Source organism: Conger conger, chromosome 4, assembly GCF_963514075.1.
Source record: "Conger conger chromosome 4, fConCon1.1, whole genome shotgun sequence".
Lineage (NCBI taxonomy): Eukaryota > Metazoa > Chordata > Actinopteri > Anguilliformes > Congridae > Conger > Conger conger.
The window spans coordinates 21,299,957-21,567,106 of NC_083763.1; the positions used below are offsets into that span (position 1 = coordinate 21,299,957).

Below are 267,150 nucleotides of genomic sequence, written 5' to 3' on the forward strand. Positions count from 1 at the left end.
ACATAATGTTTCGCAGGGGCCGAGGTGAGAGAAGACGAGGTGGTGGCTGCAGTGTCACTGGCTCCAGCTAATGCTGAGCTTCAGGTCTTGGGGCATGTGGCAGAAACACAGCGTCTGCCTGCGATGGGGCTCTCTGACAACGGAAACTGATTCTTACTAGGTCACCTAATCTCTCAAGCATCATTTTCAGTTCTCCTTCCTGTTTAATACCTCCCTATTTTATTACAGATTTATTGTTCCTGTGAAATGTGCCCCCATACAGTTGAATACAATGGACAGTTCCACACCCAAACATATAATACCCTAGCCTGAAACAAAAGGCACTGCTTACAAGTGGTTTTTCAACAAGCGGAATGTTACTGGTGAACGGCTAATCTCCCCACCTTTAGATTCGATTCCTACTAGAAATTTGCCACCAACTCCTTTAACTGGTGAAACAAAATATCTTTGTTCTTCATAGGAAGGGAAGACTTGCATATATTTGTGTGGCATATGCCTTGTCCAGTTCACAGAATTTAACATTTGACATCTGTGGAGGCTTCCACTGGTGAACACGGCTGTAAAATGAGATTACTCGGTGGGCAGTTACAGAACTAGAGACCCCACGAAAACGTCCAATGGAAGGCTTCACTTCTGGCCCCATGTTTCTTAGCCTACTTCCCCTTCCATATCCACTTGACATAATGTGATTCAGGAGATCAGGGACTTGTATTTGTGAATGGAGGAGATTAGTAGCCACTCTTGGTGACAGTTCAGAAACAGAGCCTGCCCATGCCTTATTTGGTCCATGGTCACATGACTCAGACAAACGTGTCCTGCTTCCAATCAGGAACCCTGCTCATCATCCAGATTATGGTAATCCTTCCAGAATTAGAGTTTGGCACAAGAATTGGGCACAGACAAAAAAAACCCTCTGAATGAAGTCCCTGTGGAAATGGTGAGGTTTCTAGTATTCCTGTTGGGAAATGGAAAATTAATTACGGTTACCTGCCAAAATGTGCTTTGTGCAAAGACAGCAGGTTGCAAAACCAGTTTTCTGGTGGATATGAAGAAACTAACCATTCCAACATCAGCTTAGTGAGTTGGACATTTCTTTTGTAATCAGAAGCTACAATTTGATACGGCCAAATTGCATTATTAACGATAGTGTCAGGAGCTGTACCTAAACTTGATAATTTTACAATATGTCCAGTTTTTAGGCATATAAATGAAACTCATGATTACGAATAATGCTGCTGTAGGTCATGTGGGTTGAAAGTTTATTAAGAAATATCAACTTGTAACAAATGTGACACAGCAATTCACCTCAATTTGCTCTAAACAAAAAAAACAAAAACAATACAGAGCCAGAAGGGAAAAAAAAAAAACATCGTAACATCCAAAAAGAGCATTTCAAATGAATAATTAGTAAAATTGCAGTAACAAATATTTATTAGCACAAACTCTGAAGCATGGATGTGCAAGTGTGCATGTGTGAGACTACATTACTGGCACCTTTTCATGTAATGGTTCAAATAAAGTAATGTGCGTCTTGACACTTCAGATCATCTATTGGTAATTGCTCAGCAGTGTATAAAAATATAAAAAAGGCCATCAAAAAAGATACCACTGTACTGGTAAAGCAATTCAGTTTCAGTTTAAATGACACAAAACAGCCATATGCTTCATCTTTGAATAAGGCTTTTAACTGCAGATTTTCATGTGTTAAACCTTGACAAAATATTAATAAAAAAAAGACAAAGGTACCCAGTCACCAACCCCACACGTACTGAGTATAATGTTAAAACCTAGCAAGCGATAGTGCTAGCAAGTAGAGTGGGGAACATTGTGACTGAGTACATCCATTTGGTTACACTCTGAAAACTTGTAAGAGAAAACAAACCTCAACTCCAAAGACTGCACTAGGTGTGTTCTAATGTTGGCATTCTTAGTATGACCAAACAAAATAGAAAAAACAATATTTACAGCACGTAATATTTTATGCAATATGCAAAGGCTTTATGTTGCTTTCAGCAACCCCGCTTAAGGTTCCCACCCACCAAATATTCCCCCTCTCCCTCCCCACCCCCTAGCTCACATGTAAGGACTTCACTAAACACAATGACATCACTAAGCCTGTTAGTTTGAGAAAGGTGCTCCGCTTGTTCAGAAAGCAGCGAAGGCTTCCACGCAGGGACTCCACTCGTTGGTGTCCGGGTCGTAGGTCTCCATGGTGTTGAGGAAGTTGTTTCCGTCGAAGCCTCCCACCGCGCAGATTATGTTTCCCAGCACGGCCACGCCCGCGTTGCTGCGGGCCGCCGTCATGCTGCCCAGCATCCTCCACTCGTTCTTGGCCGGGTCGTACACCTCCACGCAGCGAAGAGCGTGGGAACCGTCAAACCCGCCCACCACGAACAGCTTCCCTGCAAGGTGACCATACCCAACCAGTTACGCTCATCACCCAAACACAAGTACTCAGCTTTACATCGAGTAGTTGAAAGCTACTCTAAAGGTTGTCCAGCGAACTTAATTACTGCCTCCTGTGCAGTGGTGCTGGCCGTTAGTTGCACCGTGTGGACATGCGGTCCTGTTGCGGTCAGACCGTGCGTGAGGGGCACGCTCACCTTCGTACACGGCCACCGCTGCCCCTCGCCTGGCCACGTTCATCGGTGCGACGAGGGTCCAGGTGTTGTTGTCGGGGTTGTAGCGCTCCACAGTGTTCAGGCAGTTCCAGGACTCGGCCCCTCCGATCACGTACATGAAGCCGTCCAGCTCACACACCGCCGCCTGGTGCCTCCCTGCAAGGACGTTCCTGTCACACATTTCGCTTCTCCACCCTTCCTACATCACGTTCCCTTTTGTCTGTGTGCGAGCAAAGCACAATGACCTTGGAGGCTCCATCTTGGCCAAAAACAAACCTAGCTCCGCCACAAATGACAGGAAGCTATTCCAGGAATTTCCATCTGCCTGCAGCGGTTGTTGCCCTCCAACAGATTTACGGTCTGTAATGACCAGTTCCATATGCAACTTAACTTGCATGCAGAACCTCCAATTTACACTCAAAACATTCTCAACTGGTCAGTCTTTCTTTGCATTGGCACCATCCCTTTCTGCATCTGTACTATAAATGACATGGTCATTTGGAACTAGTCTTCTAGTTGTAACCGATGAAACAACAAGCGATTAAACATTGAAATGATCCCATTGAGTCCTTAAAGGATCTGGTTGGACGCGTCCTGTCAGACCAGTGGGTTGTATGTGGGTGGGTAATACGAGGGGGAGCGGGACGTACGGATGTTGAGGGGGGCGCAGTTGGTCCAGGTTTTGGCGACGGGGTCGAAGGCGTCGCAGTTCTTCAGGCCCTTCTGTCCGCACGGGTCGGCCCCTCCCACCACAAACAGCTTGTTGTTGAGAGCGCAGACGCCTGGAAAGCCACACAGGGGTTAACTGGGCACCCGGGCGGCCCGCAAGTTTCCCCGTCCCGTTGCTATGACCCCGGGCCTCTGCTTTACCTGCGTTGCAGCGGTTGGTCCGAAGCTCCGGCACCTGGGTCCACTCGTCCGCCCGCGGGTCGTAGGTTTCCCCGCAGCTCAGCTCGTCCGACTGGCCGTTGGAGCCTCCCATGACGTACAGCTGACCCTGCGCGCAGGGATGAAGTCCTTACTCAGGGTAATGAAGGGTCATTACTCAGGACATTTCAAGGCTTTTAACTAGGTGACACAAGGGCCTTGTTCTGTGGAAGGCTTTATATACACTCACTGAGCACTATATTAGGAACACCTGTACACCTGCTTATTCATGCGATTATCTAATCAGCCAATCGTGTAGCAGCATAGGCTACAGCAGCAATAGACCACATCGGGCTCCACTTCTGTCAGTCAAGAACAGAAAGCTGAGGCTGCAGTGAGCACAGGCTCACGAAAACTGGAAAGTTGTAGCCTGGTCTGATGAATCTCAATTTCTGATGAGGCATACAGATGGTAGGGTCTGAATTTGGTACCAACAGCATGAATCCATGGACCCAACCTGCCTGTGTCAACAATCCAGGCCGGTTGGGGTGGTGTAATGGTGTGTAATGGAATGTTTTTTGGCACACTTTTGGCCTGTTAATACCAATCAATCATCGCTTGATGCCACAGCCTATTTGAGTATTGTTGCTGACCATGTGCATCCCTTCATGGCCACAATGTACCCTTCTTCTAATGGCTACTTTCAGCATGATAATGTACCATGCAAAAGTTCTCAAACTGGTTTCATGAACATGACAATGAATGCAGTGCAGCAGACGAATCTGCAGAAATTGCGTAATGCGTGTCAACATGGAACAGAATCTCAAAGGAATGTTTTCAACATCTTGAGGAATCCATGCCACAAAGAATTGAGGCTGTTTTCAGAGCAAAGGGAAGCCCAACCCAGTATTAGTATAGAGTTCCTAATAAAGTACTCAGTGCATGTATATATAGGTGAAACGTCAACGCTAATAAAGATTCTAGGTCAGTCCTTTTGACTGCATCTTGTGCTACTTGTGTGTGTGCGACCAAGAAGGGCCCACTTTGGAGTGCGTGGACATACCATCAGCACAGCCATCTGAAAGCGAGCCCGCGGAGTCCGCATCGGGGCGATGAAAGTCCAGCAGTCCCGCTTCGGGTCGTAGCATTCCACAGTCCGTAGGCACTCCTCCCTGTTGTAGCCTCCTGTATGAGGGAAAGCACATCAACATCACCGACATTACATACTCTTCTTCCGAGCAACTCCCACCACCAAACTCTGCTAATCGTTAGCATCGCGGCTCTTGGCTAACGGGGGATTGTTGGCGGTGGCTTTAGGGCTTACCTGCGGCGATCAGCCTGCCGTCCAGCTGGGCGGTGCCCAGGCCGGAGCGGGCGTAGTGCATGGGGGAGAGGATCTTCTCCTCCAGCTCTTCAGGCGCCACTTCAAAGCTCATGCTCTTCGGCATGCAGGGGGTGGAGGTGGGGGAGCTCTGGGGGCTGTTGCGGCCGTGCAGGAAGATGACGCACAGGACGCCATTCAGCACTGCCAGGCACAGGTAGGTGTTGTCTGCAGCAGGCAAGACAGGGGTTACTGAGGTCTAGCATATCGGCAGGACTGGCCAATAACAGGCTATGCCCTCTGATGGATCAGTGTTCTACTAATTTCGGACTAGATAAATGGCGAGACTAGATGGGTTCAAAAGGCCTGCTCTCACCATTATTTACTTTCATGGAGTTTAGTGCTCATGTAAAATTTCATTGGAAAGCAAACTGCCACATCCCGGCAGTTCCGGCTGACTTACTGGTGGTCTTCTCGGATGCAATGTACTTCCATTCAAGCTTGCTGTGCTGCATGCCAGAGCTGGGCGAGAGGCTTCCAGAGGAGCTGCTGCTCATCTGCCTGTGGATGTTCTCGCGCATGGGCCTCTTCTGCAAAACCAAAGGGCAACTGCAGAGTCCCAGGCAGAGCCAGCCCTGTATTCCAGGGCACTACACACAATCTCACACTACAAACCAGTGCAGGGCTCAAACCCCATTAACCAGCTCTTCTTTGCCTCTAACCACAACTCCCTATGAGCCTAACTAACTGAATTCTCTTTAATACTACCATTTTGCAGTTTCAGACAACTGGCCCTTTTGAGCATTCTAAACGGAGATAAATAAGCCTAGCTTCACTTAGGCAGTACCCAAATTGGTCTGCCTTCAGTTTCAGAACTGAGCTGCTTTAGAAGCCTCTGAAAGCTTGACCCAGCAGCCCGTGCCGGTTCAGTACCTGCACAAACTGGATGTGGTCATCCTCAGTGCCAAACACCTCAGTCTGTCCCTCAAGCAGACTCCCATCGAGCAGCTTGTGGTCCGCTGAGTAGTACAGCGTTTGCACCTGCAAGACAGTGACACAAGACCCATGTGGCTGTCTCCATGACAACAAAGAACCCAGCAACACTGAGCTTGGTCCTCGGGGGAGGGGAGAGGAGTAGTCGCCGTCATCCTGGAGGAAGAGGTCTTTATGTATATAAAAAAGCAGCGTTTGCGCAGGCTCGCAAGCCTGGAGCAGGGTGAGGCAGACTGCTGGCCAGGCCTTCAGAGAAAATCCCTTGTGGCCGGTGCTCTGCTGAAGGGCAACAGCAAGACTTTAGCGCAGGCGTTAAAAGCACTTGTTTGCTAAAAAAAAAAGAAAAAAAAGGAGGGGTTTGGTCACAACACCATCACAAAGCAGCAAATGATGAACAGTCATCGTGCTGGGATTTAAAAAAGAAAAAAGAAAAAAAAATACTGGTCCTCCTTCCATCTTTGCTCTTCTGTTCTCCAACTTCTTGAGCAGTGTCCTGGCTGTAAAGTTGGTCATTATCGATGTGTAATTTTTTTTTTTTACAAAAACACACACACACACACACACACACACACACACACACACATACACACAGCTCCTGAACCTAAACTGGTTATCCTCAGTATTGACTATTCCAGGTAACTTCACAGAAACTTGACAAGAGGTGCGTCCCTAATCCTTCCTCTGGGTCTGGAGACCGGATGGTTACAATCTAAATGAATTTTGTGTAAAAATTTTCAGATACCAAGTTGCTTGAAATTAGAAGTAATAGGGTGTGAAATAAAGGGTTATAAGTAGTCTAGCCGCTGTCTAGTTGACAGGCACATACACTCATTAACACCTTATTCATGCGATTATCTAATCGGCCAATTGTGGCAGCAGTGCACTGCATTACAATCATGCAGATACGGGTCAGGAGCTTCAGTTAATGTTCACATGAACCATCAGAATGGGGGGGGCGGGATGTGATTTAAGTGGCTTTGACTGTGGAATGATTGTTGGTGTCAATGACTGGTTTGGGTATCTCAGAAACTGCTGATATCCTCGGATTTTCATGCACAACATCTAGATTTTTGCAGAGAATGGTGCAAAAAAATGTTCTGCTGGCAGAAATGCCTCATTAATGAGAAGTCCAAGGAGAATGGCCAGACTGGTCAAAGCTGACAGGAAGGCGACAGTAATGCAAATAACCACACATTACAACAGTGGTATGCCGAAGAGCGCATCTGAACACACAACGCATCAAACCTGTAAGTGGATAGGCTACAGCAGCAGACGACTTATTTTTTAAACTTAAGTCTAATAAATAGCTAATAAAGTGCTCACTGAGTGTATATCAGAGCACAGAGAATGAGAGTGGAGCAGCTGCAATCGCACTAGATCTGCCTTTTCTGCTTTAAATGATCCAATAAATTAGCAGATGCTGCCTTGAACAGGAAAAAACTGTCAAAACAGTTATGCAAGAGAGGTGGCCAGAACATTTTGTGCGGTCATTTGAATTCAGAAGAGCAGCGTGCTTCTCATACACAGATCAAGTTAAAAAAAGATCAGTGCTTTGGGGAAACGATGAATCAATCATTTTTGTTTTGGGTGAGGGAGACATGGCTTGTTATGGTGATGTCCTACACAGTCACCATTGTTTATCCCACTTATTTAACAATAGATTATGGTGAATAAACTTAATGTGCTGTGGGAAGATGTAAGACGTAAACAGGATTAGTTGGCTGTGCATTGTTCTGTAACAGATGGGAGTATAGAGATGCCTTGGTTGCGGGCTGAGGCTGCTTCTTTATGACTCATTACCCTGGAGGACTCGGTCTTGCTTTCTTCAGTCTTGCAAATCCTGCTGCTGTTTGCTTAATAAACCTAAGGAAAGATAAATCAATGGGGAGGGACAGCCATTAGTATTTACCCATGATGCCCAGCAATGCAACCTGCAAAGGAAGAACCATGAAGAAATGCAAAGGCGACCTTTAAACTGATACCTAAACCTGACACCTCCCTGCGCTGATTTCATTCAGCGGAAAAACAAAAGGAAACAAAAGCTCTGGCAAGGCAGTGGTGGCGAGAACAACGGCAGAGACTGAAAACGGTTCTTTCTGCTCACCTGTACAAACCTCTCAGCTCTGCAGTGTGCAAAGAGTCTGGCGCCTACTGCACCTATTTACATTCTTTACGCCAAGGCTTTGAAAAAAAGGAAAGAACACAAACAAACCCAAACCAAAAAAACAGTGCCAAGATGGGAACGGACCCTTTCACTCTGAATGATGGAGGGAGAGGAAGACAGGGAGAAAGAGATAGAGATAGAGAGATAGATAGATAGATATAGAGGGCACACACTGGCCTCCATACTGACCTCCTCCATCAGTCTCTCCAGATGCTCCCCGTTGTCCCACAGGCTGCGCTGCACCCAGCTCATCACTTTGGAGTAGAGCTTGCCATTGCTTGGCAGGCTCAGGTTGTCTTCTAGCATGACTTCTAACTGGAAACCAGAAGGCAAACAAAGATTTACATGCCCCCGTTCGTTAAAAAAAGAAGAGTCAGATGGGAGTGTGCGAGGAGGCATTCTGGAACTGGCTAACTTTGTAAATGGATGAGTACGGACTGAAATCATACCTTCAGTCGTGGGAGTTTGAGAAAGTCCTCCTGGTCGGAGATCTCCAGCAGGTGTTCCTGGATGTACGAGTCGATCTTCCCCAGGAGCCGCCCGTCCCCCATGCAGCTGGCGAAGCTGCGGAAGGAGATGGCGCTCTGGCAGTCCATCTTCGACAGAAGGTAGTCGCCACAGATCTGAAATAGTCCCACAAGTTGTTAGCCTTTACGCCGTTGTCCACGACTCCATAACCCGAATGGAAGATCCGATGTAAAAATTTGGAACATCTAGACATCTCATCGTCCACAACTCACACCAGCATAGCTAGAGTATTTGGAACGGGTTCAAACAATCTAGTCCTCATATCTTAGAACGGGTTCAATCTAGATGGGGAACACGTGCTTCTATGCACGTGCAACAGGGTTAGCTCGGCTAGTTCGCCCATAGGTACTGTGTGAAGTACGACGATGGCCCGGAGCAAGTTACTACAACAACGCTCCCCGATAATGTAACTCAAATTCAAAAGAATGTCGTTGCCCTAGGCTATGGGCAAGTTTGACTTTAGCGGACTGGTAACCCGTTACACACGCAACTTGTGCCGATGCGATTTCACAATGAGAGAACAGGCGATTAACACGAGAAGAGGGAGCATACCTGTTTAACCCTTTCCATCTTGAGCCTTTTGGCAGCAGAATAGACCTCTCTCACTAGTTCTTTATCCGCCTTCAGCCTGCAAGACAAAGGAAGGGTCCCGGTCAGCACGTTCAGCTTCGGCCTGGCCTACTGGATGGGAGGGAGGAGCCACACTCACTGAGCCGTGTAGGCGTAGTTGAGCAGGATCTCCACGGCCTCCGGGTCCAAGTCCTCGAACTTGACGTGGGAGACTCCGTGGGGGTCCGTGTCGCTGTTGAAGATCTCAAAAAGGTAGGGGCTGCAGCAGGCCAGGACGGCTCGGTGGGCCATGAGCTCATGCCCGCAGACCTGCAGAGACCCCAGAGAGAGTCAGTGAGCGTCAACAACCCTGCCCACTCCAGACAAGTAAACCCCCCTGAGACGTTTTATCTTGAGGATTCCTGATATTAGCACAATGGAACGAGAAGATAACTGTCTCCTTGTGCAACAGGCGACTCGGGTTCCAATACAATCAGTGGCTTCAATTGTTTAGTCAAAGGCCCAATGTGACAACACAAGTGCATGCATCCCCAGAGACCAGCAGCGAGGTTGGTTATGCAAGTACCGGTTATCCTAAGGAGGCAGGACCTGCCTTTACCACACATAGAGAGACAAATAGGCAAGAACTCGGCAACCACAGAAACGCCTATTAATTATTTACTTCACTGAATCTAGAGGCAGTAAAAAGAGAAATATTCAACCCATTCTTGCATTCCTAAAAATACAGCTCTGTGTCTTTGGTCACTGCAAGACTTAGCGGGGCAATTTGCATGCAGTGTTAATCTAGATGACCTAAGCAATAATTATTACAAAGGTAGCTGGGAATGAATCTTACATATGCTGAATTCCATTGAAGACATTCACTCAGACACACGATTTTCAGTGTTTGGGCACAGTGGTTTCAATAAAGCTTGTTCACACGGCCTTGACTAGGATTTCTAAATTATAAAGACTTACCTGAAGTCTCACATCACAGAACTGGCCACTCTTGCGCAATGCATTCATCTTGGCCACAGTGGAATCAAGGAAGCTTTCATCTTCGAACATCAAATATCCGTTGGGAATCATTTTGTCGTATTTGTACTTGTTGAGCCTTGGTGATAGAGAAGGACCAACATGTACATTTAGCTTGCATTTACATTGTTATTATTTCCCAAAATAGGCATAATTCAGGCTCTGTCCACGTACAAGGCAGTTTAATTTGTCACATTGTAACAGTCAATTGAGCACACCCGGTATATGACCCATATGTTATTAACAGGATTACCTAATAAGTGTCACTTGAGGGAGCGATATTGGTGAGAGTGGAGGCGAACGGGAAGGCACGTGGCAGAGTAGATCTGGAGTCCAAGTTTTCCTTTGCACAGGGGAAGGCAGAAGCAATGCCAGTAGACAAGCAGTGTGATACCAGGCAGCAGCTGCACCAGCTCAAACTATCAGGCTTAAAGCCACTGTAATCAAGTCCTCAGGATCACGTGGGCTATAGAGCGGAGTTTTTTCTGTGACGATCGCACATTATAACCTGCAAAACACCAACAGCGCAAGTCAGTAAGACAAGATTCGCTCTTTCCAAAATGAAGTCTTCAAACAGGTTCGGTCTGCATGCGACCCTGTGGGAGTTATGTACGGGCACATTCTTCAGTAGCACACTCATAAAAATGACATTTCCCCTTCCCTTCACCAGTCTGGACGCTGCTCTTTCTACCCTGCACTTTATGTAGCTAAAAAGGACCGGACCCAGCCCGCCCTCCTCACCTCCCCATCCACCTCGTGCTGTGAGCACCCAGACAACGGGAGCTCACAGGATCAACCGCACCCCTCACTCCCAACCACCCTCACTGCAACAGACTTCTGGCCCTACCAGAGACTTCCGTGACCCCGTTCTGGTGCAAACTGACACCCAAATCTCTACCCCTTTTATACTGACGGATACAGAGGACTCTCAGTCCGCTCCTGCACTGGGCAAGCGGGTGACTGTCTGGGCAGTGGGCTGCAGGCACGCGCAGTAAATTAGGCAGGAATTTAGATGGCTCTCTCTTCCACCAGGCGAGAAGCCTGCGACAGCTGCTCCAAATCCCACGGCCGTGCGGGCTGACTACAGCATTTCCAAAACCAATGTGGACAATCTGGAAATGGCCATACTATAGGGCAAGTGGAAAGCCTTTGAATACGAAGCAGAGATTTGGAAGCATTTCCCACTTATCCGCTTAGCGGCCCTGCCGATTTCACAAGGACAACTTTGAGCCTAAACAGAGGCTTGTTACGATTCTTCCCTCCCAGAAAAACCTCAATGGTATCATACGATGAAAGAAAACCATAATAACTACACTAGTATCAGTACCCCAAACACAGTTTGTCTGCTAAAGTAAGCCCTTGATGGTTCATCTGAAATCAATTGAGATTTGAGACAGTCCTGGCTAAATATGAATTGCTGTAATGCAAATTAGGTTCCATGTATAGTTGACACTCTTCCAAAGAAAGGTGTTGTAAAGTTATATGGTGTCCCTTTAAACTTTTTTCAACTAACTGACTGCAGGCACACAGGCCCTGTCATTGGAAAATACCTGTGACAAATTGCTGCTGGGGAAAAAGAAAAGTTCTGTCAACTTAACACAAGACAGATTAACTGGAAACACTGTGGGGAAGTGATACTACAGACTGGTGTCATCACTAATCATGCCACTGATAAACCAATCCTCTTGTGTTACAAGAGAACGTACTTCTAGCATACAACAAATTGGTCTTTGTGTGCTGAAATTATGGTGCTCCGAGTTAGAATGAAAATCACTTTTTTTTTTTTTTTTTTTTTACTGAAGGCCACACATGAAAGGCACTTTTGTGTTATTTGTTGGCTTCCTGCCACCAGCAGAGCTAAAAACAGCACTGCCCATTCACATATACGAGCAATGCTTCTCTAGAAAGGGCCTGTAGTATTAATAGCTTTATGGAAAAGTATTCAAGAAACAATCGGATACAACCGTATGAATATGGGCCAATCCAAAAGAATGATGAAGCAAATTACCATGTTTGCTACAATATTTGAATTTGCGCAAATTACATTTCTGCAAGTCACCTGAATGGTTAAATGAGAGCATGTGAGACTGGTCTCTTTGATTCCTGAGGGGCTTGGCTCTGTAAATCAGTCACGCTGCCAAGTCTGAACTAGCAGACCAGACTAATTGAGACAAATACCAGCAAGACTGACTACGCTGGAAATTTCTTCTATGACTGTTGAACTTTTTTTTGTTATTGTCAATTCCTGTATATCTTCTCAAATCTATATCAGCCTCTAAATAGGCTGCAGACAACCCAAAGCAAAATTAGGCATGAAGGCAATATGTTACATTGCATTAAAGAAAGTCGCAATAGTGTCAAAAATGCCCTGAAACGGCAGAGAAAGAAATGACACCCCAGTCAGATTTGTGTAGAGCTCTGGAGCTGGGTGTGTTTCACTCAGAGTACAGGATATGTGATGGTCGGGGTGAGCTAGCTGCACGTGTGTGCATTCACACTGCCTCTGCTTATGCAATGTCTGGCAAGCACCGCCTCACTCCCGTGTGAATCACAACCTCTGTATCCCTCAAAGATCCAGATGTCTGGATTCTTTCGAAAGACCTTTGCATGCGGAACAAAGATTTGCATGACTCCTCGTGTACCGGAAAAGCCAAAAATATGTGAAAATTTTCTGTACATTGTCTTCTTTTAGAAACATGCCTTGGCAACAGAGAAATAAAGAGTCGATTCCTCCCTGCCTCAAGTAGATTTCAAATTAAAGGACACGCTCAGTAACACTGAAAAGCATCAACATTGTAATAAGAGTTTTCAATTTGGCTATCAGAGAAACCATGATTCCTACCCATCAAGACCAGTAAAAGCTATACAAGGAACCTAATAAATTCATTTAATTCATGTGAAAAAAATTGAAAATGTAAATGAATGTAAAAATGTAAAAAAATAAAAAAAATTCAGGTGAATCATATACCTGATACTTTACTGCACATAAACTGGTAAGCAAGGTCAGTCCAGGAAAAGCACACTTCTGTAGTTTTTATTACTTTACTGGCCAAAAGGTCGTTTAGAAGGGGGCTCAAGGTAAACCCATATGATTAAAGCCATAGAAACCAATGACCCTATGGGGAATAAAATGACAGTGTCCATTACATCTGTGCTTGGTACTTGGGACCTTAAACCATTTTTCTTCTTCATTAACAAACCATCAATTATTAATTACGATTTAAGGTCAGAACACACCCCGTGGTAACGCATGACATTTCATTCTCGGTCTGAATGAACTAGAACTAGGGGCCTGAATGGACATAAACAAGAAATAAACTTGGTCCTAATAATAATAACAATATGCAGTTACCAAGTGAGGGACATAAATCAGCTTCAGTTCGCTTGCCAGGTTTGTCCATTAGCAACAGAGGCAGCCGCCTTCTGAGGAAATTCAATAATCACTCCTCTACTACAGGTATGGTACAGCCAAAGAAAACAAGTGCATCTTTGTTTTCATTAGAGCCTACCTGCCTCCTCCAGTACTGGAAAAATACAGAACTTCCACATCAATTATAAGCTAACAATATGCTCAGGGGAAGTTCTGTTCCAACTTGGTGGGACAGGGCAAGAAAATTATTGCTACGCAGAACTGCTTCACTAAACGATCTGACCCCCCAACCCCACGCCAGGCAATCGCAATTTCCACTTAAATACTAATCGGCACTAACTATGAGCAACATTCACAGGTAGGTTGGCATAATGATTTGTGTTTTAAAAAACCTACGGCTGAAATTGCAATTCCATGTTCTGACCGCTATTCAGTTATGTTTGCAATGATAGTTCTAAAATGAAGACTGCAAAGAGAAGATAAATGAGCAAAAGTATGCTACTGTTATTTTACAACTGGCATGCCCTTGACTGTCCCTGAAATATTGCGCTTGAATGGATTGGGGGAAAAAAAGCGAAATGTTCAATCATAGCAGCACCGAGTCCTCTTCTGTGGAAATAAGAAGTAACACTTAAAAAGTATGATATGAAACTTCTCTGAAATTACTCAGAATGGCCCATGGTCTGACAAATTCCGTACATAGGAGGACATGTTCTGCAGGAACAATCCGCAAATACCAAACATGTGGTGGTTAGAGGTCACAGGTGAGCAACTGCACAAGACTAAAACCCGTTGCCATGACCGCAGGCAAAAAAGGTAAAAAGCTTACTGCACTTATCATAAGACATTTATTTTAACATTTCATTGTCGAAAACACGGCTGGAGTGGTCGTGAAGGTTGCAATATCTGTTCGAGCAACCCCCATACGCATCCACCTGATTTATCGCCACGTGCGTATCCATTGCAAATCTAATGTCAGTGCGGATCTTTTGAGAGTATAACGGATTAAACCATCCTAAAAATTCAGAAGCCTCGTTTTGCAAAGCACGCCAATTTCTACGGCTGTCTCTCCCCTAGACATCTAACGTTAACACCTGGTACCGCTGCAGGTGCTCGCTGGCAACCAGAGTAACTGATGCACCACACTACTTCCCAAACCCAAGATGAGGGTCAATATGCCATCAATGCGTCAGAATTGTCACGTACAGTGGCATTTCTATCCTCACGTTAACATGCTACAGTCATTTCTTGACGATAGCATCAGTGCTGGATATTTAGTAGGTAGCTACATGTTATTTTAATTCATGTTAACAAAAAGATAACGTTAACGGAAAACCATTCTAGCTTAATTTTTGAGTGAATAGAAAAAAAAGACGTAGCGACCTGTCCAGCCAACAGCAAATACATACCAAGGTACTTGTTGAAATGGTATTAACGTAGTTACTAGCTAAGGTTATTCAATAAAACACAAGGCTAGCTAGCTAAATTCTGGAAATAAGTGAGAGGCTGTGCAGTGGTGGTGACACAATAAAAACACAAAGGTTAACTACACACCCCAGTAGCCGCAATAGTACAAATGAATTTAGGTATCGACCGTTAGCTAAGTTAGCTAGCAAATATTTTATAGCCCCCTCCCTGTAACCAGATTCTCAGGCCAAGCCCACACGACTTGGCAAGAATGATGCCCGGCCGCATCCGATCTTTGCCAACATTACAACCCACAGCGGCTCCCCACAACCGATAACTTACAGGAATCTAGGTCAGTCGTGCTAGATTTGTGCAAAGACCTCACTGTCTTCAGGAAACATTACAGAGAAAATATACATTTTAATGTTAACGCTACGTTATCTCAATGTCAAACAAACATTTCATTAAAAAATATCAAATAGTTTAATTAGCAAGCTAACGTTAAACCTATTATACACAGCACTGAGGGCCGACGTGTAACGTTACTTATATTTAGATAGGCTAGCTAGCTAACTTAATGCGAGCTAACGATGTTCCAAGGTTTGCGGACTACGCCTATAGCTGGAGCAGGCTAAACATCTAGATATCGGACCTACCACAGTGCTATGACCGAAGGGAGTTTACTGTCTGCTAACGTTATCTACCACTTTGCCACCTGCTATGAAGATGCTTGCTAGCTTCACAGGGCAGGCGGGAAAAGTTGCTGGTACTAGCTAGCTATGAAGCTAGCGTAGGCACAAAGGAAGGCTAACTTAACATTACACACGATTGAACGGACTAAGCTAGCCAGACAAATAGAAATAAAAAACGCTAGCGTTAACGAGAGTCGCTAATTAAAACTGTAACTTAACTGAAATGTTCCTGAAACCTTGGATTTAACGAATCAATAGTAATTATTAACATCTATTTTATTTTAATTATGTAATGATACCTCTAGATCAACGTGGAATTCATTTTGAGCATCGCGACCTTTTAATGGGTCTAAGTGCTAGATAGATATGATATACGATGACTAGTTATAAGGCGTTAGCTATATAACGACACAAGCAAGTAATATTAATGTTAATCTAACGTTAACGTTAGTTTGCCACATTAACTCGCTACATAAGCTTCAGATAACGTTCATTTAAAAACCCATCTTCAAATAACGGTTAGGCGAGTGCGAATCCCAGTATCACGATACTCCCCAGAATACGCGCTGTAGGGGTTATGAAATATGAATACTATTACTATAGCTAATTTAGCTCACTGGCTACAATGGAAATGTGTCCGCATGTCTGTGTTTGCAGAAAGCACACATTTACGGTTTCACGCTAAGAGTCATTCTGTTGTAAAGAAATAAGGAAAAAGGCAATTCTTTACCTGATTTATTTGACAGCAGACGGTAGTAGACATATTTATAGCGAACTCGGAGTTGTCTGGTGTTGATACAGCGAGGTCAATGATGCTGGCGCGATGTGGCTTCTTGACAGCTTTCCTGACGATTCTCTTGTGCCTTCCAACCACGGTGATCCGCGACTCTGACTGCGCTGCCTGAGCTCAAGCTGACTATGATCACAGCTACGTGAAGCGCGCGCTTCACCGTTGGTGACGTCACCGACTGCCTGCTGGGGCGGAGCAAATGTCAAACAGGCAAGTTTACACTTTTTACATAATTTATTGATAATTATATAAAGTTCCAATTTATGCAGCAGTGTCATTTGAAATAATACAATTCGCTAGATCTAATCGTGAAGTATATATTTTTTTCCCCGCATGCTCCAATTCAAAATTATGTTGAAGAGGGAATTAATCACTGAGAAGCCAAAGATCATTGAGGCTCTCCTTTTTGCAAGACCCAAGCTCAGAAGCAGCCAGACAGACCTGACATCTCTTACTGACCTCAGCTCTATGGGGGGATCTCGGTAAAAAAAAAGTTAAACCTGTGAGGTTTACAGCTCAGTAGTGTAAATGGTAATTAAATTAAAGGATCAAAATTACCACTATGGGCACCACCTGAGGGACACATTGTTCACAGTTGTATTTGTAATTGTCATTTCAGTGGTAGCATAATGACGCAGCCAAGGCCCCCCAGCGTAGACTTCCTATTGTATTATTTTGCAAGACCATGTTAACAGCCAAAAGAGCTGTCAACACACACGGATCAGTTACCACACTCATTGAATTACCGACAGTTGAGGAGAGGAGTTATTTTAAGCCTTGCATTTCCATGTATATTTTGTCAAGCTGTTAAAATGGGCCAACAGATTACTAACAAATGTGTTCAGGTGGCCTGCTTCCTAGGTCTCACAATTGCGTACTTGTTGCCAGGCAGAGCCACATTCAATTTAACTAACAATCCACTTTTGCCTCAGATTTCAGGAATTGTTTGTCTGTATGTACACTGGATGGACACTATAATTTAATGAGAAAAGTTTAGTGATCTAGTGATACTTGATTTGAATGTTGCTTCTTTCAACATTCTGTTTATCAATCAAAGTAAAATCAGACCAGTGTCTCACAGTTCTAGCTCAATGCATTGTTCCGCTGACTGAGCAGAAATAGCTTAAATTGGTGTTTGGAGTGATACAGTCCGAAACCCTTTTCCTACCTACTAGCTATGGGGTTCACTCAGGCTACACAGATGGGTTTTGACAGCAGCTGTATAAATATTTCACATATAAAGCCCTGTTTTCCGAGAAGTGCTGAGACAGCTCTGGGTATCATGTTGAATTTGCCAGGAAGGAAATTGCAGTATGATGATTTTTAACCATTCAATTGATGAAAACCAGAGGCAACTGAGAACAGCTGAACATGGGTAGTGAAATTTCCACCAGTAAAAGAAAACCAAACCAATCAATTAAGAAAGCCTTTTGCTGGTCTTTGTTAATATATTTGAAATGTTATATAACAGGATTTTATTGTCTAAAATGTATTTTTTCCCTACCTTGTTTAGCTTGCTATATACTGGATAGGAGAATTTTTGGATAAAAGTGCTCCAGTATTATTGGCACCCTTGATAAATATGAGTCATGTAAACTAATAAAAAAAGAAAATAAATAATATGGTTATTGACATAAGCTTTTGATTTCCAACACACATAAAGTAGTGTGCTTTATTCATAATTCAATTTTATCAGTCTTACATTTTTATAATAATTTTGTTTTTCCCAAAAAACTGTTTCTACAATTTTTGGCACCCCTGGTTTCATACTTTGTGCAAACACCCCTGGCAAAGATGACAGCCATGTGTCGTTTCCTATAATTTGTGATAAGTTAGAGAACAAATTTGGAGGAAACTTTGACCATTCCTCTATGCAGCATTTTTCGCTTGGGATACCCCCCTCTTCAATTCAGACCACACATTTTTCACGGGATTTAAGTCTGGAGACTGAGATGGCCATTGGAGAATATGGTTGTTGTTTTTACTTAACCATTTCTTTGTGGATTTTGATGTGTGCTTGGAGACATTGTCCTATTGCACCTACAATCCAGACTCAGCTTCCTAGCAGAGGCAACCAGATTTGCCATTGATCTTAAATAGCGCTGCTGGACCATTCTGATACCACTGAAAAACACTCAACCAGTTATTTCAAAACATAATTCTGACCCCGAGGCATGTAACAGCTCCTACTATTGTCTGGTATATGCATTAACAAGGGAAATGCTATATTGGATTTCCAAACCTTGGTACAGCACACATTGTCCACAGTCGTATTATAACTCATAAAAATGTATCAATGGACATTGTATGCCTAGCCTGACAAAAAGGGATCCTAGAATAGTAGTTGGGGGATTTTCATGTTGGTGCCATGAAGCAGTTGTCTGAGCAGTGGACTTCAGACCAGAGGGAAGGCCATGTATTTAACACTGTTATACTTAGCCTGATTTGCACCATCAGAATATATACAAGGTGCTGTAAACATGGAATTTGCAGGGCTTTGCTGATAAAGACTTGATAAGCTGAATGTTACTTTATAGAATTTGCTAACAGATAAATCTGAGCAATAAGATTAACAGCAGGCTGGGATTTTTACTCTGTTAGGAAGCAGAAAATGGAATGTGTTTTGCTTTATGAAATCCATAAGAATCAGTTTGTGATGCACGTGTAAGCAGGAGTAGATGTGCATTTCATTCAAGCTATCTGGCAGTTGCAGTGAGCCATTATGGTTCTGTTACACTGTTTTATCCCACCTGCAGGGCTTTTCTGTGTTATTTTTCTTCCTGGCAACCATTGTATGACTGACAGTTTCAATTCAAATATACTTTCCTAGGAGTCCGAAAAAATGAACTGAGCATGTTTTACTTTGTCTGATCTTGTCTGATCTTATTGCTCTGATCAAGCACATCTGCCCTGCTGAGGGCTGTGCAGTTTGCGGTCTGAAAAAAAAAAAAAGGTTCATATGCCAAATACTAATTCGTTGGAAATACATGCCTTCTCCACACTGTACAGCTAGCTTCCTAATGTCACTTACCTGCCAAGAGCTGTTTGAATTATTTTGAGTGAGATATATTCAGAAAGAATGAAAAGTTTCTTAATTACATATTTCTGATTACCATCAGAAATACCATCATTTTCATTGTCTATAGATGTTTTAAATCTTCTTCCCTAAGATTGCAGTCCATTGCAATTGTGATGTTTTTCATTTTCATTTTTGCTGGCTACCATCCCTCTACTTCTTTTTAGTTCTTCCCTGTTAGTAGAACATCATACTGTCTTGGTAGACAACATTTTTCTTTTAAAAAAGTATTGGTATAAAGAAATGTAAGGGTAAATCATGGTTCTGTCTAGCTGCAAATGTCACTGGCCTTCTCTTAATAGAGAAATTAATGTGCCAAAAGGATTGGCCCTGCCAAAAGTCTGCTTGAAAATTAGAACTTAAATTGGATGTCTGATGTCTTGCCTCACTCACTAATTTTGTAGAAAAAAACACACACACACACACACTCACACATTAGGCATGTTAAATGTGTATGTATGCTGTGTTCTGGAGTCAATCAACAAGAACAAATGAGAGCATGCAATTAATTGTGGGTCAAATAAAGGACAGCTGTTAATGGGATGGAGCAACACCCTCCTATTAGGTTAAGATTTTACAACCGCTTTTATTTCATTTTTATTTTATGGGTCTAATTGAGCCAAACTGTTTACACAAACACTTAATTATAGAAACATTTTGACCCTTTGGTTGTCGCCTTCTTATTGTTTCCAAAATTACTATTCGATCCATAAATATTAAAAATATGTCATCTCATTTTAGAGCCTAAGGTACAGTAAGTGTAAGTTTGCCACCTGTATGGGAAAGTGGCACCAGAATTATCCACAAATAAAATAAATAAAAATGGTTGTATATTTCTTACAACCATTTGCAGTTGCATCCAGATACACCAACAAGAGTAAGACTTGGACAATAAATAACACTTGGAATCTCTCAAACTGCAGAGTGGTTTTTCATAGTCATATGACTTAACTGTAGAGTTTTAGTAATTTAATTTAGTTTATTTAGTTATTTGAAGTGCTTTTACAGATGGTTATCAGAAATGTATGTCGCTTCAAAAGTCTTCATTGCATACAAAATCATACAAAAAATTTGAAATATCAAAAAACCCTGAAAATGAACTGCCCCTTTAATTTAACCCAGTGTATTTTGTCCTCTCTTATGAATGATATATTTTATTAAGGTGCAAATAAAGTGAATTATGTCCACGTGAGTGCAGATAGCCAAGTTAAATAAAGCAACTGTCAATTACAGCCAATAGCTGTCACACTGAGCTCATCACATGCTGCTGTCTCCCTTGCACAGTCTACCATGAGGACTCAATTATGCAGAGTGATGCTGCTCAGCTGACCTCAAGCTCATGAGAGGATTGTTTTTTTTTTTCCATTTCACCCTTCCCAGCAGCAGAATACATATGCATTTAATTCATATTGCTTCCTCCATCTCCCAATCTCCCTCACTCAATCCCTACTTATATGTGGATCAAATATTAGGCCACAGAGACCAGAAATGAACCTCATATGATCATGTGCTCTGAAGTTTGTTGAGGCTGACGCAGTCCGAAGCCACAACTGTGTGTGTGAGAGTGCTTATCGCATTACTCTGGCAGGCAGGGGTTGGGGAGAGCACATACCATGAATTAACTCCAACCAGAGTTCGAGAGGCGAGGAAATATGCAGAGATGTGATAATCCTACCTAATAGTGGCTTAGTTCCAGACCTTAGTAATCTCTGGTGACCTGGTGGGCAGAAGGGCCGGATATTCGTTAAGTCATTTTCAAATGTAGGTCTGCTCATTAGGGCGTGCAGGTTTGCAACCAGCAGAGATGTCATCATTAATTGAACTAATAGCGTTCATGTACTTATTTAATTCCCAGTTTCTGTGTTTCACCTCTTATAAATTCTGCTAGGAACATGATTCATCCTGCTTCACCTACTCTGGAGAGGGTTCAATAGACAGCTTACATAAACAGGTCAGGTCAGGGAAAGCTGTATGCATACACATAGCCTTCTCAGTGCATCTCAGGGCTGTCATTCTCCCAGGGGTGTTTGCACAAAGTATGAAACCAGGGGTGCCAACAAACCAGTTTTTTGGGGAAGTATACAGGTGCATCTAAAAAAAATAGAATATTGTGGAAAAGTTCATTGTTTTCCATAATTTAATTCAAAAAGTGAAACTTTCATATTCTAGATTCATTACACATAATGTAAAATATTTCAAGCCTTTTTTGTTTTAATCTTGATGATTATGGCTTACAGCTTATGAAAATCAAAAATCCAGTATCTCAAAATATTAGAATATTACATAAGATGAATCAAAAGAAGGATTTATAATACAGAAATGTCGACCTTCTGAAAAGTATGTTCATTTATGCACTCAATACTTGGTCAGGCAATCATGGGGAAGACTGCTGACTTGACAGTTGTCCAGAAGACACTCATTGACACCCTTCACAAGGAGGGTGTGCCATAGAAGGTCAATGCAGAAAGGGATGGCTGTTCGCAGAGTGCTGCATCAAAGCATGTTCATGGAAAGTTGACTAGGAAAAGGGAAACGTGTGGTAGGAAAAGGTGCACAAGCAATAGGGGTGACTGCAGCCTTGAGAGGATTGTCAAGCAAAGCCAATTCAAGAACTTGGGGGAGCTTCACAAGGAGTGGACTGAGGCTGGAGTCAGTGCATCAAGAACCAGAGACAATGTCAGAAGCGTCTTACCTGGGCTAAGGAGAAAAATAACTGGACCGTTGGTCAGTCCAAGTCCTCTTTTCAGATGAAAGTCAGTTTCGCATTTCATTTGGAAATCAAGGTCCCAGAGTCTGGAGGAAGAGTGGAGAGGTACAGAAGTTGCTTGAAGTCCAATGTGAAGTTTCCACAGTCAGTGATGATTTGGGGTGCCATGTCATCTGTTGGTGTTGGTCCTTTTTTTGATTTGTCTTTATTCTAATATTTTGAGATACTGGATTTCCGTAATCATCGAGATTAAAACAAAAAAAGGCTTGAAATATTTCACTTTATGTGTAATGAATCTATAATATATGAATGTTTCACTTGTTTAATTACATTTTTTAATTAAAAACGATATTCAAATTTTTCGAGATGCACCTGTATAATATTATTTTTTAAATGTAAGACTTTTTTATTCCATTGAACCATTAATAAAGCACCCTGCTTTACACATGTTGGAGAATAAATCTTATTTCAATAACTATATTATTTTTGTGCATAATTATCAAGGGTGCTTATAATTCTGTATATTCCATGTATATTCCATGTGTATAGTGAGACTTTATGGATTGTGAATGTTTTTTGTGAATGTTTCTTCCATACTGCTAATTTACATGGAGTCTCTTCTGACTCTTATTTGCTGTTGCCACATTGCAATGAGTTCCCATGTATAAAGCTGCAGAGAGCTCTCTTTGTGAATACGAATACTATGCACATAAACACAGACAGCAGCACAGTATAATATTGACAGGGAAGGTAGCATGTTTCTGATCAATAATCTCAATGCCAAAGTGTGTTCTCCAGTCTTTCAGTGATGTTGCTGAATTCAACATTTGAGGATGAATGCTTTTGAGGACTAGGAGAGAATCCCTGGAGAGTTCATTACCTATCTGGAGATATAGGCTCTCCAATTTTTCTGCTGAAATCGATTGGAGAAAAACAACTTTTGTGCCACTTTCATTATGCTACAGTTTGTCAAATATACATACTGAGTACTGCTTTGAGTGACAACCTAAAACAACTTCTGACAACTTCTGCAGACTGCTTTTTTAAACATAACAATGAGGCATTTCTTTCTCCACTTAGCTTTAATAAAGTCTAATTCATTTCTTGATAATGTTGGCGAGATCGCCAAGGACAACAGCCAATGTTTTTACTCACACTATTATTCACTAAAGGTTCACTCATTGAGCACTTTATTAGGAATGTTTTTACTTTATTACACCAACTTATTCATGTGATTATCTAATCAGCCAATTGTGTGGCAGCAGTGCAATGCATACAATCATGTAGATATTGGTTGGGAGCTTCAGGTAATATTCACATCAACCATCAGAATGGGGGAAAAATGTGATTTAAGTGACTTTGACCGTGGAATGATTGTTGGTGGCAGTATCTGGTTTAAGTATGTCAGAAACTGCTGATCTCCTGGGATTTTCACGAATGGTGCAAAAAAGATTTTAAAAATACAGTGTGCAGCAGTTCTGCAGACAGAAACGCCTTGTTAATGAGAGACGTCAGAGGAGAATGGCCAGACTGGTCGAAGCTGACAGGAAGGTGACAGTAACACAAATAACTACAAATTACAACAGTGGTATACAGAAGAGCAATTCTGAACACACTACACATCATAACTCTAAGCGGATAGGCTACAGCAGAAGATGTCTAATAAATAAGTGTAATAAATACCTAATTAAGTGCTCAGTGAGTGTATTTCTTCCATCTATGAAGATCTGCTGTGAGTAGTGAAAAAATAAAAAAGTAAACAAAATAAAAATAAGCCACATCAGAAGATCTCAAAATAGCAACCTGCGGTAAGACATATTTGTGTGCTTTGGTGTGGTCTGAGTGCAACATCTCCAACTCCCTCGTGCCCTCAGGCTGTCCATAAGAGCTGTGCCATTTCAGTTGTGCATTATTTCAGCACTTGAGAATATATACTGAGAATATTCCCTTTCCCTTTATTTTATTTTTAGCGCATTAAGAGCACTTTCATGTCCTGGCAACTGCAGTATAAAAGACGTACAAAGATAAATGATGACACAGCAGAGAAAGACTTCCAGACTATTTCTGCCTGGCTAGATTTTCATTTTTAAGTTTAGTTATATTCTCTGTCTGTCATACAGGAAAGACATGTTTTTTGATTTCTTTGTTGTAAATATTTCATAGGGCCCTAATGTCTTAGCCGTGGAGAAGCACGTCTTAGCTGTTGCCCATATCCTTTATTTTGTATTTGGCTAAAGGACATTTACTGTATTTGCTGTTGACCCCAGGCTTTGGTTTTTCGACCTATTTTTTGGATCCGCCATTATGTTTGGTAATTATAATAATTATCAAATAATATATTATTATAATATATATTGAAAATAACATCTTCAAGCTTTGGTCACCCCAAGAACTGCTTCACTCTCCTTTGCAATGAAGTCTAATGGGTCATGCAATTAGCAGCTCATTACAATACAGAGCTTGTTATTATGGTTGGAACAAAAAACGGCATTCACAGTGGGTCCCCAGGACCAGAGCTGAGAAACACTGAATTAAATGAATCATGGACTGGTTTAATAATATGTTACTGAGGACTATAACACACGTGACTGCCAGATGTGACTCCTTATGGGGTTATGTAGTAGCCATAATGTGGCATAACAGACCTCAATACCTCAGCACCAGTCAGTCCCAAGGTAGGCAAACAGTTTTTTTCAAATCTAGTTTTGATTATTCTTTACTTATATTTTGAATATTGGTTACAGAATCTTGCTGAATCATGATAGACAGCTCCTAAGACAAAAAGAGAAGGGAAATCAGTGCTTCAGGTTAGTTATTCTTATAGGCCCTAATAAAAAGTTAGCAGTGCATAAGAATATAGTTAGTGGCTTATTTGCATCTGCCAGCGGAATTCATAATGATGAATAAATATGCTGTGTAATTATGCAGTGCTAGTACTGCATGTACCAGGAAGTGCATCCCTCCCTGATTCCATAATTGGCTTTTAGTGTCACGTTTCATTCATTTAGTGCAGCCCTGTATACAAGGCATTTGAGGGAAAAAAATGGGAACTGGTCTTCAAGGAAATATAACACATGCAATATTCCAATTAGAAAATACCAACTTTATCTACTAATACAAAGCTAAATGTATCCTTGGAGGAACCATTGAAAAAAACGTTATATTCTCATAATTCCCCTGCTTTGCCAATGATAGCAATTTATGAAATTAATGACTTGATCTCAGATACGTATTCAGGCAGATTGTAATGCGTGCAATGAAAAATACATTAAAACCTGCAAAATGATTGTAGAGGTGACAATAGCTGCACTAAGGGGTAATATCCTTTGTTTTGTTTTCCGTAAATTCCATAAAATTGATCATCACCCTTAAATTGGGTTATTAAAAACTAGTTTTCATAGAGGAGCAAGGGCATACTTGTACATAACAAACAGCGGAAATGGAGTCAATAAAAGGTTTAATTTTTAACCAGCTTTGCCCTGTGAAGAATTCCACGTCATTAAAGCCAAGCAGCTCCTTATCTGTTGACCCTGACAGAGTCACCGCTTCATCAATTCTTCTCTTTTTCACTAGATAGGTGGTGCCATAAGCAATATGCAAATCAAACAAATAAGGAGGGTACAGTTTGTACTTAATATGTGTCACCCTGATCTGCGTAACCCTGTATCACCAAAATATTTAATTCTCAGGAACATGAGGTAACCACCCTCAATGGTTGATTTGTTGTAGTGCAAAAAAAGCAAAGTATGTCCATTTAATTCATTATCAGTTCTGTTTACAAAGGTGGCCCGGATGGTGCAGTGGGCAGTGCTGCCGCCTCACAGCAAGGAGGTCCTGGGTTCGAATCCCCGTTGGCCGGGGCCTCTCTGTGTGGAGTTTGCATGTTCTCCCCGTGTTTGCGTGGGTTTCCTCCAAGTACTCCGGGTTCCTCCTGCAGTCCAAAGACATACTGATTAGAGAGTCTAAATTGCCTGTGGGTATGAATGTGTGAGTGAATGGTGTGTGTGCCCTGCGATGGACTGGCGACGTGTGCAGCGTGTGTTGCTGCCTTTCGCCCAATGCATGCTGGGATAGGCTCCAGCCCCCCTGCAACCCTGTTCAGGATAAGTAGGTTAAGATAATGAATGAATGAATCAGTTCTGTTTACACTTATTTTCACATTTTCCATGTGCTTTTTTTATGTTTCAAAATATGTATTTTTGAGGGTTCAAGTTTTTAACCTGATCCTAGATTGCTGTTCAGCTCAGTTTCACAGTAGTACATTTATCACAATAAGTTGTATAATGAAAAATGGGTTTGTGTAACCATACAATAAGGTCGTTCTCAAAACTGGTGCCTAATTATGGAACTGACTGTCACACCGTTTGAATTACAGTATAACTTGGACCAGTTAATATATTTTGGACAAACTGTCTTAATATTTTATTAACATTAGTTAGTATTATTCATTTATTATGGCCGATATGTTTATATGTACAGACTGAAAGAAACCTGCTGTCTTAATGGGAAAATATTTGCTTTTCTCCATCCACTATATAAAATGTAAGCTACCTCACCATGTATTAATCAAAATAAACTGTACCCTTAGACCATTTTAATCAGGGGATGAAGATGACGTCCAAAAGTTAGGAACCACTGGAAGTGTCCGCATTCATGCAAAACAGGAACAAAATACAATAGAAACATAGCTATTAAGTATACTTCTGTATTCCTGTTTCTATCGTACTGGAGTATCTACTTAAAATGCTATGAAATGGTTGATACAGTAAATGTTTTACATTATATGTACAGCATTTCCTTTGGTTTAGAGGGGAGGGGCACAGAACATATCCAAGCATAAAAAATGCATAATGTCAGTAAAAGGGCATCATAATATGTGTCACTATTGCTACTTTACAAAAATAGGAAACTATATACTTTGCCCTAAAAAGAACACATCGCAGTTTGCCATTTACTTTATTGCTAATAAAACCTCTTCCTCTCATAAATCACTTGCAGTGTTTAGACATTTGTTGTTAATATAAAAATATGCTGAAAATATTATTGATTTAGATTAACATAATGCTCAGGATAATAGTAACGATGATATAATGACACATTTGTAATAATTACTGTTGGTCTTATTCCAGCATTTCTTTAACAATTGGACATAATTTACAGTTCCAAATTTTAATGAAATACTACATCATTTTCTTGTAAATGCTCAATGTCTATTGCTTAATTTAAAAAGTCAACAAGTACTTGCTTGTAATAGTGGAAGTCTGCTTAGCAGACTTTGAGCATTGGCTACCTCTGTGTACAAGATATTGCTGGCTTGCAAGTAAAAAAACAAGAGTTTAACCTTTAAACAACTAGACCATTGAACTCCAGTACTGCTCAGATTCTGCCAAATTGTGCCCTTAGTTGTTTACATAAGAATACAATATTATTAAAAGCTTTAAGTGAAGCTTAATACTATACAGTGAAGCATTTTCATACTATACAGACTATACAGTATTTTGTATAGTATATTTAACCAGCAAATAGTTGACAATATTATATTCCAGTATTGATTTTTACATGAGTAATTTTTTTTCTTCAGCATCATTATGCTCTTAGGAAATAATTGACATCACCAGGGTTATTTTGCATGGCAGAGTAAATCTATCCTGTGAACAAATAAAACCGTAACTAGCTCCTACTGCTGAACAGCTAACTTATTATTTAATAATACTCCATGGTAGGTTAAAACACCTATACTCTGATACTCTGATTTCACCTTTTTCTATATATAATATAGGCATGGTGGTATTCTAAGGTTATCTGGCTATTTTCAGATACTGAAAATTGAGTTGTCATTGTGTGTATGCTTTGTTCTTACCAAACACACAAAATACCATTTATTTAGGCCCTCTATGGATTTTATGCTGGCTAGTACACGAGTGGGACTATTTTCTTATTGAAATAGTGTAAATTGCTGAAATTTCCAGATAGATCATTTTCATTGCATAGAGGATTGAGAAAGAAAGACCTGGCAATATATGTTGTTTATTTCATACACAGTACATAGCATATTATATTCCAGGGAACATCGCAGCTTCCTGACTTACACAAAGCTCACTGTAATTCAAAAATGCATTTCCCACATAATATGGAGAAACTGTACAAAGTATATATTGCCTGCATGTTGTTTTTCCTTGTGATTTTGTCTATTTTCATACTGCAAAAACAACAAAAATAGGTTGTAAATATTTACAAAATAGGTTAATGCTGGCCAATGTTTTGTTTTAAATAGACAGATATTTCAAAATCTGTTTCACCCAAATTCACTTGTGTTCTGATGAAAATAGGCTTACTATTTGTGCCATAATAGGCCCACAGTAATAACACAGTAAACGTATAGCAAATCCTCGATAGTTTACCTGATTAGTGAGACACCTAATAATGTCAAGTTAATTGATCACATGAGGAAATCACATAAATTGTATTTTGACCTGAGTCACTCCATCTCTAGAAGGAAACTTGTGAGATTAGTTCCTTGCGATATGATTGGTTTTACAGTGCCTGACCATTAGTTCATTAGAAAAGGCATCTCCTTGAAATGGCTTATCTCACATCAGTGTGAACCTGGCCAGATCTCTCCATGTCACAACCTCAAGGCTACTGGCTCTCCTCTCCATGTACATTCTCTTCTTCAAGTCACACTGCTTGTCTGTATGACCCAGTGTCTCCCGTGTGGTAAACAGAACTTCCCATGATGGTCAATACAACAGAACTGTTGGCTATGTTCTGACACAGACTCATCTCTTCAGACTGCATCTTGATTCTCATTTCAGGTTATGCTATATTTATGAATTTTAAGCTATAGTATTTTTACAAGCTTTACGAGCTTCGATGCAGTCTGTATGTATTTGTGTAGTGTAGATTTGTAATACGATTAGTGATGTTACATACACACAGTGATCACTTTATTAGATATTTATTAGACTTATTTATTATTTTTTAGACTTCATGACCAATAAATGACTACATAATATAATACTTAAATGTATCATATAAACTTTACTTAAATAAATATTTAAATACATAAATATATAAAACGCCACTTAGTAGAGCAAAGCATGAATCCAAACCCCAGCCTCTGTCTGTACTTTACATTGATTAATCTTAGCAGCAACAACCCATAGCATTTATGCACATTAGCTTCCAGTGTGATTGGCTGCACCAGCGGTTGACGTATGCATTCCAGACTCCACTGCAGTTCCATTTGCAGTCTCTGTAAACAGGCCTTTGGAGATGCTCTCAAATTCCATTGTGACAAATTAGTCTCATAGTCTTCATAGAGGGGCGACATTAGCTCAGGAGGTAAGAGCAGTCGGGGGTTGCTGGTTCGATCTCACCCTGCGTGTGTCAAAGTGTCCCTGAGCACCTAACCCCCAATTGCTCCTGACCAGCTGCTTGGTGCCTTGCATGGCAGCTGATCGCTGTTGGTGTGTGAATGTGTGTGTGTGAATGGGTGAATGAGAAGCATCAATTGTACAGTGCTTTGAATAAAGGTGCTATATAAATGCCAGCAATTTACCATCATCACAGCAGAAAGAAATAACTTTTGAAAGATCTTTTGTCCATGTGTTCCCTGTGTCTCATCCACTGGTGTCCAGTGGTGGTCTGGCCAGGCGTGGTGCTGGCCCATGCATGGATTACTCCCAATGCGTGCCTCAAATCCACAGCTATTATGTTTGTGCTTTATCAGGATGCGATTCCTGTCTCTGCTCACAATGGAGATGTCTCTGCATGCTTCTCTGTAAAAGTTTTTGTTCAGGGCCTGTCACGCCCCTGTCATAATAGACACATGGTACAAAATAATGGCTTGTGGGCTTTGCTGGAATAGGCAATCATTTGTTTTAATTTTCTGATGTCTCTAGCAACTTTTTGTTTGACAATTGATAACTTAATATACACTCAGTGACCACTTTATTAGGTAGACCTGTACACCAGCTTGTTAATGCAAATATTTAATCATGTAGCAGCAACTAAATTCATACAAGCTTGCGGACATGGTCAAAAGGTTTGGCTGTTTTTCAGGCCAAATGTCGCAATGGGGAAGAAATGGACAAGGGTCAGACTGGTCAAAGCTGACAGGAAGGTGATAGTACTGCAAATAACCACACATTACAACAGTTGTATGCAGAAGAGCATCTCTGAACACACAACGCTTCAAACCTGTAAGTGGATAGGCTATAACAGCAGAAGACCAATACGCACTGAGTGCACTATTGCCGTGCAGTGTAGGATAACCAGTGCAAGAGAAATGTCTGGCCAATTAATTACATTGTTTGCATGACAGGTAGTTTAATCCGTGTGACGCAGCACCTTTCGGCAGGGGCAAGACATTCTTGATTTGTCTTCTCCATCAATGAATCTCTGAGGCATATTTTGTCTTTTTACCCACTGCAGCTGGTGTCACCACTGAGGAACCGCCAGGATCACATACATGCATTTCCAAAAAAAAAAAAATCGGTAGTAATCGTCTTGGATCCCTGAGATATGAATCCGTTATTGGCCAATAGCTAATTTTTTTGCCTTAAAGGTACAATAGGTAATTTCAGACTCCTAACGGTCAAGAGGGGAATTGCAACAACAGACAACCTCAAACCGCAACACTGTTTATGCTTCCCACAGCCTATGAATATAACGCGTAATATAAATCGTTATTATACAGTTCAGTGTTCTCGTGCACTGTTTTGGAAACCTGACAACATTCGCAACAAACATTCAAACATTCTCTCCTCAGCACACCGCCTCCTCCACCTCAGTCCTCCTTCACTGCTGATGACTTTGCTGATTTTTTCGATGAGAAGGTCATAGACATCCGCAGATCCTTTACAACCACCGCCCCCCTCTCTGTGCCCTTCCCCCCCTCTAGGCTCATCCCTTCCTTTTCCACTTTCTCTCCCCTTACAGACTCTGTTTCTCAACTCCTGCTCTCCCACCGCCCTACAACCTGTGCCCTTGACCCTATCCCCTCTTCTCTTCTCCAGGCTATCACACCTGACATTCTCCCATTTGTCACCTCCCTGTCTTCTGGCTGTTTTCCATCATCCTCCAAGAGGGCCCACATCACCCCGGCGACATGATGACATGGCTCAGGCAGTAAGAGCAGTCGTCTGGCAGTCGGAGGGTTGCCGGTTTGATCCCCCGCCTGGGCTGTGTCGAAGTGTCCTTGAGCAAGACACCTAACCCCCAAATGCTGCTGATGAGCTGGTCGGCGCCTTGCATGGTAGCCAACCGCTGTCGGTGTGTGTGTATGAATGGGTGAATGAGAAGCATCAATTGTACAGCGCTTTGGATAAAGGCGCTATATAAATGCCAACCATTTACCATTTACTATTTTCCCCGCTGCTAAAAAAGCCTACTCTGGATCTCTCCATCATCCAGCACTACCGCCCGGTATCTCTTCTTCCTTTTCTATCTAAAACCATAGAACGAGCCGCTTCTAGTCAAATTTCTTCTTTCTTTTCTAACAACAACCTGCTAGACCCCCATCAGTCTGGCTTCAGATCTGGCCACTCGACAGAGACCGCGCTCCTCTCCGTCAGTGAATCACTCCATGCCGCACGAGCAGCCTCCCTCTCCTCATTCTTCTAGATCTCTCTGCTGCCTTCGACACTGTGGATCACTCCATCCTCCTGTCCTCCCTGTCTGCAACGGGGATCTGTGGCACAGCCCTGGACTGGATTGAGTCCTACCTCTCTGGTCGCTCCTTCCAGGTTGCCTGAGCTGGTATGGTATCGACACCTCGGCCCCTTGCCACAGGAGTTCCCCAGGGCTCAGTCCTAGGCCCGCTTCTTTTTTCTCTTTACACTCGTTCCCTTGGCCCTGTTATCGCTGCACATTGTCTATCCTACCACTGCTATGCGGAAGATAACCAACTCTTCATCTCATTCCCACCATCTGATACACAGGTTTCAGCCCGTATCTCTGCTTGCCTGAGTGACATCCAGAGCTGGATGGACAACCACCATCTAAAGCTGAACCCAGGTAAGACTGAAATCATATTCATCCCTGCCATTACCTCTCCCCATCTGGATCTCTCAATTTCCCTAGGGGATACACTTACGCCATTACCCTGTGCAAGGAACCTCGGCATGGTGATGGACAGCAGACTGTCCCTCTCTGAGAACATTGCGGTGGTGACCCAGTCATGCAGGTTCTTCCGCAGAATCCGCCCCTTTCTCACCCCCTACTCGACCCAGCTCCTGGTCCAAGCAATGGTTTTGTCCCGCCTGGACTACTGCAATTCCCTCTTGGCTGGCCTCCCAGTGTCCGCCATCAGACCCCTCCATCTTATCCAGAATGCAGCAGCTCGTCTGGTCTTCAACCTTCCCAAATACTCACATGTCACCCCCCTGCTTATTTCTCTCCATCTTCCCCAGCTTACCTCCAAAAAAATCATCAGACCCTACACCCCTGCCAGATCTCCACAGGCCGCTTGGCACCTCCCCCTCTCCGAACTTCCACCTCACGCTCACAACTACTGTTTGTTCTGGCTCCATGGTGGTGGAACGAACTCCCCGTTGAGGTCAGAACTGTAGAATCTCTTCCCATCTTCAAGCGCAAACTGAAGACGCACCTCTTCAAGCAGCACCTCTCCCTGTCCCTCCCTACCTACCTGCAAACCTTAATTGTTGTCTTTCTGTGATTTACTTTCTGTGTATCAGGATGTTTTAGTTTGGCTAGGTAAGCAGTGTTTGGCTAGTTAAGGGGTTTGTTCATACATTTGCGTGTTGCGGTTTGAAGAACCTTTTTTGTTGTGCAGGTAGCAGTTGAAATTGTACTTCCCTCTAGGGTCTTTCAGTGCACTTATCCCTGGTTATGGGTATGCACTTTGTTGTAAGTCGCTCTGGATAAGAGCATCTGCCAAATGCCATTAATGTAATGTTATGTAAAAAAATTCAACAGAGCCTGCCGTCTTTTCGTAATATTCTAGTAAGAAAATGTTCGCGGAAAGGTGACTTTATGAAATCTTGACTTTGGTGTGCTACACAACACTATTTATAGTTTTCACTTTAGCTAACCAACAATATTGAGACTCACGTGGATATTTGTAAATTCTTCAAGCTAACTCTAGCTAATTTGCTTGTTGCTACCGATAACAAACTGGTATTGTTTTATAACTAGATATGTAGTATTTGCTTGGATAATAAGCAATAGGACACACAGTTTCAGTGATTGCTTGTCTGGAGTGCAATTTAGGCAGCGACACGAACAATCAGAATCCCCCAGAATGCCATTGGCTGTGGCAGTTGGAACCGTTTTTCAACCAATGAGCTTTAATTGCTGTACAGCTGCACAATGTTTGATACATTTGACGGCCCGACAAATGTACACTTTGAAACCCGCATTTAAGGACTATAAACACAGGCAGAGGGTGAGTCAACTTGTCAGTGAGCCTTTTTCAATGATAGGAAGGGATTTACAATGATCTTGTAGCAATGTTTTAACACACAAATTGTACCTATTGTACCTTTCGCATTACAGCAAGGCAATGTCCATTTTGTGAGTGGGTAGTTTATATCTGAGTTTACATCTGAGTTTCAAAGCCAATTGCCCAGCAATTAATCCTTTATTTGATTAAAAAAATCATTTTATTGCTCACCTGGTACCCAATAACTTTAGATCTGTACATTTAAAAATTACATTAATGTATTGTTTTTATCTACTATTGATTAAAGCAACAGCACTATAGCCCATGCATCATTCTCAAATGTACACTTTTCACTCTTTGAACATTCCAATTGGTAAAAGCTTTTCGGAGAAGTCAAAAGCAGTATCAGAGCAATACTGACCAAACAAGGGTTAATTATCAGCTCAGATTTTGACTTCAAGCAGGCAAACATCTGCTAATCATACTCCTCTGGCCTTGGTGTAAACAAGATATCCTCTCAAGCCATAAGCAAACAATCTTTCTGTACAGGCTTGCATACTCTTACACTGAACTGAATGCAGCACTTCAAAAAACATTTCTGCATAAGTAAATACAAAAGCAAAAGGTCTTGGATTTTATAAAATCCAAAAGATTATCTTATGTACAGTAAATACAGTAAATCGTAGTTACAATTAAAGCAATTTCATAGAGGTTAGGGAAATGATTTATTGGCTACTCTATATAATCTACCTCATTATGTGTGCCTCTTTTTGCCATCATACCATTCATGAAATGGCAATCAATTGTAAATTCAAAACACATTACAAGCTATAGTAAGCTCATTGATAGCTAACTGGGCTTGTAAATGGTGAATATTAGCCTCAATTTGGTTTCCTCAAAAGCACCGTTTGGATGATTAAAAGAGGCTCTCAAAAAACTGAAGGTATGGGATGGCCTGGAGTGGTGGGGTCCAATGTGCAATCTTTTCATGGGGCCCTGTTAATCTAGCAAAGAAAAAAAAACTTGTATTTGTATTCCAAAAATGAAGTGATAATCTTTTAAGTACGTGGTGGTTGAAGTTTTATTCTTATTTTTTCAGTATAAACTACCTGGCACAGTGAAAGCCCTTTGAAAACAGCCAATTAATGCTATATTATTCTGTGAGCAGAATACAGCAGAGTTTATCCAGCTCTGACCATGAGCCAGCAGAGTGATGTCCTTGAGGGTCAGTATGGCTCCACGTCCTCATCTGTCTGCGGACACCTCTGCTGCCTTTTTTCTGCTAGTCATTAATGGTACCTGCGCTGACCTTCCTGTGCTTGTCATTCACTGCAGATAAATCTGTCAGTGGCAGTCCACGGTAACCCAAGCAAGGAATATAAAGCACTCTGAGGACAGGTGCTCGCCATATAATTTAAATTGTTATTCTTCTGTTGCAATCATATAGTAGCAATTCACTTTATTTATTGCGCTCAAATGAACACTCAAAGCAGTGTTTCATTAATCAAGAACATTGGGCAATATATCACATTCTGTTGACATGTTTTTCCGTTTTAGAAATGCAAGTTCATTTGTATGTCTTCCTTTGTAAAAAACAAAACAGCAAATCCAACAGTAACTATTTCCTGTTTCCATGTGCTGCTTGCGGATGTGTGGTTATTTGTGTTTCTGTCACCTTCCTGTCAGCTTAAATCAGTCTGGCTCTTCTCCTCTGATGGTGTACAAGTCTGCAATTAATAAAGTGATCACTGAGTGTAGATTTATGTGTCAAAGTTGCATAAAACATCTGAGTCAAACTGATGGCTTTGTGAACTTGCAGGAAAAGAATTAGTGCTAGTATTTATGTTCATGGTATTCTTTATTCAAAGATATTTTTGAAAAAGGCTGTCTCAATTTGTCAATAATTTGTTAATTGATGCTTATATTTAGAAATATGTTTTTATTCCCTAAGATTCCCATAAGATTTTTATTGTCTGACTAATCTGTTCCTGTAGAGTTTCTTGAAAAATGTTGACAATAGAGAACATCTTGGTCATATTTACAGAGAGCTGTCTCGAGTGAATGCGTTCAGCTGGCTGCACCGTGCTGTTTGCTATCTCTTATCTCTGTTTCAGAAAGTATGTCTCTCCCTGTCAGCAGTTTCTGAGATACTCAAACCGCCCTGTCTGCCGCCAACAATCATTCCACGGTCAAAGAGACTTCGATCACATTTTTTCCCATTCTGATGGTTGATGTGAACATTAACTGAAGGTCCTACCCGTATCTACATGATTGTATGCATTGCACTACTGCCGCACAATTGGCTGATTAGATAATTGCATGAATAAGTAGGTGTAATAAAGTAAAAATGTTCTTAATAAAGTGCTCGGTGAGTGTATGTTTCTTTCTCTCTCTGTCGTAGCTTCTTCGAGAGGAATGCCTTTCTGCCTCACACAGTTCCATGTGGAAAGGCAATTGCTGACTCCTGTACACTAATTATGCAGAAGCTATAGATGTGCAGGTATATACCCACCACCTCTGCTCATGCCATAGGCTTGCAAGTATTTTTCCGCCACAGAAGCCATGACTTTGGTATTTCTCCCTATTTCAATAAGACTGCTAATCTGAAATGAAATGAAACAATACAAAACTAGTAAAAATGCCAGCTTTTAAGTGTCATTATGAGCCACACAGTTGTGGATAGGACTCATGTTTCTGGTGGGGCAATGACACCGCGTGGGAGTCACAGTATTTTTACCCCAGTGGCCTCTAGCATAGCCAAAACTGGTTGTGGGAGGCAGCACCTCTGCAAACTATCAAATGATGAAACCACTGTAGGTCACATTCTGTAATCCATTCATTACAATTATTTTGTGAGATAACAAAATTTGCTTGTGATTGCAAATTGTGTCCCCATCTATGACCTTTGGATACATGCGATAGCTTTCAATGAGTCACTGCTGCATTGATCCATGTGCCATTTGCACTGTTGTGCAAAAGGGTTTAAGATCCCTGACCTGAACGGCAATCCAATTTAAATAGACAGAAGCACCAGGCCCAATTGCAAAAGCTCACGTAAAGCTAGAATTTTAGCAACCTCTTGCCTTAAATGGCATGGCATTAAATGTATGAATGTCTGCTCCCTGCAGCTTGACTAAGTGTATCCTATTTTGAACATAAAATCTGTTTTGTTCATATGACAAGATGTGGGGCTGACATTACATTTATTTTTACCCAAAGAGGGTAAAAATATGATTTTAGCACAGTTGCTCAGTTATATAACACAATCCAGATTGTCTGCGTAATGCCTTATAATGGGCTTGGAATATTTTGCCCTTAAATTGCTTAATGTTCCACTCCTGAATAAAGTCATTGGAATTGTGATTATCATGCATTTGAACTACCGAGATGAAGAGATGCAAATGTGGATATTGTTATTTGCACATTATTTTGCTCTCTACTTTCTGGGAATATATTTTTGTTATCTGAGAATTAGGAGGTTCTATTTCAGCTTCAAAGAGTCCAAAGTAAATGGGCTCCAAGCAGATACAACTTTTAAATGTATCATTTTTTCATACTTTTAAACAGTATTTTTGTATAAAACTTCACACATGCCCTATAAATAACATATTTATGATACTAACTAATTTAAAAAAAAATGTCAGTTAAAACTTTATCATTAAGTTATTCTTATTACATTACATCTGCAACTCTGCCAGCAGAGTTTTAGGTGCTTATTATCTCAATGTAATGAGAGTGAGCTGGCTTCACTTTTCTTTGATGATAACAGAACATGGCAGAAGTGGCTAATGAACATCAAGTTTCCTGCAAATAATTCACTGGTTAGCTGGAGATAAAAGCCTGTGGGATCTATTCCGGTTCAGTAACTGTAATACTACAGCTCCACCAAGTCCCCATTTTACCTGCAGAGGCTGCTGTATTTATATCTTCTCTAGTTTGAATCACTTGTAGTCACTTTGGGTGAGCTACTCGTGTGGAGACAAAATGGACAGCAAAACATGTTGCTCTCAGCTCCCTGAGTGGCAGAGGTCACATAATCTTGACTTCTCCCACACGCAGGCATCCATGTTTTCCTGTTTGGGATTCTAAGTGCAGATACTGGGAACTGTAGACACAACACTGAGCCTGAGAAAAGACTACTTTCTTAAGGCCTTGGGACCTGCAGTATGGGAACATGATGTTGTGAGTCCTGGTGGGCTTATCACTGTTTACATGAAGAGACGGGATCTCTGTTCAAGGTTCTGTATTAATAACTACTGATATTGAGCATGGCAACACTGAATTTTCTGAAGTGAACACATAGTGTTTGCCACAGTCTTCGTCAGAGATGCATAACAATATTCTATGATACTGGACACGGTATTGATCCACCAGTTTGCCATACTTTCTCTAATGTGCAGAAAGATGCTGTAAAATCTTTTTTTGGCGAAGGTCAGTTTGTACCATGTGCCGAGTTTACCATTTTCAGTGTCACAGATGCTTTGTAATGATCAGTCATTACAATAATCGTCCGCACGTGTATGTGTAGTGATTCCTCTCCTGTGCGAAAGTCCACTCAGCGAACTTGATCTTCTTCTCTGGGCACAGTGATTTGAATGACGCATACAACAGGAACCGCCATGTTCATCACCACTCGTGGTCCCCATTCCGCACTAATCTCCAATTTACATCTACGTCATACAGTTATGTAAGAGCCATCTTCTCTCTCCACTGCTTTCCCTACCCCGTGTCACCAATGCGCCACTGGCCATTGCGTGTCCGTCACCCCCAGTGGCCCAGCTGCCTGGGGTTAGCCATAGGTGTGGAAAACTCGAGGGCATATTTTCATCTTAAACAGCTGGCCATCTTCAGACCTTCCCTGGTGACAGCTGTTATATATCTGATGGAGTGCTTGTATTGTTTGTGTACATAGACCCTCTTTATATGATGGCAAACAGACAGATGGGCAAAGGCACAAGCATATTGCTCTAGAGGGCCCATAAGTAAAGTGACCCTAATGCCACAGTCGGACAGATGTGATACATGCCCGTCTCACCGATATTGCCCGCCAAATGACAGTGTGGCTGAGAAATTGCTCTGTTGACAACAGGATTGATGTTTTTGTTTGGAGGCATTCCTCCTGTCAGTGATAAGGACTGGAAGGATTAATGCTGAACTTTCCCCCTCGGACAATTAGAAGCACCAAGCCTCATTCATCTCAGCAGCCACATTCCAGCGCAGAGCAGAACCTGTGATTCAGCAGCTTTTCCGCACCGGAGTCGAAATGTGCAGGTGGCACAGAAAGAAATCCCAAGACAATACAGCAGAATTTTTGGTCCTATTTCAATTGGCAGGCACACAGCGTTCCAGTGGGTCTTGTTAAGCATTAAGTGGAAGCTGTCTCTATTCTGTTTTCTGGCCCTCGTTATTGACCAGAACAAATGCCATACTAGAGAACTGTGTGGACAAAGATCTCATATCTGTGTGTGTGTGCGTATATGTGTGTGCGCGCACGTGTGTGTGTGCGTGTACATACCTGTGTATATGTGTGTGCACGCACACGTGTGTGTATGTGTGTGCGTGTGCGTACCTGTGTGTGTATATGTGTGTGCATGTACATACCTGTGTATATGTGTGTGTGCGTACCTGTGTGTGTATGTGTGTGTGTATGTGTGTATATGTCTGCATGCACGTGTGTGTGTGGATGTGTGTGCATACGTGTGTGTATGTGTGTGCGTACCTGTGTGTGTATATGTGTGCGTGCGCACGTGTGTGTGTGTGTGTGTGTGTGTATGTGTGTGTGTGCATACGCGTGCGTGTATATGATGTGTTCACTGCCCTATCTGAAGAGCATTGTGCCCTGGCATCACTCCCTGTCCCTGTCTCTGTATGACTTTTGTTCACTTATCCTGACCTGCCCGTGGAGCACTGTGTCATAATCAATGAGCAGGTAGAATGGAGCTGCCCGCTCATATCGAGCGCTAGCGCGTGAAAACAGCTTCTACAGGGGGAGGGCATTCCAATAGCTTTATGTGCAGTATTCCTAACACAATGGAAGGCTTTGCAGAGATTAGATAGGTTTTAATTCGGGGATTTAGGATATTGAATGACAGAGCTGAGGAGATGCAATACTATTCTGTTTGGGTTGGCTCGGGGGTGTCATGTGTCCCTTTTTTGTCACCCATGCTCGCGTGAATGATTCAAAGCGCTTGTCCGGTAATGCTGATGTCATCCAGCTCAGCCTAACCATTGACAACACAACAACAAAAATAGCAGCACTGGGGCCTGAAGCCCTTAAAGACAATAATAATAGACTGAAATAACAGGTCCAGTTTCCAGTAATGGACTGCCTTCATGAATCTGGAATGGAAACAGCCAGAGTGAAACAGGAACTAGCTTTTGTAAACACATTTTCAAGGGATTCATGACCTGGTTTCATCACTGGCAGGCTTGGCTGAGACAGAGAAGTGGAAATACAAAAAAGTGGTAAAAGCTAATGTTTTGGCTTATGCCTTCATAAGCATTGTACTGAAGGCAGACGCAGAAACGTTTGCATTCTACACAAATGTAGCCCAGCCACATTTTGGTTCCTGTTCCAGCAACCAAAATGTATGAATTTCTTTCTGAACAACCAGAGTAGAGTAGAGTTGGTTGGCCCGCACTGTGAGAGGGCACTGAATGAAAAGAAAAGGAAGCAGAGCGCTTACGGTCTGTTTCCTCTCTCTGCTCTCATTACCGGCCGTTATGCTGCTTTTGGCCCAAGAAGAAGAACTATAAACTGTTTGGAATATAAAGGCAGCACACACACTTGTGAGGGCAGCAGCACCTTAAGGTCAGTCGCACACAAGCAGGGTTGTTGCGTAACCCAATGCTCAGCCATTCACCACTCTCCCCACTCTGCCAAGAAACCAAGCCCTTCCTGTTTCTCAGGAAAATGGCTGGTCAAGGAGAGCTCTCGACAACAGAGCTGGGCTGAACATGGCTAAAAAGCTAAATATGCTCCGATTTACTACACTGATATAGTCAGCAAGCCCAGTCTCCAAGTAGTAACACTCAAGAAGATTGTTATATGTCACATGATGTTTGATCCTGACCCAAAGGCATGGATCAATGGGATTTCAAACACATTTTGTCTTTCATCTACTGTGTCAGTGTTCATACCTTCAAAGCCATGAGCCCAACTCCCACACTACCAAATTTAGATGGATTTATAACAGTAAAAGTAATCTAATGTGTTTCTGTTTTTTTAAATCTTCTTTTATTATTTCAATCCAATTCTATTTTGGCTTGTCATTGCTGATGCGTATCTGATCTGGGTTAAATTTTGCTTTTGGTGTGCTGAGAACAGCTTTGTCATGCTGAAGTTTCCAGAAGCTTGCTCCACTTAGTTTACAATGCAAAGTGTCTATTTTAAGTTCCGATGATATATTTGAATTTGGCTAATTTGAATCCCTCTGTGTTCCCAATCTGGATCTTGAGCTCGGTTTCCAACCACTGTGATTACAGCTGAGCACAGGAACTAGTTCTCACTTAATATTTTATCAGCAGTAGTTCAGTAATAACTGAGGCACTCATTGATGAAGTCACAGTTTCACCATGTATTCACAGTGAATGCTGACTTATCCCCTTGAGATCACTGTTCATCAGGCCAGCATACAAAAGCCAGAACAACTATGATATCCCTCCCTCTAGTGGTCTTTGTTTGTAACTACAACGTCAAAATCAGGGATGCTGCAAGCAGAAGTTCTGCAGAATGCATGGTTAATCTGTGATGCTGTAACATTTATTCATGCAATAAGATACATTATTTATTCCACAAGAAATCTAAATAAGTTACTATATTTAATGACAATTAAAATACATGTCATTTTAATCCAACATCGGTGGACGTGTGGAAATGAGTGGAATTCAGATTCATTAACCCGAAGCTGTATTTGTACAAAGAAACATAAGAGGACCCAGTAAGATGACTCTTCAGTTAGTGATCTCTAGTAGTAGTAGTAGTAGTAGTAGTAGCCTAGTAGTAAATGTATTTACAAATATAAATTCTTTAGTTCTCAGTTCGAAGTATCTTTCCCATAGTCTTATGTGTTTAATATCAAGTCATATAAAAAAACTATTTTTGATAACTAACTGTGGAGAGTGTCTTTCTACAAATTATGCTATGTGCAAAATTTGATCTTTGGCTGCAATAGTTAGACCTTATGTCTCAATCACATGCATGTTGAAATTACCATATCATCCTCTAAGCTTGAAAAAGCTCCCACTGCAGTCTGTGAAAATGGTGACCTCTCTCTGCCTTTTTGCTCATGTTCTGTAGAACAACTTAATCTAGAACTCCTGGGACAAAGGAGACTGAGTAGCTACCCTCTAATCAAGATAAGCCCTGCCAATGCTTTGATCTAATGTTATGATGGAGCCAAATATTTAATTAGACCTGGATTACTGGCTGAAAGAACAGGAAATTTGAATCCTTTTACATTTTTATTTAACATTACAGGACGATGTATGTTCTTAAAGCCATAGCAATTTACAGAACTAGACTAGACTCAAAGCTCATTTTTCGGGAGTATCCAATTTATTTTGATATTTTCCATTATATGTCACATTATTACCTCTAGAAAATGTGCTTCAATATTTATTTATGTCCCTTAGAAAGCTATAATGCATGCATTTGGTGATCGTCTCACACACAAACACACACACACACACACACACACACACACAACACACAACTCAAGCAAGAGTCATTCTAGGGTGACAACAATGCTAGCTTGGCTGATGTACAGATGTGGAACACAGCAAGTCAATGCAAGTTTATACCAAGTACCTTTTGACCAGGGGTTAAATTGGCCCTGGTATATTGGCCCTGGTATAATTATGGAAACACAGTACTTTATCCAGGGGTGGGGTATTAGAGTTAGAGTAGAGTTATTCATTGCTTGTTTATTAATATCTTCTGTTTGTGCTTTTTAGAGAACACAGAATCCAGTGCTTTGCACAGGACTGTGGGAAGGTGTGGTGTGTGTGTGTGTGTGGGGGGGGGGGGGGCTGCTAACCCTGTTGGGGGTTTCAGGGGCATGCTCCCCCACAAGAAAATGTTGTACATTTTGACCGTTACATGCCTCAATCTGGTGTACTTTGAGAAGAAAAGTAAGAGGCTAGATGTGTGAAGAATTGTGATTTTGTAAACAGTCTAAACCCTATGCGATTGTATTAACTTCTACACTGCTTGAGCCTACACTTCAGCCATCAAGGAAATGACGTAAAAGGTGTCATGTCTTGTACTGGTTTATTTTGACAGAACAATCCAAGTTAACGCGTTGGTGGATTCCGGAGCTGACGCAAACCTCATCGATGAAGTAATGGTCATGGAAGTGGACATTCCCACCCTCCCACTACCCCACCCCAAGAATGCTCGGCCATTGGATGGAAAGACATTTTGCCGCATGACGCACATCACCAAACCCATCCAACTGATCATTTCTGGAAACCATCATGAAATGATTCAGTTCCGCGTCATCCGGCCCCCTAATGACCAGCTCATTTTGGGATTACCCTGGCTCCAAAGACACAACCCCACCATCGACAGGAGCTCAAGCCAGCTTCAAGCCTGGAGTCGTGAGTGTCACCAATCCTGCCTGCGATCCGCTCCTGCACCAGCAGAGGGTCCACCCAACCCACTACAAGTTCCCAAGCCCTCCCTGGAGAAGGTGCCACGACCTAGGCACGGTCTTTTCCAAAAACACAGGCACAAACGCTCCCCCCTCACCGACCCTACGACTGCGCCATCGAGTTGCTACCCGGTTCCACACTCCCCTCAAGCCGTCTCTACAATGTCTTCAGACCAGAAAGGGAGGCCATAGAGAAATACATCCGGGACTGCCTAGCCAATGGACTGATTCGCCCGTCCTCTTCACCTGTGGGTGCCGGATTCTTCTTTGTCCAGAAGAAAGATGGTTCATTGCATCCCTGTATTGACTTCAGAGAACTCAATAATATACTGTCAAGAACAAATACCCTCTGCCATTGATGGACTCCTCTTTTCATCCGCTACACTATGCCACCATCTTAACCAAGCTAGACCTACACAATGCCTACCACCTGGTTCGTATTCGAGAGGGTGACGAGTGGAAGACAGCCTTTAACACCTCCCTCGGACACTTTGAATACTTGGTCATGCTATTCTACCTCACTAATGCACCTGCTGTGTTTCAGGGATTAGTGGGATGTTCTTCGGGACTTACTGGGCCGACACATATTCGTTTACCTGGACGACATTCTAATCTACTCCACCAATGCCAAGGAACATGAGATTCACGTCAGGCAAGTTCTCCAGAGACTGTTGGAGAACAAACTGTTCGTCAAGGCAGAGAAGTGTGTCTTCCACACTGACACTGTCGAGTTCCTTGGCTTCATTCTGGGGAAGGGACAGATCAGGGCGGATCCCAAGAAGGTTCAGGCGGTCACTAACTGGCCCACGCCTGTCTCTCGAAAACACCTCCAACGCTTCTTGGGATTCACAAACTTTTACAGAAGATTTATCAGGTCCTACAGCCAGGTTGTCTCCCCCCTCTCCAAGCTTACATCCACTGCCATGCCATTCTGTTGGGGTCCCGAAGCAGAGGGGGCATTTATCAAGATAAAGAGACTATTCTCCTCCGCCCCCATCCTGGTGCACCCCGACCCTACCCGCCAGTTTGTTGTGGAGATGGATGCGTCTGACACTGGGGTGGGAGCCGTGCTGTCACAAGTCTCTGCATCCGACAACCGGTTACACCCATGTGCTTTCTTCTCCAAAAGAATTTCACCAGCGGAGAGAAACTATGACTTGGGGAACCGAGAACTCCTTGCGGTCAAGATGGCACTAGGGGAGTGGAGGCATTGGCTGGAGGGATCCAAGAAACCTTTTGTCGTCTGGACAGACCACAAGAACTTGGCATACCTCCAAACAGCTAAAAGACTCAACTCACACCAAGCTAGATGGGCACTATTCTTTGGAAGATTCAACTTTGCACTTACCTACCGCCCAGACTCCAAGAACGTTAAGCCAGATGCCCTGTCCCGACAATTTAACACCTGTCCCGAGTGTGAGACGCCTGAGAACATCCTCCCGGTTTCCTGCACCATCGCGTCGGTGACTTGGAAGATTGAGGCGGTGATCCAGAACACGCCTCTACGTCCCCTCAGCTCCTCGGACACAGGTGCTGCAATCGTTACCGGACTTCCCCCCTCCGAAGGTAACACCACCATCCTCACCGTGGTGGACCGATTTAGTAAGGCAGCCCACTTCATCCCCCTACCTGGATTACCCACTGCCCAAGAGACCGCGGACGTACTAGTCAAGGAAGTGTTCCGCATCCATGGAATCCCCTCAGACATTGTATCCGACTATGGCCCACAATTAATTTCACAAGTGTGGAAAGCTTTCTGCCTGGCCCTCAGTGCCACGGCTAGCCTTTCATCTGGCTACCACCCCAAACCGAGAGGGCCAACCAGGATTTAGGAGCTGCCTTACGTTGTGTTTCTGCCAAGAATCCGGCCTCATGGAGCAAGATGCTCATCTGAGTTGAGTACGCGCACAACACCCTGCCCTGTGCTGCCACCGGAAAGTCTCCCTTCGAGATCTCTCTAGGCTCTCCCTCGCCACCCACATGAAATGATGCGCCAAGATTTGGAGGGATGCCAAGGCCGCGATTTTACGCACGGCAGACCGTAATCGGCGCTTCGCGGATCGCCACCACACACCAGCCCCAGCCTACAAACCAGGTGACTCCGTCTAGCTGTCCACTAAGGACATTCCCCTCCAAGACACCTCTCACAATCTGCAACCCCATTTCATTGGCCCCTTTAAGATCCACAGCATTATCAACCCATCCTCTGTTAAACTGTCACTCCCTGCTTCACTTAAGATTCACCCTACATTCCACGTTTCATGTATTAAGCCTGTATCCTCTCACCCCCTATGTCCCCTCATCCCCCACCCCCTCCCCCCCGCATCATTGATAACCACCCTGCTTTTACTGTGAAGAAACTATTGAACATTCGTAAGAGGGGCCGTGGTGTGCATTATCTGGTCGACTGGGCCTGCCTACCGTCCGCCTGTACTTCTGCCCAGCTGACAGCTTTCCTGGCTACCAGACTTTTTACATGGTGTACCGATTACGAGACTGACTTCTCCCTTGGTACTGCACTTTGGTTTTTGGCTGGATTTTACGTATATGAACATTGCTTGTTTTTTGACTACGCTCTCTGGATATTCGCCGAATAAAGCTCTGACGGGACTTTATTACACCCACGCACTCGTCTCAACCCTAGTATCACAAGTGACCATCACCTTTTTCCATCTGAAAACTGAAGGTCTCATGCTACTATGGCCCCCCTATGGTAGAAAATGCTTCAAGGTCACACCCTGAGGGAAAAAATGAAGGGTAGAAGTGTCCCTTTCTTGGCACGGACCTAGCCTGGTTAAATAAAGGTTTTAAAAAGCAAGGGCATTTTGGCAAAAAGGGCAGGGGCGGTAACTCCAACAGCCCAAAGGGGAAGCTTCATGTTCAACACTTACATTCACATTCTCATCCTTTTCATTACCAAAACTACACTATACTGTGGTTATGTGGTTATACCTGCATATGTCTATGAAATTCTGGAACAGGAGTGGAGACAGGATATATCCTTGGCAGGGCCTAAGGCCCACCTTGAACAGGTGCACCAGCAACTACTCACAAGAACACCCCGTCACCATAATACATCTTCATCGTCTTCATCAGGTTACACCTGAACAGAAATGTAATGTGTTGCTTTACTGTTCCTTGTGTATAGTAAAGTTAAGTTAAAGACTATCTCGCATTATCTTTAATTCCTCACTCAATTCTACATTGTTCAATGACAGGGGTGTTTTAGCACAGGACTAAGACAGCTGATTCTACTCATCAAGGTCTTGATTAAAGACCACGATTAGTTCATTAGTATAATCAGGTGTGTTACTGCTGGGTTAAAACAAAAACCTGCACCCACGGCGGCCCTTTTAGGATACGATTGGACACCTCTGACTTAAAAAACTACAAAGTATGTCGGATTGGCTCATTAAACCATATCTTCCATACGATACCAGCAGGGGGAGCTCGATTGACAAAGACGCAAAGCGGTTGTAGCAGCCAAATTAATTCTCTACGAATTCAATCGCTTCATTACACTTGGTGATAGAAATTAATTGTGGTCGTACAGTCAGTTTGATCTTTCTGCATAATAAATGATAGTGTCGGAGAATGCCCTATTGTCCGTGTTCAGTAAAAACTACATTAGCATTCATTGGCATACTTTGACTCGCGCTTACATTGACAGTTTATCTAAAAGAAGTACGGAGGTCAGATGTACCCGCTCCTGATGGTGGGCTTAAGATGCCTTATTGTAATACCTGCAATTTATTTATTGTCCGCTTGTCTGTTATTTTATGTAGTCATATCAAACAAGCGAATTTATTTATAAACACTTTGTGTCGGTGTAGGGTACATTCCATTCAGCTCCGTATTCTTTGATTCCCAACTCAAAAACAAATGCAATAGTGTGTTGTCTATATGCCGAGAAGACAGTATCTTAATGCACACAGACTCCTTGTAGCCACAAAAGCCCTGGTCCAATCAGAGAACAGCTGTTCTGTATAAGGAATCATTTTGCTTTCTTCAGCGTCCGGGCTGAGTGTGGGGTTACTAATCTCGGACAAGCGCCCGTGAGTCGACAGTTCCTTCAAACTGTGATTGTGCTCGGGAACTTCTTGGTCCCTTCAGCGAGAGGGGTCACGCGCATTGAACAATAGCTCCTCAAAGAAACAAGGAGAGCATCTTTGGCACAAACGGAGAAACTTTTCTCTGGTGACAGACGAATTACAAACATACTAAATATTGAACTTTCTCTCTCAACCTCTTCACATCTGTTGCACCAAATGTCTTTCCTATTACCACAGCACTTTTTGAAGTTTCACTGAGAAATAAGTTAATCTTTTTCAAAGAAGAAAAATAGTGCAGGCTGCGTCTAAAAATGGTATTTGGACCTTTTCCTCGGTTGGTCAAGCAAATATTGCTACTTGTGGTTCTGTCCACTGCCCAGGACACGAAAACCGAAGGGACAAAGGAAGATATCCCAGAAGGAGCTTCTACCTTGGCATTTGTCTTTGATGTGACTGGCTCCATGTACGATGATTTGGTGCAAGTCATTGAAGGAGCATCGAAAATCTTGGAGACATCTCTCAGCAGACCAAAGAAGCCTTTGTATAACTTTGCCCTGATACCTTTCCATGACCCAGGTAAGAGATAACTAGTCAACGTTTCCCTAGACTGCATGCTGGGGTACCTTGTTGATACTATGGATAAGTGATTTATATGTCAAGCCACGAACATTTCAATGAAATATGAATAGCATGCAACATTTAAAGTATACAAATATATTATTTGCAGAACAACCTACTGTGTGTGTGTGTGTGTGTGTGTGTGTGTGTGTGTGTGTGTGTGTGTGTTGCGTTGCATTTGAATAATGTTTCGAAGGTTTCCTGGATCCTGTTATCAATAGTAAATCCCGTGTGATAATTTTGTGATGCAAATATCATCTAACTATTTCCGGTGTATGTTGTCAAAAAAATGCCAGTGCAATTGCCTATGGGCGACTGTGACCTGAAAACGAACGCTATGAAATGAGCGTGCATCTCCGTGATATCTCTGAATAAGTTTCATTTGCATGTATATTGACTAGGTTGATGTGAGAATGTATTTTAAACAGTTGTAACACACTGTGTTTCTATTTACTTTTACCGTCAATGCGAATGGTTCCAGATGTTCTAATTAAAATGAATGAATAGGCGTTGAAACAGAATCGCACTTACTTGTCATAACGCGAGATATCTTAGTTTGTTCAGGCTTAATGGTCTCAGACAGGACCATCTCGCACCTTGTAGGCTAGTGGTATGAAAGCATTGTTTCCCCCAGATGTTCCACAGTTCTTTCACTGTCATTATCATTCCGCTCCACTTCATACCTTGACCGTACAGCACGCGGGGTTTTTTTTTTGCATTTGGGGAACTCCTGCCTGCGCCCTGTCCCCTCTGTGACAAGTGTGTTAAAAGATAAGTTAATAAACGCGGCGAAAGGGCATACATTACTAAGGAGAACAATATGCTGCCCAATATTGCCTACATTCAATCAAATGTGTAGCCTAGTGACAGAATTTTAGATGGATGATACATTAGAAAGGGCGGTTAAAATAGTAACAACATATTACTGGGTTCTCTTCGTCAGCCGGTTGAACTCTCCTCTTCAAAAGGAACGATGTAGGCTATGCTCGTCGTGACATCCTATGCAACCATCATGTGGAGTCACCATTTGTAATGTAGCATACCTCCATAAAATACGCGACGAGTTCCAAACACAGACGCAGTTCACATATTTCTGGTCGTGTATCAAAAGTTCGTAGTTTTGTTGTTATTCTGCAAACCGCAGATAAGGCAGTGGGTGAATGTGTAATTAAGAGGTGCGGAGAGGGAAATGCACTCTTCTTGATCCATATTAGCTTAAAACAAAGCCCCTGTAGGGGTTGTGTACTGGGGCAGAAGTGAGAACAAGAGGCGTCGAAGGATGCTTGGTCAGCATTAACAATGCGTAAACAGAGAGAAACGCCGTGATCGCACTCTCTTGGGACTCCCGGGGAGAGCTTGTTAAAAAAATCACAGACGGCTTTTCATACTTCTCGCACTGAACCTAGAACTGACGTACCGGTTGTTTCTAAACACCATGTGTCAAAGACATTTTCCTTCTTGTCTTTGGGGCTCTCTGGAATGTATTTGGAATAACTGTATCTGGTTATCCTTTCAAAGCATCATCCACTGTAACTAAACTGAGAGATTTGAAAAAAAAATCACAAAGGGGGAAAAATTGAGTAGAGGTTCCTTCGAGAGCAAGCCTGTCCTTCAAAGGAGTTCAGAACCAGTTTTCCAGATGTGTGGTTGTTACTAATATTATGCGAAAGTCAGCATGTTACATTCTTTAAGCATTTTTGCATGATATCATTTCAATAAAGCCTGTAGCCTTGCATGCCGGTACTGGGAAATAAATAGTTGAAGTGAGGGATACATCTTATATACAGATAGGCCTGTACAAAATGACCATGCCTGTGTGAAAAGTGTTTTAAACTGTGTTTTTTTAGTGGATTCCAGGTTTCACACTTTCAGCAGTGCAATTACAAAGGCATGCAGGCAGCTAAACTAAACAACAAAAATAATGGCCTGCTATGCATCAAATTTGTATTGAATTCATGAGTGTGTGGACTATGGGGCATTTTATTGCTATGTGCAATCCAACAACTGAATGAAAAGCTTTGAACATTTATTGCTGTGGGTTATTTCTGTCCCCCAAGGCTTGTATACACACATTATCGCATTTGATTGCTTACATGCAGCTCAATTTCTATTTGATGCTCAGGAAAATCTGCAGTGCTAATTGAATGCTAACATAGTTTATATGACCACATGTACCCTGTAAGAGTTAACACTGAACCTTTTACCTTGTGTAAATTACACTGTGCCAGGATTGCAACTAAACTAATTTCCCCAACTCCCCTTTTTAAAAAGGCTTTGGTAGCAATTCATATTGAACGTGTGTCATATTGACATAGTATCTTGTTCATAAGCAGCTTGATACTATCATATTTAATCATATCAAGAGGGACAGATGCATTTTACATGGAAGATGCATATAGATCTGCCTTTAAACTCTGTTCAAGTTCTGAAAGCTGTGCACACATTTTCTCCATTTCCCATTCCACACAGTGATAAGGAAGTACAGTTTGTTTGATTTGGCGGGCTTTGAATCAGAAGTCAAAACTACATTTTATTTACTTTGTAATCTGAGACGGTATACACAAACAGGAAAAGTGTGGGGTACTGGGGACTGGCTGTATGGGAGTAACGGGCAGGAAACGTTACTCTGTCCGGAGAACCCGGAATGGCTGATAGTCAAGTCAATGGCAGCGCTTGTGCAGCGCTAGTATGCGGAGCCACTGCCTGCCACCTTATGCGAATGTGAGAGGGACTGCAGCCAGGGGAATGCACACTGTTCTGGGGGAGGAAGGGGAGCTGCGGGGAAGGGGGTGGCTGTGCAAGCAGGCAGCAATCAGTTTCAGATGACTTCAAAGGGCTTGGGATGAACCCTTGGAAGCAGCGCGATGACTCAAAGTGAAGGATCCCTGTGTAAACACGGCGCACGTACGCGGGCTGTGATTCCCTGTAAACACAAGCCTCCTTGTATATTTTCACACGGCTGTTTCTTATTGGCCGTGTGGAAATAGGTCAGTGCTCAGGTCGGAAGGAAGAGCTCTGAGGTCATTTGACGGGAGATTGATGGGAGCTGCCATCTCTCTCTCTCCCTCTCGTCAGGAAATGAGCTCACAGGATGCCCCCGCTCTCCCACGACCCTCAGTCCGCTCATCGCCATGGCAGCACTTCCGACAGTTTAAAAAAAAAGCAAAAAAAAAGAGAAAACTCGTCCTTCATTTGCCCTACCATACGAGCATGGATGCAGCATCCGGCATCCAGTCTGGCAGTTTTGTTAGGCACGTTTTTGCATTCGTCATGGTAATTTTAGCCTCTGGTTCGACAGAAATGACTGCAAGACGGTTCAAACAGTACTACAAAGCCTCATACAGAAAGGCCTTTGTTTCTGAAGATTGTTCTTTTCTGCAGACTCTTCAGTCTGTCACAGATGGCAAAGCTGGGCCAGTGCTGTGCTGCTTTTCCACATCAGCCATATCAGTTCAGCTTTAAGAAGGCAATTAGTTTAACGGTTCAAGGGTGCTTTTCTCCTATCTATCATTTAGCCCTCATTTCATCTCTCAGCTCCAAAGGTACGGAGGGTACCCTGTGTTTAAGTGGTGAAATAAAGCTCTTGGAATGAGATGGGAGGTGTTGAGAGAGAGCTTTTAAACCTCATGCCTGTTCAAAGCCTCAGTGGGTTTTTTTTTACACATTGCTCTAGTCTGGATGCTTTGTCAGATTACAAAGGTCCTGAAATGATTGTGAATAAAGTCGATAATGATGCCATTAGCTGGGAATTCCAGAGAAAACCCCTGAAAATGGGAGTGTGCCGCAGTACATTGTAATTATGGGTTTTGTGTCTTTAATGATTTGCTTGGGATATTAAAATGTCCTCTAATTTTGGAATGTGTCATGCAGCTTTAAATACAGTCATTAAAAATATTTCCTTTGTCATTTTCTATTGTTTGATTATTTTGCTTGCTTTATCTTTTACTTTGATGTAAATATTTTGTTGTATCATAATTGCAATAGTGTTCAAATAGTATTTGTCTTTTTACACCATATTACAGTATTGAAAGAGGCAGAACAACCACCGCAGGATAATCTAAACTAATTTGACTATGTCTCCCAAATTTCTTTGTTTTTAGAGAATGAATCTTGAGAGTGGGCTGGATCATTTTGCATTACATTACAATAAATTACATGGCATTTAGCAGACGCTCTTATCCAGAGCGACGTACAACAAAGTGCAGATCAAACACAAGTACAAGTGCGAAGAGGACCTGAGAGGACAGTACAGTTCCGAGTCCTAGTGTAACCATACAGATATAATCGGAACCCTTGAAGAATACATCAACTTCCAAACTAGCATACCACAGTTGGTGGCTAGAATACCCTGAGTAAAACAATACAATAACTAATACAAAAAACAACAATATCGATACAACTATATAAGTGCCATTACAGTCTATGGCATATTTTGCCAATTGCTTTTCAGTCCTGTTGTGAATGGATAATGAGATATTGCCTGCATTTTTTACTGGCTCAATTTTTCAAGGTCTCCATACCCGGAGGGGAATTTCTAGAATCAACGTGATGTCATGAACTTGAGGCTGGAAGGTAGCGAATGGAAAATATGAGTCTGAGCGTTCCTATAGGAGAAAAGGGCATGTTAAAGACTGAATGGTTAGGGTAGGCATTAATCCAAAAAGACTTCACTCATTGGCAGCCATACTGGCTCGAGCTCTGGAAATAGCCTAATTGAATCTGCATTGGCTCACTGTATGGGCATATTCATATTCCAAGGTATCAAGGACCTGCAGAATAAAGCCCCATTTTTCACTACTCCCAGGGATGTAGAAGTGACATACTGGTATTAGCCAGGTGGCCATTGCAGTCAACGCTGGTACTGCTTATTCACTCAGGTCTGGCCCAGCTAGTAACCATGTGTGCAGACCTGTATATTTGTCATCTGTCTGATCATGATGAACCATATTCTGCTTTCTGTGAATGTATGGTTTAATCTAGACCAAGCTTGATGCAGTGCTGGATACTGTCTAGTTTTTGATAACCTAAGCAATAGGTAGACTTCAGTGGTAGGAAAATGGTGAGGATTGTTGGGCTGAATGGCTTGTTCTCTTCACTGTTATGTTATGCTATGCAATACTGTAAGTAAACATGTGGAGCAAAGAAACATGGTCTACGGCCACTTCTGTTCATCACCACTCTTTCACAGATGGTCACTGCTGTCTGATGGTCATATGCTGAATGGTGATGCTGTTTGCAGGAATGTAATCACTTACCAGGGGGTAAATGGACAGCATAGGAAAGCCTTTTCAAAATACTGTAGACGGCACCATTACTTGGAACTTCAATACAGTGGTTTTTACACTCAAAGTAAAAACTCTTACACAGCATAATGGATGTCTAGACAGTAGTGGTTCTTTTAACTTTCTGCTGATATAAAAAAAGGTCAGGAAAATTAAAACCTGCAGTACAGGTATTACATGTTTTATGACAAAAAAAAAGCCAACTTCCACATTTCATTCTCACAAACTTGATGATGTGATCCCTTGTTATTTTTTAAACACCTCTTTTTCCGAGCACTGTAATATTGCTAATGTCAAGCACGGCCAAAACATGGTTTGGGTAACAGAACTAGCGTACTGACTGACACGCGGTGTGTTTTATGATCAGGTCGAGTGCATGAGTGCGGCCCTCTTTCCTCTGGTGAGCCGCCCAGTTGTAAGTTTGGGGTCTGTGCGTGTATGTTTTAAGTAGGTTAGCGGAGGAGGGAGCAGGAGAGTCCCGGGAGATGGCGGCTCTTTGGTTCGCCGGAGCCCTGGCATATTGTTTGAATTACAGCGCTGGGCCCAGAGGAAGCCATTGTAATTTTGGTGGCTGAGAGGCTCTGGAGCTCTCTCTCACGGGCTGAGCCCTGCCATCCCTGGGGGAGGCTGCATTCTGCTGAAACATTTCCTGCTAACACCGCTCTGCTGGCACGCCTCAGTCTGTTTAGTCAGCGGCACAGCCATGCTTTGGGCCTAGACGGGTGGGATGAGGGGGCTGATGTTAGGGGCGTACTGACCACTCGATCAGTTTCACATCATCAGAAGACCATGTTCCGTGCTTTCCTCAGCACACACTGGTGGCACCTCAGGCCTCGGGCTTGGGGGAAGGGCACAGTGTTCTCTGTATGAGAGGGAACCCTACTGTCCCTGTGTTACCCACCCAGGTAGCCGTGAATGTACCTGCCTGTGCAGTCTGGGGTGGAGGCTGGGGGGTGAGACAGAGTCATATTGTGAGGGGATTGGGGAGGTAACTGACATTGTGGTGTACAGTGTTGAGGAATGGTAACGCTGAGCTTGCGTTAGCGCTGCTCTTAGCGACATTCCAACAAAAAGAGGACTCTGGTCCAAACCACAATGAGAACATTGAGGAACATTCACATCTCCTGTCTGTGGTTACTCTGTGCATGCACGCAGAGGTCCATCCTCTGTGGTCGGAAATGTGACCCCACCCCTCTGCCTGGCAATAACACAGAGGGCCCACATGCTTTTGTACCCAGGGACTGTTTTGACTGTTAGCATGCTGACATTCTCAACTGGCAAGAAATCAAGTCCACACGTTTAAGCAATTCCTTTAGTGATATAATTTCCTGCTTTGAATTCGGTAAGTGTTGAAATATTTTCTTCATTGTGGCCCATTTGTAGGCATTCAGAGTCTGGTGAAGATGCTTTATGCTTCAGCACTTCCCTATCACATGTCCAGCATTAGCGCGTAGTCGGCTCTGCACTCTGCTACAGCTAAGAGCTAAAAGCTAAAAGCTGCCCCCATTCCTTCCATTCATTTGGAAATAAAGGAGCCTGAGGGCAGGGCAGCCGGCAGTAATGGTTTGGTAAAAGTATTAATCAAGGCGGCTTTTTAAGAGGAAGGCAGACACTGCTCGAGGCCATTGGGCAGCAGACTCTGTGCTACTCACGTGCTTACAGGCCTTGCAGAAGCCTCTCCTCCCAGAGGCCAGGAAATGGGGCCCTAATGAGTGGTTACTCGCCCTCCAGAGGTGCATTCTGGGAGTACTGTCCCGTAGAACAATGTTCCATGCAGGCTTGAATGAAGCCTTTGTTTGAGTCTCATAAGATGCTGGTTTGAACCTGAATTTATTGCCACGGCACATACTTATGAACAAGTGGTAGGTCCTGCTTTTCAGAGGTGACAGTGATGGCAAAGATACAATTACGGCTGCAAACTGCTCTGACTTTGCTAGATTACAATGTTTGTTTTGTTACAGTGCTGCTTTTGTGCATCTTCTTGAGGTTTTATTTGGGATTCTGCCCTTTGCTACCTCACAAGTCATAGAGGAAGAGATGTGTGACTGCAGTTTGTTGGCAGTGCTTTACATCCCATTGATAAGTCCCTGTGCTGTCTTCCTCTCATACCATGGTATCTTCTCACTAAATTTAGTTCTGATTTCTGCTATGTATGCATTATTCGATGGGTGCAATAAAGTAGTGCAATTCCTTTACTGTGTGAACTTCAATAATTAGGCTATTGTCATGCCATCACACATACTATGATTATCTTTTGTTTCAAGTCTAAAATACCTGCATTTGCTATGCAGACACATTTTTAAGAAAACTGGAGTTTTCAATTTTCATATTTGGGAAATAACAAAAAACCACTGCTGCTCATACTGTTCATAATGTTTTACAGCTGCATTCCGGCATTGTTTATCCAGCCCGTTCAGGTTGCTCCTGCGTTGCTCAGCCAAGCAGTGGTCAGAGGTTACATCTGAGAAAGGATCAATCTCATTGTCATCTCTCAAAATAACACAGCCTTATGTGACACGCCAGCCCAGGAATCCTGGGGTTATCTTTAGAACCTCAGAAGAATGTTCTAGACAGAAAGAAGAATCTGGCAAAAATAAAAGCCTTCGGTGACAGCCAGATTGCGAAGGCATCTTGTGGAAGCAAACTCGAAAACATTCACAGTTTTAACTTCTGGAAATCATTTCTGGGAGCATGACTTATGAAACATGAATGTATTTTTTCTTGCTGTGAAATACTGTAGTATGTCCATACTTTTCCACTGCATCTGAGGTAACAAGATCCTTATGGAGAATATTTGAATCTTAAAGGGACAATAGATAAGATTTTTGTATTAAAACATTGTTAATAGACGATTGTAAATCCCTTCCTATTGTTGAAAAAAGCTCACTGACATGTTGACTCACCCTCTGCCTGTGTTTATAGTCCTTAAATTCTGGTTTCAAAATATACAGTTGATGGGCCGTCACTCTGCACCGAAACATTCCACAGCTGTACAATAATTCAAGCTCATTGGTTGAAAAATGGTTCTAATTGCCACAGCCAATGGCGTGGGGGGTTATTCTGATTGTTCTCGTGTAGCTGCCCAAATTGCACTCCTGAAACTCTGTATACTATTGCTTATTATCCAAGCGAAAACTACATGTCTAGTTATAAAGCAATACCAGTTCGCTATCGGTAGCAGCAAGCAAATTAGCCATAGTTAGCTCGATGAATTTACAAATATCGAACATAGGCTATACGAACATAGCGTTGCGAGCATTGTTGCACATGCGTTGTGTTTCAGGTGGATATTTGTAATTCCTCAAAGTTTAGTCTGCCATTTTGTACAGTAATTTGCAACATCTGTCAGTGTTTACCATTCACAGACAAAATAGTTTTAGGAACAATACTATTCAGTTTCACGTCTTTTTCATCAAATGAATCATTTGGAATTTGAAGTTAATAATTTGTTGGTTGTGAACAAAAGTGCCATTCGTTTCATTTATGCTTGCTATCCTCTGTGATCATATCAAATATATAAAACATATAACTTTATTGTGCACGTTCCAGACCTAAGCATTGCATAGCCATTTGATCTCACCCTTATTCCTCTGTGGGGATACATGTAGGGGATATGCCCCTAAACCTCTATAATATATGTCCCACTAGCTGCTCAGGTTGTTCCCTCTGTTGGCTCCGCGTTTGCTTCCTGACACTCCCATGCCCTCAAACTGAATAGTGGTGTGGGCCTCAGGACCATGCTGTGGCAGGTTTATGGGGTTCATAACACTGGCCCTCAGGATTACTCAGCTCAATGACCTTCCTCCACACATCCTTGTTCCAAGCGTACAGCAGGCCCCTATTTTGCTCTTGCCAGACCAGTCACGTCCACCCAAATTGGAACCAGATCACAGTGGAAGTCCTGAGGGCATATCCTGAGCGGAGACCCTCACCCTCTTCTCCCCTAGTCAGCGGCAGACCACCTCTGCTCCTGCTTGTTAACCACTCGACCATTAGCCTGCTCATCCCCAGGCATTCTACCCTCCACCGCAGTTGTCAGTGACGTGCCTCTGCTAACAACGTAGATAACCTCTCCCAGCTATGCGCATGATCAGTCTCTGAGTGACAGACAGCAGCACGTCTCCACCAGTCAACGACTGACTTCAAAAGTGCTGCTAAACAAAGACTGAGGAATCTTTGCCGCCAATCTTGAGATCATATGGTTTTTGGGGCATTGATAACAGACTTATCAATTAGTCTGTTTTTTTTTTGTAGTATCACCTTGATCATGAAGAGATTTTTGGGGAAATTTCAAACTTAAGGTCTGGTTAAGGTATAGGTCTCTAACCTGACCTGGAAACTGAAAGAGGTTATTTTTCATTACTCTCACTCTCTCTTTTGGTGTAACAAGATGGAACAACAAGCCAGTGTCCTGGCAAAATGTTGCCTGGGCCATCAAGCAATCAGAGGAATGTCATACTATTTGTATTTGAGCAATTTAATATTTTGAATTTTAGTTTAATTTTAAAATGTGGATAGATGATTTTCCAGGAGAGAATCTCCGGGGGGGAAATCCTCAGTATTTGGGGTATAGGGGTCATTAGTGGTTGATGAAGTCAGAGAGAAGAGAAGTGATGTGAAGTGGAACCAAAAGCATTGTGCTTTGTAATCCTGTCCCTCAGGGCTCTGGAACGACAGCAGTGTTTCCTGAAGTCAGCCTAAATAAGCAAAGCTTGGGCTCTCAACTTATGAAGTCAAGTATTGTTTTTACAATAATTCTAAGCCCAATGACAGGACTTATGCTTCTTTTGTGTTTTGTACTCTACAGAATCTGTTTTCAGTTTACTGTATGGGCCGTACTTGTAACTGTAATGTATATGGAAAAAATTATCTCTAAGTTAAACAGAGTTATAGTTCATTGAATGTTAAACTGAGGGGTTGCCATTTTATATATATTTTCATCCATTATAAACTGAAGCACCACCTTGATGAACCATGCCATTGAAATACACAATCCAATTTGCTCTGAAAAGGGTTTGCCCTCATTTTTGCCAACTTCCTTTGCATCCTCAAAGTAGAGCCCTAAGTATCCTATCAGTCGCTTACTCATTAGCATATAGCATCCGTGCCCTGCAGCAGTATAGTATTGATCTAGTAGCACTAGTATTGATCTCTCATCACTTCAGCTGTGGGAGCAGCTGCCCCTTTGGTCCTCTCAGGCATTTCTCTTTTCACCTGCATGGGCCATGCATTCCGCCAGTCTTTCAGATCGCCTCAAATTCCAGCACAGCAAAGTTGAAACCGAGCCAATGTTTCTGAGCATCACGCCCCCATTGACCGCAAACACCCCTCCCCGCCACCGCAAACACATGCACCTCTTTGATTCCCAACCCCCTTTTCTCACCATCTCAAATCCCTGCTCCCTCTTTAGAAAAGGCCAAAGAGATTGTGGGTTTAGCCTGAGGAATTCTGCCACTGCCTCACTTCAGCTGATGAATAATTGCATTGTCAGACTGAGGGAGAGGGGTGGGGGGTGGTAATTATATTAAAAGAACAGTGGTCCTACTCAACGTTTGAGAGACCTGCTGGGACCTCCTGGGAGCAGGGGGCACCGCTATTCTAATTGGGATTATGTTAAGCATGTGCTGCAGTTGTATTTGAAAAGTGCTGCCAATTATTACACTTACCACACAATTACATAGTGCTCTCATAGACTTGCATATTTAGCAACTTAATGAAACTCTATATCTTTATTGAATTAGACAGCTGCTAATTTGTTAGTACATGCACATCTTCTTTTAAACAATAAACAATCACAGTGGAATGCCACATATTACCAATGAATTTCAATCTGCTTTAAATAAATACAGTAATTGCTGCTGAAAGCAAGCCTGACAATCCATAATGGTAACTCTCATTGGTGTAATATCTGGAGTTGATGTAGTTCTGAGGTTGCAGTGTTTTATGTCCACTGAGATGTGTGCATTATAAGCTTTACCTTTGTTCTTTCAATCACATTATTGCATGGTAATTTTTATCGATATTACTTGCAAATGGTATCTTAGAGCATTAGTAATAATCATTGTATTGTGTTGTTGCCTGCAGGTTGTTATAAATGGTAAATAGTTGGCATTATATGGTTGGTTTATATAGCACCTTTATCCAAAGCGCTGTACAATTAATGCTGCTCATCGACCCATTCTTACATACACTCACACACCAACAGCAATTGGCTGCCATGCAAGGTACCAACCAGCTCGTCAGGAGCATTTAGGGGTTAGGTGTCTTGTGAAAAGTGTAAATAGAATTATGCTACATTTCACACACCTCTAAAAGACATCACTTGCCAGGACCACCATGAGTGCTAGGCAGGTTAGGCAGCGGCCAAGCTGAAAAGTTTATTTCCTCTTACTATTGAAACATTACATCCTCCCCTTTCAAATGTAGTTATTTTTCTGCAAGGCTTTTCCATACATTTAGCATGTATCTGAATTTTCTTTCACTTAAATCCTGTTGTTTCCCTTGTTTAGCATAGTTTACTTATTTGTCACAATGAATCTATGCTGAAACACAGCAAGCCTTTACATTACATACATAGGCATTGTGAAGTCTGTAGTGAATTTGTACATCCTTCAGTTTATATGATTTTATCATTTCAGTCAGTTCTTGGCCATTGCTGGTGGTTGATCACCACATATAATGGGAAGGATCTCCATATCTGCACAGGGCAAACAAAAATAATATTAATCTTTAATCTTAATTATTTGCTAGGACCAGTGCCAAGAATATATGAGCTGGGAGACAGGCAAAGGAGGGACAACAGGTGGCTGTTGACATCACAGTTCATTCACAAAATTAGCTTTTTTACTCTTGTGCAAGCTTGAATTTCATAACAAAAATATATTATAGAATATATATTATATTTATATTTGAACCTTATTGAACCATTGATCTGTCATATTCATAATGGTTATGAGCTATCTGTGCACAAACCATGTGCTATTAATGCTGTTACAACTGTTATATAAATGATGTATGACCTGGCTTTTGCCAGTCTAGTTTCATCGTCAGATTCATTAAGGCTTCACCGAGCACGGCTGGGGTATCTACAGTACATTACGCTACTGAAAGAGATGATCAGCAAGCATTGACTTTGCATTACAGGGCAATTTTACTATGCCTTTTTTTGACCCAAGGGAAAAGTGGTGAAAGATGGAAGGAGAAAGGAGCTTTTGTTCTGGGGGAACTCAAGACATGACATCTCACCTGCAGAAAATCCCAGTGGTTGAAAGGTCCAGTCATATAGAATCTGTAATATTATTACAGCTCTATGCATTGCTGATGAGTGAATAGAGAATAATGTTCTGGAATATACTGTATAAACATCACAAAGAGCAAGTTCAGGGAACCACCAGTTATTGACTGTGCTCCCATTACCAAGAGAATACAAGAGAAAACATCTATTCAGAAAGGAGCTTGGTTTGGATATTTCAGACACTCATAAATACAGTCTAGTATGTCGAGAAAATACTTGGTAATTATAGAAAGAAGAATTTGCCTTGATTTATGATGGAAAGGCTCAGACAATAAAAGGGATGAACTCAGGCAAAAGGGATTGCACATCCTTGAGATAAAATGCATTTTCCGGACATCTTGTTAAACCATCATGAAGATCCTTCTCAAAGCCTGGAATTCCAGTGTGTTGCACAACCTGGGAAACTTATCACGAGAAAAAAAGCATGGGCACCCTGTCACACTGCATGATTCCTAGAAGGTCTTTTTAAGCCATGGAGAATCAGGATATTCAGCATGCTCTGAGATGCTTTAATTAGTTATTTATAGTTAGTTGAAATGGTGTATTCAGAGAGAGGTGTTTCACCCCAGAGACTGAAAATGTTCTGGACTGTTGGTGTGATTACTTCCCCAGCTATACAGGCTTCCTTGCCCATGGCACACTAGGACATATCCACATTCGTTTCCCAGACCGCTCCACTGTTTGACTTGGGCAAAACTGACTTCTTCAGAGGAATTTCCTGATATTTCAGCTCTCTGGATGAGTGGTAAATGCTGACCTGCTAATGTTGATCTCATTGAAGAAGAAAACAAAACAATATACGTGTGACCCTTTGTACATGACACTGGAATTCCAATATCATGCCAAGAACAAAACACATAAATCCGATTTCCAGTGAATTACCTTCACCTAATGTCCTAGGCAAAGTTTAGATAGTGCTGGAGGGAGGCCATTCTTTTCCGTTTGCTTCTCTGTTAGCATTTAAGCACACACGTGGGGGCAAGATATTTCCACATGCGACCACAGATAAATCCTCTGAGAGAAGAAGGTTAAAATTACCAGAATTAAATTCAGTTGTTCCTCTTGTCAACTACATAAACCTTTAACAAATCTTTAACTCCATTTCCATAAAATGATTAGCATTTGGCATTTGTCCTGTTCTTGTGTCTTGTTTTGTTAATCCCCTGGTCATACTTCTTAGCATTCTTTCCACCTGAGATCATGCATGTGTTCCTGTTTACTCCATTTGTGTTATTTATCATCAGGACAACAGGAAACAAATTTGGTTACCTTTACACCAGTTACCAACCACCGCATTATATTTTCACAATGTTCCCATGATTTTGAAAACACATTTTAAAACCTTTCCACAACAATTACAGCACTGAGGGAATCCCATGTATTATCTGTGTTATCACTTTCTTACATTGCCTTATCATGGAAAAGCTCAGCAGCACATGTACCAGAGGGAGATGGTTGTATTTTTTTAAACCAGATGAAAACCACCTTAATCAAGAAAATATGAATGTAGAATATTTTTTTCCATTCATGAAAAGCAAAAGTTTCATTCCCTAACAAGCAGCCAAATACATATCCCTGTTAGTTTGAAAGAGGTTTTGATTGCTCAAGTGTTCCTTGACTTCAAGTGTTTTTCAACTGCCAAATTTGAGCATTTGGAAAGACTTTGCTGGGTACAGTACATCATATTTTTTAATTTATGTAGTATTCCACATGAAAGGCTGACCTAACTGGAACATTTGGCCACTGTAGAATATGTACAGTGTGATCCAGAATGATTTGCACTCTTGATAAAAACGCAGTCAAACATGATAGTTAACTTAAGCTTTATTTCCAACATGCGTAAAGTAGTGTGCTTTATTAATGATTCAACATAATCAAACAAAGTCTTGCATTTTTCAAATAAAACTAATATTTTCCCAAAAACAGGTTCCACAATTATTCTCAGCCCTGGTTTATTACTTTGTGCAAACACCTCTGGCAAAGATGACAGCCATGAGTCTTTAGGAGTCCTTTCGGGTAATTGTTGAATTCATTGTGCCATTGATCTTAAATAGTGCTCCTTGAATGCATTCCATTTCGCTGTCAAACATGTTGATATGTGTATGGCCAAAACATTCAATTTTGGTCTCATCTGACCATAGCACTCTCTTCCAGTCATAATTCCAATGTAGTTTGGGAAACTCAAGATGCTTGGTTTTTGTTATGTACGGTGCTGAAGACCCAGATGCAGACCAACAGATAATCCAAAATCGTAGTTTATTAGTCCATAATTGTAGCCAGTAGATCCAATACAAGGACAAAAACAGAAGGCACAAGAATGGTCGAAAAAACAGGCAAGAAGGTCAAAAATCCAGAAAATCAAAAGGCGAAAGTACAAAAGGGTGTAGGCAAAAATCGAAGTCAGGAAACAAAGCAGAATATCAAAAACCAGAAAATCAGAATGGCAAACAAAACAAGAGGGTAAGGCAGGCTTGACAAAGGCTAAACAAATAGACAACAGGTGGGGAAACATAATAGGGTAATAACATCATCACAGAAGGGAGACGAAAACGCGGACTGGATGCACGTAACCAACATGTAAAACATACGGCTCCGGGTTAGGGAGTAGACATTTGCATAGATTGAAGACGTAGTGATAGTTAGAGACAGGTGCGAACACTTCGCTGAAACTAAGCGAGTAATCAGGGATAGCATAGGGAGGCGGAGTTATAGAACAGTCCAGAAATACTAAGAGATTGCGTTAGTGAATTAGTTATGTCAATACTTCTAAACTACCCAATACAAGTGACTGTTAGTTAGTTAGTTAGACAGACAGTAAGTGTATTCATCGGATTAGTACTGTACAATATCTAGATTAGTAGTAGTTAGTAAGAATAGTGCTTTACAACATTTAACTACCAAGAAAAAGCAGGAAGTAAGAATCGCGAGTTTGGAAGGAATGTTTGAAAACCCGAAACTACCGTAAACACCCGAATAGACACGCTGACAGGGGAGTGATTAGGCTGGTAAACATTCAGACGCAGACATAACAGGGGATGACAAATGAGAACTGTAATGGAAAACAATAACCGAGGATGTATGAAAAATGAATAAATAACAAGAATAAACATAAATACACACAGGACAGATACAGAAACATAACAGTTTTGTTTATTGTGCTCAGTAAGGGCGGTCCTTGTGGCATCCTTCCAAAGAGTTTGCCATTTGGAGGTGCCATTTTATGATTTTTTAAAAACTTGATGACCCCAAGACATAACCAATCTCTTATCCGTCCGTAGGGACAAGATGCACGTGTGTCCTCTTCCTGTTACTTAACATTCCATATGTTTTGCATAATTTTTATTTTATCGACAATGATTGTTAGGGGTTTGGCATCTGTGGTCTTCAGAAAAATGTAATTATTAAATAAAAAACATTGAAACATGACAGTAACTATTTACATAAAAATATAGACTGTAGTTTTCCCAAATATTTGAACATACAATATAGATCATTGTCTATGTTGTTTATTATATGCAGCCTTTTTTCTCTATTTTTCTTATCGGTGCCAATAATCCTGGAGCCCATTTCATATGACTACAGTGCTCACAAAGCTTTGAGAAGAATCTTTATGATAGTTCCTTTTTCAGAAACGTATTAAACTTTTATTCCAAGGCATTCATCCCATTAAAATGTCTGACATCAACAGGAATGTTTCCTTTTTCAATTTTTAATAATTTTTCTGATTATACTAGATTCTCAGCCCTTAATTGTTCCTTTTGGTCATTTGATAGAACTGGAAGGCTACCACTATATTTCTAGTTTCAATGGCATGCACATAACAAATTGTACTTTTTTGTGTGGGGCTGTTGTAGATACTCAAGTGTCTAATTGGTAGTTAGTAGTTAGTGTTAATGCTCTGCACAAATAACTCTTTGCTTGCTTTACTGCAACTTGCTTTATCATTTACTGTTCGTACAGATATCTACTGTAGGCGTGCCTGTGACATGGCTAAGGTGTGTGTGTGTGTGTGTGTGTGTGTGTGTGTGTGTCGGGCGGAGGTTAAACCCACAAAAATTCCAATGAATGCCAAATTGAATGTACTTCTGGATGCATTCACAGATATACAATGTATTTAATAACCAACCCGTTTGCGCACCACCCTCAAATGTTGTCAGTTCGAGAACTTATTTGTGCTTCCACATAGCATTACTGCTGTGTTCTGTTTGCTGTATTGAATTACTTATAAATAAGACTTAACAGCTCATTAAACTGCGAGAAGGGCATCGAAATAAAACATTAAGTCATTGCAATGGTTCATGGTTTTTAAGACGTACTCAAGAACATACCGGAGTCAAGAGGTATTTTCCTCACGCTGGAGAACAGCTGATGAGCATGGAAACGAGTGAACGTGTAATGAGGAGATGCTGGTGATGGAGCCATAGCCAATTAGTACCAGCAGGGTGCATCGTTAAAATGGGGTTTATGGATTGTGTTAGCAGCACGACCCCATAATGTAATATCGTTTAATTACACTTATATTTTTCCCCTCAAATGATTAACTTTTTAATCACATTCAGCACCAAGCATAATCACTGTGGGAAGAAGATGCAGAGTCTGCACACTGAAAATGGAAGTGCATTATGATTCTCTCCCATTCAAACTTGTGCAATACTGTGATTAAGTTAAGCAGGGCTTTTGTATGTGTGTATGAAGGTTTGAAGTCCCTTTGTACACAGACATATACACATGCACACCATTGTAAATACTGTGTATAACATATCTGCCTTCCTAAAGTTCTGTTTTGTGTACCAATCTAATTCCAATCTGAACCACGATAGCCCTTTGAAAGAGTGGGGTGACATCACTGCAGAGTTGCGCTGCTTTATCTTTCCCGAAAGAAGGGCCCTGGTGGACATGGTGGCGCCGTGCTGCAGACGGATCTGCTTTGTGCTCGGGTTCGGAAGGTGCAGGTTGGGGTTGAGCTGATTGATGAGGGGCTGGCTGAGATGCCATGGCGGAAATGCAAGGAGTGCGAGCGGCCACTGTCAAGCGCACTTCACAAAGCCATCCATCCTGAAGGCCACTGGGTCCTGTGAGCCCTCTGAGGCCTCTGCTTGCTGAGACCATATGGCTGTCTGAAAGACCCGTTATTAGCATTGCTTCTCCTGAATATTAAACCATTGGGGTGTCGGAGGGGGCCTCCGGATGGGTTTTCTCACTGAACAACACCGAGGACCCACAGTGTGCTAGGAATGAGAACAGTCCACTGGGCAACAGCCACATAGCGCAAATTCCACAGAAAAGCATAAATTTGAATCAATCTGATTTCCTCTATTTACGTAGCAGAGCAGTGAGTTATATTCAAGCACAGAAAGCTTGTAGTGTGTCTTCTGTCAAGATAAAATATTTATCAGCAGTATGGAATCTGGGAGGGAAAATATTTTAAAAATATCATTTTTTGTATAAAGTTATTGGTTTCAAAGCATCATTGTGTTATATATTTATGTTGTTGTTTTTGCTGATTTTTACAGAGATTGGCCCAGTCACCATCACCACAGACCCAAAGAAGTTCCAGTATGAGCTCAGGGAACTCTATGTTCAGGTGGGTTCTGCACAAGATCTACATGCTTTATAAGTGACTTCATAAAGCATGAACCTAATGTTGATAATCTACATTGTAGGCATCTTAACATGAGTCTGTATACCAACTCATAACATCATTAAATATAGAGTATCCTGTGATTAAACTAAAATGGTTGTATTTTTTCTTACAAAACTGTTCTGCAGCTGTGGAGCCCTGTCCTGGGATATAATACATTTTATTGTTGTGTCTACTGTCCAAATAAGGGGTCTGTTTCTATCCTCTAAGGAACACTGGGTCATGTACCTCAGAATACTAATCTAAAAGTGTGAAGGGTACAATGGACATACACTACTTTCTGATAGTGTCCTGTGTAACATGTCGCTCTATAAGAGAGCCCATCTCCTCTCCTCTACCCCCTCTTACCTTCTTACCACATATATAACATAAATGTTGGTGGGAGACTGCCAGATATTCCCAGACAGTAATTTCTGAACAAGGGGATAGAAGTGTGTTATTAGTGGCATAATTGCAAAAGCACTATCTGTGGTATCTCATGTGTATGGTGCTGGGCTATCCCTAGTAATGGTGGCAATAGTACTGGAGAATGGAGGAGGGATTGGGCGCAAGATGAGAGAAACAGGGGCGGACAGATTGATAGAAAGGGACAGAGCCCCTCACATTCCATCCCGACTGGGGGAAACATAGATAGCTGACTTCCAGATGTGCTGAGCCAGTTGGCGCACTGCCATCAGTGTTCTCCCTCAGTCACACAGCTCCAGGAATGTGCAGGAAAGTCAGTTCCTCTGACCTGAGGGGGAAGAGTAGGTCTTTTCTGGAGCGTGGTTCAGTCATGCAGCTGAGTGTGGCTGAAACGAACGTGCACCTCCAGAAGAAAGAGTGACAGGTCCTTGCTTCCAGGATCTCCCCACAGTCTTGACTAATAACACACTTAACTGAACTGTCAACCATAACTCCTCAAACACTTAAGGAGAATGGATTTATCCACCTGAAGTGGGACACTTCTGTTATCCAGATTTATGTGGGTTTACGAGGATTATATTTTGTGGGTGAGACAATGTTTGATCATGTGGGAATGATGTTTCAATGCTCACTGACCTTGTATCAACAGGGAGGCGGGGACTGTCCTGAGATGAGTATTGGGGCCATTAAGATTGCCCTGGAAATCTCTCTCCCAGGATCTTTCATCTATGTCTTCACTGATGCCCGGTCCAAAGACTACAGGCTCACCCATGAAGTCCTGCAGCTCATCCAGCAGAAGCAGTCTCAGGTGCAGCCTTGACTGGGGGGACTACCCGTTCACTGTCATAATGGAGTCACAATAAGCAATACACTTTGAGCAATGCTTTTTCTATAGTCATAGATAATAAAGAAACAGGGGAACACACCACATTCTGTAGATAAATTATGCCGAATGGACAACCTCATTTGGAGCAACTGAGTTTACCTAAAGGTAAAATACATACAGCCTTCTTAAAGGATAAATTCCAGCAGATGTTTGTTCTATGCCAAATGCTTTTTGAATCTTTGTAAGCTTTCCTGATGATACAGTAGATGGCCATGTATAGTGTCGCAGTGATGCTTTAAGGCTCCATATGTGTATGTGTGGTATCTAGGTAGTGTTCGTTCTGACCGGTGACTGTGATGACCGGGCTCACATTGGGTACAAAGCCTATGAGGAGATTGCATCGACCAGCTCAGGGCAAGTTTTTCACCTGGACAAGAAGCAGGTTAATGAGGTATGTGACTCTGTGACTTGGTTTCTCTCAGTGAATGATATGGGCTACCAGTAACAAGGATTTTATCAGTATACTGGAGTCACATCTCTCAGTTGAAGGTTCCCAAGCTTGTCAACACATGGTTATAATTTCCTCTTGATATTTTTGCTCAATAGAGGGACTATGTTACTCCTGCACACATAGAAACTAATTTTTTTCTCAGTTTGTATTGTTTAACAAGACACCAACAGGCTGTGTGGCCTCAACTGCAGCTATGCGTTTAAATTTTCCGTCATGAAATGAATCTTAAAACATTATTAATTGCTTCATTATTGCATCAATCTACTTGTCTTGTGGAATTTTAAAAGGAGACATGCTACCATTAAGTGCAGACCCCTGAGTGATTTATGGATAAAATTGTGAACAGTTTGTTCCCATCCTTGAGTTGATGCAAGCCATCTGATGGTTGAAGCATGTTTGTCTTCTTAGGCATTTGAAAGCTGGACATTTGGTCTGAAATATCCCAGAAGCCACATAAATGAATTGAAGCGAGAGTTTTATAGCTCTAGTTTCCCAACAGGTGCATTCAAACTATATTTTATTTTTTGTGGTTCAAAATGTGTCTTTTATATTTTTATGTATTCAAGGGCTTCACAATTTAACATTTGAAGTTATTGGAAATCCAGAATTTTGGAACTTCAAATCTATTGTTTTCGTCAGGCATTCCAATACGCCATACTTAATACTTTTATACATTTCCATTGGCCCTCTAAGAAGGATATAAACACCTTGCTTGATTTATTTCTTCATCCATGACCAAAATACAAAATCACTTAGTTAAATTTCTGCTTTCTTATTTACAGTCAATTTGTCCCTTTGTGTCACACTGTACCTATGCCCATGTCATGTTCATCTGGAAGTCCATGTCTGTTTATGCAGAGGAAACAGATGCAGTTGCTCATGGAATTGTAGTCTATCAATGCTCACTCCTGACCCTGCCCCAGTCTTTTGCACCTGGCCTTGCCATATATGACCCTCCCTGGCTAAGATCTCAGGATATTCTGGCCAGTGGCATGTTGGGGGAAGGCTGACATCCTTGACCCTTCCTGGAGGGTCAACATTGGTACCATGTGTCATACCATTTTTCAAGCTCTGGTGAACATACAGGAGCCAGACTGGAATCTCAGCAAATTTCCCAATATTCCACACACATTCCAGGGATGGCCTCACATGCAGAGGACCAGAAGGCACGGGGTCCTCTCGTTAAAATGGTTCCATTCAGCAGCCTGGATGAAAATGTGCTACCAGACAGACCAATTTATGGCCAGATTTGATCAATTAACTGCAGTGGAATGCTCTTAAAGGTGATTTGGTCCCAGAGAAGACAAGAGATGGTGCGCATGCCAAGAGAAGACAGGGCCGACTGCTCCTTGACAAAGGGATATTACAGTCTCTGTATCATCTGACAGCAAGCACTGTGTTAGTTTTAGGAGGGGAGTCTTGCTTGCATGGCTTTTTAAGACAGGTGTGAAAGTCAGATTTGGATATAATATACATATTTTTACATTATATTTTTTCAATTTAGCAATGATGGGTATGGATGTATGCACTTAGGTAATGTAAATGTAGAGTATACATTGAATTTGAGAATGTGTGTAGTCTTTCAATGCTAGTTCTACACTTCCAAGTGATATGGGTGATTATATAGACCAGTGTGAAAACTCCTGTGATTGGAGGTCAGATTTAGGTGCCATGTTTGGGTGAAACCAAATATTGTGGCCTGTAGAGTAACTCTTCTGAAATAAAATTGCTTTACATTTTCATAATAATGACATTCTTTTTCAGTAATTACATTAAAAAATTATAATTTCATTGACTTCCCTGAAAACTTGCCTCATGACTTTTTTTTGTTGTTGTTCGTTTTGTTGTTGAACAGAAGAAACAAACAGTCACTGTGCTTAAACTATTAGTGTGTTGAAAAGAGTAAAACAAAGGTGACATCTGTTTACAGGTGCTGAAGTGGGTGGAGGAAGCGGTGCAGTCCTCCAAAGTTCATCTGCTGTCTACTGACCACCATGCAGGCGTGTCCAACACATGGAAGATCCCCTTTGACCCCAGCCTGAAAGAGGTGACGGTTGCCCTCAGCGGCCCTGCTCCTGATATTGAGATCCTGGACCCCCAAGGTAGTACCTCCTGGTTGGTTTGGCTGTACTTACAGGTTCCTTATCCATTTCCAACCATTCCATATGTCATCAGCAGCCCATAATCATGGGAATGGATTGTATCTGCTTGTGACACTGAGCTAGCTGTTGGTTGGAGTTGTAATACGACTTTGTTTTCAGGGAGGCGGATTGAGAAGAGTCAGGGTCTGAATGAGCTCCTGCACATCCCAAACTCTGCCAGGGTCATCAACGTCAAGGACCCAAAACCAGGAATGTGGTCCATTAAGGTAAATTAATCATTTGCTTTAGTTTGAGACCTTGTTTTGTTAAAAAAACAACACTCTTGTTTTGGAAGCCCTCCGTTACTTGGCAAAGTTTTCAAGGCACTTGACTGTATTATTAATGAGGCATTTAAGAAGGCGTTTTGTGGTGGTCTTGCTTTCAAATGACCGGTCTCTTCACTCAATTCTGGGTAGCCTATGAAATATTGCTCCAACATACGTATTTATCCTCTGATGGTAATTCGACTCTGAAGTCTGACTGTGTGAAGTGGTGGAACAAAGGGTTCCCACCCTGGTGTCTGCCATGTCAAACTGGGGCAGGAGGAAATACTTGCATGTGTGATTTGTGATGCTGTAGAAATGCATGCGTGCCAGGAGGCCCCCGGAGATCCTCTCAGCACACTGATGTGCCACTCTTTGTGTTTGTTATGATGGCTGATTTATGACAGGGGATAACGTCATGTAATCCTGGGATCCTGGGTGTGATCAGGAAAGATCCTCAGTCAGCAATGTTACCAGTTTTTGTTTTGCCTGTGGTGATGTTCCCTATCTCAGCAGGCTGCCACATGTTATGTTCTCTGCTACCATGGCAACCCTACCAATAAAAAACCCTGGCAAATGACCCATTAAGAATGTTTATTGTCATTTAATTACAAACTTTCCTCACAACTTCCTCTAAAGTCCCAGAATGCATCTAGTAATGTTAAATAAATTAATTTGGCCTGTAAAAAAGAAGAATCTGTGTTTTTGGCATTCAAGCTGGAGTTATGTTTGTATTCCCAAAGAAAATATCAAAGAGAAAGTTTGAATGAGACTGCCAGTTTCAGGCTTCTAAGCTCATGCTTTATAAATCTGTTGCAAGTTGTCTGGATAACCCCTGCTTAATGCCAGAGTCTACTTAATGCAGTTTTCTCTGTTGTTCCTGCTTCCTGTGTTCCTGCTGCATGTATACTTCTATTCCGGACTGACCCATTGAACATAATAAAGCCGACATTCCTTGGGTTTGGGCCCACTGATGTCATGAGCCCATTGCTCCCAAAAATTGCTGTCCCTATTTTAACAAGCACAGATTGAAAAACTCAAACATATTTGCCCTGTATATTCAATGTGTCTGTATGCTTTACCAAATATTCCATCCAAAGATGGACGGAAATACACAGTATTGCCCATAATTGCCCCAGGCATAGTGTGAATACTGAATTCCATTGTGTCTGCATACATTGTAAAATGCTTTAATTTGTCTAATCCTCTAATGAGTGTATGACAACAAAAATGTTATAACTGCTCTTTCTGTTGGATGGTGCGCTTACCTGAATTTCACTTCCCAGTAATGAGCTGTAGGGCACAAGCTCTGTGTGAATGGGCCTGATCCCTTTTTAATCTGTCTGTAATTGGGTACAGTAGCAAGTAGAACTTGGACACCCCCATCAGTTTGTGGCGTCTGATTTGTCTTTCGGCAGATCTGACCTAGATCCTTCCTTGACTCATTCAAGCTCTGGATTTGGATAGCAATGGTTGCTGTTGACTTAAAGGATTGTTCCCCCCTCTGACTCTCTCTAGTTCAGTCTGATTCATACCATTGACCCCAGTGTTGATGCCTTTGGCTTCATACTATATTATATTTTATGACCCATGATAGTAGTTTTGGAAGGCTGTAATTTCAGAAGTATTCAAACAACCCAAAGGAATTATTGCACATTGTTTTCAGCCATGGTCCTCATTGATCTCCGGAGCTGCATATGTCATCCAGTCCTTTCAAATCTGTTCTTTCAAAGTAATTACATCAATATTCGAAAAAAGAAAATAGTTGAACAACAGTCGATTTTTCTTTGCAGGAGACTTAGTAGGAGTAAGGTTGCTCTTTCTAAAACAAAAGGAGGGAAGTTTACTTCTTCATGGTTTCAAGATGGTTAACAGCATTAGATTCACATGCTGTTCAAGTTGAGCATTGGGGTCTCAAACTAAAAATCAGGCTCTCTTGACAAAATAAAAAACACAGTCACCTGAGGAGCGCGCAAAGCTACAGTTCACAGCTGTGCTGAGTTTGAGTGAGTATGTCTCATAGATGCATCTTGCAGAAAGCACAGCTTTGTTGTGGGGACAACTCAGATGATAGTCAGTACATCTCCCTTATACTGCTGGGAAGGGGGAAATATACGTAACTATTTCATTGGGAACTTCTGAGAGATTCTTGTCTTTACACAAGCAGGGTATTTTGAAGGAGCCCCTTGTGTGTTTATAATGCAGTGTGTGTATTTTATTTCATTAGTTGTCATGCCATGGGTATTGTTATCACACTGACCACTTACTGTCATCATAGGGTGGTTGGGCTTCTGTATTAATGCATTAAGTGTTCATCGTGGGTATTCTTTGCTGCCTATTGTGTTGCGTCTGATTGACATACAGTACACTATTTGCACAGTGCTGTTTTCATGCCCAGCTTTAACCTGCTAATTATAATTATTTCCATGTATGCCATATGCATATTTTAGTTATAGCAATGCTTTTTTAAAGTGAAAAATGCAATATATAGCATTTATTTTAACTTGCTTAATTTCACTTGGCTTATTGTATATGTAATGCAGTACTTAGTGTCTCAACAAAGTTCATTTAAAGCCTAACATCCACACTGAAACAAATAATAACATTATTTTATATGCTGTCTTAGTTTATGATGCTAAACCACTAGCTTGAGGTAAAGTGTTTTGTAATAAACAAGGGTTTGTTAAATGATAGGGTTTCAGATTTTATTTTCTCCCTTGCTTGCCATGCTTATTTGAACAACGCTAACATTTTCTTGCAGTCTGTTATTCTGTAAATAGTCCAAACTAAATGTTTTTTTTAATGTGCTGGGTATATTTTAAGGTTGTTTGAATAGCTTTCAGCATCACTCATAAACACAATTGTTTAACACAAATACATGCATTGAAATTTTTGTTTTGTTTTACTACAGAATGTAACAATACTCACTACCAGTATGAATGTGACCTAAATATACTCGTTATTGTAGAACTTCTCCAGCTTTAGCACACTGGATGCATTTTCTTTTGGAAAAAGAAAAAAGAAAAATCTGTGAACACCCCATTGTTCTATTATTGGAATTAATCAGTCTCCAGGCACAGCACAGATAGGTTGTGTTGACATCATATCCTTTTGTACTAACTTCAGAACTTTCAATTTTGATTGTAGTTTGATGAAGAATGAGTTTGGCTTGTGAAACACACTTACTGTTCATTGCCCTGAAAGGCCTGTTCTGACTGCACCCGATTTGAACTATTTGGCCAAGCCATGCTATTGGATCACTGTCAGTCAGTCAACAGGCCTGTCAGTCCCCAGTCTGCATTTTTGTTAACACTGAGGGACCTGCCTGAGCCCTTTGAAGTGTGGGCCCTCCTCTCTACAGGGAATGGAAGTGGTCAGGGAGAACTCCACTGGGTTGTCTAGACACTGTTCCACCAAGATAAATAAATCTTCTCAGTTATAATAGAGGGCAATATCGAGGAGGATTTCACATTAAAATCATGGTATTATACAGGAAGATAACCGCAGTTGTCAACAGTGCAACAGTGGGTGGTATTTCAACTGTTTGGTAAAATGGTAAATGGTAAAAACATGACTCATTTAATTAATTTTGTCATTATTCTACAGACGACCAGTGAGGGGAGGCATTCGGTTCGAATCTCTGGCCTCAGCACCATTGACTTCCGGGCTGGTTTCTCCAGGAAGCCCACACTGGACTTCAAGATGACTTCCAGCAGGCCTGTGCAAGGTCCGTGCACCCGGTTTTCTTCTCTGTATCCGTCATTTGACCTCGGTGTGATTTGTGCTCCATTTACAGTATGTTTCAGTTGGGGTCCATTGATGTATGTAGAGTTGTTGGTGTTGCTGATGATTTTGGTGTTGCTGTTTGTTGCTGCTATCTTATGGCTCGCATCAAATTTTAAACTTTGGTGCTTACATACCAGGCAGTTAAACGATCAGCCCCTGTATATATTCAATCCCTTATCAAGACTTATACACCAACAAGACCCCTCCATTCTGCCACTTCGTGCCGTCTGGCGCCTCCTCCTCGCCACACCTGCACCTCAAGCTCACGACTGCTGTCTGTCCTGGTCCCACGGTGGTGGAATGACCTCCCGGTGGATGTCAGAATGGCAGAGTCTCTGACCTCCTTCAAGCGCAGACTGAAGACCCATCTCTTCAGGCTACACCTTTCCCTCCCCAACTCACCACCATGATTAGCCTTAGACTGTAATGGCACTTATGTATAGATTGTATAGATATTGTTACTTGTATAGGTATTGTTATTTTTTGTATTCTAGCTGCAATTGTGGTATGCTAGTTTGAAAGTTGATTGTACTCTTAAAGGGTTCTGATTTTCTGCATGTTTACACTAGGACTCGGAACTATACGGTCCTCTCAGGTCCTCTTGCACTTGTTCTTGTGTTTAATTTGCACTTTGTTGTACGTCGCTCTGGATAAGAGCATCTGCTAAATGCCATGTAATGTAATGTAATGTAATCTTGATATCCTTATTGTTCTCTGCTCACCCAGGCATTCCCACTTACATCCTGCTGAACACCACGGGGTTGTCTCCCCCAGCACGACCTGACCGCCTGGAGCTCGTCAGCATTACAGGAGCAGTCATGAAGACTCTGCCCATTCGCTACTACCCTGAGCGTCAGCCCTTTGGCCTCTGGAACATCACAGATTTCATCCCTCCAAACGAGGCCTTCTTCCTCAGAGTCACAGGCTACGACAAGGATGGCTTCCTCTTCCAGCGGGTCTCCAGCGTCTCCTTCTCCAGCATCATTCCAGGTGAATCCTTGCTACGGGGGCCCAGACAATTGGCTCATTCCAATGGCTTATTTCTCTCCTCTTTTTTTCTTTGCCATGCTCCTGACCTGAACATTTAAGGACATTCAAACCCGTTTAGAATGAGCCCAAAATGTTACCTCATATGAGGTCACGTGACTGGGATATGGGTAATAGCAACCCACAATCGTGTCTCAGGTTATCATGATGCTTCATAGCCTGACTCATGGGATCTTCTCCCTTTTAAACACCAGTGCCACACAGTTATGGTTTCTGCATGGGTAGGATCATGTGTTTTTGATGAAGTATGTCATACTCTCCTATTTACCAGTATCCTTTTGGTGATGTTTATTTGTTTATTCATCATTACCTCTAGATGCTCCAAAGGTGACAATGCCCCAACGCACCCCGGGGTACTACCTGCAGAATGGGGCCATCTTCTGCCAGGTCGACAGCCTGATCCCCTATACCCTGCGCTTCACCCGAGAGGGGCTCAGACTGGGAGTGGACCAGCTGTTCAAGTAAACACATCCGCCTGTTAAACCAGCGAATCTTTTAATTGTCTTTTCAGAAAGAAACTTCACTCTACATGTCATTCTCCCAGATCTCCAAAGTTGTATTGCCATTGCAGGGAATCTTCCAGCGCCTCTCTAGAGATTGAACGGGTATCCCTGAAAGATGAGGGATACTACGAGTGCATCGCCATAAGTAGCGCTGGGACAGGCCGCGCCCAAACCTTCCTGGATGTGTCTGGTAAGTCAGCTCTCCAGAATCCGATTATACAAAAAACTCATATGAAGATCAGTGCACAAGTTTTTTCTTTTTCTATTTAGAGCTAGTGGAGGAAAGTTTTGTGTATTTGCTCTCTTTATTTTTTTATTTTTTTTTATTTTTTCAGTCACAAAATGTGCCTCTCAAATCATTACTTGGCCGCTAGCACCTAAGGAAAGAGCATCGTGCCAAAGCAACAGTTTTTGGTCTAGTTATTTTTTATTTATTTATTTTTCCGATAGGATACATTATGAGCATATTTCAAATACCAGCCGTAACGGCTCAGATGTTCAAATGTTCAGATGTCCATAGCCATTACAGATGCCAATTATCAACTAGGATCTTAACTTCAGGTCCCTAAGAGGCAGCCCATGAATCTCATTTTATGCAATTATCCTAAATATGGAGATACGCCATCTGCAAACATATTTAAATGCAGTTGTGGACATGATTGAGTATCACCGAGCCTTGCAAGTAAATACTGTGAAATGGGCTGTAATGGGTCACATGTGTGATTTTGGTCCAGAATTCATGACTGAGAATGCCTGCACAGAGTTTAATGGTGGTTGGTCTGAACACTGCCATCTTTGTCTGCATGTCTGATTAGTGGGATGGCGACATGGCTAAACTTCTTTGTTCGGATAGTGCAGATAATAGCTCCTAGATTAGGTGCTCTGCAGAAGAATGGCCTCAATGTGGGTTTACTGTATGCAACTGTCTCAAGTGTTCCGCACCCCCTAGAGAGTGCAATGCAGGTACCACGGGTGAAATCCTGCAAACATAAACTCCAACATTTATGCTAAGCCAAATGAAACATGGCTGAATCTCTTTGGTTGGCTGCAACTGGATTACACTATGTAACACAGTAAAATGGGTTTTCAAGTCCCTGGAAAGGCTAGTAATTGTTCTTGACCTTTATGTACATTATAGAACTGTTTGTGAGAGAACATAACTGGGGTGACATTGGTTTCCTTCAGGCATTTTACAGAACTGTAGACCAAGGTTTGTTAACCTTACAGTGAGAGCAATAGGTTTTATTACCAAATAAAGTTTGAAGAATAAAGCATGGTTCAGATTGCAGACCAAGAGGATAGCTGTGTACTGGTTGTAGTGTTGTTCTGTTGATGGGAGTCACACATAAGTTAAATGATACTGTGCTGCCCTTGGCATTACTTTCAGTGCAAGCTGTGGAAAGAGCATTATCATTTGAGGGCTATACATTGAATGAAATATGGTGGATTTTTTGTCGTCACTAATGAAAAAAAGGGAACATTAAACAAAATCGAGATAATAAACCAAGTAAAAAACCCGCACATTGGTTGCATCATTTCTGACATGAACTTCAAAATTGTTTTTGCATTTTTTGAGAAAGCACAAGGATAGCTTTTCTACTATGAGTCTACTATTGACAGGTTATTATTATTTTGTCTAATGCTGAGACTTTCCAAAAGCAGATGTTGAGAGAATGAGATTGTATGTTCAAATGAGATCCCACTTAAAAAAATGACTACAAACTCAGTCATACTAAACTACAAAAGTGTATAAATAAGGTAAGAATAATGTAAATCAGTATTCCAGTAAATGATTCAAAGCTGCTGTATATTCACTTAACTGTCAACAGTTACAAAAATTTCCGAGTTCCAAACAATGTCCATTCCTGATGGATTGATATCTGCAAAGTTCCATGTCCTAATTTTCACTGTTATCCCTTGTGTAGGCGGAACATACTGTGTCCAATTTTTGATGACTGATTGAGTTTTATTGAGCAGCCACAGATACACTTAGCCCTCGTCCTATAGCCACTATGATAGATCTACTATCCAACATGCTAGCCTGACATTCCAGCCCATAATAAAGGGTGAAAGAGTACTGCTTATGATTTTGAAAAGTTCTAGTGCACATCCCCCTCTCTCATTGTGGAAGCTGGCTTAGGAAATACTGTAATGTACTGAAGTGTCTTACTGCTACATCTAATTCCCATCTGTTGTATCAAGCCTTCCACCCACGTTCTTTATTAATGAGGGCAGTAACCTCCTTTACCTCCAAAATCAAACAAAACCTTGGGCTGTTCATTTTATTTTTGGAACCGTAACCGTAAAGAAATAAAAATGCAAGGGCTTTCTTTGCTGTCCTTTATAATTTGTAAATCCGATACCAATGAAAACATCATGATCCTTCATTATACGGAATCACTATAAATTGGTTTATTTATCATATTAGAAAGTGACCCAAGAAGGACCAGTCTATGTATTTCAACAGAAACCTTAGATTTAGGTAAATATGGGCAAGTGTAAATGCCCTAGAACTTTTCAAAGCTTCACTGGAGTGTGGTTTGTGTGGTTTTTAGCAAACATCTAGAGCTATACTCAAACCATGAAAAGTTTATCTTGCAGCTATCATTGGAAATTGACTCTTATTTTCTATCAAACCCCAGGGACAGTGTTTTAGCTATCTAGTAATAAGTCCCAAACTAATCAGTAAATATCTAAAAATCAATCATAATTTTCCCTACAATAAATTAAGACTGGTAAAGTGACTCAACAAAACGTATAGAAATATGCTCCATTTTTTGGTTTATTTAATCTTTGGGATGCACACTTAAAATTCAGGCAAATATTTAGGATTCGGTGATAAGAAGCCGTGACAATTTATCATCCCCAATAGTGTTTAAACAAACATTTTGTAGAAACTATTTAATTTTCTATCCCTTAAAATGTAACCGAGGATGCCAAAGCCTCGTAATGCCGCTGACCTTGGAGGGATCTACAGCTTGTGGAAATAAAACATTACCATAACTCAGTGGTGATAGAGACCCCTTGAGCTCATTCACCCCATTGCTGGTGCTGTGAATTCTCTGCCTTTTTTTTTTTGCCTCTGTCACCAAGCCAATATCATTGAGGAGACTCTCAGGGTGACATTCCTTGAACTTTACTGGGCCCATCTTAAAAAGCAGAACTCCCTCATCGGTCAGAGGCCTTTGGTTTTTCATAATAGTTGGCTCTTTTTGGAGAGAGGATTTACGATATTCTGAAAAGCACAAGATTACATCTCCAGCAGTAAAAACTAAGCTGATCTATTGATTCAGTGTTACTTACTGGCTGAGGTAAATCATTGTTTCTGGTAGCTGGGTCTGGATCTTAGGATGTGAGTCCTGTTTCTGGTTGCTTCTCCATCATACCTGTGTCCGAAAACCTTGTTTATGATGCCCTGTCAATGATGCACTCTCTGTGATATAATACGGAGCGATATGCTGTCTCATCTTCTGTGAATGACACTTTTTCAGAAGATATGATGAAACATTTGTGACGTTCTGTCTTTGGTTCCCTGTGTGGCATGTTCCAGAGCCTCCTCCGGTCATCGCTGTCCCCGGCAACGTGACCGTGTCACCAGGTTCCCTAGCCATCCTCACCTGCCTGGTGGCCAGCACAGTGCGGTACAACGTCACCTGGCAGAGGGGTGGGGTGGACGCCCGTCTGCACCCCCGGGTTCGCACCATGACCAACCTTTCGCTGGAGGTCCACAGGGTCACTGTCGATGACGCCGGCTGGTACAACTGCGTTGCTGCCAATGAGGGCGGGGTCTCTTCTGCTGGAGTCTACCTTCTTGTGCAAGGTACGGTCAATGGGGCACAGTGGCAGCCTAGCATGTCGGCATGTTTGGCTAATAGCTTGGTTTGTTGTACTACTAGTTGAAAGCCTCCTTACTCCCCTTTCTCTCCCAAAGATTTGCAGTCTACTCATGTATCATGTAGCTGGCTCATACTGGAGACTGGATTTACAATATTCTGAATTGCAAAAGATTACATCTCCAGCAGTAAAAGCTGAAGTGATATAAAGATTCAATGTGCTTTTGGTCAGGGCTATGCAGGTGTCTCTGATGGCTGGGTCAAGCTTGTCCTACACCGGCAGTGACACGGGTGGTGATCCCTCGTTTGTCATAGTTACTCTTTTCCTGTGATACTCTGTCCCTGTATGTGTGTGGTGTCCCTGCATCATGTCTTGACCTGATGTCCAGTGTGCACACGTCAACCATTATTACATTATTGGCACACGCTCTTATCCAGAGCGACGTATAATTTATTGGACTAAGGAGACAATCCTCCCCTGGAGCAATGCAGGGTTAAGGGCCTTGCTCAAGGGCCCCACGTGCAGATCTTATTGTGGCTACACCGGGATTAGAACCACCAACCTTGCGTGTCTCAGTCATTTACCTTAACCACTACACTACAGGCCGCCCAGTGATAGGCAAGCTATGATGTCTGTGAAACATCTATCCCTCTGTGTCTGACTCCTTACTTGAACTTATTTTATGACATGGTTATAAATCATTTTAATTCATGAAATATATGGTAAAAAATATGATAGAAATGTTCCATTGTTCTTTGATTTTTGCACTGACATGTATCTGGAAGGTCTGAAAGATCTACTGTAGTAGTAATATGAAAGTGCTGATATGGTATGCATGTTTTCCAAGAAAAGAAAAAAAGAGATCCTTTCATGTGCTGTCTCTTTAATCATTCCCAGAGTGAGAAGTGTCTGGAGTGATTGATAACCCAGGGTTGATAATATGGTTTATTATATGTGTGAACAATTAATGCCCGTTCATAACTTTGTGTGGTGTTTTAAAACAATCAGCAAAGCCAGTCATAACGGTAGAGGGTTGTTGTGTCTGCCGTGGACTGTTTAGTGTAATGGCAGGGCCACTGTTGGCCGGAGTGTGTCCTGACGACACGTAGAGAATGAGATTTATGCCATCAGGAACAAGACCCTTGGAACAGCTCTTACAGGCAGAAACATGAGACACGGTTTAAGCTCAGTCTCAGTGCAATATTTCAATTTATTGGTTTATTGGATGTGTGAAAATAATATATTTAAGGATTTTGGGAGTGCAGAGCCCTGTCTTTAAAAAAATATTTATTTTATTCAACATTGCATCGGTAGGATCTTTATAATACAATAATACAAATAAAAATCTTAATTTAGCAGTGCAATGCTCCCAGAAATACGAAGTAACTGGGTTTGTTTCCCAATGAAATACAGATGCAAAACTGCTTGTCAGTGTCCTTTTAAGCTGAACTTAAAATTGAATGGAATTTCCGGTGCTTTTTTTAAAGATGGCATTTTCTATTGTACAGCAAACATATGTTTCATGAGTTGTGTAGGGTTAGGGAGCATACCAAAAAAGCATGCCCCACACCTGCCAGAGTAACCAAGAAAATCCTTTGGATTTCATGTCAGCCAGGCATGCTTTCTGTATGTGGTTTGGCCTGCAATTTGCCTGCAAAAATTTGAGAGGAGCCACCCATATTAATTGTGTGGAACAATTTTCATCGACTACGATCGGTGTAGCTCAGGAAAATTGTGCTACAAATGTGTGTTCCACTCCATTCTGCTTGTGTGTTTCTGTGTGTGTGTAGTAGTAGTAGTAGTAGTAGTAGTAGTATCTTTTGCTATACCTCCCATTTTCTCTCTCTTGTTACATCACCCCCCTCTCTTATAAAAGCCTTTGTTGCTCAGCTACAGGGGGAGGATGACACTGACACGCAGCCAACTTTGATTCTTTTGACTAAACTGATCGCTCCTCTTCACAAACAGCTGTCACAATGGGCCCAGGAGAGCTCTAATTAGCACCTGTAGAGATGCCTGTCCTAGTCATTAGTCTAGCTTTGAAGTATGGTTGCTAACACAGGAACGCTAGTGGATGGGAGAACAGGCCATGCTTATAGTCCATTATTGCATGCTAAAGACAGGCTCAACTTGACAAACAGAGGCTTCTTAGTAAGTTGCAAAAAATGCACCTCTCCATTGATTCACTTTAATATAGCTCAGGCACCACAGCCACATTCATATCCCTCTAGGTACTTTGTCTCAGGGGGTGTGGAAAAGACCCAGACTTACCCCAGTCAGTAGTTTGTAATTTGAGAGGCATTATGGATTACAGCAAAAGCTGGTGAACTGTTGCTCTTGAGTAGACAAGGAAATTACATTCTAAGACTGTTTTACATTCTTAGCAAGTGCATTGTAACTTAACTTCAACATTTCTGTGACTTGGCTTAAGTTGTATATCCTCATAAGACCCAGCAATTCATTTTTGTTCCCTGTAGGGGACTTGACTCTCTGGTCTTAATCCCAAGAACCATATATTACACTATGTTGAAACCTAAACTACACAGGGCATTGAATAAAATAAAATAAAAGAATATATTTGAAAATATTTTCTCTGCAACATATTTTGCCTTTCAAGATACTTCAACAAAAACTATAATACTTATCTTTAGCAATTGGCTTTGGGAATCAACTGTTACAAGCTGTTGCTATGGTAACATTTCTGTTTATTTTTGGAGTTCAGTCATATGGACTCAATTTTAAAGTTTTTGTGTCGTGATTTCTGTTATGAGGCAAAGTGCCTGGGTTACCGTGCCAATATACAGAAATACCTGGATGACCATGGAGATATTTCTGTGGCTTCATTAAATACAGCTCGATCTGTGCTTCTGACTCTCCAAGTAACATCTTCCTTGAGGACACAGCATTGCAACACTTGCAGCATTGCAAAACTAGTCCCAGTTACAGAGAATAAAACACAACAATCTCACACTTACTATACTCACCAGCACCACACAATTACTGTGATCACTAGTGCCAAACTCTTCCCAAATCCCCTTTGGAATTTCTGAACAGGAACCTAATCCTCCTTTCTGCAGTTTCTAGGAACACCAGGGAGATCATGGAGCTGGATGGGGCTTTTTGTTTTGACACCAAACACTCCCTTCCTGTGTGTCGCACCTTATGAATCAAAAGGGAATGGCCATGATCCCACAGCTTAAAAGTGTCTGGAATCAGTATTCCCGTTTTTCATTGTATGAAACATAGCCTAATGGTAACAGGAAAAATATAAAAACGCTGCAGTGAAATAGAGTAGTAAGAATTAAGAGTAAAATATTTATTTATCAAATGGCATTAATGATAAAAGTATTATACTGACTGCATATGGTGTGAAATGGGTGGAGATGTTGATGTGATTGAATGTTATTAAAGAAGAATGATTGATTATGAATATATGGAGCATACAGTCAAGTTGTGGGGGGATGTACAACAGAATCTTCAGTGTAAAATCCACTCTGACCAGATTTTTAAAATTCTAATATAGTACATTTCCGTGTTGTAAAATGCAGCTATGCCAGCTTGACCAGCTTGAACAGCTCAATTTTCAAGCTGGTCGACCAGCTAGTGCTGGTAGCTTGTCTGATCTGGTAGCTGGTTAACCCGCTAAACCATGTCGAGCTGGAACTGAACTGAACTGGTCAACCAGATACCAACTCAAAACCTAACTTGAGCTTGAGCTGTTCATTGGAGTCCCTGCTGGTTGACCATTAAGCATTTTGTTGTGTAGCTCACAAGGGTAGAAGTCATTGATAGGCCACTAGAGTCTACCTATTGGTTTTCTTGTAAACATCAATACAGTTGTTTACTCCCTATTTTCTAGTTTCCAGCTCAGGAGAGAGTGGGGGGAAGTTCATACTTGTGGTGTGCATGTTTGTATAATATGCAGGTCTTATGATTAATTTGAATTTCTCCAAACCCTTCCCAGAAACCCCACAGGTTACAGTAGCACCCCACAATCAGAGCTTTGTGACTGGGCAGGAAGTACGCATCCGCTGCTCTGCAAAGGGCTACCCTGTTCCTCAAGTGGTGTGGACGCACAATGACATGTTCCTCATGGGGTCCAACAGGTAGGATCTCTCTCTCTCACATTCCCTCACTTTCTGCGAGACTAACTTGTTGATTTTGATGCATTCTGATTCTCTTGAAGGCACAGGTTAACCCCAGATGGAACCTTGATCATCAGGAACACAGTCCAGAAAGACGCAGGAGTGTATGGCTGTCTGGCAAGCAATGCTGCAGGGACAGACACACAGACATCACTTCTTATCTATATAGGTGAGTGCAGGAGTGGACAAGCCTCTGTCTCCTCTGAATTATGTAGCACAGTGTCCAAAAGGTTTGTTGGGTCTTTTGATAAGCTAGCCTCAATATACATGCATGTTCACCTCGTTATACCTTCCATTGTTTGTGTTTTCTTTAAACCTCCCCAAAGTACATGTTTATGGAGTAACCTTATATTGTGTACTTACTGTATATTGTGTTGCAGTGCAATGATGTGCAGGACATGTTCACACAATGCTTGCAGTTAGGGATGTCGCTAGAGGGGTGAAAGGTGGTGATGATTCTAGAGGCCCATAACTTGGGGGTGGGGGGAAGAGCACAGCTGAAGAGGGCTCAGAAAAATTCCAGTGGAATGGGGGGTCCAGAGCAATATTCTTTCAGGGGCCCTAGAATTCCTAGCTATGCCAACAGTGAATTTCTGTAATAAACCACAAGTGTGTGTACATGATGCATTTGTTGTGTGTTTACAGAGGCTCCTCAGATAACAGTGATCCAGAGTGAGATTCTGATTGGTCTGGGAGACACCACAATCATGGAGTGCATAGTCACAGGGATCCCCCACCCGCAGATCCACTGGTACAAAGGTGAGGGAGCTGTTCCCACAGCTCAACTCCAGCCATTTTGGGAGAGACCAGGACTTTCCCCCATATGTTATTTAGTTGCTGTCAAGACAGGGTTGAACCCCTTTCCATCACTACAGCCTCCTCTAAATCTGTTCAGAGCAGCAAGAGAATATGTTAAGTGAGAATAATTTAGAACAGGGTGTCAAAAGAGCTGGAGCAGAAAGTGGTCAGTTTCAATGGTGATGGAGTTGTCCTTTGCTAACGTGGGTTGATTTTGTCCCCCTGTGGGACCCTTAGTCTGTCAGCTGTTGTGATGGCTTAAACAGAACCATGTGTGTTTCCTCTACTGGTCACTTTCATCTGTTTATATTCACAGGCAATAAAACACCTGCCAATGAACACCTTTTATGCATTATACATTTTATACTTGAGTGTAGTAATGACTCTGAATGAATTTTGATACAGCCTTATGTAACATTGACTTTTTATTTGTCAGAATTTCCATCATTTTGAAAAGACTAATTCTACCCTTTAGGGAATGTGAGGTTGTAGTGCATTTAGTTCTGTTTTCTACAGATCCCATCAAGCGGTGTCAGTTATATTCCAGTATTAGCTGTTCTCTAAGTGCTGTCCTCTTGGGTTTTGGGGCTGCGTCCTTGTGCTTGTCAGGTGACCTTCAGCTGAGACCCTCCTCTTTTGTGAACATCGAGGTCCTCAAAGGGATCCTGGAGATCACAGAAACTCAGGACGAAGATGCCGGAGACTACTCTTGCGTCGCCGTCAATGAAGCAGGAACGGCCAAGGGCAAAGTTACTTTGGATGTGGGCTGTAAGTCTTCCGTAACGTCGAGGAGCCATTAGAGGCTGTTCACAGCCAATGTTTGGAACATTGATGAGAGGCCAATTCACTGACCCGTGACTGTGTCCCCTCTAGCCGCCCCAGAGTTCTCCCAGGAGCCGTCTGACATCTCAGCAGACATCGGCTCCAACGTCACCCTGCAGTGCCATGCCCAGGGATACCCTGAGCCCCAGATCATTTGGAGGAGAGAGGACAATGCTGCCCTCTTCTTCCAGCACCACGCCCACAGCTCCATTACTCATAAAAGAGGCGGAGACCTACTAATCAACAGTGTGTACCCTCATTAAAAAGATTACTGCAAGATTATCACTTTGTCCAGCCTATTTGATTAGTCTCTTTATACCTGCACATGCAGAGATTGGGATTTCCACATTTATCATACTGATGTATGTCCCCAGAGACCCTGAGTGTTTTTTATTTACACATAGTAGCCTTAGCCACTGAGATTTATCTGTACACATTTGTACTGACTTATACTGATGTATAACTGTGCATGAAGTTGTACTGACCTTCATCTTATCGTTCTCAGATTTGTGGGTGGAGGATGAGGCCGTGTACATCTGTGAAGCTCATAATCAGTTTGGGAAGATACAGGCACAAGCTAAAGTCACTGTGACAGGGCTAGGTAAGAGATGTGCTCTCGTGATAGACATACACTACTCTTCATGTTTGGATTTTGTTGTAATCAGTATTTCACTAACGGCTAAGTAATTCTGTCAATTTTCAGTTTTTATTTCACAGTATCTGCATTGCATTGCTACAAACATAAAGCCATGTTCATATGTATTTGACTCTTCAAAACAAAACTCTGTGAAGGAGTACAGCTATGAACGTTTGCATGCATAAACGCATTAGTAAAACAAACATTTCTCCTCAGAAATGTTATTTCAATTATTTCCTTTCAATTGAAAGCAGATCCTCCCAATGGGTCTGGCAGAAAATTGCCAGTAAAAAGGCAGCCAGAACATTAATTATATATTAAGATACAGTGAACTCCTTTTGAAATATAGGAATGTTCATGTTGCTGTGAACTACGAACTGGTTGGCAGCATTTGAACAATCAAAGACATCAGATTTGTAAAAAATGTAAAAATCTGAAATTCAAAGACTGGGGAAAATGAATTATTTGCTTCTCCAGATGTGTAGATTTTGGTTTAATATTTCATAATTAGTATGTGCTAGAATCTCTGGAATGTGTACCTCGTATCCTGTATCTTTAGGTGATCAAAGCCAAAGAGCCAAAAATATTCTTCCAAGTTTATGCTTAATATTTCTGATCTTGTTCCTTTGGGAACTGTGTCATTTCTTGTGTGCTTTGAAAGCAGTGACAGGAGAAAACTGCATTTTAGCCACTCTTGGCTCTCCGGTCTCCATGGGAGCTTCACAGCCTCATTAACTTCTTAAATGCCCTGTAGGCCAGGGAGTACACAGCCATATGTGGGCTAAAGGTCACACAACACAGGGCCCGGCTTGGCCTACTCTTACCCATGTTCTAGCTGGCACAGTCAGGCCTCAACCCTCCATACAACCCAACTGCTGTTTTCTAAAGATGCAAAATACACATTTCTACCATTTTTTGAGAACATGCTATTGAATGGTGGTGAAGCAGATAAAATGTAAAAATAAATTATTTTAACCCCATTCCACCAAATTGTGTATCAAGTGAATGTGTCTGTACAACATGGATCATCCCCTTTTGCCTGTATATTTCTAGAGAGTGAAAACACAAGAAGATCTTTTATTGGATCGTCAATTCTGGGTTCAGTCATAATTATCTTAACATTTATGATGGATGGCCTGAAATGTGTGGCTCTTGAATATGTTCTATATTGTGTGTGGTTAATGAAGATATGTGGCCTAAAATGAAATATTCAAATCATAATTGAAACAACTGGTCCAAAAAATCTCTGAAAACGTGTTCAGAGCAGCCCTTTCTTCAGTAGGAAAACTTTTGGCAGCCCTGTATTCCTTTGACTATATTTGCACACCAGTTGTAATCTTGTCCTGGGCAGCCTGGGCTGACCAGATCCTCCATTACACAGCGTGAGAAATGTTGTTGCTTGGCTCTAACAAGGAATTGGCCTTGCAGAGCCTTGAGTCATGGTTTCTCCAAAGAGTCCAGACGGCGACTGTCTGTGCACCTAGGAGCTTTGATTGCACCCATCTCGCTAATCACCAGCCAGTGGATCATTGGGAGGGGGCTGAGGTTTTCCAAGCCGGTGCTGTGGCTCATGGGAGAAATGTAAATACACACAGTGTTTATAGCAACCAGGCGAGTGACGCCGGAGCTCCTCTTGGCGAGGAGATGTGGAAACCATATGGGGCTGAGAGTGAGTGCAGCATGCCGTAAAACACAGGGCTGCAGAGGAGTCCCCATGAGGGGGGAAAGGCTAGGAGGGAGGCAGGGCAGCCCTGGGGAGCCAGCTGGACATGGAGGAGACCCCTGCTGCGAGGGCTGGTGATGGGAGGGGGCGGGTGTACAGGGTGGTGTTCTCATACCGGCAAAAGTGCTTAACCCTCCAAAGGGGCCCTCCACCCACACGCGCAAAAGCGTGTAAATCATCCTCTCCAGACGAAGGCCTTCCCCGACTCACTCAGGGGGTACAGAGAGCCAATAGACTCAGAATGCAACCCCCCCAGCCTTCCGTGTGCAGCTCCCCTGATTTCAGTGCAGAGGAGTGAGAGCTGCAGGTCTCCTTCGACAGCACATTTGAACTCGTAAACGGGCCCGAGTCGCCCAAGGCCCTCACGTGAACATCTGGCCGCTGAGGCCAAACTCGTTTATTTTACCGTCGCAGCTCCGTCCGTGGCCGTAGATAAATCAGAGCCCCGTAGACAGCTGTTTAAGCTGCTTTTGTGACAGCTCAAACAGTTCAGGCGTGGCTGCAACAGTTGCGTGGCTGCAAAGTTGCCCAAAGCTGAGGAGGTCTCTGTCTGTGCCTTCGCAGTGGCCCCCATCATCGGCATCAGTCCGAGGGTGGTGAACGTGATCGAGGAGCAGCAGGTGACCCTGACCTGCGTGCTGCTGGCGGGGAATCCACTGCCTGAGAGACGCTGGCTCCGCAACAATGGCCTGGTGAGAAAGTAGTGGCTGTATTTACCCACAGACCCATGCAATTAGCCTTATTCAACACCTTCTTGTGCACAGAGATTGTATCTACATATAAATTATACTCACAAACAGATATCTTGCTGACTTACAGAAATCCTTCTCACACACAAATGGTGCTGTATAAATGCAATACAGTATTATACAAAGGTTTAAAATGAAGACTGCTGCTATGGGTGAAGCTGCATTACAACCTCATGTCTGTATGATATCCGATGTAACCCCGTAGTGCTCTCCTGAACTGGGAGATGAGGTATGTTCGAAATATTTTCAGAGGTGTGACACTGTCATATAAGACTCCCCAATAACTTGTTTTGCATTCTTCTATGCCTGAAATGTGTTTTAAAAACTATGTTAAACTAACTAATAAAAATTAGTTTTTGCTTGGTATCTTATCCTTTATCTCTCAAATTAAATCTACTGCCATTTCTGCCATAATGCCAATTTGTCACTTCTGTATTGTGCAGAATGAGTTTCATGGTAAAGCAGTTTTGTCTAATGAACCTCTTGCACCTCACATTTGGCTATGTGGAAGGTCAGGTCTGTGTTGATAAAGTGCATGAGAGTGCCATAGAATGGCACTGACTGGAGTTCCTCTGGCCAGGTGAGTCCCAGCCCCTACGTCACAGTCCGGCGGGACGGCAGCCTGCACATCGAACGCGTGCGGCTGCAGAATGGCGGCGAGTACACCTGCCTGGCTCAGAACATAGTCGGATCCAGCAACCGCACGACCATCATCAACGTTTTTGGTATGTGACAGCCCTATGTTCACCTGTGTTTGGACCCCGCTCATGCCCCACCCCAAACAGATCAAACGAAGTAGCCCTTCCACATCCTGGAGCTAGAGCATGAATCATTATTAGGCTTCTGGTGGAAAGCAAGGGGTAGCAGCACCTGCTGATATACCCAAACTCCCAGCTGTGCTCATTCTGAAGCTCTGCTCCCTGTATTTGACTTCATATAAAGGGCCTTTGTTTCCTCCTTCCTTCCATTGCAGTTAGCCTCAGTAGGATTGCCTTACTTTATAACTGCATTTCTCGTTTGATATACTTTTCAAAACTTGAACCAGCATATTGGGTGGCACACTGTTGAGTACAGGGCAGTTAAACTTTATCTTTCCATTGAATCCATAAGCACAAATCGGCTCTGGCATGCAAAAATGGAGAGACCTTGGAACATCAAAAACAACATTACACTGCTGTCATTTAGCGACAAGGATAATGAGATGCATTGACAGCCAGCTTGTTTGCTGAGGCCATAAAATAACACAATTGTCCATGTAAAGCCTTGTGTAAAGCTAATTGTTTTTTAAACCCTGGCGGATCACAATGGTTGATCCAAGTTTCCAGTGCTAATGGCTTCCACAGATGTCCCTGTGCTTATTGTACTTATTAGTAAAACAGATAGCAAGAGCAGGGAGGCAGAGAAGGGATACCTTGAGGTGTGCAGCCAAAAGCTGCATCAGTCGTTCAGACCCCAACCTGAGACCGCTAACCTGCAGAACATGGGCTGCAGCAGACAACGGTGGCACCATCGAATAAATCATTCCAGCACGGTGGATGCAAAAAGGATAGGCAATTCTGGAAAACAGGGAGTCGGCATTCTGAAAAATGGGGAGTTGGAGGCCAGAGAGAACAAGAGACAAATGGAATGGTGTGAGTTTCCGGAAGCATCCATCAAATGATATTTCCTGCTTCCATCAGTATTCAGTGCACACCCAGTGGATTTGTACTGTCCGCTTTATAGTATGTATGGCCCACAGAGGTTCAGTTGGAGATCTGCAGCACAGTGGGGGTGAGGACCGGGGGCTCAGTGGGTCACTTGTCTTTTCCTTCTTCCAACTACATATGCTCTACCCCTCCCCATCTGATAACACTGGGCGCCTGCAGAGGACTGCTGAGTAGAATATTCCAGAAGAGTTGGTGGGAGTGTTGGATGCTTCCCACAGTAATCACACCCTGTTTGCCTCCAGTGCCTCCCAGTATCCAGCATGGTCCGCAGGTCTTCAGCACCATTGAGGGGATGCCCATCTCCCTGCCTTGCCGTGCCACTGGGGTGCCCAGTCCTGCCATTGCCTGGTCCAAGGTAAAGAGTGTGAATCTGCAAATGGTGTGGATCTGTTCTAGTCTGCCATGTCTTAGTTAGGCTAGTTTCCCATTTACTATTTCTTTTGTTACTGTTTTGGGGGAATTTATTCCCTTTACATTACCACATTCAGCAGACACTTTAGCATAGTAAAATCCATGTATACACCTGGATATTTTTACCGAAGAAATTTGGTTTAAGTACCTACTACTAAGTGGTACAACTGCAGTGCCCCAGCTGTGAATAAAACGTACGACCTGTCAGTCTAGTTCCCACACCATTATATCACACTATTATGAGACTGTATGAAACACTGAGGTCGAGCTTATCGTATTTTTTTTGTTCACAAATCAGCACATTCATACACTTGAACACTATGATTATTCCTTTATTGTCACTGCTATTGCTCAACTTTTTATGTTACATCTGGTATAACTTGTCTGTGAAATTATTTTTAACGATTTCTTTTTGAGAGTGCTACAGGAAATACATCCATCAACATTACATTCCTCAGTGTAAGAGCTATTAAAAATTGCCAGATAGAGTGGTCGTGTGTATCATTGGGATGCAATTGGGCCTGGATTGATCCAATACTCAAATCTTCCCAGTTTCAGGGTGGACATTCTCTCTATAATTTCCAGTAACAGATTGAATTTTACCATAGATCTCTGAGAATGGATCTTCTTTTGGAAGCTAAAATGATCTGGAAAATGACTTGAAGAGAACCAAAATTACAGAGCACTGTCTACACATGAAAGACCCTGTGAATGTATTACTGCCCAGAGAATGGATGTTGTTGATTCTTCACTGTAATTGTCAGCGCTAATGTTGACATTAGTGGTGTACATACCTGTAAGAAATTACATTTGCGACCTTCTATGGAAATTGTGCCATGTGCAGTAGACTTAGAAATACTGACTGCCTGTGTGACTAGTGTTAAACAGAGGTCAGTGTAGATTGGAAAACAAGAGTATGCTGTAAAACCTAATAGCATTGCAGAATAACCTATCACCTTTTATTACAGTATCTGTGCAAGAACTGTCAGCCATTGTATGTTAAAAAAATGCATTGTTGTCAGTGTCCATGGCAATATTCTTGGCCTGAATTTTGGCTTCAGTGTTTTGAAACCATTGGTGCATGAGAGGAAAACTAAAATCTTTGCAGGTGTGCAAAATCAATAGCAGTAAATTTAGCATTTGAGACGCAGTCTGCAATGAAGTCATCACGTCCAATTTAAATGCCATGATAGTAAATGTCCCACACCCACACAAAGCACACTTTTCTTTTTTTTAGAGGAGACCTGTGTGAAAAACTTTTCCAAAGCTTGACTTTGACATGCCGTGAGAGCCCAAGAACATTGTCTGAGAACACAGTCACTGTTTTGAGTGCTACAATGATAATGGCAGAGCTAAAGCCAGCAACATGCTTTAATCTGCTGCAGTAAATTTGTGCGCCACTGCAGGAATGTGTTTTTCTGTTTCAGTGAGCAAAAATGTTCCCGTGACTTGTAAAAATTATCCTATTAAAATGAATGGGACTTCTGAGGCAAATTAAACCCAAACCTGTTAATAAATTCTACAGCTGCTGAATTCTGATTCCTTAGGCCTTATTCTTCAGTATGGTGTTTTTATTTCATGTGTAAGATATGCATTATGAAACAAGTTGCTTCTCCAGATCTAACAAAGTGTGAATGACACCATTATCATGTGTAGCACATTGAAGCTACTTTGCAAAATTTTTTGCTTATCATTCTTCATCTCAACCTGATTACAGTTAGTGAGTTATACAGGGGTGTGATCTTTTATGCTGTGAGCAAACAAACCAGCCCACTCACTTTGCTTTGTGTTTAAATGTCTTTTTAAGTTATTTGAGAAAAACAGAAAGACCTATGATCCCTGTGTGTGTTTGTGTGGGTGCGTGTGTTTGCTCATTGCAGAGGGGCGAGCTTCTTGACCTGAGTGGCCAGTCCTTCACCCTAAACGAAGATGGCAGTCTGCATATCACCTCGCCCAGCGGGAGAGAATCTGGCGAGTTTGTCTGCACTGCCACCAACGCTGCAGGCTACAGCACCAGAAAGGTCCAGCTCACTGTGTACGGTATGGCACCAACCATTACCCTCACCACCATGTATCCTAGCCCTTTCTCTTACCCTCACCACCTTCTAACCTACCCCTGACTCTAACCCTCACCACCATCTAACCTACCCCTGACTCTTACCCTCACCACCATCTAACCTACCCCTGACTCTAACCCTCACCACCATCTAACCATGTATCCTACCCCTGACTCTTACCCTCACCACCTTCTAACCTAACCCTGACTCTTACCCTCACCACCATCTAACCTACCCCTGACTCTTACCCTCACCACCATCTAACCTACCCCTGACTCTTACCCTCCCTACCATTTATTCTATCCCTGACTCTTACCCTCACTATCCTCTAACCTACCCAACTCTAACCCTCACCACCATGTATTCTACCCCTGACACTTACCCACATCACCATTTAACGTACACCTGACTTACCCTCACCACCTTCCAACCTACCCATGAATCTTACCCTCACCACCTTCTAACCTACCCCTGACTCTTACCCTCACCAGCTCCTAACCTACCTCTGACTCTTACCCTCATCACCATGTATCCTACACCTGACTCTTACCCTTACCACCATGTATCCTACACGTACACCTGACTGCTATAAGTCTATGAAGATCAATTTGTTTCTCATTAGCCTGTGTCAGACTTTGTAGTAGTCGAGGATAAGCTATGTTAGTGGCGAATAAGCACTGTGCTGTCTGTGCCATGCTTGTGTCCATTGTGAGGACCTAAATGAGTGTGTGTGTGTGTATTTGTAGTGAGACCACGGGTGGTTGGAACCCCAGATGGTCAGGACAGCACAAGTAGACTGGTGGAGGTGTCGGTAACAGCAGGGGAGGACGTCACCCTTCCGTGTGAGGTCCAGAGTGTCCCACCCCCCCTCGTCACCTGGGCCAAAGAACGACAGCTCATCTCCCCCTTCTCTCCGAGGCAAGCCCCACCCATCCATCCCTCCATCTCTCGCTCTCTCTCCTTGTGCATGGTGCTTCTACAGGACACACAGCAGCATGCAGGGCGTCCACAGCTGTAGAACCATCCTGTGTTCTATTCTCATCTGATGGTGCAATCAGCAGTAAGGCACCTTGTGACATCATTGACGCAGCTCTCATTGACCCATTCCCATAAGCTTTAAGGACTTTACTGAAGATAAATGCTAACCATTGAAAAACCAGAAATATATATTTTTTTATCCCATTGCACTTGGCTGAAGATAAATCTCACCATCTACGTCTCCCAAATGTGGATTTTGGACTTATGCTTTAAATTGTGTCCATATGTTTGGTAGGGTGAGCTAAGCTGAAGTCAGGTTTCTCCGGGCCTTCTAGGGTCTCTGTCAGCTGCAAAGTAAAGTGAAATAAACAGTGTAGCCATGCTTCTGGCAGTGCTGGCAGCTGGTAGAGAGGCGTGGTGGGGTGGGAGAGCTCATGCGGTCAGCAGGATTGAGTGTGGCTGAGGTCACTCATATATCTGCTGACGACATGGAGTTTTCATTTAGCATGCTGTACAGTGAAATATATGCTTTTGAGTTTTTACAGGTGGTCCCTCACAAAAGGCCCATTATCACAGGAGTTTGTCAAAACCAACAGCAGGGCTTCTGATCTGGGACAGGGTGCTTGTGCAGCACAATTTGCCATTTTGCGTGGCATGTTGGCCGACGATCTGTTTCAGCCTGTAAAAACTGCAGTCATTAAAATAACATGGATTAATTTGTGGAAGCTCACATAAATGCATGCATAAAACTTCAAACCTTGCATTTTGTGATTTTCGTTTTGTTGAAATTCATACCCATTTCTTCCCTAGGGAGCAAGTGCTTGTGGTTTAGCTAAAATTGCTGCGCAATTAAAACCTCCTCCTTTCAATTACGATCAGTGTTGAATGTGTGGATGACATATAATTGTGGTGCAGGATCTGTGAACACTGTGTGCACGGCTTTCCCTGCAGGCACTCCCAGCTGCCCACGGGCTCTATGAAGATCCTGGAGACCAGGGTGTCAGACAGCGGCATGTATCTGTGTGTGGCCACTAACATCGCGGGTAACTTCACTCAGGCAGTGAGGCTGACTGTCAATGGTAAGAGTGCATGTGGGTGCATCCCAATGCACACATACACACACACACTTCCATGACCTCCTTCATGTCTTATCTTATCCGGCTATGTCTGTCTTCCCTCTAAACAGCTATGACTTTCATACTTACACTGAAACTTCATAGAAGTGTCTCTAAATGCAGTCAAACTTTCAAGATGAAGCATTTGCATGGCAAGTACCAAAACTGCACAATATGCACAGGGAGGCAGCAGACCTGAAAGAATCAGTCTGGGTTTCCTCCGTCTGCTACAGCGTTACCTTGCCTGCATAACCTAAATAATCAGAAACTGTGCTGGCAAACACATCAGAGCACACTTTCCCTATGTCCCTCAACATACTGTGGCATTCCTCAGTCACATCTCAAGCAGTCCTTAAAAAATAACAATCCCTGCCATCCTGTCAGGGCCTTTTCAGCTCAAATCTACTGTACCAGTTACTAAATCTGTTCCTCACGATTTATCAAAAGCAGCCAAATCAGAGGCACCTCAATTGACCCACTTCACTCAACAGCAATGCAAAATCCGAACGAAAACATCTTTGTTAATAAATTGAGGCACACCCTCAATTCCCAGGTCACTGCAGCTACTTCCAGTATCAGTAAAGGAAAAGCCATTTTAATGCAAGTTTTAATGCAATACTTTTTTGTTAACAGCAGCTGGTGCAATATGTTTATTTGCGCTACAGTATGTGACGCACTGCTGTCTAGAATGTATTTCAAATGCCAAAAAAGGTGAAGTCATCACACCCCACTGCTATGTGTTGTGTGGGAATGAGGTATGGAGATATGGAGTCATGGTAGAAATATATATGACACCAGGGAAATGATTAAAGCCATGCTAGTTATGCTAAGTGTAATAATTTTCCTGCTGTAAAAGTAAATTGAGTGAAATAACTTAGATTCTGACGGCACCATATGTTAAATATTTTCACATAATTAGAAGCGTCTGAAGACTGCAGTTATCATTCAAATTATAATAATCAAGAAATGTGTCAGTTGTGTTTTTTGTCCAGACATGTATTGCTAAGGATTAAGCTTTCCAGAATGTCCAAGCTTTCCAGGGGAGTACAAAAGTACAAAACAAATGCTCACACGTTGTACTCTCAGAATCTATAGAAATACAAGAAAAATAATGAGAGATCATAGTCAGTGTCAACAGTGTCCAGCGGCGTCACACAGCTAATGCTAGCATTAACCAGGTAAGGGATTGTTTCAGTCAGTCAGGGTGACAGGTTCTCTTTGTGCATGACTGACCGATGCTGATTGATGGGAGACCTGCTGTCCACCCTTTGAGCTGTACATGAAGTGTCTTCCTCTAGCTCATATCTGGGTGGCTGACATGCTTCAGAGGCGAGAACATGCTTTTCTGTGCTCTTCTGAATCAGCAGCAGAAGTTACAGCAATGATAGCTAATGAGAAGAAGGGGTCTTTCAAAACTGGGGAAAAAAAAGAAAAAAAAACGTGAACCCAAAGAGGTTGGTTAGATGGAGGATTTGTAATGACAGAACCAGATGAAATGGCTCTGGCTTTTGAGTGCCTGCCCTCTTTTGACTTCTTTTCAGTGCCCCCAAGCATCCAGGCTGGCCCTCGTGTGATGAAGGTTCAGGTGGGACACCCCGTTGACCTGCCCTGTGTGGTTCAGGGGGTGCCCGAGCCCACAGTCACCTGGCTGAAGGACGGCGGCGCCCTGCTGGTGGATGGCTCTCAGTACAGCGCCCTTCCCGACGGCACGTTGGCTATCGCCGAGGTGGGGGTGTCGGATGCTGGGGTCTTCACCTGCGTGGCCAGCAATGTGGCTGGGCGCGACGAGGCTCACGTACAGGTGCAGGTCCAAGGTGTGTCCCTGGGACGCTCTCACCACTCGTGTATAAACACAACATCACCTGTTCAAAAGCAGCAACCACTGATACTGTGTCCTCACTCTGCCAGTTCCCCCTGTTGTGGAAGAATCCGAGCCCCCCTTCAATAGCCCACTGCAAGAAAGAGTAGCCAACCAGCGAATTGCTTTCCCCTGCCATGCTAAAGGTAAGACAGCAGCATTATAATGGTAGATTTATCCCAAAAAATTAAGACTGTTGTAACTGGTATGGATTGAAAGTTTGAAATCAGTATTTTTCCGCTTATTACGACATACAGCACATTGTTTGATAATGACAACGATACATAAAGTGCAGGTGCCGATGACCAAATGCTGTGGGCATGAATGGATGTAATTAAGCCAGTGTGCATAGGCTGGTATTTTACAAAGTCTTGTGATCAGTGGCTCAGAGTTGAACTCTCCTGTTGAACTGTAGGAACCCCAAAGCCGGTGATCAAGTGGCTACGGAATGGTCAGGAGCTGTCCGGTAACGAGCCAGGCGTGTCCATCCTGGAAGACGGCACCCTCCTCATCCTGTCCTCCGTGTCTCCGCTGGATAATGGCGAGTATGTCTGTGTGGCGGTCAACGATGCTGGGACCACCGAGAAGAAGTACCAGCTGAAGGTCAACGGTGAGGGCTCACGCAGGGTGTGACAAGTCTGGTTTCGGTCAGCTGTTGTGCGCCTGGTTTTTGACCCCCTCTGTCTGTGTAGTGCCTCCGGACGTGCCTGACAGCCACACTCCAGCTAACGTGTCTGTCGTGTTGAGCCAGCCGACCACACTGGTATGTGAGGTCACAGGAAGTCCCACCCCTGTCATCACATGGTACAAAGAAGGAGTGCCTGTAAGTGTGACTGCTCACATTTATAAACTGTGATATTGTTACTGCAGGGCGGCTCCTTTTTGAGATATCCTATTGCTACTCATATTTCCTGCATAGCTATATGATTCAGGGTCACTGTGTAAAATGACTTGAGGAAAAAATATCAGACATAAAAGCTTGATTAGTGGAGGAGTGACAAATTAACATAGTACACATACTCATTAGAGCTTTTCACTGAACAAAAAAGGCTCAATTAATTGGCTTATTTGAAAAGAGGTATAGCATCATTGATCACATAATGGCAGTATTTATGAAAAACAGGTCCAAGAGCACTCTGGGAAATAACTTTTTCCCACTGCAGGTTGTCCCTAGCAGCTCTGTTCAGATCCTGCAAGGTGGGAAAACTCTCAAGCTCCTTAGAACAGCCACAGCTGACGCCGGTCACTACAGCTGCAAGGCCATCAACATTGCAGGCAGCACAGAGAGGGACTTCCACCTGGACGTACTGGGTGAGACTGTGGAGCGCGCCCTTCGTGGCTGTGGGGGTTGGCTTGCATGCGGAAAACAGCTGTTCAGCCTGTGTGCAGTGACACTCCTGGTATTAATGGGGAAATGCTCAATTCTATTCACAGTTCCACCCAGTATTATCAGTGCCAACACTCCCCGTGATGTTTCTGCCATTCTCAACCAGGAGGTCAGTTTGGAGTGCAAAGTCAAAGGAGTGCCCTTCCCCACCATTCAGTGGTACAAAGACAGGAAGTGAGTGTCTGCTTCACTCTACTCCAACAGATGCCCTCAACCATTTGCGGTGCAGATGTCAAACAAAACCTTGATAATTCTTTGTCATGTATTAATCCTACATCACAAAGCTCTCAGTAACTAAAATTAATTACATTCTATTCATGGTGAAACTGAACATGTTATCGTGACCTTGGAATTATAAGGTTATATCTGTATTCTGAGTGGTTTTGAGATATTGAGCTTCAAAGGTACCAAAGTGAACGAGCAACCTTTACATTTTAGTAATAAATGTCAGAACCTTGTAATTCTATGGTCTCGTTATGTAAATGTTTGCCTTTACTAGACCAGTGTTCCTGGGCGATCCCAACCTGGAGTTGATGAACAAAGGCCAGGTGCTGAGAATAAAGAGTGCCCGTCTGGGGGACCAGGCACGATACCAGTGCAGCGTCACCAACGCAGCGGGAAAACTATCCAAGGACTTCAGTCTGAGCGTGCACGGTGAGTGCAGGTGAGGCTTCCGTGGGGGATTTCAGCCCAAAAGGGAAACGTTAAAGTGGGTAACCAGAGACTCTGCATCTCCTTCCAGTGCCCCCCAGCATCAAGGGGGGTAATGTCACCACTGAAGCGACCGCTCTGCTTGACAACCCGGTGACTCTGGAGTGCGAGGCCCGTGGCGTGCCCTTCCCCGCTATCACATGGTACAAGAACGGCCAGGTGATCATCTCCAATCGGCAGGCCCTCTACGTGGACCGGGGCCAGTTCCTCAAGATTCCCCTGGCCCAAGAGTCCGACGCCGGCCAGTACACCTGTCGCGTCACCAGCATGGCCGGTACCGCTGAGAAGCTGTATGAGCTGGATGTTTACGGTAAAAAAATTGTTACATTAGTCTAGTGAAATCATTTTTTTTGCATTACGGTGCAGACATTGCAAGGATGAAAGCCAGCTTTGACATTCTGCTTTCACCATAAAACATTCCAATACTCATTTTAATGTGAAATGTATGAACCATTTTGTATTGAGCCTGAGCCTGTCCCTATGCTTTCTCAGTCCCCCCCTCTATAGACGGGGGTCTTGACAATCCGACGGAGAGGAAGGTGGTGGTCAGCAAGCCCCTGACCCTGGAGTGTGAGGCAGGGGGTCACCCTCCTCCAGCACTGACCTGGCTGAAGGATGGGGTCCCGGTAAAGAGCAGTGACAGCGTGAAGGTCCTCCTGGGAGGGAGGAAGATAGAGATTCTCAACGCTGCTGTGTCAGACTCGGGGAGATACGTGTGCGTGGCAACCAGCATTGCCGGAGAGAAGGAGATCAAGTATGACGTTAGAGTCCTAGGTAACGGCTCCTCAGCATCGACTTCTCTGATGAATCCTCTCACTTGACGAGTGTCCTCTCTTAAATCTCCTTGACTGTTTGTGCAGGCAGTATACCGTTGATCTGTTTCTCTGCTTTTACTCTCAGTAAAGTCAGTTTGTTATTTCTCAATTCCAAAAATGTTCAGACTGTCTGTTTAGTTAAAACACATTTTGTCTTAACGTAAAGCTTCAACATAAAGCGTAGGTGCCATATATTCAGCAAGCATGATGTCAGTTTCTTGCAACAAAGATTAAAGTGGTTGAAGAAAGGGCCAGGAAGTGATTATCTGTAAGTGCATAGATTACAGCAGTTAGTACAAACACAGCATGTTTGTTTAGTTTATTTCAATGTATTTGTCCACCAGAGTGATCGATCAATTCATAAGGGAGCTCTTTGGCTTGCAGTCCGGCGTATTTCCTGTTTGCACGCTAGTTGAGCATGAAATGGCAGAGAATGTTTTGAACCTCTAATGAGATAACATGTGTCTGGGTACTGGGCCCCATGGAATATCTTATATGACTGGAAATGAAAGCCATAACTCATTTTTAGTTGCCTTTTACATTTTAGCCCCTGACCCCAGCAATTCCATGGAGCCCAGATTTTTAAATCCTGTAGGGGACAGAGGGTGTTCTGCCTGCATACCAATACACTCTTCCTCCCACACTGGGCTCCAGTCTCCTTGCTAGACACCATTTTGAGTTATCCAGGTGTCAAATTTATATCTTTATCAACACCTTTTAAGATAAAAATGACAGAAACGTAAAGCATTTTCTCACACAGAACATTAGCTGCTGATGCTTTCCTTTGCATGAGATCAAGCTGTGCTGTCTTATCTATTTCACAAGACTTTACACAGTGAATCTTTTTTTGACATACTCAAGCTGAGCAGAGTGAAAAGTTAATTGTTTTTGCAGGGGCAGTATGTTACTTGAGTAAGGCATAGATGTAGATCTTAGAAGGAAAATCCCAGGAATGCAGGAGGCTCGTCTAAAATGAATCTGGGGTCAAAAGGGTAAGAACAGTCTGGCGAACATTGTTACTTGCAGACGTTAAGTGGATATCATGCACACTACTCTCATTACTGGAGTTCAGCTCAAGAAGACACTGTTTTTCAATGTGAGTTTGTCTTCTTCCAGTACCACCTACTGTGGAGGGGGGAGATGAAACCACAGACACGACTGTCATCCTCAATAGCCCCCTGGAACTTGAGTGTCATGCTACAGGGACGCCAGTGCCCCTTCTCACGTGAGTGTTCCCTTTTGACCAGCACAGTCACTCTCATCCTTTCCCCCATCAGGTATCTAATTTTCTCTCATTAGAGGAGTGACTTACTTCACAGACTGAAGAGCTAGACCATTATCTGCCCATCTTATTTTTATTGGAAACTGAACTTTTGGTTTTATGAAGCCTTTGTATTTAATTGTTTACTGGCTCACAAAAAAATTATATATGGGATAATCCAAGGAACCTTTTAAAGGGAATGGTCCTGAATGAATAGTCTAAAGGCAGTCACACCACATACCAGAACTTGAAGCTTCGTAGTGCCCCTGAAGACATTGTTCCTTATACAGTTCTCTCTCTGTCCCTGAGTATTCCATGTTCTGTGTCCTGCAGCTGGCTGAAGAACGGTCAGCCAATCAGCCCTTCAGATGGGGTGAGAATCTCAGCCAATGGGAGGAAGCTGATCATCTCTCGTGCCCAGGTCTCCGACACAGCACAGTTTCAGTGCGTGGCCACCAATGAGGCCGGCGACCATGAAAGGAAGTTCAGTGTGGCTGTTCATGGTAACCAGGAGTGACCGCTCTTTACAAATCTTCTTCAGACCGCATCATTGATGTTTCATACTGTCATTTGATGTTTCATACTGAGTTATTTGATTTACAGTAATGGTGACCCTGTTTTCCCTTAAATGCTTTCCTCTGGAAGGGTTTAGTTTTAGGTAAGTGGTGTACATTTTTCAGAAAGTGTATACTTAAAAATGAATTATTGTAATTCTCTATTGCATTGTCTGCAGTTTCTGCTATCTTGTGCTAAGAAGCACAACCACATCTCAGAATTAGCAATGGACTCCTATTCATGGATAGGACACACAGTAATGCACAATAAGTGTTTATTTCTTTCTTATACTCCTTTCACACTGATGCAACAACCTGAGTGAAACCCGTGTTTACCTTCGGTGTGAAAGGGTCAACAATTGCAATTGACACGGCTCGGCTTCTGCATGAAAGTACTGTAGCTCTACGCCGCATGATTAGCTGACCGACCCTCAAATGTTTTACTGGCCCAAGTCTTACAAATACCCTCATGGAGAAACAATGTCCGAAACTTTTATCTAAATGATGGAACCGTATTCATGTAAATCCATATTATTACTAAACTGTGTGCTAATTTTCAGCTAGAAGAGGATAGCTCAGTTGTCACAGATAAATATGCAATGGTGAATATTAAAAAACAAGTAATACATTACTTAAAGTTTTCACATTTAAGCTATCGATTCAGTAGTTAACATGCTGGGTTAAGCCAACATAATGGCAAACTACATTCACTATATCCACTACCCAGCTGGCTACTGAGCTTCAAAAATAGAACATGTACAAAAGTCAACTTGTGGACCCAGGTCTTATGTGAGCGGTGAGGGCCAGGTACATATTCGTGACCATAGTGTGGTGTGAACGGGTCAAAATTGGGTCAAACCCATGTTCACTATCCTGTGTCAGCCTCGAGTTTTGACTCTGCAAGGGGGTATTAAAGTGTTGTCTCTATCTCTGTGATGTAGTCCCTCCTTCAATACGCTCCACTGGTAACTCTGAGCGTTCGGTGGTCCTCCACAAGTCCATCAGCCTGCAGTGTGTGGCGAGTGGTATTCCTGCGCCCTCCATTACCTGGCTGAAGGACGGCCGTCCAGTCAGCACCGCCCAGGGGCACCTGAAGGTAACGTTCCAGCCCCAGCTCTCCACCACACTCCACTGTCTTGTCCTAGCCTACTGCCCTATAGCCCTCCCAGATAGCAGATTGATCTGAACCAAATATGGTTGGGTTTAGGCACTTAAGGGTCACTTGTATCATGTGGGCCAAAAGTAGCCCAAATGCATCCAACAAAATGTGAAGTTCAATTTTGGGCCAGAAGTCGCTCAGCTGTAACCAGCCACATTTAAGGTTTATCGGGGCATTTGGATTCTGGGCCAAATGTGGCCTAAATACAAATCACTCCTGAGACATGGTCTTGTCAATGTTGAGTTGTGGCTGTGTTCATGCAGTCAGATTCAGACAGGTTCATCGCCGTCATCCTACACCGGTATGTGGGTCAGTTGAAGTGGCAGGTGTGGGCCAGTTTTGGGCCATCTCTCAGTTGCTATCTGGGCTGTCCCAGACATTCATCACCTCCTTCTGCCCAACTCAGCTCCATCACCCACCTCTTTTTCTGTGTTTCCAGCTGGAGTCAGCAAGCCGGGTGCTGAAGATCGTTAAGGCTGCCCTGGAGGATGCTGGGAGGTACACCTGCGTGGCCACAAACGCAGCGGGGGAGGCTCAGCAGCACATCCGCCTCAACGTCCATGGTATGAGATATGGGCACTCCCGCATGAGCCAAAGGGGAAGATGTAGTTCTTCTGGAATCTTTGCTCATGCCATGGAAAGGGCCTATCAGATGAACTACTGTACTGTGTGCTTGTTTGTGATGTATACACGTCTGTGCTGAGTGTATCATTGGCTAACCTACTTCTGGATCCTTAGAGCCTCCCAGTATCCAGTACAGCGGAGAGACCCTAAATGAAACCGTCCTTGCTGGCTACCCAATTCAGCTCAAGTGCAAAGCTTCTGGGAATCCCCTGCCAGGTACAGTAACTGCAGCAGTTTAACACCTGTGTTAGTGCCACATTTATGAATCACTGTTAGTTTGACTCAGGAAGGCATGCATGTTCACAGTCAGATTTCCATCACAAATATGCAGAGGTATTTCTTTTTTAGTGGCCCCATGCAGTTTCAGTTTTTTTTAAACCAGATGTTTTTCCAGGTTTTATATTAGGTGAATATTTTTTACAAGAGGCAAATATTTTTTGCACCTGCACTCTATTTGTGAAAAAAATACTTGCCAGTGCAGCCGTGGACTAATCTGATGCAGGTTTATCGAAACTTACAAAATGACGCTGATACAAGGGTGTTTTACATCTTTACCGTTCTATCATCAGCCATTACCTGGTACAAGGATGGACGTCCACTGACCAGTGCAGCCGGGGTCACCCTCCTGAACAGAGGCCAGGTGCTGGAAGTAGACAGTGCACAGATATCTGATGCGGGCCTATACAGGTGTGTGGCAGTCAGCATGGCTGGAAGTTCAGAGCTGTCCTACCACCTCCAGGTGTATGGTGAGTAACTGGCTTGGATGTTACAATTTATCAAATGGGCTACGCGGTAGATTATTTAGTGGTCTTGGCCATAGTTTTGAAGTAGCACCTCTTGTAGGAGCTTATAATTGATGGGTTTTCTAAGGTGAGTAACTGGCTTGGATGTTACAATTTATGAAATGGGCTATGCGATAGATTATTTATTGGTCTTGGCCATAGTTTTGAGGTAGCAACTCTTGTAGGAGCTTATAATTAATGGGCTGTCTATGGTGAGTAACTGGCTTGGATGTAAAAAAATTTCAAATGGACTACGCGATAGATTATTTTGTGGTCTTGGCCACAGGTTTGAGGTAGCACACCTTGTAGGAGTTTGTAATAGCCAAAAATAAAAATCATGTTTTAGTACTTTTAAATCAACTCAGGATAGCTACAGTATGTGTGAAACAGTTATTAACTGCACCATGTGACCTGTGGCTCATTGGTGTTCTGCAGTTCCTCCCTCCATCTCCAGCAGTGGTGGCACAGTGACGGTGGTGGTTAATGACCCGGTGAGGCTGGAGTGTGAGTCCAGTGGCGTCCCCCCTCCCAGCCTCACCTGGCTCAAAGACGGAAGCCCCGTGTCCAGCTTCTCTGACGGCGTCCAGGTAAAGCTGGGGGGAAAGAGTTTGGGAGCGCTCGTGTGCTGGTCTGCGGCCGTCCTCTCTGAACCTCACCTGGTCTCTCCTCCAGGTGCTCTCTGGGGGCAGGGTGCTGGCCATCGGCAGCGCTCAGGTCAGCGACACTGGACACTACACCTGCGTGGCTGTGAACGCTGGAGGGGAACAGGAGAGAGAGTATGACCTGCGGGTTTATGGTGAGTTCAGTCCTCAGTTTTACTGTCCAACAGAGGTGGAATATCCAAGTTCAGCCCTCCCCAGTATTTTTTATCTAATCACTGGATTTGCCTATAAGCACAATTCTTCAGCCAGGAGGTAGGCCTATTTAATGAAATCAGCTGCCTGGAGTTCATGGTTGGAAGAAATGGTAGGACTCTTACTTTCTGACCCCTGGAATTTCCAGCCCTGCTGTCCAGTTAAATTTCATGGCTGTGTTACAATCTGACGCTGCCTGCTTCATTTCCCTGTGGAGTTATTTCCATACATTATATTCATACTGTATGATGCTCGACAAATGATGACGGAAAATAGACCAGCCAAGTCTCCGCTTTAATGCAGAATTGTTCTTTTTTGTGCTGATTGCTGAAGAAGTAAATATCCACTTAAACCTTCTGTTTCTTAAAAAAGATCAGAGGGAAGTGTTGAAAGTAATAAGGGCATATTTGTTGCAGTAATTGTTACCAGTCTTTGACAAGTTCCTGCGTCTGGGAGAGATGTTTGTTCTTGTGCCTCGACACCGCCTTCTTGGCCCCTGGTTTGTCTGGATAAGCAGAAAAAATGGAAGGGAAATTGGCCTCTGCTCATGGGATAACTGAGCAGTCACTGAAGGAACATGGCTGTTGAGTAATTGGAGGCTGCTGGTGTGGGGGTGTGTGGGGGTTTGATTGAGAAACCACGCTGCTGTCCATAATAATATAGCATGCGAGTCGAAAACCACACACAATTAATGGTTTAAAGGTTTTGTGAAGTGCTGATGAGGGTCAAAGATGAGGGCATGTGAACAGTAGCTGGTGGGGGGATTTTTGGTTTCATTTCTAATCACTATTTTAGGCTGCTTTGTCCCTCGCAGCACGCTGAGGTTATGCTCTGGACTGCATGCTCATGCCAACGGCATGCTGGGATATGATGTTGGGTGGACTTCGTTAGAGGGCCTGGCAAGGGTCCCGTCTGACTCAAAGGCGCTTAGCCTCTGGGCCAGTACCAAACTCAGCCCTTTGGCAAGAGGAACAGCCAAACAGCGCTTTTACATCCATCTGCTGCCTCCTGTGAATGGACTGAAAGCGGCGCTTGTTTTGGTTCTTAGTCAGACACGAGTCCTGTGATGCCGCTCCAGCCTAATATCGCGTGAGCCCTGGGGGATGGGGGGGGGGGGCAGGTTGTAGAGCCAAGCAGTGATTGGCAGTGGCAGTAGGCTAGAGTGATGAGGTTTACCGCTGGCATGCACAGAACGGAATGGAGAGCTCTTTTGGCAGGGACGGGTTTGGAAGCCTTTGATTCAGACCCAGGGTACTCAAATTAAACACCCCCACTTTGGCACCCTCTCCACCCCCCACTGTTTGCTGTAGTGCCGCCCAACATCATGGGGGAGGAGACGAACGTGACCGTGCTGATGGGACGGGCCGTGGAGCTGCGTTGCCAGAGTGATGCCATCCCGCCGCCCACTCTCTCCTGGCGCAAGGACGGACGCACGCTCTTCAGGAAGCCCGGACTCACTGTGTCCGAGGATGGGAGCACCCTGAAAGTAAGGACCTCCGTGATCTTCCTCTCGGTCCTCTAGGGGAGGTACAAAGTCTTCTTGCTCCAAATAGCAAAACCGCAGAGATGGAATGTCAATGTAAAATTCCTGATGCGGTAACACTTTACTTGAACCCCTCACCAGTTTGACATAACACTGTGATACACATGACATAACAACTGCAACAAGATGGCATAATAGATGATGCCAGGTTATGTCAAATTACATAAAACTGTCATACCTTTATCGGTAAATGTAATGACAGCAACATCTGCTATAAGATTTACCGATAAAGGTTTTACGTAGATCATTTGACATCAACTGACAAACATCTGTTATGCCATCTTGTGACAGCTGACAGCTATCATGTGTATGTCAGTACTCTTTCCTCTCCCTGTCCAACTATATTCTCTCCCCAGTAAAAGATTTGCAGTTAGTGTGGTATTAATACCAGCAGTGCTTGAGGTCATCTGGATCGGACCAGTATGCCACAGCCTACCTGGACTGCTATGTTTTGCTCTGAGTACTGGCACTATTTATTTCCACTTAAAGCACTGGAGACATGACAATGGTGGTGCAGTGGATAGCACTCACAGTGTGAAGGTCCAGATTTGAATCCTGGCTGGGGCCTTTCTGTGTGCACATTCTCCCCCTGTCCGCGTGGGTTTCCACTGGGCACTCCAGTTTCTTCCCACAATCAAGGCTTGTGACAGACTGATTTTTTTTTTTCATAAATATTTACAGTTTTGTGTTAAATGCAAATCCATGTTCTGATCCTTGTAATATGTTCAGATTGACAGTTCTCAAGTTCAAGACATGGGAAGATATACTTGCGAGGCTACCAATGTAGCCGGGAAAACAGAGAAGAATTACAACTTGAATATCTGGGGTGAGTCCTGCCATTTTAGCACAATCACTTGTCGATGATGAAAGTAATCATGCAGTTTTGCTTAAATAATGATGATCAAAAAGCAGTATAGTGGGATTTAGAAAGATGATATTTGGAGAGGATCTTGTTCAATTTCTGAATGCTCTTTTGGGAAGGGAATGACTTGCTGCCAGGTTTGCACTGAATATTTTAATGTGATTATTTTGTTGTGAATGTACTGAGTGGGGGCAGTGCCCAATAACACTCTGAGAACAGTGTGTAACTGTTAACCAGGGCTCATAAGGATACCTGCAGGCTGGTTAGTGGTGTGCCCTCTAATCAGGGTTTGTGCTTTGACCATGGAGAGGAGAGATAGTGTAGACTGTTCTAGCCCTCTCCCGGGCACAGATGTTCCTCAGCGGAGTGGGCGGACACCATCTGCAGCGCATCATGTCTGATGATGTCATCGGTGCCGCGCGACGTGTTGTAGCCATGTGATGAAGTGATCTCAGCGGCTAAGAGGCTGCTCCTACTGTGTCTGGTGTGAGGAGTTCCTGTAGCGTGCGGTGCGTGGCGAGGTCACACACTTTTACACCTGTCTGCTGCAGCTCATTAGGGCGGTAAAATGACATCTCTCACATGTGGCCCCGAAGGGAATCAGCTGCTAGCAGAACTGGGAATAAATCTTTGGGGCTCCTAACTCCTAATTGTGAGTGTGTAGCCCTCTCTTCCCCCTCGAAATGGAGTGATCCATCGGTGCACCCCAGGGGTCTGACTGATGAAAGAGTGCTGCTGTGGGATGTTGGTAGTGCACAGTGCTGTCGAGAAGTTCAGAAGCAGCTCCTCTCTCCTCCCTCTCTTTTCATCTCCCTATTTCACTTACTCCCTCTCTTTCTCTCACACTTTCACCCACACTCTTGTTCACTCTCTCATTCACACACACACACACACACACTCCCTCTCTCACACTCTTTCACCCACACTCGTTCTCTCACACACACGCAAACCCACCAGCAATGTGCAGAGGGGTATCAGTGCAGGGCATATCTCATGGTGAACGGCAGCCCTGTCTCTGGGGATTAGACGTTACAGTGGCTGCCTGCACACGCCCCTAGTCTGCCCTTTTGAAGTGAGCGCAGGCCCTTCTGTTGCTCTATTAGCGCCTCGTCCATCACAAGGTCCCAGTGCACCTCCTGCAAGCTGCAGCTGCAGTCGCACAGCCCAGGTGGACCCCACAGCTGACAGACATATTTGGAGAAAAAAAACTGTTTGGGCCTCAGACAGAACGGTCATGGCATTTGAACAAGTGTAACATTTTACAGCTTCTCACCCTGGGCGTGTGCTGCATGGTTGTGGAGATGTGGCGTTTTAAAGCTTTTTTGTCTTCTTTTATTTGTTCTCCTTCAGTACCCTTCCAGAAAAGATGTCATTTGGGAGTGTTTTGAAAGGCTCATAGTTCTGGATGCGAGTTAAAAATGGAGCATGCAGTGCTCGCTTCATAGCAACAATTCCCAGTTGCTTGGGCTGTTCTGACAAAGGTTTATACTGGCAGTATAGAAACCCTGACTAATGTTATGGTTGACAAGAATGGATGCATGTCTTAATGTAGAGATATTTTCTGCTGGAGTATGCACACTCCTTTTGGCTTACATTTACAAAATGTTAGTTTGGATTTTAATGTGCAATTTTGAGCCTGACTGTTTGTCCATAAACACCTAACTGAATGTCTTTTGTCCTCTTCTTTTCTGGTGAGTGTACAGCCTCTGGCAAAGCCCCTGTGTGGGTTAATACATCAGAACAGAACATCAGTGCTAAGCTGATGCTAGAGTACTGTGTTTAAGAGACTGTGTTCAGCTGGTGTAAGGGTCCTGTGTTTAAGAGACTCTGTGTTCAGCTGGTGTAAGGGCACTGTGTTTAAGAGTCTCTGTGTTCAGCTGATGTAAGGGCACTGTGTTTAAGAGACTCTGCGTTCAGCTGGTGTTAGGGTCCTGTGTTTAAGAGACTCTGTGCCCAGCTGGTGCTAGGGTCCTGTGTTTAAGAGACTCTGTCTTCAGCTGGTGTTAGGGTCCTGTGTTTAAGAGACTGCGCTCAGCTGATCTAAGGGCACTGTGCTTTACGGAGACTGAAACTTTGTGCTGGTTCAGATGGTTGCCATTAGATAGTTGAGTTGCATTAAATGTAGATTGTTTTAGAAAAGAGATAGACAAACTACATAGCAGTTGAAATTGTACTTCCCTCTAGGGTCTTTCAGGGCACTTATCCTTGGGTATGGGTATGCACTTTGCACTCTGTATAAGAGCGTCTGCCAAATGCCATTAATGTAATGTAATGTAATGTGTGTTGTACAGCCATAGGCTGGTGATTGGGATCAGCATGAGTAACTTAAGGTCTGTATTACACTGCCCCCTATATGAGAAAGTGATGTATGTGTGTGGGCTCTGCTCATACAGTCCCTCCCAGTATCCGAGGGTCAGATGAGGTGTCCCCACTGACAGTGATTGAAGGCAGCCTGATCACCCTGGTGTGTGAGTCCAGTGGAATACCCCCTCCCAGCCTCACATGGAAGAAGGGTGGTAAGTAATTCATCTGTGGCTTATCTGTTATACAAACCTCCTTCAATATCAACTGCACCTGCAATATATCAATCCCTTATCACAGAGCTGTCACTCTACCTCCCTATATCCTCCTTTCCTGCACTACCGCTTGATCTCCTCTCTGTAAGTAAGGGTGGGGGAGACGAGTGGAGGAAAGGAGGCTTTTTTAGTATTTTTGAGCTGTTCTTGTTGTGAGGCTTTACCTTATCTCTGTGCGTAGGTGCTGAACTGAAGACAGACTCTCGTAATCGAGTTCGAGTGCTGTCAGGTGGTCGGCAGTTGCAAATCTCCAGTGCAGAGAGGACTGATTCCGCTACCTACACCTGCTTGGCCACCAGTGTAGCTGGTAGCGCCATGAAGGAGTACAATCTACAAGTCTATGGTATTGAAACCTTTTCTACATCTACTCTAACTAGCATAGAAAAATAAGATGTTGATACAAATAAAGACTTAATTTTCCTAAGATTTAATAAAATGTATTGCTTCATCAGGCGTTTTTCTCTTGTAAGACTATCTCTCAGCGAGGGTGTTGTCGAAGGAGATGAGCGTTGTTTTTATTCGCTGCAGGGACGTTGTCCTGAACTGACCTCATCTTCTCACTTCAGTTCGCCCTTCCATAAAAAACAGCGGGAAACGTCCCAACGAGGTGACGGTGACGCGCGGAAACGACGTGACGCTGCGGTGCGAGGCGGAGGGGGTGCCCCGCCCAGCGCTCACGTGGCTGAAGGACGGCCGGCCCGTGTCGAGCGGAAGGGGGGTTCTGATCTCCAACGAGGGCCGACTGCTGCATATCAAGGACTCAAAAGTGTCGGACACGGGCCGCTACACCTGCGTGGCTGTCAACGTGGCAGGCCAGGCGGACAGCAAGCACGATGTCAACGTTCATGGTTAGTCTGAGCCAGCATATCTCGTACATTTTACATAAACATTTGTTGTTTTACATGAAATGGAGTTGATTTTAGTCTTATATTCTCATTAATGCAGTGGAATGATTGTGCTTGATATAATTTATTTTATATCTACTACATAAAGCAATCCCAGATATGCCGAAGATATGTTCAGTGATTGCCCTCAAGATTGAGAGTAACAAAATACATTTCAAACTTATTTCAGCTGTGGTCCTCCTTGTGCAAGTCATTTAGAGATGGCTGAAATGACAGGAATGCTTGAAACCGTAGGGCTTATCACAGTGTTTGATCCCTCAGTCCCTCCTGCCATCACTGGTGAGACCCACGCCCCGGAGAACGTCAGCGTGGTGGTGAAGAACCCCGTGGCCCTAACCTGTGAGGCCTCAGGCATCCCTCTCCCTGCCATCACCTGGCTAAAGGATGGCCGTCCAATCAGCACATCCAGTTCTGTCAGGGTTATCTCAGGTTTGTGTTCTTATTGGCCCACTCGACATAAGATCACACTGCAAGATTTTGACACTTTTCTACCACACCACAAAACTTTTTTAGAACATCAATCACAACATGCAGGCTTGGTTACCCTCCTCAGTTCAGCTGTGATCTAAAACAGGGACTACAATGTCTCCTCAACTTTGGACATGTCAATATCAGTAAGCCACATGTATCAATAGCCATTTATCAATATCTCTTCTTTTCTAAAGCAGTCTACATCTCTTTGGGCCCGTTTTGAACTGTTGACTTAGACATTGGTTGCTGTGGCTGTGGAGATGACAATTGTTGGTTTAACAAACTTGGAACTTGAACAGCTGGCAACATGGCCTACTCAGTTTGCCCTCCATTAATTAACTCATTCAAAGGACTTGTTTCTCAGCCACAGCTCATAACTGGAAATCTGAGATTGGTGGAGCTTCTTTTTCATGGTGTTACATAATAAGAAGTGTATTCTTCTGGGGTGCGTTTACCGATAATGGTGTCTCTTAGCGGTTTACGAAGACTCTCTAAGGTATACCATACTAAAGTTGTTTACTTTTCTATGTGTGTTCCGCGAATTATCACTTAGGGGTGTCAAACTGAATTCCAAGGGGGCCACAGTGTCGGTTGTTGGGGTTTCCTTCCAATCAACTGTCAATGAAGGCCTTGAGAACAAGGTGTGTGGATTCTTAGGCAATCAATGACTTGAATGAACCCCTCAGGCGCCGAGAACATCCCAAAAACCAGCAGACACTGCCGCCCTCAAGGACCGGAGTTTGACACCTGTGACTTAGGCGGTTGCAAGGGATAGCTTCTACGTGTGACGTTACTCGGCCCATCGACTCGCTCTAAAATCGATTATGCACTCCATGCAGCGACTGTTTGACTGCGTTATGAGAGAAAGTAGTGTTATTTATGAATAAAACACTGCTGGAATACTTATAAGTATTGCATTAATCAGGACTGGTGGGAACATATTAATAGAATTTAAAACTTACAAACTAAATTATCTAAGTTACCGTATGTATAATTTTCGCCTAATTGTATATATGGTTAGTGATACTGTTTGTGGCTACAAACCGTAGCAATGCCATCGAGCAATACGCCTTCTTTGGCATGTCATGTTTTATTTACATTATTTTAATATCTTTGTCATAGTGCCTTAAATGACTTCGAAATCAGGGTTGATTTGGCAGAAGCACCATCACATTACTGGTGTAATTCACTATTTTCTCTGATTAGCTGACGTTTTCAATAAAAGCGCACCAACAAGCAAAACGCACAAACACGAAAGCAGCATTTTTTAACATAAGATATGGCGGAAAAAAATAAAGAAATAAGCGGCTTCACAGCAAACGAAAAGGAGATATTGTTAGACGTGGCGCTGAATAAAGAAACATTTTCCAGTTTTAGGACTACTACGGTGTCCAATAAAACCAAGAAAGAACTATGTACACAGAGAGAGAGCACACAGAGAGAGTGGGAAATCGTCAGTTTATGAATATCATTTAAAAGGCAATTAGGCAACATATTCAATAAAGTGCTACATGCATCCTTCCATGCATAATATCATTAGCCAACAACAACTGTAGAATTATTAGTGTACATATTGCTTAACAGATCGAGATGTAACTAAGAGCAACTGCTGATTTCAGAGGCTTGCGGTCGTAACAGTGGTGGCCACTAGCGGAGTGAACTGACAACATCGCTAAGGTACAGCTAAGGCCTTTAAGAGTGGCCCAGACCAACCTTACGAAAGTACGACGTACAGAAGGTAAAATCCTTAGCTAACAACGTTTCGGGAAACAGGCTGAAACGTTAAGGTAGAGCTTAAGGTACAACTTACGAACGACGTAGCGTTAAGAAGGCTTCGGGAAACGCACCCCTGACCAAAACGCTCCATAAATTACCCTGGCTAACAGGACTAACGTTTGTTTTTCAGGAGGTCGAACCCTGCGGCTTATGCACGCTGCAGTCCAGGATGCTGGGAGGTACACGTGCATTGTGTCCAACACTGCTGGGGAGGAGAGGAAGAACTTTGACCTTGAGATCCTGGGTAACTGATTGGTCAAAAAAATCTTGTGGTCTGAAAACGTAGATATTCTGTGTAATTGATATCTGAACGTACTGTATACTTAATGCTGCAAAGCTGTCTGCATACTCAGTGAAAGACAGTGGGGAGATTTACTGTATGTCCTATTTTTCCCTGTCACAGTGCCACCAACAATAATAAATGAAGGAACAGTGGATGACGTTAAAGTGAAAGAGAAGCAGAATGTTACCTTATCATGTGAGGTGACAGGTAAGTTGATTCACCTTTAATGAAACAGTGTCCCTGACATACTACATATTACAATATTACATGTAATTTCTTCTCAATTCGAATTATTGTGTCCATATTACTATAATTAAATTCAAGCCTCCTCTACTAACTTATTTGCTGTCATGTGAAAGTTTTCTGCAGATTTAGAACAGTTACTTTTACATTTATTCAAAATGCATAGGACACCTCACACATACTGCACCTCATATAGCATTCCCCCCTTCTGGAGTATAAGCCAGGTCAAACCGTCTGTGGTGTGTGTGCCCACTGTTGCCTAGGTAACCCAGTTCCAGAGATCAGCTGGCTGAAGGACGGGAGGCCGCTGCTAGAGGACTGGCGGCACCAGGTGCTGTCTCACGGGCGCTTCCTGCTCATCGCGGGCGCCCAGGTGGCTGACACCGGCAGGTATAGCTGCCTGGCCTCCAACAGCGCGGGGGACCGGAGCAGGCACTTCAACCTCAATGTGCTCGGTATGAAAGACCCTCTTAAACTGTATGCGTGGTCAGTAGGTCACGTCAGATAGCACTGGAAATGGGAGCCTGGTTCTAACTGACAGTTCACATTAGCATGTTAGTGCCATTAGCTCAGGAGGTATGAGCGCTCTTCTGGCAGTCAGAGGGTTACTGGTTTGTTATTCAATTCTGTAACCAGTGTGTGACAGTAACAGCTGGCCTGTTCTGTGTTCAGTGTCCCCCACCATTGCAGGGTCTGGTCCAGAGGGGTCGGCAGAGGAAGTGACAGTCACCCTCAACAGCCCGACCTCACTGGTGTGCGAGGCCCAGTCCTACCCCCCCGCCATCATCACCTGGCTGAAGGACGGCACGCCCTTTGAATCCAGCCGCAATGTGAGAGTCCTTCCAGGTCAGAGGTCATATTTATTCAGCACAAGCTTGTCATGCAAATTTACATTCAGTTCAATTTAGTTGTGCTTTATTGTCATAAAAAGTAGTCACAGGGAGTACAATGTAAACTTTTCAAACACAAAATAATAGATAATTATTTTTACTCAGTGCTGTTACAGTCTATTGACCAGAGACTGTTAATACGTATCACATGCAGTCATGTCTGACCTGCTGTTTCACACTCAGGGGGGCGTACTCTGCAGATTCTCAATGCCCAGGAAGAGGATGCTGGGAGATACACCTGTGTGGCCACAAATGAAGCCGGGGAGACTCTGAAGAACTATGAGGTCAAGGTTTACAGTGAGTAAAGCACTGCACTGCTGGTCTCAGTAGCGCCATCCTGTGGCTCAGTCGTGTTCACAGTGAAATGCCTGTGTGTGTCCTCCTGCAGTTCCCCCAGTGATCAGTAAAAATGATGTCCCTGGAGAGGGAATCTCACCAAAGGAGGTGAAGATCAAGGTGAACAACACACTGACTCTGGAGTGTGAGGCTCAGGCCATACCCACGCCAAAACTGCAGTGGTACAAAGATGGACAGGTGGGAGCACACACACACATACACACACAAACAAACACACAAACTGAAACACCTATAAATACAAATGCATGAGCACAAACATCCTCACACACATGCACAGATATATTAATAAACACATACCCAGATACATACGCATGCATCAACTTACACATCTACACAAATAAACACAGAGATGCACACACTCCAGCACACTAACACTATTTCAATACCTACCAAACCAACAGAGAGAACTTCTGACATCAGTATTGTTGATTCCCTTGATTCTGATTGGTTGTGACTAAGAGTGCTGTTATTGGTCTCTCACAGCTGCTGAGAGCAGATGATCATGTGACCATCACCGCTAATGGCCGTATAGTCCGGATCAAACACGCCCAGGTATCTGACACAGGACGCTACACCTGCGTGGCTACCAACATCGCTGGGGAGGACGAGAAGGACTATGATGTAAATATTCAAGGTGAAACGTGTTCCAAAAGCTTTAACCTTCTGCCACACTGGCTTTTATATCTCTGCTCAAGATGACGTTGTCCCTAGTGGCCTCATACAGAAACATTTCTCAGATAAATGTTCTGAAATATACACTCAGTGAGCACTTTATTTATTAGACATATTTTTTAGACTTATTGGTCTTCCGCTGCTGTAGCTTATCCACTTAGAGGTTTGATGTATTGTGCATTCAGAGATGTTCTTCTGCATACCACTGTCAGCTTCGACCAGTCAGGTGACTCTTCTCCTGTGACATCTCTCATTAACAACTGCTACTCACTGGATGTTTTTTCTCACCGTCATCTGCAAACTGTTTGAAAATCCCAGGTGAAGAGCAGTTTTCGAGATACTCAAACCAGCCTGTCTGGCACCAACAATCGTTCCACAGTCACTTAGATCACATTTCTTCCCCATTCTGACATTTGGTCTGAAAAACACCTGAACCTCTTTACCACGTCTGCATGCTTTTGTGCATTTAGTTGTTGCCAAATGATTGGCAGATTAAATATTTGTATTAACAAGCTGGTGTACAGGTGTACCTAATAAAGTGGTCACTGAGTGTATATTCATAATTGTTTAGTGAGACGTTCATGGTATCTATATTAGCATGTTGACACGACTGTTTTCTGTCTTCCTGCAGTTCCTCCTAGTTTCCATAAACCTGGGGTGCCTGGAGACACTGGGTCCACCCTGGTCAATGACATCAGAGATGTGGTTCTGAACAATCCCATCTCCCTCTACTGTGAGACCAACGCCGTGCCCCCTCCCACTCTCACTTGGTACAAGGATGGCCGGCTTCTGGCCTCCAATGACAAAGTGCTGATTCTGCCTGGTAAGGGACAGGCTGGGGCTATGGAGTTGGGGGCGGGATAAACTGTGATGTTTCTCTTTCTCACACTGCTGTAGTATCTTCTTTCAGTCCATCTTTTCCTCGGCGTCTTTCCCCGTCAGTCATTATGGTCTTTCTTCACAAGGTTGAGGCATCAAAACTTTAGACACTCAAAGTTTTAGACACACTCAGCTTTGGTTTTTGTTTTTCATACAGTGCATCCGGAAAGTATTCACAGCGCTTCACTTTTCCCACATTTTGTTATGTTACAGCCTTATTCCAAAATGGAATAAATTCATTTTTTCCCTCAGAATTCTACACACAACACCCCATAATGACAACATGAAAGAAGTTTTTTTGAAATTTTTGCAAATTTATTAAAAATAAAAAACAAAGAAATCACATGTACATAAGTATTCACAGCCTTTGCTCAATACTTTGTTGATGCACCTTTGGCAGCAATTACAGCCTCAAGTCTTTTTGAATATGATGCCACAAGCTTGGCACACCTATCTTTGGGCAGTTTCGCGCATTCCTCTTTGCAGCACCTCTCAAGCTCCATCAGGTTGGATGGGGAGTGTCGGTGCACAGCCATTTTCAGATCTCTCCAGAGATGTTCAATCGGATTCAAGTCTGGGCTCTGGCTGGGTCACTCAAGGACATTCACAGAGTTGTCCTGACGCCACTCCTTTGATATCTTGGCTGTGTGCTTAGGGTCGTTGTCCTGCTGAAAGATGAACCGTCACCCCAGTCTGAGGTCAAGAGCGCTCTGGAGCAGGTTTTCATCCATGTACATTATACATTGCTGCATTCATCTTTCCCTCAATCCTGACTAGTCTACCAGTTCCTGCCACTGAAAAAACATCCCCACAGCATGATGCTGCCACCACCATGCTTCACTGTAGGGATGGTATTGGCCAGGTGATGAGCGGTGCCTGGTTTCCTCCAAACATGACGCCTGGCATTCACACCAAAGAGTTCAATCTTTGTCTCATCAGACCAGAGAATTTTGTTTCTCATGGTGTCAGAGTCCTTCAGGTGCATTTTGGCAAACTCCAGGCGGGCTGCCATGTGCATTTTACTAAGGAGTGGCTTCCGTCTGGCCACTCTACCATACAGGCCTGATTGGTGGATTGCTGCAGAGATGGTTGTCCTTCTGGAAGGTTCTCCTCTCTCCACAGAGGAACGCTGGAGCTCTGACAGAGTGACCATCGGGTTCTTGGTCACCTCCCTGACTAAGGCCCTTCTCCCCCGATTGCTCAGTTTAGACGGGCGGCCAGCTCTAGGAAGAGTCCTGGTGGTTCCAAACTTCTTCCATTTACGGATGATGGAGGCCACTGTGCTCATTGGGACCTTCAAAGCACCCTTTGTACCCTTCCCCAGATTTTTGCATCGAGACAATCCTGTCTCGGAGGTCTACAGACAATTCCTTTGACTTCATGCGGGACCTTATATAGACAGGTGTGTACCTTTCCAAATCATGTCCAATCAACTGAATTTACCACAGGTGGACTCCAATTAAGCTGGAGGAACATCGCAAGGTTGATCAGTTGAAACAGGATGCACCTGAGCTCAATTTTGAGCTTCATGGCTAAGGCTGTGAATACTTATGTACATGTGATTTCTTAGTTTTTTATTTTTAATAAATTTGCAAAAATCTCAAAATAACTTTTTTCACATTGTCATTATGGGGTATTGTGTGTAGAATTTGGAGAACAATTTTTTTTTAAATCAATTTTGGAATAAGGCTGTAACATAACAAAATGTGGAAAAAGTGAAGCGCTGTGAATACTTTCCGGATGCACTGTATGTACTTTTCCGTCCAAGCAATTGGTTACACATGATCTTGAATAAATAGTCTCACCCTCTCTCCCTCACCCTCTCTTTTTCTCTCCCCATTGCCCCCCTCCTCTCTTTCTCTTTCTCCTTCTCCCTCAAGTCCCCCCTTCTCTCTCTCTCTCTCACTCTCACACACACGCACATGTTATTGTGCAGTCAGGAAGTTCTTCATGTTGGGTTTTTTTGGACGGTGGGGGGTTGGGGACTGTGTATGCACTGTTTGTCTTCCATAAACAGTCCTATATGTCTACCCAGGGGGCAGAGTGCTACAGATCCCCAGAGCTCAGGCAGAGGATTCTGGGAGGTATACGTGTGTGGCCATCAATGAGGCCGGGGAGGACTCTATCCAGTATGATGTCCGAGTCCTGCGTGAGTAGTAAGAACCATTGCAGATAACATCTGAGCAACTTATCACTGAATACCAGACTGCACTAGGCATGGGAAAGGAATGGAAACTTATGGGAGTCTTGGAAAAATGTGATAGCCCAGATTATGCACAACCTCTTTCTTGAAAGTAAATATTTTCATTTTGAAAGACTGCTGGAGTATTATGAAGGGTATAGGTCATGGTTACATTTTCAGTTCTTTGTTGTAAAACCCTGTAAACTGAAGCCTGTATCGAGGCTAATTCTAGCTTAAGAAGTGAAATCGGGGAGGGAATGGAGAGTTATGTTGCTGGGCATGTTGTGTTTATTAGGATGTGACCTTCATGTGTTTTTGTGCATGTCACAGTTCCCCCCTCCATCAGGGGTGTGGACGGGGATCTGCCCGATGAAGTGACCGTGCTGGTCAACAAAACTGCCCTGCTGGAGTGCCAGGTGGATGGCAGCCCCACCCCCAAAATCTCCTGGCTAAAAGACGGCCGGCCCCTGACACCAGACCACACACACAGACTTCTGTCCAATGGAAGGACACTGCAGGTGAGAGAGAGAGAAGTGAGAAGAGAGAGCAACAGTGAGTGAGAGAGCGGGAGAGGGAGGAGGAAGGAGAGGGAGAGAACAAAGAAAGAGCAAGTGTGAGAGACAGACAGAAAATGAGTGAGAGAAAGAACGAGAAAGAAAGAGAGCTTTGGTTTACTGTAGAGCCTTGAGCTCTGTTTGCTGGAGAACATCTGGAGAGCAGATACATCTGATCCATCTGGAAGTGTTTGTCACTTGACTTTTTGACACTAAAGCTGTGCTGGTCTTTGTTTGCAGGTGGTCAATGCCCAGGTCACTGATACTGGGCGGTATGTGTGTGTGGCAGACAACATGGCGGGCACCGCAGAGAAACTATTCAACCTGAACGTTCATGGTGAGTTGAAGACAGAAACTGTGAAGGCTCATCTTGAGTCAGAGTGTGCATTGCTCTTTGATTCTGACTGTCTTTTTAATATGCAGCTCACAGGTCCTCTTGGGCAGGTAGACTCTCTACCAGGGTTGCTATGCTGATATCAAAATCCCCAGCCGAAAGCATATAGTATGTCAGCTGAAAAACAGACAAAAAGTCTTTACAGTCCAATAAAATCAGTGACAAATCCACCTGGTTTGGCTGGAAAAGCTACAAGTGGCATTATTGCCCTGTCCTCAGGTGATAGTGTGCTTTTGTGTCCTGCAGTACCCCCCTCCATCGTGGGAGTGAACCCTGAGAATGTGACCGTGGTTGTGAACAACTTTGTCTCTCTGACCTGCGAGGCCACAGGCTTCCCCCCTCCAACACTCAGTTGGCTAAAGGACAGGGGGCCAGTGCAGGCCAACGCCAATGCACTGATAATGCCAGGTGAGTCTCATTCACACTGTACTAACACCAATGCACTCATAATGCCAGGTGAGCCTAATTCACACTGTACCAACACCAATGCACTCATATTGCCAGGTGAGTCTAATTCATACTGTACCAGCGCCAATGTACTCATAATGCCAGGTGAGTTTAATCGATATCAGCTGATATTTTTTGTACTTGGATGACAATACCCATTGATAGCTATCTTTTCAGATTTCCTCATCTCTAGATATTTGTTTAATTTGGTCTATGACTCCTGCTGCTATTCAATTGTATACATACAGATGTCTTCACATGAAATTAAATATGGAAATGAATCTGATCAGCAATGAATGAGTGCACTGTTGAAAATGGCTTAGGCCCCTGTGTACGGTGCCGGCTCTGATGGCCCCTAAGGGGCCCAGTCTGAGGGTCCTGCCATGTCCCTCCCCAGGCGGCCGCACCCTGCAGATCCCGCGGGCGAAGATGTCGGACGGTGGGAAGTACAGCTGCGTGGCCATTAACCCAGCCGGAGAGGCGCAGAAGCGCATTTTCCTCACCGTCTTCGGTCAGTGTCCTCCACCTCCGACCAGCAGCCCTGTCTCCTCTGGCCCTGTCAGCGTGGGGGCCTGTGTAAACACTGCTGCCTGGAGAACCTCACGCTTGTTTGGGCTCCGCTGTCTAATCAAGCTGTTTTTAACTGGTATAACTCTGGCCGTATATCTGGAGATGGGGGAATGTAAGCCATTTCAAATATGCGTGTGAAAGGAGATTATGTGTAAACCAATTCCTCGCGCCCTTGGGATGAGTATAAGTGATTTGTGGACTCTGGTTGCTGGGGGGAATATTGGAATGCGCTGTATTTCTTTTAGCAGGAAAACACCTTTAGAAAAGGGACTGACTTGGCACAGCTTGGTGCTAAGCCTAAAATATTTGTGCTTGCTATGAATGAATGCGCTTTGCTACCACAGTACCCCCCAGCATCAGGGACAGCGGGGGGGACTCCCCAGTGGTGGTGAGCGTCCGTGTGGGCAGTTTGGTAATGCTGGAGTGCGAATCCAATGCGGTGCCCCCTCCCACCATCACCTGGTACAAGAACGGGAGGATGGTGTCCGAGTCGACCAACCTGAAGATCCTGGCAGAGGGACAGATGCTGCAGCTGAAAGGGGCTGAGGTGAGACCCAGTAGCAGGGATTGTCGCTGTTACACCCTTACCCTAAGGGACTCATTCACCTGTGCCCCTGTCACTCAGTGTTACACCCTTACACTAAGGGGCCCATTTATCTGTGCCTCTGTCACTCAGGTGTCTGACACAGGCCAGTATGTCTGCAAGGTCACCAACATTGCAGGGCAGGTGGACAAAAACTTCCATCTCAACATCTATGGTAAGAACCCTCAGATGGTGCGACATATTGCACCTCAACACTGGTATGTTCTTAAACCTATAAGGTGTAATATCACAAGGATTTCATTAGCATGGTATCAACTGAATATTCTAATGCTGATGTAATGGAGTAATGGAAACAAAACAAAAAAATCTAGTCTTCAAAGGGTTAGGTACTTGGGCATACAGTAGGTGTTGGTTGACTTTATTAGAAGGGGTTACTGATTAGGAAATATCTTTGCTGCTCCCGTATACAGTCCCCCCCACCATTGATGGCCCTGCAGATGAGAAAGTGCTGGAGACCATCAGCAACCCGGTCACATTCGCCTGCGACGCCACCGGCATCCCCCCGCCCAGCCTCACCTGGCTGAAAAACGGCCGTCCCATAGGTGAGCACGCTCAGCCAACCCGTCTCGCCTCATGTTCCTGGAGGTCTATCTGGTCTATCCGGTCCTGAGCACAGTGTCACCTGCTTTCCTCCCCAGCGAACTCCGAATCCCTGGAGATGCATATCCTGTCGGGGGGGAGCAAGCTACAGATCGCCCGCACCCAGCTGTCCGACAGCGCCACCTACACGTGTGTGGCGTCCAACGTGGAGGGCAAAGCCAGGAAGAACTACCACCTCACTGTCCAAGGTGCGGCACTCAGCATAGTGCTCTAAGGGCCAGCTGTACTAAGGCTTTTGCGCCGATTTTCAGGCGTGCATATGACGAATTCTGCCCAGGAAGTGCTGCACAGGGCTAGAACCGCAGTATCCATATGACCTAGGCGAGTCATCGCAAGATGCTCTTCTGTCCTTAATGCATATGCATTTAAGGGTGGAGTCTGGTAGGGATTTCTCTCTCAGAGTAAAATGTACCGTATCAGTATTTTACCCATTATCACTCAGTACGTAGGTATGGCTGACGAGCTGTATGTTCAGCTGACTCCATGGCAGAGTTTGACAGGGTCTATCTCCCCCAGTTCCGCCCAGCATCACAGGCTCTGAGCTGCCCGGTGAGGTGAGCGTGCTGCTGAATGAGAGCATGCAGCTGGAGTGTCGAGCCCAGGGGACCCCGCGCCCCACCATTCAGTGGCTGAAGGACGGGAAGGCCCTCGTCAGCTCCAGACACGTCAGGTAAGGCTGCAAAAGAGAGGTACCAGGGAGGTCCACATACTGCATCCCTGATGGGCTCCTGACCCCAGTAACCTCTCTCTTCAGAATCAGCCCAGATGGCAGCACGCTAAAGCTGACGGGAGCGCTCACCTCCGACAGCGGGAAGTACACCTGTGTCGCCACTAATGCTGCTGGAGAGGAAGACCGTATATTCAACCTCAATGTGTATGGTGAGTCAACACTATAAGCAGCTCTCCCCGTGGTCTACCGTTGCGGAATGACCTCCCTCTCTGGATGAGTGGAAAATTCTCCCTGCCAATCATGTTTTCAGTTTTTTCTGAGAGCATTTTACTTTTAATTGTTTTTCTGAACCTTTGGGCCTTTTGACTTGATATCAAGTGATATGAACACTGACAGCAAAGTAATGAAGTGGAATGGTACTTGTTATTCTGTTAGAACTAGAGTTCAGCAATGCAGTTATGTCTTTTGGATTGCACAGTGCCACCTACTATCCAGGGGAGCAGTGAGACAGCCAAGGAGCTGACTGCTGTTCTGGACAGCTCTATCAACATCGAGTGTGTTGTCACTGGCTCCCCTCCACCACAACTCAACTGGCTGAAAAACGGTCTTCCCCTGCCGGTGTCTGCCCAGATCCGGCTTCTGTCTGCTGGGCAGGTCCTCAGGTGGGTTATGGATCATTTCCACTCATTATATCACTGGCAGGCTTATTATCTGTTATGTTCTACCTTTTGCTATGTACAGCATTTGTCTGTGGTGGTCTGCAGTGACCTCTGCTGGCTGACTCAGATTTGTATTCGGATGGGTATATGCATAAAAGATTACCTCTATCAAGCGTACTTGCTTAATTAATCCTTATTTGTGTTCCCTTAGAAATGCGGGGTCACTGGGTCATTGTGAGCTGGAATAATTTCTGCATTCATGAATAATTCAGTGAGGCTGTCAGCGTATTCAACTTAGATCTTCTCTTTCTTGGTCAGGATTACCCGAGCCCAGGTCTCTGATGGTGGTACATACACTTGCGTGGCATCAAATCGGGCTGGAGTCGACAGCAGGCACTTCAACCTGCATGTGCATGGTGAGTCCAGTTGTTTCATCTCCAATGCTTTCTCCATAATACAGTCACATTTACCTCAGCTACTGCAGAGATGTGCAGGGACTGCTGGTTTTTGTTTGCACCTTAAATCATTGTGTGTTTAACATGGCTTTATATCACCAAATGCAGATCGTGGTGTTATGGACCAGGACCAAGGCTGCAGATCCTTGTACTGAAGTCTACTGACATTACTTTTCTGAAAGCTATTGCTGAACTGGTGTACTTTACTCTTTGGCTGCATCAAGTGTCTTGTATCGGGGAACCATAAAAGCATGTGAAGTTAATGGCCATGACTGTTTCTCTTGTATCCTCTCAGTTCCACCCAGTCTGGACAAAGCAGGCAGCACCGAGGACGTTACTGTGGTGAGGGGTAACCCAGCAACGCTGCTCTGCATCACGGATGGGAGTCCCACACCCACCATCTCCTGGATGAAGGACAGCAAGCTCCTGCGGTCGGGCACCCATGTCACCATAGTCAACCAGCGCACCACCATGCAGATCACTCAGGCCCAGTTGGACGACACGGGAAGGTACACCTGCGTGGCCTCTAACGAGGCGGGCGAGGCCAGTCGGCACTTCAACCTCAAAGTTCTGGGTAAGTCTGGTATAGGACCTGAAGCAAGGCCATTCACTGCAAACTCCAAATATGACTTCAGTACCATTTGAGCAGTTTGGCCTAATGAGGCCCATTTTGAGCTGTGCTTTGGTAAATCAAGCCCCTGAGTAAGACTCACGCAGGACAAAGGCTTGTGTGAAAATGCTAAGGAAAAAAGTAGCAGAAATATAGAAGGTCACATTCCCAGGGCTGTAGTTACCTTGCTGTACATGAAGTAACAGGGTCCTTGTGGAGGCTTACAAAGTGGTACTCTAGCCCAAAGCCCCAGTCCAGTATTATAATAACTTCATATCTAGTTTTCTGAACTTATTGAATAAAGAGACCCTTAAGAGGACTTAATAATGCACTGGCAGCAGCTCAAAGACACTTTCCAGGATATGTGACTTCTTTTGTGCCTAATATTTCTCCCATAGACCCTCCACGCATCAATGGTTCAGGCCTCCCTGCGGAGGTGTCGGTGGTGGTGAACAACGTGCTAGAACTACTGTGCGTGGCCACGGGAATCCCCACTCCTACCCTCACCTGGATGAAAGATGGCCGTCCCCTCCCACAGACCGACAGCACCCGTGTTCTGAGAGGAGGGGAGGTGCTGCGGGTAGCCTCCGCCCAGGTATCAGTGCTGTTCGCTGCCATCTTGCCACCCCCCCACCATGCCACCTTGGCTGTAATGTACAATAGCTGTCTCTATGTTCTCTGAATGTTTTGTTTTAGTTTGGGGGTTTGTCTGTCTGTGCTATAGGTTGAGAACACGGGACGGTACACTTGCCTGGCCTCCAGCCCTGCAGGGGACGATGACAAAGAGTTCCTAGTCCGGATTCATGGTACGTCTGCAGAAGAAAGTTGGTTTACATCTGTCTATCTATAAAGCCTTAAGAACCTTTGCTGACATCTGCTGAGATATTCAAGTACAAGTTTATGAAACTGCTAGGTTTCAGTATGGTGATATGCGCTCCAGTCGTATTGAATTCTTACTGTAGCAGTGGAAACTATGGACACCAGGGTGGTTTTGGCAGTAGCCTCAAGGAAGGAGTGAGGGTAGGAATTGTTTCCGCTCCCCTAATTGCATTGCGTTCTTGCAGTTCCTCCTAACATCGCAGGCGAAGGTGGACCTCAGGACATCTCTGTACTGCTGAACAGACAGGTGACACTGGAGTGCAAATCTGATGCAGTGCCACCCCCTACACTCACCTGGCTCAAAGATGGGGCCCCACTACAGGTAAACCTGGCGTGTGTGTGAGCTTGATTCTGTGTCTTCGGCATGTATAAGTGTTTTCTCCTCATATTTGCACATGAAGAGTTTCCTGTTCCAAATCCATATTTGTTTGTGTGCTGGCTGTTATGTACATACTGTTGCAATGTCTGGCAAAGCTACAATCTGAAGTTATACCTTCTGTTTAGGCCTCCCCACGTTTGCGTATCCTGTCCAGTGGCCGTTACCTGCAGATCAACAATGTGGTGCTGGGAGATGGGGCACGGTACACCTGTGTAGCTAGCAACATTGCTGGGAAGACCACAAGGGAGTTCAACTTAGCCATTAATGGTAGGCAAAATACAACTTCACCTTTCATTTGACTAGCATTAGAGCTGACCCAATGACTTGCTTGCCAGCCGAATAAATGTTTAGATAGGCTTTAAAATCTAGGCCAGCATTATGACCAGCTTGACAGCTCAATTTTCAAGAAGGTCAAGTTGGTCATAATGCTGGCCTAGCTAGGTTTTAGCTGGTCAACCAGCTAGTGCTGGTAGCTGGTCAACATCAAGCAACATGCCTGTGTGTGTGTGTTTCTTTGATGTTTCAGTTGCCCCCACCATCCAGGATGGTCCTCAGACAGTGTCTGTGCAGGTGAACCAGCCCGTGGTGCTGGAGTGTGTTGTGAGTGGTGTGCCAATTCCACGTATCACCTGGAGGAAACATGGGGCTATACTGGCAGGAAACAACCCCAGGTACCCAGTGCTAACCCATTGCTGATCCCAGACATAAATATGTATGCTCATTAATGGCTTATTTGTTCTGACCACAAGCCATTACATTACATTACATTATTGGCATTTTGGCAGACACTCTTATCCAGAGCGACGTACAGTTGATTAGACTAAGCAGGAGACAATCCTCCCCTGGAGCAATGCAGGGTCAAGGGCCTTGCTCAAGGACCCAACAGCTGTGTGGATCTGATTGTGGCTGTGCTGGGATTCGAACCCCCGACCTTGCCTATCCCAGTCATTTACCTTAACCACTACGCTACAGGCCCCCTCTATTAACCACTGATATACAGTATCCTATAAAGTGAGGGATGACATGTTTTAACCACAGTTACCCACTGCTTAGTACACTATGAAATTTAGACAGATTTTTTTTCGAGACGTAAGCTCAGGCCATGATTATGTTCCCTGTTGGGGCATTTTAGATCATGTATGATGTAATTCGGTTTGACAGGTACGCGTTTGCGGAGAACGGGTCACTAGTAATCCACTCAGCACAGGTGACTGACACCGGGCGCTACCTGTGTATGGCCACAAATGAGGCTGGGACCCAGCGCAAGAGGGTCGATCTGCAGGTGTATGGTGAGCATGGTGTCCCCCCATACTAGTACGCAGTCACGCACTATCTTCATCATCGTTGTTATCTTCATCATCGTTGTTATCATCAACATCGTTGATTTCATATGTAGATTAGCTTTATGACCCCATTAAGTGTATGCAGTTCAGGTAGGGTAGTTCCTTTGTGTTACATCATGGCATTTGCTGCACAGCAAATAAAAAAAAGTTGGATTAATATTTGTTTTCATTCTTATAAACATTAAATTCTGTTAAATATATGCTGAACATATTCATATTGATAATATTTTAAACTGATATCGTGCTAGAAAATGTGGAATTGATATCATGCTTGGTCTGATGAAAAATCTTCTTATGGCAGTGTCCCCATCAATTGCCAAAGGGCCCTCCAACATCACCGTCACTGTCAATGTCCAGACCACCCTCTCCTGTGAAGCTACGGGTATCCCCAAACCTACCGTCACCTGGAGGAAGAACGGGCGCCTGCTCAACACCGACCAGAACCAGAATATGTACAGGTTGATCCAGGTTTTTCCTCAGCTTTTTACTGATCTCACAATTTCACACAACTTTGAAATATCACCTTTTCAAAAGTGTGAACTTACCACATTGAAATTGAGATCTTCTGATTGTAAAGGTGAATGTGATTTTTAACACTTCGGGTGTTTATTGTTGGTGTCTCCAGGTTGCTGTCCTCTGGGTCTCTGGTTGTCATAGCACCCTCAGTGGAGGACACCGCTGTCTATGAGTGCATGGTGGCCAATGAGGCAGGGGAGGACAATAGGGCCATCCAGCTCACAGTGCATGGTGGGTAATGAACACATTGCATTACACTACTGTTCTTACATCAAATGGCTTACTCCTGGCCAACAAATTAGCTGTATGGTTTTATATGTAATGTGCAAATATGACAACAACTGTACATACATTTACATTTCTGCCCCTGATAGTCAGCCCTTTGCAGCCATTCTTTTTGGAATTTGATAATCCTCCAGTATAAACCAAATTATTAGTTTATTCCTTCATTCCATTTTTGTTAAATTATTAAATTCCTCTTGTGCCCAAGGTGCAAAGTTATAGATGCCTGTCTTGAGTGACCTGTAGTAACAGTACATTGTTGTGTTGCTCTGCAGTTCCGCCTTCCATTGCTGATGAAGCTACAGAGCTGGTGGTGACTCGTCTGTCCCCGGTGGTCATCAGCTGTACTGCGTCTGGCGTGCCAGAGCCCGTCCTGCAGTGGAGCAAAGATGGGGTCAGACTCCCAAAAGTGGGCAAGGGTTTCAAGATCCTCCTGTCAGGTGAGAGCCAAACCCACACCTCATCCCTCTCCTGTCGCAGTGCATGGCAGCCATGACGGCGGTTGTCTCCTCTTCCACCTAGGCCCAGTGGACATCGCCGCTGCTGAACTGAGTCACACGGGCAGGTACTCCTGCGTAGCCAAGAACGCAGCCGGCAGCGCCCACAGACACGTGCAGCTCACCGTTCAGGGTAGGTGTCCATTCAGTCAGGCTAAACTGTGCTAAAGCTGTGTCTGTGAACCCGTGTGAAACATAATCTCTGTTCCAATTTTAACAAGTGTTCCCCCACTCCTCCTCACACCATTCAGAGCCTCCTGTGATTCAGGCTCATCCCCCAACCCTGGATGTCATCCTCAACAACCCAGTCACCCTGCCCTGTCGAGCCACAGGAACGCCCCGACCCACCATCTCCTGGCAGAAGGAGGGCATCAACATCCTCACCACAGGTCAGGACCCCGTTACAGGGTGTGAATGTGTGGGGGGGTTTCAGCAAGGCCCGTAATCTCACCCTCTCTGTCCAGGAGGGACTTTCACGGTTCTGCCCAACGGGGGGCTTCAGATCTCACGGGCCAAGGTGGAGGACTCCGGGACTTACATGTGTGTGGCTCAGAACCCGGCAGGGACAGCACTGGGGAAGACTAAACTGAAAGTCCAAGGTATGCTTACACTGTTCCACAAAATGCACCTGCATGTTCAAAGCTATAAACTGTGGACGATAAGTTCCTGGTGTGCCATCTCACGATCAACTGAATTATGCTGTACATATTCTGCCATCATCCTAGTTTACACCAGAGATTCCAAAACACTCCAGTTGAACCAATGTTTGATAACAAACTCTGTTACCTGTGAGCTGTGTCTTTTTGGAAATTGGTTATTGTTGTGCCTCGTGTGAATGTTATGCAGTATGTATTTTTACTTATTATTAGCTGAGGACGTTGTCAGATGAAGCAGTACTGAAAACTCTGTTTTCCACTTGCATCTCCTCACCCATTTCAACCCCTTTAATAAGGCCAGGTTAAATGGGGGAGAGGCCCCACAGGGCAATGCACAAATACTCAGACACCAGAGATGTTTCATCTCATTATGCACTAGCAACCCCCTCTGGTCACACCTGCAGTCTCTCCATGTCTAGCTGTATATTAAGTTCACTCCTCCGAAGCAATAGTCCACAATCAGCCTAGGGAACTGTGGACACTCCTGAAATGAAGAGAAGTGATGAGAGACTGAGCATGTTTCAGAGGCGAGTAAGTGGGACTTCCAAATTGTGAGAAAAACTGTGTACGCATAGTGCCAGTAAGCGGCCGTCCCTGTGTCTCTGCAGTCCCGCCTGTTATCAGCTCTCAGGCGAAGAGCTACACGGCGGCTCTGGACACCTCTGTCACACTGCTGTGCCATGCGGATGGCTACCCCACGCCCACGGTCACCTGGCGCAGAGACGGCCAGCAGGTGGCCGTGTCGGTGCGCCAGCGCATCCTCAGCTCCGGCTCTCTGCACATCGCCTTCGCCCAGCCCAGCGACACGGGCCGCTACACCTGCACCGCTGCCAACCTGGCCGGCTCCAGCAGCCTGGAGATGAGCCTGACCGTGCAGAGTGAGTCACTGCCGCTGGAATCACTGCCCCTCAGAAATACTTCCCCTCAGAAATACTGCCCCTCACAACTACTGCCCCTCAGAAATACTGCCCCTCACAACTACTGCCCTTCAGAAATACTGCCCCTCAAAACCACTGCCCCTCAGAAATACTGCCCCTCACAACTACTGCCCCTCAGAAATACTGCCCCTCAGAACACTGACTCTCAGAACTACTGCCCCTCAGAAATACTGCCCCTCAGAACCACAGCCCCTCAGAACTACTGCCCCTCAGAAATACTGCCCCTCACAATTACTGCCCCTCAGAAATAGTGCCCCTCAGAACCACTGCCCCTCACAACTACTGCCCCTCGGAACTCCTGAGATTTTGTCTCCTTATGATGTTCCTTACTTTTAGTTTTTCTGCTTTGCCTCCTCTTCCTCCTCCAGTCCCACCCTCCATCCGCCAAGGAGAGCTGGAGCTGTCCACAGTGGAGAACTCCCAGGTCCTGCTGTCCTGCGTTACAGATGGAGTCCCACAGCCAATCATATCCTGGGAGAAAGAGGGCACACCCCTCACAGACACCACGGGGGAGTATACCATCCTGCCGTCTGGAGAGCTCATCATAGACACCGCTCTGGTGGGTCAACTGACTGTCCCGCTGCATCTGTTCTCAGCCGATTGTAATCTGTATGAATTTGGGGTTTGTGTTGTGCTTCTTGAATAGTGGAGATGTATTAGTGCTTTTATGATGCTGCATATTGTATGTCCGTACTTGCTGGTCTGGAGATGTTGTTAGTCAGCTACTGACACTGGTGTTCATATAAATCAGGTAAATGCACTTATTTTCTCCTATATTGTCTCTCTGGATAGCAGCATGTGCTAAATGTAATTTAATGGAAATGTAACATAGTTTAATGACTGCTAACATTGCCACATTGAATATATCAGTAGATGAGCATTAGGTCTGGACAGTCACACTATAGCATAACCCAACCCACCTTAATCTGCTTACCCATGTAGCCTGACGATTCTGGGAGTTACACCTGCATTGCTACCAATGACGTGGGCCAGGACAGCAAGACAGTCACCCTCTCAGTCCACACTCACCCAGCCTTCACAGAGCTGCTGGAAGATGTGTCCCTGAACAAGGGAGAGCGCCTCCTGCTGTCCTGTGGTGTAACTGGCATTCCCACCCCAGAGATCACCTGGGTTTTCAACAACAACATTATTCCAGGTATCTTCTGTTTCTGAGACTATCATTAAAAGCTTCCTGAGAGTTTTTGCCAGAATAACCAAAACGAATGTTTCCTGTAGCTCACTATGACCATGTTAATGGACACAGCGAGCTGGTTGTCGAGCGAGTGAGCAAAGACGACTCTGGGACTTACTCCTGCATCGCTCAGAACAGGGTGGGCTCCATCAAGTCCCTGGGTTTCGTGTATGTCAAAGGTAACCCTGATCTACAATAGCGTCCCTGCTGTTTGGGTCAACTCTGAAGCCAGAGACTGGAGAAACTGACTTTTGTTTTTCCACCACTGTGTCCCAGAACCTCCCATCATCGATGGAGATTTCCACTCCAACCGGATCGAGCCCCTGGGCGGGAACGCCATTCTAAACTGCGAGGTCCGTGGAGACCCGCTGCCCACCATTCAGTGGAGCAAGAAGGGGGTCAACATCCAGATCAGCAACCGTGTTCGCCAGCTGGACAATGGCTCTCTGGCCATCTACGGCACTGTGGTAAAATCCTGCCCTCCAACTGCTTGTGACGTGTCTTTACTTCAAGTGATGCTCCAAATCTAAATAATTTTGGATGAAAATGTTGTAATATCATGTTATTTCCATGTTATGCAGATAGTATTATATGAACGGTACATGCAAGGGAATAAACTGGGTTTTTTTTGTTGCTTTGTACAGAATGAAGATGCTGGAAATTATATGTGTGTGGCCACCAATGATGCTGGTGTGGTAGAGCGGAGTGTCACCCTAACCCTGCAGAGTAAGTGTGTTCTCTCCTGGGCCAGTGCAGTGTTATGAAAGAGTCAGGTTCAAGCAGTGGTGAGGAGTCTTTAGCAGGGGTTCTTGGAGATATACCATCCTGCAGGCTTTCATTTCAGCACTAATTTGGCACATTCTTGTAGCTAATTAGCAGCTCAACACAATATCTAGCTGTTGAATTAATATGTTTTGTTAGGGTTGGGGTGAAAACCAACTGGAAGATCTCCAGGATTGGTTACCAATGGTCAATAGAATAGTATATTACATAGGTGTGAGGGTGAATTAAAAATCCTTTATGGAGGCTATGGGTCTTATGCTCTCATCTGACCTCCAGGCTCCCCATCCATCACAGTGGAGCCAGTGGAGACGGTCGCAGACGCTGGCACCACAGTGGTGTTGCACTGCCAGGCAGACGGGGAGCCCCCTCCCCTCATTGAGTGGTCTAGGCAGGGGCGCCCTCTGCTGGGCAACGACCGCATCACCATCCTGTCCAACGGCTCTCTGCGCCTGGCGAGCGTGCAGAAGGAGGACACGGCCGAGTACGAGTGTGTAGCCCGGAACCTGATGGGCTCTGTGCTGGTCAAGGTTTCGGTTACAGTACGAGGTGAGTGAGTTCACGAAACCTCCACAGCTGGTGACTGGTGTTTCTCTCCCCCGTGTGCTGCATGAAACACCGTGTCCCGTCTCTGCCACAGTGCACGGCGGCTTCTCGGAGTGGATGGAGTGGGGGTCCTGCAGTGTCAGCTGTGGGCTGGGGGCTCAGAAGAGGCTGAGGCAGTGTAACAAGCCCCTGCCTGCCAACGGAGGGCGCCACTGTGCAGGGCCAGACACAGAGACTCGCAGCTGCCAGGGCAAGCCTTGCCCAGGTATGCACATTCGATTACCATGACGCTAGTGCACAATGACAGTATGTGTTTGCCTATGCCAGAGGTGGGAAACTCCATTCCTTGTAGGCTGTTGTGTCTGCAGTATGCATTACTTTGGTTCAGTTAATAATTTTGCTGTATTTCCATTTTCAAACAGCCAGTTCAGAAAATGTACTGTGTGTAATTCAACTGTATTGAATTAAATACAGTACATTGTAATTCAGTTTTTGAGAACCCAGAGGATTTCTCAATCGCTTCATTTTCATGGTTTTCACGTCCATGAAATCCAGAAACAGATCTAATCCTCCTTCCACACCTCTGCTGCCAGACAACAGTACAACAGTACTGTGTTTGCCACCAATGACATCCCTTCTTTGGCATGCAGCTTGTGCTCTTCTATAGTCACCCAACTTGTTTGCATTTCTGTGGTGTTGCCTCAGGGGTTTGGGGTCCTATCAGGACAGAATTCCATCAGTAGCCTCATAAACACAACACAGCAAGACGTGTTTCTGGTGCAGCCACACAATATGAATATTGCAGCCATCAAGAGCAAGATGTTACAGGTGAACATTAGTATGAGCGATGCATAATGTGGTCATGTTAGTGGTGCTCATTTTGTCGTATGTTCGCAGTGGATGGGAATTGGTCCGAGTGGACAGCGTGGGAGGAGTGTTCTCGGACCTGCGGTCAGGGGAACAGGACCAGGGTGCGCACCTGCAGTAACCCCCCAGCCCAGCATGGAGGAAGACCCTGCGAGGGCAAGGCAGTAGAGGCCATCATGTGCAGTGTCAGGCCTTGCCCAGGTGAGTAGGCACTCAGTACTGTCAGGTCTATTCACTAACCCCATGTAAGATTGAGTTGAACTGAGTGCTTAATAAAGAAGGTATTTAGTTCCTTAGGAAGCATTCTTTAACCCCGTCCTCCACATGATCTGTATTGATTTGATTGGTCAAGGTTTGTTGCTGATTAACCACTCTGTTGCAGTGGCTGGTAACTGGGGCGCCTGGTTGCCATGGAGCCCCTGCAGCGAATCCTGCGGCAAAGGCATGCAGACGAGGATCCGGCTATGCAATAACCCCCCTCCCTCTTTCGACGGGGCGTCGTGCGAGGGAGCAGACACCCAGACGCAGGTGTGCAAAGAAAGGCACTGCCCAGGTAAGGCCCGCGATCACGTCACATACCGTGCCCCTCCCCCGGCCTGCTCGCTCTGAGTAACCACGCCCCGTCTCCTCCGCAGTGGATGGGAAGTGGTCGTCCTGGGTCAGCTGGGCAGCCTGCAGCGTGTCCTGTGGGGGAGGGACGCGGCAGAGAACGCGCTCCTGTGCCAGCCCTGCCCCCCAGCACGGGGGACGCCAGTGCGAGGGCAACGACGTCCATATCGACTTCTGCAACAGTGAGCCCTGCCCCAGTGAGTGTCCGTCTCGTACAATGTCTACGTGTGATGTATGATTCAGGAGCAATACCCTCTTATGCACAGGTGTCAAACTCCAGTCCTGGAGGTCTGCAGTGTCTGATGTTTTTTTGTGTGTTTCAGCACAAGGGGTACATTTCAAAGTCTTTCATTTGCTAAAGAGTCCACACACCTTGTTCTCAAGGCCTTAATTGGCTGCTGATTGAAAGGAAACCACAAACACCTGTAGACACTGCGGCCCTCCAGGACTGGAGTTTGACACCCCTGCTCTAATGTGTCATACATTTCAGACATTTTATTTTGGCACCACAATTAAGACTAAGAAAAGTTTTGTCTTTTTTCACACGCCTGTCTTATTTAACTGCTCTTTTACTGTGAAACATGTTGCATCGGTCAAAAATGCACAGGAAACTATGAACAACTAACACTGACAAACCAAATGAGTGCTGATGAAAGTCTGTGACTGAAAACAAAGTACTTATGTCTTATCTCTCTCCATCTCTCCCTCTCCATCTCTCTCCCTCTTCCTGTTCTCCCCTCTCTCCCCTCTTTCTCTGTCAGTCCATGGAAACTGGGGCCCTTGGAGCAGCTGGGGCAGCTGCAGCCGGACGTGTAACGGGGGTCAGATGCGCAGGTACAGGACCTGTGAGAACCCCAGGCCAGCCAACGGGGGCCGGGCCTGTGCAGGAGCGGACACGCAGATTCAGAGGTGTGGCACAGCCAACTGCCCCGGTGAGTCACCAGATGCATTCTTTAAAATGCACTCTAATGGCTGGCTAAGTGCAGGACATAAATAGAGGGGCAGTACGAGGTACTGCTGGGCCTTTCATTTCTGTGCAAAAGTGTCTGCTTGTTGGTCATCCCTTAGCATGAGATCAGCAGTGCCTTCTTTGATCTGATCAGCAGATTTTTTTGTAGGACTTGTTTCATTATTAACTTCAGTCCTTGTCACACTATTTCCTGAAATGTGCTAACATAGTGAGAAATCAGTTTCCAGGCCCATAAATCTGGAATAGAAACTGAGGTAATGGGAATGATACAACAATAGAATACCAGGTGCCCCATCTTATTTTTCATGGCTCAAATCAGAGGTTTATGGTATATGAAACTTGCTATTATTCCATTCCTTACAAATGGTGTGTAGCACTTTCTGCTTGGCAACATTTAAAAATCGTTTTACAGTCACAGCTCTCACAAGATTGTGACAGAAATAATGTGTGTGAGGCTCTGAATACTAGTGACAGTGTTGATGTGTGTGTGGCTCTGAACAGTGACAGTGGTGATGTGTGTGAGGCTCTGAACAGTGAAAGTAACTACTATGCTCTGCAGTGGATGGGAATTGGGGCCCATGGCAACCGTGGGGGGAGTGTTCAGCCTCCTGTGGCGGAGGGGAGAGGACCCGGGTTCGACTGTGCAACAGCCCTTCACCCTCTAATGAGGGTCGGGCCTGCCCAGGAGACTCCTCCCAGCTGTCCAGGTGCAATGCACATGCTTGCCCAGGTACTGTTCTCTCCGCATCGATCTGTGTATCAAGAGCACTGGTTCCACATATAATGAACCAAACACACCCTCTAAGCACTCCACAAAATATATATAAAACACAGGACAAGATTAGAGCAGTTTCTTTTGGGTTTTTTTAAGTACTTAATATTTTCAGTCATTCATAAAGAGTATCTCAATATCTATATTAAATTCACATGCTGACATTTTGAGAATGCTGAATAAAAACAACAGGCAACTCAGAAACATTGGACAGATTAAGCTGTTTTTATAGTGTGAGCAGGGGTTTGCTGGCTTTCTGCAGTTTCCATGAGAAACATGAGATCTGTCTGCATATCTCTCAGGTGGACCTCAGCGGGCAAGAGGTAGCATCATCGGGAACATCAACGACATTGAGTTTGGAGTTGCCATCCTCAATGCTACTGTCACCAACAGTGTACACCCTGGGGGCAAACTCATTCAGGCAACCATCTCCAATGTGCCCAGAAGTCTTGGTGAGACCCCTATATGTTCAGCATCCTCAGATGTCAGATTAATGTTCATGTCTCACAGTACTGAGATTTTGTGAAAGGGTTATGCTGTATGTGCAATCCACAGTGCCACAACTATCATTAGCAATAGTTAAATAGAAGTAGCAAAACTGGAATTTGGTTGACAATAGAAAATAAAAGTACACTAGGCAAGAAAACTGACGTTTTTTGTTGTTGATACTTCCTGTGTATACTGTGATAACTTCCAGGATTCTATCCAAATACAGATACAGGTACTGCACAGCCCTAATGTGGGGCTTTCTCATTGATTCTGAGGGGGCTCATTGATTTACTGATCAGGTCATTCTAGATCAGCTTCAGTATACTGCAGTACTGCTGTTAAATACTCTCTTTCATTTCCACAACCAACAACTCCACCTGCTCTCAGGCCCTGCGATGAGGAAGCTCATCTCCATCCTGAACCCCATATACTGGACCACTGCTCAAGAGGTGGGCGAGGCTGTCAACGGCTACACCCTTACAAACGGAATGTTCCGGCGGGAGACCCAGGTGGAGTTTGCCACTGGTGAGCAGCATTAAGCACTGAGGACCTTCTGTGTGTAGCATGGGTATTGCTGGAATGTCTTCTGTGACTGCATGCTTCTTTTGTCTCTAGGAGAGATCCTGAGAATGACTATTGTTGCCCGGGGACTGGACCCTGATGGAGTTTTGTTACTGGACATTGTTCTCAATGGACACATCTTGCAGCTGCCCTCTAACTCAGAAATCAGCATTAAAGTAAGGCTGTTTGGGTCCGGGCTTTATATAATTGGTGTCTGAAACAGATTGTCTTAATTAACATTGTTCATGAACTAGAATCTTACATGATGCATTGGGCCCTGTGGAAAATATTTCCTGTGTGCTGTGTTTACATGTTCAGGACTATACGGAGGACTACATACAAACAGGCCCAGGACAGCTGTACGCTCTCTCCACACGCATGTTTACCATTGACAAAGTTAGCGTGCCCTATTCCTGGAACCACACCATCACCTATGAGTCCTCCAGGGGAAAGATGCCCTTCCTGGTAGAAACCCTCCATGCTTCAGCCATCAGTGCTCACTATCGCCCTCTAGAGGAACTGCTGGAATACAAAATACACGCCACCATTGCTAAAGGTAAGCTGATCTCCCTCCGGGTGTGAATCACATCACTCTTGACTGACACCGCAGGGGCTGATGGAGGTTGACCGGTCTTTTCTTTCAGGAGACCGAAGCAATCAGTGTCCTGTTGGCTTCCGCCTGGACCCAGCCGGACCGTATTGCGCAGGTAATTTCACAAAATATTTGTTCATTTAATTTGTTCATTTCTTCCCTCCGCTATTCACCCTGACTTTAAGAACACTGTGAAGTTGAGTGATAATGATTGTCTGCTCCTGTCTTGGTGAAGATGAGGATGAGTGTGTTGCGGGGAACCCATGCTCTCACGCTTGTCACAACGCTATGGGCACCTACTACTGCTCCTGCCCTAGAGGACTCACCATCTCCGCTGATGGCAGAACCTGCCAGGGTATGAACAACCACGCCAACGCACCTCAGTCTATGGACTATGAGACTCTGGGTCCTTTTCCTAAAGTGTGGACGACATTTTAAATTCAAAGTACATCTAAGTAATGTATTGCAACTATGCACCGCTTTATATTTCTGTAATTGATTCTGGAATGTACACTTATTTATGGCTTATTTATTTAAATAACTCAAATAATTACCAGTATGTTTGTTTCATTATTTAATGTGTTGATACCACAGCAGGGGTTTTCTCTTCCTCTGACCATTATCCTATGGGGAAAATATCTCATCAGCCTAATTGTTGCACACAATGGACCCTCATGAGGTTTACAGGCTCTCTGTAAATGGACTTTGAGTGTAGTATGTGTTTGCAGATATCGACGAGTGTGCTCTGGAAGGGCATATGTGCCACGAGGGACAAGACTGTGAGAATACCATTGGCTCCTACCGCTGCGTGATGCGCTGTGGGCGGGGCTTCCGTAGGACGGGCGATGGACTGAGCTGCCAAGGTCAGCTTGCTCTACAATGTCGACTGACAACGCTATGAGACTATGGCTCTTTTACAATATGGTTCTATTCCAAAACTGTTTTATTTTCACAGATATTAATGAGTGTCAGGAGTCCAGTCCCTGTAATCAGCACTGTCTCAACACCATTGGCAGTTACCGCTGTGCCTGTGAGCCAGGATACCAGCTGAGGAATCGGAGGTGTATTGGTGGGTACTTACACCCTAACCTAATCAATTAAATCAATTCACAAACAGTAACCAATGAACGTGATTCTCCATACTTTCACGTGAAATGTATATCTCCAAATAAAATGTTGATCATCTAACCCATTTTTTCAAGAGGCAGAATCAAATAAATCTGGCAAAACCAGATGGGATGATGCTCTCTATCAGTGCTCCTGCTCTCCTGACCCACTTTTGTCTGCATTCAGACATTAATGAGTGCCGGCAGAGGGTGTGCCGTTTGGACCAGCAGTGCAAGAACACCAGGGGCGGGTACACCTGCATCGACCTCTGTCCCACCGGAATGACCAAAGAGGTCAACGGGACGTGTGTTGGTGAGTGGCTGGAATAGCTCCTCCAGACAGGGCAACACTGCAAGGACCGAGAGGAGTCACTAGCATCAAACCACAGCAGTCAACAGGATAATGGGGTTTGTTCAGGATACCATTCAACAGGATAACGGCGTTCAGGATACCAGTCAACAGGATAATGGGGTTTGTTCAGGATACTATTGAACAGGATAACGGCGTTCAGGATACCAGTCAACAGGATAATGGGGTTCAGGATACCAGTCAACAGGATAATGGGGTTCAGGATACCAGTCAACAGGATAATGGGGTTCAGGATACCAGTCAACATGATAATGGGATTCAGGATATCAGTCAACGGGATAATGGGGTTCACTCATTAGCAGCAGGCTGTATTGCCTACAAATCCTTATTCATTTTTGTTCTGTGCATTCTGCAGATATTGATGAATGTAAAGACGGCACACACCAGTGCAGGTACAACCAGATCTGCGAGAACACCCGAGGCAGCTACCACTGCACCTGCCCCAGAGGATACCGCTCTCAGGGAGTGGGGCGACCGTGCCTCGGTACGTACCGCACTGTGCGGACGCCTTCCACTCACCGCTGCTTCTCTCACCCGAGCACGCCCTCGCCTCTCACTCTCTCAGAGCACTCCGACACCCACGCTCCCTGCCCCAAGCTCCCCACCCCACCCTTCCCATATTCAGAGAGACAGATACAATGCTGTGAGGTCACTTCCTCTCCCCGCTTGCTAACAAAATGCTGCTTTGAACTTTTGAAGACTAACTTTAATCCCTTGTCGATTGAACGGAATTTCAGAATTCTGGATTGCAGTCCTTCCGATTTTGTACTCAGTTTGTACTCTACTCGACGAGCATAACAGGCAAAATGATCTGTCTACCAGTACAACAAACCCAGCACTTCTTACACTTTGCTTTTCCTTTCACTTCTGATCTCCTTCTTTTTTTGCTTGGGGTCCTGTCCTGACCCGCACTGCTTTGCCATGGCGATTCATTGACTGTCTCTCAGTGACAGTATTAACACATCCCAATTGTTCTTTCACTTCCAACTATGGTGTGTCCAATCTGAAATAAAGATCAGAAATATTGCTTGCCAGCTTAGAAAATGGTTCGCAAGGTGATCGCATACGTCAATCAGGCATCTGCAAGTCTGCCTTTTAAGCTGCACATGAAGTGTCTTCCTCTAACTCATGTCTGTGCAAGCCAGTCTTCTGAGCTATTGTGATAAGAACTGGCCCTCCCGAATCAACAGTGGAGGTTGCAGCGATGTCTGCTGATTGAACATGCCAAAGTCAGGAGAAAAATTCTGAAAGTATTGCTTTTTTCTTTATAAATATTTGCCTCTGTAAGAAAGTAGTAAGTTAGCCCTGAACACCACATGTCACATATACCAGCAGTACTACTGTACATGAGTCTAGAGTAAACTAATTTGATCCTTTCCATCAGAGGTATTGCAACAACATGTCTGATGCCATTATTATAGCATCCTCAAATATCATATTAAATCACCCATCATACATAACATTCTGCTTCTTTTACATTTAGAAAAAATACATGTGTTCTAAAGTAATACAAGTTCTCAGAGGAACCACTGACTTGGTGTAAGCCCTCCTTGTAAGCACACATCACTTGTGTGGCACTTGATGTGAACACTCAACGTTGGGGCAAATGACTGATCCCCCGTTCTCTCTTTTTCTCTCTTCCTCCTCTCCTTCATCCAAATCCTCCTACTCCTCTCCCACTTCCCTCCACATGCTTGGCCTTGTTGTGGGGGGCCAAGACATTAATGAGTGCGAGTGGGTGCCCACACCCTGTGCCCACCAGTGTGTCAACACCCCCGGCAGCTTCAAGTGCCTCTGCCCACCCGGGCGCCACTTGCTGGGCGACGGGAAGTCGTGCGCCGGGCTGGAGAAGCTGCCCAGTTATGAGAGCTATTCGTACGGTTATAGAACATCGCAGTCCTCGCCAGAGAGGAGCTTCTCCCAGCAGCAGTTCCACAGCCTGGCCTCTCAGTCGTACCATTCCTTTTCGAGCAATAGCAACCGTAATGGGCCGGCCCAGCGCCCACGCAGAGACGCTAGAAGGGCATGTCTCGAAGGCTTTAAAGCACGGAGAGGCCGTTGCCTAGGTAACTATCAGTCAGGACTGGGGTCGAAATATACTGTGGCACTGTGTGTCCTCTTAAGGAAATGACTTCTGCATTTATGTGATACTTATAGCGTGATATTGAGGAGTGAGGGGTAATGAGGCAGGCTGTCCGTATGTACAGCCGTATGCCATTGGAAATAAACAGAGCTGCTGTATGAAATTCATGTTTGAAAATATCACACCCACTAACTGCATCTCATATTTAGACAATTATCATAATGAGCACAGGGCTGTGTTGCAATGTAAAAAAGTACTAATATTGAAATTATATTGTCATTATATTGTTACAGTAATATTTACATAATTTTCATTAATAATACAACTGCAGGTTAATAGAAACACTACAAATGATTGCATCCTGACTAGAAAAGATAGCATATCTTTTCATTTGTTTTTATAAGTACATTATCACAATACTATCTAATGTTAATGAGAGAGGTTTACAGTACTTAAAGTACAGTATGTCCATTGGCTTATTTCTAGAGCTCTATTAAACTAAAAATGTGTTTCCTGTTGTGATGTTGTACTGATTATGTTTAAATTGTTTCTCTATAGACATCAATGAATGTGAAAACAGAGATGCATGTCAGCATGAGTGCATGAACACTCCAGGGAGCTACAAGTGTCTGTGCCCCCATGGATATCGACTCATGACCAATGGAAAAACCTGTCACGGTAAGCATGCCAACCAATCAGTTGCATTGTACTTATTGCTTATCTAAAATCAATGACACTACCAGAGTGATAACCCAGCACACACCCTGTATGATTAGACTCACTGAAAAATAGCAATATGACTAAATGAAATAAGATAATCTCAAGTCATTATAGTGGCAACACTGATGCACAGTAATGTGTGTTATGTTAGGCAAGGAACGACATGATCTTGACTCATGCGCACCATAACTGTGTAATTGATAGGAGGGTATTTACTGTATATGGCCCTTGTTTCTGTTTTTGACTCTGAGGAAGATGTTATTTATGTTGAAATGTAAGTCTCCCCGTGTCCATTAAACAGAGTGCATTTCTCTGAGCTCTGTGCTCCACCGTCTCTTATTTCGATCTGGGTAAGGAGACAATAATGTGTGCTTGTCCCTTTGCAGATGTTGATGAGTGCCTGGAACAAAATATTCAGTGTGGAAGTAACAGAATGTGCTTCAACATGAGAGGAAGCTATCAGTGCATAGACACACCCTGCCCACCTAACTACCAGAGGGACCCTGCCACAGGGTAAGCGCCATTCCGCCCAGATGCACAATGACGCCATGGCATGCGCATTTAAAAACTTGTCAAAAACACTTTGGCTACTTATGTCGCAACAATATACAGCCTTTCAGTCACAGACGTTCTGTAAAATAATACATTTGAATTTGTCTTTAACATCAACTTATTCTGCTGCAGTTTATTTAACTGGTCTGGACAATTTGTTATGCTGTGCTGTATGGAGTATGAGGCTGCAGTTGAATCTTTCATCACACATGCAATATCTACATTTTTATTTTCAAGTCATTCTCTGTAAATCGCACCATGCAGATCTCCCTTTGTCATACTGTCCCATTGAATCGAAACAGTGGGAGCAAATATGCATCCTTGTTATGATGTCACAGGTTCTGCTTGAAGAACTGCCCTCCCAACGACCTGGAGTGTGCCCTCAGCCCCTACGCTCTGGAGTACAAGCTTCTGTCCCTACCCTTCGGCATCGCAGCCAACCAGGACCTTATCCGCCTGGTGGCCTACACTCAGGACGGGGTGGTCCACCCCCGCACCTCCTTCTTGGTGGTGGACGAAGACGTCACGCTACCCTTCGCCATCCGGGACGAGAACATGAAGGGAGTGGTGTTCACCACGCGGCCCCTGCGCGAGCCACACACCTACAGGATGAAGGTCCGGGCCTTGTCCTCCAGTGCCGACGGCGGCATCGAGTACCAGACTACTTTCATCGTGTACATCGCAGTGTCCGCCTATCCCTATTAGAGCACTTTAGGGGCAAGGACGTGCCTTTGTGTACACCACTGCAAGGTGCTGGAGAGCCACCACTAATAAAAAAAAAGACTATTTCTACATGCAAGGCCTTGCAGCCAGGAGAACTTCTAGCCAAGGAGCTTTTTTTTTTTAAAGGACTCAACACTGCCCCCTGGAGGAAGCTGGAGTGTTTACAAAAGTGCATTGTTGTTGTTTTGCTGTTTTTGCATTTGGAGGAAAGAAAATCATCAGATAGTACCCTTAAACCATAATCTCCATTCCTCCAAATCTTTCAGTTTTGTAAAAAAAAAAGAAATGTAGTAAGAAAATACAGGAAGGTTTCGCAAGCACAGGAAGGACTATTATTTTAGGGATGTTTCAAACAGGCTCCTATTCAAGTGAGGTCAGTTATTAACACTAGCTGATATCATTTACATCTACTTAACTTATTGGTAAGAGCTTGAACAGGAGTAAGGGCAGTTCCTCCATTATTACCTCCAGTTTGATTGGCCCTGAAACTATCCACAGATGTTACAGACAAGTAGGAGAACAAGGAGGCTTTCCTAAATGGAATGCAGCGGTGACCCGTGCAGAATTAATCCGGCCACTTCTGAAGTCCATGAATTAAAATGGAGGAGGTGGGTTTCTGTGTAGCCTGAAACAAAGCACTCAACCTCATCAGGTAACCGTTTTAGGCACACCCAGAGGCCCTTATCAGAACCTACAGTGTGAATACTCCTTCATTGTGCCTAGAAAAGTGACAATTATGGACAAACATTAGTCACGTCATTACAGGATCATATGCCTTTGGGCCGTTTCATAGGTCTGTTTTACTCAGTTACCAAGATGTATTCTATTTTTATGATTTGTATATAAGTGTTTTTACTTTTATTTGTTCTATACAGTACTGTATTCCATTTTGTAAAAGAAAAAATAAATGTACAATCACAAATACATTTCATCCTTCATTTGTTCCTTTAAAGGAAACTATATATAAAAATAACATAAGAAAAAAAAATTGGATTCAAGTAATGTATTGGGAATTTTGGCAATCACGTTCCTATGTGCTACAAGATATGCGGCATCTCTGATTCTCAAACTTGGTTCTGTGGCACCCCTGTGTATGCTGGTTTGAGAACCACTAATTAACGACAGAGCTGTTACAACAAAATACAAACAGGAAAACAACTTTGCATCTGTATATATTTTATTGTATCACAAAAGCACAAACATAAAAAGGAATATTTGATAAGGCAGTTTGTACACCAGTTTGGTAGTTATTTTTTTGCACTTGTTCACGAGAGCAATAAACATTACTGCACCAAATCATTACTGTTCTGACATGTTGCTCACAATTAAGAAAAAGAAATAAAAATGCATTATTTCACAATTATCATAAAAAGTGTGGTTCATACAATATGGTATTGGACATCTGAGGTACATATCCTACAGTACAGCTTAGAGCCATATGCAGTACTATTACAGTAAATTCACTATAGCTCTAAGTGCATAGAAAAAGGACTTTAAGAAACCACAAATGTTTTTTTTTTTGTTTTTTTTTGTTTTTTTAAGTATCAGAAGAATTATGCTGTCTGAAAGTACTTCTATTCCATGGTTGAATAAAATGGCAATTCAATTTGTCCAAGTTTTAATATTACGGTTTTAGATTGTTCCATAATTGAATACCATTTTTCAATTCTTAAATGTCTGCAATGTTGAACAAATAGTCATACTAAATCTCAGTTTGAATCATTTCAATCACTAAAGAGATGTGAAACTACCCTCTTTGCACTAGTTGGTATCAGGTCTTACGTAAGCTAATTATAACACTGACTACCACCCAGCACTAACACTTACTGGAGTTATTTGGTCCAAAAACGTGTGCAGGAATTTTGAAGATGTCCAGCACATCTATGTAATGCATGGGGCATTATAAAACACTGGATAAATGCTTCAATTACAAATAGTGATACATGATACTATGAACAGATCAATCAGCAAAGACATTACAATTTGATTCTGAAATGCCCTGTGTATGAATACTCAGTTTGTGATTTTACCCAGATATGATCTCATGATGCCTCAGTTTCAGACTTGTAAAATAAAATGGTTTGATTACACTTATACCTAGAACAGCCAATCAGGTCAAGAACGTCATCGGTCACATTGGTATTCAATGTTAACCCCCAACCAAATAAACAGCAGGACAATCTTTTTCCTCATTTGTTGAAATACAAGAAAGATGGACTCTGCCGGTGATTTTCTTTGTATTTTGCTATTATATGCAATTACTATCTACAAACAGGTGCTGTTTTTCATGTGGTGTACATGAAATGAAGGTTTGTGTTGTGTCTCATTCAGTTATTGCAAATACACATCCAGCTTTTCTAGACATCAAAGCTTCATCATATTTTAACAGCAAGTGCAAAATAGCTTGTATTTTGTCTCTTAAAAACGAAACAAAACCTATTAAAAAAAACATCAGCTCGTTACAGCCAAAGGTTTCAGTCCAAACAATCACAGGGCAACACAGGGTGAGTATGCAAACAAGTAAAAACCTATGTTCTGTAGCTAGTTACAAATATTCTTGGCTAACTGAAGATGGATAAGTGAATACTGACCACTTTATAGTAGTAAAAGAACACAGGCATAGGCACTGTTTTCATGTGGAAAGCAGTCTTTAGGTACAAAACTTTATCTGAGCTTTTGCACAATGCCCATGAAGATAAAATTCCTGTTTACAATAAATTATATTTATGATTCCACTGACTGCACTTTCATATGCTTTATGTATTGGTTTATTCAACTTCAGTTTCATCAAACTTGTGATTTAACCAAGTAAAACCTAAAAATCATCCAATTTCATCTTTAATATTAACTCCATTCACTCACAAATGATGTGGTCACTTTGATTGGCAATGTCTGTTCTAGGTATGAGCACAAATGCCGCTGTTCTAGCTTTGAACAGCAAAGCGATCAATGAGAAATTATTTCACAATTTGGCAACAAAACCTCGAAACAAGCAAGGCAGATGCAGGTTACAATTAAAACACTTAAAATGTCAACAGTTTTGTTTTTCCTTTGATGTTTATCCATTTTAAATATCCACAATCAAATATGTCCATCAGGTAAATTAGGAATGCTAAGAAAAGTTGAAAAGACATGAAAGAAGGAAAGAGAGATTTACCCTCCCCTCTGCACCATCAGAACAGCACAGAGGAGAAAATAAACAGTATTATTTGGGCTAGAAAAGAAAGCTAGGAATGTGACAGAAACTTAGAGGGATGACACCAACATGGCTACAGCATGTCAGGGATATTAACACAATAATTATGATTTTGCTTTCGCGTTTTGACAAAGAAAAGCTGTGTAATCCCTCGATGTCGAATGCTTTATCTGTTCTGAGAGGAATAATCCCTTTTAATAAATGTAGCAAGCTAATGCCCTTTTTGTGAAATGATGCAATGTGGTGATGAGATCCGTAAGAGGAGTGAGTGGCTTCACGTGCCACAGAGAGGAGGCATTAAGTCTAAACTAGAGCATGCAGGAAAGCACCCCCACCGCAAATCTCACAGGCTCCCGTCTGTGGCACGATCTCTCCGGCTGCTTCCCGGATTTAACAGGGAATCACAGTAATCCCTGCGAAGTGGCCAATCTGCTCAACGACAAGAAAGGAGCAACCCTATCGTTTCGTCAAAGGAAATGAAAGATCAAGACATTCCTGAGAATGGCAAAGCCAGACGAGAGGTAGCTTCCCTAACTAACCCAGATGAGACGGCATACCGGCTGCTTTTTAAAATCTAGAAAAACACCCTTCTTTACAGATCCTCACCAGAGTGCATCCCCACTCTTTGCATTGTACAGTGACCGGTTTCAGGAGGCACGGGGAACCCATGGAGTGTGACAGCAGAGGGAAACGGGAGAGGCTTTGATGCAAGCAGAGATAAAGAAAGGAAGGACAGAGAGGACCAAGTCCTCCGCTGCACCCTGTGAACAAATTCTCTGTGTTTATGTACCATTGGTTTTCAAGCAGCTGCAGGACTCTTTAGACGGTTTTTCTGGCAGTTAGTACTCGAACGATGGAGCCCACTCCTCCAGCAGACAAGGCCTGAGAAAACAAACCCAATATTCAACACTGCACTTTTACAATAAAGCATAAAGACATCAGGCCTGTAGCCTAGATACGCACAACTTTTGGGCCCTTGAGTAAGGCCATTAACCCCACATTGCTCCAGGGCCCTTGGTCTAATCAACTGTAAGTCGCTTAAAAGCATCAGCTAAATAAACAAATTATTTATTATGATAAGCCCAGTCAAGAGTCTACACATTATTGGTTAAATTAAATAACTTATCCATCACTGTGAGAGAACACCCACAGTCAAACACGTGGACTTCTTTGGAGCTGCCTTACCTTTTCATGCCACTGCAGCAGCACAGCGCTGCTGTTTTCAGAGGGCCTCTCAAATCCCTTGTAGATGTACTTCATGAGGAGGTCCACACCATTTTTGTCCAGCGACTGCACTGCCTTCTCAATGTCACCACTCTTGAAAGAGCTGAGGACTTTCAGTACTAGGGCTTCAGCCCGATCCTATAGTAAATAAGAACACCCAGAAGGTAAATTCCACATCACAGACCCCAATGCATAATTATACTATAATTATATGCAGATTCTCTATTCCTATACCGATTTTATTAAAGGCATGTATCGATATTGCAGAGATATGTAGAATCATCAATTTTTTCAAATTGTATTTCTTCCCATTACAGGAAGGTAAACCTAACATTTCAAACAGAAAGCAAGGTGAGAAAGCTGGTCTTTATAACATTTCATAAGTGGACAGTCCAAAGACTGCAATGCAATTTTTCAGAGCACAACTTGCTCTTGCTTTATTTAAGGAAAAATAATAATAACAATGATGTATCATTCATACACAAATAGTTAATTAATGCCCTTCATCAAAGTCTGCTGACTGGATTAAAAAAAAAAAGAGAAGAAGCCGAATTAAGTATTGTCTCAGATTTCCTGTTTTGTGAAGGAAAACATACTCTTAAGGGCTGGAATTCTGGACTGAGTTAAAATACTAACTGAATTTAGGATGCCGGATGGCACAATTTAGTTACATTTTACATCAGTAAGCATAGAAGCACACAGGGTAACATCACCTTAACATTCTGGTTCTTTGTGTTGATTGGTGGGTTTTTTAGAACTGCCTGCAGGGCCTCCATGAGATTCCCTGTGCATGGAGGGGTTAAGGAAACAACCTCCTTTACAATACTGTGAAATTTAAAATATTTTGACATTTAGTATATGCTCTTATTCAAAATAGAAGTGTCACAAAATTATGGTAGACCAAGCTCTGTGTTAAGTACCTACAAGAGTAGCTATGTGTAACACCTCACAAACACAAATATTGGATATTGGAGATTCTGCTACAAAGTGAAAATGAAATGCTCAAGACCGTTTCCTTTAAACGAACTGTGGTCAATTTTACCTTGCCCACAAAGTAAAGCCATGACCATTTTAATCACACCGAAACATTAAACAGGAAATGAACTAGGACAGGACAGCAGTATTGACATATAAGGCAATCATACTCAACTTCCTTTTGTACCGTCTTCTGAAAGCAATGGCTAGACACTATATGCGAATTAACGCAGACCAATTATGCGCTTGTATTTAGAAATACCTGCCTTAACAGTTATTTAGGGTCTTGCGACAATGCCAGAAATGTTCCAGCAGGCAAGTCTGGACATAAAATTCCGAATTATTCTTAGCCCACCGTTCCTTCAACAAAACACATACAGCCGACTTAAATTCATCATAGGAAACACTCTAAAATCTGCATTTAGCTAAGCAAATAAAACAATAAACGGAGGAAATTCACATGATCACAACTTTACTGCAGATAATCTCACACTTTCTCTCCAACGTGGCATGGTTGCAGCAACAAACCAACGTGTGCGTGAAACGATATAAAATCCCAAATCTCAAGAATAAGAAATGATGCTACCATTGAGCGCCTTGACATCAAAACCTACGGCAAATTAAGTAGCTAGCTGCCTAATTATCTTAATTTCTTAATTTGGATGTGACCTCGCTCTCATACTGTATGTATTACAACGAATAAAGCGTGCGACATTGAGAGAATATAATCCGATCTCAACAAACGAATGCCCCGGCTATAACGTAAGTATGTATGGAATTACAGGGGGATGAAAATCCGAGTGAAAATCTTTTATTTCCCATTCATTAGCTAGCAACCTAGCTAGGACCTAAATTAATCAGTCACAAATAAGCCAGTTGAGCCGGCTACATTTTGACATGCTTGCTTGCATGACAAACATGGTTCGTAACCTCGTTGAGAATTGTAATTTACAACTTTAATTCCGATTTCCACACACCATGCCATTACTGCAGGTCATGCACTCAAATGCATTAAGCAGAATAAAGAGCTAGGGTAGCTGTCTGGGTCCATTAAGTTGAGTCAGACTTGCACCACACCCTACAATGCTAGCTTGCTAGAGACACATCGGTTGTACAACAGTAACGCTCAAGAGCATGACGATTGTTTTGACCAATTCAGCATGCATAGTCAAACCAACCAATAAATATTTTCATAAATTATTGCAAAAACTATTTTAAAGGATATTGTCTTATCAATGAGTCAACTTCTGCCTCATCTGGACCTAGTTGGTTCTCTCCACCATCCTCCTCGTCAACAAACTTGTTCTCGTCGTACTCGTCCACATCTACCTTCCTGAAGAGATTGGACACTGTATTCTTCGACATTATGTCAGAGATTCTATTGTTTCCTGTCTTAAAAAGATTTCAAATGATCAACTGTGCACGCACTGTGAATCCGATCCTCGGTTTCTTTCAAGAAATGGACACGGAACAACCTCTTCCTTCCTCTCTCTGTGTTCCCCTCACTTCCGCAATGAAGCGCGCCAGTGGTCGTCGTGTGTATTACATTCAAATTGAAGGAAAAATACTAGCATCTAACAGCAGGCTGCAGTAAAGCTCAGGAAATTATGGTTTGAAAAATACACTTGGTTACTGTCTGACAATAGTGCTTTGTTTATACAGTTTTTCCTGGCGATATAATGATGATGCTGCCTTAAAATGATGTATTTTTGGTATCATATTCAATTATTCATTAATTGAATTGAGTGCTTAAACCAAATATGAAATTATTTTATGTTGATTTAAAGTCCCTTTATACTTCATTGCAAATGATTAAACAAAGTACTAAAGCTTGCTAAACATCCTGTATACTAAGGAAGTGATTATTGACTTGGACTGCAAGAGGAATCTGCTGTCTTGGACTGCCCTGTATTTGTTTGTAATTGTATTTTTAAGTTTAATATGTATTTGTTGTATGTCCTTTAATGATTATATGGTTGATGATGTGCTGCACATTGTACCATTTGAACACATTTTGTTCTTTGTCTTGCAATAAAAAATATATACTGTTGGTAATTTACAGCTGCGTGGCACCTGCTCATACAAAGTTAATTATCAGACTCGGAAGCTTGGAAGGCAGGAAGGATGTAAGAAAGAAAGAAAGAAAGAAAGAAAGATCACAAGGCCGCGCAAAATATACGATACAGAGAATTAGCGATATTGTTTGGTCATAAAAAGGGAAAACATTATTCTTTGATACTGATACAATTGCCTGGAAATATATGAACACTTGTGTTTTCAATTGCTTTTGTTTCCTCAGGACAAAGGAGCATCCTAGTCATATACACCTCTGCAACTGTACATAATAATTCAAGAAGATTATCCAGATTTAGGATTATCTGGGGAATCATAAACCAAAAATAGCCAAAATACTGCACTTCAGTGTGATTCATCCTTCCCTGTTTTTAAACTAAAGGTAAATATTTTGCATATCAAGATGGCTACAGAGGAAACCACTAATCTAGCGTGGTGATCCATGAGTACAATGCAATCCTCTTTAGTCCTGTCATTTCAACTTCTATCTCCCATCTCCCATAGCAGCACTCTCAGACAACTGATTCTGTTCACAAATAAAAATTAGAATATTCATATTTGTCAAATACATCTAAACATGGTTAGTGATGACAAATGAAGAAAATACTAGTGCTTGACCTTTATCTACGTAAACAACTGTCATATATAAATATAAACTCACTTCAATTGTAGATAGATATCATATAATCAGATTTACAGTATACTCTCAGAAAATAAGGTATGAAATAGTGCCAAAAAATGTACAACCATTTGTCACTGGAATGATATCCTATGACGGGGCCCAGCAGCTCACGGCCATCGAGGGCTGAGAACTGCTGGTTTTCCACCCTGGGTTTTCAAACCAAAGTAGAATTATTGTATCTTCTGGGTACACTTGGGAAATGTGTATCCTAAAGAACAAAAATGTACCTTCACTGTACCTTCATTTCTGAGAGTGCAAATGTTACTGTCATTTGTCAATCAGTAATGTGTGAAAGAATTGGCCTTTATCAAATCCCCAGTGTCTGAAAACGTCAACAGACAACATCATTTTATACTTCAACATTTTTTATTTTTTTATTTTACAGATTACAAGTATGAATCAGAAATTACCACACAAAGGTAGATATGGAAAATGTTTGTCGTGTGACACCGTTAGAGACAGAAAGGTCAATTTGTACAAGTCAAACAAAGCTCCTTTTTTCACGAAGCTGAGAATATCTTCAAGTGATTTACTGTGTAAAATTCCACTGTGTGCCGTAAACCTTCAGAAGCTACAGCTGTCCTTGATCTGTGTAAAATTCCACTGTGCACTGTAAAACAGGACTGTGAGAATGCGGTGTTTCAAGCTTCCCCTCAAAACCTCCCATACCAACTAGGCTTATTAAACCTGTTCTAAGTGATTAGATCAGGTAGGGATGGGGCTGTGAATACAATACTTCAATATTACAGTCAGTTACCAGATATATATTTTTAATACTTCTATGGCTTTGTCTGCTGTTCATAATTGTTATCTTAGTCAGTCAGCCTTAGATAATGCAAAATGTATTGCTCAGATAAAGGGCTTGTATTAGCAATAATATGTAATAGAATGTAGATAAACATTTATAGAATGCAAAATGTGTGAAAAATATAAAAGATTTGGTCACTGGGTCATGAAAAATTGTTGTTGGGAAACAACAGTTGGCCACAAAACATATAGTAATTATGCGTATTGTATTATATTTTGTAGTATCAGTTCATCTCACGATGGTTATGTGGCACTTATACTTTCAATAGTATTTGCAGCTGTGCACGGGACGGCCTGTAGCATAGTGGTTAAGGTGGATGACTGGATGGCAGTGTTGGTGGTTCTAATCTCGGTGTAGCCACAATAATATCCGCACAGCCGTTGGGCCCTTAACCCTGCATTGCTCCAGGGGAGGATTGTCTCCTGCTTAGTCTAATCAACTTTATGTCGCTCTGGGTAAGAGCATCTGCCAAATGCCAATAATGTAATGTAATGTGCATTTTATGAAATATAAAGTAAATGTAATTTATTTGAAGAAATATGCTATTTCATAAAATGGAAATGTAATTCCATTACTTTTCCAATTATTCTTTGTATGGGGGTAGTGGAATAATATTGTTACATTATTATTTCGTTGACATGTACTGTATATTGAAGAGCGAGTACAACTGGTTTCACAGAAGAGAACTCTCCACTTCTAGAATGAGTTACATGCATTAATGATGAGCTTTCCCGTACTATGGTGCAGAACCTGCCCAACCCCATATGCACGGGCCACATTTGAACCAGAATCCCACGTGCAATTATTGAAATGTAATAAGGGCCACCAGTCACTGGCAATTCAACATTATTTCTGTTAAACAGAAGTTGTCTTCTGGGCCCTTCTCTTCAGAAACTTTTTGTTGTGCATTTCACAGAATGAGAGGGAGACAAAACTGTTGGGGTTCTCCTTCCTCCACAGGATGCTTTCCTTCATTGCAGTCTTAATCACCTGGAAAGGAAAAGAGAAGGCTACTCCAGAGAAACACAGAACAGCACAGTGACAAGGTAACATTACTCAATGACGTTTGTCATTCCTGTCTGCTCTTGCAAACCACCCAACTCTGACAACACGCCCATAGCCTTAAGAAAACGCATAAGCAAATCATACAGTCTAGCATAATCTAAATAAATCCAACCCTTTTCATATACAGTACATTGAGCAGTTATATACATGTATACAGTTATACATTGTTTAGGTACTAGACATTCCTGTGCATTTTTAAAATGCATTTTAAATTGTGCTCAAATGTAAAGTAAATTGCTAACTAGATTATATATAGAGACTGATTGGCATTGACTTTACTTGCACACCTACAAAATAATAGCACCACTGTGACAACATGTTAGCAGACAGACCTCAATGTTGTTGAACTCCATCAGGTCATGAAGCTGGGTGAAAGCTTGATTGGAGTACTGGAAGTTGAAGGTGGAGTAAGGTGTCTTAGGGTCATCAAATATGTCGGCATACTCTCTCTCCTGCTCAGTGTTCCTGGGCACCCCTTCACACAAAAAACAATTAACTTTCACATTGATCTTTTAACAAACTGCTTGAAAATGCATGCATTATCTAATTTATATTTTCCTTTAGAGAGTCTCTGATTCTGGAGAAAGTGGAGATAATACCACAAATTTGATATTGTACATTCAGAGTACCTTTACTGCGATGTGTGTCTAATTACTTTTGGTCGCCTAAAATGGAGGGGACTATATGTATTTTTATGTATAAAAAGGGATGTAATTCCAATACGGATCCTCCAATATTTATGTAAATACCTTCAAATTAAAGCTGATTGTCTGCTCTTTATCCTCATAGTCTTTGTTACAGTCCATTTAAAATCTAGTGTCAAAGTACCGAGCCAAAAGAACCAAAATTTTACTTCTGTCCAAATACTTACACTGTATATCAGTCTTGTTTTTATATAGGGAAATATGTACATTCAGTGAGCACTTTATGAGGTATTTATTAGGCTTAATTTTTTACTTCTACTGCTGTAGCCTATCCAGTCTATTAGAGCTATGATGCCTTGTGTGTTCAGAGAGATCAGCAGTTTCTGAGATACCCAAACCACCCTGTCTGTTACCAACAATCATTCCATGGTCAAAGTCACTTGGATCACATTTTTCCCCATTCTGATGGTTGATGTGAACATTAACTGAAGCTTCTGACCCGTATTTACATGATTGTATGCATTAAACTGCTGCCACACAATTGGCTGATTAGATAATCGCACAATAAGTAGGTGTAATAAAGTTAATAGGTGCCTAATAAAATGCTTGGCGAGTGTATGTGTCCATTTATTAGATTTTTGTAACAGTTACTTGTGTTGGGGCTGTACAATATGCTGGGGTGACATGGGTATGCAATATGTGGAGACAATGGGGATGCCACTGTTTTCAATCTGCCTTGCTGCCCAAGAGCTGGCTTTCTTGGTTCTTGTGGCTTTTGTTAGGTTAAAATGGAGATGGTAGATTTCAGTCCTGGAAAGCTTTACATTGCCATCACCCTCTCTCTTTTCCAGGTTAGTCATGGACATGACTAACAATAACATACAATCAGTGAGCACTTTATTAGGTAGACCTGTACACCAACTGTTAATGCAAATAGTTAATCAGTCAATCACGTGTCAGCAACTAAATGTATAAAAGCATGCAGACATGGTCCGTCGACCATAGAGTGATTGTTGGTGCCAAGCAGGGTGGTTTGAGTATGAGACTGTAGATCTCCTGGGATTTTCACGCACAACAGTCTCAAGAGTTTGCAGAGAATGGTGCTAAAAAAAACATCCAGTGGGCAGCAATTAATGAGAGAGGTCAGAGGAGAAGGTCCAGACTGGTAAAAGCTGACAGGAAGGTGACAGTAATGCAAATAGCTACACATTACAACAGTGGTATGCAGAAGAACATCTCTGAACACACAAAGCCTCAAACCTCCACAAAAAAGTGGCTAGGTTACAGCAGCAGAAGACCAATGAGTAACAAAATAAGTCTATGAAATACCTAATAAAGTGCACACTAATGGTAGTCTTACCTACTCAAAAAAGTAGATACGTTACAGCAGCAGAAGACCAATAAGTAACACAACAAGTCTAATAAATACCTAATAAAGAGTGGGTGCATTCTTACATTCATGTTCTCATACTGAACATTGAATGTTATTTTTTGCCATTGGTCTCACTTTCATGTTGCTCTTCATCATTGTCAAAACTCTCCTCGCCCACAATGTGCTCCGGCTTTATTTGTGCTGTGAAAACAAAAAAATTCAAAAGTGGGAGTGAGAGTGTGTATTTGTGCTTTGCCTAACCTTTAATCTGCACATCACATCAAATACCTGGAATCCATGAGAAAAACGATCACAATAGACTTCAGGTTAGTATCAGGTTATGTTTTTAATCTTTTGACACGCACCCAACCTCTGAAAAGCGGAAGGAAGTCCAATTGTGGAGCATAATCGTTGAGCCATTGTAAAATATTACGTATCTCCGCTTTTCTAAAAATAAAATTTTCATTGTCAGCTTAAGAGAGACAATGTGATGAAGGCCCTGCTGTATTAAAACCTAATATACTACAATACAATACAATTCCCCACAGTTTGAAATGACACAATGATGCAATTAAGCAGCACTTATTAAATTGTAATGTAATCGAGTAATGAAAGTGCAATTCTGACTATTTGTTTTCACAGAAAAAGATTTTACAACACGATTCATACAAGTAATTTCAAAACCATCTGGTCAGAAATCAGACCTGTGCCAGCCCTAGTCTTCAGTGAAATCTTCTTTTGCAAAATCCTTTTACAAACAAGAATACAATGCAGTAGAATGTTTATGCCTAACATAATCATAGTCAAAGACTGAAACACACCCACAAGTGTGATTATGTTAAGGCCCGGATACACCAACGTCGGACGTCGGTGGCGCCCTGTCGGCCGAGTCTTTCCGGTGTGTTTTGGAGGGCTCCGACGCCGATTCAACATGTTGAATCGGCGTCGGAGCCCCCGGAGCCGTCGATGAGAGAGCTCTCTGATTGGCTGTCCAGCTAGCGAATCAGTGCACGAGAAGAGAAATGGAAGCGACGAAAGCAAGCCATTCCAAAGTTACTATCACTACCAGACATAATTTTCGATTAGTATTACTAAATAGCGAGAGAACAAGGAAATTGCTGCAAACTGTTTGTTGTGAGCGAGACAATGGCTGCTTCTAGGTCCAACGCAATGCAAACGCATTCCCTGGTCTTCCAGTTTCCATTTTTTGAAAGACAAATACAGACTACCGCCACCTGCTGGTGTGGAGAGGTATTACCTCTCACGCAGGTGCAGAACGTACGTGCAACTCGGCCGTCGGTGGACCGTCGTTGCGGTGTGTTCGGCACAGGCAACATTAACGATGCGTATCGACGCGAGGCGATCTTTGTCGGCGCTCCGCGGCCGACCGTCGGTTTGGTGTGTCCGGGCCTTTAGGGTTTAGTAACAGCTATAATGAGTATTTATTAGGCAATTGTGTAATGACTGATAAAACTTTCTCTGAGATGCCAAGTTATGTTTTGGCAGATTTGTTTGATTTTTTGTGTACAGTATACACTGCTTTTGGTGCATTGGGCATATTGCAAATTAAATGCAGATGCAGTTCAGTTTTTCGGGCACCTTGAAAGGTGGCTTCTGTTGGGATAAATGTGCTTAAGCAATTGAGAAAAGCCGATGGAATGGTCATGGGAGACTATCAGAATCAGTAAAATACAAACACACTGGACATAGACTGTGAGCTAATGGGACATGGGAGGGCACACTAACCAAGTTGAACCTGACAGTTCTGCCATGTACATTGCACAGTCCAGGACTCCAGTCTCATGCAGGGCCTTCACCTTGTAAACTTGGTGCTGAAACAATCAGAAAATTCTAGAACAAATGTTATCCTTCCTGGTAGAGTTGATTCAGTGACTAATAAGCTCATGCCTTCAGATTTCCAGACCAAATGCAGATGCTGGGGTGCACAGCCAACCTCACAACTGTAAATTACTGGAGCCAAAGGCAGCAAGCCAAAAAACAGCTTGGTGAATGCCTGGTTCTTAAAACCAGACACTGCAAAACAAATCTACTATGCTACCAGTCTTTGAGATAAAACACATTGCTTGGCATCTCAAGTTCAGTTCAAACAAGAGAATGACAAGAGGTTGTTCCTAGTATTCAAGTTCAGAGAGACATTAAGGTGCTCTCAGTGCTGGAAAAAAGTGACCTACTTCCTGCAGAGATGTGGGGAGGTAGCTAGTAGTCTGTGTTCAGCAGTTTCTTGATACCCAGCATGACCCTCTCCTTACATGTCTGTCGGAAGAGCTTCTCCTTGTTGCTCAGTGCCAGGCTGAAGCGCAGATCCATGGAGGAGCTGAAGATGTCAGACCACCAACACAGTCACATTAATTTCGTCCCATACACACTCTCACTGCAAATAGGTAGTGTGGGGGCAGTTATGGTTTATATTCTGTTTCTAAAATAATACAATGAAAATACAATGAAATAATTGGTTCAACACCTGAAGGTTCCCTGTCAAAAATGGATTTCTCATATGTGATGGGTTGAGTGTTTCTTTGGTTATCTGAATCAGGCTTTGATCAGTTAAATCTGAGATAGGAAGTTGTGAGGCCCTGTACTTGGAAAAGTAATACTATTTGTCATAAGGCTTTGCTGATATGCTGCTGTTTTTTAAAACTGATAGTTGCAATTAATCACAGCAGCTGTCGTAGTGAAGCAATTAACATACAATTTGTATGCAATGTTGCAGCATTCTGCCGTGTGTGCTTTTTTGGTGTTAGTTGTACAGTAAATTGCCAGAAGGTCATTGTGATAATACTGATAATACTTACCACACCTCCAGGGACATTTCCAGAAACACTTTGTTTGCCTATAAAAACAACATAAAAATGGGAGGGGGTTTTTCATGAGATAGGATCTTTAAAATGTATGACTAACCCTTTCACTAAGTAATAAAGATAAGGAAAACAAAGATTTTAGTTGTTTAGTGTTAGTGGGGCAACAGCCACAGCTGTAAATACTGTCATAGTATCAGAACATGGTCAATACAGATCTCAAGCAGCCAATGAAGCGTAGAATTGATGACCAATTATATGTAAGAAAGGAGGAGAGCCACAAAGTCCTTTTGACTCTTACATTGCCAATGGGAAAACTAGCTCTGGCTGGTCCAGTTTGACTTCAGAGACAGAGTATGATGCAGTCCCCAGTTTCTCATCCATTTGATAGTTAGCATCCATCAATGTAATCTGAATGAGAAATGTCAAAGAAACAAATTAAGTCAAACTGGTTTCAGGAAATACCACAAGTATCTTGAAGAACACAATCCCAGGTATACATGGCATCGACAGTGTACATTTTTACTGTCGGAATTTGGAATTATGGGTTTGCAAAATCCTCCAAAATGGTAACCATATTAAATACATGCCACTTTTAAAAAATCTCTAAAGGATTTAAAGCTGTTTTCAGGGGGTCATCCCTATGTTCCCACAGCCCTATTTTCCCACATTTCTAAGATTACATTTTTTTTCAAAATTAAATGTTTATTATTGATCGTGTAAACTGAACTTTATATATTTAGATGTCAAAATAGTCCTCAAAGGACAACACTTGCAGATGCCTGTTCCTGGCACATAAAAGGTTGAAAAGTACTGATGTAGAGCCCTTTCCAGTTTTTAGTGAACTGCATAAATAGTGTATTTTTTTTTTCTTATTTCGCTTGTTTGCTTGTTCATTAAAAACTTATAGATAATTGAACGTGTACTGTGTCTAAATTGCACAAACATACACTGGATTTCTTCAGGTCCCATGCAAGCAGCCTGCTGAGGGTGAAGTCAACTGAACATAGAGCTGTGGGAACATAGAGCTGTGGGAACATAGACACGCTCCCGTTTTCAGGACAGACTGTGACTTACTTGAAGAACTTTAACTTTAAGGTATACATGACATCAGTAATGTGCATTTGTACTGTAGGAATTTGGAATTATGGGATTACAAATTCCTCCAAAATCGCAATTTAATTCACTACATGCCACTAGTAAAAAGTCACAAAATCAATAACATTTAATTCAATGTGTACTTAGTATTTCCTCAAAACAGTTTTATATATATCTATATTTCTATTGATTTTTGAAAAGTGCCATGTATTGAATACATCAACCCAACCATCTTGGAGGATTTTGAAATCCCATAATTCCACATTCCTACAGTAAAAAGTCACGCAATAAATGCTGTCTATACCTGGCAAGGTGCTCTTCGAGGTCTACCTGGTACTTCCTGAAATAAGTGTGATTACAATTTTTTATTGATTTTTAAGTAGTCCCATATATTGAATACGATTGCCATTTTAAAGTCTTCAAGGTCTATTTCCTGAAAACAGTTTGATGTACATTTTTTATTGATTTTTGAAGTGCCATCTATTGAATACATGTACCATTTTGGAAGATTTTGTAATCCCTTAATTCCAAATTCCTACACTAAAATTTCAGTAAATCAATAGCATGTATACCTGGATTAGTGCTCTCCAAGAATATAAGGCGTTTCCTAAAAACGGTGTGATGTAATTTTTTCATGGATTTTTAAATTGTTCCAAGTATTGAATAGTGCATATTTTGCTATTCCATTCCAATTCCAAATACCCACTGTAAAAACGCACGTAATCGATGGCATGGATCCCTCGAAGGATTTCAAGTCGACTTTTGGTTTTTATGGAATTTAAAAAATCATCATGCATTAAAAATAATTACCATTTTGGAGTATTCAATGATATTATTTGTATTATTAAATGTTTAAACGGTAGCATTTGGAGTATTGAACGAGCGAGTAGTCAGTTTTCAGTTGTATAAAAAACACGATTTACCGTAAACCGTAATGAATATGCGCATAAGAAATTTAAGTACGGATAGTTTGACCGAAGTGCGTATGGCGTGACCGCAGTCTTTTGAAGACGAATAGGACCTACACGAACTATTAGCCAGCATTGAAGAATACATTCAAAATATTATTTTCTTTCTCAGGTGCAGGCATTAATTTGACAACTTGCCAATGTACATTCAAGAGCCCTTCAGTTTCAGTTGCAGATGCCATTAAAAATGCAATATAAAACCAAATCCACAAGAGGGCAAGCAAACATCGTACCAGTGTACATCATCGGCCCAGAAATATTTACACTATTTCAAATTCCAATATTGGTTTCGCCTATTTCAAATTTCACTGAGAACTGTCATCTCAAAACACATAAATTGTACAGTAAAGCTCTATGAGCAACTGCAGGAATGCTTGATGGTAAAATACAATCCGAATGTATATCTGAACTGTTCCCTGTTTTCAAACAATCTTTTATTATCTCCCTTCTGGAAAAATACTGTCTTAAGCATTTTTGTTGACTAAATGGCATACAGTGCCGTAAGAAGCATTTGCTCCTCTATTATTTTGTACTTTTAACACAGACTGGAGAGCAATTGGGACAGTGCTGAATATTCCCAGGAGTGGCCAGCCTGCCAGAATTCTGCAGTGACAACACATCCAGGAAGTCTCATATGATCCCAGAAGAACATCCAAAGACCTGCAGGCCTCTCTAGCCTCAGCCGACGTCAGTGTTCATGACTCCAAAAACAGAAAGAGACTGGGCAAAGAAAGAATTTATGAGAGAGTAGTAAGGTCAAAACCACTGCTAACCAAAATAAACAGCAATGCTCATCTCACAATTGCAAACAAAAAACACCTGGATTATCCCCAAGCCTTTAGGGATAATATTCTATGGAAAGATCAAAAGTGCAAAGCAAATACAGCATTTCACAGTAAGAACATCATACCAAAAGTCAAACATGGCGATGTTAGTGTGATGGTATGTGGATGCTGCCTCGAGACATGGACCAATTGTCATTATTGAAGGAACCATGAATTCTGCTCTGTACCAAAGGATTCTTTAGAAGAATGTCATGACATCTGTCCATGAGCTGAAGCTGAAGCATAATTAGTAATAATTCAAAACACAAAAGCAAGTACATATCTAATATCAAACTTAACTCAAATAGAGATGCTGTGGCAGAACGTGAAAAGGTCTTGCTAAAAAAACTCACCAATATGTCTTTATTAAAGCAGAGGAGTGAGTTAAATTCCCCCCACAGTAATCTGAAAGACTAGGAAGTTATTATTGCTGCTAATGACAGGGAAACCAGTAATTACATTTAAGGGGGCAATTACTTTCCCAAGGGTCAATGGATGTTTGAACTTTTTAAAATAAAATCAATGAAACACTAATTTCAATGAATGTGTTTTCTGTTTACTCCACTTCCCTTGTCTATTATTACATTTCGTCTAAAGATTTGAAGCATTAAAAATATGCACTAAACTGCACAGTAGGTTAGCCTACACCATGGTTATTTGTAAAGAAATATAGCCAGTGAAAACCTGGGTTATTAGCAAATAATATCCATCGTCAATATCATTGTCTTGCAATTGCATTACAGAGAAATAGATGAATACATGAAGAAATCCAGTTTATATTAAACTGGAAAACCTGTAGGCTGAGATTTAATCAACATGTGTACTTAACTTCGATTAATAATTAGCCAAAAGAACGATTTTCGTATTCACAAACACTTTATTCGTCACTATTGTATTTACTTCAACACATTTTGGCTATTTGTATAAATCAATGCTGTGATAATGCTACAACACGAACTGTTCTGTTTTTATGGAAGCTACTGTTCGCTATGGCTGGTCATGTAAAACACATAAAGCTGACTACTCAGTAAAGAAAGAAAAAATCTGTTAAATTATCTCATAAATGAGTTGGCCAACCATTTGCAAACGTCATGCTGAGTATATTATAGGGCTAAATAATTTATTGTGAATGCCAATTGCATTTTTGATGCATCACATTATTAATCGATCATTGTGATGGACAATATGTAATGCCTGACCTAGTTAAACATAATAGTTTACATGATAATATTCTTGGTTCTCATTGTGAGTCTTTTTATAGCGCACTACGTAGGAAAAGGAGATTTAGGAAAGTTACGCCCACAGGTAAATATCCGTTCCGCTGCTATAAATCACCACTCCTTCAGAGAGTTTCATTCACAACCACTGAGGTTGCTTTGGAGAACTTGTAAGCACACCGTGAAGAGGAAGGCATTGGAATGAACAAACTCATATTTTTTGTTGCTCTTCTATCTGCGGAGATTTTGTCATGCGAGGGAGGTAAGATTATTAGCACAGATACTATTTTAATGCCACACATAGCAATGTTATTTAATCTCATGCTATTACCCATTCTCGTATTATAGGGCGGAGATGGTCAGTCTTACCCAGAAAGGGTTTTTGTTCCAACCAAGCAGTTACACGACTGATTCTACTAATTAAGGTTCTTAGCAAAGACTCGAAAGTTGTATTAGTCAGGTATGTACCTGGTTGAAAACCTGCAGAAACACCGGCCCTTTCTGGGAAAGATTGATGAGCTCTGTTACAGGCTATGTAGCCTATTACTACGCTCAAGGTTACGCTAATGTGTGTTAACAATCAAAATCTGATTTTTGCAGCCAACCCTTGCTGTTCAATGCCATGCGAGAACCGAGGGGTGTGCACGTCGACAGGCTCCAAATCGTATGAGTGCGATTGCACAAGAACTGGATTTTACGGCGAGAACTGTACCACACGTAAGAGGAGTTTTTTTTTCATACGGCATATTGGTGGCTGTCTTTTGAAATGCGTGGCTTCGAAATCCACTGACGGTATTACTCCTTTTTTTGACAGCGGAAGTCTTGACATGGGTTAAAACAAAATTGAAGCCGACCCCAAACACTGTACATTACATTCTAACGCATTTTAAAGGATTCTGGAATATCCTGAACAACATTCCGTTTTTAAGGGATGGCATCATGCGTTATGTATTGACTTGTAAGTTTAAACCATTTCATATTACGTATTTTATTTAAAAAATGTTAGATATTCATTCATGTTATTAGACACATTCTACTGAAAACTTATATAGACGTATATCTAGCCATGTTATAGGCTACTCATGTTAAATTAATGTAAAACACCTATGATCATTTAAAATAGTTGTGTAAAACGTGCACAGTAACATCACCGCAAAATGTTCAATGCAAATGCGCTGTTATTTCAGTGAGGGTATGAATTCAACTCTGAGCATTTACTCATAACTATTAACTAATATTTTTTTATTGCAGCGCGGTCACATTTGATTGACAGCCCCCCTACCTACAATTCAGATTATGATTACAAAAACTGGGAAGCCTATTCAAACCTCTCCTATTACACACGGACCCTACCTCCTGTACCTGAAGATTGCCCAACACCCATGGGAGTTGTGGGTGAGTATCCAAACCGGTTTTTTAGGATTTTTTAGAGATTACCAAGTATATGTAGTCTAATTGTCGTGACATCATGAGTGCTTCAAAGACTATATGCAGCGTTCCCCCATCTAACATTATTCAACATTTGTCTGCTGATATTGGGAGCTAAGTAAAATATGCTAGTTATATTTTATATGTATATATACTTGACTTTCATTGTTGTATTTTGTTTAAATAATGAATTACAATATTATGGAATCTGTTTGAAAATTGTTCTTGTTCCTTCCTCTCAGGGAAGAAAGCATTGCCTGATGTTAAGCTGGTGGTGGAGAAGTTTTTGCTGAGGAAAAAGTTCATCCCAGATCCTCAAGGCACCAGTCTAATGTTTGCATTCTTTGCTCAACATTTCACCCACCAATTCTTTAAAACAGATGTAAAACGAGGGCCAGCCTTCACCAGCTCTCTCGCTCATGGGGTGAGTAAAATTTCAGCAAATAATCAATATGCTCATCCGAATATCTTTAAACAATTTCCCAAGCAGAAGTGTTCTCATTTGTTCTGTGAATTAACTTTAGGTGGACTTAAGTCATGTCTATGGAGATAACATGGAGAGGCAGCGCAAACTGAGACTCTTCGAGGATGGCAAAATGAAGTTTCAGGTATGGAGTCTCACAGCAACCACCTTTAGAGAATGCAAAAGTTTGAGTGAATGAACTGTATAATTGTGACTATGTATGTATGTGTGTATGTATGTATCAGGCAAACTATCAGTAACTTTCAAATTAACTGGACAAAATTCAATGCAAAGAAAGAATTTGGAAACTTTAAACTTAAAGGAAACTTTAACTGAAATCAAGCACTATATCTTGAAGCCTTATGAAAGCGTTGCATGTTGACAGAGGTGTTTTTATTTCTGTAGATGGTGGATGGGGAAGTGTATCCTCCTACTGTGAAGGAGGTCCAGGCTGACATGCACTATCCACCCCATGTCGCTGAGGAGCACCGCTTTGCGGTGGGCCACGAAGCATTCGGCCTGGTTCCAGGACTCATGATGTATGCTACCATCTGGCTTCGTGAGCACAACCGGGTCTGTGATGTGCTGAAACGGGAGCACCCTGATTGGGATGATGAGCGCCTCTTCCAGACCACACGCCTCATTCTGATTGGTGAGTGACCCCATTCTGGATACACCACAATGGTTATCATTGATCACAGCATTAAGATATAGGCCCTGGAATGCTTTTGAAAAAGAGACCTGATGCAAGTCTTGGGTTAAGTGGCACCTTTCCATCTCGCAGGTGAGACCATTAAAATTGTGATTGAGGACTATGTGCAGCACCTGAGTGGCTACCACTTCAAGCTGAAATTCGACCCTGAACTGCTGTTCAACCAGCGCTTCCAGTACCAGAATCGTATCTCGTCTGAGTTCAACACCCTCTACCACTGGCATCCCCTGATGCCTGATGCCTTCCACATCCAGGAGCAGGTCTACAGCTACAAGCAGTTTCTCTTCAACAATTCTGTAGTCATGAACCATGGCATCCACAACCTGGTTGAGTCCTTCACCAAGCAGATTGCAGGCAGGGTGAGGATCTCAATTTTTATTTATTTCAGTGGCTATAGTTCCATAGTGGCCTACAAAGATGTCCATCAGTTCTGATGGTTAACATGCATTCTTCTCCATGCCAATAGGTTGCTGGGGGTCACAATCTTTCTCCAGCATTGATGATGGTCGCCATGAAGTCCATCGAGCACAGCAGGCAGATGCGGTTTCAGTCATTGAATGAGTACAGGAAACGCTTCTCGTTGAAGCCCTACACATCCTTCCAAGACATGACAGGTGATAAATAAATGTTCGAGCGTATAATTTCTGTGAAGTAGACATTAATATTTGCCCCAAATTCTTCCATAATTAATGAGTGCCAATATTGTTTATTTTGTTTTCTTCGAATATCTCAACCTTTTCATTATTTTCTGATAGCAGACCACCTGATAATGGATCATCCCATGCGTGTATGCATTTATTGTGTTGTGGTAGAATTGATTTACTTTTTATTTCTCAATTCAATGAAGAAATGCATTATTCTGATTTGTTTTTGGGACTATATTCTATGTATGTATATTGGCTTGGCACAAAAATACCATAAGGACACTGACAAATGAATGAAACAACAGTGAATACAGCCTAACCAGTTAACTGTTCATGTGTCCATATTGCAGGGGAGACAGAGATGGCAGCAGAACTCGAAGAGCTGTATGGAGACATTGATGCAATGGAGCTGTATCTTGGCCTACTGGTGGAGAAGCCCAGGCCTAATGCTATCTTCGGGGAGACCATGGTGGAAATGGGAGCCCCATATTCTTTGAAAGGACTCATGGGGAACCCTATCTGCTCCCCAGAGTACTGGATGCCGAGCACCTTTGGTGGCAAAGTTGGTTTTGAAATTGTTAACACTGCCTCCCTGCAGAAGCTAGTGTGTCTTAACCTAAAAGGGCCCTGCCCAGTGGTGTCCTTTCATGTGCCTGATGTAAAAGACGCAGGGTCGGCTACTATCAACTCTAGCACCTCACACTCAGGACAAAGTGACCTTAACCCTACTGTTGTTCTGAAAGAAAGAACCTCCGAAGACAGAACCTCTGAACTTTAAAAAAAAAAAAAAGTTACCACTGGAAGTCAACCATGTTTATGAATTAATTTATTAATTTATTTGTATTTATTTACAAAATATATTTTTATCATGCATTTTCAGTGTGTTTTACTTCTATGAGCATTGACTGAACTACATTGTCTTTTTTATTATATTTATTTGTTTTGTGTCTATTTATTTAATGTATAATTTTAAGTGCAATGATACCATAGCACTCTTTCATTGCCCGACTTTTATGTGCAGTTTCTATTAGTTGTGTTTGATCAGCTTTGTAATACTTGAACTGATAATACTAGTTTACAATAATGTGAACAATCTATGTAAATCCTGTGAAATTCCACAATGAACAGAGCACTGAGTGCCTGAGACAATATGTGGCAAAAAAGGCAGATGCACTGAGATTTTTTTGTGTAAAAGTGTATTTTTATTATGAAACTGAAATAAAACACAAATTTTTCCACAAACAATGTTAATTAACACCTGTTTTTTTGACCAAGTGAAACTGAATTGTGATTGTGCCAAGCCTTTATGAAATACCCTTGCAATTACCTAAATGTGCACATTACACATCCCACGTCATTCGTGCTTCTTTCATCTTCCTACTCAATTGTTAGTTCGAATTGAATTAATGAAGGCTGTAAATGATAACTTCACACCAGTTCTAGGTACTATTATTTTTGTCAATTAATTAAACCTTTAGTTTTTTGCAAGTTCCATTTATAATTCTAAACACTCTCTTCAGAGAAATGGAAGAAAAGGGAAGTTAGAAGAAAGTTTATTTGTTTTTACTTTACTACTTCTGTGTGGATTTTGATGTATGCTTGGAGTCATTGTCCTGTTGGACAATCAACCTAAGACCAAGACTCAACTTCCTAGCAGAGGCAAGTTTTCTGCCAATATGTCCTCGTAGGTTGTTTAATTAATTGTGCCATTGATAGTGCCACTGGACCACTGGCTGCAAAACATCAATGACCCACCTTCATAACTGGCAGTACGTATGAGGTGCTTCTTCTTGTACGCATTCCATTTTGCCAACAAACATGTAGATGGTGTGTATGGCCAAAACATTCAAACAATGTTCGTCTCATCTGACCATAGCACTCCCTTCCAGTCAATTCCAATGAGGTTTGCCAAACTCACGGTGCTTGTTTTTGTTTTTTTGTGCTCATTCAGTGCTGTCTTGGACCACCCTTCCTAGTTTGCTAGTATAGAGGAGCCATTTTAGGTTTTATTTATTTATTTGGCTTTCCCCATGCTGATGGACAAAGGGATTTTGCATGCATTTTTTATACTCTAGTGAAACAGGCAGTGATGGAATAACACAATATAGGAAGTGATGGAATGACACAATGACACCTCTAGACTGAGATTAACTCAATTCAAGTAAAATTGTATTGCCAAAAATGTAAATTTCGCATGTAATGTTTGAACTTAAAATATGTAGATCGTTATACATGTTGTTTATTATATGCAGCTTTTTTTCTACATTCTTATTAAGGATGCTGATAATTCTGGAGCCCACTGTATTCCGTAATATCAGTGATGCAAAGAAGAAATTTGTTCCATAAAATGCAATATGTCATTCAAATTGCCCTCAGAATCTGTTTGGTTTGCTGTCATTTATGGAAAAAAGGACAAACAAATGGCTCTATGTCCATGTGAACTGCGTGAATTCATTGAACCATTAACATACTTCAGGATATGTGCTTTCACTTTTTGTTTCTTCCTGTAGCTTTCTGTGGATTGTCCAGACATGTGAGAACTTGCCAGTAAAGTGATGGAGTGGGATACCTGAATTATGTAAAAATTCAGGTACACTTTGCTCAGCAAAACAAAAAGTATTCATAGCAAGCATAAAAAGCATTGTTTCCATACTTAAAAGTCCTGTCAGTTTGGTTTTAGGGAAGGACACAGCACATTGACTGCAGGGCGCAAAGTCGTCAATGAGATAATTTCTCAATCTGACAAAAGAGCAAAGAGCATTGATTTGTCATCTTTATTTATTAAGCCTTTGATACAGCTAGTCATACTATTCTATATAGAGGTCCAGTTTGTGGTCCCGACCAGAGAGTATAATATCCCATCTGAGTAATTTATTGAAAATGTTTCCTGTTAGTTCCTTGTGTTCCTTACCTTAGAGTTGGCCATCCAGTGAAACTGAGTAACCAAGCAAGAAGGACCCTGGTAACTCTAACAGAGCATTGGAAGTCCTTTGCCGAGATGGGAGTATGTGCCAGAAAGATGAACATCTCAGCAGCACTTTATGGTAGAGTGGCTGGACGGAAGCCACTCTTGAGTAAAAGGCATATAGCAGCCCATTTACCAAACAACATTGAAATATTCTCTGGTCTGATGAAACAAAAATCAAACTCTTTGGGCAGAACTCTAAGCACTATGTCTGGTGAATGCCAGGCACCGGTGCACCATCCCTATGGTGAAGCTTAGTGGTGGCAGCATTATGCTATGGGGGTGCTTCTGAGTGGTAGGAGACTAGGCACTTGACCTCAGATTGGGACAACGGCTAACCTTTCAGCACGACAATGACCCAAAGCATGACCTAAAATTTCCCTCGGGATGAATAAAGTATCTATCTATCTATCTTTCTATCTATAGCCAAGACAAGGCTGGAGTGGCTTTGCGACAACTCTCTGATTGTCCTTGAGTGGCCCAGCCAAGGCTCAGACTTAAACCCCATAGAACATCTGTGGAGAAACCTAAAGATGGCAGCTCACAGATGCTTCCCAACCAATCTGATGGAGCCTGAGAGGATCTCCTTGGAAGAATGGGATAAACTGCCCAAATCCAGGTGTGCAAAGCTTGTAGAGACTTATCCAAGAAGACTCAGAGCTGTAATTGCTGCCAAAGGGGTTTATACAAAGTACTGAATTAAGGGTCTGAATACTTCTATAAATAAGAAATGGAAATTTATAAAAACATGTTTTCACTTCATTCACGTCATTATGGCTTATTGGGTGTAGATTGATGGGCAAAAATGACAATTTTTGAAATATTTAATATTAATATTAAAACTACTACAATATGATAATGTGTGCAAAAAGTGAAGGGGTCTGAAAACTTTCTGAAGCCACTGTATGTGCAGTTACTAACACTGAAGAAGAGCATCCAGTGCACAGTATATGCTGATAATTAGTTTTTAAATCGTTTTTTTTGTTTATATTAGATTGCATTGTATACACAGCTGTATATACAATTTGATATATTTGATTTCAAATCCTAAATAGCCTGCTGCATTTAATTAGATTGATTTGCTGTATAAGTCCATAGGGGCATTATTTCCAGCTTATCATCTCTCATAAACAGCTTTTTGACAGCAGTAGACCATCTTTCTTGTTACAAACATCGAACCATATTAGGTGGCCCTACTGGTCACTTTGGGCAAAGATGAGGTGACGGAAGAAGATCGTCATCACAGTCCATTGCGAAAACTGTTATGCTGAGGGGAACAGAGGAACCAGAAGCAGACGGGGGTGCAGAAAAATGGCGATTTAATTACAGCAGGGGCAGAGTCGAAAAACATGCCAGGGTCAAAACCAGGAGGTCCGTCCAAAAATGCAGGAGTACAAAATCCAACAAAAGAAGAAGAGTCCGGGGAAGCAGGCAGGGGTCAAAACCAGAAGGGCAAGGGCAAGGGCAAGGGCTCAGGAACAGGGGCAGGGGCAGGGGCAGGGGCAGGGGCAGGGGCAGGGGCAGGGGCAGGGGCAAGGAAACAAGGAGGCTAGAACCGGGGGACGGAAACAAGGGCTCGGGAACAGAACAGGACAAGACGAACTAGCAGCGTGCAACTGAAAAGGACCGGTATAAATACACAGGGGAATGAGACAAACTAGGCGGGGCATGGGAGTGAGGGCGGTCTAACAAATAAACATCAGGTGAGACACATGAAAGGGTAATGGGACAATAACGAGGGGGAAAAAAAAACGCGGACTGGAATCACAAAGACACACATGTAATACAAACGGCTCCGGACTAGGGAGTAGACAATTTGCAAAGAATCAGGAGATGCAGAGATACAGAGAGACAGGTGCGAATACTTCGCTGAAACTAAGCAAGTAATCAGTGATAGAATAGGGAGGTGGAGTTACAGAACAGAATTGAAACTGGAGATGCATTAGTAAGTTAGTTAAGTGATTTAAATTACAAATACCCAAAACTAGTGAATGTTAGTTTGTTAGTTTGACAGACATATTAGTGTGTTAGTATAATTAGTACTGTACAAATTCTATGTTAGTTGGGATTAGTATATTAGTGCTATTGTAAAACCCCACAGCTAACCCAATGACGGAATTTAGCGGGGGCCGAAGGGGGTTTTGCGTGCTTGTCCTTCTGGCGTTGCTGGGAGAACATTAGTTGGGTTAATTATTATCCTCCGTACAAGAACAGAGCACAATTATGTTTAAGAATATACTGGGTCCGTTGCCATGGGTCGGATATGGATTGACCTGCCCCATATCCCGCTTATAGCTGGCCAGAAACAGATCAGTACAATTCTTAATATTCTCCGTTCTCAAACGGGGCCGTATTGTACGCTTAGTGGTTACTAGTTTTACTTGTTTATCTGACTCCATTCAAAATATAATTTAGAAATTTGGGTTTGCAATTTACGCGGACCTCGGGAGTGATTACATTCAACTTGTACCTGCGCCACCATTACTCAATAGATGCTCCCGGGATTAGCATTACTGCTGAAATCTCAGTTCGGTGGAGAACTCAGAGGCTGCGGGTCCAGTCAACACAATACATGCAAACCTGCCATGATAGTTGCGAGCCCAGGTTGGCGTAGCATTAACTGGGCTCCTTAGAGCTAATTTGGCAGGAACCAGCGCCGTAATGCCCAAGGGTTCCCTTCGCACCAAATCACAAGAGCCGTGCGTCACCCGACCCTTTAAGGGACAGAAATTGCTGGCCGCACAGCTTAGAACTACCACAGGAGTACCGCCCCGCCGATCGGTCGGTCTTCCCCCTGAGTATTCAGTTGTAACTTAGGCTGAAAAGGTACAAAATGAATTAGAGTCATGGAGATCACGCAAGTTCCAAACAAAATAGTTTATTCGCAGACAGGTAGGTTATTAGCTTTAGAATATCACAATCAAGTATAAAATACACAAATTAAGAATAGAAATAGAGTAAATAATCATACCTAGCCTGCTTGGACTACACACAAACACAGAGTATAGAATATGCCGTATGGAAAGTCGAATACGATCTTCCTGATACTTACATACACGTACAATATGCTGTGTGGGAAGTCGAATACGATCTTCCACTGCTACACATACATACATACATACATACACAAGACATGTTGTGTGGGAAGTCGAATACGATCTTACCAGATTGGTCTGTCTCCCTTGCTTTTATGCCAAATCATACGTTTGGAACCAGGCGGCAGTGCCATAACCCGGAGGGGTGGTCAAATCTGGAATTTAGACCCCCACCGTTGGGGGTTGTTGAGTAGGGAAAATTAGATGATTACCAGGAGAGGACGTGTAGGTTTTCCCTTGGGATACTGAAACTATAGTTTATTAAATTCCACTTGGTATGAAATGTATCTCATCCGATTCCTTGATTTTATCAGATCACATCCATACCAAACAGATTACCCTTATGTTTTATTATGTTGCAGTTATCATGAAACTTCCCTCCTGATTATCCATTTTACATGAAATTCCTGTTACCATTACATAAGACTTAATGCAATAATACAAGGATCACATGGGCAATGTTTTCAAGGTGTTACCGGGTCTATTTACTATAATAGCAGTTTTGAATATTTAATCCAAGAGAGCAGTCACCGGTGTAATGACAGCAGTGCCCAAATGAGGGCAATGTGGCATTGTCCGGAGTCTTCCCCCTTGGAAGTGACCAGGTATGGGGTCACAGGGAGGTCACCAATGTTCGGGAGGATTCTTTTCCCATGACCCAACTGGCCTTGGACCACTCATACATCTTAACTCCCCAACAGGTAGTCTAAACAACATTGAAACCCCAGCTCTCAGGCCCCTCACAAATGGCAGCCCTTCCTGACCTTAACCACTAGGCTACAGGCCGCCCCATCCTATCTATGAATGCTGTAGTTGGGAGTCTTCATGATAACTGCATTACGCTGTAAATGTGTCTTTGTGCCTCTCATGGTAATATACCTTTTGGATAAACCTGATTTGGGTAAAGGAAAGGAAAGGAGACATCCCAGACTGTTTGGTTTCTTCTCCTTATCTCCAAAATCCAGGCCTTAGTTCTTGACCCTAAAAGTGAGTCACCCATCTATAATTTACAGCCAGGCCCACCAGGCAGGGGGCTAAAACACATGGCTTCTACAGAGACAGCTTTTGCCCAGTTTCCCCTCGGCTCCTGAATGGTTATGCTATCAAAGGTAGACTGTTACAAAAACTAGACCATTACACCAGTCGCACTGAACATATCAGAATAACACCAAACATCACTATATTCTGACCTGGGATTATCATGAAACATCTTTATACCATCTCCAATATTCCTGTTCTGGAATGTGAGAAAAGGGGGCCCCCAGGGCCCAAGAAGGCGCCTCTAAGAATCCTTCTCTAGCTCTCCCCCACAGGCATGTGTGCCAATGATGGGGGCTAACAATGTATGCTCCAGGAGGGGGAAGTCAGCAAGCTGACCAGCGCATGAGACCAAATGTTACTTATGACTGGCTTACACTATGTACAAACATGAAATGGAGAGAAAGCAGGAAGTAGGGAATGTAAGATTGGAAGGAAGACTGAACCCCGGAACCACTGCAAACACCCGAATAGTGGGGCACGCAGACAAGGGAGTGACTGGGCTAGAAAACATTCAGACTCAGACATCACAGGGGAAGACGAGTGCAAAGACTAACGAATATAAACAGAACACCAGACATGAATATGAAAAATAATAAATAACAAGAATGATGATAATAAACAATGATAAACTAATACACAGAACACAGGAACATAACACTAACCAGAGCGCAATGCTTTCACTTCAAGTATTTCGGACTGTTATTAATGGCTGGATGCTCCAGAACATTTAACACATTGATGCTAAATATATTTCTAGTGTACCCACCTCCCTAAGCAGAGGGCAGAGGAAAAGGAGGAAGTTACAGTACACCAAAAAGAGAGCGGTAAGTATGTCACAGCTGTGAGGAAATAAAAACCATGCCAGTAATACAGACATAAGAACAGGAATAACCCTCTTTGTAGTGGTGAAAGAATCACTTTCAGAAACCTTTTTTTCACTTCATGTGCCAAAATCCTGGATACTGTACATAGATTATGTGCCTACAAACATGAACTAAATAAAACAAATTTTTAATCATGATAAATATAAGAGCCATCTTGTCTAATCAAACGCATTGCACATAGTACGTGGACATTGATGGATATGATTACATCAGCCCGGGGCTCTCCGTAACACACCACACTTAGAGACATGAATGAGCCTCGTAACCTCCAGACCGTGCTAGTGCCAACTGTGAGCGGTAACTGCATAGTGCAACTCATTCACATCCATTGCTATCTAGTGACACTCGTTGGTAGATTATGTGCGCATGGACTGCATGTGAAAGCCACATATGAATGGTCTTCCTCCAGTTTAGCTGTAGACTGTGGTGTGAAAGGAAGAACCTCACAACATCACACGCTTTGGAGGAGAACCATGGATGCCAGTGGGGTCTGCAGCATAAACATGGTTACGGTTGCAGATGATTGCCCATTCAAAATTTGGGGGTGGGGGGGGACCAGAGACACATCCACAACATCCCATTCACATATGTTCATATACATTCAGGAAGATCACCTAGGGACAGATACTATTGGGTTTACCCCAGCTAGTTCATCAATGGGCTGCTTGTGATGTGGGACACAGGCCCTCGCAAGGCTGTAAAGGGTATGATGCAGACCACATGTGATACCTGAAAAGGCATGTGAGTAATTTGGCTGAACCGAAGGAGACTTGGCTGTTTAACCCTCCGATTGTGCAAAAAGGAAGGCCTGACGCATCTGTTTACACTGATGCAGTAGAACCCAGATGTCTTACATTACAAGAAAAGTAGAAAAAAGACATAGTTAGGCTTTTCCTTTTCCGGAACTAAATAAGGCAACTGTCTGACAGAGATCTGAAAGTGCAGCGCTCCAACAAGATGTACGCGATAATCCATTAGATAAACAGCGAATCAATGACGCTCAGGTTTCAGACAATGTGTACTGAATGGGTATGCCTGCAAAGTTCGAAAGACCTATTGGCTATAATAACCAGGGCATTAGTCCAAAACTACTCAGTGTATAAAGGTGTATTGAAATGCATGACAATATTTCCTGGGGAAAAAATGATGCCAGGCTACCACTTGAATAGAGAGGGTTTTGCCATTGACTTTCCTTGCATGTGACGTGACATAACTAGCAAGTTACTAGCCTACTCTAGTTTGGTGAAGATTTGTGAAATTCTCCCTGGATCTCCCCGTATCAAAAGCACTAAATAAACTGGACATAACTGGGCATATTGCCATCATTATGCATACTTCATGCAATTAAGGATAATGCTGAACTAAATAAAATGCAAGCGACAATAATAATTTTTACCTCAGCAGTTATGAAGAAGATTATTTAAAAGAAGTGGAAAATAGTATAGACCCAAAATTATAGAATGGGAGCACTTTTTGTTAAATAGGGCAGACATATCTCTAATTCAGTACTGCTCCATATGTGGATCTGTGTTAGTTTGTTATGTAAATGGTAATGGCTTGTGTAATGGTTATGCGTGTTGTATGATATGTGAAAAAAAACTAAAAACTTTTTTATTTTAATCGGAATAGTTCTTTACAGCAGGATGTGTGCTCAGCTCACACTAACCCCCTGTGGACGGCCCAGACACCATTTCTGTGATGAAGTAAGAAAGGCTAGCCAATGAGTTTTGAGGCATTCGCTTGAACTTGAGCAGATAGGATGTATCTATACACTTCCTAAATTATTTTGCTACTACCATCAGCAGTTATATCATCAATGTAGATAAGTGAGGCAGCACTTTCGGCAGCCATACATGCCCTGGCCCACCCCAACCACCTGTTTCACAGATGAGGTGGTATGCGGTTGAGGTTCCTTCTCCTCCATACTTTACTCTTGTAATCACTCTGATATAAGTTAATCTTCGTGAACAAGACCTTTTTCCAGAACTGTGGTTGCTCTTTTTAGTACTTCTGGGCAAACAGTAACCTGGCAATCCAGTGGCTTGCATCTTGCAGTTTGGCCTCTGTATTTCTCTTCATGAAGTCTGCAGACAGTGGCCATTGACAAATCCACACCTGATTCCTGATGAGTGTTTCTGATATGTCTGATAGGTGTTTGGGGATTTTTCTTTATTGTGGAGAGAATTCATCTGTCATCAGCTGTGGAGGTCTTCCTTGGCCTGCCAGTCCCTATCTGCTTAGTAAGCTCACCAGTGCTCTCTTTCTTCGCCGATTATTTTTGTTTCATATGGCTGCTTTGACTTTCATTGGCACAAATTTGGTCCTTGTGTCAATAAACTGCAATAATAGTTTGTTATTATTAGGTGATTGAAAGACTAGAGGAAAGATTAGGTGCTGAGAGCTGTCTCATACCTTCATTAAGGAGGCAATTAAACACACCTGAGCAATTACAAACACCTGTAAAGCCATGTGTCCCAGACATTATGGTGCCCTGAAATGGGGGGAAGACTATGTATGAACACCGCTGTAATTTCTACATGGTGAAACCATAATAAAATCTGAGAATGTGCACTGCATGTTAATTGTGTGATTCCAAATCTAAAATTGTGTCAAATCAGAAGCAAATGAATACATAATGGGTCTTCGTCCCAAACATTATGGTGGACACTGTATGTTTCAGTGTTTAGAGTGTTGTGACAGAGATTTTCACAAGTGAGAAATGTCATGCTGTCTGTTCCAAAATAATAATAATAATAATAATAATAATAATAATACATTCACCCCTTATCCTTCAAGCTTGGCTGAGACCACTAAAAGAAGTACACCAAAGCAATGCTCTGAAGGCAAGTCTGCCAAAACAGATAGTGATCTTTGTCAGAACAGGGCCCTATTTCACATGTCGCTAACTCGGTTAGCTCGATAAGATTGTTCATGTTTTTGGATAAAGTTAGGACTTCAGTCAAAATCAGTAATTGGCGAGCCCGTTGCCATTGTAGTAGACCTGCAAAATGTCATTGAGATTGGTACGAGATACAGAGGTTCAAATTCTTCTCTTTTCAATGGAAGAGACAACCAATACAAACATAGTGAGTTATTACATTGCCTTTGCTGTGGTCCTGCAGTCGGAGATCCCTGCTCATAAACATATTAAGGGTAAGTCTGGGGTGAGCCAATCCTGTGATGGAACTGAGAGCATAAATTACATCATTATGTTGGTATGGTTTGTTGGATTTACTCATCATGGTGGGGGTTTTGGTAGTGTGGAGGGGTGGGGTTTGGGGGGTAAAATAACTATCTGACTTTCCTGTTGGGGCATATATTTTGTCACAGGTGTCACAATATTCATCATCTGAGACCTCACCAAGCTCCCATTTGAGATCGATTGAGGTATGAGGTAGGCAATGTGTGCATCAGGGCAACTGAGACTAAACATACTATAAATAAAGGAGGAGTATCCTTTTCTGAGTAACTCTTATTATTTCAGACATGTTCAGATGTTTTCCTTGCTCACTTGCTCACGAAATATGTGGGATTTTCACCTAAATGTCTAATACTTGTGTAGTAGTAGTTGTGGTAGATACTGACTTATATCTGATGAATCTAAGAACCAAAAAGACGACTAAGAAAAAACATTTATTTAAAACACAGTAAAGTGTTAAATAAAGGAATGTACCTCTTGTATTTATTTGTTACATTTAATCAGTTCTGAGGAGTTAAGATTGGTCAAATTAAATCAAGCATAGTGTCGTGAAAACACTGTTCTAGTGCAAAGTGCAAGTTCAGTCAAGTATTCTATATATTGTATATCAATTTTAATAAACAAACGTCCCTGAATGACCTAATCACAATACCACACATTCCAGTGTGTGAGTAATAGTTCTATTTTTAGCACACAAGGTATGATTAATAAGTATGCTGATGATGGCCGCAAGATTGTCTCTCTTCTTTGTTAGTCAATTTCAGACAAAGACATGTATCTTCCTTGAAAGAATAGTGAAAAATGAATGGCTTATTATGAAATTCTAAAGATTCTGTGGAATTTCTTGTATTTCTTGAAAGTATGCTTGTGTTTATTACTTTTTGAGCTATTGCATTGCCTTTGCATCATCTTCTTAAGATAAGCATAGCATGTTAGTGTTAAACATTTGCCAAAAATGTAGAAACATACAGTATTATGATTCAGCTATTCAATTTACTATGCTATTCACACTAATGTTTAAATGTGAAATTACATGAATTTAAGATAAAATAATACAGTTACAGTAATAATACCAAGTGACGCACTTCAATTCTTGAGGTTACAGATCGCAGATATTGGCCTGGATGATTCTTAATCTTTCGCTTTTATATTCAGATAAAACTGAAATCTTAGTTTCAAGGAGAATGTATCAAATCTGTCTTTAAATCGGAATTGTAAGAAATGTGGCTGTGAAAGATCTTAGTGTTACTACACTTTTGAAGCTATATTAAAAACATCTCTAGTGGGGTTTTTCAGAGAAACCAATGCATACTTTTGTCATGTCCAGGCTAGAATACTACAGCGCACTGTTATCTGACTCCTGTGTTATTTCCCTAAAGAACCTCCTGCTTGTTCAGAATGCAGCTGCTGGTGTTTTGACTAGAACAAAAGAAGCAATGAGCGATAAGCATATTACTCTTGTGTTAAAGTCCCATCAATAGCCATGAAGTATAAGACTGAATTTTAGGTTTGCCAGGCATGCTTCTACCTTACTAGCCTATTAGGTTACTTCATTGTCAAGTTGCAGGATATGTAGTTTGTAAAAAAAAATCTAACAGTTGACAGACCCTTTTCTAATAAGGTGAATTCCTATTCTGGGTGGCACGGATGGTGCAGTGGGTAGCACTGCCGCCTCACAGCAAGGAGGTCCTGGGCTTGAATCCAGGTCGGCCGGGGCCTCTCTGTGTGGAGCTTGCATGTTCTCCCCGTGTTGCGTGGGTTTCCTCCAGGTTCTCTGCAGGAAGACAAAGTCCAAAGACATGCAGATTAGGCTGATTGTAAAGTCTAAATTGCCCATGGGTATGAGTGTGTGAGTAAATAGTGTGTGTGCCCTGCGATGGCCTCGCGACCTGTCCAGGTTGTATTCCTGCCTTTTGCCCAATGTATGCTGGGATAGGCTCCAGCCCCCCTGCGACCCTGTTCAGGATAAGCGGGTTAAGATAATGGATGGATGGATGGATGAATTCCTATTCTATGGAATAACCCTCAATGACACAAGAGGAAATAAGAAAAATCTCAATACTTAATTTTAGATTAAAAACGTCTTTACAATGATATAATCACTATAGTCCTATAATCACTTATAGTGAATTATAGTGTATTGTGTGGAAAAAAAACTTCTTGTCAGGCTCTTGAATGGAGGGTAGGTTTCTTGCCATTCTCATACCTGTGCAGATTCTCTGACACTGTCCAATCAGTAATGCTATTGTAGGAAAGTCCTGGCAGTTAACTTTGTTGCCCCTGTATTGCTTCCCTTGCCTACCACTGGTCAGAGTCCCAATACTTCAGGAAGGCAATGTATGTCTCACTGATTCTAACAGTTTCTAGTTAAGTGAAAATACTCTGTGCCTTGACCTCCCTGGCTCTTTATGTGGTTCTGCAGTTCTTAACATTGAAATACTGTCTTCATGACCAGCAATAATGCAATAATGTGCTTCCTCTTTAATGTGTCCCTCTTGCTGACATAATGTCTGAGTGTAGAAGAGAATAAGGATGTTCCACATAAACCACTTCCCTTAACTTCTCACTCACTTCTCTCAAAAGGGTTATATATTCTGCAATGAAGCAGGCCTGTAGCGTAGTGGTTAAGGTTGGTGGTTCTAATCCCGGTGTAGCCACAATAAGATCCGCACAGCTGTTGGGCCCTTGAGCAAGGCCCTTAACCCTGCATTGCTCCAGGGGAGGATTGTCTGCTGCTTAGTCTAATCTAATCAACTGTACATCGCTCTGGATAAGAGCGTCTGCCAAATGCCAATAATGTAATGTAATGTAAGCATTTATTCTAAAACTTAATCTGCATCGCCTTCATTAAGAACAAATGTTGAGAAGCATTTAGTCCTGTGATGTTCAAATCAACAAAGCTGAGTGGAGGAAAGCGAGTAAAAATGTGGTATCACCAAGAAGCCACAAAGGTCCATCAAGAAGAGTAAGCTTGACCTAACAAACAGCAATTTGTATCTTGCCGTAACTAAAAAAGACCACTAGACAGTTTACCTACCTAGTTTAACTAGACATCTCACCTCGCCTACCTGAAGATGTGAATGTTCAGAATAGGTTGTCTTCCTCAGAATATGGGCTGAGTTTCTGCTGTCCTGACTGCAGTGGGAAGCCCATTCCACTAGGGGCCAGAACAGACATGAGACATAACCTGGAAGTGCAGGTACACGGGGTGAGGTGCTTGGTGTCCAGAGGTAGCAGGACAGAGGGGCCTGGGAGGTGTGAAGGGTCTGATTATCTTTTGTAGCCAGTAGAGGGAGATGAAAAGGAGAGTGACATGGCCGAGTCTGATGAGGTTGTAGAACCGTAGAGCGGCAGGGTTTAGGATGAGCTGCAGAGGTCTGATGGCAGTAAAGACAGGGAGGCCAGTAAAGAGGGAGTTGTAGTTTTCCTGGCAGGAATTTATCAGTTCCTGGATTAAAAACACAATCTTTCAAAAATAGGATGGGCAATAATTCCATATCAGTAATACGTAATACTACTGCACGTAATACTACTGCACAAGATCCAATTTATGTTTTGGAAGAATTCAATGAAGCAATGGAACATTGTAAAAAAAAAAATGCTTAGAATTTTTGGCTATGACTAAGCAGCTCAAGAATTCATGGCATCATTCATCAACCAGTGACAGAAGCACTCTAATCTGAATAGTCAGAATAGTCATGGGCTCTCTTCTTCAGTATTTGATAACCATTAATTTGAGAAAAAATATGTAGGGTAATCTACACTCAGTGACCACTTTATTAGGTATTTATTAGACTGATTTATTAGACTTAGACTTAATGGTCTTCCACAACTGTAGCCCATTGACTTCATTGACAAAGTGTTTCCACCCACAGAACTGGTGCTCCCTGGTTTTTCTTCCTCACACCATTCTCTGTAAATGTTAGATACTGTTGTGCGTGAAAATCCCAGGAGATCAGCAATTTCTGAGAAACTCAAACTTTTGATTGGGCAGAACAACAGAACCTCTTTAGTTGCTGCCGCAAGATTGGCTGGTTTTGAGTCAACGAGCTGCTGTTCAGGTACCTAATAAAGTGCTCATTCAGTGCATGTAACATGAATTTCTACATTTACTATGGGCATGACCACTGTGACTGCATTCTTGTCATCCTAATGGGCAGTGAGAACTGGCCAGTCCTGCTCTATGACAGGCAACTTTAAACACTGATCTGTGAACTATGAATACTTTACCCCACAGGCTGGGTGCGACGGAACACCTTAGGGAAACATTTTGACAGCATCACAATGTAGAAAAACTGAAATGTAACACCCTGGTATGAGCCAGAATGGAAGGACCCACATGCACATGAGACGTTATCACCTGATGCTTTCATAACATTATGCCAGGGAATACAAAAAACAAAATACCTTCTATGTGCTGGAATCTGATCATTTATCATTAATAACATGCAATTATTGTAACTGAATAAGTGGGAAAGTTCGTTTATGTCAGCACAAACCACCTGGCTAGAACATTTTATTTTCCTCTTAGAGTCAAATAGAGCAGTAATAGACCAGCAATAGTGCTAATTGTAAATACAGCATGGCCATTCCATGATTACGTTTGGCTTTCTGAATGTAAACATCCCCTTGACATATTCTCTTAACATTGCTGAGGTTTTTCCCAGTCTGTCCAATGTGGCTAAACAAACTAATTTGTTACTGTTTACTCAGTAATGAATCAAATATATGTGTCTTAAGCAGGGGCTAGGGATGGTTTGCCTTCTTGCGTATGCCTGTAATGGTGTAAAAATGATGGCAGGGTGTACTTGAGTGTGAATTATTTACTTTCCATATCAGGAGAACCAACACAGTCTGGTGCTTTGCATACCCAAATGTACAGTGTTTTTTTCCGGGGCATACAATAGGGGCATAGAATCATGTATCTACCGTGGCTTCAGAAAGTATTCAGACCCCCTGACTTTATTATGTTGGAGATAAAATTGATAAAATTGCCTCTTTGTTTGGCCAAATCTGGTAAAAATTTTGAACTGAAATCTCTCATTTATATAAGTATTCAGTCTTCTTGGGTAAGTCTCTGCAAACTTTGCACACCTGGTTGGGCAGTTTATCCCATTCTTCCTGGCAAGCTCCGTTAGATTGGATGGGAGGCATCTTCAGGTGTCTGCACAGATGTTCTATGGGGTTTAAGTCTGGGCTTTGGCCGGGCCACTCAAGGACAGTCAGAGATTTAACCTGAGGCCACTCCAGCACTGTCTTGGCTGTATACTTCAGGTCATTGTCGTGCTGAAAGGTGAACCATCACCCCAGTCTGAGGTTACGTGCAGACTGGAGTAGGTTTTCTTCAAGGTCCTCTGTATTTGGCTGCGTTCATCCTTCCCTCAATTCTGACCAGTCTCCCTGTCCTTGCTTCTGAGTAACACCCCCATAGCATGATTTGCCACCACCATGCATCACCATAGTGATGGTATTAGCCAGGTGGTGAGCAGTGCCTGGTGTTTGAAAGATACTCTCAATGTAATACTCTGAAGCTCCGAATTTGACAGATGTGCCTTAAAAACACACAAAATAAATCGAAGATCTCAGTATCCTGCAGGCTATCTGTGTCTTTTGCTCTGTTTATAGTAGACATGCTGGAGGGGCATCACACAGGAGACAGGCATTCACTCAACAGCCTTGCAACTGTCATTGTATTTGTTGTCTCGTGTGACATATAGTGATCTTGGGGGTAGACACATGGACTGATTTCTGAGTCAGGGTGCAGGCAAAATAAATACTGTTTTAGGACTGCGTAATGCAGTTCTTGTAGAGGACTCTTTTCAGAGGAAGCAGGACTTTGGAACCTCAGCAGCCTCTTGGTAAATATATTTTTCTGCTGTGGTGTACAGCTAAAAGAAAAGATCTGCATTTAAGTTTTAATACAATTATTGGCACTTATGCATTAATCCAGAGCAATTTACACAACTTCTGCAGTTTTGTAGTAACCATTTATAGAACTGGCTATGCAGTATACTGACACAATTCAGATTCAATACTACAAGCCCAGTTTCCTAACCATTACACAGCACTGCATATTAGTTTATTTCTGGGCCATGATTCTGATTTAAAGCTTTGTTCCCCTACTGTGCCCCCTAGTGATGAATTGGTGGAAATCAGGATGGCTTGAACTGTCGCAGTTGATTCACTCTAGATGTAAGATCTAGAATTAAGCATAGGGTGGTACTGAGGTGGAGGAAGGTGTGTCTATATGTGGGTGTGTGAGCTTGTGTGTGTACGTCTGTGTATGTGCGCATGCGTGCGTGGGTTGGTTATGTTCAGAAATAGCCAACAGAAACCACAAAATGTTTACATTCCTTTTATCTAGCAACCAGGGAAGCTGTTGGCATACTCACCGATGGAACTTTCCCTCGACTGTACCTGCTGAAAATTCAGCAAGGGTTTTTTTTACAAGCATTTATTCTTACAGCATCCAGTTTGGGTCTCACCACACCAGCAAGTAAGGAGCCCCAGAGTAATACATTTGGTGATTCCTTAATGTCAGAAAAACACATCACACTTGCTGTTCATAGATAATGTCATTAGCCATTTTCTCAATTCTGCAGCTCTCGATTGTCTCATTGTGTCTTTAACCCATTCTGATGGTTTATGTGAACATTATCTGAAGCTCCTGACCTATCTGCATGATAGTTTGCATTGCACTGCTGCCACACAATTGGCTGATTAGATAATCACATGAATAAGTAGGTGCACAGGTTTTACTAATAAAGTGCTCAGTGATTGTAGCTTTCTTACTGAAACCAGAGTCTTTCAGGTTGACTCAGAATCTTCTGTTGCAAGTTTCTTATCATGAGGCAAGATTTGTCACAAGGGTGAGGCCCGGCTACTTCAGGGCCTTGGAATCTGTTTTGAATAACAGCAGAGATTCAATAGAAACACTGGAAACTGCCATGGGGTCTTATGTCTGCAGTATCTATTGAATCAGTGATTCAGTGTTGAGTGGCTCAATGAATACACAATAAAGGTGTGAGTGTGTGTTACTGTAAGAGCTCACAAGTCAAGCTTCCGTCATTAATCACTGACCCTTCTGTGCAACACCTCAATCAGGATCTACAGTATATTAAATATTTTCATGTTTGCTTCCTGGTCTTTCTCAATGTGTTGATGAGCTGCTGTCTGGCATCGTATTTCAAAATGGTAATAAAACTTCCTCATATCACTCTGCTGATGGCAGAGGATGAGAGGGTGAGACAGTCTTTCTCTATGGGGAGGATGAAACCTGAGAACAAAAAAATATTTAAACCATGCTCAAACATTAATGCAAAGAGAGGACTCTACAAATGTGTTTCCATGACTGAACACATTTCTCTTTTTAAAGTGAGTATACCCTCAAAAAACAGCATTTCCCATAGTAACTGTGCTCACAATAAAGGAACATATTGATGATTGATTGATAAAGAACCTAATTTCATAATGAGCTGGCAAGTGACAGGGCAAAATAGTTTATTTGTCTCAAGGATTGAAATCTGGGCATGTTGGTGTCAGGTACCGGTCACAGAGAATTGTAAAACCTATTGATTCACAGGAGAAAGTGGCCCATTTCACATTAAGAGGTACCATATCGTGTCTGCTGTCATTATCAGAGCTACATTATCATTAATGAAACAATGACAAAACCACATTTAATCTTTAAAAAACAAATTTAATCAATGTGGTCAAAAAGAAAGCAGCACACACCACACACACACTCAGTCACTCACTCACTCACCCACATGCACCCTTGCTCACATAGATTAATGCATGCATGCAAAACATTCTCTGAATGTTTTTTACACATAGAAACAATCATTGTTGATTTCTGTTTGGAGCACATAGCATTTTTTCAGCCAAGTAGTTAGCTATTTGCTATTTAGTCATTTGAGATGACTTTGTGACAGTAATACAATCACAATCCGTATCTCACCACTTTACAGTGTGTGTGTATATGTCTGCTGGCACCTTCAAAAGTGAGTGACTTTTCGGTTCCACTTCTGGTAAGTCCTCCTCCCTCCATGGACTCGTACCCGCACGCACCCAGTAGTGCCCCTAGGGGCGGGGAAGACCTACCAGCTAATTTTGTATTTTTGGGGACCCTGTGGGGTTTTGTGTGGGTTTTTCTATTGTGTTTTTAGGATTGTAACCAATAAACTCGATGTTTTTCTTATTGAATCCATGTCTCTGCTATTTCTTTGGGCGTAATTCCCAAAGTGGCGTAATCAGGTGGTGTTATGCCAGGTCACATATGCCAGTGCAAGTGAATGGTGTGCCTCCTGTCAATGGGCGTAGATTGAAAACTATCCAAGCAGCTGCATTCTGCAGCAGTAGCAAAAGCCTTATTGCTTGAGATCAATGATATGGCAGGATTGTAGATAGATGAGAGAAGAGAGAAGAATGTAAAGTGTTGATTAGAAATATGCTTTAAATCCCCCAAAACTCTTATTCCTTGTTTTTCTGCTTCTATTGTCTTAAATTGCTATATTGGACGCAATATTTACCCCCATGGAGGTAAGAGAGATATCTGGCCTGCATGACTTTGTAAAGGACAAAGATAAGTATGTGACTCATATCATCCAATATACCTGTAACAGATATAAAGATATTACCAAAAGCTAAATGATGTTAGCTAGTGATGCTAGCCTGCAGGCAGACAGGCAGTCTGCTCTAGCCTGCCTGCACAATTCTGTAACATACTCATGCATACTCACAAATGCATTCATTAATTGTTGCTTTAATTTTTAATCAGACATCTGAATTCTTCTAAAAGTCCTCTTGGAGCAAATATGCTAGTAGAATCTCCAAAAAAATATAAGCAGTAATGTTAATACTGTGCAGTGGGACCCAGCTTTCATGGCCAGCCAGTTGACGAACAAAACTGAATTTAGTTGGCGTATAGAACAGCAGATTAGTTAATGTTACTGAAAGCTGGCCAGACACTTGATTAATTGTTAGCCATCAAGGATAATCTCTAGCAAACCCAGCTCAACATTGTAGTAGCCAATCATCTCGCCCCCCCCCCCCCCCCCCCCCTCATCCTCCTTCCATTGGACCATAGAGTGTATGAGGTCACATGTATTGGACAAATGCTTTTCGAATAACAAATAGAAGTAAACACGCACAATATTGGGCAAAAGTGAACACAGACTCAGGTTGCAGGTGTATCATAGTAATGACTTTAGGCATGTTTTATAAAATTCCATAGTATTTCTTAAAGCTCCAACTTCTTGAGCTAATTTTACTTGTGTCCTGACATTCATCTTTCATGCTTCATAAAACATAAATTGTATATTTGTAACACAAAAGCAGTGGATTTGACACAAAATTGATTGAAGGTAACACAAAAGTAGTAACACAAAAAGTCTGTTGGATATCTTTTTTGAGAGTGTGTGCGGTTTTGAATTGATCTGTTTTCAGATAGGCGTGACATGTAGAAACAAAGAGATGACAGTAGCTTTTTAAAATAAAGATGATGTTCACTGCCTTTCTCTGGCACACTTTCTCTTTTTTACAGGCACAAATATACATCCAATTTCTCTATTTCTCCTTTTCAGGCAATACTTGAAGTGGGTTAAATTCTTTTTTTCTTATTTTGCTTAGACTAAAAGATAACAACTCCTCCAAACCATAAATATTTCTATAAAAGGTCACATACTGGGTGATATTCCATCAGATCTGACAGGTAGCACAAACAAATGCATGGGTGCATGCAACAAATAGCGTATTTCTTCTGTTGTCTAATGCTTACTGCCCTAATCTTAATGTAAATACACACAAACACACAAACTCTCGCATTTCCACTGAGACTTACGGCCCTCTAGTGATCAGTGTCGTATAGATGTCATTTGACCATTCTGAATACTGAATGCTGGCTACCATCACTATTCAGTATTCTTCTCAAAGGCAATTTGTATAGCATGAACCAACCAGGGATTTCTCTATATATCAAAGGCACAATCTGTTACTGGGACAGATTATGAATGTTGAATCTAAGGGTATTCCATATTGGAAACTGTTGGGAATATGCACACATTATCTTGTGTTACAGCATTTTAATTTGATATAGTATGTTTCCTCTTGTCCTGATTATTCATAATCAGTTTAAATCCAGAAGTATATGGTGATATTGTAAATAAAAACAAATAAAAAGTTTGTTCTGTACAATATATGTGTAATATAATACAATATGATATACTGACAACTTGATGTATATGATTCCAAACTAAGGGTAAATGAAATGGTCATGAGAGATCAAAAAAGATGTCCAAAGATTTTCATTAGGCATATGAGCAGAAATCCTTTAGGTCCCTGTGACGTGTGTTGATTCTGTCCACACTAAAATAGAATCCTGTAAGCCTTTAAGCCAATAAATGTACTGAAACAGAGTTAAATGGCACAATCTACACTCCGTGTCATCGGTACTATGGAGGTAGTTACAGACTAATGCAGGTTAAAGTTGATGTTTTCTCGTGGTAATTTATTTCTATCAAATTAATGATGATTCAAAAAAATGATGATTCAACATGATAATTTGCTGCTTTTTTCAGTAATATAGTGATTTCTGTTTACTTACTGATTATTTTTCTCAATAGCACATCTCTTCTCTAAGAGATTCTTATTTGGATAAGTGTTTTGTTTCTTTGTATTCAAGTAAAGATCACAGAAGATTAAAACCTATGCCTCTGTCTCTTTTCTTAGTGCTCTGCAGTTGGATTTTCATTTTGTTTGGGCTTGTAGCTACATGACAGCATGTCAGAGCTATCCAAATAAAATTCAGCAGAGCCAGATACTCTTCAGACTGGTGTAAACAGCCAAGGGAAGATGCTTGGTGGCCATCAAAAACAGCTACATTAGCTAATATCCAGCAGATAGCCCAATCTGTTCAGCAGTTGCATGCGTGAGTTCCACCAGGCCCTCCTCCTCAGCCTACACCTCCAGCAACCTCCTCTCCTTCTGTCTGGCACTAGAGTGGGCTTCAGCTCTTTGGAACAAGGATTCTCCAATCTGCAGTGACGTGAGGACACTCCAACAAGTGTTTCACCATCCTGTGAGTGGCTGAGATGCAGCCAGAAGACTCTTGGATTTGTGGCAAGGGGCCCAGTCTGTTGCCGAGTATGCCATTGAGTTCTGTACCCTAGCAGAGGAGAGCATGTGGGACTCAGAGGCCCGCTTTTCATCGGCTGGGGATCAAATTTGGAGGATCTCATTTCCACAGCCATCAGAATAAACAATCGCCTCTGTAAGAGATGGAGGGAATGACAAGGATCCAGTGGCACCAGGTATTCGCCTTTGTATTCGGCTTCTGTTCCAGATCCAGTTTGTCCCAGTGCAGCAGTGGGGGAGGGGCCTATACAGTTGGGACATGTCCCCTAAGGAGAGAGAGATGAATGTGTGAGGGTCAGTGCCTCTACTGTAGGCAGTCTGATCACATTTGAACATCTTGTCCTGAGCTTTCAGCAAAAGACCGGGCAGAATTATTAATCCCTAGACTCCAGTCTCACGGCTTCTATTACCTGCAGCTCTTCACTGGAATAACCTTGGAGAACAATCCCTGTCCCTGAAGGCTTTTGTGGACTCTAGCTCGGAGGATGACCATTCCTCTTGAACCTTGCCCCTCTCCATGGTCAGTGCAAGCACTGGATGATAAGCCAATTGGTTGAAATTATGAAATGTTTACCTTCTCCCCTCTAGACCCATTGACCCTTGGTTACCCTGGGTTGCGGCAACATGACCCACAGCTCTCTACAGGTTTTCGCTCTCTTGTTAAGTGGGGTACTGCCTGTCTTCACTCTCGTCTCTCTAGTTGATCCCTAGTGGCAACCTTCCAGACTGACAAAGTGCCTCTTCCTGACTCTATGAATCCTGGCTCATCTCCTGCTCCTTCAGTCAATCTAGCCCTTTTGCCTCCTGAGTACCATAATTTCTGAAGTTTTTTAGCAAACAATGGGCCTCTGTGTTGCCACATCTCTGAGACTACAACTGTGCAATTAACTTGCTCTTGGGCACAGCGCCTTCTAGGGGAAGCCTGTATTCCTTGTCCTCTCCAGAATCTGCTGCCATAGAGGAATACATCCAGGAGACACACAAAAACTAGATCTGAGAAGTGCCTGCAATCTGGTACGGATAAGGAGGGGAGATGAGTGGAAGACTCACCCAGCAGCTATCAGGAATATTTAGTCATGCTTTTTGGCCTGGTAAATGCCCCCGCAGTCTTCCAAGCATTTGCTAATTATGTCCTCCATGAGATGCTTTACCATTATGTCTTTGTTTACTTGGGTGACATACTTATTTTCTCCAGCCCCCTCTCACAACACGTTCACAACATGTCCGTCAGGTTCTCAAGAAGCTCTACCAAAACCACTTGTTTGTCAAACTGGAGAGTGAGTTCCACTCATCCAAGGTTCCAATCAGCTCCCCTAACGGCATTCAGATGGACTCCACCAACGTACAGGCAATCACCGACTGGCTACTGTACCACACTGAAGCAGGTATTGAGATCTGGGACACTGTGACGGAACCGAGCGTGTTACGAAACACAAAAATTGAGGGTTTGACCAAGGATGCAGAGGCAGTAGTAGTTTTGGACAATACTTTAATGAGAAGGCTTGCAACATACAAGCAGTTCTGGTCCAAAAGATGAAAATGCAAAAGTAGACAAAATTAAGTTTAGCAAACCAAAATATAGAAATAATCATAAAGAACTACAGGCAGTTCCAAAGCAACCTATTGCCGGTTCTGCTGTAGCCTCAGTCAGGGAGGACTACAGCTCTCAGAGAAACAAGTCATGCTTCACACATGTGTCTCATTACATATCACCAGACCCTTTTTTCCCTACAACAACCAGGGGGTAGACATATACCAGGTGGCCAGCACCATTATGAACACACAGGGGAACATTAAATAAACAATTACACAATGACAACAAATAACACTCTGAGACTAGACATATAAGTATTGCACCTGCCCACAACCATTACTATACAATATTCATATTACAACATTTACTGTATGAAAAGACATTCCTCAAAGTCGGCTTGATCAAGGCCTACTCTACCCGGAAAACCTCCCCATAATAAAACGTGATGTTAGTGTGGATCCAATCACGCACGGAACCAATAAACATAACTCTGTTTCTCATCGGCACCCTTTGCCCGCCGACACAGGAGCCAAACGAGACAGCAGCTGGTAAACATTTTCCTATTCTGTTAACTTACACATTGCGTGTACCTAAGCTAACAAAATAAATGTGCAACATGCATTGAAGTACTTTCATTGTTTTGTCGCTCTTTACAAAAGTTAAAATGTCCATGACGTTTGTGCAAACTCGCAGAATAAAGTGCAGATGTTGTTGCAGTAGCCGCATAGCTCTTGCCAGTAGCTTGTGCGTCTTCCCGTTGGCACAAGTCCATGCGTTTGTGTTATCAGTAAAGTGTATCGGGTCTTCACATATCCATTGGAGCAATCACATAATTTGAGCATCACGTAATATCAGTATATATGTGAGACCCTTCATGTATGTAGCGTGAAGGTGAGTGAGTGTAGCAGCTGAGTTGGGCATTTCATCTGTGCGGTCCTCTGGACCGTCACACACCCCCCCACCTCTGGTCTCATGCCAGCAGGTGGGAGAGGAAGTCGGCGGTGGTGTTGTCTCGTCCAGGAACGTGGCTGATGGAGAACCGGTATGGCTGCATGGACAGATACCAGCGGGTGATCCTGGCATTCGAATCACAGTGCGATCCATCCACTACAACGGTCGGTGGTCTGTCTCCAGGAGGAACTCGCGGCCCAAGAGGTAGTACCTGAAAGCGTCAAGGGCCCATTTGACCGCTAGGCACTCCTTCTCGACCGTGGAGTAGCGCACCTCCCTCGGAAACAGCTTCCGGCTGATGGAGGCCACCGGATGTCGATCACCTTGTTCACCCTGCAACAGCACAGCTCCTATGCCTGTATCAGAAGCGTCAGTCTGCAACACAAACTGCTGTTCAAAGTTAGGACAGTACAAAACAGGCTCATTACAGGCAGTCTGAATGTCTTGAAAGGCCATCCTGGCCTCCTCCGGCCATCGGACTTGCACTGGACAGTTCTTACGTGTCAGGTCTGTAAGGGCAGCCGCCCTGACAGAGAAGTTTGGCACAAATCTCCTGTACCATCCTGCCATGCCCAGGAAGGATCGCACCTGAGTCTTCGTCTGCGGCAGGGGACATTTCTGGATGGCTTCCAGCTTCTGCACCTGTGGCTTGATGACCCCTCCACCGATCACATAGCCCAGATACTCGGTCTCCTTCTTGGCAAAGGCACACTTGGCCGGATTGATGGTCAGGCCTGCAGCCTCAATCTTCTGCAGCACATCCTGCAGGTGTTGGAGATGCCCCACCCAGGATGAACTGTATACGATGATATCATCCAAGTATGCGGCCGCATAGCCATTGGTTCCCGTGAGCACCTGATCCATCAGTCTCTGAAAAGCTGCTGGGGCTCCATGCAACCGAAAAGGCATCACAGAGAACTGAAACAGGCCCCACGGGGTCCGGAAGGCGGTTAGCTCTTTGCTAGCGTCGCTCAGTGGGACCTGCCAATAACCTTTCTTGAGGTCCAAGGTCGTCACCCACCTTGCAGCGCCCAGACAGTCGATCAGCTCATCGATCCTTGGTGTCGGGTATGAGTCGAACTTGGAGACTGAATTGAGGTACCTGAAGTCGACACAGAACCTTAGGGTCCCATCCTTTTTAGGCACCAACACGACTGGACTACACCAATCGCTCTTGGATGGCTCGACGATGCCCATGGTCTTCATCTCCTCCACCTCCTCCTTCAAAGCAGCAAGGAGACGTTCAGGGATGCGGTAGCTCATGCGACGGGGAACTGCCCCCTCACACAGGGTGATGTGGTGGTCCACCAGCGTGGTGTGACCTGGCTTCTCCTGGAACAAGGCTGGATTGCAGAGACGACGGACATCAGCTTGCTGGGCAGGGGAGAGGTGACTGAGGTCGAGGGCACCCTCTGATGGTGACGGTAGGTACTGCTCCTCTACTTCATCCTCATCCTGCACACGTCGGATCATGAGCACATCAGCACTCGGGTTGGGTCTCTCACACCACTTCTTCAAGAGGTTGATGTGCAGCACCCGTCTGGAACTCTTTTTCTCTGGCTTGGCAACCTCATACGTGGTGGACCCCAGCTTGCGAATGACTTGGAAAGGACCCTGCCACTTTGCCAGCAGCTTACTGTTGTCACTGGGTAGCATCACCAGCACCTTGTCTCCAACTTGGAAATTCCTGGCTTTGGCTTTTTGGTCGTAGTGTGTCCTCTGTCGTTGTTGCGCCTGTTCAAGGTTCTCCTGAGCCAGTTCCGCCATGCTCTTCAGCTTCTCCCTCATCTTCAGCACATAGGAGAGGCTGTTCTGAGTCTGGGGAACTTGCTCTTCTCCCATCCAGGCCTCCTTCAACAGCGACAAGGGGCCACGTACATCACGTCCATAAAGCAGCTCGAACGGCGAATATCCAGTTGAGGCCTGTGGGACTTCACGATAGGCAAACAGAACATACGGGAGTGTGTACAGTTGTCCCAGTCAGTGCCAGTTTCATCCACAAACTTTTTCAACATCTGTTTGAGGGTCTGATTAAAGTGTTCAATTAATCCATCCATCTGCGGATGATAAGGGGTAGTCCGTATGCGCTTAATCCCTCACAAGTTATAGGCTTGCTTAAGGAGCTGGGACATATAAGTATTGCACCTGCCCACAACCATTACTATACAATATTCATATTACAACATTTACTGTATGAAAAGACATTCCTCAAAGTCGGCTTGATCAAGGCCTACTCTACCCGGAAAACCTAGCCATAATAAAACGTGATGTTGGTGCGGATCCAATCACGCACGGAACCAATAAACATAACTCTGTTTCTCATCGGCACCCTTTGCCCGCCTACACAGGAGCCAAACGAGACAGCAGCTGGTAAACATTTTCCTATTCTGTTAACTTACACATTGCGTGTACCTAAGCTAACAAAATAAATGTGCAACATGCATTGAAGTACTTTCATTGTTTTGTCGCTCTTTACAAAAGTTAAAATGTCCATGACGTTTGTGCAAACTCGCAGAATAAAGTGCAGATGTTGTTGCAGTAGCCGCATAGCTCTTGCCAGTAGCTTGTGCGTCTTCCCGTTGGCACAAGTCCATGCGTTTGTGTTATCAGTAAAGTGTATCGGGTCTTCACATATCCATTGGAGCAATCACATAATTTGAGCATCACGTAATATCAGTATATATGTGAGACCCTTCATGTATGTAGCGTGAAGGTGAGTGAGTGTAGCAGCTGAGTTGGGCATTTCTCCTGTGCGGTCCTCTGGACCGTCACAGACACCTTTCTCCTTAGCCAAAGCCAGAAACTCCCCTACTCTGCTTCCTCATGCAGCTCCCCCAGCACAGCCTTGGTTCTTTCAGTCCCATGCTCTTTAGGAAGCTCTGGGAGGATGTTCCCATGAAGCCTTTGCCTCAAATTTCCACAGGGTAGGTAACTGCTCCCCATTCTGCTTCTCAGCTGCCAGTTTTGTGTACTTTTCCTTCTTCCTCTCATAGGCTGCCATGGGACTGTCCGCTCTGCTATTACCACAGATCTGGATGTAGTGGACCACAGCACAATATCTGGCTGAAGAGTTGTTGAGGTGATCTCAGTTGGAAATTTGAGTCACCGATCACGGTCCACTATCAAATATTTGCTCCTCGGTGGCAGGGCAGTTCTCTTCCCTTCGGTAATGTTTTGTGTTGCATCCCCTTGTGTTACAGTGGATCAGCTGTGGTTGCGCTGGAGGGTGGTCTTTGTACTCTTCCACCCTGCTTGCCTCCAAGATCTCTGCTAGCTTCTGCAGGACTTGATCATGGTGCCAACAGTACCAGCCTTGTGCCAGTGCTGTCTTGCAACTAGACAGGATTTCCTGTAGGTTTGGATTTGTGGCGCTGCAGAGTTGGCAGTTCTCCTCGGAGCCATACCACAGGCACAGGGTATCGGGGCTTGGGAGTTGTGTCATAAGTGGACCTAATGAGGATACTCAGTCTGGCTTGATGCATCTTCCACATGTCAGTCCAACTTATGACCCAGTTGACCACACCCTCCTAGGTTGTCCAGCTTGCTTGTTATCGCTGCCTGACCACTAATTTTCTGTCCGGATAACTTCAGAGATCACAAGGCCTTTCCTCTCCTTTCTTGTGGCTTTGGACAACATCTTGGGAGCTGTTCCCCACCCCAGACCAGCTATTTCTGACTGTGTCCTGCCAACAATCATTTGGGGGCCACATTTCCGGGGCCACATCAGATGTTGGTATAAGGTGAACTGATAGCACCAAACTTCCCGAGGAGGTGACTATGATCTATCCTTCCCAGGCCTTCAGAGAGCTGTTTCAAGACTGTAGTAGCCTTATGTTTGTCAGACAGTTTGGCTGTGTACAGCCTCCCTAGGCTTCGGACAGGTTGTTCCACCAGTAACGGGATTCTTTCTCCTTCCACGCTGAAGGAGATGAGATCATTTTGGTGCCGTTCCGGATTGAGAGACTGTGAAACTTGGATGGTTTGATTTTCATCTTTGAGTTCCTCAAATATTTTTAGGAGCCATGCAGTGCAAGCTGCTGATTGAAGAAGGCTTGTTACATCATCCACATAGCTCCGCAAGGTTGGCAGCCATTGGTCTGAATGTGATATTTGTCCACACTTAATTTATAGTAAAACTATTGTGAACTTCCAAAGAAAACATGTATATGATAGGTCTGATTTACTACTTGAAAGGAATAGCATGTGGATGTAATATATTCTGTACATAGAAATATTTATATCAATAAAACTATTTAGCCATAGTCTATTTTGCATGTTAAAATGTTGTCTAACCGGATTAGTCGTCATACTGTTGAATAGAAAGAAAAACAAGTTAACAGGTTTTACGTTTAATGACCTACTCACACACCATAAGGTCACCAAGTAACTTCATATAGTTACCTGCCAAAATTTTTTGAATTGATATGAATAGAAAATTCTGCTTTTCTCAGGTGTGGCTCAAATTGCATGCCTCAAACGTTGCCTCTAATCAACTTAACTCTGCTTATCATTTAATCTATGACTGACCTGAAATTGACACCTGGTTGGGTTGGGACTGAGATGACAGCTTTCTTTCCTGGCTTTCACCATTTTCACTTTTACAGTCTGCTGCTCCCGAGGGAGCCATTATTTTAGCATGTACTCATCTTAATTGCAACAAATTATTGTAGAAACATCAATGAAACTACTTTCACAAATATTTTTAAAATGTATACTTCAGAAATCTTTGAGAATATTTGAGGTCATATTGTAAATAACAGCTATATAACTTATATATAATAATATGGTAATCCAATTTCTGACAGCAATAAAATTATCGAAAAGGGTGAGTCTTCTTGTCAGCAGTCATTAATGAGTAATGGCCATTTGTGAAATGGATGGCTGCCAACAGTATTTACTGTGAGAGAGCTCTCCCCATGAAATATGAGTATTTAATCAGAAATATATCTACAAATCTAATATCCACAAACCTGTCATGTACAGCAAACATTGCGTTTCTTGTCATTGATTGAACTTCAGCTATCTTGCTGCTCTTGTGTGCACCAGCCTAATTGAATTCAGGTCTTTAATTCCTGCTGTGAAATCCTCTTATGCTCCTGGGGCTATTTGTGAGGGTCACCATTATCACCCAGTCTTATTCTTAGAAAACATTCTCTAGCCCTGCCCATTCACGGTGTGTCTTAGACAATTGAAGGAACAAGCCACAGCAAACCATTACGAGAGGAGCTGTCAGTAACAATAAAAATACCTGGACACCTGAGAGTAACCGGTAAGGACACAATATTATTTTGCTTTTCACAATTCTTTTTTGTTGAACAAATTATGCTTTTGCACTTCATTGAAATTCAAATGAATTGATTTAATTTGTCCAACCTTGCCGTGTTTTCGAAAACAGAAACAGACCCACTATAGGGGAAATTCAGGATTTTGACATTATAACTTAACATTAACATTTATGTTAAGAATAGACCAAAATTATTCAATTGGACTGGAATTGATCATTGCTCTACTGCAGCATGCAACATGTTTAGGTTTTTCTAATTACCTTACATCAGTGTGGTTTTATTTTGTTTTGAAACAATGAAGTGAAAATATACAAACATTTATAAAAAAGAATTATGTTTTGGCAAAATATTGATATTAAATGAACAGAATATGGTGAATATGGTGAATATGGTGAAGAGTAAAGGAAATGGGGCAGGCCTCAGTGTAAGGATAATGGTGGCCATACTTTGGTGTTAATCCTTGTAGAAGGTGTTTTTGTTTGTTTGTCAGGTTGAAGGACCATTACAATGTTTCATCTCTCTTTAGATGTGAAAGAGCATACTTTAAACTGAATAAGATGAGCCAGGTGGCTTCAGATTAAAGTTTGGAGACAATACCACCCAAAGGTTGTTGCACAGTGAATATCTGTAATTCAGCATTAATCAGTTTATTCATGTACAGTGTAAGAGAAAGTTTAAAAGAATGAATATCCTTTGGCAGTAGTGTGATGGATATATTTGGTATATGGAACACTTGTATTTACTTCCAAGCAGTGGTCAACATTCTCTGCTACCTCTGGAGACTGGTGTGCGTGAAAATCCCAGGAGATCAGCAGTTTCCAAAATACAAAATAATCAAACCAACAATTATTCCATGGTCACTTACATCACATTTCTTCCCCATTCTGACATTTGGTCTGAAAAACAGCTGAACCTCTTGAGCCCATCTGCATGCTTTCATGCATTTAGTTGCTGCCACATGATTGGCTGATTCAATATTTGCATTAACAAGCTGCTGTACATGTCTATAAATCACTGAGTGTAGAAAGAACATGTTGTGACTTTCTAAAAACTGGCATGGGTTTGCCATTTGTTTTTTAATCTAATCTTAAGCAAAATAAGTGATAATTACTACATTAATTATTGACGGTATATTGATGTTATATAAATATATATTGTTGAGAAACGGAAATCCAATTATGCAAGCTAGCTGCAATGCATAGCCTACCCACTGCCTCCACAATGAGGAGTCAGCCAAGCGTAGCAGTAAAAACCAAAGTGGATAGAACCCTAATCTTCTTATACCACATCAGCCAAGATTGCATTTAGTGATGCTGACAGCTTCCTGCAGTATGTACTGTAGCCTACTGGACATTTCCTACACCCATATATCCTGTTACATAACATACAATGGGCTCCAGGATTATTGAGTATTTATTTTCCAATGTATAAATGAGTGTGCTTCATTAATGACACAATGGAATCAACCAATGGTTAGATTAGGCTAAAATGCCCTTTTTAACATTTCACAACCAAATAAAAAATGTCTTTCCACAATTATTGACACCCCTGGTTTAATACTTTGAGCAAACACCCCTGGCAAAGATGATAGCCATGAGTCTTTTCCTATAATTTGTGATTAGGTTAGAGAACACATTTGGAGGGATTCTTGAACATTCCTCCATGCAGAAATTTTCCGTGCAGTTTTGTGCTTATGTTCAAACAACAGATTCTTAATGGAATTTAAAGTCTGGAGAATGAGATGGCCATTGCTGAACATGCTTGTTTTCACTTATTTTTTTCTGTGTGGATTCATTCATTGTCAGTCATTGTCCTGCTGAGCAATCTATCTATGACCAAGTCCCAGCTTCCTAGCAGAGAAAATCAGATTTCTTTCCAAAATGTCCTGGAAGGCAGCAAAGTTAAATAATTAAACCTGTACAGAGAATAGTTTTAACCAATTTAAACTTAGCTATTATAAATATGATACATTATTTTCTTGGTATTTGCTTACTTTGGGTACATTGAGCAGTCTGTACCCTAGTGTACATGACTGCGACCCAGAAGGTTGGTGGTTCAAAACCCGGTGCAGCCACAATAAGATCCAGGGGGGTTGTATCCTGCTTAGTCTAATCAACTGTAAGTTGCTTTGGATAAAGTGTCAGCTAAATTATACATTATTATTATTATTATTATTATTATTATTATTGAATTCATGTATGCCATCTGCTTCTTGTCTCATCTGACCATAGCACTCCCTTCCAGTCATAATTTCAATGAGGTTTAACAAATGCCAGATGATTGGTTTTGTTTATTGTGCTCAGTAAGGGCTGTCTTCTTGCTTCCTTTTTTTTGCTATAGAGGTGCCATTTTATGGTTCTTTTTGAGACTTGGTGAGATGCAAGTTGCAACAAATCTCTTAAACTGTGATACCTTCTTTATAGCCTCCCTCACCATCTTCCTCACCATCTGTGGGGACAACGTGCACTTGCGTCCTCTCCCTGGCAAGTTTGCAACCATTCTATATGGTTTTTTAAATTTTTTATTATAGCCCAAGTTGCTGTGATAAGTGGTATGCTTAACCATTAATGTATTTTTTGTACCCATTACCAGACTTCTGTCTGTCAATTATCATCTGTCTATTGGCTTTTATTTGGCTTTTCCCATGCTGATGGATGAAAAAATAATGATTATTTTGCATGCTTGTTACCTTATTTTTATACCCTAGTAAACAGGAAATGATGGAATGACACAATATATTTATTTTAGACTGAGATTGTATTGCCATTTTCACTTTGTTTGACTTTACAATAATAATTGACAGTTAACTATGTTAATCACAGCTGTGGAATTAATGTCAGCTTCTTATGTCTTAATCTCTTCTCACTTCTTATATTTTCCAGGAGACTTTTAAACAAGCTGTCAAGCCCAGTTATGGGAGAGGAGGAGCTGCCAACTACCCAGACAGGTGAATATGATCTAGCATCAAAAGAATGTGGGATCAGACAGGGAGCTCTTATAAGGCACGGCTTTTTTCTTATCAGCATAGTTCAATATTGTAATTCTAGAGATGTTTGCGAAACTAGAGTGAAAAGGCCAGCCAAGCAATCAAGTCGACAAGAATTGTAAGATCAAACTTCCCTCACTCAAAAGCAATAATTTCTGTGAGCTTCCATTCCACAGTTTCACTTTTTCACCAGGTCGAAGTCAAAATCATCTGAAACGCTTTATTTATTCTCTTTCTTAAACTTTTTAAACTTGTATAATTGACTATGTGCTATTCCTGGTCTTTTATTCTTTCTGTTAAGCACTTTGAGCTGCATTCTGTATTAAAGATGCCATACAAATAAAGTTATTATTATTAAAGCTATTATTAGTGAACGGGCACTTTAAGCTGCTTTTCCTGTGTTACTCACCAACGGAGTAAATAAGAAGCGAAGCAGCCTTAAGACACTCTTTTATACCTAATTCATCAGCAGCTTGTATGTCCTGCATAATATCACGCACCAGGACCTTCCCAATGCTGTGCTACAACATTGTCAATCTACCCCTACCTGTGACCATTTTGAACTTGAAATCATCAGGTCCCAAGGGGGTGATCAATGATTGGAGGAAGTTTAAACTGGAGAGCGTGGACCAGGACTCCCTGCCCCCCAGCAAGCGAGAGCTACTCCGGCAGATGTCCACGCAGAAGCCCAAGGAGGGAGGGCAGGACAGAGGACATCGCAAGGTCAGTTGAGTCATGCACAACAGACAAACAAGATTATCACTGATGGCTTTCGTGCTTGTAAAACCATTACAGTTCAAACAAAAGTACAGGAAGGTTTAAGCTATGTTTTGCAGCACGTTTTTGATAAATGTTGGCGATGGTTAGAAGCTGAAGGCTCAGTGACTCATATATTCAGTCAGTTAACACTGCTAGATCATTGAAGATGGATAAAATGTATGATTGGTGTATGGAGGCCATATAGTATGTATCACTGGCTTTAAGAGTGTAGAAGTAAAAGTGACTTCACTGACTATGACAAGACTCCTATACCAGGCCTACATTTTAAAGCTCACTCTACCATGGTGTAGAATCCCACTATTACCAGCTTGAAATGACCAGCTACTATCTGTTTCAAAACATAGCTTGAACTGGTCAAACCATGTTGAGTATGGAACTGGTCAACCAGCTACCAGCTGTTTCAAAACCTAGCCTCAGCTGGTTTTTTTCAGCAGGGTAAGGCTATGTAAAGGTGTTCATTTGTGTGTGTCCCCACCCCCACCCCCACCCCCAAAGATGAGCACACAGGAGTACGAGCTAATCAAGGAGGAGGATGAAAAACACCTGCGAAAATACCGCAAGCAGTGCATGCAGGAGATGCGGGAGCGCCTGAGCTTCGGGCCCACGTTCGAGGGCGTACAGGAGCTGGAGAGCGGCGAGGCCTTCCTGGAGGTGATTGAGAAGGAACACCAGCTGGCCACGGTGGTGGTGCACATCTATGAGGACAGGGTGAAGGGCTGCGAAGCGCTCAATAGCTGCTTCACCTGCCTGGCAGCGGAGTACCCCTCCGTCAAGTTCTGCAAGATCAAGGCCTCCAGCACGGGCGCAGCCGACAGGTTCTCGGACGATGTCCTGCCCACCATACTGGTGTACAAATCCGGCGAGCTTCTGGGAAATTTCCTGTGTGCCACCCAGCACCTGAATGAAGAAATCTTTGCGGTCGATGTGGAGGCATTCCTTAACGAGTATGGCCTGCTACCACAGAAGGATTTTAACCCTGCAGGCGCTGAGGAGGAGGAGGCTGATGTGGAATGAATCGCTCTGTTGAGAGGGCTTTCCAGAGAATAAGTTTAATTATTCTTCCTTATAGCAAGTACAGACCGGTAGACAAATACTGTTCTCCATTAATGATTGAGAATAGTGCGAGTGATCCACCCTAAATGAGAGCAGGTCAGTCTAATATAGACCATGCATTCTGTATCGGCTTAGTGTTTTGTTGGTTTATGTAAATAGTTAATATTTTCACATGATTATAATATTGTTATCCATTTAAGCAGCTGGGTACTTTCTGAAGCATTTTAGGATATAAACCTCACTCAAGGACACAACAGTAGTGTCCATGCACAAATTTACATATGAATGCATTTATATCAGAGCTGGCGGAAGTACTGGGCAAACTGGGCATTTTCCTAGGTGCCAGACAACTGGGGGCACTGTGCAAAGCCCTATGGTTCTAACTATAGAAGGCAAGCACAAGCAAAGGCAAAGGGTTAGGAAAGCTACTTTACATACATAACATACTTTTTTACTGAAAAGTTTAGATACTGCTCAAAAGAGTAAAGTTAATCTAGCTATCTACTGCAGCATGGACTAGCCTAGCTTTGGAACATATCGCTTGATAGCTATCTCCAGTATTATCTACTGGGAAATGTTTTATTAGTATTATCTACCCAGAGCACCTGATTCTCTTCCCCCGGCCCTCAGTCACATACTCTAGGAACACAGCATACACAAAACATGAAACATTTAATCAGAAATTACAACAATTGAAATAATTTAAGGTGCGCCAGAAGTACTGTGATCCATGAGTTTATTTTGTCATTTTTTCTGGTACTCAATATTCACATGTATCAAAACTGGAAGACTGTAATATGAATGATCATATTACAGTGTTGTTGGTAATACAGAATGAATACCATCAGTCATGTAGCTGTCAGGAGGCTGTAGTCCTCCGTCATCTAATCCAGTGCCTTTATAGGCATATCCCTCTTATGGAGGGCTGTGTTGTTTCTGGTGAAAACATTTGTGCTGTTCACATTCCTACTGAAGCAATTGTCTATATGTTCTATGTTCAGTGTGACATCACACTGAATATGCATACGTATACATGCAGACAGGGGGCAAAAGATCAAGCAGAGATGATGTAACTTTAGCTAACACTAGACTACGTCCAAAAAAATTTTTTTTTTATGACTGTATTTAATCTTTAGAAAAGGGCACATACAGGGGCTGCATCCATAGTAATAATTGTAATTGGTGTCATATCTATTTTAACTGCCATTGGGAAAAACACAACTTAATACGTTAATTATTACATAATTGGCTTAATACAAATCATACATTGCAATGTAATTGATGATAAAATAATGCAGAAGAGTTAGAGGCTTAAACACCCCTATGCCCCTCTTCAATAGTTTCTGCCTCCAAGCTGCACACGCACTCTCCATTCTTTATGAACTGGAAACTCATCTATAGTGCCTAAAACAAACTGCACTTTGCAGTGTGCATTGAGAAATCTGTCCCAGTATGACTTATGAACTTAATGCTAGAGACTCTTTACAGACACTAATGCTAAACCAGATAGACCCAAACAACCAACAGTCCACATAAAGTGCATGGCCAATAAAACTTATAAAACATTGGTATTTAATAGAAATGCTTCTGCTTGATGTGCAGGTTTGTCATTGATTACCTGTTTCCAATAATTTATCAGAGAGATTTTACCCAAAAATGTTTTTTTCATAATAATCTAAATGTGGAATCACTGTTTATATTTTATTTAAATCACAGTTACCTTACCAAACACCTTACAGCCTGAATAAGAATGATTTACGTATATCATATTTCTGGCATTAATGTGGATGCCATTGAGTCATCTGAAATTCCTTTTTTTTTTCAAAATGAATGTCTATGAATTCATTGCTCAGCAATCTATTTTAAATATATTTTTGGATTATCTCCAAGAATAACAAGAATTGGTTGCAATATATGGAATGTAATATTTAAGCAGTTGCAGTGAATGGCATTACATTCTGGTAAATGGCAGGCATTTATATAGCGCCTTTATCCAAAGCGCTGTACAATTGATGCTTCTCCATTCACCCATTCATACACACACTCACGGCGATTGGCTGCCATGCAAGTCCCCGACCAGCTCGTCAGGAGCATTTGGGGGTTAGGTGTCTTGCTCAGGGACACTTCGACACAGCCCAGGCGGGGGATCGAACCGGCAACCCTCCGACTGCCAGACGACTGCTCTTACTGCCTGAGCCATGTCACCCCACCACATTCTCTATATCATATAACATATTAGGTATTTTGACTGTGTTTCCTCAAAGTGTATTCGTACACTAGAGTAGTTATTGAGCTTTACCCATTTTACGTTCAATTTTGATGGCTCCATCTTGCTTGTTTCTTTTGCATATACTGTAGGTATCTTTAGTACATTTCCCTCAGACACAGGTCTCAGCACGTGATGTCCACTGAAGCTCAACCACTTCATTGAAAAGTATATATTTCCTATTTCACACAGTGATAATATAAAGGCAGTTCTTTATTATGTTATTTAAGACAATTTCATTTGCTACTGTAGCATGTGCTCATTAATCAAGTAGCCAAGATTGTTTCTCTGTGTTTCTCTGTCTTTCTGTTTGCTGATATAACAACTAAATTAAGCATTGTGTAGTCATAGAGAGGGGCGGTTTCATCTGTCATCTGAATGCATATGATATACAGTCCGTTTTTCTATCTGTACTTTTCTGAAAATATGGAATCTAATGTAAACTGTATTGAAACATCCTGCAATAAATGTGTGTCACTAAATTAATCATATGTTTGTTTGGCATATATGTTTCAACATTTTTAAAGATAAAAACAATTTCAACCAGAGTAAACAGAATACAGCATACAACGTTGTCTCTGAATTAAATGACATACTAGAAAAATTTACTCCACATCTAGAGTGCTTTAACCTATGTGATATACCGACAGTTTCTTTATAGATGTAGTTTGTGTAGCAGGACCACACATGTTGGGCGTCCAAGCCTTATTTGGGTGTAACTCAAATGCGCCCTAGCTATCTACAAGTACATTCTTGTATAAAAATGCTGACTTAATAAAACAAAGAGTCTTTTAATAACTTTCAATTTGGTGAGTCATAAATTCAAGCAAGCAGCTGTCATATAGACTGAATGCCGGAAGCAAGGATTTGGTCAAACTTGTTTGATTCTGTAATCATCACCAACATCTGTGTGCTGGGGAAAAGGCTCCTAATACAGGCCTGGAGTTGTCCTTATTGGGTATCAGATACAATATTCCAGGAGTCATAATAGCAACAGTAATAAAGATAACACATAATATGAACCCTACAAAAATAAATAAATCATGCAAGTACCCTAATATAGGCTCCCGAATATCCCAAAATATATGCTTTGTATGGCATTGGGAATTACTTAATGTACTGTAGTAAGCCTACTAAAGTGCTTTGAATGTGTATGTTATAGTCAATTCTAGGTCCAGAACCCAAAGGCAAAGCTAGTGCAGAATATGATTTTAAAGGTTATTCTAACAACAATTTAAGAGATATTCGTATTTAAACCATTGCTGGTTCACATGTGCTTTATTCATTATCATGCTGCATATTACTCATGTACAAAGTTGCTTCAATGTCTTAATATGATTAGGTTCACTTGTCTATGAAGGTATTGCTTACCGTATTGCACACAGGAAAATGTCCATTGTTAATTAAACTCAAACAGGGTATATATGAGTCCAGCAGGGACTACAGGTACTCTGAGTTGATTTAACACTGACCATTTTACTGAGCATGACTAATAGATTCAGAGCTCCAAAAAAGTAGTAGTAACTGCATTCATCATTTTCATATGGTATCAACCACTTTATTTTCATAATACATCCATATTTTCATAATACATCCCTTCTAACAATTTGACATGAGTTTCAACCATGCCTGCCCAAGTTCAATGTTAAGTGTACATAAGGTCAGTATTTAAGCTGTTGGACTTAAGCTCTCAACTGGACTTAAGCTCTTAGTTCCTGCAACACTAGCAGGAATAGCAGTAGCAGTCTTTGAATTCAATATAAGATAATAATTGCTGAGCCAGGGAATACTGGACTAACCATATGTCCAGGAAATCCCTTAAATTAAGAGAGTGGACATTAGTGGATGACATAATGCACTAAATTAAACATGAATATGCTTCCCTGGTGGACTATCAAACTGTATTGAACACAGACCTCAGTGTCTGGTAATGTATATCAAATATTATTTTTCATGAGAATAGTGACAACATGTTATCCCTTCATTCCTTCCTGTTTTTCATAACAATTATCTTATGTTCTTTTTACGGGTATCTCCAATCATCATGCAGTTCCAGAATCGAAGCTGTAAGTTCTCCAGACTGTCAAATAGGTGGGTGCTCTTGGCCAATTCATTGTCACTTCCACTGAGTGAATTTACACCAAATGTATAGATTTCCTTTAAATACAACATGTGTGCATCCTCATGCCCTTTGCACTACCCAAAAAAAGGGGAACCTCCACCAACAATAGCAGGACCCCATACTGGCCTTTTTACTAGCACAGCCTTTTGTTCAGCCTTATCAAAGTCTTTATTAGCTCTCCGAGCCATTTCTTGTGTACTTAGGAGAGAGATTTGAGACTTGTGGGGCACTTTCCTTACCTCTTGCTCTTTCTCACCAAGTTCTTTGTCATTCTCTTTAATCTCTGTTCTGAGGGACTTTTTCATGGAAAATTGGGTTTGAATGTGCTGGGATGGCAACAATTCTAACACGTCCTTTCTATTCTAACACATTTACTTTACAATGTTATCAGGGATAGTCTCATAACAATATGTGTGTTTGAAGGTCTTTTTGTTAACAACAAAAGCATTAGATTGAATGTCACACCTTTTATTTGGGTCACTGGCGTGGCTCCTTCTACAGTAAGCCACATAAAAATAGGAACCTTTAGTTGGATTAAACATCCTTTTTTATCTTTGTTACTATGACCTGCTCTTGACTTTTCAGTGCCTGTCCCCCATTTTTATGTACTGTAATACATACTGGATCCCTCTTCCCACTCTGCCATCCCACGTCACCGGCCACTGTATTGGTGTGCTCTCCTGAGCCTTGGGAACACCAGTTCCAAATGAAAGTCTTATTCTGGCATTGTGTAATTATACAATGGGTATAATTACATTGTTCATGAAATGTTACACAATCTGCAGCCTTTTGTGCTCTTACAAAGTAGAGTTGGAGGCACGAAGAAATGAAGAAAACAACATTGGTGAACAAAGTAATTTCTAAGGATTTCTAAGCAAAACTGTTGGGTTGACAAGGAAAATTCCACTCTTGTTTTGTAAGGAGACAATCCAGTCAGGAAAGCTCTCCACACTAGGTCCAATTATCATGGTCTGTATTTCTGCAGAAAGAGCACACCTAAGTCAACTTTGATGGTAAATACTTTCATTATTGAAAGTGTAAACATGTATCAATATAGTGATAAATCACACAAAAATAATTCATTTTAAATTTAGAAAAAAAAAACAAAACCAGGAAAATTCACCTATTCACATTCACAAGTTTTCTGTATAATAAATAAAATAAAATGTTTTCTACTTCCATGTCATATATTCAGTGTGCTTTTTTCACAGAAATACTACATGGCCATTATGTATAGAATGAATGCCACATTTACCTAACAAAAATAATGCAGAAACAAAGTGCAATACAAACAACCTTCTCTCCAGCCAATGGCTGTTACCTTATTAAGAATATACCGCCAAAAACATGATTCCTAATTTGAAGTTAACTTCTGAATGACTACAATGTAGGTTTTGTGAAGTGGGTCATCTCCCCAGTATAAAAGCATGTCCTAACCAAAAGCATCTTCCAGACACATACCTCATGAGCACAAAATTACAGCACTCACTGCAACTATATATAGACATTTATAGAAGGATAGCAACTATGTTCAGCAAAATACCCACTCTGCCTTAATATCTTCATGTTTGGATTTCATACCTTAAAAGGAAAGGCCACACACTCTTAATTCCAATGAGTTACTGTATTTAATTGCCAACATTTCAAAGCAAAGCTGCCTTTGTCAGGGCTTTGACACAGCAATTAACTGGCACACATATATATGTATATCTGAGACGACACGTGCGGGACAATCAAGATCACATAAGAAATATGGCAAGTCTTAACACAAACCCAAGAAAAAGGACAGTTTGTAAAAATAGATAGTATTCAACAAAAATTCACATTCACAACATATTCCACCACACTGTTTCATACACAGGGGCAGGTTGGTGGTTCAATCCCCGGTGTAGCCACAATAAGATCCACACAGCTGTTAACCTGGGCAGCCCTTAACCTGGCATTGCTCCATGGGGGATTGTCCCCTGCTTAGTGTAATCAACTGTAAGTCGCTTTGGATAAAATCATCAGCCAAATAATACATTATTTTATAAGAACATTTTGAAAAGACAACATTCCTTTCTGTGTTAGTTCCACACTGATTTTTTTCAGTTTGCATTAAATATGCTTGATATGATTCATTGTGCCATTTCTCAGAAATTGTAATGCCCTAGTTAAACCAATACAAAACTGGTTTTCATCTGATGCAGAATGTTGAAAAAAACGATCGACTGGAATGTGCTTGATTAACAGTGACTCAGGCCATAATTATGGAATGGGTGATGTAATCAATTATAAAGCCCATCAAAACAAAGCAAGCGTTTACACATAACAGAAGAAAGGAGAGGACTCATGTCCATACAGGTCAAAGAAATGAATACCAATCATCTGATTAACAACAAGAACATGGGGCTCTGGCACTTTGTTTACAAGATTGATTTAGACAAGAGAGCCTCTGTTCATCGATACAGTCCACATTCAAATTTAGCAACAGTCACCTGTTAACTGGAATTGAAACAAATGTGCCATCCCTTGGCACAGAAGAGATGGAAAAGGTAATGGAGCAGTGTCAGGGAAGATGGAGGGTGATTCCGGCCACATTTGGCACGCCTTCACCAATGAGAAAAAGGGTAAATGAGGGAGTAGGAATGCTTGGAGCATATGATATCCATTTAAACAACAGAAATGAGTTTTTAAACAGAAGGGATTCTGCTTACACTTATAAATAATAATTTTCATCACCATCACTTGCATTCATTTGGCACTTTCCAGCTAAAGTTAGGAATAGATGTGGAACCAGAAATGTGCAGAGAATGTAGAAAAACAAGCAGGAAGAAAAATGGGAAAATTAAAAAGTATTTGTGAGACATTAAGAGGTCTATTTGATATATTTATGCAAGTTTCTTTCCACAATTAAAGGGCTATTGTTTTTCCAAATGAGTGGTGAAGACACACAATGTAAAGTGTTGCGATCAATACTATCGATAATATCATAATGCAGCATTTAGTGAAATCCCCTGAGTTAAAAAACATGAAAAATTCTAACATGCATTTTATTGTGAGCCTTGAAGGTGAACCATTATTTTATACCCAAATTATACATTCTGTGGTTCTTGACACAACAAACGTATCTAAACTAAGAAGGGAAATTATGACAAAAACAAGTTACTATTCCTGGAAATATTCAAAATTAAGCAAATTCAGCAGATGAAAACGCAAGATAAACATAAGAAATGTATTCCTGTTGGTTTGGGTAGTGACGCTCATTCAAATGGTTGTCTATGCTTTGCTCAACCACAGGTATGCTTTTGTTGCTTCAGTAGTTCAGTAGTAAATTATATTACAATATAAGAGGGTTCAAACTAAGATCAATAGTCATTTCTCAAGAAAAGAATAACACAGTGCAACCACTTCAATCAAAAACCCTGATTGACGAATGTTAATGAGTGAATACTTAGAGTGGTGTAAAAATAGTCAGTTTCATTTGGAACACATGTACGCCTACTTATAAATGTGACTATCTAATCAGCCAGTCGTGTGGCAGCAGTGCAATGCATTAAATCATGATGAGAGAGGTCAACGGAGAATGAACAGAATGGCCGGGCTGACAGAAAGGCTACGGTAACTCAGATAACCACCAGACGGATGGGCTAGAACAGCAGAAGACCATGTCAGGTGTCACTCACTCAGGTGTTTTCTCAGCCAAGAATAGAAAGCTGAGGCTGCAGTGGGCACAGGCTCACCAAAACTGGACAGTTCAACACAGGAAAAGCGTAGCCTGGACTGATGAATCTCGATTTCTGCTGAGGCATACAGATGGTAGGGTCAGAATTTGGCACCAACAGCATGAATCCATGGACCCAACCTGCCTTGGGTCAAGAGTCCAGGCTGGTGGTGGTGTAATGGTATGTAACACTTTGGGCCTGTTAATACTAACCAATCATCACTTGAATTCTGCAGCCTATTTCAGCATCGTTACTGGCCATGTGCATCCCTTCATGGCCACAATGTACCCATCTTTCAATGGTCACTTCCAGTATGATAATTCACCATGTCACAAAGCAAAAGTTGTCTCAAACTGGTTTCATGAACATGACAATGAGTTCAATGTTCTTCAGTGGCCTTCCCAGTCACCAGATCTGTATCCACTGAAACACTTTTGGCATGTGGTAGAATGGGAGATTCACAGCATGAATGTGAACCTGACAAATCTGCAGAAATTCCATGGAACAGAAACTCAAATGTTTTCAACATCTTGTGAAATCCATGCGATGAAGAATTGAAGCTGTTTTCAGAGTAAAGGGAGGCCCTACCCAGGATTAGTAATGTGCTCAGTCAGTGTCGGTAGACAGGTCATAGTAAGTTTTACCCTATAATATTTATCCCCTGAAGGTACTGAATGGCTTTGATTGCTTTTTCCTCCCATCTAGTCAAATTTCAAAGGGATTAATTATATTTTATCACACGACATGTGCGTTTGAACTGGTTTTGAAAAACTGTAATGGTATATGGTAACTATGAAACAAGAATAAATAACTAAAATGGGTGTGCCTGAAACTGAAAGGAGACCCAAAGGGTTGCAAATCATCACATACACTCTCTTACATTTTATATACGCCCCCATGCATTTCAAAACGACAAATGTAACATTTTGTTACATATGTTCAGATTTTTACATTACATGATGAACTGCCAATATATTTGTTGGGGGGAGGGGCGGATATGCCTGAACCCCGACAAATCCCCAAATGAGGAACAAAATACACTCATGAGTCAGTCATGAGTATCGCTTGTAGGACAACCTGAAAATAAGATATCCAGACTCGGATGATGTTGATAGGTCACAGACATCAGGAAGTCATGGCATGCAAAGGATATGCAACCAAATACAAAACATGACATTTTATTTGTCTCAAACATTGTAATGGGGGACTACATATAAAAAGTGCTGTAATTACTACACGGTGAAACCAAAATGTATAAAATGCCTTTTACAAAAAAGCTCTGAGTCCGCGCTTTGACCACTTATAAATGTTTTATTACAAACAATAATAAACAAACAATTATACAACAATAAATAAAACTTTTGAACAGTAGTGTATATAAAGATCCTAAGAAATCAAATATTAAGATATCAATCTTTTTTATTTTTGTATAGCTTTTGTATATAATGAAACAACAAAGTTCCCATATAGTCTTGTTGATGGTGGACTTGGGGACCTTGCTGCTAACTTAAGCAACAGAGTGATTTACATTTCACCAATCAGTGGTACATCTTTTTAGCAGGTTGCCAAGAAAAATTAACTGACCATTACAGTACAGACATTCTATCAACTTTGCTGCTCTCTTATTTAGAAATGATGTATTTTACATCAAATCATTAACTCTAATTATTAATTATATATAAACGGATTGGAGAGGGTCGAATAGCTTGGTTTTAAGGCCCAGTAAAAGTGATCTAAGAATCATTACCGCCATCTAGTGTTTCAATACATTGATAACCTGGAGCCTTACGTAAACGTAATTTAAACCGTTTTTTTTTTTTTCTTAAAGTAAGAGATACAAGTATAAGATCTGATGGAAAGGAGGACATCCAGCTACACTATATTAAATTAATACAACACCATACTGAGTTAGCAAACCATCTGGTCATGTGTTAAAGACGTGCAGACTTTTAGAGAGGAATTTCACCAAAAAATGTCTTCTTTATTTAAAAAATTATCTATACCGTATTTGCATCAGTTTAGCGTCAAGATTTTAGAACCTTAGTCACTGGGGAGGTTTGTGTGGTACATTTTTGGCATGGCTGGCAGGTCTGCGCATGAGCACTCTGTCCTGATACATTTTCTGGTGCCTAACATCCTTCTTTGTTTTTTTTCTTCCTGGGTCATCTGCCCCAGCCCTTTCCCCGAGCTCTTGGACCATTGGACTGCAGCAGCCCTGCTCCTCTTTTTGTTCATTCCCACGCATGAACATCCTGGAGCTACAGATTCATCCCCCTCCCCTCTGAACTGCATGTGGACTTTCAAGATTACCTGCTAGTTTAATACCTGAAGTGTTACCATCTTAACCTATATGCCAGTAGAGGATGAGCATCCCAGTATAGCCGGGTTCCTCAAGATTTCTTCCCATCTGGGAGTTTTTTCTCTCCAATGTTTGAGGGTTTTTCTCCTACTAGGGAGTCATTTACCTTATATGCTATTTGGGGGCTTAGTGCTTCTTCCCTTCTGTAAAGTGTCTTTGTGACAGTCTACTATGAAAATTGCTATACAAATAAAATGGAATTGAATTTCAGAATTTTTTTTATATTCTGTACATGAGCATGCACAACCAAACATCAAAGCGATATTTACAGGTGACCATGTCATTTTAGAGGTGGGGAAGTGCATGTATTACAAAAAATAAAACAATATGTCAAGTGTTGCTTTTTCCACTTTTATATTTCTTTGTGTTCTTAATTTGATTCCATTATGTTCTCAGAATGTACGTACTACAACGACTGAACACTGGCTTCCATTATAGCATACGTGTGCATCTTGATACGCGCTCTTCCATCTTTGAAATGACTCGGAAGTGTGTCATGTGTGTTATAGGTTGGCGCTATCCTTGTTCGAACCGAAAGAAGGGTAAAGATGGCGGCGATCATGCAGCAAATATTGGAGCGGTCGGAGATAAGTAAACTCCCAAAAGCCGTTCAAAACAAACTCGAGAAGTTTTTATATGATCAGCAATCTGAGATAGATTCTCTCAAGTCACATCACGAGAGATTTAGAGTTGACAGCGGTAAGTTATACTGTAAAGAACACTTTCCAACTGCGATCAACATGATATGAAATTGAGAATCCGCATTGCAAAAGCTCCTAGCTTAGCTTGCTACGACGTTGGACTGTCCACGTTGTGAGCCTGTTGCAGCATTATTAGATTTTTTATTAATTCGCTAACGTAAGATATTTGACATTAGACTGCCTGTCGAAGGCCGACTTAGCTAACCGTTAGCCGTCGACAGGCAGGCTTTGGCTCCGGGTTTGCCTCCAGCAAACCAGTTACGTTAGCGTAACGTTAGTTACGTTGGTGTGTTGATTTTCATTATAAGTATCTCCGTGAAGTCCTTACCTTTACTATGATTATTATTTTGTTTAGCCTCAGGAGTTTCCCTAGAAATGTCAAATCGCCATCAAACACCTCTGATTTGGTCTGCAGCTTAATGCTCATTTGCTAACTGTTGGCTAGCTATAGCTAGTTAGTTAACCAACACGAAGAGGTAACTTATAACCCTAGCTAGCGTTACTGTTAGTGGTATGCTAGCTAACTATGTAGCCGCTAGATGCGAAGTTGATGCTGTATAGCTAGTATCAAGAATCTGTGTGAAGAGATATCCACGCATAATTAATTTGCATGCAATGATTATAGCTCTATGACAGTTTCACAATGAATTAGTCTTGTCCTTGGTGTCATTTTCGTTAACGAGGCTTTACTAGCTTCAGAGCTACTGTAACTCTGGAAAATATAGCGTATGGTTTAAAAAGTATCATTGATACATGTCCAGTGCCAAATGTGTTGCTTCTTTTCTTCTGTCATTCTGGATTCTATACTTCAGATACTAACTCTTTATCCAACACCTTCAGAGCAACAGTACTTTGAGGTTGAGAAACGGCTGTGCCAAAGTCAGGACCAGTTTGTGTTACAAACACAGGATCATCACAAACTCAAAGAGGAGTTCACCAAGCTCAGTAAGTTAACAGACAATTGTATATTGAGATCAGTTTGACTGCCATGTCGGAGAGTCATGAGGTTTGAATATTTGTTTCTCTTTAGGTGAAGAATTGAAGACATTGAAAGAAAAGAACAAAGAACATGAAGAATTGGAAGATAATTTTTCTTCCCAACAGGTGTGTGCCTGTGAACATTGTAATGTGACTGTGTTTCTATCATTTTCTGCTGCAACATTCATGCTTAAAACTGCATTAAATGCATTAAAACTGAAGAGTATAATGTTATTCTTGCCAATATTTCTGTTTTAGAGCCAGCTCTCCAAAGCTAAATATGAGCTTGAGTCAGAAAAACGGGAACTTGTGCATATGCTTGAGAAGCGATCCCAAGAAGTGGAGCATCTTAACGGTATGAGCTGTCCCATGCACGCAAATAGTGCTGTTCTGGGTCATAATAGATTCTGGTTCCATGAAAACAATCAGACACGTGTATACATTAAACATATATAAGCATATCAACATTGTAAGTCTTTAATATATTTGAGAAACAAGTGCAGCTTTGTTCGTCCTTACAGAGGACCTGAAACGCCTCAGTGACAAACTTGTTGAGACCAATGCTGCAAAGGTGGAGCTCCAGCTGAAACTGGATGAGCTCCAGTCCTCTGAGGTTTCTATCAAGGTGAGTGATGTAATAGGTGCTTCTTTCTGCTGCTTCAGGGGCATGATGGACTGTATTGTAGAAGGTCTCATTTGTGATGGTCTCATTCAAATTCAGTACAGAGAAAAGCGAATGGAGCAGGAGAAAGATCTTGTCCAGAGCCAGAACACATGGCTGAACACTGAGCTGAAGACCAAAAGCGAGGAGCTGCTTTCCCTCTCCAGAGAGAAGGGCAATGAGATCCTGGAGCTCAAATGTAATCTGGAGAACAGAAAGGAAGAGGTAATGGGACTTGCTTATTTCAGTAATACAGAATAAGAAATTACCTGTTATGCTTGCAAAATATACCCAAGGTTGTTTCCTTTACATTGTATTCTGTTTTTATGCAGCTGGCCAGACTTCAAGACCAAGTGACCAGCCTGAAGGCTTCCAATGAGAACCTACAGAAGCAAACGGAGGATTTGATCAACAAGCTTAAAGAGGTATTTAATTGTAAATTAAACTGCACAATGTTCATATTGAAAAGGAAGCACAGCCTTGTAAATTTATTTTTATCATCTGAAGGGAAAAGAGCAACAAGCCAGTATGGAGGAAAAGTTCCGCAATGAGCTGAATGCTCATATTAAGCTGTCAAACTTATACAAGGTAAGGGGAACTTAAGATCCTATGCTTTGTGTTGTTGTGTGATGAATGTTCCCATAGTGGTCGCTGATATTTAATTTATAATGTTCAAGTGGTTGCTGTCATAACCCATGTTGCATATAGATTCCCTTGATCTGTGTTTGCAGGGTGCAGCAGAAGACTCTGAGTCAAAGAGTGAGGAGCTGGCTCGTGCTGTGGAGGAACTCCACAAGCTGCTGAAGGAGGCAGGAGAGGGTTAGTGAGCCTCGGCATGAGAATGTTGTTAAAGTCGACCTCTGGTCCAACTTTGATCTATTATATTACGATGTAGCCATTTCACCAGTTCATTCTTAATGTTGTCATGTTCTACCCTCTGCAGCCAACAAGGCCTCTGAAGAAAGTCTGCTGGAAATGAAGGAATCCAAAGATAAGATTGAAGTGGAGCTGAATGACAAGATCCGTAACTTTGAGAAGGAGCTGGACAATGCCAATGAGCTTCTCTCCGATTCCAAACGCCGAGGTGACCCCCCTCCTTTATGGCTTTCTGATCGCCACACATTTTATCTATGAATGTGACCAGCTATCCCTTCCCATAATTAATTAGATGGTATAAATTAATTGGATAAAGCTTTGTGCCTTTGGGCCTTGTTTATTGCAGAAGAATTTCCTTGGATGGATTGATTATTGGTTATTTGACATTTTTCAGGGATAGATGTGCTTACCGAAGAGCAGCTGACCACAATGTCCCCGACTGCGGCCGCTGTGGCTAAGATCGTGAAGCCTGGCATGAAACTAACAGAGGTATGAAATGAGGTCATTATTTATGCTTGTGTCTTTCTGACTCTGGTGATGTATGTTTGTGGGTGGGTGGGCGCAATTATAAGCCTGATGCCACAAAACTGACACTGACTGTCTGTTTAGCTGTACAGTGCCTATGTGGATGCGCAGGATCAGCTGCAGATGGAGAGATTGGAGAACAAGCGGGTGAATAAGTACCTGGACGAGATTGTGCAGGAGGTGGAGGCCAAGGCGCCTCTACTGAAACGGCAGCGGGACGAGTTTGAGCGTGTGCAAAAGTCAGTCGCCAGCCTCTCCTCCAAGCTGGAGCAAGCCATGAAGGTGGGAGGACGAGCGTGGTCGTCATTCCTGGAAAAATACTCCACGTTCACTGTGTTGTTGAGTAACCAGTTAAAAACTGCTGCTGTTTCAGGAAATCGGTCGCCTCCAGAAAGAGGCTGACGAGGCCAACCAGCGCGCCTCTGTGCTGGATAGGGACAACCAGAGGTTTGAGCTGCAGCTTGGTGACCTGTCTCAGCAGGTTAGCCAAGAAGCTGTCCTATTTTAATAATAAAAAAAATAAAAGGAAAAGGAAAGGAAAATCCTGTTGGTTAGAAATGACACCCACATCTCGTTGCAGGTCCGGGTTTTGCTGATCGAGCTGGAGGAGGCCCGGGGGAACCATGTGATCCGAGACGAGGAGGAGGTGAGCTCCGCTGACATCAGCAGCACCTCTGAGGTCATCTCCCAGCGCCTGGTCACCTTCCGCGGTGTGGAGGAGCTGCAGCAGCAGAACCAGCGCCTCCTGGTGGCCCTGAGAGAGCTGGGGGAGGCTCAAGAGAAGGAGGAAATGGAAGCCACGTCTTCAAGGTACCTGGACATGTGGATTTGGACTTACTGGTTTTATATAGGATCTTCCATTTTAAAATTGCAAAGCTCAGAATCCAGTGCCTCCACTGAGAGACTGGTCAAAGCTTGTGGAGATGTAAACAGTCAAATCAATCTAGGTCATGGCACGCATCTCATCTTGGGGCAGCCTGTAGCCTTTTGGCTAAGGTACATGACTGGGACCCAGAAAAGTGTAGCCAAGAAAAGACCCGCACAGCCGTTGGGCCCTTGAGCAAAGCCCCGCATTGTGCCAAGCAGGGTATCCCCTGCTTAGTCTAATCAACCCTATGCTGTTTTTGATAAAGGTTTCCGCTAAATAACAACTTTATCTACTACCTGTCTTGTGCACTTGAATGAAATTTGATTGACATATCAAGTTCCTGGCCTTTTGTGAATGTGGGTTATCTCTTCTGCAGGAGGTCCGAGCTGGAGCTGAGTCTGGACAAGGTGCAGAGCGAGCTGGAACAGCTCCGAGAACAGCGGAGTCACCAGATGCAGCTGACCGAGTCCATCGCCCGGCAGAGGGACATGTACCGCATCCTGCTGGCCCAAACCACTGGGGTCAGCTTCCCAACACAAGGTGGGCGAGCTGTAGCCAATCTGTGCCTCTCCCTTAGGAAGAGCCTGTTAACCCTTTCAGTCTCAAACTCAATATGAAGTGGCTCTGCCCTAATCCCAAGGGCTTTTGGCTGTGGTTGAGAATTTATTAAGGTATTAATAGGTGCTCAAAGCCATAGTATAGCAGTCGTTTTGATTGGTTGAAAAGTTATGAGGTTGAGAGTGCAATACGGGACTCTTGGAATTTTACAGTAGTTACGCACGAGTGCCATATAGCACTCTTGGGACTAAGTCTGTACCTGTGTCCAGTTCCAGAATAGAGGCATTATCCTGTTCTTTCACATTTTCAGAAAAAAGATGTAATTTTATCAAATGAACGATTAGCATGTTATGCAGGTTGTGGACTTCACGGAAGCCAAAATATGTAGCTCGTCAAATCAAAAAGAAAAAAGTGCTCATGTGGATGGTTGTTCCCAGGTGTGGCACCAGAAGAGTTCTCCCTGACCTCCACCCCTCGCCGCTCCCCTGCGGTCACCCCCACTGCAGCCGCACCGGTGCAGGTCACTGCGGTGGAGTCCACTGAGGCTGCCGAGGCCAAGGCTGCGCTCAGACAGGTCCGTTCTGCAACTAGACAAATAATGTGTAAAAGATTCTACCAAGTCTGGGGCAGCCTATAGCCTAGTGGCTAGGTTGCTTGACTGGGACCCAGAAGATTGGTGGTTCAAACTCAGCTGTGGTCGCCCACATTGCTCCAGGGGTTATTAGCTCCTGCTTAGTCTAATCAACTAAGTCGCTTTGGATAAAAGCGTCACCTAAAAAATCATTTAATGTAATGTGAGGCGACGCTGGGAAGTACTAGTCACTAGAGGGCACTATTTAATTTCTGATATTTTTCTCAGTGAGAATTTTTCTTGTCCTGCCCTGCAGTGATGCAATGAAGGTTCTTTGCTTTGACTCATTGTAATATATTTTTTTTTTACGGTTTCAATAGATAGAAAGCATTCTGTATTTCCATATTGTTTGTTGAAAACGACAAATAATAATTTTTGTTTTGTTGGGTAATGTCATGTATTACTGCTTTAGCTTCAAGAGGTGTTCACAACATACAAGAAAGAAAAGGCTGAGAATGACAAGATGCTCAATGAGCAAAACGAGAAGCAGCAGGAGCAGGTCTCTGAACTCCGCGCTCAAAACGCCAAGATATCCACACAGCTGGAATTTGCCTCTAAACGGTGAGCCGACTGCATATTACATAATGCTGAAATGTGAATCAGGGTACATCTGAGCTGACAATTTCCAGAGAAAATGTGATTTTCCTAGAGCATGGAGCACAAGTGTATAATAAATACTTTTTGTCTCATTTATGCATTTATGTCTATGTAGGTAAGAATGCCTGCTAGGAAGACCTTAGTAAGGTGCGGCATCTTCATCTTAGGGGGTTAATGTCCTGTTTTTCAGGTATGAAATGCTTCAGGACAATGTGGAAGGGTACCGCCGTGAGATAGCATCGCTTCGGGAAAAGAGCCAGAAAGCTACAGCCACTACACAGAAACAGGAAGAGATCATCCACACCATGACCCAAGACCTGCGTGCAGCCAGTGAAAGGCTGGCCATGGCTGAGGTGCGTGTGCATGTGCGCACCTACAAGTGTGTGTACGGTGTGTCTGGAGCAAGACTGTGCATGCGTATGTGTGTACTGCAAATACCAAAATGTCAATGAAATCATTTTTTTGTAACGCAAGCTAATATTTTGTACTTGAGTCAACACTTAAGACCCTTTTTGTTTTTGCAACGTAAATGAGTGTACGTTCATGTCTGTGACTATTTGACATTGCTCTCAAAGACTCTGCTTTGCTCTCTCTTCAGGCCCGCTGTGAGAACCTGAGGAAGGAGCGGGACATGCTCAAGATGGCGGAGTCCCGGCTGAGCCAGGAGAAGGAATCCATCCTTGCTGAGCAGCGTGGCCAGAACATGCTGCTCACTAACCTCAAGGCCATACAGGTACCTGTGAGCAGAACTTAAACCTTTCATTTCTTTATATCTTGCATTGCTTCCTGAACCCTGAAGTTTACCTCCCTGTGAAAAGTTAACTTTGGAGCGCTCAGAGACCGAGACCAGACAGCGCCTCAACAATCAGATCGAGAAGCAGGAGCGCGAGATCAGCCAGCTGCAGAAGAGACTGGAGCACGAGGTGGAGCAGAGACACCTTCTGGGGCGAAACCAGGATGTGAGTCGCTCGCCGGCCCTCTCATCCCCTCACATCGCCCGCGTGTGGAAAAATGGCGCTCCGTAACCCTCTCCCCATCCTGTGCTCTTCTTACAGCTGCAGCTGATGGATGCTAAGAAGCAGTTGGAGGCCCAGAATTCCTTACACCAGAAGACCAAAGATCTGCTGAAGGCTGCCCAGCAGGAGGTCGGCAGTCTGCGTCAGCAGCTCAACAGCGCAGAGGACCAGCTGACCCCTACATCACCGGGCTCAGCCCTCAGAGGTATGAAGACTCAGGGTCCTGGGGACAAACATTTGGGTGCCTGACTATAATGGTGTTTTTTAAAAGTGTAATTTTTGTAGTGCTATACTGTATGTTTAAATCAGTATGAAGTTTCATAGTGACTAGGCTGGATTTTGTGAGTTTTGCTTTTGCTTTTATTGATGGTGGAAAATTCTCAAACTTTCCATATTTAAATGTGGGTCAACCCATTCACACCCTGTTGGCAGTTAGAATGCTGTATTTGATGTCTGGGACAGGAATGCATATTAAATGCCTTACTTTGGCTTGTGGTTTTGGACTTTTTACGTTCAAACCGTGTTTTGGACAAAGGACGAGCCCTGTCTGGGTCTTTGACCACTGCTGTTTTGGTTGCCAGGACTGCGTGGGTCAGACCAGGACATCGAGGAGGTCCGCGCCCGTCTGAGGCAGGCCGAGGAGCAGTCTGGGGACATGAAGGAACGTCTGAAGAGCGCCTCCAACAACGTGGAGCAGTACAGGGCTATGGTGCTCAGTCTGGAGGAGTCCCTCAGCAAGGAGAAGCAAGTGAGTCCACGGCTTCCAACCTGGGCCTTACATTCTCTCTGGGCCATTTGCACGTTTCTGTAGACCCCCAAATGCCCCCACTCCTCCTCAGTATAGAACCTAAGTAACCTGTATAACTGCTGCCGCTGTGTCTTCCCTCTCTCTGAAAGGTGACCGAGCAGGCTCGCACCACCATCGAGAGCCGTCTGAAGGAGGCCCAGGAGTACCACAGGCAGCTGGAGAAGAAGCTTCTAGACACTGAGAAGGAGAAACAGGGCCTGCAGGAGGAGAAGCGCAAAGCCGTGGTGAACCTGGAACAGCAGGTACTGCAGCCTGCCGACACGGCTTAAAACCAGAGCATACTGGATGCATAAGATTCCTTAACTCAAGCCCTCATGGCTAAAAGAAGCTTGTCTCCTATATTAACCAAGAAGAGAAGGAAAGAAGCTACTCAGGAACTGTTGTGCAGATTACGATAGATTCTCTATCCATTACATCACATAATAACTATAGCATCCCATAGGGCGTGACTCAATATTTTAACCTCGGGGCCTTGAGAAGTCATTGACGCCCCCCCCCCCCACCCCCCTTTCTCAGGTGAACGAGTTGACGAAGAACCTGGGCGCCCTGCAGACTGAGCTCCAGGAGGCTCTGCAGAGGGCCACTGTGGCTGCCAGCCATGAGCAGCAGGCCATCCAGGACAGCCAGCAGCAGGTGTGTGCACCTGCTCCCCACAGCCAAAAATGCAATATTCCATGGACTAGCTGAAAAAAAATAATAATTCCGAAGCGGGGAATTTTGCAAGCCACAAAATGTTACAGATTCTTCCTGTTGGTCGCCAGTTGCCGGCCCAGGCTCTAGAGTCTAGACAATAGACAAAATGGCAAGCGATGATGGGAGTGTTGTTGGACAGTCTCGTATTCTTGTAATTGCCATATGATTATTGCCATATGGCAGACGCTCTTTTCCAGAGCGACGTACAACAAAGTGCATTACATTACATTACATTAATGGCATTTGGCAGATGCTCTTATCCAGAGCGACGTACAGTTGATTAGACTAAGCAGGAGACAGTCCTCCCCTGGGGCAATGCAGGGTTAAGGGCCTTGCTCAAGGGCCCAACGGCTGTGCGGATCTTATTGTGGCTACACCGGGATTAGAACCACCGACCTTGTGTGTCCCAGTCATTTACCTTAACCACTACGCTACAGTCAAAGTGCATACCCATAACCAGGGACAAGTGCGCTAAAAGACCCTGAAGGGAAGTACAATTTAAAGGGCTAATGCTACAGTAAAGATTAGGACTTGGGCCTACACTTGCACTGATTTACACTTGCGTAGGAACAATAAACAGCTTACATAGCAAAACGAAAGTAGCAAAAAAATACCATCCTAGTGAACACAAGTTATTACAAGTAATGACTCAATTGAGAATGAAAAAATAACAACTACGAATCAATTGGAGATTGCAGGCAGGTAGGGCGGGGTTGGGAGAGGTGCAGCTGTAACAGGTGTGTCTTCAGTCTGCTGTGGTGATGGTTGTTGTGGTGACTCGTAAGTGCGAGGGGTGCCCTGGTGATGGTTGTCGTGGTGACTGGTTGCAGGCCGCGCTGGCTGCGGAGGCCCAGCAGAAGTACGAGAGCGAGCTGATGCTGCACGCCGCTGACGTGGAGACCCTCCAGACCGCCAAGAAGCAGGTGCAGCAGGTGTCCCAGATGAGGGAGGCGCTGGAGGAGAGGGCCCAGAGGGCCAGCGCACAGCTGCTGGAGGCGCGGGTCTCCTGGGAGGAGCAGGAGCGCATGCTGAAGGTAACCTGCCCCTGGAACAGCAGTCTGCCCGTTTTAGTCCGTTCCCCCAGACGGCTAACCTTCGGTTTTCCGGTTCCGGTGTCCCTCTCCTCAGGAAGAGACGTCCAAGATGCTGTCCCGTGCGGAGGACCTGCAACAGCAGAACGGCCTCCTCCACGAGCAGATCGAGAGCCTGAGCAACAAGATGATGGCGTCTGTTCAGCAAGCCACCCGGGAGAGCCCCCTCAACATCTCCCTGACCGAGGAAGGCAAGAGTCAGGAGCAGATCCTGGAGATCCTCAGGTAACGCCAACCCGTTCAAGTACCGACACAATCACATGACCGTCAGTCATGTGCTCCTTCGGACAGTCCACACACATTGATTTTGCACACTGTCTCTGTCACTCACTCTTTCACTTGATGTTTATCATTCACTACTGGTACTTGTCACCCACTTTCACTTGCCTGTGCTTGACTGCTCTCACACGGATTAGTCTTTCACTTGCTGTCTCTCGCACCCAACCACGCGCATAACTGAGTGCCCCGTCTCCGCAGGTTTGTACGACGGGAGAAGGAGATTGCGGAGACCAGGTTTGAGGTGGCCCAGGTGGAGAGCCTGCGCCACAGACAGAGGGTGGAGCACCTGGAGCGGGAGTTGAAGGAGCTGCAGGACAGCTTGAACGCCGAGCGGGAGAGAGTGCAGGTCGGCCATCTTTACCCCGCCTTCACATCACACCCTTTCTCAGGGGCAACTGCCTTCTTTCTTTAACCCTTTCAGTCCCAAAAGTCTGAAGTGGCTCCATCGAAATCCCAAGGGGTTTTGGCTTTGGTTGAGAAAATTGAGAGTATTTACTAGGGGCTCAAAACAATTGTATCACAGTCATTTTGATTGGTTGAAAAGGTAAAGGTTGCCAGTAGCACTAGTTACGCTCACACTGCTGTGACAGGAGGCATGTTTAAGTTCTCACGTCCTCACATGATCATTTGCCTGACAGGTGACGGCCAAGACCTTGGCCCAGCACGACGAGCTGATGAAGAAGACCGAGACCATGAACGTCCTGGTGGAGACCAACAAGATGCTGCGTGAGGAGAAGGAGCGGCTGGAGAAGGAGCTGCAGCAGACACAAGCTAAGGCAAGCACTGGGAGGCTCAGTGTCTGCCACCACGCTGTCAAAACCGCTGTTTATAAATGAGAAATTAGCGTTATCTGAAGCTAAATCTACTAGTGTGGTAGGAAATATGTATTTAGATTTCTCAAAACAAACAATGTAATGGTAAATGAGGCAAAATCTTGCTAGGTAAGAAAATTAATGTTAAAACTAGAAAATGGTTATTCTCGGTGTTATTACCAGGTTGACCCTGCCTTTTTGAGGTGGTTGGAAGTAGATGATGCAGTTTCTGAGCCCTAATTAAGAGGCCACTGGGAGTGACCTGACTGTTGACTGGTTCCCAGGTGTGCACGCTGGAGGCGGACCTCATGCCGATGCAGGAGTCCAACGCGGAGCTGAGCGAAAAGAGCGGGATGCTGCAGGCAGAGAAGAAGCTCCTGGAGGAGGACATCAAGCGCTGGAAGGCCAGGACGCAGGTTAGGCAGATTTTTTAAATGTTGAAGCATTTTTGTAATCTGAATTTTGCTCAGAGTTCTGTACATCAAAGCTCTGTGTAAAGGCAGGGTTTGATGTGTGTCTTCACAGCACCTGGTGAGCCAGCAGAAGGACACTGACCCAGAGGAGTACAAGAAGCTGCACTCCGAGAAGGAGGCCCACCTGAAGCGCATCCAGCAGCTGACCGAGGACACTGCCCGACTGAAGGCAGAGATCGCCCGGTCAGTACCCGCCCTACGAGGCAACGTCAGTGGAGTGTCTCCCTACCCCCTGCCTAACCCTGTTACCTTTCCCCACCACCCCCGTTTCCAACAGGAGTACCGCATCCAACACCACCATGCAGAGTCAGGTTCACAACCTCCGAGAGAACCTGGGCAAGGTGACCTCCGAGAGGGACAAGCTGAAGAAGGAGCTGGAGGACAAGCTGTTGGACATCCAGGAGAAGGGCAAGACCATCACGCAGGTCAAGAAGATTGGCCGCCGATACAAAACGCAGTACGAAGAGCTCAAAGTGCAGTACGACAAGGTGAGGGTGCGACTCGTCCCCATCTTCTCCAGGGAAAGTGTTCCATTCTGGCTCTGGAGAGCAGGGGTGTGAACCGCTTCTCCGATTGTGCCGTTCACAGATGGTGGCTGAAGCTGCTGCCAAGCCAGCGCAGGAGCAGGAAGCACAGCAGGCTTCAGTCCAGGAGATCCAGGCCCTGAAGGACAGTCTCAGCCTGGCAGAGGCCAAGACCAGAGAGATGGAGGCCCAGGTGGAGAACGTGCAGAAGGTGAGGCGTTCATCTCAGGAACTAGAAACATCAGTGTATTTGAATGTTTCTTTTTGGGTGGGGGGGAATTGACTAAAAACTTCATTAAAATACTTAATATCGCTCATGTACATGTAATTCAGTTTGAGTGAGAGAGGTCTTGGGGTTGTTAGATGAGCATCTTTCTCTGACTAATTATCAATTATCATTATCATTAATTATAATTATCAATAGAATAAGGATATACTAACCATTGGATTAATTTAAAAAATGTTTATCCATGATTCTAATTGGTTGCCACCTTGGGACAAACGTTACTACAGTTGGCAAAGATTAGCTAATTTGCCAAGAGATGCTGATGGTAACTGCTTAGTATGTCATTCACATTATTACTCAGATTTGTACATTTAAGGGATTTCCAGACACACTGTCTCTGTCTATTGCAAAACTTTCTCTGCATATACTCCATTGCCGCTGGCATTTTTATCGCGGAAACTGAAGGACGGCATGATAACAGGCGTTTGTGTGTGCTTTCATGGCACATCTACTGGCTGACAGCGGAGAAGACTAACTTTGTGCTGTTTGGCCAGGTGGTGGGCGAGCGCGAGGCCGAGGTGAGGAGTTTGCAGGAGCAGGTGAACAGGCTGCAGCCGGAGCTGGCCCGACTCAAGCAGGAGCTGCAGGAGAAATCTGTGCAGGAGGAGCAGCTGCGCCAGCAGATGACCGAGAAGGAGGAGAAGACCAAGAAGGCCTTCTTGGGCGCCAAGCAGAAGATCAGCCAGCTTGTTGGTGAGTGACATGGTTCTTTGTGTAGCAAGTCTGTTGAATGGGTCCGCTTGGCCCTTGTTGGCCTTATTGGTGAACTCTAAACCCCCCTTGTGCATGTCGCAGGTCTGAAGGAACAGCTGTCGAAGGAGAACGAGGAGCTGAAGCAGCAGAGGGAGGAGCTGGAGGTGCGCACAGGTGCCCTAAAGTCGCAGTACGAGGGGCGTATCTGCAGGCAGGAGCGTGAGCTGCGTGATCTTCGGGAGCAGCAGGAGAGGCACAGCGAGCAGCGGGATGAACCCCCGGAGCAGGGGCCCAGCAAGGTACTGGGGCAGGTTTGGGCCGGGAGGGAGCCCACTGTACGCATGGCGGTGTTCGGTTTGGCACACACATCTGTTTATGGTCCCGCAGGTTCAGGAGCAGCAGAGACCTGTGGAGCAGAGGCAGATCTCCCTGAAGACCACGCCAGCAACGGACAGGGGCAGGTCAGTCATTCCCCGCGATATTAATTCATCATGGCCCAGATTTAGACACAGACACAGATTATAATTATTCCCGGACCAAACTTTTTGTATGGCTTTGAATTTAGTCTAGGATTAGGCTTAATCTGCATCTGAGACTGGTCCCATGTGTATTCCTGAGTCCTGCTTTTTATGTCATAGCGCAAGCACTTCGGATCCGCCCACAGCCAACATAAAACCCACCCCGTTGGTAGCGACCCCCAGCAAACCCCCCGCCATACCTGGGAACAAGTCCACCCCCAGGGCCAGCATCCGACCCATGACCGTCACCACCCCCACTCCCACAGCCACGGTCATGCCCACCACCCAGGTGGAGACGCAGGAAGGTGCGTAAGAGACGAAGCGCAACCATTGCAAGACCGTCCACTCATAAAAGACCTCATGAGATCTTATCAGCAGTCAATTTGAGAAGGGTTTTATTTTTAAGCAGCATTTAAATACTAGTACTTTTATAACTCTTCTTTCCTTGTGTAGTTCTCACAGGCTGTTTGACCACACATGGTAGTATTGCAGCTTCAGAGCCACCGTCATTGGCTCAGTAAGAAGTCATTCTGGAGCCTAATGTTGAGCCCGTTCTACCTCCCACCTCAGCCATGCAGTCCTCGGAGGGCCCCGTAGAGCATGTAACCGTTTTCGGCAGCGCCAGTGGCTCGGTGCGCTCCACCAGCCCCAACGTGCAGACCACTCTGTCGCAGCCCATCCTCACCCTGCAGCAGCAGACCCAGGCCACCGCCTTCGTCCAGCCCACCCAGCAGAGCCTGCCTCCAGTGGAGCCGGCCGCCCAGGAGCCAGCCCCCAGCGTGATGGAGGCGGTACCAAGCACCCAGATGGAGAGGCCCTCCACCTCCACAGCCGACTTTGGTGCAGGTATGGATCTAGATTTTCAGTCACCGTTAACAAACTCGGTGAGCAGCTGACTGTGTCGACCGACCAATCTGTTTGGTGCTGTCATGGGCCACGCGAGTGTTTTGGTCTTCTTTTTAGACTTCAAATCCTATTTCTGTTACTTTTTTGATAAATAAGACAAAAATATTTCTAATGAAGTGAGAATTTGCCAATGGGGTAAGGCCATTTCACTTGACAAGCAAATGTAACTTAAAAATCTTTGAGGGGAAAAAAATTATTCTCATTACGAGATTCAACCACTTGATTTTCGAGCCCCCAATTCGTCCATTGTGTGGCAGCACGTAGAGCACAGAAGGTGGTGATTCTGTAGGGCTTTGACTGTCTAATGTGTTGGCAGTTTCAGCCACACCGGGAACCTCTGTGCCCAAACGACCTCGGGATGAGGAGCAAGAGAGCTCCGCCGACAACACGGAGACGACACAGGAGGACTCCTCGGAGCCCCCCATCCCCAAGAAGCTGCGTATCATCCAGAGGGTGGGCCCAGAGGTGAGCGCCATGACTCAGCGCCATGACTCAGCGCCATGACTCTGCCTCGCCTTCCCCCAGCATCCCCTCACAGGCCTGCTGAGATGCAGAGGGCTCATTCCATTGCTTATTTTTCTTCTCTTTTTTCTTTTACTTGCTCCTGCCCCGGGAATTGGTTGAGGTTTGCCGAATTCTAAGGGTATTCCAACTCATTAAATGTTCTTTCTAGGAGCTAGTAGTAATAGTTAGGAACTCCCAGTCTTTCCTATGAGCAAGAAAACATCAGCGCATCCTTTGCGGAAGTATTTCTTCGGAAAGCCTGAAATAGAAATTATTGACCTGTGGATCCACCTCTCCCCATCTGCCACGTCTGTAACTGAGGTGGCTTCGAGCTGACTTTTGAAGGAGCAAGGACATTCCATTTGCCCAAGTCATATTCTCGATTTTCCCCCATCTTCATTTCAGTTTTTTGGCGCTTTTCCTAGCCTTTCCCGATGGGTGCACTAGGAGTAGAAAAGATGGCACGATAAAGAAAAAAAGATGAGAAAAATAAGTGATTTGAATGAGCCCAGTGTGTGGTTTCTACAGTAGATTTACTCTATTCTTGGTGCTTTGCTAATGCCGCAGCGGAATAAATATTCACCTGACCCTTTTTACTCAGGAGGAGGTTGTGGTGGAGGACAGCAATGAGACAGACATAGAGGTTCCTGGAGAGAGTCAGGAAGCCCCAGATGCTGGCCAGGTGAGCCCTGCTCCGAAGAGCTTTTTGAGGGCGGAGGGGTAGGATCTCTTTCTGTCTCACTCTCTCGCTTTGCATCTGTCTCTGCCGGTCTCTCTGTAGGTCTCTCTGTACCTGTGTCTCTCTCTGACACTGACTCTCAAGATTTAAAGTACTTTATTGGCTTGAAAAAATTCTGTCATTGACTGTGCTTGGCACAGAGAGACCGCCCTGTAAACGGACTGTAGTACCTGGGTTATCCTCCCTTATAAGAATTGGAAAAAGCCCAATAAACTGTGTGCCTGATTACATTTGGCATTACAGTCCAAAACACATTTTGAAGTAACACTTCTTTCCGTGGCTGAGTGGCCACCCGGAAGTATCTCAGCGACCTTTGTTTACAAACATTCAGATTTCATCTATATATCTGTCTCTGTTTCTTTCCCTCTCTGTCTCTCGCTGTATGGGTCTGTGGGCTGTGTCGGTGTCTCTCTGTCTGTACACACGCGTGTTTGTCCACCCACATACAGATGTCTGTAGAGGAGGACTTTCCCACACTGGAGGAGGGCGAGGAGGAGGTTGTGCCTTTGGAAATGACCATGACCATGTACAACACAGACCTCCAGCTCAGCGACCAGGGCTCCCCCGAAGAGCAGCAGGAGGAAGTCATCGTCATCGGCACGGACAGCGAGAGTGAGGAAGAGGAGGAGGAGGAAGAGGTAGGAGACCAGGTGCGGCTCTAACAATAAACTCAGTGAGCACTTTATTAGGTATTTATTACTTATTTTTTAGACTTCTGCTGTAGACTTGACCAGTCTGGCCATTCTCCTCTGACATCTCTCATGAGCAAGGCGTTTCTGTCTCCAGAACTGCTGCTCACTGGATTTTTTGTTTTGTTTGGTTTTTTTGCATGATTCTCTGCAACTTTAGAGACTGTTGTGCATGGAAATCCCAGGAGATCAGCAGTTTCTGATCATTCCACGGTCAAAGTCACTTGGATCACATTTGTTCCCAATTCTGACATTGGGTCTGAAAAATAGCTGAATCTCTTGACCATGTCTGCATGCTTTTATGCATTTAGTTGCTGCCACATGATTGGCTCATTAAATATTTGTATTACCAAGCTGGTGTCCAGGTCTGCCTAATAAAGTGCTAGTTAGTTAGCTGATGCCTTTATCCAAAGTAACTTACAGTTGATTAGACTGGTCAGCGGGTGGTCCTTCCTGGATGGGCTGTGGGTTTAAGGGCCTTGAACCACTATGTGAATATAAATGTAGGTGTTTATTTTTTATTTATTGCATTAGTGTGTATGTAGAAATGAGCAAATATGCGATTTTCAAACATTCATTTTCCAGAGAAATTACGTGAAGAGGAATGTTTGTATTTCATTAAATAAAATAACATTAAGTAATAGACCACTTTTCAGTTTTAAAAATGTGATTGAGGCTTGAGAGCAAGATAGCCAAAGTAAGCAGAAGAACTGTGGTAAATTCTCAAATATGTTTGGAACAACTGACCAGCCCATTTTCTTAGAAAACTGGGACAGTGTACCAAAGAAAATTGATTAAGGTGAATGGTGGTCACACAAATACTGATTTGATTTAGTTTTTAACTGTTCACTTGATATTTAGAAACTAAATATTTAGAAACTTTCTAGCCTTCCCATGGTAGACTAAAGTGAGAAACGTGTCCCTACAGGAGTATGAGGAAGATGAGGAGGAGGAGGAAGATGAGGAGGATGAAGACGAAGACGACGACGTCGGGATGGGCGACGAGGGGGAGGAGAGCAATGAGGGGAGCGGTAGCGGGGACTGTAACGAGCCGTACGAGGGGGAGGACACAGAGGTGAGCTCAGAGCCCCGATGAGACCTTCAGCACAGACTTCCCATGCGTCATGGAAAACATGCAACTTTTTCATGCAGTTCTCATGGAACAAGAAAATTGCCAAAATATCCTGGAAAACATTTTGAGTGTTTTTTTAGCGTAGCTATTTTTAGTTATGAATATATTTCGTCGCACCCATCGCCCGCCCGTTACGGTCATCTGAAGTGGATCTCCAGTGACCGTCTGCGGCCCATCTCGCTTGTTTCCAGTCCAGCCCTCACCTTGTTTTTTTGTAGTCTGACGGCCTTTCTTCCTCTCCAGGGGGCCGAGGCCACCGACCCAGGGACCGAGAACGAGGAAAGCCTGGGAGCCACCGACTCGGGCCAGAGACTGGCCGACTCCCAGATGCCCAGCTGTAAGAGCGCATTATATCCCCACTGCTGAGACAAACCCGTGAATGTGTTAGTGAGACGAGTCACCTCACCTTCAGCCACCAGCCCTTAACCCCGCTTTGCCATAGGTGAGGGGAGCAGCAGCACCACAGAGTCCTTCTCTTCCGAGCCCCCCAGGGAGCAGCCGGCCCCGCGTCTGCCGCAGTCGCCACGGAGACCGCCGCACCCCCTGCCCCCCCGTCTGAACATCCACCCTCCTCCGGCCCCGGAGCTGGGGCCACCCGCTCAGGTGCCAGTACGTCTGACCCCATATTGAACCTCCCATTTCAATGGCTTCCCATCCCCCCCCCTCCTCCTCCCCTCCTCCCCCACATCCTCCATTCCAGTAATCTGCTAGGCCCATTTCCACTGACTCTGGCTGAAGTATCGATGCGGCGGTAATGTTTGCGTTTCCGCCCCCGCAGCGCATCCCTGTGCGCCGGCAGTCCGAGGGCCGCGGGCTCCAGCTCACGCCGGGGATCGCCGGAAGCACGGTAAGAGCTCTCCTTCCCGGCCACGCCGCCTTGGCTGCAGCTGACGGGCCCCGAGGCGAAGCCCCCCCCCCACCTCGCTCACACTCGCCTCTGCTCTCTCCCCCACGCCAGCACTTCTTCAACGACGACGACAGGATGGTCCCGAGCACACCCACCCTCGTCGTGCCCCATCGCACAGACGGATTTGCCGAGGCCATCCAGTGAGTGCACTTCCTTCCGGAAGAGTCCCCACGGGACCGGATGCAGCCGCGTTATAACCGAGGCTTAACCAGTGTGACTCGGCCAGGCTTGCACTGCAAAAAAGAAAAAAGTCTTAAGTGTTTTAATCTTGTATTATAACACTTCAGATCTTATATTTTTCTCAAGTAGAAAATATTAACTTGCTTTAAGTTAGTGTTTGCTCAAGTGAAATTCTTACCTCATTGGCAAATCTAGAAATAAGTCAAACAGTCTTACCTCATTGGCAATATTTTTGTTGTCTTTAGCGTAAAATAAGGTTTTAAGGCTCAATAGAAGACTATAATACTTCAATACTTTTTTGCAGTGTATGTGCAGACAGAGCCCTAGCGCCATCGAATATGTACGTCGTCTTGTTGAACATGGGTGTGGTGGTGCCTGCTCTGACCTTTCTTCCTGTTGTGTGCTCAGCTCTCCCCAAGTGCCCGGCGTTCCCAGATTCCGGTTTGGCCCTCCTGAGGACATGCCGCAGGCCAGCTCTTCCCATTCGGACCTGGGACAGCTGGCTTCCCAAGGTGGTATGTGACATTTCCTGGCTTCATTTTCCCTGCAGCCTTGAAGCGCTGAACATGTGCTGCGGCAATTATAACAGAGCTCTTGAATGATATTTCAGGAGACAACTGACTTTTTGTAGACAGTGACTCATGCGAACCAGTAAACCTTGCACTACTCCAGTCTTGTTTTTTTTTTTTGTATAATTGTTCCCATGTGCAGCTCTTAATTTTATATGGTGGCACTCTAGGTCTGGGAATGTATGAAAGTCCCCTGTTCCTTGCCGCGCATGAGGAGGAGTCAGGGGGCCGCAGCGTACCCACCACACCCCTGCAGGTCATGGCCCCTGGTGAGCCTCTCGCCTCACAAACACCTTTGGGGGTTTTCCGATATTCATTTAATGGTTCAGCCGTAAATTTTTTTGGTTCACTGATTTATCTTGTGCCAAATCTTAGTTGTTAAAGTGTCAGCATTCTCTTCCTGGTTTTAGTATCTAAAACCCCTACTCTATTCATATGTTTTGTTATTATGTATTATTTATTTTCTATTCGGAAAGGGTTTTGACGTAGGTTAACTAACTAGTTTAGGTCAGCAGGGTTCTCAAAAGTTCTCAATATCATCTGATAATTATTCAAAAACATTGTGGGGAAACCTTCACAAACAGCTTGGAAAAGTATGAATACTTGGACCAAACTTGCAATTCATTACTTGAATCAGTATGGAATAATCAATGATTATATGAAAAGCTGAAAAACAAGAAAGATATGCATGTGGGCCTTTAAAGATGGTAGTTGACTATTACCCCAGTAAAGATTTACTCTCTTCAGGTAGGTGGGATAGTTTTCAGAATATATTTATTGGACAGCATTTTTGTATACATAGCCCCAAGATTTGCCCAAGACTGAGTGTTTGTGAGTGACTGTGTTCATGATAGAGCCTCACTACGATTTGTCTCTGTTAGTGACCATCTTCACTGAGACCCACCCCGCAGACGTACCAGAGACCGCCTCCCAGTCTGTTCCCATGGTGACCACGACCACGTCCACGCCAGGCCTTTCGGCCACAGGGGACCCCAGTCCAGGCGACGAGAGGGATGAAGTTTTCATGGAAGCGGAAAGTGAAGGGTGTGTCATCCACCCAGAACACCAGCTGCGTTCATTTGAATTACACTGCTTAAAGGGATACTTTCTGGGCTTCGGTGCATGTTTTATCAATGGGCCCAAACATTTTGTGTGTGTGATATTGGATATTTCTAGAAGTTTCAGACGACCTGCTCGCTTTATGATGGCAGCTCTAAGGTATTCGCTATAGGTTCAACAGTACAGAAACTTCCCTAAATGTTTAAAAATGTTCTTCGTCACACAAAAACTATCTGGGCCAGTAAAACGTATGCAAAAACTGAAATGATACTTTAAGAAGCCTCAGAAATTGGGTTGTCCCTTTAAAAAGATAGAGAAAAGAAGCTGCTATACTACATGTCTGTAGCTGTATGGTAGACCTTCAAACAATGTTCCAGCAGAAATTTTGCGGGGGGCGGTAGGGCAAACCACTAAACTTGTCAAAATGGAAAATCGGTCCGTTCCTCCACTGTAGCAATGTGGATTCTACTGAAGGTGTTGAATAAATCCATTTACCCCAGAAGTCTTGTAATGAAATGCTGGTAAGATGCGTGTTGTGCTCTTTTGACCAGGACCACTGTGGAGGCCTCTCTGGAGCCAGAGGGTCAGGCTGAGATGGAGGAGCCACCACAGCCCTCAGACGACGCCGGCCTCTCCTCCACCAACCAGGACCCGTCCTCCAGCTCCACCGGTAGGATGCTCCACTCAGCCTGCTGGCCAGAATCACTGCTTTCCACCGCAGATTTCACACGTTTTCCCTTTAACTCCACTTTAGTTTAAGCTGCCTTGCATTTCAGCATTTTGTCATATTTTCTTTATTTTCCATGTTATGTCCTTATTGAATTTAGTTTTAATATTAATTTTCAATAGTGAACACTTATTCTACACCTGCCTTTGTACAGTAGGTGGTGGTAACTCGTATGCCACAATGCTATTATTTGCCACTGTCACCGTACAAATCCACTACCCCCTGTTGCCCTCCCATTAATATTTTCTAACCCCTCTCCTCACTGGTGAGAAAATAGCCACCATCTCTGAGGTTAAATGAGAGAGCATGTGGGCCAGAGGTGCACAACTCTGGTCCTCAAGGGCTGTTCTCTATACTGGTTCTTGTTCCAACCAATTAACCAATTATCTCTATAAATTATCCTGGTTCAAGCCTGTACTTGAGCTAAATTCAATCATTAGGATACATTTGCAGTCTGCAGCTGCTGCAGCTTACTCATACAATGTCAGATAAGATATGATTGAGTCAATTAAATCATTAAGATCAGAAGTTGGCACAAAATCATGAAACGGATCGGCCCTTGTTGTGCACCCCTGATGTGGGCGTTAGTCTGAGCTGTGCATTGGACGTTGGCTCGAGATGGCTTGAAATCCCTTTCCTTTCCTGTCAGACATGAGCAGCAGCCAGCCCAAAGCCTCCAGGCCGGGACCCAGCCGGCAGCTCCAGCGCTGGACAGAGAGCCAGGGGAGGCACGTCAAGAGAGGTGAGACCCTACACAACAGCGCTACCTACCCGGGTATTCCAGTAAATACAACATTTAAACTAAATTCTACAAATTGTCATTACAAAGCAGCACATCAGGGATATTACTTTTATTTATTAAAAAAAGACAAAGAATTCCAGGCACTGTACATCATGTGCGGTTTTTTAGGAGAGTGGTGGTCTATCTGGTTTCACAGATACTGTGCTGGTTGACTGAGGGCTTGTTTTCTCTGTAGGTGTGATGGGGGTAAGAGGCCGCTTCTGCAGGTGAAGAACACGTGTGACCATCTTCTCTGCACAGCCATGATGACGCACAATCTGCAGCCCTGCATTTCAGCCTGATTTATATACTTTTTAAATTCCTTCTTGTTGTCGTTTTTGTTGTTCTAAAGATTGAGTAATAGTTACAAGCAATGTCCATTTTATTAATAAAATTTGTGAAATGTGATTGCCTGACTTCTCTCGTTCTTTAGAAAAAGCCCTATGGGCAATTGAACCAGTTCTTGACAGAGTTCTGCTGGGAGGGTATGGTCAGTGGAGTGGCCAGGGTTGGTCGATCATCAGCAAGCTTGATTTGGTAGTATTTTGCTGAAAAAAAAAAAGGTTTTATCCATTGTCAGTTTTGAACGTTTGATGCAGGTACATCGGACACTCGCATTCAGACCCTTATTTTACTGAAAAACACAACATGAATTAACTTAGTTGCTCACCATCCAAACCTACTTGGGCTTGGAAAAACCTCAAAACCAGAAAAGCTGAATTGGAATATACACGGTTTCTGGTGTATATGCATGCCCGTGTGCATGAGGAGTGAAGAAAGTTGGCTTGAAAAGACTTCAAGCCCTTGTATGATTCCAGAAGACTTGTGTGGTTTTGTTTCTTTAGTGACATTATGACTAGACTAGTTGGATCTCCCTTCAACAAACTGAATGAAGTTGTGACACACTCGTGTGGGACGAATAAACAAAATCAAAGCCAGTAGATTTTTCATTGAGTCTATGGATTAACATGTTGTCCACTTACTCCTGGAGAAGATGTAGTAGTCGTATCCACCTGGCTGCCTGGGGCTGGGAATGGACACAGCTGAAGTCACAAGATTAGGGAATCCCCTCCACGTTTTGATGTTCATCTCCTTCCCAAGGCCATCCTCTGTCGAAGCTGTAGATGAACACCGATACCGCTTTCATTTTGAGACTACTGATTAAAGCTTGTCGGTTTGCCACACTGGCCTCTAACCTCAGTGTCCGAACAATGGATGTAATATCTTTGTTTGTGCAATTAACGCATCACTTCCCTGGCCTTCAAAAGCATGTTTTGAATGACCCTTGCTGTATACATTGGACCGTGTCCCAGTAAAACACTGGGAGGGTGTATATTTGGAAAATCTAAAGCTTGCACGCTCTGAGTCACATTTACTTTTCCATGTCGGGAACTGCACAGGAAGGGTACATTGTTAAAAAGTGAAACTTAAACGCTTTATCGACACTAAGCTCTTCCAGTGAAAGTAAATGGAAAAACAGTTGAGTGAAGCGCCCATTACCTGCTTGTCTGGTGAAGCGGTTCCTGACTAAAAAGACCCTTTTCGGAACTCTCCTACTGCAGGCAGAGCTTGGTTTGTAGTTGTATTTTTGTACCAGGCCTCCTATGCAAAGCCACAGAAAAGAACCATTAATGAACAACCGCACATTATAGACCAGTGATGGGAAGAGGGTTTGTAGAGAACATCACCTCTTTTGAAGAAGTACACAGAATCTGTCCTCTTCCTGGTTGCAGGCACAGACAGGGCAGCATTGAGCTTTCCAGCCAGCTTGTCAAAGCCAAGAGAGATGGGTTGGGGATAACCCTGATCCATCACATCATTTTTAAATCTCCAATAATAATTTCCCTGCAAGACGTAGAATGAATACCAGATAGAAGGACATGTTTGTTATTGCAATCATAGCTATATTGTTTGAAATTTATTTGAAAGGTCACAGGAATGAGACTATTTTTATTCATTTCGTCTTTTTCAACTCAATTCTAGGACAATTAGGAAAGGGAGATAAGGAATAACCCTGAATGATTCTCCTCAATAACCATGTCCAAGGCACTCAGAGGACATGCAAACGTTAAAAACAGGGACTACTACTATCCATCCATTATCTTAACCCGCTTATCCTGAACAGGGTCGCAGGGGGGCTGGAGCCTATCCCAGCGTACATTGGGCAAAAGGCAGAAATACACCCTGGACAGGTCACCAGTCCATCGCAGGACACACACACCATTCACGCACACACTCATACCCACAGGCAATTTAGACCCTCCAATCATCTTAACCTGTATATCTTTGGACTGGGGGATGAAACCAGACTACCCGGAAGAAACCCACACGAACACGGGGAGAACATGCAAACTCCACACAGAGAGGCCCCAATCAACCGGGATTCGAACCCAGGACCTCCTTGCTGTGAGGCGGCAGTGCTACCCACTGCACCATCCGTGCCACCCAGAGATTACGTTCAAGATTATACCCAGCAAAGCATCCATCTCAATTGTTCACTTGCTTCTTCACCTCCAGAGAGCAACACTCTGAGGCTTTGTTTCCTTTTCTGTGTAGTTCAAAGTCTGCTGTGGAAGTTTTATTACACACTGCTCTTCCTGTGAAGATAAACCAATGTACCTTGATGAAGTAGGTCTTGCCCTCACATTGGCAGCGGGTGAAGACCGTGTCGATGGGTGAAGGGATGCCCCACACGTCTGTTATGCCACGGGCCGGGCCTGGTGACCTGTTGGCATCCAGGACCCAGAAATAATGGCCTGGTGATAAAATGCAAAGGAAGGACTGAATTGCTGAGCCAATATTCTACTAATTTTCTGTCTTATCTACCTAGCATGAAGACATTGCTTCACTTTCCCCATTGTCCTTACAGTGCTGTTTTCATCAACTTTTCACTGCTATAAATGTGTGAAAAGAGTAGCACAACCTCTCATAAAATCCCAAGACCGGAAACAATTGCAGGGTTACATAATCTCAGTGGAGCTGGACGGCACTTATCATCACTCTACAAACTTTGAACGTAATCAGATGTTCAGCTGGACATTACATACCTCTGAACACGACAACTGTTCCATTACGAAGAGTCGTCAGTCCACTGATGGGTCGACCACTGCATAGATTGGTGTCGTTGTTGTCTTCTAGGCAAAGAATAACAAAAGGCCAAAAGTAATTTTAAAATGTGAAATCCAGTCGAGGAAATAAAATTAATTGAACATATTTAAGTGTGTTTGTACGTAAATGGTTCCTTTTCTAGATCAGGATAATTTCCCAAATTCATATTTTTTCGCTCTGCTTTAAAATGTTAAGAATCTGTTTTTCCATTATACAGAAAAGCTTTAGTGTATTCCTCCAGAATTTTTTCAAGACTCCTGCCAACTGGGAAGTATGTTTTTTAACGCAGACTACCAGAAGCTTTTACCTGGGAGGTAGTCATTGGGGTTGTCAGTGGTCCATGTTTGAGTGATGTCTGTCTGAGTGCTGGGTCTGGTGGGCATCTTGGAGGGCTGTAAAGGGGAGGGATTGGGCCTCGCTGGGGCAGTCGTGGGATCGGCTGCGGGGGTGGGCTGTGTCTCAGTGTTCTGAGCTTCGTCTGCAGGTGTGGGGCCCCTGGTCTGAGCAGTGTTTGTGATGTCACCTCCCGCCAGCGATGTGTCAGCTCCTGAGGCTGTAGCAGGCGATGGCAGCTCAGTGTCGACAGCTGTGCCGGTCAGCAGTGGCGCGACAGACGTGTTGCCCTTGGCTGAGGTTCCTGAAGGGGCGGTGGTAGAGGCATCGTCTGCTTCTGTACTTGAGGAGGAAACATGCGTGACTGTAGAGGTCTCATCTTGTGAAGCGGAGGGGACTCTGCCGGTAGGGGCTGATGTAGGCTTGTTTGTGGGTAGCACTTGGTCAGAACTCTGAGTGGCGGATGGCGATGACTCTGTAGTGCCAGGGGTAGCAGCCGTGCCAGCTTCAGGGGTGGTAGTAGTGCCAGTTTCAGGGGTGATGGTAGTGCCAGCTTCAGGGGTGGTAGTAGTGCCAGCTTCAGGGGTGGTAGCAGTGCTCAGTGGCTCCTGTGGCATCTGAGTGGTTGGCTTGGGGCTTACGTGGGAGATTACGTCACGCTCACTGGCTGGAGTCATGCTGGGGTTTGTGAACTCTGAAACTGTGGGGGACTGGTTGGTAGAGTCACTTTGCCATTCAGGAACTGGTGAGGTGGGGGGAAGGGGTGGATAATAAAATGCATTCATTCAACTTTGTTAAATTGGCAATTGCTTCATGTTCATTGACCGTTTGACCGGAATGAAATGTTATTTCCCTCAATGACTCCACATATTTACTTCAGAAGTGGCACAATTTGAACATTTCACTGTCTCCAAAAGGCGTTCTCTCATTTCTGCCCACCTTTCCCTACTCTGCCTAAGGGTCCACTACCACATGCATGAGCAGCTTACTACCTGGATAACAAACCATCCCTTCAAACTCAATTCAGTAAATGTATTTTTAACTGTCAAATGAAATGGAATTGACCCCCAACTCTGGTACAGTACTAACAGTTTTAGCCCTCTTATTGCTCCATTGATATCCTTCCATGCAGTCTTTCCTTGTAATTCAATGTCGATAAAAGCTAGTCAAAATAATACATCATCAACTTAATATTTTAGTACTGTTGCTCAATGAAGCATTCTAAAATGAATCACACTGATGTCATTTATTTTTTTATCAGCCTGTAAATGCTTGGCACATGTGAAATACTTCAGAGCCCCACCACCTGTTATTGCAACGGGAGACTCACTGGATGGTACTGAAGTGGAGACATCGGTGTTTTCGGTAACAGGAGGAATCCCTGTGGAGTTGTGAGGCAGCAGTAGATCTTCAGTGAAAAGTGTGGAAAGCTCCTCTTTAATCGCACCTTGCTCACTCCACAGAGGAAGCATGACTACAGTGCTCAGTGGGGTGTAGGCACCATCCGGAGATAACAACTCTTCCGTTGAATTTACCAACAAGGGCTCTTGCCCGCTCATGCTGTCTTGATACATGGCTGCTGTGGGGCCAGCATCTGGGACCTGATATGGGGTCTGATCTATGCCCTCTGTAAGAAATAATCAGCAAAATGGTCAAAAGTGAAAATGGCACCAGGGATCCAAATGAACTTGCTGAAGCAGTAGCAGAGGTGGTACAATCATAATGTAGATGCAAGACCATGCTCTCACCATCTCCTTGAACCTCCTCTTTAGGCAGCATGGGTGATGGAGGGGAGGACAGAGGAATTAGATGGTTGTCCTGTAAATCTAAAACGACACAAGTGTATTATTTCGCAAAAATGAATGTATATTAATCACAAAAAACTAAGTTTTAAGTGAAATGTTTGCATTTGCTGAAAGCCTCAAAAGACAGGAAATTAAATTGATCAGCCCTTACGCTAACACTAGCCTGCTACCATGCTCACTTTAATTTCCATGCCATTTCTTGGCAGTTTGAACAATTCTACAAATCGACTTGGAAATTAATGATACTAAATCAATTATGCTTGTTGGGAGGTGAGCAGCTTCTTGTTTGACTGGAGACATGTTTTTACCAGAGACTCAGACAGGGATTCGGTTTTAGATCCCGTTTGGATCTGGATACTCAGCCCATAGTGCCTCAGCCAGAGTAATCCTTTCTGTGCTCATTTTCCCAGTGACTCAACCCCTCACTCATTTTATGACCGCTGATTCTGAGCTCTGAGATCCATGCAAAAGCAACTTTTATGCAATTATATTATTCCCCATTTTACCCAGTGACTTCCTTTTCCACCAAGGACGTAAATTTAGAATCCATAGACCCCGAGAAGTGCAACCTTCTAAGGGGGTCCTATGAATATAACACAAATGTATATGCTTCCCTGGATAAGTGTCTCTTAAATATAGTCCACTGAGTATTCTTTTTCTGTTAGGCCCTGCCGTGTTTAATGTCCTCCTTGCCTGGGGAGCTCTTAGTGTGAGCAACAGTTACATCAGCTTCATTTATCAGTTTACTGGTTTGAGGCTCTAAGGAAATGTCATTTTAAATAGATTTAAGTAAACAAGTATTCACTCACAAGCGACAAATATCTGAAAATAATTCAGATTGGAATCATTGTAAAAATTCTACATGCAATATCACTGCAATATTAAGGCTGCTTAATACAGGTCAACGTTTTTTGTTCTGCTGTTGCAAATGTTAGAGCTAACTTGTTTATCTTTTAGTTTTTGCATTTGGTGCTTTTTATTGCTGTTTTTTGGTCAGTTTCTGGAATTAGAGTTTTTCTGTCTCTGACAGAACTTCTATACATGAGTAACTGAAGGAAAACCCATATACAATGTAAAATAATATGTCAGCACTGGATGACAACAATGTATAGCAAGTATTTGGCCAATCCATTGAGTATGGAAGGACATCCAGCATGAACAAATTGACATTTTTAAACCCCAGAATTGACATGCTTGTATGTATAGATAAGGAAATGATACTTGCCTGTACCACAGTGCATTTGATAATCGGGACAGCACTGGTTATAGAGTGTGCACTCAGGATCACAGTAACAAGGCCTACCCCTCTTAAAGGACTCGCTACAGCGACCTTTACATGAGTCACCTGGAATACAACCAATCATCTCATTAATAATGTTCGACGAGAATAATGTTTGACGAGAATGTCCATTTTACCATCCAGCTGAGCACAACTCAACTCAACTAAAGGCCAACTTTAAAAGGACAATTTTCATGAAAGGGACTTTGATCTACCTGCATCATGAAATGTTTCATACTTAACATTAACTAATAGATCTGTGGCAATAGTAAGTATTTTCATTAGGATACTTCAAAGGTAAAAAGACACCCAAACAAATTAAGAGCACAAGCAGAAACCCTTACTTGTGGTGCATGAAGACTCATAGTCCTTGCAGCACTCTTTGTGACTAAGACAGTCATAGTCACAATGGCAGATATTACCCCTGTAATATGATTCCCCACATCTGTCACTGCAGCTTTCTGATAAGAGAATAAACACAAAATATTCTGATTCAGATTTACACTAACTACACTTTTACTGAATTGTAGTGTTATGTAAATGTTAGAGTTATGTCACAATAAATATAAAACAATTACAAATGAGGTAAATAAACCATACATGTTCTGAACAGTTAGCGATGTACAATTTTCAAGCATGCACACAGTAAGTACTGCATGAGCAAGTAGTAGGTAGACTGCACTTGTTTTATGCTGGTCTAATGCTGTTCAGGGAGCTATGCTTTGCCTTGGTAAATTATTATTTTTCATTGCAATCACTTTAAAACACTTAAATGGTTTCTTAGATATCTCTGTTCTCTGAGAAATATATTAAATGATATAAAAAATGCATAGAATGATTAAAGACTGAACTCACCTTGAGCTGAGTAGAGAGGGAGAAGAGCACATACCAATACCAGAAGGGAGCCAAGTGAAAATGGAGTGACCATTGCTGATACCTACGTATATCAACCTGAGGGGCAAAATATATTTTTAAAACAGACACATTATTAAGAATAATAAAAATGAAATAAATATACATGACAATATGTGGCAAATTTAAATCCATATCCAAATATGGCATCTTACCATATGCTTTAGATACCATTAGGCAAGACTATTTAAATTCCTCTGTGAAATAAACAAAAACAATACTCACCTAAAGAATGAGAGCTCCAAGCCAACCTAGATATCCTTGGTTGATATGGGTTTTTATATGGTGTGAAGGGGATGGATTTGTCGTCAAGGCAGGTCTGTCTAATTAGCTAATCCAGTAAGTTAAACCACAAGTTATGTACCCACTAGAGGCACAGACATATTTATGTGCGCACAGGAAGAAATTCCAGACTACACACTTTCAATCCTGTAGGCTTTGAGTAAGAGTTGGACAGACATCAAAATCCATTTTTTTAAAGGGCACAGGCTACAGCCTTCTTGATGTCCAAAAACAAAATGTTCCAATATATTACAGAGTTGATAATGCCAAAAAAAATGTAATTTAAGATGGTTCTCAGTTCCTGTTCATAAAAGAACCATGACGCATCACACAAGTTTGAGACGTTACAAGTAAAAAAAAAAGTTTTTTTCATTTCAGGGAAGTCAGTGTCAATAACAAAAACTTGCCAAAATCCAATATTGCATTTCATTAAAAGCAAAGAAATGAACAAATATTTACTTACATTAGGATTATAGTCAGTATTTACTGAAAATACCAGTCAATAGTTCACTGTTCAGTGTTTCACATTCACAGGGTACCTCCATCCGTCCCAGGGGTGTTAAACTAAGCAAACTTGCTGCTCTGTGTCTAGGAAAAATGTAATGTACACATGAGCATTACAGTCATAACATATACAGTAGTCTATAGTTTTCTGAAAATATATCCTCATTTCCTGTCTCAGAATAAAGCAAACAGTGGTAGTGGCTCTCTCTCCATATACATATACAGTGTGCTCCAGAATTATTGGCACCCATAGTTATTGACACATGCATTATTTTCCAACATTCTTACATTTTTCAAATCGAAAATGTATTTCCCCAAAAACAAGTTTTACCATTATTGCTGCCCCTGGTTATTTGTGCAAACACCTCTGGCAAAAATGACAGCTATGAGTCTTTTTCTATAATTTGTGATGTGGTTAGAGATTACATTTGGAGGGATTTTTTAACATGCAGAACCTTTCAGATTCCTTGGGTTTGCACTTCCATTCAGACCACATGTTTTTGATGAATGTGCTGTATGAATGTTGTTTTCACTTTTCATTTCTGTGTGGATTTTGATATATGTTTAGAGTCATTGTCCTGCTGGACAATCTACCAATGACCAAGTCTCACCTTCCTAGAAGAGACAACCAGATTTTCTGCCACAATTTTCTGGTACTTTGTTGATTTAATTGAACCATTGATGTTAAATAGTTCCCCTGGTCCACTGGCACCAACACATCTCCAAAACATCATGACCCACCTCCTTATTTGACAGTAGGTATGATGTGCTTCTCCTTGTATGCATTTATCTATATAATGACTCCAAACATGCATCACAATTCACACAGAAATGGTTAAGTGAAAACAACATCCATGTTCTGCAATGGCCATTTCATTCTCCAGACTTATCCCATCAAAAACCTGTGGTCTTAACTGCAGATGGTCCATAAGCAAGAACCAAAGATATCAATGATTCAGAAAAGTTCTGCATGGAGGAATGGTCAAAAATACCTCGCAATGATTGGCTGATTAAATATTTGCATTCATTGACTTGGTGTACACATGTACCTAATAAAGTGGTCACTGAGCCTATATATAAAAACACCAATTTCAGTAACCCTCTTGTGGGTATTCTGTGAAATTGGCAGCACATTCTCTAGTGCTAATGGAAAAAGCGAATGTTTTCATTAGTAGCCCACGTAATGATGAAATAGTTTGAATGAGAAAGCAAGGCAAGTTCGGCAATGATTAAATGTGGGGGTTACTACTGTTGAAAGCAGCGCAGGGAGGAAAAAATTACACATTTCTGTACTGAGGTAATGTCTTCAAAACAACACCCAGGGCTCCTCCTTTGAACACATATCCGCAGAATCCATATTATTCATAAACACCTGGGACATGTTTTCCAAAAAGAAAAGAAATGAATACACAGTACTAATTCAATCTATCACCTAGCAATGGCAACACATATGATCATTTACAGGTTTACCATAGACAGACTCCCCCAAATCTGGAACATGGACTGATGAAAAAACAGATGTTCCAAGCTTTTCTCTTTATCCAGCTAACTCTGTAATCCACTCTGTAAACTCAGTTTGTGATATACCCCCATGTCATGGAGGCTTTATCAGCTGTGAATGTCTAAAGAATGTCAGTGTTGCATTTCACATTTGCACACTGCCTGTTCTAATTACATAGCTACTTTTACATTTAGCAGGCACTTTTAAGAGAGTAACAAGGCGTATTTTATTTATTTACTTATATATATATATATTATTTTTATTTTTTTCCCCACATAATCCCACCTGGTAATAGTTCCTCCAACACCCAATTTACAAGCAGTTCCCTAACAATTATACTATTTACAGAATATGATGATATATTCATTAGCATATTGAGTGGTGTTCTTTTGAAGTTCTCCTTGAAAACCAAAGGCATTTTTTTCGGTTTCATTCTTCAATGTTTGAGGAAGCGTGGTTATTTTATATTTATCTCTGACAAATTATAAAGTTTCTGCCATTAAAATATGTTGGAAAATCAACGACATCGATTGTATTATCACTTCAACAATCTATATTTAGCCTAATTATGATGGATGGCCTTGTACACTCTTCCACGCGTACAGTAAAAGCTGTGCACAGAAATGCACACACCTGCGTTTCTTCAAACTAACCTGGTACCGACCATTACAGTGTAAGAAATGTTGATAAGCGATGCATTTATTAACTTAAAGTAAATGCTGATAGATAAGTACGAAGCGTACATTTACGAATACAGTTAGTGCCGTCATTCATTTCGGTGCTTTAAAACTCGGTTTTACATCGAGTTTCCCCATACTATGTCATCCCCAGTTTCTAACGTCGATGGTTCATTCCAAATCCGTGACAGGAAAAACCGGTGTTTACACACTCGAGACAGGAAGCTTATTTTGTGTTTGTAGCTTGCTTGCTACTATCTAATCGTTAAAATGGTATTTGCACACGTATTGAACTTTTGTGAAATGTAAATGACGTATTATTTGTCCTATCAACTAATCTATCAGAAACGTATTAGTCGTAACACCGTCCACAGAAACTTGAAAAAGCAGGTCGCCATCAATGGCTAGCTAGCAAGCTAGCAACACCTCAGAAAGAAGTGACACACAGGTAAACCCCCTCAATATGGCATGTTGATATCTAACGTAAGCAAACATACTAAAGTTGTCGTGGTGGTGGCGGCGGCTTGCTAATGCATATTACTACTTGGCGAGCAATATTGTACTGATAACCACACGCATTGGCTATATTTACCGTGTAAACTAGCAAGCTAGCATCAGTAAACTAGCATACCTTGCTCGACATGATGATCGTTTAAGTTACGCTAACTTGTCGATTTAAATGAGCACTTTTCCTAACGGGCTCAAGAGCCTGCTGTGCTAACGTTATCACGGTCGGCTTTTGCTTGTTAACCACGATAGTTTGTTAACTATTGACCAGCTCAACTACATTAAGTTAACGTCACAACTGCAGCAATAGTTTGGTATCAACCCAACACCCAAATATAACCTCTGCTATGTAGCCACTATAACTAGTGTTCAGAGCCAACTTTAATAATGTAAAATCCACTTAAAAAGGAGCTAGATTGCCAGCGTAATTAACGTTAGAGCTAACGTAGCTACTTTAGTAAAAATAATAATAATAATGTGCGCTGGTTACCTAGCTAACTGTTTTACTTCATTAGGTGCTCTAATGTTGCAAAACACGACGACAGCTATCTAGACGAGTAACTAGGGCCTCCAGTTTGGTACTTGGATATATTGCATTAATTGAAAATAAAATGCTACTACCCCAGCTGGCTACGTAGCAAGCCACCGAGTTGTTTGGTATCTGCTTCTGTTGGACAGACCATAACTTTTCCTGATCGGAATATTGAATGTTTAACCCGTAACTTGCTTACTTTCCTAAATTAAGTTGCTTGGCGTAAGGCAAGTACAGTGCAGCAAGAAAAAGACACGTCCCCATTTTACACATGATGCATTGTAGGCACACTCCCAGCTAAACAGAAGTGCACATGGTTTTTGCTATAGCAGCATTACACTACATTACCTACACAAATGAAAGTACATCAGGTATTATTACTGAGTTCATACGATGTGTGTCCTTGGCAGGCCCTACACAGTGTCTCCAGGGTGACCATGGGGTCAGAGAGTAGTGCTCTCAGGAGCTGCACTTTGGAGGAGCTGCTCCTTACCCTTCCTTCAGGACTGACTATGTACTCTGCACAGCTCCAGGATGGCAAACCTGCTTCTGTGTTTGTTCACAAACAAGGCAATGAAGACAAAGTCAGTAAAGCTGCAAAGGTACGCATGGATCCAACAGTGTTTTAGCTTTGGCCAAGAATTCATATCACTGCTGTGATATTCTGTGTGAATTTGGACATAAAATTCCCCTTAGGTCTTATATTTCCCTGGACTTTTTTACAAACCCCCATACGTTAGAAGGATTGTAACAATACCGAGGTGTTTTTCGTACCATGCGCAATTAAAAAATGACAGAATAAAGGAGGCATCTATGGGGCCAAAAATGCTCAAATATGGCAAAAAAAAAAATTATAAAAATTTGATTGCAAGTTCCTCAAAAAACAATTGGGACCCAAATCTGAAATATACATCAAATATCCTTCCACAGGGAACTGTCTGTGGAAAATGTCAGACATCAAGGGAATTCTGTGTCCAAATTCACTCAGAACATCCCTTTTAATTGCTGTCCTGGTGCCCTGTAATTAGTTGTTGCTGATTAATTGTACTGGGGGAACAGGGCCTGTTTGATAGGCCTGTTTGATCTTTGGTGTGAAAATGAAAATGAACACAGCTGCACTCCACATATGACGTTTGCGTGTGTTGTTCTTCTCCAGCACCTGAAGACCCTGAGGCACCCGTGCCTGCTGCGCTTTCTGTCCTGCTCGGTGCAGGCCGGGGGAGTTCACTTGGTGACGGAGCGTGTGCAGCCCTTGGAGTTGCTGCTGGAGAACCTCAGTCCTGAGGAGATCTGCGCTGGCATCTATGACCTTCTGCAAGCCCTCGTCTTCCTTCACGACAGAGTGGGTCTCTACCTTTGATTATCTGACATGCGCTCACAGAACTGGATGGGGAAATAAGTCTAGAAACCTTTCGGAACATTAAATAAGACCAATTTTTGAATTATAGACTTGAATATGTATCTTTTTTGGACATTGGTGTCGTTATTTCTCAAAAGAATATCTTACAAATGTCATGGTGCTCCAAGCATACTATTCTTTGTGTAGTGAATGATCTTTTTTCCTCATCACCAGGGAAAATCTAGCCACAACAACGTGTGCGTTTCCTCAATCTTTGTCAGTGAAGATGGCCATTGGAAACTTGGAGGAATGGAGACTGTCTGCAAGTTTCCTGAAGCAACCCCTGAGGTGACAAATGTGATTGTGAATCTGAAATGATTGGAATAGAAAATATTTGTCATAAGTGTTCAAAATCCTTTTGTCCTAATTTAGTTTTAAATTAAAAACTAGTTTAGTATTTAAATGAACAGTGTTCGAGAGGGTTATATTTTCAGACATATGTAGTGTTGGTTTTTGTCATCAGTTCCTTCAAGGCATTCAGAACGTGAGAGAGAAATCTGCTGTTCCACCTGAGGAGAGGGTATGTAAAGTAACAATTTCTTTCCATATCCTGATAATGTTTTCACAATATTCACCTGTTCTTTGGTCAGAATGTATGTGAACCACAATGAATTGAATTACAAAGGTTTTGACATGGTTTAAAAACCATTCATTTGTTTGCAGATTGATAGCTTTAAAACACTGCCAGACAAATATGGCCATTCAAGAGATTCCTTTTCATTTGGAGTGTTGGTTGAAAACTTCATCCCACTTCTGAATGGCTATGGTAAGTTAACATAATTGTGTTAGCGTCAATGATTTGGTACCAACTTGTCACCACTGGCTTAATATTCATGCCTGCCTACACTGGTGTACTGATGTTTAAAGGCAGTGGATTGTAAATAGGTCTGTTTTCGTTAATAACAACGTGCAAATATGAAACTAAAGTGAAAGATTACAAAATGATATTTACTTGATGAGATATTTACTTCAGGAGTTGGGAGTCTACTTTGCTAAAGGGTACAGAGACCATGGCTGACCTTGTGTTTCAAAATACAAGATGGCCTATATAATAGAACAGATGCACATTTTGTACAAAGTAAGGATATTGTTTAGCCAGCAGGTTACTCTGCTTCTCCGGGAGTGTCTGTATCTGCACACCCTTTTGGAGGGTGTGGGCACATTTTTGTCTCAGATTACCAGAGGACGTTGCAGTCATAGAACAAGCCTGCAAATATAATTTGGCATTCCAAATTCAGTAGGGAATTATTATTTTTTTTAAATTGCTGAGCAAAATACTTTTTGTGTCCCATATTCTGTATCTAACCAGTATAAATATGTCTTTGGTATGCTGTACTGTAGTCTCTGAGGAGCTATTGGAGAGTTTTAAGCGCACCCTGCACCAAAGCCTTCTGAACCCCGACCCCTTCTCTCGCCCATCACTCAGCAGCCTGCTGACTCATGAGTTTTTCAGGTACGCCTTTATGAATGTGTACAATTGAGGAAAAAAGAAAAGAAGGGGGTTTTCTTTGTTTTTTTTATAACTTAAACTGGTTTGATCTTTAACCAGGTTGCTTACAAATTCCACACCTTTTTGTGTAAACAGGAACGACTTTCTTGAAATAGTAAATTTTCTGAAGAGTTTGACTCTGAAAACTGAGGAAGAGAAGAATGAATTCTTCAAGTAAGTCCTTTATCATCACTTCAAAGTCTGAATCTTAGTCAAACACAAGAACTTGTGAATAAACTACTGTTTATAAATTACTATGAATTTGAATAAATTGCTGCTGTATCTGTTACGATTAATCAGAACCACTCTAACTGTTACAAATTAATTTGACAGAACCACTTTGCCTGTTACAAGTTCATTCATCAGCACCACTAAGTGCAGCTCTTTGCAGGTTTCTTCTGGACCGGGTTCAGAGCCTTCCTGAGGAGCTGATTGCAGACCGACTAATCCCAAAAATTCTAAACTCCCTGGTGTTTGCAGAACCCACCGCCATAAAAAGTTTCCTCCCTCATCTCCTCAGGCCAAAGAAGGGTGGGTATTCTTTTTCCTGTAGTGATCTCCAGTAGCCACCATATCTCACCCCTGTCATTAAGGAGCATTTGGTAATTTACCATGTAATGAAGACAGCAAATTAGTTGTATCAATATTTTTAAATTTTTTGGCAATTATAATTTTCATTTGAATTATCTGAGACATAAGTACTGAGAATGGTATTTTAACCAAGCTCCACATTGTATATTGTTTTTTTTTTTCTTCTCTCCTATGTAAGAGGAAAGCCACAACCTATTTGTCTATCGTACAAATGTAATCGCTGTTCCCCTCATTAATTTTACTTTGTTTTTGTTCAGATTCAGGTAGCAGCAGCGAGGACTGTCTCCTGTCTGTGCCCCTCTACCGGAAATATGTGATCCCCCAGCTACTGAAACTGTTCAGAGTTAACGAGGAGCACGTAAGAATGGTGCTGCTGTCCCACATTGAGGTTTATGCTGATCTTTTCTCTCACGATGAACTGAAGAATCAGATACTACCTCAGGTTTGTGTCTTGGAAATCCTTTCCACACCTTTTCCGGAGTGTACTACATGTTATCCATCGGTCTGTAATGGTCCATCCTTTCAATACATTTTTTGTTGTTTAATGTGTCATGTGTATGTTTTCCCACCTATGTCTCTTGCAAGCATTCTACATTAAGATAAATGGGCACGATGCACACCCATTTATTTTACTTTGTATGGACGGATTTAAGGTAAGCTGCACTGATTATGGATTTCACCCGTTTTGAATATTACAGATTTTGCTTGGAATGAGAGACACAAATGATTCACTAGTTGCCATGACGCTGCGGAGCCTTGCAGTGCTTGTTCCCTTACTTGGGGCTCAGGTGGTGGTTGGTGGAGAAAGAGCCAAAGTATTCAAAAGGACAACACCCAACTTCACCAAGTCCACTGAGGTCACCCCAGAAAGTAAGGGATTTTTGTGCTTTGAAACTTTTCACTTCATGGTCCAGCTGTTTTAGCAGTACATATATGAATGTTTGTTTCTTTGTAGGCTCTCCTATTCACATCGTTGACACGTTACCTCCCCAAATCACCAAATCTCCCAAAATCCAGAAACTTTTCCCCAAGCCCTCTGGAAGCAGAGAGGTGGTGCTGGAGAACATGGACTCCCTTTGTTCCGTAGAGGACTCTGGTGAATTTCAAGTGGCAGCAAAATCAGGTATTGTTTAATGCTAGATCTAGAATTGGCCACAGATATAGGAATTCAGGGATTTCTCAAATGTGCAAAAAGGTGCCTATGACTCCTGTAATACTACGGTTTACCTTTCAAAATGTATGTTCCTTTTACAGTCACAGCTATCCACAGAGACATGACTTTACCTCTGAATGGATACAGTGAAGGAAGAGATCTCGACAGGCCTGAGCGACCAGCTGAGGAATGGCCAGATTGGAGCGATGCTGAGGAAGTGGACAAGGACCGAAACCATCCTGTGCAGATCCATCTCCAGGCCATGGAAAAGCAGGAAAGGGCCAACGTCAACATCTCGGCCGAGCCTCACGAGGAAGAGGAGCCCTGGGATGACTTTGAGGAATCTGAAGTCACCTCGTCTCAGTCCCCGACAACAACGGCCTGGGACTCCACAGTTCCAGTGCAGGGTGGCTCTGGAGTAAACCCTGTGTTAGAGTCAGCAAAACCTTCAAAAGCCCTGAAGCTGACCATCTCCAAAACTGTAACCGAGAGTAAGCCCACTGCATGGAACAGTAGCTGGGACCAGGAGGGTGATGTGAAACCAAACATACCATCGAGAGACTCAGCTAAGATAAACCACACACGGAAAGACGCAGGGAACGGGGGTTTGGGAGAGGAGTTTACAATCGAAGTAAAAAAGAAACCAGAGAAGGACCCCGAGATGGATTTCTTTGCCGATATGGTACCAGATATTAAACTTTTCTCATCATCTTTGTTAGCGCCCTCTGAAAGGACCGTTTCCAGTTCTGGACTTTTTACAGTTCAACCTTCTCAACATACTAAGCCTACAGATTTGGATCTATCAGTAGACCCACAAACACTCACAGCAAAGTTTGCTGCAACTGAGGTCGAAGTAAGTATCGCCCGAAATTGAGCTTTAAAAAAAATAAAATAAAATAAATTTTAAAAAAATGATGGGGAGCAACTTCCTGCACTGCTCTCCATATTGAATTTGGCATGTTTGTTCTGTACAGTGTTAAGCACCGTTTACATTTCTGTGATCCTCACTTCATTGCTTGGTTCTTGCAGACAGAAGAAGCAGGTTGGGGTGATGGTGATGATCTGAACTGGGAAGATGGGAATGCCTGGTGATCAACTAGAAGAGTAGCTGCTCAAAGCCATAAAGTCGAAGTTGCACGTGGTGCAGACCCTGCCACCTTCCCTTTGGAAAAGGCCAATCGGAGCAATTCCATCTTCCATCCAGAGTTCCTTTGTCATATTTTAATCTCAAATCTTGAAAATAATTTGCCATTTAGATGTTTTCTATTGCTCACTTTACCTCTGCAGGTTTAAACATACCAAGTTAATTTGCATAATTATATAGACACGATTAGCTTTTTTTTTCCGTTTTCGGTTTATAAAAGGCCACACTTACCAGGTAATGTTTCAGTTTGACTGGATACATTCAATTAACTTTGCCAAATCCTACAAATTTAGTTTTCTGCAGTGGTTGTGGATCTTGGGGGTGGGCTATGGAACAGTTATAGGTTAAAGGTTAGAATGTGCCATAGGTTTTCAGTGATGTATGACCAGGCCTTATAAGGACACTTGATTGTCCAAAGTGAAACCAATATACCTTTAATTTGGAGGAAGGTAGACATAATTTATTTGTATTTACAGCTGCTGATGGAATAAATCATTTTTTGATTCAATTTTGTCTTGAATACATGAGACCTATTGAGTGCTTCAGACACTTGGTAAGTGTTTGACAATGCTAGGTCAGAGTAATTAGCCTACATTTCTAATAAATACATGAAGCCTTTAATGAAAAGGAGACCGTTATTACTGTAGGATATGTAGTCTATATTTCATAAGTAAAAAGGTTTTATTTATATTCAAGACATTTATATTTATAACTCTAGGTCAAACACAGGTGTAAATTCCACAATTCATATAACAAAAGAATGATTTTCATGTATCAAAGTTTAATAAAGTATAAAATGCAATTGTTTTATGACCATATGTTGACCCTTGCAATATGAACAGCATTTGACATGCATGCAAGGATCAACACATCATAGTTCTGTTGGGGAAAACAAAAACAAAGAAACACAATTGAGTATTACTTCATAAAAACAAGGGTGTGAATGTACAGTTTGAGTCATTATGGTTGGCTGTTGCCGCAGCAGGGCTAAGATTTCGGAGGCCTGGCTGTGTTGATTTGGGTTATCAGTGCCTGCAGGTCCAGGAGCCGGGGGGTCACCCATTGTGGCGGTGCAGTTTGTTCAGTTAAGGTGCACAGTGTTTTCAGAGCGCTTTCTGCAGTCTGGAGATATTTCTCATATTCTTCCTCTTCACTGGTCTCTTGTCGAGATCGTTTGGAACATGGCTGCCAGGAAAGATTTTTTTTTTTTTTTTTTTTTTTGACAAACCAACTGGTGCAATACTCAGCCGTAACCTTGTTTTAATCCATCGAACACTAGAGGCTATAATGAGTCTGCCCAAATCTGGAAGTTCTGATGAATGGGTCAAGTAGTGGTGACTACAAGAGTGGAGCGTTTAAGGTTTGTAATGAGCGATAACATGGCTCCACTGCCGATATGTAAACATTGGCCTATTTTGTCAAGTCAGGTCAAATATATAGGTTTTACATGGTTTAATTGCTGCTATTTAGAGCATAATCATTTATTCCAAGTTACATTTTAGTTTACTAGTTACATTTTAGTTTTACTTACCTTGACATATAATCCAACCATATATACCACCTTCTATAAATTACATTGGATGCCAAGAACATTATACTTCCAGCAGTATTTCTCTTACTAACTATATATTTAATGCAGTGTAACACACATTCCAGGTATAGATGCTCACCTCTAGGTCGGCTGTCGACTCCATACTATCATTCTCCTGCCTGGCATTGTGTCGATCGAATACGGTCTTTTCTGATTTTAACCTCTCTATTCGTTCTTCTGCCGTTTCGGCTGCATGCGCAATCTGCAAGTCAAGATATGCCTCAGTTACTTTGTTGCTTGCAACTAATGTTGCTGTTTAGCATCAGAAGTTTTCATTTTACCTTGCTCAGGAAATTCACCACTTTATTTTTGGAGTGTTCTGATGTTAAACTCTGGGAGATCACCTCTTCATGATTGGTTACCTCAAAAGTGGAAAAAACATGAAGGTAATACTTTAAAAACATTTTATGAACAGACATGAACTTATTCAGTAAATTAACTATTCACGCATGTTTGTTGTAATATTTAAAGTTACAATAGGTAAGGTAATTTTTGTGTTAAAACATTTTTACAAGACCATTATAAATCCCTTCTTATCATTGAAAAAGACATGTTGACTGACCCTCTGCCTGTGTTTATAGTCCTTAAATTCGGGTTTCAAAATATACAGTTGACAGGCCAGCACTCTGTACCAAAACATCGTATTGCTGTACAATATTTCAAGCTCATTGGTTGAAAATTGGTTCTAATTGCCAGTGTATTCAGAGGAGGGGGAGGGATAAACAGTGTTGTGGTTTGGAGGTGTTTGTTGCTGCTATTCCTCTCTTGACCGTTAGAAGTCTGAAATGACCTATTGTACCTGTAATGTAAAATGGTTTTTTTCACACAATGAATGAAGGCTCACTCACTTCTGCAAAGCGGGAGAAGGCCTCTAGAATGTGCTGGTGAATAATCCATGACTCATTGGCCAGCAAGATGCTGAAGAGGCTAGAGAGTTTGGGTAGGACCTGGCTCTAGGGAGACAAATTAACATCAATATCAAATGAAAGCTTTGGGCTCAGTGTAAGGACGATTTTAATTTCAATTAACTGACATTTTCAGTCATCTAAACTCACCTGAATTTCAGGAGGTATGAACAATTTCCCCAGGGATGATAGAAAGTCCAGCGCTGCCAGCACAACATCATCAGGGCACTTCTGTGACAGCAGTGAGCTCAAACAGGTCAGAGCCTGCCATTAAAGAAACAGTCATTTACTACTGTTAAAACACTTCACATTTATTCTTATGCATGAATAACTTTTTACAGTAAGAAAATGAAATGAAACCATTGGGTTTTGAGGTTGTGAAGTACCTGGCAGATGATGTGGGAGTCTACACTCTGCACTGAAATGGCAGAGAGAGAAAAGAGTAGACGCAGGGTACACTGAACTGGAGGGTAAGCCCGGACCTGAAACACAATCCAAAAACATCTGTCCACATAGAAATCCTGACTTATCCTGGAGAGTGTCTTCAAAAATTGCTGTACAAATAAAAGTGAATTGAACAAAACACATGTTTCTTCCATATTCAGAGCAAGGGATGGATAGTAAGAGATCTTCTGAACAGTTGGGATCTCCCTGGAATACATTCATTGGAGCCCAGAAACATGGCACAGAATGGTCTGTATTCAGGCTGGTCCCCTGTCTTACCTGGCTGACACACATGCGAGGCCAGAGGCGAGTCACCATTCTCGAGACAGTAGACACGCTCTCTGGCCCTGCGGTTTCACATCGAACTACAGCCAGAGAGGCCGACAGGGCCACATTCTAGAGGAGGGAAAAACAAACAAAAAGTCTCAAATGTACCAATAGCATTTCATACTGCAATTTTTATCCAAAAAATCTATTTATCTGCTTTTAAAAACTACTTAAATGAAAAGTAGCATTAGAATTGCATTTCACTACTAGTGTGCCAATTTATACTGTAGTTTATGCATTAAGGGTAATAAAACGTCATTACAGCAATTCTAAACATTTTACTGGCTTTTAGTTAGGTGGGATAAAAGTTTGTTTGTACACCAAGAACCCCTATAGTCAATAGCCTAAGGGCAGTCTGTAGCCTCGTAGCTAAGTTGCTTGACTGGCACCCAGAAGGTAAGGTCCTTAACCGCACATTACTCCAGGGGGGATTGTGCGGGTTAAGGACAATCCCGTGCTTAGTCAACTGTAAATCCCTTTGGACATAAGTGTCAGCTACATAACTGTAAAAACAAAACAAAACAAAACAAAACAAAAAACACTGGTCAAGCAGGCACCCACAAATCCACCCTTTAACCTCAGCTGGCTTCCTCTGACTAACAACAAACAGTGGCATGAAGATTAACAATGGCTGACATACGCTTTTGAAAAGAGCAATCCTACTCTGAACTCTCCTGAATTAACAGTGGAGGTTGCACAAATGAAGGCTGATAAATAAAGGCAGGGTCATCAAAATAAATGTTCAACTAAATAACCACTTCAGCAATCTAGCTGTTCAGGGTCAGATCTAAATGCGCTCTTCCTTCCCCCTGGCTTGTACAGGGTCATGTGAATGGTACAGGGTCCTTGGTCATTTCAGGGTCAGGTTCAAAGTTATTGCATCTCTTGTGCGGTTACACAACAGTGGCCATTATCCAAGGCTACGTGAGCATGTTTTTGTTTCTCACAGCCACCCTCAAACACTGGTCCAAGGTGACTTGCCAACCACTGCACAATTCCAGAATAGTGGCCATGGGCCAACACGTCTTCTCCTCGCTCAGGGTCGTGTGACCTCTGACCTGGCGGAGCGCAGTGTCCTCACCACCGTCTGCAGCTCTCCCAGCCTGCAGCCCTTCTCCAGCCAGCCCGTTACCACGGCGCCTGCCACGCTCACAACGTCCCTCTCCGCACGCTTCCCAACGTCCGGGGAGAGCGCCCTGAAGAGAACGTGCCGCCACACGCCCAGGTTCTCCGCCAGTCCGGGGGGAAACTTCTCCGCCATCTCGGCCTGAACACAGACACGCAGTCAGAGCCCTGCACTGGTTTTCACTAAATGAGCCTACATTTCTCCCAGAACGGCTGGTGCCCTGACCTGGTGCTGTGGTGTCATGAGGAACATCATTCGCCTCACCAGCATGGCCAGGTGGGACAGCTGGTAACACTCCCCAGGGCAGGCCTTGATCTGTTGAGAGGAACATGGATTTCAGTTCCTGGCAGGCGATTCATCGTGGGGCCCCTGTAGTTAACTGCACCACAGGAAGCTCAATTCATGTGGATTTATCAATACGTTATTTAGAAATGTACAGCTTTAAACCTAGCATTACACAATTTTTCTATTCAAAGACAGCTCTCTGATTCCAAAATGTCTGCTTTCATTCTCACCCAACAAACCAGGTTGATCAACACAAACATAGAACATATTGAGCTGGCAGTGCCACAACGCAGCCCGGATGCTCGTGTGCACTGATGCTAGTGTGCACTGGGGGTCAGTGCCCTCTCTGTAAGGGACAGGTGTCCGATCCAAGATTAACTGGGGCTAATTGTCACCTTTGGCAGGGAGTCTCCAAAAGGCCAGGCGCTGAATTAACGTGAAGAGCCCTCCTGTTTCTCTCCTGGAGAGCTTCACTTTCAGAAATACACAGAAAAGGTCATCTATGCCACCACACACGACTCACCAGATGAGCTGCGAGAACCACATGATGCAGACACAGCTCTGCTGTTCCGTAGCTGTAACAACAAGGCCTTTCAGCTCACTTCAGTTCAAAGGGATTATACAATATGTGGCAGAGTCTATGGAGTCCAAAACAGCCTACAACATCATATTTAGTATGCATCTTTGATTATGCATGGTTAGAAAAAATAGTAGTACAGAAAATATAGGATTCTTGAATTATCTGGAAAGTATACCAACTCCCCCTCTTTCTTTCTGTTGAGTGCCATGGTGATAATATCCTACAAACCAAGAAATCAATCCTCTGTAACTGTAGGGCCTGTGTTTTTCATTAAATCATTCCAAGCTGCAAGCTAGAGTTTGCCAATTTAATTTAAATAAATGAAAACCTTGAACAAATGTGGCAGACAACTGTGCAGCAACCAAATTTGGAGTTCTATTCTTGTTCTAGTCTCATCTTAACTGTCCCTAATTTGCTATAAACAAGTTACCTGTGTAGTTACATGTTGCAAGATAACTAAAGTTAATATTCGGCAACTAGCTCACAAACCAGTAGCTAACAAATCACAGTTTAGTAACTTACCGCGCCATGAAGCACCAGACGTCAGTCGCAAGGAGAGCTGTTTGAGTGTCTGGTTGCAGAACCACTTCCAGCAAAGAGCGCTCCTGAGTGGAGTAGGGACAGAACCCCCGTGAGAACCTTCCGGATGATCGCCACTCACTCACTAACTTAAAACCTCATTCCCCGCTAGTCTAAAGGCTCATTTATGCTTCACCGAAAAAGTGTCTGTGTTATGTCCGAATGATGCAAATTTGACAGCTGACAGGTCCTGTACCTACAGATATTTGTAATGTTGCAGAAGCGCATGGGAAGTGTCACGCAACCATGATTGGTTGACTGAAACGAAGACAAATGGTTGCCATGGCGAGGATACAAGTTTACAAGGCTACTCGTTTTTATGAATGAAGACATTTTGTTGACACACCTAACTTGCCAAATGGGTTTGTGTAGAAGTTGGTTGCTATCGTAACAATGCGCACTGAACTATAAATGGAAAACGTTGTCGGACATAGTTCTGTCTTTAGATGCCTTATGACACTTTTTTCCACCGGAGCATGAATCAGCCTTGAGCCTGCGCCTCTTCCCTGTGCCCACCCTCATCCCTCTCAAGCCGCTATTTGCTCTCACCAGCTGCGGGAAGTGGACCGCCGGCAGGGCGGCGGCGAAGGCTGACAGCTGCACGCAGACGTGTCGGTGCAGGGAGACCGCGCTCTGGGCCTGTCCGTTCACCATGACTCCCGGGACCAGCGCCGGCGCGGCTCGCTCTGGGGAGCAGGCCCGGAAGCTCAGGAACAGCGCCTGGAAGACCGACAGCCTGACACGCAGCCGGCAGCAGAGGGGGGGACCAGGTTAGCCACCGTTTGGCTTACAGGGGAGGAGGTCACACTGGGGGAGAACGATCGGCGGACAGGTGCGTACTTCGGCGTGTCCTCCGGGAACCTGCTGCCCTCGCACCAGAGACGCAGCACCTCCTCAGGCTGGGAGGACAGCTTGCCCGTGATGTTCGTAAGCAGGAGGCAATGAGGAAACGACAGCTCCGGAGCAGAATCTGCAACTGCTGAACGACAGAGCGCAGCTCATCAGTACCAAGCCACGCTCAAGGGCTACTGTAACCTGTAACCAAGTTTGGCTGTAGCGAGCGATTGCCATCCTATTGGGTCTCGACTAAACGGCTACATAAGCGGAAAGGAAATGGGACTCACGCTGCTTCTCTGCCAGCACCGCCTCAGCGAAAGGCCTGAAGGGTAGCAGCTGGGCGATGAGGGCGTCCATGGCCACCAGCACGGTGCTGCTCAGCTCACTGCTGTGTGCGCTGGAGATGGCCGGGGCCCAGAGGCTGGGGGGCAGCTTGCTGAGGAGCAGGACACATACATCACAGCAGGGCAGCGCTAAGCTTAACCACACAGTCCTCCATTAACCCTTTCAGTCTCAAAGAGTGCCACATGAAACTCAAGCGCAACTACCAGAAAATCCCATATGGTATTTCAATGGATCAAAATGACTGCTATATTATTGTTTTCAACCCCTACATTTTCGGAGCCACTTCATAATGGGCTTGGGACTGAAACTGCTCTTGCAGGGAAATCCTCAAGGTTCTAAGACCTTCTCTTCAGTCCAAACAGCAATTCACATGCAATTCACTTGAACAGCAGGTAGCTTGTGTGCCCATCTACATAATTACAGTACTTCATGACAGGACATCACCAAACCCTTAGAGATATGTCAGACAAAGCAGACTTAGCAGCAAAATTTACTTAACCCATCATGGACTAAGGTGCCCAATAGAAAACCCACAGAAAGGCCTAGGAATCACAATGCGTTTCAACAGTCATGTGTCATGAAAAACGGTCATTTGATCAAATACAACGCTGGCATCGCATCCGTCTGTTAAGGGAGATGTAACATGCAGGTTGCATGCATCCATAAGGGGTTAAACTATTGCACAGCTTCTCATCGATGGAATCAGTCAAGGCAGAAGTAATTTCCCTTCAAGATAATTTTTAATTACCTCAGGATCTGAAGGTAGACATGGTGGAAGTATCCACAAGACTTTGCTAAAAAAGCTCGGAATTCCTGTAGGAGGGAAATATGTTAAAATAATACAATATCACCCAGTTTATATGTTCTCAATTAGATCACAAAGATGTGATGATAAACAAAGCCATTGTTTTCATTTCATATGCACACACTGCATGTTTATATCCTGTGCACAAACTGGGCTTTTATACATGAACTTAATGATCTCACTCTGCTCGAGTACATTGCACTGGGCTCATCTTAACCAATTACAGTTGAACCTGAGAACTGAGAGCATTGTGAATGTTATTCGGAACTTGAAGTGACAATGAAATACACCATCCATCCATCCATTATCCTAACCCGCTTATCCTGAACAGGGTCGCAGGGGGGCTGGAGCCTATCCCCGCATACATTGGGCGAAAGGCAGGAATATACCCTGGACAGGTCGCCAGTCCATCACAGATGAAATACACCAATTTTCAAAAATTAAATACTATTTTTAGTTCAGTTTATTTCGAGTCGTAATAAACCAATAACCTGAATGGCATTTGCCAAAACAGTAACTGTCAGTAACTGCAATCAAATAAAAATTCAATTGAACACCTTAGAGACTGGGTGAGCATTAAGGGTACTGCCCTGGAGTGGTTTTGTTCTTATTGCACCAGCAGAAAATTCTCAATAACCATTGGTGAGTTTGTATCTTTGCCATCCCCCTGTACATATGGTGTCCCTCAGGGATTTAATCTGGGGCCAGTTTTGTTCTCCATTTATACGCTCCCTCTTGGCCATATCATTTCTAAACATAATATATCTTTACATTTTTAAGTCAGTTTTAAGTCAATTTTTGTATATTGGCCTTTGTGTCAATTATGTTTATCTTATCATGAGTTAAATTTTATTGTGTATCTTATGTAATATGCTCTTATCATCAATGCTAACTGTTTTGTTGATCTAATGTTATCTTGTGCTATCTTTTTTTTTTTCTTCTTTTTTTTTTTTTTGGAAAGCGCTTTGGACACCATGTTCTGTAAAGTTATTTTTATTAAAGCGGACGTTGCAGCTTGGATTGGCTGGAACAGTGTTATGCGATTTTTGCTGGATTTTACATTATTTGCCAGCTTCTCGCTTCCTGGCCCTTTTTTTATGTCAAACACAGAAGCTTACTTTCCTTGTACTCATTAGCAACAGCTGTTAAGCTTAATCCCTTGCCTAATTTTTATATAATTTTACATTTTTTCTCAATTAATAATGTTAATACATTGCAGTTATTTCATAGACACTACTTCCACTAAGTCCATACCCAGCTCGGTTTACCAGAAGTTTTGGTCTTCTGAGTTTCGGATCTCTGAGGTTCTACAATACTTTCAAAAATGAAATGATCTGAGCTTACTTATGCAGTGTACTGTCACCCGAAAGGCATATACCATATTAGAAGTCTTTTAATATTCTTACCTTTACGTAGTGGACTAATGTGTTGGCAAAAAACCTACACATTTTGGTTGTTTTCTGGAACAGCTTCAATTCAGGACACTGTACATTTTCCTTGGGGGGAAAAAAAACAACCAAACCTCACTTTACAAGGCAGCAAACATCACAGCTGGGGATAGCTTTCTGAAAACTAGCATAAGCCAAGAAGGCAAGCTGCTTTCACACATCTCCCATTTCTCAGGATCCCACTCTGCTTCAGTAAGTTTCTGAGCAGGCTATAAATGAAGCAGATCCTAATGCTGTTCCGTGGCAGCACTGAGCGCCCGCACCTGTGGCACAGACTGCTTCATCTGTTCGGCGAGCTCCAGACAGGTGTGGAAAGAGGCCAGCAGGTCATCGCACAGACAGGACACAATGTCGCCATGGTGCAGCTGCTCCTCCAGCAGAGCCTGGTACTTCACACTTTGCCTGAAACAAGACCCCATCAGCTTCGACTACACACAAGATCTCAGAGGCAACATGTACTGTACTTCTATGGAAGTAAACCACCTTTAAAACATGCTTTAAATTCACCTTGCCCACATATAAATACAACAATTGTGTAATTACTTTTTAAAATACTTACCGTATTATAAACTTCCATGTGTTTGCATGCAAGGCAATGTCCAGGTTTGATATTACAGAGCATATTTCCAAGAGACTGTGAATAACTGCAGAAGATAAAATATGTTGCGGCTTAATGGAAATGCTGACATGTAAATCAAAGAATCATTCATGGAGACTGGAGGGGAAATTTACTGCACCATACAGTATACAGTACATATGAAGCACAGATTTGCAGTCCCAGGCCTATGCTACTGTAGGAATGTGTCCAGTCCTTTTGGAGCATTACCTATGAATCAGTACTGGCTGAAGGTAAGCTGGCCAGAGGAGTCCTAATCCAAATAAACCAAAGACATGCCCTGAACACTATATACATTTATCCCTGATCTAAAAACTAGAAGGGAAAGATATCTGTCATGTTATGTATCCCTTGTCACATGAAACTGCAGTTCTGATGACTGTTTTGTATCAGGCCAGACCCACCTGCCAAAATATCAGAGACCTCTTGCTCAGAAGCTGCACTCCCTAAGGCTATCCTGTCCAGCAGCTCTAACAGGCTCTTCTGGAGCGAGTATGCCTCTTTGAACAGGGCCTGTAGGAGGTCAGTGACCAGAGACAAACGGTCACTGTACACAGCCTCGCTCTCCTGAACGGGAAAGAGAATGACAGGTCATCATTATGCAAGCTGGACTGGAGAGGTCTGTGCGGTGACTGAAATCAAAGTTTTTTCTTTGCCATTTAAAAAGCATTTGGCAGAATAATTCAATTCAATTATCCCATTGTAATGTAGCATTGTGTAATTAGTTAGTATGGGAAAGGGTGCCTACAGTTCTTTTGCTGCAGTTGTAATCTTGAGCAGAGTATGCATATCTTCATGCATAAAATTAATGCAAACAAAATATTTGGCGCATATACACAAATTGTTCAATAGAATCTGGCCCCATAGAAGCAGTAACTGAAAAACCAGACCAGGAGTTCTCAAACTCTACTCCAAACTGCAGTATATGGTAGATGCTTTATACTGTTCAGTATTTTGTTTCAAAAGCATAAATTCACTGTAGATTGGCCGACTGGCCTTTCCACAGTGCTTATGTTTAAAATGCAACGTATCTTTCATGAGGGCACCTGCCAAGTCAATGTCATGTTGGATTTTTGCTTTCAGAGGGCTTCCCAAATACACATTACCTTGCAGTGCTGAAAGGTGTCCTTCAGGACCTTCAAAATGCAGAAAGGTAAAGAGCGAATGGTCTCCAGCATTAGCGTTTCCTTGAAAGAGCAGACATGACGAACACAGCCTGACAGAGCTTCCAATATTTGTACCATGACCTGTGGGGGGTTTGACACAACACTTGTAATTGCTTTGCCAAACATTTAAGTATCAAATTGGTTAATTCAATGACATAGAATACTCATAAGAAATAAAATAATCCAGGCTATGTTACAGCATTTACGAGTACAGCATTCCCTATAGCACATTTCTGCAGCAGTGTGCTATAGTGGTTATATTTAAGCAAGCCACAATCGTGTCACAAACTATTCACTCGTATGACTAATGTCATGAAACTATAGCACTGTAATAGGTTTACTTAGGAAATGTTTCTGATACTAAAGCATGCACAACACACCCATTACCTGCAGACTATTTCTCAGACAGGCACGCAGCTCAGAGTTCTGACTGGGCATTCCTCCTACTTGGCTTGAGATCTCTTCTACCAAGTCATTAAACATCTTCACCACCTGTGGAAATGTATTTATTCTTAGAAAATTGCAGAATTCCTTTTTTCAACAACTGGAACACATTCATCATCTTATTCAGCCAATAACTCACCTTGGGCAAGACCTTAGAGAAACACTCTGTCTCAAGCTCTACCACGCTCATGTGAGGAATAAACATCTCTGTGATTATTTTGAGGACACCTGCGGAAAAGATGGACCCTTTTTCAGCTTAGTTAAATGTCTACAACTCATCTTATGATTAAATGCAAATGAGCTTTTATTCATAATTTTTTTTAATAAAAAGAAACCAGGTTTATTAGGACTTACGTATAAGTTCATCCTGTTTGTCAGAGTGAAGATGCCAGTAGCAAAGTTAAAGATAAAATCAAATGAATTTGTATTTGTGTTGTACAGTGTAAATTCTATGTTTCTGAACATTCAGATTTTCAGCTCCTGAAATATCATGAGATATGAGGTATTATTTTTTCTATGGTTTAAGAGAGGTGAAGCAGCAGATAAACAGACATCAGAAGTGGTCATTCATCCACACTGCTACACTGTTTTTAATTGTTAAATTAAAGGTGTGTCCGCACCACGACAATTATTTGTTCTTGTAACATATAAGTGTTCCTCATTTTAATTTCAAGATACACTAGCGCCGTTAAAATTTTGGTCTACGGGCCGCAATTGGTATTGAAGTGGTTATAACTTCCAAATTGATTTCGGACCGGCAAAGGATGACCTCACTATTATCATTCGTTTACCCATCAGTGCATTATACAAATCACAGTCTTTCTTATAGAAATTAACGGCATGGTGATACTTCACTGTAGCCCAAATATAACACTGTAACAAGTTACTTTAAAACACATTGGATGTTAACAAGTCCAGTCGATCACTGAAAGGATATGACAAGCTTAGGCAGTACTGATTTGAGCTCCTGTCGACATGTTTCCTCACTCCAGTGGATAACCTCCTCCAAGAGGGTTGCTTGAGACATGGTCACGCATAAGCATGCGACAGTATCTGTAACAAAGCACCGATGATTCAACACACTATAAACAACACATTAATTGTAGCAAACATGAACGTGGTGCCCTGCTGTCAACTAACGTTGGCAAGTAATAACGCTAACGTTAGCTAGCTACATGCCTTGTCATTAACTCATTTCTATATTCTTTAATTTGCAAATATCACAGATCCATTGGTCACACAATGCTAAATAAATTAGGCTGACGTTGATCGTTTTAGGTATAGCTCCGTTTTGGCTTATGGCAATAGCAAGCTACCTGACTGTCAACTGTTGGCCTTGCTAGTTATGCTCATAGCGCTGGCCAACGTTAATAACATTGAACCTTGTTTTCAAGAGCAATCAGTGCTAGCGCAGCCATCTAGCGAAAGTGCTTCGCAAATATCACGAGAAAGTACCAATTCGTTTGAACTTTCATGTCACTTAACGCTAGGTAGCGTCAAAACGTCTCGAATCGCTCGCTGAAAAAAAAAAAACTTAACGTTAACTAAAGCTAAACTAAAACTAGTTAGCCAATATAGCGAGACTAAGTTATAGGTGCGATGAGCTGCACGACCCTATTTCGTTAACATTAGAAAATAGCTAGCCTAGCTAACGGTAACTAGCAGACTACATTAACGACCTCCACATTCGTGAAAACGTACCTTATTTATCTGATTATATTAGTAACCTTTATGTCCCCTTGTGCTTTTCCCCCCTCAGTTTATCAGTGATAACATTTGGTACCTAACTTATTCAACATTGGCTAGCTAAATAGTTAGCTAACTAGATATTTCACAATGACGTAAATGTTTCGATTTTCCCTCCGTTTGATAGTGTGGATGGTTGTAACCACTCGATTTGAAATGTAGGGGAATCAAGTAACATCGCTTCTTAAGTCGCCATTACTACAGAGTGGAAATTGAACACAGAAATATATAAGACGATGTGGCACTTCAATCTAAATAATTAATCCGTATCTTTTGAAATGTTTTTTTTTCTTCGTCAAGGAATCGGTATTGTTCACTTCAATATTTGGCACCTTGGATTGCTCCACATGGAAAACACGTTGTGACAGAGAAGTTGGCGGCACCGAGAGAGGAAACCTGTTGATATTTTCTGCCCATGCGAACTACATTATGAGGACGAGCATGGAGGCTAGTTGTATTACTCATCCATTCCATTTAAAGACAAGGATCAACTTGTGATTTTATGATTTTATAAGCTTAAATGGCTGATAAACGACACTTGTTTTACACTGTAGCCTATTTCTTACATCTTTCATCAACACTGAGCTAGCTAGCCTAAGCAATTTGGTGGTTCTTAACCTTCTCAACACGGTCTATAACAAGTAATGTTAAATCCTAACGTAAAAGTGCGAATACGATTCCAGTGCAGTGCCTCCGAGTCTTTTGTTGAACTGAAAAGCAAATTTTGTTACTATAGTGATCATCACAGTCGTCATCTAGGTTCATTTGCACTGCTTGAATAGCTGGGTTATATAATTGTATAAACATAACTGAGAATAACATCTCCCTCAACATGAAAAGGACCAAGGGGTAGCCTTCATTCTGCAGGGATTCAGATAAATGCCAGTGATATTACTTTGACTGGGCAGGAGTGAGCTCCTGACGTAGTGGCACACGGGAACAAATTGGAACAAATCCTCTATTGCACGGTCCCGCACGGAGGATTTCCGCACCTTGTGATTGTAATGAGGACAGGGCAGTTCCCATGCACCCGGGTGACACCGAGGGAGCTAGGGAGATGCCGAATGCCTGCACCACGAACTGTCATCACTGTGTAGTAGCCAGCATAACAGAAGAATATGGACAGGATTCTCATCTTTTGACAGCAACCCATGCAATTATGCATTGTGCATTTGTTTATTTAGATCCCCATAAACTGTTGCAGATGCAGCAGCTATTCCTCCTGGGGTCCACAAACAACAGAATTAACAGAATAAAATTACACATAACACATACAAGCAAACAGGCATACATACATAAAATAAGGAAATAAATATAGAATTAAAGACATCGTAACATTTCACATATTAATCAGGCATTATAATTAATCTGTCAATACATTCTTCGGTCTACTCACAACTATACTTTTCTTCAGGGATGGTCAATCATACCGTAATGGCCTCTTTACAAGGCGTGCTTTTGACATTATTATAATTTTTTTGTGATTTGAGTAGGTATGCTATTCCAAATATTCATTGCTCATGGTTGCAGTTATTTGATAAATATTGCATCAATATTAATGCAATATGGTCCAGATAATGTTTTGTGTGCAATAGGAAGCACTTTACTTGGTATTTTTATGATCTGCCCATTTTTCTGTGTCTTGTACCTGTGCACTTGGAAGAGACAATAACAGTTTCATCCTCAATATGGCAATGCGATAATTTGTCAAATGCATTCATAGGAACAGTGAACCTGATTTAACAATGTAGAACATAGCACCCTGTGCTGTAATGCTTGGGGACAATACCTTTGCATGCAGTAAAATAAACTGAAGTGGTCTTGTGTAAACCAATCAGCACCTTCAGTCAAATTCTGAGCAAATGGCTTTGTTGAAAATGGGGGTCAACAAGTGGGGGAAAAACTGCCTCTCAGAACCACATGGTGTACTTGGCTAGTTAGCTATGTACCACAAGATCTGGCACACCAGGCCACAAGGGGGACATATTTTAAATTTTTAAATGGAGCCAAACATGTGCCACACACCATTCATAAAGTAGTGAATTAATGATGTATACTGTATGTAAGTAGATACTTACATACAGAGAACACAAAGAGATACACCTCTTAAATGCATATTTAATGCTCAAACTAATATTTAAATACAAGTTCATGTAAATTAGAAATCTAAATCAAATTACTCATCAAATAATAATTAACAAATGAATAATGAATAATGAATAATATGGCACACAAGAAACATAGTAAAATTATAAAACTGCAATGGAACCCCAAATATACAGTCCCCTCCAAAAGTATTGGAACAGCAAGGCCAATTCCTTTGTTTTTGTAATAAACTGAATACATTTGGGGTTGAGATAAAAAGATGAACATGAGACAAGAGTTTCCTGGTATTTACACCTTTACACCTAGATGTGTTAAACTGCTTAGAACATAGCACCTTTGGTATCAGACCACCCAATTTTTAGGTGAGCCAAAGTATTTGAATAGAGAGTATTTAAGTAAGTGAAAGTAAATAACACTTAATATTTGGTAGCAATAACTGCATCAAGCCTGCGACCCACTGACATCACCAAACTGTTGCATTCTTCTTTTGTGACACCTTTCCAGGCTTTCAGTAGTTTTTTTTTTTAAGGGGGGGGGGGGGGGGGGGGGGTGGAGATTTCCCTTCAATCTCCTCTTCAGGAGGTGAAATGCATGCTCAATTGAGTTAAGGTCTGGTGATTGACTTGGCCAGACTAAAACCCACTTTTTCTCCCTAATGAAGTCCTTTGTTGTGTTGGCAGTGTTTTGGGTCATTGTCTTGCTCCATAATGAAGTTCCTCCCAATTAGTTTGGACGCATTTCTCCATAAGTTGGCAGACAGAATGTTTTTGTATACTTCATCCTGCTGCTACCATCATGACACTCGTATGTTTTGGATCATTAGCAGAAGCCTTCTTTCTCCACATTTTGGCCTTTCCATCACTTTGGTAGAGGTTAATCTTGGCCTCATCAGTCCATAAAACTTCCAGAACTTTTGTGGCTCACTTCTGCACTTCTTTGCAAATGGTAATCGCGCCTTCCAATTCGTACTACTGATTTATATACTGGTTTATATCTTGTGGCATAGCCTCTATATTTCGGCAAACAGGTGACTCGATGCTGACTTTATGAAATGTTGACTTTATTGTGCTAAACCAGCTTACCAACTATACACTCAGTGAGCACTTTACTAGGTATCTATTAGATTGATTTAGACTTCTACTGCTGTAGCTTATCCACTTAGAGTTATGATGCGTTGTGTGTTCAGAGATGCTCTTCTGCATGCCACTGTTGTAATTTGTGGTTATTTACATTACTGTCACCTTCCTGTCAGCTTTGACCAGTCTGGTCATTCTCCTTAATTAGCAAAGGTGTTCTGCCTGCAGAACTGCTGTTCACTGGATTTCTTTTATTTTTTTTATTTTTTTACACCATTCTTTGCAAACTGTAGAGACTAGTATGCATGGAAATCCCAGGAGATCAGCAGTTTCTGAGATACTTAAATCACCCTATCTGCCACCAACAATCATTCACTTAGATCACATTTTTCCACATTCTCATGGTTGATGTGAACATTAACTTAAGCTCCTGACCCGTATCTACATGATTGTATGAATTGCACTGCTATCACACAATTGGCTGATTAGATAATCGCATGAATAAGTAGGTGTAATAAAGTAAAAAAATATTCTTAATAAAGTGCTCAGTGAGTGTATTATGAGTAAGCAAGTTATTTGGCTATGTAACTAGCTGGCTATATAATTAAGATATAATAGTCTACCACAAACGATGCAACTGTAACTTACAGTTTGAGACAAATATTAGGTTTAGCTAACACGCACAACACATAGGTCTCATTTTCTTTGACTTAACCACCAAAGTAGGATCTAAGGATCACTTGCTGGTAGACTCCGCCATTGTTGATGGGCAAGGTTTATGCTCGTGCATGGTTCACCCACGCCATCGGCTGTGGCAATTTTTCAGCCAATGAGCTTGAATTATTGTACAGCTGTACACTGTTTTGGTACAGACTGTTGGTCCGTAAACTGTATATTTTGAAACCTGAATTTAAGGACAATAAACACAGGGCAGGCAGAGGTCTTGTAACAATGTCTTAACACAAAAATCTTACCTATTGTACAGAGTTTCCAGAGGCATGATAACTAAAAGCAGTTTGTGCTCTGCGTTTAAAAATTGCCATTTAAAAATCTATTTTACACTATTTTAAAATAAATTGTAAAACTAACTGGGTGCCAGTGTATGAATACACCGCTAGAACTTGAGTATTGTGTTTCCATTTCATAGTCATTCTTGCTGCTGCACACTTGATAGTCTGTCATTTTCCAATGATATAATTGGGCCAAAGAACAAGGCACTGTAATAGCTCACTCATTGGTAAAAGGACATGTACTTTTTTGTGGTGATAAAAAGATACATTGATGACACCTCACAGTCTTTACCATGAAAATATTTGGCTAAAGCCAAATGCTAGTTCTGTCCTAAGGTACTTAACAACCAGCTACTTTCATGAAACTCTAAAATAGTTAACAGTTAATACCTTAAAACACAGTACTGTGAGAACAAAGAAAGGAATCCTGTCTGTTGCTGGTAAAGTTCATCATTGGAAGTAGTACTTCCCGAATGTAAACAACCACACCTTACAACAGTTATTCACTCCTATTCCCAGCAGTCACGCTTAATAACAATTCGGTGCACACTTAATTTCTAAACATTTGTTTGAGAGCTTGTTTGCTGAAGTCCAAGTATTGTTAAAACAACAGAGCACTTCCACTGATCAAAAAGGCTGCAGACACTAGAGGAAGTTCTGCTTAAGACAACCCTGCACAAGTGATCCTGCCTATTCATGGGATATTTGTCTCAAAAGATTCAGGTCACATTTGGTTTAGAAGTAATGATTTTGGGATATTACAAGATAATTCATTCTTGTAATAAATTCAGTCATAATTTAAATGACTTTGTCCCAACCTGATCATCAGTTTTGTTTGTTCAGTGACTGATCACCCCATGAGAATAGAGTGAACACATATGCAATTGCAGTCAAACTTAAAAAAGGAAAAACACATGAATTTAGCTGGAAGTTGCCAGTTTCTTTTTCACTGTATCCACTGTGGTCACAATTCTGGGAATTGTTTAATTGTGTATGAC

General features: G+C 42.7%; 9 protein-coding genes across 16 annotated transcripts; 5 read left to right on the plus strand and 4 right to left on the minus strand.

Annotated features, from left to right (window-relative positions):
* Positions 1 to 1,242: 1,242 nt before the first annotated feature.
* ivns1abpa (influenza virus NS1A binding protein a) lies at positions 1,243 to 16,454 on the minus strand. Of its 2 annotated transcripts, XM_061238451.1 has the most exons (15): positions 16,278 to 16,454; positions 10,332 to 10,586; positions 10,022 to 10,157; positions 9,204 to 9,373; positions 9,047 to 9,122; positions 8,416 to 8,589; positions 8,156 to 8,281; positions 5,743 to 5,850; positions 5,273 to 5,399; positions 4,813 to 5,037; positions 4,552 to 4,673; positions 3,492 to 3,618; positions 3,272 to 3,403; positions 2,604 to 2,777; positions 1,243 to 2,402 (listed from the first exon to the last, which is right to left on the minus strand). In XM_061238451.1, exons 3-15 carry the CDS (start codon positions 10,130 to 10,132, stop codon positions 2,146 to 2,148), a joined length of 1,929 nt encoding a protein of 642 aa, XP_061094435.1. In that variant the 5' UTR covers positions 10,133 to 10,157; positions 10,332 to 10,586; positions 16,278 to 16,454; the 3' UTR covers positions 1,243 to 2,145. The 2 variants fall into 2 exon arrangements, with proteins under 2 accessions (XP_061094435.1, XP_061094436.1); XM_061238452.1 differs by lacking the exon at positions 1,243 to 2,402 and having other exon boundaries at positions 2,655 to 2,841.
* A 30,780-nt stretch (positions 16,455 to 47,234) lies between these two features.
* Positions 47,235 to 144,089, plus strand: hmcn1 (hemicentin 1). The gene is made up of 107 exons (XM_061237250.1): positions 47,235 to 47,808; positions 65,940 to 66,010; positions 67,122 to 67,280; positions 67,627 to 67,749; positions 69,740 to 69,911; positions 70,071 to 70,177; positions 73,820 to 73,940; positions 74,726 to 74,989; positions 75,363 to 75,507; positions 75,618 to 75,739; positions 79,100 to 79,369; positions 83,348 to 83,489; positions 83,570 to 83,697; positions 84,174 to 84,287; positions 84,936 to 85,094; positions 85,200 to 85,394; positions 85,654 to 85,749; positions 88,073 to 88,200; positions 88,838 to 88,982; positions 90,206 to 90,318; positions 92,255 to 92,414; positions 93,178 to 93,349; positions 94,361 to 94,488; positions 96,066 to 96,338; positions 96,433 to 96,528; positions 96,798 to 96,992; positions 97,075 to 97,205; positions 97,546 to 97,693; positions 97,817 to 97,943; positions 98,269 to 98,423; positions 98,512 to 98,790; positions 98,973 to 99,254; positions 100,412 to 100,520; positions 100,890 to 101,059; positions 102,052 to 102,206; positions 102,709 to 102,832; positions 103,008 to 103,109; positions 103,463 to 103,639; positions 104,111 to 104,262; positions 104,348 to 104,471; positions 105,840 to 106,015; positions 106,802 to 106,898; positions 109,328 to 109,450; positions 109,692 to 109,853; positions 110,077 to 110,358; positions 110,677 to 110,844; positions 112,793 to 112,906; positions 113,066 to 113,152; positions 113,452 to 113,643; positions 113,861 to 114,034; positions 114,262 to 114,375; positions 114,467 to 114,612; positions 114,919 to 115,069; positions 115,739 to 115,930; positions 118,022 to 118,135; positions 118,499 to 118,686; positions 118,963 to 119,059; positions 119,363 to 119,524; positions 119,961 to 120,074; positions 120,478 to 120,680; positions 120,810 to 120,891; positions 121,148 to 121,279; positions 121,376 to 121,525; positions 121,854 to 122,007; positions 122,092 to 122,216; positions 122,486 to 122,669; positions 122,985 to 123,082; positions 123,417 to 123,695; positions 124,130 to 124,326; positions 124,456 to 124,537; positions 124,796 to 124,932; positions 125,115 to 125,256; positions 125,516 to 125,660; positions 126,151 to 126,278; positions 126,634 to 126,790; positions 126,958 to 127,079; positions 127,406 to 127,570; positions 127,653 to 127,760; positions 127,879 to 128,016; positions 128,092 to 128,226; positions 128,892 to 129,161; positions 129,590 to 129,780; positions 130,164 to 130,377; positions 130,458 to 130,592; positions 130,690 to 130,880; positions 131,058 to 131,139; positions 131,473 to 131,742; positions 131,834 to 132,004; positions 132,637 to 132,807; positions 132,989 to 133,159; positions 133,242 to 133,412; positions 133,977 to 134,147; positions 134,745 to 134,915; positions 135,260 to 135,409; positions 135,834 to 135,971; positions 136,062 to 136,183; positions 136,326 to 136,563; positions 136,652 to 136,714; positions 136,835 to 136,954; positions 137,328 to 137,462; positions 137,555 to 137,668; positions 137,893 to 138,018; positions 138,431 to 138,559; positions 139,794 to 140,141; positions 140,717 to 140,836; positions 141,265 to 141,391; positions 141,769 to 144,089. The coding sequence occupies exons 1-107, from the start codon at positions 47,544 to 47,546 to the stop codon at positions 142,133 to 142,135; spliced, it is 16,890 nt and encodes a 5,629-aa protein (XP_061093234.1). The 5' UTR covers positions 47,235 to 47,543; the 3' UTR covers positions 142,136 to 144,089.
* On the minus strand, positions 143,313 to 149,053 carry arpc5b (actin related protein 2/3 complex, subunit 5B). Its single transcript, XM_061237249.1, has 4 exons — positions 148,773 to 149,053; positions 147,287 to 147,358; positions 146,535 to 146,711; positions 143,313 to 146,231 (listed from the first exon to the last, which is right to left on the minus strand). Exons 1-4 carry the CDS (start codon positions 148,911 to 148,913, stop codon positions 146,169 to 146,171), a joined length of 453 nt encoding a protein of 150 aa, XP_061093233.1. The 5' UTR covers positions 148,914 to 149,053; the 3' UTR covers positions 143,313 to 146,168.
* A 12,190-nt stretch (positions 149,054 to 161,243) lies between these two features.
* Positions 161,244 to 165,607, plus strand: ptgs2b (prostaglandin-endoperoxide synthase 2b). The gene is made up of 10 exons (XM_061238152.1): positions 161,244 to 161,377; positions 161,716 to 161,832; positions 161,930 to 162,073; positions 162,367 to 162,510; positions 162,786 to 162,967; positions 163,068 to 163,151; positions 163,412 to 163,658; positions 163,791 to 164,077; positions 164,185 to 164,332; positions 164,713 to 165,607. Exons 1-10 carry the CDS (start codon positions 161,317 to 161,319, stop codon positions 165,138 to 165,140), a joined length of 1,842 nt encoding a protein of 613 aa, XP_061094136.1. The 5' UTR covers positions 161,244 to 161,316; the 3' UTR covers positions 165,141 to 165,607.
* Positions 165,608 to 197,362: 31,755 nt separating this feature from the next.
* On the plus strand, positions 197,363 to 199,229 carry pdcb (phosducin b). Its single transcript, XM_061238919.1, has 3 exons — positions 197,363 to 197,396; positions 198,013 to 198,158; positions 198,711 to 199,229. Exons 1-3 carry the CDS (start codon positions 197,363 to 197,365, stop codon positions 199,227 to 199,229), a joined length of 699 nt encoding a protein of 232 aa, XP_061094903.1.
* An 11,016-nt stretch (positions 199,230 to 210,245) lies between these two features.
* On the plus strand, positions 210,246 to 231,908 carry tprb (translocated promoter region b, nuclear basket protein). Of its 3 annotated transcripts, none has more exons than XM_061237878.1 (51): positions 210,246 to 210,418; positions 211,261 to 211,365; positions 211,451 to 211,524; positions 211,657 to 211,753; positions 211,920 to 212,023; positions 212,120 to 212,284; positions 212,392 to 212,484; positions 212,567 to 212,647; positions 212,791 to 212,878; positions 213,003 to 213,143; positions 213,330 to 213,424; positions 213,545 to 213,742; positions 213,834 to 213,941; positions 214,041 to 214,270; positions 214,705 to 214,868; positions 215,324 to 215,460; positions 215,930 to 216,078; positions 216,305 to 216,467; positions 216,713 to 216,847; positions 216,933 to 217,073; positions 217,170 to 217,335; positions 217,712 to 217,878; positions 218,028 to 218,180; positions 218,455 to 218,571; positions 219,462 to 219,665; positions 219,760 to 219,947; positions 220,200 to 220,347; positions 220,640 to 220,777; positions 221,098 to 221,229; positions 221,339 to 221,469; positions 221,564 to 221,774; positions 221,875 to 222,021; positions 222,591 to 222,789; positions 222,892 to 223,088; positions 223,177 to 223,250; positions 223,428 to 223,612; positions 223,878 to 224,153; positions 224,530 to 224,678; positions 225,319 to 225,399; positions 225,906 to 226,106; positions 227,074 to 227,220; positions 227,521 to 227,614; positions 227,720 to 227,886; positions 228,056 to 228,124; positions 228,236 to 228,324; positions 228,773 to 228,879; positions 229,104 to 229,202; positions 229,815 to 229,977; positions 230,544 to 230,662; positions 231,369 to 231,461; positions 231,697 to 231,908. In XM_061237878.1, the coding sequence occupies exons 1-51, from the start codon at positions 210,268 to 210,270 to the stop codon at positions 231,729 to 231,731; spliced, it is 7,065 nt and encodes a 2,354-aa protein (XP_061093862.1). In that variant the 5' UTR covers positions 210,246 to 210,267; the 3' UTR covers positions 231,732 to 231,908. The 3 variants fall into 3 exon arrangements, with proteins under 3 accessions (XP_061093862.1, XP_061093863.1, XP_061093864.1); XM_061237879.1 differs by having other exon boundaries at positions 227,720 to 227,880; XM_061237880.1 differs by having other exon boundaries at positions 225,906 to 226,094.
* prg4b (proteoglycan 4b) lies at positions 231,556 to 240,589 on the minus strand. 3 transcript variants are annotated; one of them, XM_061237883.1, is made up of 13 exons: positions 239,163 to 240,588; positions 238,881 to 238,976; positions 238,370 to 238,486; positions 237,972 to 238,091; positions 236,690 to 236,767; positions 236,272 to 236,568; positions 234,916 to 235,683; positions 234,548 to 234,634; positions 234,120 to 234,256; positions 233,189 to 233,345; positions 233,001 to 233,102; positions 232,484 to 232,618; positions 231,556 to 232,048 (listed from the first exon to the last, which is right to left on the minus strand). In XM_061237883.1, the coding sequence occupies exons 2-13, from the start codon at positions 238,951 to 238,953 to the stop codon at positions 231,942 to 231,944; spliced, it is 2,178 nt and encodes a 725-aa protein (XP_061093867.1). In that variant the 5' UTR covers positions 238,954 to 238,976; positions 239,163 to 240,588; the 3' UTR covers positions 231,556 to 231,941. The 3 variants fall into 3 exon arrangements, with proteins under 3 accessions (XP_061093867.1, XP_061093868.1, XP_061093865.1); XM_061237884.1 differs by having other exon boundaries at positions 234,548 to 234,631; positions 238,881 to 240,589; XM_061237881.1 differs by having other exon boundaries at positions 238,881 to 240,587.
* Positions 240,590 to 242,066: 1,477 nt separating this feature from the next.
* On the plus strand, positions 242,067 to 249,224 carry scyl3 (SCY1-like, kinase-like 3). The gene is made up of 14 exons (XM_061239923.1): positions 242,067 to 242,349; positions 243,351 to 243,542; positions 244,097 to 244,282; positions 244,514 to 244,627; positions 244,803 to 244,859; positions 245,003 to 245,105; positions 245,681 to 245,792; positions 245,925 to 246,002; positions 246,220 to 246,359; positions 246,677 to 246,861; positions 247,118 to 247,289; positions 247,375 to 247,542; positions 247,674 to 248,425; positions 248,602 to 249,224. Exons 2-14 carry the CDS (start codon positions 243,378 to 243,380, stop codon positions 248,662 to 248,664), a joined length of 2,295 nt encoding a protein of 764 aa, XP_061095907.1. The 5' UTR covers positions 242,067 to 242,349; positions 243,351 to 243,377; the 3' UTR covers positions 248,665 to 249,224.
* Positions 249,225 to 249,378: 154 nt separating this feature from the next.
* Positions 249,379 to 262,086, minus strand: firrm (fignl1 interacting regulator of recombination and mitosis). 3 transcript variants are annotated; one of them, XM_061239922.1, is made up of 25 exons: positions 261,916 to 262,086; positions 261,152 to 261,267; positions 260,569 to 260,593; positions 260,354 to 260,442; positions 260,158 to 260,262; positions 259,711 to 259,851; positions 259,009 to 259,171; positions 258,548 to 258,632; positions 258,252 to 258,390; positions 257,947 to 258,036; positions 256,484 to 256,548; positions 255,678 to 255,826; positions 255,394 to 255,532; positions 255,103 to 255,289; positions 254,497 to 254,579; positions 253,918 to 253,969; positions 253,335 to 253,424; positions 253,065 to 253,250; positions 251,936 to 252,052; positions 251,599 to 251,694; positions 251,363 to 251,476; positions 251,156 to 251,260; positions 250,589 to 250,669; positions 250,387 to 250,509; positions 249,379 to 249,901 (listed from the first exon to the last, which is right to left on the minus strand). In XM_061239922.1, the coding sequence occupies exons 2-25, from the start codon at positions 261,239 to 261,241 to the stop codon at positions 249,704 to 249,706; spliced, it is 2,712 nt and encodes a 903-aa protein (XP_061095906.1). In that variant the 5' UTR covers positions 261,242 to 261,267; positions 261,916 to 262,086; the 3' UTR covers positions 249,379 to 249,703. The 3 variants fall into 3 exon arrangements, with proteins under 3 accessions (XP_061095906.1, XP_061095905.1, XP_061095904.1); XM_061239921.1 differs by having other exon boundaries at positions 255,394 to 255,529; positions 260,569 to 260,605; XM_061239920.1 differs by having other exon boundaries at positions 260,569 to 260,605.
* Positions 262,087 to 267,150: the final 5,064 nt, after the last annotated feature.

Bases quoted from the DNA above. Each gene is read 5' to 3' on its own strand.
- ivns1abpa (XM_061238451.1), bottom strand. From the start codon at position 10,132: ATGATTCCCAACGGATATTTGATGTTCGAAGATGAAAGCTTCCTTGAT. The intron at 9,374-10,021 runs GTAAGTCTTTAT...GGGTCTCTGCAG, and splicing joins TCTGTGATGTGAGACTTCAG to GTCTGCGGGCATGAGCTCAT. The intron at 9,123-9,203 runs GTGAGTGTGGCT...TTTGTCTTGCAG, and splicing joins AACTACGCCTACACGGCTCA to GCTGAAGGCGGATAAAGAAC.
- firrm (XM_061239920.1), bottom strand. From the start codon at position 261,241: ATGTCTCAAGCAACCCTCTTGGAGGAGGTTATCCACTGGAGTGAGGAA. The intron at 255,533-255,677 runs GTGAGTCCCATT...TCTGTCGTTCAG, and splicing joins GGTGCTGGCAGAGAAGCAGC to CAGTTGCAGATTCTGCTCCG. The intron at 251,261-251,362 runs GTGAGTTTAGAT...TTGTCTCCCTAG, and splicing joins TCATACCTCCTGAAATTCAG to AGCCAGGTCCTACCCAAACT.
- prg4b (XM_061237883.1), bottom strand. From the start codon at position 238,953: ATGGTCACTCCATTTTCACTTGGCTCCCTTCTGGTATTGGTATGTGCT. The intron at 234,257-234,547 runs GTATGTAATGTC...TTTTATCACCAG, and splicing joins AACAGTTGTCGTGTTCAGAG to GCCATTATTTCTGGGTCCTG. The intron at 233,346-234,119 runs GTACATTGGTTT...TACGTCTTGCAG, and splicing joins GCAAGACCTACTTCATCAAG to GGAAATTATTATTGGAGATT.
- ptgs2b (XM_061238152.1), top strand. From the start codon at position 161,317: ATGAACAAACTCATATTTTTTGTTGCTCTTCTATCTGCGGAGATTTTG. The intron at 161,378-161,715 runs GTAAGATTATTA...TGATTTTTGCAG, and splicing joins GATTTTGTCATGCGAGGGAG to CCAACCCTTGCTGTTCAATG. The intron at 162,074-162,366 runs GTAAGTTTAAAC...TTTTTATTGCAG, and splicing joins CATGCGTTATGTATTGACTT to CGCGGTCACATTTGATTGAC.
- pdcb (XM_061238919.1), top strand. From the start codon at position 197,363: ATGGGAGAGGAGGAGCTGCCAACTACCCAGACAG. The intron at 197,397-198,012 runs GTGAATATGATC...TGAAATCATCAG, and splicing joins GCTGCCAACTACCCAGACAG to GTCCCAAGGGGGTGATCAAT. The intron at 198,159-198,710 runs GTCAGTTGAGTC...CCACCCCCAAAG, and splicing joins AGGACAGAGGACATCGCAAG to ATGAGCACACAGGAGTACGA.
- scyl3 (XM_061239923.1), top strand. From the start codon at position 243,378: ATGGGGTCAGAGAGTAGTGCTCTCAGGAGCTGCACTTTGGAGGAGCTG. The intron at 243,543-244,096 runs GTACGCATGGAT...GTTCTTCTCCAG, and splicing joins AAGTCAGTAAAGCTGCAAAG to CACCTGAAGACCCTGAGGCA. The intron at 245,106-245,680 runs GTAAGTTAACAT...GCTGTACTGTAG, and splicing joins CCCACTTCTGAATGGCTATG to TCTCTGAGGAGCTATTGGAG.
- hmcn1 (XM_061237250.1), top strand. From the start codon at position 47,544: ATGGTATTTGGACCTTTTCCTCGGTTGGTCAAGCAAATATTGCTACTT. The intron at 85,395-85,653 runs GTGTGTACCCTC...TATCGTTCTCAG, and splicing joins CGGAGACCTACTAATCAACA to ATTTGTGGGTGGAGGATGAG. The intron at 125,661-126,150 runs GTACCCAGTGCT...TCGGTTTGACAG, and splicing joins CTGGCAGGAAACAACCCCAG to GTACGCGTTTGCGGAGAACG.
- tprb (XM_061237878.1), top strand. From the start codon at position 210,268: ATGGCGGCGATCATGCAGCAAATATTGGAGCGGTCGGAGATAAGTAAA. The intron at 212,024-212,119 runs GTGAGTGATGTA...ATTCAAATTCAG, and splicing joins CCTCTGAGGTTTCTATCAAG to TACAGAGAAAAGCGAATGGA. The intron at 213,425-213,544 runs GTATGAAATGAG...CTGTCTGTTTAG, and splicing joins CTGGCATGAAACTAACAGAG to CTGTACAGTGCCTATGTGGA.
- arpc5b (XM_061237249.1), bottom strand. From the start codon at position 148,913: ATGTCGAAGAATACAGTGTCCAATCTCTTCAGGAAGGTAGATGTGGAC. The intron at 146,712-147,286 runs GTGATGTTACCC...TATTTACTATAG, and splicing joins CAAAGAACCAGAATGTTAAG to GATCGGGCTGAAGCCCTAGT. The intron at 146,232-146,534 runs GTAAGGCAGCTC...TTGTTTTCTCAG, and splicing joins TGCTGCAGTGGCATGAAAAG to GCCTTGTCTGCTGGAGGAGT.